Source organism: Ictalurus furcatus, chromosome 1 (assembly GCF_023375685.1).
Source record: "Ictalurus furcatus strain D&B chromosome 1, Billie_1.0, whole genome shotgun sequence".
Classification (NCBI taxonomy): Eukaryota; Metazoa; Chordata; class Actinopteri; order Siluriformes; family Ictaluridae; genus Ictalurus; species Ictalurus furcatus.
The window spans coordinates 13,075,939-13,364,296 of record NC_071255.1 but is presented as its reverse complement, the minus strand read 5'-3'; the positions used below and the strand labels follow the sequence as shown (position 1 = coordinate 13,364,296).

At 39.3% G+C, this 288,358-nt stretch overlaps 5 protein-coding genes across 10 annotated transcripts; 3 read left to right on the top strand and 2 right to left on the bottom strand.

Moving 5' to 3' along the window:
* Positions 1-32,699: 32,699 nt before the first annotated feature.
* has2 (hyaluronan synthase 2) lies at positions 32,700-44,440 on the top strand. The gene is made up of 4 exons (XM_053626994.1): positions 32,700-32,789; positions 37,152-37,778; positions 40,432-40,533; positions 41,435-44,440. The coding sequence occupies exons 1-4, from the start codon at positions 32,763-32,765 to the stop codon at positions 42,362-42,364; spliced, it is 1,686 nt and encodes a 561-aa protein (XP_053482969.1). The 5' UTR covers positions 32,700-32,762; the 3' UTR covers positions 42,365-44,440.
* Positions 44,441-81,885: 37,445 nt separating this feature from the next.
* Positions 81,886-114,826, top strand: sntb1 (syntrophin, basic 1). The gene is made up of 7 exons (XM_053626982.1): positions 81,886-82,962; positions 93,239-93,458; positions 101,952-102,156; positions 104,384-104,520; positions 106,792-106,988; positions 114,214-114,401; positions 114,551-114,826. The coding sequence occupies exons 1-7, from the start codon at positions 82,458-82,460 to the stop codon at positions 114,641-114,643; spliced, it is 1,545 nt and encodes a 514-aa protein (XP_053482957.1). The 5' UTR covers positions 81,886-82,457; the 3' UTR covers positions 114,644-114,826.
* A 736-nt stretch (positions 114,827-115,562) lies between these two features.
* Positions 115,563-146,276, bottom strand: mtbp (MDM2 binding protein). Of its 5 annotated transcripts, none has more exons than XM_053626947.1 (22): positions 146,126-146,276; positions 145,865-145,948; positions 143,283-143,356; positions 141,087-141,229; positions 140,939-140,997; positions 140,665-140,803; positions 139,938-140,052; positions 135,636-135,758; positions 132,177-132,271; positions 131,734-131,800; positions 131,421-131,538; positions 130,742-130,912; positions 126,417-126,530; positions 125,788-125,949; positions 125,585-125,672; positions 123,712-123,870; positions 121,024-121,119; positions 120,663-120,923; positions 119,485-119,707; positions 119,062-119,175; positions 118,451-118,516; positions 115,563-118,267 (listed from the first exon to the last, which is right to left on the bottom strand). In XM_053626947.1, exons 1-22 carry the CDS (start codon positions 146,187-146,189, stop codon positions 118,232-118,234), a joined length of 2,571 nt encoding a protein of 856 aa, XP_053482922.1. In that variant the 5' UTR covers positions 146,190-146,276; the 3' UTR covers positions 115,563-118,231. The 5 variants fall into 5 exon arrangements, with proteins under 5 accessions (XP_053482922.1, XP_053482932.1, XP_053482904.1 ...); XM_053626957.1 differs by having other exon boundaries at positions 125,585-125,669; XM_053626929.1 differs by having other exon boundaries at positions 115,563-118,516.
* A 394-nt stretch (positions 146,277-146,670) lies between these two features.
* mrpl13 (mitochondrial ribosomal protein L13) lies at positions 146,671-172,209 on the top strand. The gene is made up of 7 exons (XM_053626917.1): positions 146,671-146,785; positions 147,139-147,262; positions 154,065-154,158; positions 154,381-154,441; positions 158,726-158,812; positions 158,986-159,107; positions 172,088-172,209. The coding sequence occupies exons 1-7, from the start codon at positions 146,759-146,761 to the stop codon at positions 172,110-172,112; spliced, it is 540 nt and encodes a 179-aa protein (XP_053482892.1). The 5' UTR covers positions 146,671-146,758; the 3' UTR covers positions 172,113-172,209.
* A 579-nt stretch (positions 172,210-172,788) lies between these two features.
* On the bottom strand, positions 172,789-285,468 carry col14a1a (collagen, type XIV, alpha 1a). Of its 2 annotated transcripts, XM_053626898.1 has the most exons (48): positions 285,277-285,468; positions 284,147-284,271; positions 280,053-280,169; positions 275,481-275,624; positions 275,127-275,213; positions 251,864-252,019; positions 251,625-251,744; positions 251,373-251,537; positions 249,706-249,867; positions 248,768-248,925; positions 247,686-247,815; positions 247,281-247,423; positions 246,325-246,454; positions 245,967-246,106; positions 245,243-245,369; positions 244,599-244,738; positions 241,937-242,069; positions 241,577-241,621; positions 240,989-241,131; positions 236,624-236,759; positions 230,865-230,987; positions 228,547-228,696; positions 222,332-222,448; positions 220,405-220,551; positions 219,951-220,025; positions 219,032-219,171; positions 218,278-218,401; positions 212,981-213,124; positions 212,397-212,561; positions 212,218-212,256; positions 211,009-211,147; positions 209,264-209,406; positions 208,938-209,047; positions 204,936-205,094; positions 203,375-203,452; positions 201,979-202,065; positions 199,237-199,290; positions 198,463-198,558; positions 194,697-194,750; positions 189,917-189,970; positions 183,539-183,592; positions 183,371-183,442; positions 181,659-181,694; positions 181,168-181,234; positions 180,260-180,448; positions 179,297-179,374; positions 177,744-177,899; positions 172,789-173,937 (listed from the first exon to the last, which is right to left on the bottom strand). In XM_053626898.1, the coding sequence occupies exons 2-48, from the start codon at positions 284,211-284,213 to the stop codon at positions 173,660-173,662; spliced, it is 5,571 nt and encodes a 1,856-aa protein (XP_053482873.1). In that variant the 5' UTR covers positions 284,214-284,271; positions 285,277-285,468; the 3' UTR covers positions 172,789-173,659. The 2 variants fall into 2 exon arrangements, with proteins under 2 accessions (XP_053482873.1, XP_053482882.1); XM_053626907.1 differs by lacking the exons at positions 275,127-275,213; positions 275,481-275,624; positions 280,053-280,169.
* Positions 285,469-288,358: the final 2,890 nt, after the last annotated feature.

Sequence of the window (288,358 nt, the reverse complement as noted above, 5' to 3'; positions counted from 1 at the left end):
TGGAAGGAGGAATCAGCTGAGAATTATAGCTGAATCAGCTGAAAATCTATCAGGACTTTCTGACTCCATTCATGGGACTATTTTAATGTATTATCAAGTTCACAGTTTCAAACCAAGGACACCTTATGTGTGCTGTCGTGGCTTCACAGGAGATATGGCCATTAGAAACATAGGATCTTTGTCAATGTCTAAAAAGAGAACATTCTCCTCTATGCAGATGCCATTTCTGGACATCACTTCTACATTACGTAAGACCCAATTAGTTTTCCATGAATGAACAAATAATAAATGACTATTTATCCAGATCATAAAATAAGTATAATGATAATATATAACGACAATATGAGATGTGCATTATAAAGCCATTCTCTGTAATTACACAATCATAATAAATCATAAATGGTCCAGTTGTTTAGTTGTACCAAAAGACATTGATGTGAATATACTTTAATATGGTAGTTATGGGGATTTTCCATTCAATCTAAGATTGTCGAAGGAATATCACACTTTCCTTTGAGGTCAAGGGGTTTTTACAAGTTTCCCAGAGAGACTATAAAAGTCTATATTGTGTTCATGGCGGCTCAGAAGTAAAATGTGCTACTTGCATTATTACTCCTAGGAGAGCTGTCCAAGCCAGGGTCAGTCTAAAATAAAGGGTTTTTGCTCAGATATGTTAGTGTGGACAAAGGATTCATATCTGCCCCCTCCATGTGAAAGGCATCCAGGAGACTGGAAATGCCTCTGTAACAGAAGTAAGTTATTCTCCTCAGGCCCTGAACCTAATTTTCAACATATTCCAAGAAGCCAAACAAAACAAATCTGTTATCACGTTGCTTTATTTTTTGGTGTACTCTTACAATCTTTATTTTCAGTATTGACTTACATTTGGTGTAGGCCAAGTCAACAGTCTCAAAACTGATTTAAAAGCTGATTTAAAATATAGTGGAATATTTAAAATATTCAAGAGGAAATGACGATTAAAAACAACAATGTAGTCATCATCTGATAAGGACTGTTTCCTGTAGTCACCACTTGTCGGTTTTCAATAAACACAAAAAGAATACATTAGCTCATAAAGTTTCCCTTTAGTAATCATTTTGAAAGACCCTACAAAAACCACTGGTTGAATTGTTTAGATTGTATTTTGGTCTCATGGTTGTGGCCCTTCTACAGGGTTTGCCTCTGTGTCATCTTATTACAGTCATGCCACAACACAGGATTGGGTCATCATACATTTCTCCATGGGTTGAAATTTTTCCCAGAGGAAGTGGGTTTCCATGGTTAATGTTTCCAGATTTTAACGGAATATAACAGAATGTCGTCTTAACACTGTAAAATAGCTGTATCTGTAGTATTTATTTTACAGCAAAAACGACACAAACCCTCTGTTTCTCTTCATATATGACTGTGTTGCTTCCCAGGAAAACACCAGCCTCATCAAATTCGCAGATGATACTACAGTCATTAGTCTGACCACTGGGAGTGACGAGACAGCGTATAGAAGGGAGGTGGTTGATCTGGTGGCATGGTGCCAGACCTTCATATTCCTTGGTGTGAAGTTTTCACCTGGTCCCACAACACAACACATCTCATAAGGAAGTCTCAGCAGCATCTGTACTTCCTGAGAAAGATAAAGAAATTTGGTATGCCAGCCAAAAAGCAACTTCTACAGGGGTACCATCGAGAGCATTCTCACCAGCAGGATCACAGTCTGGTTCGGAAGTTGCTCTGTTCAGGGCCACAAGGCTCTTCAGTGAGTAGAACTGATCAAACCATCTCAGGAGCAGCCTTCCCATCACTGGAAGACATTTACGATGCCAAGGTCACCAGGAGAGCCATGACTTGTAAAGTCAAGAACCACATGGCTAAGGAACAGTTTTTATTCTCAGGCCATCAGGCTCGTCATTAATTCTGAACCACTGCTGCTCCCACCATCTTACAACTGACCCTGTCAGTGAGGTGCTGTGCTCAAATCACCCCCCGCCGCTGCCACTGGAGCCTTTTAGTTGAAGTTACTTTGATGATATAAGTGGTTGAAGGAGTGCAAGGTAGTTAAGGCTTTGAACTAACCATCAGAAGGTTGTGAGTTCAACCTGTAATCTTCAACTATTTAGTTGTGTCTTGCTTTAACTGTAAGTTGTTTTGGATAAGACTATCATGATGTAATGGGTTATGCTTTCATTTGTACTGTCTTTTTACATTATATACTGTATAGTGTAAAATAAGATAATTTTTTATAGAAAGATTTAAGAAACTTCTTTAAGACTATCACTATTTTTCATGTACACTTAACTGATTACATTATTGGCTTATACATAATGTATTAATCATGTACTGTATATGCTTGTACAAAGTTAATACATACAGAATAGCAAAATGCATTATTTTTACTGTTATGCTTGGCTAGAGAACCATTGGCTCTCCACTGCAATTTGTCTAAGCGCAATATCTCCATTAAGGCCAGTTTGAACTTCTGAACACACAATGTAGCAAAAAGACATTACTTGCAAGATGTTTTCCTAACATATGGACTCTATATGCTGCATAAAATCTTACAGTACCAATATCAACAGTGTTACACTATCTTAATCATACTTGGTACCTATGGCTTCCTTTATCCCACCACAACATACAGACAAAAGTAATGTGTAAACGTGATAACATGGATAATTTAACAGCCTGCAGGATCTCTGAAGATATACTCACGGTCCACTTTAGTATGAACACCTGTGCACCTACACATTTACGCAGTATTCTAATCAGCCAATCATGTGGCAGCAGCACAGTCCATAAAATCATGCAGATACATGTCAAGAGTTTCAGTTAATGTGCACATCAAACATCAGAATGGGGAAAAGTGTGATCTCTGTGACTTTAACCATGCCATGGTTGTTGGTGCCAGATGGGCTGGTTTGAATATTTCAGAAACTGCTGATCTCCTGGGATTTTCATACACAAAAAACAAACAAACAAAAAAACATCCTGTGAGCAGAGAGTCTGCTGGCTGAAACACCTTGTTGATAAGAGAGGTCAGAGGAGAATGACCAGAAAGGTTTGAGCTGACAGGAAGTCTATAGTAACTCAAATAATCACTCTTTACAACCATGGTGAATAGAAAGGCATCTCAGAATGCACAACACATCAAACCTTGAGGTTGATGAGCTACATCAGGTTCCACTCCTGTCAGCCAAGAACAGGAATCTGAGGCTATTATGGACACAGACTCACCCATACTGGACAGGTGAAGACCGGAAATAACCAGGTGATTTTTTTTCTTCTTCTAATTTTCAACTGTCCAGTTTAATAAAGTGGATGGTGAATGTATGTGTGTGTAAGTAAAAAGTAAATAAAGTCAGAACTGTTGAGTTGAAATTGTTCCTATCTGAGAAAAAATGCCAAACTGTGAGAAACTTCTAAAGTATGTATAATCCCTGCAGAGGCTAGCTGTCCAGTTTGAGTGAGTCTGTGACCATGATATCCTTAGATTCCTGTTATTGGCTGACAGGAGTGGAATCTGATGTGGTCTTCTGTTGTTGTAGCCCATCCACCTCATGTTTTGAGCATGCTGAGATGCTTTTCTGATCACCATGTTTGTAAAGAGTAATTATCTGAGATACTATATCCTTCCTGGCAGCTCAAACCAATCTGGCCATTTCCCTCCCTCTGACCTCTCTTATCAACAAGGTGTTACCACCCACAGAACTGTCACACACTAAATGTTTTTGTTTGTTTGTTTGTTTGTTTTCAAATTATTCTGTGTAAACATTAGAGACAGTTGTATGTGAAAATCCCAGGAGATCAGAAGATTCTAAAATACTCAAACCAGTCCTTCTGGTATAATCACAGATATCATACTTTTTCTTCATTCTGATGTTTGATGTGAACATTAACTGAAGCTCTTGACTTGTTTCTGCATGATACAGGTCAAGACATGTATCTTATGCATTGTGCTGCTGCCACATGATTAGCTGATTATACAACAGAATAAATGAGCAGGTGTACAGGTGTTCCTATTAAAGTGAAAGGTGAGTGTATAGAAGCTTGGAACTTTGTAAGGGGATTGCTTGCTCTTAATTCAAGACTTTGCCAGCTTCCTCTTTATCAAGGCAAGGCAAAAGCTTGATGTATGAATGCAGAGCCTGTATATCAAAGGGTTAAACATGCTCAGACTTAAGGAGACTACTAAACTAGTTTAAGAGGAAATTACTTTATTATATTTTGTAAGGTGTGCAAGATGGGACATTTGGATCAGGTGAACAGAACAGGTGTTGGTGATTAATAGACAGGGGTTGGTTGAAATACTAGCAAAGGATTCCCTGTCAAGGTGAGTTTACATTTTATTTAAATGTGCAGTATGTAACTTTTAAGGATTCGGTGACCAATGTAGTAAAAATATGTATAGAAACATGCAAGAACATTTTGAGTTGTGATGCACACCCCTGCCATGGGTAGATTAATTTGATGGATTATTTACTGCAAGTATTCACATTGTTGTGAATTCTATGTTTTTTTTTATGACAATAAAAAAGTTTGTCATGTGGTTTAGTGTTGAGTTCTTCATGTGTTTTTGTTTTGATTCTAGTCTGGTCACCATCCCTGTCCTGTCATTGGAGTATATCCCCATTGTTCTCCTTTGTTCTCTTTTCAGCCCTTGATTAGTTTGTCTAGTTATACCCTGTTTTGTCTTTGTCAAGTTGTAGATACTTATCGTGTATTTTGTTTTGATATGTTCTAAGCCTTGTTCCTCATTTTCTGTGTTTAGACAACCACCTCTGTTTCTATGTATGATCATGCTTGATTATGATGATCATGTTTCTGATCATGTTTGTTTATGGTCATGCGTGTCTTTTTATCATCATGTTTATCTGTTTATTATGCTGTTCTCTGTCTGCTATAGACTTTGATGTACTATTTGCCCCATCCTGATTTCTTCTGGTTTTGTGTATATCTCATACTAAATTGTTTCAGAAATTAAAACAAAATCAAAGATAAAACAAAGGCAACCTGAGTAAACACAAAATACAGTTTTATGAGTAAATTATAGTTATTTATTGAAGCAAAAAAAAAAAAAGTTATCCAATACTAATTGGGCCTATGTGAAAATGTATTTCCCCCCGTAGTTACTGATTTCCCAAATATATGAAACTTTTTCAACAGCATGAAGTTGGTTAAAAGGTCTTACCAAGTAACACAATATGACAAAAACCTATGCCAAAATGGAAAGAAGTTCCAGAAATGATGAAGAAGGACTCCAAAGAACCACAGTGAGTACCATTATCTCAAAATGCAAAAACTCAGCACAATAGTGAACCTTCCCAGAAGTGGCCAACCTTCCAAAATTCCTCCAAAAGCACAGCAACTACTCATCCAGGAAGTCACAAAAGAGCCAAGTACAACATCAAAAGGACCTATAGGCCTCTCTTACATCAATAAGTCACTGTTCATGACTCCACTATCAGAAAAACACTGGGCAAAAATGGCATCCATTGAAGTGTGGCGAGGCAGAAACCACTGCTAATCCAGAAGAACATTAAGGGTCATCTGAATTTTGCCACCTTGATGATCCTCAAACTTTTTGGGAGAATGTTCTGTGGATTGATGAGTCAAAAGTGGAACTGTTTGGAAGACAGGGGTCCCGTTACATCTGGCATAAAGCAAACACAGAATTCCACAAAAAGATCATCATACCTACGGTCAAGCATGGTGGTGGAAGTGTGATGGTGTGGGGATGCTTTGTTGCTTCAGGGTCTGGGCAACTTGCAGTAATCGAGGGAAACATGAATTCTGCTCTCTACCAGAAAATCCGAAAGGAGAATGTCCGGTCTTCAGTCCAAAAGTTGAAACTCAAGCACAACTGGATTATGCAGCAAGACAATGATCCAAAGCATTGTGGCGACGAGCTACAGCCAACGAGAGTGATGAAAAAGTCATTGCAAATTCCCATTTCCACCATCAGGGCAATAATTAAGATGTTCCAGTCAACTGGAAATGTTATTAATCAACCTGGAATTGAATGCATGTCTATATTGTCTTAATGCACTGTGAAGAGGATGGTTCGAGTGGCCAAAAACTCTCAAAGGATCAAAACTGGAGAATTGCATAAGTTAGTTGCGTCTTGGGGTCAGAAAGTTTCCAAAACTGCAATCCAAAATCACCTAAATCACCACAACTTGTTTGGAAGGGTTTCAAGGAAAAATCCTCTAGTCTCATCCAAAAACAAACTCAAGCGTCTTCAGTTTGCCAGACACTACTGCAACTTCAAATGGGATCGGGTTCTATGGTCAGATGAAACCAAAATAGAGCTTTTTGGCAATAAACACCAGAAGTGGTTTTGACACACACCGAGAGGTAGCCATATGGAAAAGTACCTCATGCCCACTGTTAAATATGGTGCTGGCTCTTTAATGTTTTTCTAATACTGTTTTTCTGCTAGAGGACCTGGACATTTTGTTAGGACACATTGCATCATGGACTCTATCAAATATCAACAGATATTAAATGAAAACCCGAATGCCTCTGCCAGAAAGCTTAAAATGGGCCATGGGTGGATCTTCCAGCAGAAAAACGATCCATAACATACATCAGAATCAACACAAAAATGGTTTACTGACCACAAAATCAAGGTCCTGTCATGGCCATCCCAGTCCCCTGACTTGAAACCCATAGAAAACCTGTGGGGTGAACTGAAGAGGAGACTCCACCAGCATGGACCTTGAAATTTGAAGGATCCGGAGAGATTCTGTATGGAGGAATGATCTCAGATCACTTGCCATGTATTCTTCAACTTCATCAGGCATTATAGGAGAAAACTCAAAGCTGTTATCTTGGCAAAGGGGGGTAGCACAAAGTATTGACTAAAAGGGTACCCATAATTGTTGCACACCTATATTTAACAAAGATAAATATTTTTGATAAACCTGGGTTTTGTTTGATATCTATGAGAGCAGATAATTTTTTGATTTTTTTTTTCTTAACAAAAGATCAAAAGGTTAAACAGTAAAGACAATTTTTCACAGCCTTCTTTGCTCATATTTACCAAGGGTGCCAATATTTGTGGAGGGCATTGTAACTACCATTTCTTAATGACATTTTGGACAGTGGAAAATGTGAGCTGGAAGCTCTTTGATATCTTTTTATAGCCTTTCCCTGCTTGGTAAGAATATTGATTGTTGATTCTTAATGACTTTAATGAATTCTTGATCTGAGCAAAGAGTCCTATTAAGGCCTAACAAGTTAAATAAGTACTGAGACTTTACAACTGGTTGTCCAAACTGTTGCGCATGTCATAATTACAAATAAACAAAATACATGATTTGGCCAAAATTGTGCACACAACTGTAGTACTTTATTGCTTTTCCAGATTCCACACAGAAAGCTTGGAAAGGAAGTTGTATTTGTTTGGAATGAAAACCCTACTCCAGACAGAAATGCACATTGGGTCACTTCCCTGGTGATGGTCATGCTGATCAGGAGCAGGCAGTACTGCTTCAACCTTACTACAGAATGTGGAGTTTACACCACTGCACAGGCTTTGAGTATATCTTCCTAATATATCATTGGTACTTCTTAAGATTTCCATTTTTTGCATATTGTAAAATGGCTTAAGCTTTCTTTTGCACAAAAAAAAGTATTTATAATTTGTCTTTGTATGTCATTACACCTTTCTTTACTCTGGGGTATTTTTTCTTGTTTGGTATTGGAACCATGTCTTGTCCTATTCTATATGATTATGCTGGATTTTGAAAAAAAAAAAATCCATAACAATGATTTTTTGTCTGTACATTTTTGGAAAGCTACAATTTCTGCAAAATGTAAACATACACACACAATGGACACACACTTAAACACACACAGTATCACCCAGTCTGTTGATTTTGGCTCTCAGCTCTCTGTTGTCAGCTCACAGTGGAGAAATTTCTGCTTGGTGTTCATGGAAAAGCGGCCTCGAGGTAACAATGCTGAACGGCAGATGGCAAGATTCTCAGAATTCTCAGAACTCTTCCTGGAGATCCCAGTGATGCATGTAACTGTTTGATTGCAAGCATCAACACAAATGCAATGAAAATTTCTATTATGACTTGTTTGACTTGTCCTTACAGCAAATGAATAGAGAGGAATGATTTCTTGATGTCCACAAATGTGTTAAAAAGTATAACTCTAATTTGCTGCACATTTTATCATCTCTCTCTCTCTCTCTCTCTCTCTCTCTCTCTCTCTTTCCCTCTCTCTCTCTCTCTCTCGCTCTCTCTCTCTCTCTCTCTCTCTCTCTCTCTCTCTCTCACACACACACACACACACAGACCACATTAACCATTTCAAATCTCATATCAACTATTGTAATATCAAGTAACAGCTCCATGATCCATGAGCCAGACTTTCACTGGTGCTGACTGACACTATCTCAAGGGTCTGGAGTCAGAAGTAACTTTCCATTTGCCAAGTCTCAGCAGTAATATTACAGGATTTCTGTGCTTAGACTGCACAGACCTTTCCCCAGGAGTCCTGAAACGCATTACAGTGTCAGCCACCACAGACTGCTAGAAAAACTCAGCCAATGAGCAGAGAGGGGTGTGAGCGTGCACCACTGTGGGTGGCTGATACCTCCAACCCAAACCAGAGCAAGAGAGAGGGGGAATGGGTTTCTGTTTGCCTTACCCCCTACTGTATAGGGCTTCAAAGCAACAGGGAATCTACAGCACATTCAGAAATGCACACATACACAAAAGAAAAAAGAAAATCCTCACTCACACACACTGCGAATGCACAACTTTGATTTGCCAATCATTATTTATATATCAAAGCACTGGAGAGTCCTCAGAGAAAACATAACAACAATTAAACGAGTATTATAATATAAACATTACAGGCAGAACTATTGTCAGAGCTGAAAATGAACCTGTGATCACTGTGGTATAAATAAGATTGATATGAACATTCCTCACTAATGTTAAAATAATGTTAACAGTTATTCAACAAACAAAAAAAGGTTGTTGAACTAATTGTAATCTTCAGTAATTCCATCCATCCATTTTCTGTACTGCTTATCCTACACAGGGTCGCTGGGAGTTGATCCCAGGGGACTTGGGGCACAAGGAGGGGGACACCCTGGACGGGGTGCCAACCCATCGCAGGGCAAAATCACAAGGCATATGTGCTAATCACTAAGCCGGCTGAATAAAAATCTACTTATCAGACATTCTCAAATCAGTATAAAATAATGAATTAGTTTATTGCTACAGGTCTGTTATAAGATGTTATAAACTGCTGGGTTTCTGTGTGTAGAGTATCATGACTGTGTTTAACTGCTGGTGAGCAGGGTGATGGGAAAGGGGAGGGGTGTGAGCCCCCTGCTGGGAAAACAATTCACACCTCTCCATAATAACATCAGTACACAGATAAAACGGATAGCATAACTAAAGCTTTTTTGATAGTAAAACACTGTATACAACTGCCACAATAAAATTATAATATGTAAACCTAGTAGGCTAGGTAAAAAAAAAAAAAAAGAGAGAGAAATACTTAGGAACAACTGCAAATTCTTAAAACCCAGAGTGTCTGTTTTCATGTAAGCCATTAACCACTACAGTGCAGTGTGACATCACAAACAAATTCAATGCTGAACATGTGTACCCCCAAACAGGCAGAAATGACATTTTTTGATAAAAAGAGTTAAAATAGTATATATGTAAATATACGCACTCATTTATCTGAGATCACACCTTGTTGAAGGAATGATTTCCACAAATGTGTTAAAAACCATCAATGCACACATTACCATGTTAAACATCTGCATCTCTCTCTCTATCAGACACACACACACACACACACACACACACACACACACACAGAGAGAGAGAGAGAGTACACCAAACATGATCTCTTCCTTTGCAGCTGTTCTTTATTTGACCAGCTCTTTATTTATGTCCTGGATATCAAAACCATAACAACTATCCCCATGGCTTCAGAGTACTTTGAAAGATGCAGAACATGAAGCTAAAGGAATTACCACACCAGTCTGCAGTTAACAAAAGGCTGAGAGAGGAACACACATAAGTAGCTCTTTCTAATTAGTTAGACAGCAAGCTCATATGAGTTGGTTCACATCACCATTAGTGCATATAACAGGCAATTAAAGTATGAGCCATGCGCTTCCTCCTACCTGAATAGTGATTACATCATAAGGCTGCTGATGGCATTAATTGTGTAGATTTCGTTCGTGTACACAACCGCAAACAAAATTCATAAACATGCTGTTTTCACATCATTATAGATGTTCATATGTGTTTAAAATGTCTGCAATGACACTGGACAGTGTTACACTCTTCAGTTACATTTGGTAGTGTCAATGGTAACCAGGTGCCAGTTAATTGGCTCAAGGGCTGTTAGTCATTTTGTTGTGAAAAGTGGCCTTGTTTAATGTCATATGCTGCTCCTGTGGCCTTATATGCTGCTACCCTGCCTTAACGTGAGAAGAAGAGAAACTCTGAGGAACTGTGGAAATGTTTAGATAATTCCTTAATTAATCACCTATCTGCTAGATGAATCCTATAGATCTTATAGGCTTCATTCACACCTGGTATTAACATTGGTCATCTAATTAAAGTGGGCGTATAGCTGATCACACCTTAAATTTTCATCTGTCTCAAATACATTTCCAGAGATAACTTTCCATGATGCTATTGAGTAGACATCCAAGTGTTGCAAGGGACAAATTGGGACCACGTTATGTAGCCTATTGCATCTCTAACCACCTCTGAAAGGCATGTTTGATCATTTCCCCAAGAAAAATGTTAGTACCAAGTGTAAACAGGATGAAAAATGTTGTTAGCCTTTTGGTTAAAATTAGTAAGTGATTGTTAATATACCAATTACTGGAGTCCAAACATGTCCAGGATGCATCCTGCTGGTTTTGTTTTGATTCATAAATTGGACATCACAGACATGCAAAGACATTCCTCACAGTGGGCAACAAGAGAGAAAAGTTCTAATGAAAAGCATGATTTCAGCAGTTCCCTTATAGCATTTCAGCTATAGATAGCTATAATTTCATGGACCATGATCTAGTATGTACAGACATTGAAACAAAAGACACTAATATTTTTTTACCCACACATATTGATTTTTTCCTCTTCCAACACTTGTACTATCTTTCATCAAAGTACATACAGTGCCCTCCACTAATATTGGCACCCTTGGTAAATATGAGCAAAGAAGGCTGTGAAAAAATTGTCTTTATTGATTAACCTTTTGAGCTTTTGTTAAAAAAATTCACTAAAATACTCTGCACTCATGCATAATCAAACGATTATAAACACAACACAGGTTTATCTAAAAATTTTCTCTTTGTTAAATATCTGTGCCACAATTATTGGCACCCTTTTAGTCAATATTTTGTGCTACCTCCCTTTGCCAAGATAACAGCTCTGAGTTTTCTCCTATAATGCATGAGGAAGTTGGAGAATACATGGCAAGGGATCTGAGACCATTCCTCCATACAGAATCTCTCCAGATCCTTCACATTTCAAGGTTCACACTGGTGGACTCTCCTCTTCAGTTCACCCCACAGGTTTGCTATGGGTTTCGATTCAGGGGACTGGGATGGCCATGGCAGGACCTTGATTTTGTGGTCAGTAAACCGTTTTTGTGTTGATTTTGATGTTTGTTTTGGATCATTGTCCTGCTGGAAGATCCAACCATGGCCCATTTTAAACTTTCTGGCAGAGGCAGTCAGGTATTCATTTAATAACTGTTGATATTCGATAGAGTCCATGATGCCATGTATCCTAATAAAATGTCCAGGTCCTCTGGTGGAACAACAGCCCCAAAATATTAAAGATAAAGATGCTCACCATATTTAACCATGGGCATGAGGTACTTTTCCATATGGCTATCTCTCTGTGTGCACCAAAACCACGTCTGGTGTTTATGGCCAAAAAGCTCTATTTTCGTTTCATCTCACCATAGAACCTGATCCCATTTGAAGTTCCAGTAGTGTCAGGCAAACTGAAGATGCTTGAGTTTGTTTTTGGATGAGAGTAGAGGCTTTTTTATTGAAACCCTTCCAAACAACTTGTGGTGATGTAGGTGACTTAGAATTATAGTTTTGGAGACTTTGTGACCCCACAGTGTGTTGAGACAATATAGACACACATCCAATTCCAGGTTGATTCATAACATTTCCAGATGACTGGAACTTCTTAATTATTGACCTGATGGTGGAAATGGGCATTTTCAATGCTTTTGCTATTTCTTTATAGCCACTGTCCATTTTGTGAAGCTCAACAACTTTTTGCCACACATCACAGCTATATTCATTGGTCTTACCCATTGTGATGAATGACTAAGGGAATTTGGCCTGTGTATTACCTCATATTTATACCCCTGTGAAACAAGAAGTCATGATTAAACAATTTCCTGTTCCTAATCACCAAGGTGTACTTAAAAAAAATGTAAAATATCAATGGGAATATACTACAAATATATTCTCATATGAATTCATAGGGGTGTCAATAAGGGTGGCACACATAAATTTAACAGACATGTTTTTTTGGATAACCCTGTGTTGTGTTTGGAATTGTTGGAGATCCATGAGAGCAGAGTATTTTTGTGAATTATTTTGAACAAAAGGTTAAACAACAAATACAATTGTTCACAACCTTCTTTGCTCATATTTACCAAGGGTGCCAATATTAGTGGAGGACACTGTATCCCAGAGAAACAGGCGTCATACCTCTGGTGTGCTGTATGCATGGGTTTCCACACCCTTGGCTGATTACTCTGAGGAGGGCCCCTCAGAATAGAGACTGATGAAGTGACACTGGAAGAGGGTGGAAAAGATTAAATGACAGAGAAAATGGAGAATATGAGCAACAAGGTGGAGAACCACTTGAGTAACAGTGTGGTTTCTCGACATGCTAACCACAAGGACATGTTCATTCATTACTTGCTTTAACAAGCTATGAAATTTAGTCACCCTCTCAAGTATACTTGCCCCTCAAGAGCCATCATTAACACTTAGCACTACATGCTTAATGCTTCATTCAACCTTCACAGTTTACCTACACCAAGGTCTGAATGGGCAGGGGGACTGTAATCCTGCATTCCTTATGTGTTTTTTATGATCTCTCTGCTCAAAGACACCTGATTCATCTTAGTAGTTTATTTCCAGGCTTAGAAGGTATGTTGTAGCAGAGACTCCAGTTTGGACCATGACAGTTTCAAATCTTTAGTAATATACAACCTTTAGTTTGGGATGTAGACAGAGAAAAATCAAATCCTGTTCAGCGGCAGGACCTTTGCTTCATTCCCTTTCCATTGCCATGGATTAAAACAAATTAAAACTATCATGGTCTACACCAGGATGCAGACCATAAGTCTCATTTATCAACCTTGCATACGCGTAGTTTTGTGCATAAACCATGCATATGCATGTTTTATAGAATGTGATTCATCAAGTTGTGTATGAGGATGCAGATACCTTTTGTGGCAGAAAAGTTTAATAATGAGTAAACTGAATCTGTTGCTCACGACAAGGTGGAGACAGGTGACACAAATAAATAAAAATTAAAATATAAAATCGTATAAAAGGCACATGGTTTTAAGGACTGCAGGAACATCTTTACTGAGAGTGATGAGTGGTTCATCAGTTGATTTCATTTGCCCAGATCAACTGTCTGTAGATGATCTCTGCCAACAACTCAACCTATTATTGGAGAGGCCAACAAAACACATGCATTTATATCACCAGCACCAAAACATCTGGAAGTGGAAAAGACAATAATAATGATTTTCTTGCAATCACAGGTTTTCCAAAGGTAACTGGGGCAATAGACTGCACACACATACCCAGGTTTGAAGAATTCATGTATGTGAACATATAAGGCAACTCAGTTAATATACAAGTAATTTGTGATGCACAGTTGAAATTCTTGAATTTTGTCACCAAGTGGCAAGGTGGAACACATTATTCTTTCATTTTGCAGAACAACACAGTGGGACTTCAACTTCAGCAAGGTGGCATTGGAAATTACTTGCTTTTTATATTTCATATTTATGTCTTAGACTAACCATTCTCTGCCAAAATCTCTACTTCATTGTTGGTGAAGTACATCTACTTAAATCTTTTGACAAGTTGTTCACAACACCCAGTACCACAAGTAGGCTACTGGATTTTTTAATGGGAAGTTGCTTACCATATTTGGGGCATCTCTTTATGTAAATGAGCATGCACATGCAAGTTGTGGGATTTATCTATGCCCATTGCATACAGCTGTGCATATGCACATGTGTTAAATGCCAATGTTATTGTGTGTGCTAGTTGTTCATACAGATAAGCGCTTGTGTTACTCACACATAAATAAATGAGATCCCCAGGTTCAACCAAGTTCATAGTGTTCAGGTGCTATGGGAAACAAAGGCAATGAGAGAAATCCCACTGAAAAGCCCTTCAAAGCCAAGCAAAGGATGAGATCACTTTCCCCAGGGTAACTTGTTTGGGAGTGACCTGTGATCAGAAGTGTTGGTGCAGAGGCCAATTGTAGCTGAAGGGCAAGCCTGTGTGGGGCTCAGTCAGCTTCGTCCTCACTTGTATTCAAGTGTAAATCATTTGCAGAGCTGCCATGCCGAAAGTTGCAGCTGACGCTGGAACCCCTGCTGCTCTGACGCACTGTGTAGTGCAATATCATCACAAGAAAAAGAGTTTACTCTAATAAAGACAAAGCACCAAGTTTACGTATTGTGGAGTCATAAGATTTTCATACATTCATCCAGTTTGGTGTTTGGTAGAACCTCTCAAACAAGATCTGAAAGGAAATATCACAGCAGGAGCTATATGGGGCAAAATGAAATTGGAGACAACTTTTTCCTTATGTTCTGGATTTGTTACTGCTCTAATGATTTTTTTCTGCCACAGAAGTTCCTGTAAATATACTATTGTCTATAAAAACCCATTAAAATGGCAAAATTATATGATGGAAAAATTTTACTAGATAAATCATTTCAGAACATTTTCCACCTTCAATATGAAATTACAATGTATAAAAAATTAAGTGAAAAACAATCAAACATTTTAGGGAAAAATGGGAAAAATAAAAAATTTGGTTTGCACAGTTATGCAACTAGATTACTGTAAATGTTTTCTTTTTCTTTTTTCCCTATAAGGATTTTGATTGATTTTCAATTAATTTCCATACATTGTAATTTCATATTGAGGGTGGGAAAACTCTGACATGATTTATCTTAGTTTACATTTTTTACTTCACAAAAACCTACCATTTTAACAGGAGTGTGTAGACCTTTTATATCCATAGTACAATTAAATACAAAACGAAGCAAGTCAACTGATAATTGCAAATAGCTGTTGTTAGAACAGAACTCTGTAAACTCTTTTTCCTGAAAACTGTTCCTTGAAACCATGTCAAACTAATTACAATTTATTTCACTGCCTCTTTTCTGGCAAAGATACGTAATACATTTAAACCTTTCAACTATCAAAATGAGCATACGTGTCTCATTGTGTATTTTTAAAATAGAAGAGACTATTTCATCTTGGCTACACAAAGTGAGTTAGTGAGCTAGATTTGGAATTACTTTTGATAACATGATAGCAGGGGGAAAAACCATACACACACAACAGTTGGAAACTAGGCTACTTAAAAGTTAAGACATAATTTATTTGTGCAGCTGAAATATTATGAAACTAGGCAAGATTGAAGTCTTGCATGATTGTGAAAATCAGCAGTATGAAAGGTGTAGCTGTAATATCACAGCTTTAAACATGCATCATCAAGCATAGTCAGGTACTCGTATTATCATGAAACATTAGAGGGGATAGACTTGGAGGCATTAGTGTAGCTAGGAGCTGTCTAGGGATTGTCTGGTTTATCGCTTAGAATATGAATACGGTATTGCAAATAAGTTTTTTTTTGTTGTTTTTTTTTTTGTTTTTTTTGTTTTTTTTGTTTTTTTTTTAGAAATCACCTATATTTCCATCAAATTACAGTGTAGGAGCTGTGCTCTGCTTCATATAACCCAAACATATTTTGACATTTAAAGATTTCCATGTAATGACAGCACTGTAAAATACTGTAAAGTAGAAACTTCAGTGTGTTTCAAGGTAGAGAATTTCCACAGGCTGATTTCATACAGTATGAGATCATTTACCTGGCCCTGTATCCCAGCTCTTTTGCTATTTAATAGTCACCATATGTGGCACCTCAAGTATCTGCTTGAGTATAAAATATAAGGTTGTGTGGCAACTTCTGCCATAGCCTCCCCTATTTCATTCCTTTTTCTGCTATACTGTTGGACTCTTAATATTATTAGTGCCATATGTCTGGCTCTTACTTTCACTCCCTTTTCTGTGTCTTTAATATTCCAAAGAAACATAATATCAGAATTTCCTTGACGGAATGCTCAGGTTGTGAGCTTGGGGACCACATAGACTGTAGGCAGTGACACTTACCATTATATTATTATTTTTTATTTAAATTAATCATTTGCTGAACTGTGATTTTCTTTTGGGATTGGCTCCTGGTTACACCTGCTGTTAATGTGTAAGGCAGCATTAAAAGCTGTTACTGGAAGTATGAATACAATCTATAAAATGAGCAAGGCCCAAACTGGAGCAGCATGTGTGATGTTTATTTTCCCCGCGCAGCTGCAGTCTGAAGGAAAGTGATTGACAGCCGGGCCAGCCACAGCGTGTGACGTAAAGCACATACAACACTAGTGTGTAAAAAGCCAGTGAGTGAATGACTGAGACAGTCATGTGACCTGCATGACCAAATGGGCTGTGTGTTAGTACAGGCGCTGCTGCGACAGCAGGAAGGTGGCTGGTGGTATTTACTCCCAGCAGGCAGGAGAAGCCAAAAGGCATGTAGGTGGTCTGATTGTTTGCTGAGATAGGGCAGAGTTTGGAGACTGAAACAAATTGATCACCCACCAGGATTCCCAGGGTGCATGGAAATGAATTGTCTCAGCGTCTGAATAATCTTCTCACCCACACTATATTTAACAACAGCTGTCTTTCATTAGAGAGAATCATGAGGGAGAAGAAGTCTGAGAAGATCTTATCTGAACGTAGAAAGATTCTGTTGAACTGTTTAACAACAAAAGAGAGCGTAATGCAACATTTCATGTATTCAGCAGCAAACTAAACAGGAAAATTAAATAATGCATTGACTCTAATATAAATTACAAATACTACCCCTTGCTTCTTTTTCATTTGTTTTGCTGTGTCTGGATTATTTCAGATTATTTGTTCTGTTTTTTTTTTTGTTTTTTTTTATCATGTAGGCAAAACACTGCACTATTTTTAACATTTTACTTGAATGGGAATTTGTCTCTAGTGTAGATGACTACTTTAAAATATGCTTCCATAGTGCTGTTATGAAGAATAACAGATCATATTCTGCTCTCCAGATCATATTCTGCTCTCAAATAATATCATTTAGATCTCAACTGCACTCTATTTTTAGTCATATAATGACAGCTTAAGTCATAGTTCAGACCCTCAAACAACTGAAAGTTACTTATGGGAGGTTTCTGAACACTACATAGCTTCTTTGCAAAGGATTCATTTTCATCTGATTTGATCTAAAATGCAAATATTTAAAGTCATATAAAATTTTCTGGCCAACTATTAAGAGTCCTAATGGCAAACTCTCGCTCAAATTACAAACTATAAAACTTTACTGCAGAATTAAACTTTCTTTCCATTTTATTTCATACAGTAGATTTGACATTTAATGGAGTGTTAAAGATGAGCAGGAAATTAATTTCATGGTGGATGTAGATTCCTGTGGTTGGTATGGCACCAAAAGATGAATAATGATTTGTGCAATCAGGTAAAAAAAAAAAAAGCGAAAATAGACACAGACGTGTTAAAATGAGTACATTCACAGTGTATTGGTTCACACCAGGAGACCTCCCAGAAAGTATTGAATGCAGATGATATGAATGTGTTGAGAGCATTTTTTCTTTTTTTTTCTTTTTTGGAAAACATGCTTTTGGAAACATAATGTTGTACCTTCTGGCCATGTCACAGTAGGAATATGTCAAGTATGAAATTGACTGTCACACCCCCATGCTAAATCCAAAAGGTAATTTGATGAGAAGCAGATAATGTTAGCTTTTGGAATAAGCTTAGCTTTCATTTTAGATCAGCTTTCTAGCATGCAGGGTTCCGGGTTCATCTACAGTACATTCAAGAATGTACATAAGACCCTACCATATTCTCACCACTGAAACAAACTTACTTTTTGTTTCTATAATAAGTCATACACTGGTTAGGGGTAGAGCTGATTAACTGAGCACTAGGGATGCCCAAAAAGAATGTGTACTAATCCACTCACCAAGCTCTCTGTTTACCTTCAATCCATGAACCAGCTGCATAAGTCCCTGGATCACTGCTAATGAACTAGTCCAAGTACCTTGGGAAACTCTAATCAGATTTATCTAAAGGGAGAGAGTACAATATGAAAGCTATGCATATAGAATTTATTCACTCAGCAGAACACTCCTATGGGTCTGTGCTGAAACCTTAGTCCTTTTTTCTTGAGATGGGGATAGGCTGGTGGGGGGTTAATAGTTTTGGCCAACATTAAACATTTCAACATTAAATCCTGTGGTGTCTTATATTACATTTGTTTCATGAATCAAAATGAAGTGTGACCATGGCAACAAATCAATGCCTAAATCAGACATCCACCTGGGGCTTCTGAGTGGTGCAACTAAATGTCCTCATATGTCATTAAGGAAGCACATGCTTACCTTCATCCTTAATGATTGGTGAATATTGTACAACAGAGGAGATCCAAAGAACAAGAGGGAAATGGGGGAGACAACTGGGCCAAAGTACAAAAAAAAGTATCCTCTAACAGTGTGTTGGACGCACTCTGATTGGAGGCTCCCCATGCACGTATGCACAGATGATCTGAGTTGCAAAGCAACATTCTCTCAACACCGAAATTCCATTTAGCAAAAAGAATATGAACCAGAGGCATGGTTCACCAGAGACCATCCAGAGCTAACGCTAGCATGACACACAAATATTTCAGTTCCTCGCACACGCTGTAGACCAGCCATAAAATCCTAATTAGGATTACAAGTAATTTTAACAAAGCCACTGAAAAACTGCTTCGTCGAAGGGAATGTAATTGAAGACTGAGTTCTTTGTGGTCTGGCAGATGATTTTGTGGAATCATGCCTGAGCGTTGGCAAGACATAAAGCTTCAGCCTCTACACTGAGAAATGTGATATGACCAAAGTGGAACATTCAGGAAAAATCTATATCATGTCTTGTTAATTTAGCAACAGCAAGTGTTTTAATCAATAGTTAATCACCCTTGAAATGTAGTGAGTATGTGCCCTTCAACATCCTGCTGAGATGGGAAAGAAGTATAGTATAGGTCCCTTTAAAGAGGGCAGTAACCTAGATTCATTACCAGATATAAACTGTGGGATTTTTGCTTGTTTTCACTGTCCATTGTTGAGACTCGTTACACATCCAACAGACACAACCGTATGTTTTATTTCACTGAGGTTTTTCAAATGATTAGTAGAGCTGGTATATAATTTTAGGGCTATGCACATTAGTATGAGTGTGGGTGGATAAAGTTCTACATCATCTCTAATACATCACTCAGTTCAGAGTAATTGAATGTTCTCTGAGTAATGGTAATGTTATTATACTTCTAAGACTAGGTAATAGTGACATGAGGGGCTAAATCAAATGCATTAAATGTAATAATAAATATTTACTGCACGCTGTTATTTTACACTGTGACATTCAGAATGTCTTTGTAAGTCTCTGCTATGTGTTGTAGTTCAGAGTGATATTGCTCAAGTCACTGGAAAACTGCAGCGTCAAAAGGTTTGTAATTGAAGACTGAGTTCTTTGTGGCCTCTGGCAGATGATTCTGTGGAATCATGGCTGATCTTTGCCAAGAAATAAAGCTTCAGCCTCTACATCAGCAAAATAATCTGATCGTAGTACAACGTTCAAGAAAAACATCTACACAGAGGGTTTTCCAGCACAAATAAGAAGAAGCAAGAAACAATATGTCTTGTTAGTTCAGTAACAGCAAGAGGTTTAATCAACAGATAATCACATTTGAAATGCGGCATGACATTGCGGCATGAGTTGTGGGAGTCACTACAGGAAACACATGACTTATTCTCTCATAAGATATCCATCAAGCTAAAAATACCACATCATCTGATAAGTGTCTGTTTTATCAAAAACTCGATTATGTCTGCAGCTGGAAATCACATACTGTTTATTAAAATCTATTTTCAGAATCAAAATAGATACCAGTGACTGATATTTTACTGTAGCTAAGCAAATAATTGGTTTCATTTGAATGAATAAACTAATTAAAATAGTAGAATTTTATCCCAGGTGTAGCCTTTCGACATCATATTTAGTATATATACAAAATATATTTACTCTGTACATACAGTGAAACAGCAATCCCAATAGCACAGCCTTTTGTATACAGGATTATTCTGGAAGGCCTCAGTGAGAGGAAATTAACCACTCTCTATGATAACAAACCCTGCTAGGAAAGGTCTGCAGGTTAAGCCACAGGAGACGCCACAGTGTGACAGCTAGAGTTGGGGTTGCAGACAATCACATGACCCACCACAGGGAAATAAGGTTAAATATACATTCTGCTCCTCCACTGTGAGGCTTTGCAGCCACTAAATCTGAGAGACTGTGGCAGGTCATTTCTTTAGGAGTTTTGGGAAACGCATTATCTTCTCCAAATTAACGTTATAACACACACACGTAAGCTACATTTCAAACTATTTAAAAGTTCATTTTAGCAGTAATTAAGACAAAGTAATCATTCATTTGAGTAGTGCATAGTGGTTTAATCGAGTTTGAACATTAGCTAATTAACAAAATAACAATATGACTTGAATAAATAAGTGATTTAAATAAGTGGCTGATTTTGTTTACTCAAATAATTTAGACTGATGAGTTTTTGTGTGTTTGGTGTTGTAACTTTAAAATAATTCAAGCAATTGTGAGCTATTTACATAATTACTGTCTACACACCCTAAGTAGCTTTTGTTTCAAATGTGCCAAAATAAACATTGATTTAGTGTCACACAGTGAAAGTTTAAACTTTGGGGGACAGTAAGGAGGCTTCCTTTTTGGTGTTGGGTGAAATGGGATCAGTAAGGGTGGCAAAGAGAGATAAAAATTTGCCTTTTTGCACCCATGCCAATAATTCTATACTCACAGCAATGGTGGCATTTTGCAAATTTCCAACTATGCAGTTTCTGTGAGCCTGTGCCCATTGTAACCTCGGATTCATGTTCTGGACCGACAGTCGTAAAACTTGATGTGATCTTCTGCTGTTGTAGCCCACCCCCTCAAGGTTCGACATGTTGTGTGTCTGTGATGCTTTTCTGCTGAACACAATTGTAATGAGTGGTTACTTGAATTACTGTTGCCTTCCTGTCAGATGGAACCAGGCTGGCCATTGTCCTCTGACCTCTCTCATCAACAGGCCTGTAGAAATGCCACTAACTGGATGTTTTTTGTTTTTTGCACAACTCTATGAAAATCCCAGGAGAGCAGCAGTTTCTGAAATACACAAACCAGCCCATCTGGCACCAACAACCATGCTAGGGTCACCGATATCACATGTTTTCCCCATTCTGATGTTTGATGTAAACATTAACTGAAGTTCTTGACCTGTATTTGCTTGACTTTATGCATTGCACTCCTGCTGCACGATTGACTGATTGGAAAAATACATAAATTAGCAGGTGTACAGGTATTGTTAATAAAGTGACCGGTGTGTGTATCTGCGTATAATATGAACAAAAATGTTCAAGCTGTAAAAGAAGCAAATGGTAAATTGAAGCCTGTGAGAATGCCTTGACATCAGGATCTAGAATATATAATGGGATAAACTCAATAGACTTAACTCTCCACAAATAAATCACACAGGTCAGTGTTTTTAAGGGCTTTTCTTATTTCATCACACAAGTTTTTTTTAAGGCCTGGAAGTCAGTGTTCTTGGCTAAAATCACACACTGCTTCAAATCCCTGCCAGGTGGGTCTTCAATAACATGTTCATAATATCAAAGTAAGAGCTAACTGCAGGAGAAAAGTGAAACACTATTGTGCAGGACTACATGCCCTCCAGCCTCCTTCCAAACTCATTTTCTCCTAATGACATACAAGTCCTATTGCAGAGAATTTAAGGGTGAAGAGTGGAGGCAGATGTCCTTGTGGGGGTAACCACCCCACCCCCTTCAGAGTTCACAGAATTTAGTTTTCTTTGCACAGTCATAGTGCTCAGTAAAAACTCACACATCTGGGATAAAAGTCAAAGTTCTAAATAAATCTGTTACCACTAAGCTTCTCATGAGCGTGATTTTGTGGCTTGTTGGAGGTTTTAACCTGTGAAACGTGACCAAATCTTCATGCTACTGTAATTAGCTTCACTGAAGGCTCCGTAGAGGATTCTGAAGAATCTTTTGACAGTCCAAGGAAGGTTAGTGCACTAAATTGCACAATGGTACAATTCATTCACATATTACACCAGCAACTAACCACCTTCAAGCCTGGCTCAGTTGCTTACTGGAAACTCGTCATAGTCAGACGTATCCCAGCCCGGAAGTGGGTGCAGTTGGTAAACTCTTCGCACATACTGTAGACCACCGGTTGTGCATGTTATGTGTTCTATGCCAACCTCATGAAAGTCCCACTGAGAAAGGCGGCCACTCCGTGATCTCATCTGGGCTGTTAACAATAATTATCATTGGATAATGGAATATAATGGCAGCATACTGCATGTTTCAATACTGGACTGTAGAACTCCATACCAAGCACAGCCTAAACATCATTCTACTTCACAGACAAACCCTTTTGTTTTCTCTGGCTCTTTCTGAACAGACTGAGTTTAAGCGATATCCATGTGTTAACCTCCTACATCAGCCTGATTAATGAAAACCTGGGTTAGGTTGCACAGTGGTCTAAGGAGTCATTCACTGTTACAGAACTATCTGTCATGCTACAGATAATCAAGGACAATTATGTCTTGTATTTCTCATATTTAAAAAAAAAAAATCATTTCTTTCAACATTAGTAAACTAGTACAGACTGTGCTGTGAATAATCATTCCCATGCCCTATAAAATAACTACATCTAATTATATATATGCAACTTTAGACTAACTATGCGTGATTACTGTCTGAGGTTATTATAGAATAACCAAGTGAGGCATGGGAAACAATTCCACAGCTTCTAACAGGGTGTTCCATGCACTCACTCACTGATGTCATGTTTAGGGGAAATGCGTCAGCACACAGCTCAGAGGCAAGTGTGTAGGCACCCCTGAAGAACTGTGATTACCATGCGTTTATAATGTCCTCACCTCCATGTGTCAGCAATGTTGTAATAGTCAAAAACAGAAACTCTCTTTGTCTGAAATCTGACTTTAGAAGGTGACAAAGATTCTGACACTGTGAGGGAGATTATTCAACAACCTCACAGTTCCAGGGTCTCTGGTATGATCATGGTTCAATAGCACCCTATTTTCTAACCAATTTATTCACCTGCCAAGTCCTGCCCACCAGCTTCCAACTTCCTGCTTCCTCAAAAACCTGTGACATCAACCAACCGCATCTTTCCGAAATGCTGCATCACAGGGCAGTGTAACACACTCAGTTAAGCGCTACCTGCCTACATGGGCTTACAGATGCTTAATATTGGCTAGAGTCACTGTGATTGGCAGCAGAGAGAGTAATGCCAGTTTTGCCTTTGGATTCATGGCCATGGTTGTGGCATCAACAGGATTCATGATCTCCCAATAAAAGGACGAATGTTTTACTGTTGTGCCACTCAGGTGCCCCAGCTGTTTGTGTGAAGTTCCTTAAGTATATGTTCTCCCAGTGTCCATGTTGGTTCTATCTCAAGTCCTAGAAACATGCTGGTAGGTAAATTGGCTACTCTAAGCTGTGAATGTTTGTGCATGGTGCCTTGCGATGGACAGGCATCCCATCCAGGAGGTATTCCTGCCGCACGCCCAGTGTTCCCGGGATAGGCTCTGCATTCACTGTGAACCCATATCAGCTGTTTCAGTTACCACTTAACCACGGTTGACCACGGTCCAAAAAAATTTAATCGAAAATTCCAGAAATACAGACATAATTTCAACAACATTCATCATTTAAAATGTTGAAAGTTACCCGTTCTGAGTGACCTGTTGAAATCTTCTGTGGTCCCACACAGGACATTAATCATCCCTTTGTCCAGCTTAGAACAAGAATGAAGAAGAAGAAGGGTGAGTATAGTACAATAAATATTTGAGAGAGAGAGAGAGCATGAGAGAGAGTGAGAGAGAGTGAGAGAGCACTTTTATTATTATAACTTTTATTACTAGAATTGTTCTATTTTCTTATTAGGCATTGTTGTTAATTGTTGTTAATGTTTTATTGTACCTATTTTAGAAATTAAACTTTATCATAGGTATGCAGTATATAGTGTTCACTACTATCCTTGGTTTCAGACATATATATATATATATATATATATATATATATATATATATATATATATATATATACATATATACACACACACACACACACACACACACACACACACACACTCTGTGTGTTTAGGTTTCATGATCTGCCTGAAATCAGCACATTTGATGTGCTACTTTTTCTTCATAATGAAATGGTTATCCTTTCTACAATTTCAACTTCAGTATGGCTTTTCCATGTCAGTGGATCCCCTCCAGAAGTGTAGTTATGAGGTGATTAGGAGCAGACTGCATGAGACATGTTGTGCTTTCAATAGCAACATAAGAGCCTTTTCATAAAGAAACCATGCAAATTACTACCACAACACTATCTACAGACCAGTCCCTCTGCTGCAGGATATGCTTGGCAGTATAGGGTTGTGTAATTGGCTAAAACAATGGCTCCATTCTTTGTGTTATGGCATAATAACAAATGCACCCAGATGTTCCCAGAGTGTATGAGAATCACTTTGGTTTTCTAATGTGTTCCCTATTTCCACAGGTTTGGGAAATGACACAGTGCAGACGCCACTGGGTATAAGAGCTAATCCTACTTGCCCCCACTGAAGACCGTCAAGTCGATTGGGTCCTTTGATGAGCAATAGCCCATCTGTTGGCAAATCCTGACGTTTCCACTACATGCTATGACTAACAGAAGGGTATATATGTTGAGTGATAAGCAATTTATATTTCTTGTTCCCATTGTCTACATTACACACTATTGTTTCAGTGTTTCCCCATAATTCTTGCTTTTCCTATTGCTTCGTTGCCGCCAAAACCATTAGATCAATCACACAGAAAAAAAACTATGAATTTACAGGGGTTCAGCTTGCAGTCAGGATTGATTGTCAATGACAGAGAAACAGAAGGAGCTTTCTTTTCACAGTTTGAATCTGCACTCAAGACATGCCTGTATATCAGAGAGTAAATGGTTCCAGCTGGCCTGGGGTGGCATGCCCTTGGATATGATGGCTATATCACACACACACACACACACACACACACACACACACACACACACACACACACACACACACACACACATAACTCATGACAAAAATGGGCCTCAAAGGAACATTTTCCTTCTAACCTGAGCTGTAATTTCAGTAGGGATGTGCCAGTTTTAAAAATGGATTTAACAATTACAGTAGCTCACAAGCTGAATCTAAAGCATCACTGTGGGCAGCTAAATTTCACAGAGAATTGTAGTCAAAGAAATCATATTTATAAGAGTCAAGAAAGTATATTCAAGCTCTACTCCCTCAAATATTTTTATATGGCCTAATGAAACCAGTGTCACTACCACATCAATCTGTCTAATCTGAGGAAACAGATATCTAGAGACTTAATGCCTCTGTACTACTGGTCAGATGGATTAACTTGAATTCAGAGCATATCTGTAATGATTAAATGACTTGCCCTGTGCAGATCTCCCATGATTCATCTGTCTTAATCCCATTCTTGACCTTGACCCCTCTTGTCTCCCCTTCGAATCACATTATCCTCAGGACCTATAGCATACTAACACAGAAAAGAGCATTTTAACATTTTGAAACTAGTTGATAATATATTTTTGACCACAGATACTAACACGTTGGAACATTTTTATGAACTGTTTTTTCTTCAGAAATGGTCTGCCGGAATACACCAAAGTTCTTTGGAAGACAACTTCATGGAAATTTGTCCAATAAATTAATTCAGGCAAATGACGTCATTGATTAAAATGACAATAATCAATACTATTATCATTCTACCCAATAGGAACCTTTCACAAACCCGATGCACATTGCAGCATCAGGAGCTTTCAGCTTGCTTGGCAGTGCAGATAAATATGTAATGTTGCACTTTCCTGTGCAGACTGTGTAATTGCCGTTTTTCCAGCATAAATAAATTCTAATTAGTCGCATGTTTATTTTTGCTCTGCTAAACTGGTTTATCTTGCCCTGCTGTCTGAAAGAGCAGTCCTTCTCAAGAACGAACATTTTGATGGAAGAGGAAGGAACTCATGAATGTTCATACTTAGGTGGTTGGGTCCAAACTGCTAGGTCCAGAAGCAGTGAACTATCCTTTCAGTTGTCTTCAAGAGGTGATTCGTGGCTGCTACATCCAACTTTGTGTTCACTTAGGTAACTAACATGGCTTCCTATACTGTGGACCAAATGAGCAAGTGATTCTAAAAAAAAAAAAGCCTCTGGAACAGCAAACTTTTTCCATTAAAATAGCAAGAAGGTCTTTCTACCTCAGTAGAAATGCATTTGTTTAATACAATACATGTGACTTTCATGAAAAAGATAATGATCCTTTTAGCTAGAGAGCATGGAAGTGAGAGTTTTTCCTGGAGTGACCCGTTGCTCTTGGACTTAAGCACTACATATTGGTGTGGGAGATTGGCAGACCTGAATCCCTCAGAAAGGTTTTTCCTTCAAACTGGTTAACTTTTTATGTCATTTTACACCCAGAGGTTTACATGCTCTCAGGTTACAGAATACAAACGCCAGCTCTGAAGGCAGAGGGGACCTTAGGAGGGCCAAAGATTACAGAGGTGACAGGAAATGCAGTGGGTGTTCTTCTAGTTAACGTCGTCAGAGATTCCCATGTGCTTTTCGAGGTGGAGTTGATTTTGTCACAAGGATTTGTCATAGATGGGAGAAGAAGCAAATAGAGCACTCAGAGTTCTGTGTCAACAAAGTCAGTTCTACAAAATAAAGTATAAATATAAAAGTATAAATATAAGTATTAATAAAGTCAAAATTATTTTATTGTCTGTATAAATCTAGACATTTACTTTCCTTTGCACCAGTAGTTTAGCATCACAAACAGACCCCACATTAATTTCATTAGACAATACTTCTTTAAAATCCTAATCCTTAGTTGCGTGTTCTTTTTTGATTGTAGGCCAAGTCAGCATGTATCTGGCAGCATGATCTAAGTAAATGTCAAAGTCTGACTCCAGCTCACTAGGGGTGGAAGGGAGTCTTGGAGGAACTCCCTGCTGCTCCAAACATGACCTCTCACCCAGCACTGATGCAACAGGCCCCACGGCTCACTTTTGGGACAGGGTCAAGTGATGTACTGTTCCGTGATGCTGAATTCATTATCGACTGCATGACACTGAGATTTAGCATCAGCTCTAAAAGTCAGTATTGCACAGTAAGAACAGCAAGAACCAGCGGTGATATTTAATTGCTTTAATAGAGGTTAATTAAGCACTACAGCAATCAATTTTAAGGTTTGTCCAGTGGTGCTTGTTTTGCATGCCTTAACAATTGCAAGCTCTAAGAACATGTGTCTGAAAGCACATGCAGCTCAACAAGTCATGTTTAATCAGAGGTCTAGAAGAAAGTAATGTCGTAAGAGGTGCAGGAAGAAAACAGAGCCTTTCCTTGAATGTGAAATAGAGAGTACACTTGAGAATTACAGGCTGGCTACTACTTCCACTGCATCATAGAACACTAACCACACAGAGTGTCTGTTTAACTTAAACATAGATAAATGACCCATACAAAAGTCCTGATGTGCATGAAAAAGAGCAAATGCTATGCTACGTGACAGGAAACAAAGCACTTTTAAAGTCCTGCCTTTTCCAATCAACAATGGAATCAATAATTGAAACAGGCTGATTGTAATTTAACCCTGTAGCTAAATACAGACTGATGCATCAGAATCCCAAAGTGTTCTCAATGAATTTCCATCACACTTTAGTAATGACTGCTATCCCAGGAACGACTGTGGTGCCTGAGTCAGTTTATACTCAGTACATAGTCGTTTCCCTTGCTCTTAGTGGAGAATCTAATTGCACGCTCTGGCAGAGACCCAAGCCATGAGAATTTTAGCCCACAGACAGGATACAGAACCCTGTTGAAACCGTAAAGCTGCTTTGAAGCCGACCGAGCAGCCCAAGCTGAACTGCTTAACATTCTGACCTCCTTAGCTCTATTACCTCTATAATGAGCAAATAGCACCAGCACCTTATGGCTTCTTTTTCGGTCGATGCAATGGAAGTCAATGACTTCAGCATCATAAGTTGATCAACTGTTTTATATTACATCATAAATTAAATCCCCAGTGAAAAACTAAGCAGCACCTCAGAAGGTACTTCTGGGTTTACTAACAGAACACATGCCATTTTGGACCTTAATTTAATAACTTTTAATAACTATCAAACTAAAGACTATAAAGCATAACCAATATGACCTAAATAGTTGTATAACTAAAAATAAGATTATAGTAAGGAAGGTGATGAGCCATCCATCCATCGATTTTCTGTACCACTTATCCTACACAGGGCCATGGGGGAGCCTGGAGCCTATGCCAGGGAACTAGGGGCATGAGGTGGTGGACACCCTGTAAGGGGTAGTTAGAAAGATGTATGTAAAAAATCTACAATGGCAGTTCAACATGCTCTGATGACTCCGAACACATTTTGCACACTTTTATTTTATAGGCACAGGGAGTGACCTGCTACATCGTCCCTAGAACACCAAAAGGAGGACACAAAAAAGGAAAGAAGAGTTACAGCCAAAGCTGAGTTGTTTTAATTCTGTACACTCCTGTGTTCAAAGCACTCTCTATGGCAATAGTAAAAACAAAAGGGTGGAGCATGAGCATGACTCTCTCTCTCTCTCTCTCTTTCCCTCTCGCTCTCACACACACACACAAGCTGAAGAAACACATGTCAGAGTTCCTATGGAAACAGGCACACTCCACACTCAGTGCTCTCACACTTCAAGCGCCACACTCTCATTCACCGCCTGTTTGTCTGCAGATAATCACTGCTCACTAAAAGGACCAGTTATTGTTGAGGGCTACTGACCACTAATGATAGTGCAACCACCGGATGCAATCGCGGAAAATCTGAGCCATGAATATCGTTCAGTAAGGTGCTTTCCTTGGGAGTATAACAGAATGATCCTTCTATTACTCATATCCCAAACATATTGTCATCATTCATCTTCAGTAAGTATTTTATCCTGACCATGGTCATGGTGGATCTGGAGCCTAGTCTGGGCGTAGTGGGTGGGAATACACCAGGCACAGACTCTGGATCCACTGCAACACTGACTAGGATAAAGTGCTTATCAAAGATCAATAAAAGAATGAATTAATTCTTGCCTATATTCTTGAAGGGGGCCAATAATTCTGGAGTTGACTGAATTATTATTGTGATTATTATAAGTGACAAATTAAATGAAATAAATAAAGCAGTTAAGATGAATGAATGAATAAATGAAGGGAGGAACAAATGAATGAACAAAGGTATATGAAATAGACTGCATTTCGATCAGGTCTGCTTAGGCAAATAAAAAAGACCTTGGCTGTATGGGGAAAATGCTTTCTCATTACAGTTGGATGAACAGCATATATGAACAAATTAATAAATATTTCTCTTTCACTTCACGTTGTACACAAATGGCTATATTTCTGGGCCATAGATGCAGTTAATCAGTCCCTCCAGGATTTCATGATTTTGCTATCACAGAAATGAACACAAAATCAAGTAAACTCCATAATATTCAGAGGAGCTTGGAATTTTTCAAAATTACCACAGATTTTCCGCAGATTTGTGCCAAGGCACGTCATGCGAGGTCATCCCAACACGCATTCGTACAAAGCCCGCTACGATTCGTGTTCATCAAACATGAGTACAGCTAAAAGGTTTCATTTACCACCAAAACAAACAAAACAATTTTGTGCAACTGCAATTTCGCCAATTCAAGAAGTGTTCTGGAAAAAAAAAACCTAAAGAAAACAACAAAAACCTATGTAAATTGCATCACAAATTTGGAAAATATCCACAGCAAAAGCAAGCATTTTTGGCTGCAACAATCACAAAATAAATTCAGTGAAATCCTGTACGGACTGCTCAATATGCTCTGACAAATATCCTGATGAAGCAGATGATAGGAATTTTTCTCAAATCATCTTGAGAAATTTCTTCAGTTGTTTCAACTGCACTTCATTTAATTGAATTTCAGCAGAAAATCTTTCATTATATATGTAGTGTGTCATCAATCAAAGCTCTTCTACATTAGCTGTTGTTTAGACACGGCATAAATAGTGTTTACTTTAAACATTAGGAGATATTACTTGGAAACCTTAAGCACACTTGAGTAGTTTAATCTCAACAAACCCCTGCCCAAAGTGGAATCTCACTTCTTAATGCCTTTTACTATACTTTCTGGAAACTCCATGGGAGTTCCTGAGTGTGAAAGAATGACTATGTTATTGTCTTTGATTAAAAACAAAAAATAAAAGAGGCAACACATAGACTCTCAATGATACCATTGTTCATAACGGTTCATAACAAGTCAAAAAAGAGCCTTACGGGTCCGCAGAACTAAAGTACTAAAGTACTCTCTGTCTTGTGCTTTGGCCAGAATACACAGCATGGACCCCTAGGTAGTATTTAGGGTGGTTTGGAAGTGAGGGATGGGATCCATACGCTCAGAGCACAATGATGTTCTGTGCAAGCCATCTTTGGGTGATGTGATCCAAAAGCTTTAAGTGAGTCAGCAAAACATATGGTTGCTGTTCATCATAGTCAGCAAGGGGTAGAAACCAGCCTCTAGGCATTAAACTCATCAGCTTCTAGCCCTCGGCGCCACTCCGGACTACTAGCAGAAGACAGAGCGTTCACGTTCAGCACGCTTCCCTGGGAGTTTCTCCTACGTAGCTGCATAATATGGGGCTGCCCTTCCCCTCAGGTGACCCTGCAACCCTCAAGCCCTGGCTATTTTCTCTGGCTGTCATTATGTATCCTTTCTCAAATAAACAGCAAGCTAAATTAACACATGAGGAACTGGGTCTTCCTGTGAATGGACCACTGCCAGAAGGGGCTGCAGCGCTATCCCCCAGGGGGCAGAAAATCTCTTTGGTGATTAGCTGGGATTTGTTTAAAATAAAGTGGACATGATCAGCAAACCACTTACTTTTATGGGATTTGGGATTTTTATACCCTTTTAGAGATCATGTTCTCATACTTACAATTACTGTATATTAGGATACAAAAGTTATACTCAGAGTTAGGGATGCATTTAACATTCATATCTTTTTTTTTTTTCTACTTCCACCAAAGGCTCTGGAGATCAGGGAGGTTGTGGACACTGTGTGTAAAGTATTACTGTTTCAGCAACAACTGCTCATCAAATGTAGACATTATATTTCTGTTCATAACAGATACCGTTTATTTGAAAAACAAATTATTAATACACGTGCATTCATGTAATGACAAGGCAGAAATTTCCAGTGCTGATCCCATAAAGTTCCTTTCACGCGCGCCATTTCAAACAGATTTGGAAATACGTCTATGGCGCCCCCTTCTGGTGCGTACGACCATAGCATCCATTTCCCTTCTTATTGAATGGACTAATTGATGAAGAATTGCTATTGGCTGAAATAGAACGCACACAAAAAAAAAAGATCACAATAAAGACGTTTTATTATACGACAGTTTTACTGACATGTTGCTCATTTATTCACACGCATGCTATTAAATTCACCCTAGGCTGAGTATCTGGAAAATATATCTTTATCTTAGGGGATGTTTTACTTTCTATCCATTAACAGACATACCTGTGAAATAGTGTTAAAATACTGCTGCAGTTAAACAGTTTAAAGCCTCTATAAGCTTGAGTTTTAAACACACTCGGGTTAAAGGGGATAGTGCTACCAGTTCGGGAGTTTCAATGAGTAGCACTTTTTGCCTCCTCCAACAAATTTGCTCCTCCTCGCCCCCTGAACCTTCCCCCTATTAAAACAACTCCCAAAAACCCTGCCGGTTTTAAAAGCCTCTTCCAAATGGACACGCTACAGGAAGCAGCACAGGGTGGCCCCATGCTACAAATAACAATTATAACGCATTATCTCACAGTTGTACACCAGTGATGCCTGAAGAAACTTGAACCAGCAGTACAGTTTGTAACTTTTTCCCCCCACTACCTTTGGATACTTTTTTAAACACTCCCTTGTTACTATTTGACAAAAAATGACAGTCAGGACGATGCCACAAGTTCTGTCGATCATACTGAATGAGTGTATTTACTGAGGAGGAAGACTACAGCTTTGCAAATCATCAGCTGTGAACGTGGGGAGACTTCATGCACGTTTTCTCTCAAGTTCCCCCAAGAAACTCGTGCTCAGAAAGTTTACTGCAGCTGCTGCCCTGCCAACAGAGTCTGCTCGGATCTGCACCCATCCTGAAGGACCACAGAGATGTCATCTCAAAGTAGCTGCTTCAAGGTAATGAATCCTCATTTTGATCCACGTCCTGATCCGCATCCTACCACAGGCGACATTATCTTCAGTGTAAACCAGCACTGTTCCTTAATGTAGTAAACGCAGTAGTACCTTCAGCTGTAGAATGAATGGAGTCGACATCAGGCAGTGATCACACTGAATCATGCAGTAACTAAATTCTCTCGAACATCTGTTGTTTTTTTTGTTTGTTTTTGTTTGGTTTGGTTTTTTTAAAACCTACACCTCACATTTCATTACACAGTGTGCCATGGTGTCCTTGTGTAGAAATAACACTTCGTAACTGCACTATTTCCACGCCTTACACAGTACAGATTCACAACCCGCGCGAGCTGAACAGCCACAGCTGATGTTGCGCGCGCACTCGTTTAACCGGAGCCACGGGTTGCCAGATTTCAAACCTATAACACGTTTAAAGTTAGTTAGTTAGTTCGTTCGTTAAAAAGTCGTGCTATGTAATTACAAATAAAAACGTCTAAAATATACATGAATTAACACAGTGCTGACTGAGCAAGGCTTAATGTTTAGTTCAATTAATTGTGTACGAATTTGACGCGATGTGGTTGTATCCGAATTCAGCACCTTAAAGAGCTCTTCGAGCACGTCCAGTATTGTTGTATTTTGATGTGTAGAGTCCATGTAAACGATCCCAAAATATAGCCGTGATTATATAACTACTAGTCAATGGTCCCCTCAGTCCAACATGCTTAAAATATAGAAATTAAGAAATCCCAATCTGGCAACACGCTTTCTCGGTGATGTTTCGTTCAGACGAGAAATATTGATTTGGTCTGGATTCATACAAGCACTGTTTTAGCTGTGCTTAGCTTTTTAATTCCAAGGTGGAGTTCTATGGTTTTACTATATTTAAAATAACTATTAACACTATAACTCCCCCAACCCCCACCCGACCCCGCCCCCACCACACCACACCACACCACACCACACCACACCACACACCCACACACAAAGAGCGAGAAACCTGATGCGTTACGTGCTGCGCGTGCGTAATTTAATAAAAAAAAAAAACTGAATGTGACGTCATGGGCTTGCTTCCTTTTTGCCCCTGAAGTAGTAAGTTTACATAGCAAGAATATGAAATGACCCACAGGAATGTCTTCAGACAGGAAAGCTTTTATGCTTCATTCATCTCAGATATTTTGGTATTTGGTCCTTAGTCCTCAAGGATCTACTAAACTGCAACTGGAACTTTTCCTCATTTCATATAACTTTTTTGATTGATGCTGTTACACACCAAGAGGGTTTTTGTGATTTGGTTGGCTCAGGCACTAATAATCCATGTTTAGATTGTCAAATTAAAGCTAATTAATTAACGCTAGTGGATTCATTTTAATAATTAAGGAAGTTAAGGGGAAAATTAATCAGTTTTAGAGAGAAAGGTCAAAACCCCTAAACATAATGATTTCTAAAATCTCTCAATTACATGTTCATTATAATCATTAGTACAGTGATCTCAAATCCTTAACCCCATAGATACTAAATCATGCATGTGTGATCATAGTGTGTGACAGGAATCCTGAAGAGCAGCTATGGTTATTAGGCTGTGACCTTATGACCCCACTGTCACAAGTAATTTGGGCAGCGACCTTCAAAAGTCCTTCAACAATCACAATTAACAAGTAGATAAGATTGTATGGCAATAACTATGGCTCTTTACTTGTGATTAGGTCATAACATCAATCATCATTAACCATGATCGCTTAATCCTTAGTTGAAAGGGAGCAGTAGCCCTATTACAGATCACTGTCTCTACATACACCAGATGTTCTTAAAGTTTTTTGAGTGAGTTGGAAGTGCTTCTGAAAGTGCACCATGCTTGTTCCCTCTTAGTACAGTGGAAATAGTTTGTGGGAGCATAGGTGAGATAATCAAAGCCAGACAGGAGAAGTCAATGAATGGACAAAGTTCCAGAGCTAGGCAAATGATACATGTGAGAATAGTCTGAGTATTCATTTAAAACGAGTCTGTGGCAATACGATCACCATTTAGGTGGTCATTTAATAAATTCCAGCACATTTGATTCAACTTGGAGATAATTCGAAAATGGCTACTCTGAACACATTGTCTGAAATGTAATTGTAGTTCTGTATCAACAAAAATACTGTCAGTTACCAATAACATCTGGACTTTGGGGATGTGCTATTAAAACTATCATAAATCTGAAGAAACTGCTGAGGACAGGACGGTCCAAAAAACTGTGCACTTGGACAAAATGAAAAAGAAAAAAAAAATAAGTCCTTGCTGTGAACTGACAGTCATTTGGTTCGGTGATGGATGCTTGCAGTTTCACTCTCATTAGTTTTTCAACCAACGAATCCGGTCAAAAGCAACGAAAAAGTTGAATGATGAAAAAGATAAATGACTGCATGCTAAAGCTGTACATTAAGCATGATAACAGAGACTCAAACACAATGCAAACATGATTAAAACCTACTTGGAATGGAAGTTAGATGGGGCATTTACAATATTAAATTGGCCATATCAGACCGCAGCATTAAGCTGTGTGGGTTAACGCAGTCTTAGAGAATAGTTCATGAGGTTTAGAAGATATTACCTTAGAACTAACTTTGTTGTATTTTCTAAAGGAGGACACAAATATACATTAAAGAACAAAATAAGTTAAGATGGTATAGATGTCCATTTCTGTTTATTTTATTGATACTTTATATGGTGATATTTCATGCAAATAAAGCATTGCTCAGGTAAAACTATTGCAGTGCTGCACTTCATAGCATTGAGATTTACATGTGCGGTTTTAGGGAAGGCAATAGTAGTAGTGATCTGCTCCTGAATAATTATCTTCTGCCATTAGGATTCCGCTGTACTTTCCCACACATTTCCTGGCACTGGTTACAACTGTGTGTTAATGCTTCTTAAATATAACATAATCTGAAAGCGGCTGTTGTAACTCTGAAGGAAAGTCCATGTCTGTAAACTTGCACCAGATTTTTTTCAAGGCACAAAAGCACAATTAAGCAGTATACTTAGTGATGAGCACTTTCTGATCGTGCACTGATTGATAAGAACAGTGCACTTTTTTTCTATAGCTGGAGGCAAAAAAAGAGTTAGTTTTGCAGTGCAGCTTTACTTTAGCTACGGTGCAGTATTTCATCTACGTTTGTAGCCGGTGTTTAAGTTTTCCCCACTGAAAATGATTCAACTTTCCAACTCTCTTGCTTTGCAACTCCTCCCTTAAGGGTCCTTAGCTCTTCTGGAACACCGCCAGCTCTGGGAAGGCAATGCTATGTACATGCACTTACAGGCGATGAGAATAAATGTAACAGCTTTACATCTTGCAACATGGGAAATAGTGGATTTGATATGGTGTAATGTGTTTTGTTTTGATGCATTTGGGTGTGGATAGAACTCAAACTCTTCTCAAATGCTCTTCTCAAATTATTGCCTTCTGGTCACTTAATAGAATAAGATCTCAATGACAAGGGTATTGCACCATCCAGGTCAGAGTTAATCAACAGCAGCAATGATTTCATACACAAAGGACAGTGTTACTTTCAATATCACTTACTCCTTTGATTAATACTTGTAAGCATCTAGACATGGGACATGGTTTATCATGCAGGCAGTTGTAGCACTTTTAAATGAGCACTGGGGTTCACCCAGGGTTTACGATGGAAAGAAAGGGTTGTGAAGCAGCTCTGGCTTTTTAGACATTAACGCAGCACGTGTCGCAGTCTAAGGTGGAGCCTGGAAGGTCTAGAGCGTCAACACCCTGGGTCTTGTAAACATGATGACGTAAAAGGCCATAGCATGTGCCAGTTATGCTAACTCCATGCATACTCCACACAGTCCTCCATAACAGCTCCACCTCTGCAAAGCTAGCTCTGTTACTTAAACTACAGTGGAAAAATATCCAGATCTGGGTGTTGAGAGTAAATTATTCAAACAGCATTTGTTAACAAAAGAGGTCTTCCCCTGAAATAATAATACAGAGAGCCTTTAGCATTCAAATAATCTGATATTCACTTCTCGTGTCTTCCAACAGAGATATAAACATATGATGTCAGGAGGGTGGTGCCCTGCAACAGCGTCTGCCAAGCAGATGGGAAACTGCATCAGTTTGGAAACTTGGAACAAATGGCTATGAAACGCACTCAAATTTTGAAATAGAGAAAGGAGGGGGGAATGGGAGAAATGTCAGACTGTCTGAAATATTCTGCTGCTTTTGCTGTAGATGGAGGCTTGTGTGAATTTAAAGATGCATGGTGGGCAAGGCACAAAATGATGCCAGCTTGTTCCTTAATAATCTTCCATGAATTCACAATAAAATGAGCTAACCACAAATCTTTTATTGTTTTTTATCATCAGATGAAATGTGATAACCTGGTCACCTACTTGAGGATTATTGGGACAACACTGTTTGGTGTCTCGCTGCTAGTGGGAATCTCTACTGCCTACATCATGGGCTATCAGTTCTTCACGACTACAGGCAATTACCTGTCCTTTGGTCTTTACGGAGCCATTTTGGTCATTCACCTCATCATCCAGAGTTTGTTTGCGCTGTTAGAACACAGAAACATGCGGCGGTCCATGGAGACACCAATCAAACTCAACAAATCACTGGCACTTTGCATCGCTGCCTACCAGGAAGACCCCAATTACTTGAGAAAGTGTTTGATATCAGTTAAGAGGCTCACCTATCCAAACATCAAGGTCATTATGGTGATTGATGGGAATAATGAAGATGACGGCTACATGATGGACATCTTTCGGGACATAATGGGCCGGGAAAAGGCAGCCACCTATGTCTGGAAAAATAACTACCACCACCTAGGGCCAGATGAGAACGAGGAGTCATACACCGAGAGCCTGCAGCATGTCGCTCAGCTGGTGCTCAACAATAAGTGTGTGTGCATTATGCAGAAGTGGGGAGGAAAGAGGGAAGTCATGTACACAGCCTTCAAAGCCCTGGGGAAGAGTGTCGACTATGTGCAGGTGAGTCTCTGAACTAACTTGGTCTTGCCAAGCTAAATAAGGCAGTTGTGGAAAACAATGGAACTTTTGTGCATGTTTAAAAACGTGCCAGTGCAATGTTTGTAGTATGGGGGGCTAAGGGAAGTGACTGTGTATTTAACAGTGATGCTCTTCATTAGGGATCTGCATGAGCTGCCATTTACACACCTCCTGGTCTTTTCAGAATGATTTACAATTGAAATACAAATGGTACAAAATTCATAGTACAGTTTAATGACCTTACAGCACATCATTCATTTTTTTTAATTAAACATTCAGCGTTTTTAAGAACATATTTTTAGCATGCCAAGAAATTCTACAGGATTACAAAAATACACCATAAGTTTATTCATGTGAAAAGATAAAACAAAGACCTCTGTATTGAAGGAAACCCACTGTAGTGAAGCAAACTTGTTCTGGCCATTAGGGCTTCCTAAAACCATTTCAATAAGCAGGGAAATCAGACTAATGAACGAATATATTTCCTTGTTTTTGCAAGCCAAGCCTGTTGCTTTCCTACACAGGTAATCATGGCAGGGACGCTTGGGGAAACTTTTACAAATGGTATGATTTTGTCTACTCACCACCTGGTTCTAATGAAATGCCTGACCTCCATGTGGACAGGGATAATTGCATTTAGCATATCACCAATCTGTCATAGCTGACTACCAAAGTGGGCTTTTCCCTAACTGTGGGGTCTGGATAGATGATCTGACTTTGAGCTCCAGCAGGATAGGCAGTTCTTGGTCTCCCAGTGTTTTCATTGCACCACTGGCTTATATCACTCTTAATCTTTGACTAGACATCCATTGTTTCAGAGAAATCTAGATGTCTCAGTAATGAAAAACAGAGTAATGAAAAAACCACCATCATTATCAGAGAGGGAGAGTAAATGCAAATTGAGTCATTTTTCTCATTTCCAACTGACAGAAATAAGACTAGTCACCAGTGATGACTACATGATCTCCACTGATTTCAGGACAGATTCCAGCTTAATTCCTAGTTAAGGGATTTTTAAGTGATCTTAATATATTGAAGGAGCAGTGGTAGAACAGTAGTTAAAGGCTCTGCGTTGCTGATCAGAAGGTCAGGAGATCAAGCCCCACTACAAAGCTATCACTGTTGGGCCCTTGGGCAAGGCCCTTAACCCTCAACTGCTCAAGTGTCTAAATGAGATCAGTGTAAGTCGCTCTGGATAAGGGTGTCTGCCAAATGCCGTAAATGTAAATGACTGATTGATGTTAGAGTATTTTCCGTTGACAGTATGTTATAAGATGGTGGAATTCATGTAATTACTGTATCTTTGGACAGGCTCAAAATGACTGCGGGTAAATGCTTTCTAATTGATTAGCGTACATGCTTTATAATCCTGAATGCTGGAGAGTTCATTTAAGACATCAAAGTTAGAGAAAATAGTCTGCTTTTAAAAACATTGATTTAATGAAGTAACTAATGGCCTGGTAACTAATGCCTTTGTATGGGCTGCATTTCTACATTTTGAATTTTTATAAGGAAAATAAGTAAAACCTGGTTAATTTCATTAAAACCACAATACACCCACCCCCACCCTGTTTCTGTGATTAGCATATTTGAAATGTGAAATCTTGATGTGGAGAAAAGGGCTAAGTGTTAAGTGCTAAGTGTTTTGAAATGCTCAGGACTGAATCAACAAAACACCAATACCCCTGCATGCCTAATCATGTTGAGTCTGTTTTTTGTGGGCTAAAAATGTAATCATGCCCAATAAAGGTATGAAAGAAAGTCTTTTAGCAGCATACAAAGGACATCTGTCTATATGTGAAAAGCTGCAGGCTGAAGATGGCAAAAAACAACCTTCATATTTGAAAAGTGCAGCCATCAGTGTAAAAAAAAAAAGGAGCAGTTTTTAACTTTGTATGAAACTTTTCCTTTATATAACCTTTCATACTGTCACACTACAGTTAAAATGTTCTTTAAAAAGTATGTGGGAATGAGGTGGTAGATGCAGGTACCTTCTCAAAGTGTGTTTGCCAGGAATAATCGTAGTCGGTACAGGGGATAAAACACAATGAACCAAGGTCATCTGATACATATCCTTAATGAAGGACCAGATAAGCAGGCTAATGGCAAAACCAGAGAAATTTAGAATGTAAAAAGGAACAACACCTGAGCTTCATCATGTGCACTAAAACACACTTTAAGTACACAAACATGGCAGGGCTAATAAAGTATAGGTGAAACCAATTAACATCCATGGTAACAGGGTAACAAGAACAGGTTTATAAGGTGTATATAAGGGAAATAACAAACAAACAAAAAAAATGCAGTATGGTGGATCAACACAAGAGTCCCACATTTCCCCTTGGGGCTCAGTAAAGTACATATTCATCTATTCATCTGTCTATTCATCTATCAGTCAGAATCAAATCCAACACAGTGTAGTACAACTACACCGTGGATATTTGCAGCTCAATATGATGCAAAATCTTAGAGTGCAGGTTGCCATAGAATCCTACATGTAATGGCTGCTATGATAGAAGGTACTATTTTGATGAGGAAAATGGATTTTAAAAAAAGATGATTATGATCTGATATACGAATGTTCAGGGTTTGTGTTGTTTCTAAAAGGTGTGCATGGCTTGTTCTGTGTTTCCAGGTGTGTGACTCGGACACCATGCTGGATCCTGCTTGTTCAGTGGAGATGGCAAAGGTCCTAGAGGAAGACCCCATGGTGGGAGGAGTTGGGGGAGATGTACAGGTACCTAGGCTTTCAAACTTCTACTGTTTTATTTAGTTCTACAGTATGAACATTCCCCACCTCTTAAGGTGAACATGCTTTGACCACCTAGCCTTGGACACACAAGTATATGGAGGTTTCTCAACCAACTTGTTGCTCTACTCTCTTAGAACAATACCTAATTAAGGTATTTTAGCTTCCAAAAAAAGATTCCACTTGGAATGTCTCCTGATTGGGAAACACTGTGTTGTAAGGATTCATCCAGAGCATGGGTTCCCAACCCTGGTCCTGCACATTTGAGTGTTTTCCCTACTCTAACACACTCATTTCAACTCAGGAAGGGTTGTGAATTAGTTAAATCAGGTGTGTTAGAGCAGGGAAAACACTAAAATATGCATGACCTAGTCCCCCTAGGACTAGGGGTGGGAACCTGTGCTCCAGAGGGTCAACTGAAGAAGGGGTTCTAAGTTTTCTGAGAGTTTACCATTTATTATATATATAACCAGAAATTGTTCAAATAAAATAAAATTGCATATAACAATTAAATTCAGTATCTTTCTGCTACAGTCTAATGCTGATGAGGATTTTTTTTTTTGTTCATGGTTGTTGTAGTTGTAAAAGGATGGGTGGATTATGTTTAATGGCTTTTCTTGGTCTTAAAAAAACATCTGTATCCACACACCAAGGATATTGTAACTTTTTCTAAGTACACTGATGTGTATATTAATGAGCATCCCATATAGAGTCTCATGATGATTCTCAGTCCCGCAGGTTTCCTGCTGTCCCTGTTTGATTTCCATGTACTGTATTTCCATATGTGAAGTATAATCAGGATACTCGTATAGCAATTATATTAAATCAGAACTAGGTACCTGCATCTTTCCTTACATGTGTGACTTTGTTTGTCCCTGTATCCCTGTAGATTCTGAACAAATATGAATCATGGGTGTCCTTCCTGAGCAGCGTGCGCTACTGGATGGCCTTTAACATTGAGCGAGCCTGCCAGTCCTACTTCGGCTGTGTGCAGTGTATCAGCGGCCCATTGGGAATGTACAGGAACTCTCTTCTCCATGAGTTTCTGGAGGACTGGTACAATCAGACGTTCATGGGCAGCCATTGCAGCTTTGGTGATGATCGACATCTCACGAATCGTGTGCTAAGCCTTGGCTATGCTACTAAATACACAGCACGCTCCAAGTGCCTGACTGAGACTCCTATCACATACCTGCGCTGGCTCAATCAGCAAACACGCTGGAGCAAGTCATACTTCCGAGAGTGGCTCTACAACTCTATGTGGTTCCACAAGCACCATCTGTGGATGACCTACGAGGCAGTTATAACTGGCTTCTTCCCTTTCTTTCTTATTGCCACGGCCATCCAGTTGTTCTACCATGGTCGCATCTGGAACATTCTTCTCTTCCTACTGATTGTACAGGCTGTGGCACTCATCAAGTCTTCGTTTGCCGGCTTTTTGCGAGGCAACATCGTCATGGTCTTCATGTCTTTCTACTCAGTGTTATACATGTCCAGTCTTCTACCAGCAAAGATGTTCGCAATAGCCACGATAAACAAGTCCGGTTGGGGTACTTCGGGGAGGAAGACAGTAGTCACAAACTTCATTGGCCTCATCCCCATCTCAGTCTGGTTCACAATTCTATTTATCGGCATCCTGTATACCATTGTCCAAGAGACACGAAAACCTTTTCCAAATTCTGAGAAGATAGTCTTAATAATAGGTGCAATAGTGTATGCCAGCTACTGGGCTGTATTTTTGACTTTGTACATGGTTCTTATAGCAAAGTGTGGCAAAAGGAAGAAAGATCAGCAGTATGACATGGTGCTTGATGTCTGATGTCTCTCACTGTGTTGTCCCTCCCAACTCAAAGTTTACATTGTGAACAGAATGTTCTGCTATTGGTTCTCCATAGGTGACAAAAATGACTCCATCAAAGAGAGCTACTATTGCTGCTGTGACTTGATACCACGGACATTTCTTTGAAATTAATAAGGAAACACCAAAAACCCTAAACAAGTTTCAAATAGTTGATTTCAGACTGTTACTTTTATACTTTTTATATCAAAAACCACCAACTAAACTTTCTTTTCCTTCTCGTCCATGAAACTGTTTATTTTCTATGCACTTTTATATATTTCTCTCTTTCATCAGACATGATGCTTGACAAAGATCTCAATGAACAAATACCTCACTGGTTATGTTTGCATTGTGTGATTGGGATGCAGTCATGGCTCATTCTTTTAAAATAATTTATTGTGTTTTTTAAACCTTGTTTTATATATATATAAATATAAATGTAAACTTTTTTTAATGAAGGCCAAACAGAATGTGTTGGGCATGCTGTATTTTGTACTTGCATATTGTATTTCTTTTCCTTTTATATAGACAAGTTTATTTTTGCTTAGCCATGAAAGATTCTTTATTTTCATGTTAAAAATATATGAGAAAATGCATTGTGCATTTAACTGTTATTACAACGAATTGTGCATCCGACCAAAAAAAATGTGAAGCTGGGTTTCGTGTTTGCATTGATCACAATAAAATGCAATTCTAGAAACAAGTGATTTACAAGGAAGAAGACTAACCTGTGTTATTGAAAAGTATTACCTGACAAGAAAACCAGCATATTTATAAAAATAAGAATAATTTTTTTTAAACACTCTGTGGTTCATTGTTTTATGCCTGATTTATTGTATTTATGTACATATATCTGGCCTGTCAACTGTTACGAAGACTGATCAGCAATCCATCACATTTCAGACAAAGTATTTGCACACAGATAAACACACGTGGATTTCTAAACATGTCCAAAATCTAATGCCATGACTCTACTTTGGGGTAGCAGTATGACATTTTCTTCAATGTGATGTGTTTTTATTATTTATGATTTAAATGAGCCTATTGACAAGTATCTAATAATGCTGATGCTGATGAGAGACATTTGAATACTAGATGTGATGTCAAATGAACTGAACTGTAAACTCAATTACAGACATGTTTTTAAACAATTTCTAAGCTCAAGAGCAAGTACATCAACTGAGGGCTGGAATTTAAAATTGACTATGAAAGTATTTTCTTGTAATCTAATTATGCAAAATGTTATGTAGGCAGTATTATTATAAAGCACTTTTTGTGTTTGTGCCAAATTCTTTTACTATGCATACATAATGTTTTTTTTTTCCTGTTGTTTCCTTTTTACACATTATGTTTTGATTTGAATTTGTTTTTCTAATAAAATAATTTGACTTCATGGTCAATCTGTATTTTTTATTTTATTTTTAGCATTAAAGAATTTGACTTTATGGATGAAGAAAGTAGGATCTCTTGAAGAAAGTATTATGATCTATTTGGCCAGCATGAGGGGGATTTCCTCTGTTAGTCTGTTAGTCTGTGTATTACAAACAGGGATGAGGAGAAGAACAGAGAGCTTTATCTCACACTGCATTATAAGAATTACCATGGTGAAGTTTGTTTACAATACACAAATAGGGTGGGGTGGGAGAAACCAAAAATTTGGTCAAGACATCAACAATGTCTCATGAATTAAATGTGATGCCATTTTCTTATAATACAGTGCTGTTAAATGCCTGATTCTGATTGGTCAGGAAGTGTTTTCAATAACAGCATGGCTCTGACAATAGCTCTGGTTGCATGGTTTATATTAATGTGCACATTCTAATATGTTATTGTTACTATAGAAACAGCTTACACAGGGACTTGTACAGCAACAACTCCACATAAAAACAGATTTAAACTCTCTGTGTAATTGTTGAAACGTTTTCGTGAGGTGTTTATATAGCATTTTTGGAAAGACTGTAACATGTCAGGACTTTGTAACAGCCAGAGGTAAAACTGTTCCTTTAAGTCTTCCAACATGGGAAACTCTTCCAGACAGAGGGATTTTGCACTTGGCAGTTTCTTGGTATCTCACATTTATTTATTTATTTATTTATTTATTTGGTTTAACTTCACGAGAGAAAAAAGTAGGAAGAAGGTAACAGGAACTAATTTGCAAATGTTCCACAACATTAAACATATAAATATAAAACTATTCATGAATAAAAAGTATAACAACTCATTCTTTAATAAATAAATAAATAAATAAATAAATAAATAAATAAATAAATGTTTTTAAACAATTGTTGGCAAATTGCTGTGGTATAAAAAGAACAAAACACTTCATGATGTGTTATTGTAGGGGGAAAAAATGCTGGTTTGATTGAGGGTTTGCTTCATTTCAGGTCATATCACACCAGTCTACTGGTTGATTATTTCCTAATAGCGTCCTGTCGTGTTTTATTGCTTACATATCCGGAACCATGCGTGAATTATTTACATTAGCCTCTGAAATTGGGTGATTCTGTCCAAGTATCCATGCATAAGCCCACATTTTTATTAATTATCTTTATGAACGAAACATAAAAGTTAAAACAAAACTACCAAAATGTGTCCACAAGTAGGACATGTAGCTGGATGCTGCTACATTTAGGAAGCTCTATAATTCAGTATCCAGCAGAATCCCTTTCCCAGAACATTTATAATCTTGGCAAGCACACGGTCTATACGCCGAGACTTTTACAAGCAGCTCCAGGTAGAACAGGACTCAGAGTGGAAGTGGTCAGGGAAAGCAAAGCAAGAATTTCAATTTGCTTGTCCGATACCAGTCAGAACCAAAATGTGAACCCTGCTCTGTCTGATTTTCTCTCATCTGAATTCAGGAAGAAGTTCACACCGACACACGGAGTTCAGTGCAAAAGCTTCTTAGTCTAATGCTCACAATGCATAGTATATATATATATATATATATATATATATATATATATATATATATATATATATATATATATATATATATATATATACACACACACACACACACAGGAAATGTCAATTGGAACACTTATCACTACTGTATTACAATAGGGATTTCTCTCTTTACATACCCCATTACCTATTCTTATACACATAAAATTAACTACAGTCTATTGGCTTAAAACACCTGGAGCAGATGAGTCAAGGTTCTAGCATATTTTGGGTAAGTTTACAACTTACCTTCTGACAACTGTTGCACCGTTATTGAACTTTAAATGAAAAGCATATGAGGCAAACCTAACAACATATTTCCTGTGAATGATTTGTGTTTTCTATTATGAGAAAGCATGGCTGCTGGCTGTCAAACAACACTAATCTGTCAGCAGCCTGAGCACTGTTAACTGCTAAACGTAATTCCACTGCTAGGCTGCAGTCAGTTGAAATAAGTTTGGCTCATGTCTTGCTCCTCAGTGTTCCCAGTGTAGTTGGCAATCTTGTGGACAGACACAGTGATACAGATAATACATTGCTGTAAGGAGTTCTGGATGACACAACAGTCTGTTAAAGACATATGTAAGGCTAAGTACTTGGTTTGGTACTGGGCAAGCATACAAATCTATGCTTTTTTCTTCTCCTCTTTCCTAGCTATGCAAATCTATAAAAAAAAAATGTTTTATATCATGTAGGCAGTGTAGAATTTGTTAAAAGGCAAGTGATCTAAAGAAAGCCTGATGCCATAAAGATAACCTCAGTAATTTAAATGCATAATGGTTTTAATGGGACACAAGTATGTAATCAAATGTTGGAAAGAGGGATGGCAAAACTTTTTCCCCCTATGACGCTAGTACTGACGCTAGAAGCCTTTTGGAGCAATGTCCCTTTTGAGAAATGCCTGAAGGCTTACTTCAATTCTAGATTTGGCCTCTATTATTAACTTTGTTCTTTTTTGTTATTTCAGCTCTACTTTACGGTGATGTTGCCTGAATGTGAAGAGAAGCTAGACGTTTCTTTTGTGTAAAACAGAGTGAGGTAATGCATAGGCAGGTCTGACAGTTACTTATGTAGATTAAGGTTTGATCTGAACACTAAACTATTTCATAATCTGCTTAGGTGCCAAACCACCCAGTTTTAAGGGAGAAATTCACCAAATTTGGGTATAAATTTGGGTTTTGAGTCCTTTGATTTCTTTGAGTCACGTGTTAAACCAAGTGTATGACCCAGCGTCCACTTCCACTATTGAATATTAGAGTTACCGACAGTATTTTCACCATCTTTACTAACTGATTTATCCTTTTTCAGGGTCACTGAGGATTCAGAGCCTATCCAACACTGGGTGCAAGGCAGGAGACAACACCCTGGATGGAATGGTATTCACACATTTAATGTAGCCAATCTGTCTATCTATATTTCTAAACAGTGAGAGGAAACTAGACAACTTGGAGGAAACCCATGTGAGACTCCTCACAGACCCTTTGTTGATCCTGGAGAGGCATTGACTCTACCACTCACACTATTGCACTGTAGCATCTACCTAAAAAAATCTTAATGGTATAAAATACTTTGACACCTTGAAATTCTGACGTTCTATCTAAATATTCTGTAATTTTAGGACATTCGTTCATAAACATTTTATCGCCAGTAAGATCAAAGCAGATACAACATTTTCACCAAGTTTAAAAAAAATAATACTTAAGTAATATTTATTGTCAAATTTTTCACATATTCAGTATCGTATATGCAAGGAATAAAACATGACAGAATAGGAAAATAATCAGCAACAAGGTAGTCCTATATGAAGTGTAGTGAACTTTACCCAAAGTTTTCCTATCATATCCTGAAGTGATTCATTCATCTCATAAGACAGCTATTTGCCAATGGTAAGAAAAGTACACCTCATACTTTTTAACTATATGAAGTTATGATTAAAGTTGTGGAACATCCATGAAACAAGTTAGTTCTGGTTATCCATGGTGGAAAACATATTGACTGTTACAAATCACTGACACCCAAGACTGCTTTACGTAAATGTTAAAGCTCTTACTTCTAGAAGCAGCTGCAAAACATTTGTTTCAAAAGGTCCTGGTTAATGCTTTAAGGTTAATAGTTTTCTATACTGATGGAGCATGTTTGTGGCCATGTAACATTAATTAACATAGTGTTAATTAACTGAGTTAAGAATATACTTTAATCAACAGGAGACATTGTCAGCATCAAACCACACCCTCAGACTCAGACACTGGTTTTATATGATTCACGGTTGGCATGGTGATGCGAGTGAGTACTCTTTTAATCACTAAACATGTGTATGTGTTTAATTTTAATTGTTTCATTGTTCAGCCCAGCAGGAATAGACTCACATGGAGACGCCCATCTTACTTTCCAGCTCACAGCAATTACTTGCTTTCATCATTGGCCCTTCCTTGTGAATCAGGGTTTTTTTTCACGTGGTTGATAAAATAGCAGCTGTAATCTGGGGTTTCCTACAGAGTTAACACACACACACACACACACACACACACACACACACACACACATTTGAGTATGTAAGAACTCCTCATCAACTCCAGCCGTCCTCTAATGACAGTCATAAGTCTGCAACAGCTGGGAGTTGCATTTGAAAGAGTCGGGAGTCACAGCTTTCCACAGGGTCACTCACACCACACACCTCTGCCCCATAGTGTCCTATTGAGCTTTATGACTCTGGTTTAACACATTATTCAGCTCCAAAGTACATCAAAGCAGGCTACAGTGAAGTACATTGTGTGAAATTAAGCGCCACTCTTCTCACACCCAAAGGTGTTTGCTTGGACACAATAGAAAGTCGGGGTGGTCTCTTATGTGGCCGAACAAATGTTCCTGATGATGGAGGGAGCTCTTTCAATCTTCATCAATCAGACATGTATCCCTGATGCTGCCAGACAAGGGGACGTTTTCACAATTAGGTTAAATTTAGTAATTAGGGGTTAAATATAGTGTGTCTGAAGCTGTAACTTGAGGAGGGGTTTAAATAAGTCAGGGTAAACCACCCAAGGTCAGACATGCAAATCAGCAATCTCAGGACTGCAAGACTTCAAGAGTGTATCTGTACTTCCAATGCTGACAGCCTTGACACACAGTTATAAATCACTCCTTACAACAAGCCTCTTATAATGTCGCCTCAGAGTGTTCTCTCTACTACCCAGATGTGTTTATTCTGTGAATGTGTTTTATTTCCACTAATTTTTTTTAAGTTTTGAGCAGAATCATGCTTATAATGTATAGGCTATAAAGGAAAAGCTGAGCATGCAGGTCCTAAACATATGTTTAAAGACCACGCATGATTAATAAATAACTATACTGAATGGTTGAGAAATTACAGTTTTGTTTTTTTTTTTTAAAAAAAGGGGGAGGTTGTCTAAGTCTTAGGGGGTGTCCCAGATCCCCTTGGAATAGATTGTACAAGTCTCTCTGGAGGTTAACACGATGAAAGTTATTTCCTTAGTTGATGTTAGCATGGTGATAAAGAGTGCTGTCTAACACATCAGTCCATAATCTCTCATAGGTGTTCAATTGGGCTGAGATCTGGTGTCGACCATAGCATATAATTTATATCATTTTCATCATCATCAATCTGCTCATTGAGACATTTTGCCTTGTGAATGGAGGCTTTGTAATCCTTAAAGAGACCTCTAGGGTAGAAATAGGTTTATAGTTTCATCATAGGCTAAAGATGATCAGTCAGAAAAGCTGTATTGGTTTGCATTGACACCCCTCTAATGGGACAAGTGAAGCAAAACCATACCAGCAAAATGCCTTCCATAGAATAATAGAACCACTGGTTTGTCATTTAATTAATATAACTGGTTGGTCCTTTAATACACACACACACACACACACACACACACACACACACTGCAAACTGCAAAACAAGTCCTGTTTTGGCAGAATGAGATGTGTTTTATTCCCCCATCCACAAATTTGTCCCAAAAATGTTGGACTTGTCAAAGCTGAAGATTAGAAGCATTTTTTTTCTTTTCTGGGTCTTTGCAGCCTGCCACACTACAAAGCCACATCTCCACAGAGGTCCTAAAAAGTTTCTCAAAAGATACGGTTACACAACAATACTTTGAACACTTGTGTAACAAGGATATTGTAAACAATGTGCCATTCTGACTCTATCACTCATTCACTGCCCACACACACACACTCATGCTCAACTGAACACCATTCCACTACCGCTGCAATTTTTGCACATTTCTTTCTTAAACTGCTGCTAAAACACCATAAACAAAATACTGTATTGACCACCTGCATTTTTGCTGCTAATTAGTATGTTATGCTTACATTTAAAACATTTATAAGTATGTTTTACTATTTCTTTGCACCTTATTCCACACAAGAACTGTGTACTGGTCGGCGCTGCACTTTCCTTTACTCTGCCTTTTGTCCGGTTTAGTAATGATTGTTCTGTATTGCGCTGTTTGCACACATTTGCACATGTGCACTTCATGTAGTCCTGTGTATGTCTTTGTCGTCTTATTTAGTTCTGTGAAATCTCATGCACTATTTTTACTGACAGTGTACACTATATAGGGAGCAACCAGTGAATATGAAGCCATTTGGGATTCGGGCCAACTTGAAAATGGCGGATTTTGGATAAAGAATACAAAATAAAGTTAAATATCAGTGACAAGATAACAGTAATACTACGTTATTGTGGGTGAGTAAATTGAAACAAATCTGTAACATTAAACTGTATCATAATCCACCAGAATGGGGATGTTTGAAATGTGCTCACAGCTCAACCCACAACTCTTTTGGGGGAAATATTCCAGTCTTTTATTTACTTTTATTTAAACTAAGACACAATCAAAATAAACACATCACAGGTTAAGAACACGTTTTCTCATTGAAACTTTAATGAAATTTGTTGAAGTTGCTCTATGACACATGCATGAACTTTCATACATTGGTCCTGCAAAGAACTAAATAGTTTCAGCACTGTCTTGACTAGGAAAAGCACAGCTCCTGATTGTGACTTTGCTTTGCTTTCCCACTACACTGAACTGCACATGGATCAATGTTTGAATCCAACACTCTATTAATCTCATCCTCAAGGTACTAAGCCTCATTGTTTTTTATTACGTTTGCTATGTTCTGGCTTGAACCCCCCACTGCTGTTTAGACTATTCAGTGGCTTATGAAACAGCAGTATGTACCAAATGCAGCATATGGGAAGTTTCTGGATAAAAACTTCTGTTTCTTAAAAAGAAAAATTCAAGTTTCTAAAAAATTTTTTTTTTAAATAGTGCATGTTGTGTGAAGGGTCTTTACTATACAAGATGATGTAAAAGGAGGCTTAGGCAGGGAGAGTGCAGGCCCCCTTAAGTATTCCGCCTCTTACGTTTTAGTCCATTTCTAGACGAGTTTCATAGTAAACTCCTGCTGTGCTCCTGCAAGTGAGCCTGGAAAGCTGCAATACGACCTCAGCCTTCATGTAAAACTCACAATGCCTCTCAGAGAGAAGGCATATCCTGCTCTGTCAGAGCTCAGGACTAAACACAGAAGATCTATAGGGCAAATCCCCCCCAGAGAGTCATTCACATTAGCCTGAGACCCCCCCCCCCCCCCCCCTTTCCGTTATCCTTGAAGTGTGAATGTGGTTACACATACTTGGGAAAAATTTGAAATCGTCATACGATTAAGGTTAGAAGTCTGCATGGTCCCACAAAAAGACTTCACCTTCAGCTGTATTAATACTGAACTCAGCTTCTAAGCGTTAACTACCAGCCTCCGTCTAATAACTAAACATTAGCATTAAGCACCATTGCCTGCAATTATTTGCAAGAACTTGCACTTTAGTGTAATTTTCTGTCATACTACAATTATTTGTATCAGTTATTTGCACATTATTGCAATTTGCACATCTGCATTTGTAGTAATCCACTGTATGTATCTACTGTATCATAATGCATGCATCATGCTGTTTAACTCTACCTGTATACCATTTATCTCAACTTACACCATAATTCCCATATAACCCCATTTCATTTAACTGTATTGCCATTTGCATTACTGGTATGCATCACACTTTTTACCTTTACACTGTTATTTTAACTTACTACACCTTAATCTTATTTATTTCATTGAACTTATTTGCTATTTGCACTACTAGCTGGATGCTAACTGCATTTCATTGCTTCTCAGAGTACTCGTACTGTGACAATGACAATAAAGCTGAACCTAACACAACCTAGATAATTCACACTAATATTCCATCATTTTTCCAAACCAAAAACCAAATCTAATTCTTGCACTGTAGCTCCAGTGTCATAATGTCACACTTTTTAAAATATGTGAATTTGTAAGATGATACAATGATTTATGAAAAAATATTTTCTGAGAATTTTAAGCACAGGTTCTCCATACATAATACTATTATATATTATTATTCACAAAACAAGCAAAATAATTCAATTATTTTACTTTATAAAACTCTCTTTCTCTCTCTCTCTCTCTCTTTCCGTAAGTGCTTCTGCACAGGCATGTGCTTGAGCAAAAAGTATGAAATGTGCATTTAATGTAGTCTGTTTGTTTGAACAGTTCTGCTTGTTTGATAAATAATAAGCAGTCATGAGTCATTGTTATGAGCAGTATTAACTGTGCTGAAACATAAAAATGAATGTATATATTTTCATAGTAGGGTCATTCTACAGAAACGTGCACTTTTGGAATGGCAGAATGTCTTAAAATGTATTTCTTTTTTAATTTAAACTTTAACCACATTATTACTTAAATCATTGGCTGTATGAATACACTTAAATGACAGCTTAATGAATTTTTTTTTTTTTACTTTTTTTTGTGCATTTATTTAAAGATGGCATCCGCTGTCTATTTATCACTGGTGTTGCCTTACTCATTTGGCAATAATAAAGGCTTTTATGAAATATTATTTTTCAATCTCTTCAGCACATGTTGTCAGAGGTAGAGAATAACATTGATAATGCAACAAATCAGAAGATTATTAATTTATTTTGATTTGTTATGGTTTGTTAAAAGTGTGGTTGAATGATGTTTTTTCAGTTGCACAACCATGAATTTCCTATAAAAAATGAAAATATTAAAAAATAACTGTTATAAACAAGTAATGATGCAATCCTTGGAATCTGAACTCTTGAGTGTAGCAAAATGTAATGAATATAAAATTATCATTATGTCAAACATGACACATTTTATTTAATGATACATAAAAAACACACAGTAACACCAGTGACACAATGAAACACCAGTGACATACAAGACCAAGGATACTTATTACTCAGTTCTAATTAAGAAAATGGTTTCATTTGGCATGCAGTCAAACTCATTGACAATAGGTCAAAACACTTGAACGTTCATAAACAACAGTTTAAGCACATTTGAACTCAATTAAGAGTAACAACTAAAAAGGCCCAACAAAGACCATTATCTAAACTGCGGTTGTCTGCTACTATTTTATGGCATGCTGTGTTACTAGGTTATAACTAAGAGGGGTAAACTGTCCCCATTTTACAATTTATGTTGCCTTATTTCACTTGTCTAGCTGTCTCAGAATGATCTCCCAGAACCTCTGATCAATTTCAGCTGAACGCCTATTCAGGGGCTCTGGAATCAGGCACATGATCTGGTCATCATGATATCAGTTAATATCATCTCTGGGGCTTGGCCAGAAGAACTTATTCACTCCATTTCAGTGCATGCCCTTGACTTCCACATTATTTTCCTCCACCTTCAATATTATGCCAGGGTAGGGTTCATCATCATAGCGAACAACACACCATTGCCCACTGTGATGGTGTTCGATGACATTGGGTCTAATCTCTTCAACCATTTCATCAATTGCATCCATAGCTACAAGAGTAACCTCCTCTAGACCATAGCATAAACAGTCAAACATTCCCTCAGCAGCCTGGCAGAAACAGCTGACGTCCTTGTATTTTAGAATGCCATGTGAATCACTGAGGACCTCATGCATCCTCATTGTGCCCTTGATGGTGAACAGGGACACTTCTTTCAAACCTTCACCCTTCTTCTCAACTTCCTCCTCACTTACATAGAAGAGTTAAACCTTGCCTGTATCTTTTAGCAGTTGGATAAAGGTCTGTGCATTTGGGATATCTCTACCTTGCCTAACTAATGCCGCTCTTTTCAGTGCAGCCCCCACTCCATCTAGTGCACCCTTTCCGTGACTTGACTCCAAGAAGTTCCACATCACTGTTGAGAAACCTCTTTGGTGTGGTTCAGTGGCTATCATATAAACGTTTGCAAGGTTCTTGTATTAGGTGGCAGGTCCATCACTAAAAAAGTGAAAGTTTTGGACATTAGTGTGGTCTTTTGCCAGGAACTGAAGAATAGAGTCCAAATGAGTCAATATAGCTGGTGGATCATGCCTTCTGCTGGGGTAGATCATGCAGAAATGCATGGGGTCCTTGTTTGCCAGATAAAGTACCCCGGTGTGGAGGGTCACCTGCTGATGTGACCCCCCGAAGTGGACCGACTGGATTTCATTAGAGTATTTATAAGTATAGTTCTCACTGAAATTGATGTGGATCAGATAATCTTTGACAGTGAATAATAATGTGCATTTTTATAACTTAATTTCTGGATCTGTAACATTTCAGTTCAGTTAGAACCTTGAAACGTTGGGTGATGGGTTACTATCTGGTGATGATGGAGGGGTCACCGCTCCTGCTCTAACTCCTGCCCTGTGCCGTTGCTGACAGACCCTCCATGCCTTTCGTTGTGCTCTCTTCTCTCTTTCACTTAATTTACTCACTCTTTTCCACTTTTTTATTTCAACATCTCTGGTATAGCCCTGCTTCCTGCTTTGCAAATATCCCTTTCTGCGTTCGGCATCAGCATCCCTACGCTGTCTGTACTGCTGCTGCTTCTCAGCTGCACTCAATTTAGCCATAACTGTGCAAAGGAGCATTAACAATGAGAAAGAAGTTATAATCCTGAAAACTGAGTGATATTCTATGCAAAAGAACTCAAGGAACAGCTTTGAATAAAGTTTATTTATACATGGGAGTCACTGGTGTTACTCATCGTCACTAGTGTTACCTATAAGTAAGGTAACGCCAGTGACGGTAACACCAGTGACAATTTTCATGAAAAATGTATTTTACAAAATGGCTGCTACAGGGCCTCAATCCACACTAAAATATGTAATTTAATCCATTTGTTGTTGTTTTTTTCACATTTCCCTAAGAATAAAGTAGGTCATACCAGTGACCTCAACTAAAAGCTTCATATGAAATAAATGATATAAATGACAACATTTCTAATAACTATAAAGAGACAGTGGACTTACCATGTGCCTTTCTTCATAGATCCTCAGGGAAGGGGCCACAGGAAGTCAAATTATAACATCAGTATGATTTCTTATTTCAAAATAAGAGACATTTATTGTATGATAACACCAGTGACAACTACTTTTATTATATATTTTATCATATTTATTTGATATTTCGTTTTTTAAGTCATTTATATCACATATTTGATAGTTATGCATACATTATTGTTGTTTAAATGGTAAAAATAATAATAATAATAAAAAAATAAACATTTCTGACTTCAAAATACAGCACGCAACCTCTATACATGACAGTGGGGACAAGCACTTTTATGGTGCTTGGAATTCTATATAATTGATTAAAAAACAAATATAGCCACATTGATGTCTCAAGAAGGTGTAATTGTTCAAATAACATGTTGTTTCACTTTAAAATATAAATACATTGTAACAATAAAGTGTTTTTTCAAGTGTAATCATTCTGTGAAGTCCAGGGACAGAAAAATGCACATTTCTGTAGAATGACCCAGTATTGTCATTTCTGATGCATTGTGTAGCCACAAATGCAACTTCATTCTAAACCTAAATGGATTTTTCAATAATTGTTTTATTTCCCTAACAACCCAGAGCCACATGTTATAAACATTGTCCAAGGATCTATGTGAGGAATAGAGCCAGATACAGTTCTGGAGGAAGTGCAGGAGGAAAACACACATCTCAGCTAGCTTGTGAGTAGAAATTCCTGCCAAATTGAGTTCTCATGACCAAAAGAAAACAAATGTCTGCATAGTGCAGAGCGCTGGCTGATGTTTGCAAATTTGTCATATAACAGTTACCGTCATCAACGACTTTTAAGCCTTTCGTGTTTAAAGAATGATTTGGTTACAATCCTTAAGATCAATGTGACTAATTTCGATCACTGTTTTCTCCAAGCTCTTTACAATGCCTTGTTTAGACCCGTAACACGCTAGGCCTACTGTGCCAAGCAAAGACAAAGTAACATCTTCTTCCATTCAGTGTGTAAGGCTGAGAATGCTACAAGTTTCTAATTTACAGCTGGGCTGAGATTACCCAGTGGGACTTCTCTCTGGTCCGGATACTGCACAAGCACGGGGACTTCCTGCATAGGGCTCAGGACATAACTGAGCCTTCATGCAGTGTGAAGAACAGCCGTCTGTTCCACCAGCTCCTCTGCCAGATTCATGCTAGCTCCTCACTCTTATAATCCCACTGCTTGCCACACAGCATGTGACCTCGTACCTACATCCGACATGCATGCTACACTCCTCTTGCACAGATTTTGTGTGGGGATTAGTGTATCTGATTCAAAACAGATGATTTAATGCGCAATCCCAGGCGTTTGAGTGTGACATTGGAGTTTTGCGCCATTTCGGCTAAACGAGAATTGGACACAAAATAGAAAACACATACAGAACAGGTTCAGCGCTAAACTAGCATGCACATAATGTGACAAAACAGATCTCTCCTGAAGTTATTAGAACAGTACTAACATCCCACCCATATAATACTGCACTCAGACCATAGAGCAGATTATTTCGTTTAAAGGCTGATTACAAAAGCATGTTGATCTACGAGTGTTGGAGTTATCACAGAGTGCTTTTTCAGATGCTGTGCAGTAAAGGCTACTGGAAGACAGCCGCTCTTATGAGAGGCTCGTCTGCCGTCATTCTGGTCATTGCCTCATCAGTTTAAGGGCGTATGGGGATATGCAGCTGTACAACACTCTCCGGCCTCGCCTTGGTTCTCTACTTACGCAAATCATTCCAATTGCTTTCGCACTGCAGTACTGTTGGGGAAGAACAAAAAAGTCTTTAAGGGTTGTAAACCCCTCCTTGAACATGTGCGTAAGAGAGAGGGCCTCTTTCCTAGAAAACTGCTCAGGCATTATAGACCATTTTAAGGGAGTTTGAAAAGTGCTTTTTGGTTTGGTAGCCATGGACGATATTAAAGATTGAACTACTATTGAACTACAGGGTGTCCCAAAAGTCTCTATACATAGGGGACTATGTTTGCCAGCACCACATCGGTTGTGTGTTAATCAGTGGATGTTCGTGGACGTCCACTTCTCGGTTGGTCTGCAACACTTCCAGTCTTTTTGAATTTGGTTTTTTTTTTTTTTTTTGTAATTAACTCTTTTATTGATTCACAAGTTAACACAAAGAGACAAACAATATATATAATGAATCAAACTATTTTAACATAAATCCACACTATAACCCCTCCCCCTAACAACCTCCCACCCCACCCTGGTCCCCCCACGAACACCCCTGTGGTCAATAGAATATAAACTCACATATCCAAAAAATAATAATAATAATAATAATTAAAAAATACACACAATTTAAAAAAAGGAAAAAAAAAAGGAAAATACAATACTCAAGTATTATCATAGACTAAACTCTAAATTATACTCTCCACTTTTTTGAATTTGTTAATAAGTTTTGGCAACAGTGTTGTGTGTGGGATGTGCTCGCCATGTTTCCAATTAAAGTCCATCGCAACCTTTCGACAGCTTCCCTATCCAACCGTGAGAATGATTTCTTGTTTTGTCAAAGGCACTCTTAAAGGCTATTTGAAATATATATATATATATATATATATATATATATATATATATATATATATATATATATAATATAAACTAAGTAAGAGAAATTTTTGAAGACATTTTGCTAAAAAGTGTCAATTTCCCGTATGTATGGAGGCTTTTGGACACACTGTATAATGATTACATCTCAAGCATTATTCAAAAACTATGTATGTTCTGCATAGGTATAGGTTTAAAATATTCTATAGCAAATGCATGATAATGTAAATTGACAACTCTCTTTAGTGTATGAGAATAACTATTTCACTCATACTGAAAATCACTCACACTGAAAATCACTCGTACTGATAAACATTGCAGGCCAAAAACATTTATATTACAGACAATGTTTGGGAAGGATTGAAGGTTTCACAATATTGCCTGATTCTTTTCTATGAATCCAGATGGTCTTAATTGTTGTTGATTTTCATCGCCAGATTTTAATGAGTCACTGTGTGTTTTTGACTGTTGTCTTTGCATGATTTAAAATGCACTTCTTCTAGAATTCAACTGCTGACAGCTGTTCAGCTTATACTGTACACAAAAGCTGTACTTTGTAGCTGTATGTACTCTAAATGAAACTGGCATGATGATTATAGGACTTGGATGATAAGTGCTAGGTTCACATCAGGGCTTGTGTGAATTGCATCACTTAGAATGACAAATTTGGTATACATTTGCACATGTTCCTTTCTATTTTACAAACTTTCATTTCACTTTCATTTCATTGCAAAGAGTTTTGCTTTGAGCATGTCTGCATATTGACAGAAAATGATGTAGTGGCTCAAAGCTTGCACTTCCAACCTTTTCTTTGCATTCTGTGCATTCTGTCACTTTTCAGAGTAACTTTGTAAGGATGGTTCATTTTCTATTTTTGTGAAGGGAAAAACTCAAGTCAGACTAAGAAGCCTAAAATGCCTCAAACAAAGAGGATGTATGTAAGAGTCTGTTTTGGGGAAAGTAGTGTATTTTCTCTTTTTGGAGTAATCAAGAAAACCTTCCAGATTTCTCTAAAGAGAAAAATTACACTCCATTCAAAAAAATCCTTATAATGTCAGTATGTTCCAGGGTGACATTTAACATGTAATATAAAGACTGCTGAGTAAACCTGTCTGATCATTTGTCACTTCCCAGTTAAATGGTTCCAAGATGTCTGAATATGATGGTGGAAAATGCCACAGTTTAACAGCTGTTCCAAATTTCCATTTCCTCCAGTAGTCTACTCTAGAGTCTGTAGGCCTAATTTGAATGCTTGAGAACTATACTTTTGAAGTGTTCTTTCTACCCCTACCCTGCTTAAGCTTCACACGTCCTTCCACAAAACCACTCCGAGCCATTATGTGTAAGCTTTACACAACCTTTAAGCCAGGAAGTGGAGGTGAGCATCACCTGAGAGAACAGGTTTTATTTGACTGAGGGATTCCTTTTACACACCAAACATTTGCTAGTGATTATTCTGCTTCACACAATGCCACAACACTCAAGCAGAGCTGGAACTTAAGCAGTTATGACCCATCTGGCCCTTTTCCACCCACAGACGGAAATCAATGCATGACTTTACTACCAAAGATGACCTCAAGCGGCTAAGGTCTGGACACAAACCGTCCTTTCATACTCAACAGTCTTGCGGCATGCGCCACTACGAAATGCAAAGCAAGTATGCAGTAAGGTGTGGTACAGCAATGATGTCACTAGAGTGTGTGTGTGTGGGGGGGGGGGGCTTATTTTGAGAGACATGAGGACACAAGAGCTGCTCCATCTGTTGGTGGGAAATCAGGATGAGCGGGTGTTGGATGTTGTTCAGCGTGGAGCCTGCAGACAGGCAGGTTGTTGTAGCATGCACACTGCGTCTCTGTTGCAGAGGAAATTTTTGTGGGACAGCAGGAATGATGGAGCCAGTTGCCAGTGAGCCACTACACAGTCTGGTACATTGAGCTCCCACCCTCTGGTACACATACATTTTGTAATAGAGGACACATTGTTGATACTTGCCAAAGGGAGGGCATGTGATGGGTGCTGCCCTCTGATGGATGTTAAACTTCTAAGGTGCAAAAACCAGCAAACCAAGCCAGACAAAGTGGCAAACAGTTATAGCCAACCTTCTGGTGCATACATTACAGTCAGCATACCTATGTCACACATCAACAAGGCATATTAACTTTCTCTTACATAGGTAAGGGTTAGGTTTAAACATCTGTCACATTGGTTTCAGCTGGCATTTAATACTGAATCTGCTTATTTTACTACCCAAAAATCACTTTGCTGTGTTCGTTCATAGAACACGTCATGAAACTGGATATTTTCATGGCTTATTCTAGAGACATCCATCAAACATGTGATGTAAAGTCTCCACAGAGACTTAGGACCTTTATATGACCACCAAGAAACAAATGTGCAATGAGGTTGCCAATGAGAGTGTTCACACCCAGGTGTAAAGCATGTGGCGTTAAAGCATCAAAATGTTTTTAACGTCGAGTGGTTTGTTGGTTTTTCTGATGCGCCGCGTCAAAAACTGGCCCACCAATGAGATTTGCGCTTTTGTTCATGTTCAAATCATTACTTATTTAAAAAGAGTATACTGTTTAAAATGAGAACTTTAAGGATTTAGTTTTAAAGACGTATTTGTTGCAGTGACCAAATCACCAAATACCTTACATTTCACAAAAGTGCATATGAGCTTTAAAGAGCTTGCAAAAGGTGTGTGAATGGCTTAAAGAAGTAAGTACTGTCTCTCTTCTTCTTCTCAGTCATAAGCGGGTGTCAGAAACGAAAAGTTGTGCAGCACCACCTTGTGTATCGGGGTATTTCTTCTTTTCAATAAGTGCCATGTACTGTCAGGGAGTGAATTTACACTTTTATTCAGCGCATCCCCCACATTTAACACCTGGGTGTGAACACAAAATGTCCCGGTGTGAACAGACGCTGAGCTTACTTATACAAATATCCAAATTCTTTCATACTATATGTTTTTTTCTTAATATTGCATTATATATGAACTTTGATTCTGTTTAAATATTACTTAAATTAAAAAGTAAATGGATTGTCCATGAGCAAAAAAAAAGAAAGAAAAGGATAAAACCGTATGACTGAAATAATAAAAATAAAAATGTAATCTTTGAACGTCCAACATTTATTATGTTTGGGTCTAAAATATGCAATATTGAAGAGATAAAAATATTAGAAAATATTCGTTCTGAACATTTTCAGAAATTACACAATTTACGATTGTTGCATGACACCAGGAAGTTAAAAACATCTTTCCCAAAACAGCACTAGTTTAAAAGTTTACTAGTTTTGTTTTTAATGTAAGGTGATCAGAGTCTGGCACAAAGGGGTTACTTTTTTGTGTGTAGAAAGTTAATAAAGATTATAGTCTAAAAGCTACAGAAGTTTATATTAATTTACACTAATGTTCATGTGATGTGGAGTTGATTTACATCTTATTGTATTTTCCTTAAATATAACAAAGAGCCATAAATTGACTGTCCATGCAGCACTATGCATGAAGTATGCATTCAATAAAAGGAAAACATGAATAGCTGTTCTGTTCTGACCACACCACTAAGGACAGAGAAAGAGAAGTCTGGACACTCCTGACTGATATGAGACGGTCCTTGCTTTTCAGACAGACAGAGTAGCTCATATAAACAAGATCTGGAAGTAAGAAAGTGGGAGAGATTTAATAACATCAATATTATTACTAAGTGCTTCTGAGTCATTATCATGATAGCTTCGACAGGCTTGCTGGAAGAGCCGTACAGCTGCATAGGCCTGTGGCGCTAACCTTGAAATTATATGATTCCAGGTGAAATATATAGTATATGGTGTATGCAGCTGGATATATGCATGTGTGTGAGTCCACAATTCCATATGGTTTCATTAAAATACAGAGTAAAAATAATAGCACCCAAGTGTACTCTAATAAATAATTTCTTTTCACAGGTCAAGGTGTGTGGTTCATCTATAAATCACACATAAAGGCTTCAGTTTCAGAAAGGACTCACCTCTCCATTCAGCCCAAGCACAGTATAAAACATATTTACAGCGAAACCTTTATGTCTTTATGTTCAGTGTATTGAATTTGAAGCTGGGTTTTTACTGGTTTGCACCCACTGTTTCTCATATTCTGGGATAGCCTCTGGATCCCCCCTGCAACCCTGTCCAGGATAAAGCAGTTCCTGAAGAAGAATGAATGAATCACTGTTTTGCAGTGTTATACTGTGGATGTTGTAAAACTTCAAGATTTTTCTTATAACATACTCTTATTATGGGCGCACGGTGGCTTAGTGGTTAGCACGTCTGCCTCACACCTCTGGGGTTCGAGTCCCGCCAGGGCCGTGTGTGCGGAGTTTGCATGTTCTCCCTGTGCTGCGTGGGTTTTTGTCTGGATACTGCGGTTTCCTCCCCCAGTCCAAAGACATGCATGGTAGGCTGATTGGCGTGTCTAGTGTCCGTAGTGTATGAATGGGTGTGTGAGTGTGTATGTGATTGTTGCCCTGTGATGGATTGGCACCCTGTCCAGGGTGTACCCCGCCTTGTGCCCGATGCTCCCTGGGATAGACTCCAGGTTCCCCGTGACCCTGAAAAGGAGTCAGCAGTAGAAGATGGATGGATGGATACTCTTATTATCAGGGATGAAAAGTACTTGAGTAATTGTATTAAGCATTATTTTGCCATTTTTATATTATTGAAATGGAATACTTGTACTTTTTTTACTCCTTATATTTTTATTTGGCCTTCAAATTGCTTGTTTCAAATCTCAAAATCAAATTTCAAAATCTCTTCTTTTATCATCTAGCCAATGATTGTACGCTTTTGATCAATAGAATGGGAATCCTGCATATTTTATTTACATTTCAGTTTAAAGCATCCGATCAAGAATCCTGCCAAAGCTAATTGGAAAAAAAGGATGTTGAGGTAAGTTTGATTCCACTGATTCCAGTAAATAACAAAAATGGTATGGTAAACATTCATTATGTTCCGATTGATGCAGATTGATTCATCAGGAAACTATGTAGTGTTAGTCATGCATATGACCAGAAAACCTACAGAGATTGAAAGATTTTTTTCAAGCAAAACCATATAGTTGCTTATAACTAGTTTTTATAAATAAATAGTTTTAGATAAGTAATAAGGATAGTTCCATTCATCCATCCATTTTTCATACCACTTATCCCACACAGGGACATGGGATGCCTGGAGCCTATCCCAGGGGACTTGGGGCACAAAGCAAGGGACACCCTAGACAGGCACAATCACACATACTACGGACAATTTGGAAATGTCAACAACACTCGTCTTTAACTGGGGGTGGAAACTGGAGTACCTAGAGGAAACCCCTGAAGCACAGGGAGAACATGCAAACTCCATGCACAAAGGGCAGAGGCAGGATTTGAACCCCCAACCCCAGAGGTGCGAGGCAACCGTGTTAACTACTGCTGAGACGTTGTCTATATTTTCACTTAAATATAATTTCTCATTACTTTTTCCAACCCTTGCTTATTATTTCTCTTACTTATTGTTTGTTGTAACTATAATGCACTGCTGTCACTCCCTAGATTCTTATTTAGGCTTATTTGCAACATTTTTACAATTACAATTCTTTTAATGTACTATAAACGTTTTCCACTAGGAAAATGAACAGCTTTTGGATAAGTTATTTACATTTCACAATATGTAATTCTTCCCAGGTCTTTTTCATAGATTGAGAGTTTATTCTACAGCTTACTAACCAAGAAGCTAAAACCTTGGCTGATGCGGAGTCCATATGCACCTCTGAAAATAAAAGATGTTTGGGGATATCAGAAGAAAATTTAATTGGTGTTCTCTGGAAAGTGTATCCACCCATTTAGTGGAAAGACATCAAAGAACTTTGACTAGAGAGCAAGACTGTGTACAGAAACCTTGCCCTTCACAGCAGTGGTACTCTTCCAGTGAGACTAAAGATGATGAGAGGAAAGAGTAGGTGTTACGAAAATAAATGCTGATTCCTGACATACTTTCTGTGTTGCAGTACTCCTTTTAGTGACAGAGCCACTAATTCACAAAACCCATCACTCTGCATGTGTGTTCTCTAAAGGACCCTGCTCATTGTGGGCTCAGGGATCATTAGCGAACACCCACAGTGATGGGGTCAAAAGAGCATCAAAATAAAGTGTGATCTGTGCAGCCATAATATAGACATGGGAAGAGAGAAGCACTTTCATCCTATGTGCAAGCTCAAACAATCTAAAGCATTTATCTGTGATTAGTAAAACTGGAAAGAGGAAGAAATGGACAGAGGCAAGGGAGAAACAAATGGGGGAGAGGGTGGGAGAGATTTGAGGAGGAAAGGATGGGCGTTGTAAACGAGAGTGCCAAAAAGAAGCAGACAGACAGAGAGGAGGGGATGGTTATTGTAGAGAAACAGCTGTTCTAGCTGAGCCCTGGCTCATGCTGCCTTATGAATTAGCAGAGAGAAGGGGGAGTATGAGAAAGCAGCCATCCAAACCGCCCTGCTGGAACATCTCAGCCAGCACTCACCATCCTTACACATACTTGATTCTCTGATCTTGCTCTGACACACTTTTCTTTGTGGTCCATTAGCACAGACTGAGTCCTTTCTCATAGCCTTGGGAGGAGCTGAAGCCACTCTAATGACACACATACACACACACTGGGTGGTCAAACAACAAACCCCTTTCTGACACCCTGCAATAGACAACCTCTTTGTATACACAATAACATCTGTTGTTACTAGGTGATAATCTTTAAGTGCATGGCTAAAGTTTTTTTTTTTGTTTTGTTTTTTTTTTTTGTTTTTTTTTTTTACAGATTCACAATCTCAGTTTTGCATACCATTTTGTCCATTTTCATCTTTCCTTCTGTATAAGCAGTACTGCTGCAAGTTCTTGTTTGATAGGTTACATTTGTTGACACCAAATATTTCAGGCTGGTGTGGTTATTACTCTGATGTTTTCCTTTCCTAACTTCACAAGCCTTGCAGAGGTTAAACAGAATGTGAATAGTTACAATGGGCATCTTTGTGGAGAGCAGTGAGGGCACACGTCTCATGAATCCCCCCTCCCTCTCCGTTTAGTCTGCTCTAGCCAAAGCAGGAGCTGGTGAGCTAATGGAAAAGTAAGAGTACGTATGTGAGTGTGTGTTGGTGTGTGCTTTATTCTGTGTGCACCCTGATGCCTCTACACACTGATGTCCTACAGATGTTCAGTCTGAGTCCCTGTGTCCCAAAGGTCAGTACGTGAGCTCATGCACACACAAAGTAATGTGTACCATTAGCCAGGGTATAATTCATACAGTGACCTAAGGGTGCGTTTGAATTAGCTATCAAGGATGTTGAAGTGTAGGTATTTCCAACCGTTCAAGCTGGATCTTGGGAAATACATTATATATATATATATATATATATATATATATATATATATATATATATATACAGACTCACTGGCCACTTTAATAGGAAAACCTGTAACCTTGCCTGTAACAAGAGTTTCAGTTAATGTTTACACCAGTATAACCATCACTCTCACCAAAACTGGACGTTCGAAGATTAAAAAAGGCCAGATGTTTTTTTACAATCTGCAACTATCCAGTTTCAGTAAGCCTATGTCCACTGTAACCTCAGATCACTGTTCTGGGCTGACAGGAGTGGAACTATTGTAGACCATCCATCCAACCATTCCCAGAGTGGTTATTTGAGTTACCATAGACTTCTTTTCAGCTCAAACCAGCCTGACCATTCTCCTCTGACCCATCAATAAGCCATTTTTGCATGCAGGATAGCTACTCACTGGGTCATCATTGTTTATCAAATCATTCAATGTAAACTCTAGCTTCTGATTTGCATAAAACTCTCAGGAGAGTAGCAGTTTCTGAAACACTCAAACCAGAGTGTCTGGCACCACTGAATATTTTTTACTTGTATCTGAATAATTTCATGTGTTGTACTGCTAGCACCTGATGGGCTGTTATAACACTGCATTAATGAGCAGGTGTTCAGGTTCCCATTAAATGGCCAGTGAGTGTACATTGAATTTTCTCACTAATAGTGAAAGTAATATATGTTGAAAAAAAACTTCAGAAGCATGGAACAAAAATAACATAGGTTACATTTACGTTCCTATTGACAAAAAGTACACTTTTCTGCCTTAAGGTGACACAGATCTGATTTTGTCCAAGACTGTATGGACACAAAAGTCAGATATTTTCAAATCAGACCTGAGCCACTTCTGTATGTTATTATACATTGGATATATATCTAAAATGTGACCATGTAACATAAATGAGAATGGACAGATTGGAATTCATGTAGCATTTCCCCAAAGTGTATGCACATATTTCTGTCACTGTTATCATCAAGCTTTCGGAAGTATAAACCAAATAGTGTAGTGAAACAATTGCCAGGTGCGTTAAAAAAAAAAACTTGGGGTTATGAATGTGAGCTGTCCAAATAGACAGCTTCAATCTGAGCAATACAAAATCTTAATCGTGAAAAGAAGCTTGCAGGGTACATAGTCACAGCTACAGATAGGATGGCGATTAACCATGCTAGATATACAGTATTGTGCAAAAGTCTTAAGGGCCTTTCTCACTGAGCGCGAATAAGTGACGCGAATGTACGACATGACAATGCTCTTAAATCGAAACAATAGATCCTTATTGAGCTATTCACACCAGGACCGATCAATCGCCGCGCGACAAAGTGAGATTTTTTTTCAACCAGTGTGTCGATTTTTCCCCTGTCGCTCCACGATGAAATGGGCCGTCCAATTAGATTTGAGTTTCAGATCACGTGGCCGGAGCCACTGCTGTTGCATACAAGGGCAAGATTGGTGACACTATAGCACAGAAAGATGTTTTGAAAACCAGTGTAAACACCAAAGGAAAGTATTCTGGAAGAGAGAAGAGAATGATGTCGAGTTCTTGTTATCATTGGTGTCTGAGAACAGAGAACTTTTTGATAAAAGTCACAGTGACTACAAAAACATCGACAAAAAAGTTATTTTTAAGATATATTGTTTAATTGTAACCCCCTTTATTCTTATAATTCTTATTGTTCTTTCATCAATACATATATTTTTTATATATATTTTATACTTTTTATTTTATTTTATTTGTATTTTTTTTTTCATTTGTCTTGCACAAATAAATAGGTGTTGTCCCACTACTATGTCATTGCATTATATTTCACATTATCTCATTCATACTGAAACAGCTTGATGGTGTTGTTCAAAAAACAACGAACTTTCTGCCTCCCTTTCTGGGTAGAATACACATAAAATAAGAAAACATTTCTTCTGTGCGTCTTAACAGTTTGTGTTGTGGTGCGATGCGCCAACATTAAAGTGATTCTTCTTCTCAGTGGTAAAAGACGATACCTAGTTTGCAGGTGTAAAATCTCTTCTCGGTCAGCGCCACTCATCCCGCAGGCGTGAATTAGCTGAAGGCGAACAATTGTTTTGCGTTCAGTGTGAAAGCACCATTCCTCAATGTGAAAGGGCCTTAGGCACCATATTTATTTTAGTACAAACTTTGTTATAATTTTTTATTTCAGACTTCTACATTATCGAGCCAGTACAAAAACATTTTAGATTCCCAAACATTAGTTTTCCAGCACAAAATTAAATGTTACAGAAAAATGTTTGTATGTCAGTAAAGAAAGCAGAATATTAAGTGGTAAAAGACATTTTTCAGACAAAAACACAATGAAGGCTGCTGGATTTTTCTGCAAAAATAAGAAGGAAGTACGACAGTCAAAGTCTCCAGAAGAACTGTGTCTGGTTCTGCAAGATGCTCAATAAAACGTACAGCTCATTGCCTTATAAAACTGCACTAATTCTACCTGAGACTACTTTTAAGCAAAGGTTCGTCACACCAAACATTGCCTTTGTTTCATTCATTACTGTTTACTGCTCTTTATAGTGTTTTTTTAATGGAGAAACATTTACATTCATTATTTTTGAAGGCATCTTTACTCTACAGCATTTCTTTGCATGTGCCTATAACTTTTGCACAGCATTGTAGCTAGTTAACAATCTAGTGGCTAGTACTAGTCGAAAGTTAAATTGCATAAAAGCTTCTAACAAGACAAAACTAAGATCATCTAAATTTCATTAGTTAACTGTGTAGTAAAGTGATGTGTATCTTTAACACAGTATAATTTTAAATTCACTATTTAAATAACTATTTAGTTCATTCACAAAAAGTTTTGCTTAAATAATTATGTTTAATAATTATTTATATACAATACAAATCATATACAATAATTATGTCTCCTCACAGTAAACATACGAAGGCAAGCTCGTGGGCAACAGTGAAAAGTTGTTTAATTTAATTTACCTGTCTATTTGACTTATACTGTTGAATTTATTGGTCTAGGTCTAATTTTTAAGACCATCACTTCAGCCATTTGTCTTTATGATTTTTTAAAATTATATTACAGAGGGTCAAACACCCTCTGGAATTCATACCCTGACTTGAGCTATGCTTTCCTTACAAGTTAGAAAACATTAGTCCCTCAATCAAACCTCAAATGAAGCTTCTCTGTCAACTGGGTTGGGGTAAAATGTGAGACACACATCTGTGCTCATGGCAAAAACACAGCAGCAACTTGACTGAAGAGACGATGTACGTCACGACTTCATAAATACTGGACTGCTGTGAAGACAAGTTACTCTTCACACTCTAATCACATGGCACTATTTACTAAAAGCAACTTTTCGTTCATTAATACGGAAGCAGTGTTAATGTGTTTGAGGCAACATTGACCTCAATGACTTACAGCTGGCCAAATATGCAGGGAAAATTTAGCTGAGGGGAAAACCGCCTTTAAAATGCAGTGCACAATGCAGTTCACTGTGTAGAAGTGTGTGCATGTGCAGTGATGGATGTAATGCCAGTGCTGTTTGGCAGGACCAAATCCTCAGCTCTATTCTGTTGTGTGGGTCTGGTGTAAAACAAAATGTTTCTCCCTCCATTTCTCTTTTCGTAATCCTGATTCTGTCTCTTTCTCAGTGTATATGTGTGTCCCCTCCTCTCTTCCCCTCTTTCTTATAAACACATGCGTTTTCAGTTTCATGATTATCACAAATTAGTTATGAAGAAGCATAACAATGTGGCCTGTTGCTTGCCATACAACGAAACACAGACTTGCGCTTGCATGCAAGGACTGAGGACTGACAGAATGTGTGTTACTACATCTAGTGGTGAAATTCATATTAGCGGGAAATCACTGAAAAATCTGTGGAGTTGTTCCACACTGCATACAGCAGAATTATGTATGCAGGGTGTCTCAACAGTCTCCATATATATGGGTTTGCCAGCACCACGTCCGTCATGCTTTTGTCAGCAGAAGTCCACTTCTCGGTTGGTCTGCAACACCTCCAGTCTTTTTGAAATTTGAATTTGTGAAGTAGTATTGGCACCCTTGGTAAATATTTATAAATATATTATATTAAAAAAATATAAAAGTATTGGCACTAGAATTGGCACCCTTGGTAAATATGAGCAAAGAAGGCTGTGAAAAATTGTCTTTATTGTTTAACCTTTTGATCTTTTATTTTTTTAAAAATCACTAAAATATTCTGCTCTCATGTCATGGATAGCAAACAACTGCAAACACAACACAGTTTTATCCAAAAAGAAATACCTTTGGTAAATATATGTGTGCAACAATTATTGGCACTCCTATGAATTCATATGAGGAAATATATATTTGAAGTATATTCCCATTGATATTTAAAATGTTTAAATAAAAAAAAATAAAATAATTAAATGTCACCTGGGTGACTAGAAACAGTCAACCATGACGTCCTGTTTCGCAGGGTATAAATATCAGGTAACACATAGGCCAAATTCCCTTTGTCATTCATAACAATAAGTAAGACCAAGGAATATAGCTGTTATGTGTGGCAAAAGGTTGTTGAGCTCCACAGAATGGGAAGTGGCTATAAGAAAATAGCACAAACATTGAAAATGCCCATTTCCACCATCAGGGTAATAATTTATAAGTTCCAGTCAACTGGAAATGTTATGAATCAACCTGGAATTGGAGGTCTGTCTATATTCTCTCAATTCACTGTGAAGAGGATGGGTCGAGTGGCCAAAATATCTCCAAGGATCACATCTGGAGAATTGCAGAAGTTAGTTGCATCTTGGGGTCAGAAAGTCTCCAAAAATACAATCCGAAGTCACCTACATGACCACAAGTTGTTTGGAAGGGTTTCAAGAAAAAAGCCTCTAGTCTCATCCAAAAACAAACTCAAGCGTCTTCAGTTTGCCAGACACTAGTGGAACTTCAAATGGGATCGGGTTCGATGGTCAGATGAAACCAAAATAGAGCTTTTTGTCAATAAACACCAGAGGTGGTTTTGGCACACACAGAGAGGTAGCCATATGGAAAAGTACCTCATGCCCATGGTTAAATATGGTACTGGCTCTTTAATGTTCTGGGGCTGTTTTTCTGCCAGAGGACCTGGACATTTTGTTAGGATACATGGCATCATGGATTCTATCAAATATCAACAGATATTAAATAAAAACCTGACTGCCTCTGCCAGAAAGCTTAAAATGGTCCATGGTTGGATCTTCCAGCAGAACAATGATCCAAAACATACATCAAAATCAACACAAAAATGGTTTACTGACCAGAAGATCAAGGTCCTGCCATGGCCATCCCAGTCCCCTGACTTGAAACCCATAGAAAACCTGTGGGGTGAACTGAAGAGGAGAGTCCACCAGTGTGGACCTCAAAAATTTTAATCTCTGGAGAGATTCTGTATGGAGGAATTGTCTCAGACACCTTGCCATGTATTCTCCAACTTCATCAGGCATTATAGGAGACGACTCAAGAGCTGTTATCTTGGCAAAGGGACTCCCCTTTGCACAAAATATTGACTAAAACGGTGCCAATAATTGTTGCACACCTATATTTAACAAAGATTCTTTTTTTTAGATCAACGTGTGTTATGTTTGCAATTGTTTGATATCCATGAAAGCAGAGAGTTTTTGTGAATTTCTTTAACAAAAGATCAAAAGGTTAAACAATAAAGGCAATTTTTCACAGCCTTCTTTGCTCATATTTACCAAGGGTGCCAATACTAGTGGAGGGCACTGTATGTATGTAAATTCCTCTATGTATGGAGACTTTTGCGGCACACTGTATTAAAATAAATTGATTTGTTTGGAAAATGGCTATATTTATTAAGAATTAACCAATATCCTTAAAGTCATAAATGCTCATCAGAGACGTTTAGTATAAATGGAATAGCAGCGCCAAGCTCCCCTGACTTTCAAAGATAAAAATACATCAATGTAAGATTTCATTTTTGGCATCTACATCTGATTATTTCCTGTTAAAAATTTGTGCAGATTATTTTGGATGGATTTTTGTGGAATCAAATGCAACAGCACCACCAATGGTCATATGATTAAAAAGCAAACAAACACCAAAGCTGGGGCTGCTTTTTTTCTAGCCCAGACTGTAGACTCATGCAGCCCATCAGTCTCAGTCATGTCAAGTGATCACACAGAGTGAAACCACCTTAGATTTCATGTGCACTAGGGCTAATATTTTTCAGCCAATAACACGCACATATCCATAACACACTATTAGCAGTGAGTGACAAAACGAATATGAAATACAGTCATGATAATTTACTGTATCATCCCCCCCCCCCCGCCCCAGTGCATTTTGAGCATGCATTGTCCAATGAAATAATAAATAACAGTTTAGTGTTTTAGAGTTTAGTGTTTTTGATTTGCAGAAAAGTGTTACAGCCTTTCTGTTTACCATGGAAGCATGACATGACATAATAATTTGCCCCACATAATTTTTATCATACCACTGAAGAAGACCCCATAATATAACGCATTCCTCAGCCCTGATAGTCAATTAATTTATATATTACATTTTAACCCTGCCATCTAATATCACCACCAACCGTGACTGGCACTGATTGTCAAAGAGGATGATTTGGACAATAATCTGGAGCTGATCCTCTGCCAACATTATTTGGTAGAGTGTTTTGGTGCTATTTCTTTGGTGACAGCACGGGCGTTTGGAAGTTTGGAAGCCGCCTTTAATTTATGTGCGATGCGGCAGAATCCTCCCGAATTTCCTGACTGATTTGTTTCAGGGTGTGAATGATAATTGTCAGAAAGTTAGCATTAGTCATACATCAATACCATGTACACTATAACTCATCAGACCCAAGAGCATTTTCCCATGAGAACAAGTATTAACAAATAACGAATTTCCTCAACCAACAGAAAAGTTCTACCCACACCATTTTTGAATGGAAATAGGCCTAAAGCTTCTTCATTACAATAAGTGAGGTAGTGCTGGGCGATTTTCACGATTAATTCAGTTAATTCAAATCAATGTTTTAATGCGACTTTCCAAAATGTTCTAATCGAGATTGTACATGTTTATATACTATATGCATATTTACATTTTTAGTTCAAACATCCATAAATATGATTTAAACCAATACAAAGGAAAAACACAGCCTTCTTAACCTGATAAATGCTTCCTGCAGTGTGCACTACTCCCAAACTCTGTACGCTTAGATTTACCAAATAAAATAAATAAAAAAAAACATGCCAAGATAAACAGGTAGCACTTCACTGAAGACCGAAGTCATAGCAAAGACAGGCTCACTTCAGAGATATGGAATTGGTACAGGTTTGAAAAGTCAGATGAACAAGTTTACGTAAAACATAATGCTACATTACATCCTAAGCCGTGATTAATTCACCATCATTTTTTGACCTTGGCGCGTTCGACAGTTGGCGCCCCATGTTCATATTTTGTTAACATCAAGCTAGGCAGCTAACTCAGATGAGTGATGCAGATTTTGTTTCTCAAACAGCGAACTGCATAGTCAGTGTTTTAGATTTAACAAACGAATATGTCTGTATGTTGATTAATCTAAAGCTAATGCTTGTGTATATACAGTATACTACAACTAATTTAAAGTTAAGTTTTACTTTGTTTATTTCTGATGCTGGGGGCAGCCATGCTGATTTTATGGCACACCGTAAATGGGGAAGGAACTCCGATTAGATAAGAATATCCCAAGTTGACTTCTCAGTTGCGGTGGCATTTCATGTCATGAAAAACATGATCCCCATTTACTCTGTCGAGAAAGAAGGGTTCACTAAGTAGCACTTGGGAAACATACTAAAAACATAGTACATACATAGTACACACATCAAACATACTAAAATAGTAACAGCACCTTCTATAGCAACTTGAGCAAACAATGTTTTTCTGTTTTGGTTTGTTTTTTAAAAATATCTTTCCTTTCAATATCCTTTATTTAAAAGAACTTGTTATTTAAAAGAGACTGTTTACACTGTTTGCTATAGATGGTGCTGTGACTATTTTTGCACATCTACATTTTCCAAAGTCCATTCTAATAAATTAATAATTTTTTTATAAACAAATTGCATAATTTTTCATTTATTTGTTGTTGTGGTTTTTTTTGCAATAACGCCCAGACTTGGAATGAAGCGTACTTCTAAAATGTTGTTCTTATACCAACCTCCACAGCTGTATTACAAGTACTTTAACTAACCAAAAAGTAAACTAACAATAGAGAGTAGTGTGTGGTTAGGTAAAATTATGCTTCATCATGAAGATGCTATTAGAAGATCCTTATTAATTATATGAAAGCTTATATCTGTTTTTTCTGGAACACAGTTGTGGGCAGGAACAGTCTTTCAAACCTGCTGTATCCTTATTTTGGCTGCCTGTGAACAGCCGTGTTGCCAAAAGTAACTTTATATTTCTGTATTTTCAGCACACATTTTTGGCCATTAAACTCAGTCTAATAATGAGACACCAGGCACATGACTGTAACATTCTCCGCTCGGTTTATGTTGCTAGCTCACATTAAACATCAACTTCATTTTGAATTAGGGACTCTTTCAACCATAGTAGGATCATTAAAAAGATCTGAGTTCAGTGTCAAGCTTCATTTGCTATGATGTCATTCATAACCAGAACCTACCTTAGAAGAGAACACAGATAAGATTTAAATAAGTTATTTAAATTTACCAGACACTGTTGATACTCTCTATAATACTGTAAAAATTTATCAGTGCAATGTGGCAAATATTAATGATGTTAATGGCGAGAGAGTGAGCTCACAAGCCGTCCTAACTGGCTGGAAGGAGCAGCTTTGCTCCAGATGAGCACAAACCCAAGAAGCCTTTTATTTCACAATCACAGCTTTAATGGTTTCCTGCTGGTCGGTGACGGAAGCTTGCGCCTGGGCACCATGCGGGACACTGAGGGCCTGCTTTCACTTAAAGAGCTGGGGCCTCTCCGGAGGTGCATGAGGACAAGAGAAGTTCTGTTCAAACAAAGAAGAGGAGAGGATGAGAGCGTAGGGTAACCCTGGGGAGTTCTGTAAATATGCTTGTGATTCTTGAACTGCAGGGAATTGATTGGGAAAGACAGATTAATCTGTTTTATGCTGAGAACTGGCACTGAGTGAGGAACAGATAAGAGTTAGGGAGGAAGTGGATCTCTTTCTTACCTGGAAAGAATTATTCTTTATAGAAATAATAGCAACACTGATGCTCAACAAAGCATCACTGAGCATAAGTGGGTTCACGTTCACATAAGTGGGTAAACCCACAGCAACAGGTTTCTTTTTCATTTAATGATGGTCTATTTCAAACTTCAAGAGGGAGAACATGGCAGAAGTAGAAGAATACTACAGGAGAATAGAGAGGTGGAGAAATGGCAGTGCAGTCTTGGTCCTTTTTCAACTCAAGTACAATCAGAAAAGTTGCTGGCATCATTCTGTGTCTTTACCACAGCTGCATTCTGTCATGCTGCATGTGTTGTGTTTTTTGGTTTCCACACACTCTACTGCCATGCACTGGATACTCGTGGAGCATGTCTACTGAGATGCAAGCTATTAGTATACAAGGCAAAGTGTTAGGATGTTGAAGATATAAAGCTTTATTTGCTGCCAAAAAGCACACGGGGAGAAAAAACAACACTGACAATTTGTTCTTAATCACATCCAATCCTAATGTTAAATGAGCACTAATAATAATCTAGTCCTTATATGGACTTGATCTTTTGAAACATGCTTTCAGAGTTGTACATGTACAAAGGGTCACAGTGCCATCCTCAGGCTAGACCAAGAATCACTTCTGCCACTGAACATTACCCAGTGAGCCTTGGGGTGTAAAGAGTGCACAGCATCACCTATCTGTAAATCAGTTCTAACTTCACAATAACCATATTTCATGTCCACATACATTCATGTACATCTGCACCCCTATGACGACATGGAGCAAAGAAATATGTTCAGTGTTTAAACTTGGTTAAATCATGGAAAGGGGGAAAATGCACACACACACACACACACACACACACACACACACACACACACACACACACACACACACACTGATTTACACTCCGTTCAGAAGTGGAGACACTTACATTATTTATGGAAAGATTGGTTAAGTTAATAATATGTGACATCATCATTATCAAGTCCACATAAGAAAAAATTACTTGATTGAACCGACTCTACTTTAAGGTTAAGTAACAGTAAATCTTGTAGGCGCATAGCAGTTAATTCTATGCATAAGCCTAACGAAACTTAAAAAATAAATTTATATATATATATTAATATAGATATATAGATATTATATATATAGATATAGATAGATAGATAGATAGATAGATATAGATATACACACAGTATCTCACAAAAGTGAGTACACCCCTCACATTTTTATAAATATTTGATGATATCTTTTCATATGACAACACTGAAGAAATGACACTTTGCTGCAATGTAAAGTAGTGAGTGTACAGCTTGTATATTCGTGTAAATTTGCTGTCCCCTCAAAATAACTCAACACAGCCATTAATGTCTAAACTGCTGGCAACAAAAGTGAGTACACCCCTAAGTGAAAATGTCCAAATTGGGCCCAAAGTGTCAATATTTTGTGTGGCCACCATTATTTTCCAGCACTGCCTTAACCCCATGAAAAGATATAATCAAATATTTACAAAAATGTGAGGGGTGTACTCACTTTTGTGAGATACTGTATATATATATATATATATATATATATATATATATATATATATATATATATATATATATATATATCCTCTTTTTTTTCAAATGCATGGATTTGTTAGGATTTCCTAAACTTACTAAACCACAAGATGAACATTCATACCTTTCTAGTCTTTTTTTCCTTTTTTCTTTCTTCCATCATCTTCCATGTAATGAATCATAAATCAAAACCATACAGTGCGGAAATGGTATTGGCTGAGCCCCAGCACCTAATTGACCTCCCCCTTACATATACACTACAGAGAATGAAATAATGACATCTATACCCTCTACATTACAATAAAATACTGTTTCTCCAATAGGGAGCTGTCTGGGTTTCATCCATTTGCATTTTGTTGAAACAGATCACCCACCTCGTTGTTGCTAAATCTTCTCTTACCACTCATGCCATGCTTGTTTACAACTTGCAATCAATACAGTTCTCCTAAAATCCACTGAAAATTCTGTGAACCCCACCATTTTTGTGGCTTTCACAAATACAAACCACAAGTTTGCTTTACTTTGGACAGATGTTATCTTTGGACTGAATCAGAGGCCTCCACTATGTGATGTGGAAATGCTTTGGCACAGTGAATCTTATGCTGCCCAAAGCACAAAATGTTAATTTTATGCGAAAGACTGGTCATACTGGATAGGATTTTTCTGGAGAAATGCCATCAAATGTGGAGCTTTTAACATGTTTGAACATGTCTCTGGAAGGGGGAGTAGAGCAGCTCTCCCAGTTCTCACCATGACTCAGCTCACTGGGAATTATTAGGGATGGGAAAGTTTTGGAGCGGCACTTTTAGTCTGTTCAAAGATGCATGCAAATCAAAGCACTGGCAGAACTGTCTGTTCTTGTTCCGTGTTCTTGTTAAAAATTTCCTCACGTCTGACACCAACAGAAATTCTTGTTAAAAGCTGTTATATAGACTGAATGACAGTATGTATGCAATTTACAACAGTGATTGAAAATGCAGAATAAACAAGAGGATATTCAAAACACACTGATTCACTTGAACTAGTAGTTTGTCTGTTACAAAATAAAGTACCAAAGCTTTTAAACAATTATGTGAATGCCAAAGTTTGGCTGTCCCAAAGCCCATTCTCAGTCCCTCACTGCCATGTAAAACATTTACTGATAAATTGAATTTTATAAAAAAATAAAAAACAAAAAAAAAAACAAGAAGCTTAATCATAAGTGGCAGTTATATATACTCTTCTGTCTTGTCTTATTTATTCATGCATTCATCTTCATTTACTGCTTTATCTGCTATATTCCCACCTCACACCCAGTAGAGGGATAGGCTCTGGATCCACAGCAACTCTGATCAGGATAAAGTTGAGACGCCAGTCCAGGGAACCATGTACACACATTCACATTACTCTTTAACACATAGGGGCAAATGAAAGTATACATTCCACCTACTGGCATGTTTTTGTGAGGAAAACCACACTGACATGGAGGGAATATGTTCTGCACCACTGTGCTGTCCATTTATTATTAATTTATAAATGAATTCTAAATTTCTCCACATTTTCACCAACATGTTGCATCATATGCAAGCTTCCTATTTACAACTATACAAATCTGTAAAAGATATAAGGGGAAAAAATCATTACAAATCAAAACACTCCATAAAGAGTCTATGTTAATAAAAGGTTATTGGTAGCAACCAAACTGAAATTATTTACAGTTTTCTATTTGCCCTAGTTTGTGGTCTATGTGGCATTTTTTTTATTGGAGGCATTGTTTAAAGAAATATACTGTAATGCACTAATGTTGTGCTGATTATTAAGTGTTTGAACAATGACCATTTTCCTGAGACATTCCTATTTCAGAATTTTTTTTTTTGGAGGGGGGCGGGGGGTGTCTACTTTTACAAAAACATGTCTTAAAAAGACATTTTTTCCATTTAAGACTACAAATCAACATGAGAAATGTTAGCTGAAAAGAGAACTTTCTGCCAGCAGTCCTGCCTCATTCTCACATCACAACCGAATGCAACAGTCATTAATCAAATCTATAAACTTCAGCACTGCTGTTAGGAATTAACATATGGGCAGAGGTTTGTATGATTGATTAACTTCAGATGAAATGCACTGGCATCAACACTGCATTAGTTCCTCGGTTCTCCCTCTTAGACGCTTTCCAGAACAATGGAGCAGCATGCGGTTAGATCTAAGTGCAGAATTTTATATAGAATAGCAGGTTAAAATCAAAACATGCCCTGCAGGACAGATTAAATAATTAAAAAAAAAAAAACCTGTCCAAAATATAAATATCTAGAATACATCTATCTAGCCAGAAATGTGATATATATATATATATATATGTGTGTGTGTGTGTGTGTGTGTGTGTGTGTGTGTGTGTGTATATGCATGCCCAATTATGCATATTGCATGGCTGTGACAATTTTCATGATGTATTGCAGAGGCCTAGCACAGAGCAAGCAGACTCTGTATTATGGCCCACGTAGCAATACCATCAAATGTTAACCCTGGACAACATGCTGTGTGCAGAAACCAGTGTTTCAGCAGCAAATTAACTCTCACTGGGAGATGGGAAATGAAACAAAACTTCTCAATTTCCAATCTCAAACCACATCCAACAGATCAATCAATGTGTGTGTATGTGTGTGTAATTTTTATATTTTTATATATACCCTTTGCAGAATCTGCTAAATCTTAACACTGTTATCAAAATAAGGTACACGATACATTAAGAGCCAGGGGGGTGTAAACTTTTGAACAGGATGATAGGTGTAAATTGTTATTTTGTCTTCTGGGAGACATGTAACTATTTTATTTAGCATCTGAAGCGTGGTACTAAATGAAAAAAATAAGATCTTTAAAAAAAATAATAACAATTTACAATTTGGTCATCCTGTTCAAAAGTTTACATCCCTCTGGCTCTTAATGTATCGTTTTACCTTCTTGAGCATCAGTAAATGTTTGTACCTTATGTAATAGTTGTGTACGAGTCCCTCAGTTGTACTCAGTGTGAAAAGATGGATCTCAAGATCATATAGTCATTGTTGGAAAGGGGTCAAATACGCAGGATATGCTGGAAAAGCAAAGAATGTGCAGGACCTGAAGAACATTGGGCAGTTTAACTGCTTAGGACAAACAAGGGACTCATGAACAACTCTCACAAAACATAAACACAGTCGTTGATCATCCAGATAACAACATAGAGTATTAAGAATCAAGGGTACGTAAACTTTTGAACAAGTTAAGTTTTATAAATTCAGCTATAATCTTGTCTTGTGGACGATATGTAAACATCTGTTGTGTGAAATAGCTTATTCAGGACAGAGCTAAATAAAAAAACATGGGATTTTGTGTGAAACACCCCTCTTATTTTGTTAACAGTATTATGATTTAGGAGATTCTGCAAGGAGTATGCAAACTTTTGGGCACAACTGTATATTTTATATAACAAAATGCAATAGGTACAATGAATTAAATCAACAGTTCACGGATTGTGAGCTTTGAAGAGCTTAGAAAAGATCATTAGTGTTCATGAGACATCATTTGCATATTAAAGGAATGTAATATGGAAGGATTAGTGTTTGTTCTTGTGCAACAACTGACATTCATTTTTACCATTAGATGTCAAAATAACAATGCTAACATTATTTATAAACCTATTGTTGCAGGATAATATGTACAGTGCTGCTAGAAATTTTGTGAACCCTTTACAATTTTCTGTATTTCTGCATAAATTTCACCTAAAATGTGATCAGATCTTCAGTCCTGAAACTAGATAAAGTGAACCCAATTAAACAAATGGTGCAAAAACATGATAGTTTTTACAGTTGTTGAGCAAATGATGCAAAATCAAATATCTTTGTGAAAAAAAAAGTATGGGAACCTGTGTGTTCAATAACTGGCATGACCCCCATTGAGCAGCAATAACTTCAATGAAACGTTTCCTGTAACTGGTGCTCAACACTGCACACTAAGTTGGGGGAATTTTGGCCCATCCATCCTTACAAAACTGCTTCAGCTCAGTGATGTTGGTGAGCTTCCTTGCATGAAATGCTCTTTTTAGGTCCTTCCACAACATTTCTATTGGATTCATTGCTGGACAAAATGGTTATATTTAACCATTTCTTTGTAGACTTACTTGTGTGCTTAGAGTTGTTGTCTTGTTGCATGAACCCACATATGGTTAGGCTTCAGTTCACAGACAGATACTCTGACATTCTCCTGTAGAATTTGATGGTACAATCCAGAATTCATAGGTCCATTAGTAATGGCAAGCTGTCCTGGACCTGAAGTAGAAAAAGCAGCCACAAACTGTGATACTGCCACCCCCATGCTTCATGGCTGGGATGAGGTTCTTACACTGGAACGCAGCATTTGGTATTTGTCAAACATAACACTTTTCATTTAAACCAAAGAGTTCTATTTTTGATTAATCTGTCCACAGAACATTTTTCCAATAGACTTCTGGCTTATCCATGTGGACTTGAGCAAACTTCAGATGGGCAGCAATGTTCTTTATAGAGAGTAGTGGCTTCCTTTGTGCTACCCTGCCATGTACACCGTTCTTGTTCACTGTTTGCCTGATGGTGGACTCATGAACATTGTCATTACTCAATGCAAGAGTGGCCTGTAAGTCCATAGAGGTTATCGTGGGGTTCGTTTGGTTTCCTGTAATACTATTTGCTGTAGCCTTGGAGTGTATTTTGCTGGATGGCCACTCCTTGGAAGAGTAACAGTGGTGCTGAATTTCCTCCATTCGTACATCATCTGCCTCACAGTAGACTGGTAAAGGCCAAACTCTTTAGAAAAGGTTTGTAACCTTTTCCAGCCTGGTGAGCATTGCGAACTCTTTTTCTGAGGTCCTCAGGAATCTCTTTTTATCGAGGCATGGCACACTATCCTAAACCTGTGTGGTGGAAGTGAAAACCCAGGTTTATGCTCTTACCTGATTACTCATCCACTTATCTTCAATTACCCCTTTAAATTAAGCCATACTAATAGAGGTTCACATACTTTTCCCAACAAAATATATTTAATGTTGGATAATTTTGCTCAATTAATAAATGTAAAAACTAGAATGTATTTCGGGTCATTTATTTAACTGTGGGCTATTTATCAAGTTTTAGAACTGAGGATCTGATCACATTTCAGGTAAAAAAATAAAAATAAAATTATGCAGAAATACAAAACAATTGTAAAGAGCATTGTAAACTTTCTAGCGGCACTGTATCTAAAACAGATAGAGAAAAGCAACAAATTGCTGTGCAAATGTTCAAATCAATATTCAAACTAAAGAGGCTATATTCAAATGCTTATTCTATAAGTATAAACCGAAGGAATGTGAAATGTACTGTATGTGACTATAATTAAATAATAAATTCACTGCATTGTTTGACATTTGGCAGGTCAGAGCTATCAGGAGCTCACACTACACACTAGATGGCACTAAAACTCTATTGTGTTTATTCACTTTGTCAAACGTTACATCACGTGGAAGTAATTTGTGACTATATTTTAGTCAGCATGTTAGGTTAACTATTTTTTTTTTTTTAAATAGCAATGTGAAATGCTTACACAGTTATATAGTTGATACATTAGTACATTTTGTAATTACTATAAACTTACCTTATATGTTCCAGCAGTGTATGGTTTACATTTTCCAGCCGTGATGGTTGCAGGAAAGTGTCACACCCATAGGGAAATATATAAAGCCACTGACAAAGTGTGTTATATCCCTGTAGTTAAAACAGCAAAGGATGTGTAAAGCTTGTTTTGTTTATTTAAAACTAGGAGTATGCATCCTCAAGTTTCTCAATGGAAACCATGCACTAAAATTAAAGTGTTAAGCAAATAATTGTTCAGGCTCATTGTGCTTTATAGTGGTGGAAAAAGTAAGCCTACACAAATATTAGTAATAACATTGTTCTTAGATAAGCCAACAAAACAAAATATTATATTTACAATTTGTTCATCAAATTCACCTACAGCAGCAACCATGTGAAGCAGAAGACTACAAGTCAATTTACTGCCTAAAAGTATCCTATCACTTAAGTTTAAATCAAAAGTGCCTCCTCTTGCAGTTAACACAAACTATGAAAACACAATGTTCATGAATGATTCAAAACTGTGCAGTAAAGGTCTAAACTAAAGTCTTCAAAACAGTTATCAAGTAAAGTCCAAATAGTCCTGTGAATAGTTTGTAGGCCTGCACTGTTCTCCACCCCTATTACTTTACCATACACGAGCCTGCCTTTAAACAGCGTTTTAGCAAAGCAGTTGCTGGAGCTTTTGCAGTTATAATGAAATCCCTAACGAGATCTATGTGAAGTTTTCAGTGGAGAAACGCAGGTGCGCTTAGTTTATACACTATACGGTATATGGGCTTTACTCACTTTACAGATCCATGCTTTAAATGGTCGTTTAAGTGATTGGAACTTTTTTTTTTACTTGATTTTACTTTTATTTCACAGCTCCGAGAGCCACAAAGTGTAGACTACAGTGTCAACCCTGACTTTCAGTTTCATGTCCTGTCTTAAGTCAACTTGCATTCCTGCGGCTGTAGAAAAACAATTGATAAAGGTATCTCACATTCCCAGCTCACACTCTTCCTCCAACGCTATTAATGATTTATATACATAGACCACACGCCACAAAGTGTAACAACAAAGAAAAACAAAAAAAGCACAAGTGCCTTAACTCGGTTCGTTCATGTTTCCGAATCGACTCACTCGACTCTCATGAGAGTCGTATACAAAGAACCGACTCCGTTGTGAATCGTCCGTCACTGCTGAAAAAAAAAAGTGTTTTCATTTAAGGTACCGCATTCATGTATTTACATTTCCGGAGAGGGACCCGTACATGCCTCGCGCGCTCCCACAGCTCGCTCAGGCCCATAAGACACATCCCATAAAAAAAAAACAAAAAGCTGCTCCACCCAACACGGATATGGTGAGTGTGTCGGAGTGGAGAAACGCTCCAGCAAGTATGCACCAGAGGCGCGCTGGAACTTTCCGAAAGCGCTCGTGAGTTTGGTGCGAGGACAAAGTCCCGCGTGCGTGAAAACTCCAACAGCGCCGTGGTTTTATCATCAGATATGCTCCAAAGATGGCGGTAGCGTCGGCGGCTTCCGGCATGCGCGTGCAGAAAAGTGGATTTTTGGAAGTGCTGGTGCGGGAGCGATGGCACCGAGTGCTGGCTGAGCTGAGTGACGACGCGCTCGTGCTTAGCTGCGAGGACGCGGCCGGAAGCGGCGACATGAACGGCGTAACTGACGGCTCGCGTGCGAGTCCTGACAGTCCCGAGACCGGTGCGAGGACTGCTGGGACAGATTCACCCGAGCGCGTGCCTGAGGCTATCGCCAACAGGAAGCGGTGCGTAAAGGTCATGAAGCAGGACGTGGGCGGCCTGGGCATCAGCATCAAAGGAGGGAAGGAGAACAAGATGCCGATTCTCATCAGCAAGATCTTCAAGGGGCTAGCCGCCGACCAGACGCACGCGCTTTACGTGGGAGACGCGATCCTGTCGGTGAACGGCGTGAACCTGCGCGACGCCACGCACGATGAGGCTGTGCAGAGCTTAAAGAGAGCCGGCCGTGTGGTCACACTGGAAGGTAGGAGGGACACTCAAGGGAGTCGAACTTTTATTTCTAATGAATTCAGTCATTTGGGCTGCACTTTTTTCCTCTACATTTATTAGGCTGCATAACGGTATTCAGAACAATGCTGAAAAGCTGATGGGAATACTTAAGGATTGTTTTATATTGTTCGCACCTTAAACTTTTTTTTTTAGGGGCTGAACGCTGTATCAGATCACCCACATCAGCACTCCTCTGGAATACTATTTATCTAGACCAATACATCATTTTAGAACTGCTTTATTCATTTACCAACCTGCTGCAATATCACAATAAATGAATAATGAATGAGATCTTGTGCAGCCTTATCCCAAGTGGCCATGTTAGTTTTTGTTTGCATGAATTTGATAGTTGATCGTCTCATAAGTGCTCTAGCACAGAGGTGTGTCCACGTTTGTGTCCACAGGAATCCTCATTTGTTCCAGTTACTAACAGCTGAGCCAGGTACAACTACGTCCCGTCCTGCATCCCTTTATTTCACGGCTCATGTGTGTTTAAAGTAAGACAGGATGCAGCCTGAGTGGGAGCTCCGTGGGAATTGTATTGGAGCTTTAATGTAATGCAGCCCATCCAGCATTTTGGAACAACCCTTGTTGTGATATTGCAGGTGAACTGACTCCTCAGTTGCGTGTGTGTTGAATTATGGTTGGCGTGTCAGGAGCATTGGGTCAGTGAACTCTGGGGCACTTGGTTTGAGCTCATTTAAATGAGATTTTGCAATTGAGAGCATTAAAGGACACTGATTTGTGTTTTGCTTAGATTTAGCCACAACATTCAACAACACGCGCAGGATAAAACTATCTAGCATGAAAAGATGCAATTAGATTGTATTAGATTAGACGCAATTTAGATGTTATTGTTTGCACTCTATTCACAGTGAAATGAGATGATGTGTATCTCTTGCTACTCTGTGTGTTTTAGAGAGGAGTGGATTTGGATTGTAAAACAGTGTAATAAGATATCCTTATCTGACTTTTTTAAAGCCGTGTTAAAGCTTTCTAACTTTCAGAAATATTGTCCTACTTTTATTTATTTATTTATTTTTTACTGGCACGTTTCAGCGTTCAGTGTGAAAGCCGTGCAGAAACCATGTGTTAATCATTTCCACACTGTCAGTCATTCTGCCATATTGTTACGTGTTGACCGCTGTTGGCCTTGAGCTCTGTAACGGTGTGTAGAAAACAGCATTGTTCTGCACCTGGTCTTTCCCTTGTGGTTCAGTGAAAACAGATGTGTCCTGCTCATTGTTTAGTCACAATATGATGACCAGATGCGTTGACTGTGTGTTTCTGTCTGGTCCTGAGTGATTCATCAGGGAGCGTGCGGTTAAGAAAGCATACTTCAGGGAACATACACAAATGACCTGAGGATTAATCTTCCCTTTTTTCTTTTCTTTTTTTTTGAATTTGCTTAGTTGTCATGGTGATCAGATCAGAACAGATTTACTTTCATATTTGACTTATTCGGATGTACGTGTTCAAACGCACACTGCATGTAAGGATAGGCATGTGTATGACCATGTATAGAACAGATAAGAATTCTAAATGCAGCTTGTTTGTTGATGCTTAAGCTTGAAGGAAAATTTCTGATTTCTCTGCTTGTCTAAATGAAACTGAATACTTAAATTTGAGCCTTATTACACAATCCGTGTCCCACCTCAAAACAAAAGATGGACATGTAGAAGAGAGATTTTAAATTTAAATAGAAATAAGAAGGCATGTATCTTTAACACAACCAAATCCGTTCAAACCCACAATGGAGGCACTGCTCTAATTTTAACACACAATTTGATTTTCACTTTCATAAAGCTTTGTGGACTCTCTCTTATCTAATCCAAACTTTTTTCTTTTTTTTTTTTTTTAATCTGTGAAGTAAGTAAAATCTTTGGTTATGAAGGCAACCTGTACAAGAACTGCTAGCTCGTGTGACCCATGGTCAAAGCACACCATGGTAAGCATTTTTTACTGTACTTGAATTCCATTAAGTCAGTTTGTATGGAGACAATTTCCACTTCGTTAAGATGGTAAATATAAAATAGAATGCTTCCTGATTGAATAAATGCATAAATGACAACTGCCTACGTAAATGAAGTGCATGTTGGCATAATGTTGGTTACTTGATTGAGCTAGGTATTTCTATGTATTTTTAGGTAGATGTCAGTCATTTTTATGGATGGAGTAATGTTTTGGCAAGATGGTATAGATGCTGGAATGAGTTTTAATCTAGACATGTTAGAGTTTTAGTCTTTTTGTTTTTAGTTGTAGTTTGTTTTGTTAAAAGTGGCCTAAAGCTCTCAATTAAAAATGTTCAGTGTTCTTAAAAATATATATTCTATTATTAATCAATTGACTATCAAGAATATATATTTTCACAATTTAAGAGTAACAAAATATACACTAACTGAATTTCATGGCGTGTTATATCATGTATTTAAAATGTTCGTGTAAGAAATAGGCCTGTAATGGCAGCCTTAATCTACTTCTAACTTCACAGTTTCCTTAGGGTGGTTGCTCGCAGTGGATGTGTGACACCGTGAATTTATATACATAAAAATCTTTACTTTCCGAATGTTACAAAGCAAACTAAATCAAATAATAATAATAATAATAATAATAATAATAATAATAATAATAATAATAATAATTATAATAATAAATAAGAACTATATACAATGAGTTTCGAAATAAAGCATAATTCCACTATGACTACGGTGAATACAGTCAAAAACCTGTTATTCAAATTAGATATGTAATGTTACACAAATAATACCCTGGCATTTATTCTATTTCTAGAAAATAACATTTTCTTATCAAATCAAACACAGAAAATCATCTAATTAATAAATAAGATGAACTTGCATAAAATTATAAATATTAAAATATTAAAACTACACCAAACCCTTCTATGGCTCTAACAAGGCCTTTGAAAATGCCCTTTTTAATAGAAAAATGTTACTCATTATGGTCCATTGTAATATGTAAGGCAAAATGTTATATGATTACAAGCAAAGTGAGAAATCGATCTTGTGGATGCAGAAGAACTACAAAAACATCAGTTGCGGACATTTTTTCCATAGTGTGCTCCATAGGAGGATAATTGCACCCAAAGGATCTGGTTGTTTAAACGAGAGAGTTGTTTTCTGTTAGCAATGTTTGCACATTGATTTTGGTGTTTTTACCCCAGCCCGAAAGTTTCTCTCTCTCTCTCTCTATTATTTTTGTACCATATACACAAGCCCACTCTTGCTGATTTGTCTCTGCAGTGGAGAAAGAACCATAGTCTTCAATTAGGGCTCACACAAGAAGTCTATTGTTACTCAGAGATACTCTGCATCCAAAGAGACTATATGTCAAATTAGCGTTTTCCACTCGGAGCTTTGATGAGCGCCTTTTCTTCCTGCGCAGACAAAGCCTGCCATTCTCCACAAATCAAATCAACTGTAATGACTAGGACCAGTAACGAACAGAACACAAAGTGCTGGTTATAAACCATGTACACCTGATGGCCAATGAATTCAGTGCGTGTTCAGCCACAGTGCTCTTTTATTGTCTAATAAATAATTATACTGAAGTTAATAGAACCACAGTCCAGGAATTTTTTCAGGAAAATAGAAGAATTTGGGCATGCCGATAGTTTTTGGGCACGAATACACTGGTGTTTAAGTAAACATTCATTTCTGGCGTGGAGTAAAAACATTCCACGGACACTGGAACAATGAAATAGGGATGCATGCTGAAACTCCTGGCACATGTTCTGTAATAATAGTAGTGATAAAGTATGACGCACTGGCAACAACTACAGCCTGATAAAGCTGGAGGATACATCGGCTTGGATTTCATTCGGTCTGTATGTGATTGCCAGCAAAATATTTTGCGTGTGTGCATGTCAGATATGTTTTGCTGTTAGATGATCGGTGTCAATCATCTGCAAATGGACAGTGAAGGATCAAGTAAGTTGCATAAGGCAAAGTCAGGACTACGGAGAGGAGGCTTGGAGTCGGAAGAGAACGAGGATTGGCTTTGGATGGTGGCGTGACTTTCAAAGCATACATAAATTCCGGATAAGCAACCTAACATAACTGAATGGTTACAACAATGAACGTTTAATGCTTAACCATTAGTGAGTTTACAAGGCTATGTTGATGTGGTTATGTTTTGCTTCATAGTGGCACTTTAGGTTACCGCTTTAGACTAGCACCATTAACTCTGAACAGATGAGGCATCTGTTTTGAACTTGAGGCACAATCACACGCTTCTCTGTTCAGTCATCTTTAAACATCCTGTTTTTCGCACGTTACTTCACTAATCGGGGTGATTAAAATAAATGTCTGAAAATTCACTTTCTTGGTGAGCTGATCTCGGGTAAATGATTTACATACTGTACTCCTTGTGATTGGCTGCTACAGAAGCCACGATGGTTTGTGTTTTTTTTTTTAAATTGACTTGCTGAACTATAGCCACTTATTTTTATATGTTGATCGGCTCTGTCGCTGTAATTTTCAAGTGCTCGGTTTGATCTGCTGCCATGCTTTGCTGTGTCTGTATCTCAGCCGAGCTCTGCCAGTTGATGACCCCTGCTCTTTCTTCTACTTTCCAACAGACAGTGCAGGATACAACAGATAAATAATTAACAGGTGAAGAGTTCTGAAAGTGAAGGCTTGGTTCTGGTCCTGAAGGGAAAATAAATGTGCACTAATGTGCACACAATGATTAAAAAAATGATGTATACAAAGCTGTGATGTGACTGCTGTTAAAATCATTTACAAAGACAGCATGAAACAATAACTGGTTTCTTTTCAATGTTAAAGACTAGATTCACTTACTGAAAGCACACTGACGTTGAAAAATGGAATCCTGTCCTAAAGGATTAATTTTATTGGTTTATATCTGAATGTTGTGCAGCAACGGCAAGCACGGTTTAACATTTATTTTATTGTCACAGTCTGACAAGTGATACAGTGGTGACAAAACTGTGAATGAGGCTTCGCAGTTCACATTCACATTTACTCTACCCACCTAAAAACCCAGAAATCATACTTCTATACTGCTCACACTGACGTTGATGGATGCAGGCAGAGAAATGTTTTATTCTGTAAACCCTCAGCCTCTGCTGCTGAAGCTATTAAGCTTTCTTGCAGTTGTTGGTTCATAGCAATTTTATTTGAAGTACCAAGATTCTGTATGTTGTTTAAGAAAAAAAGGCCAGATTCTTCCTCTTGATTTTCCACTATGCTGATGCTGTAATGCAATGACTTTATCTGTATTTGGATTTAAACCCAAAGTGGCCATGGCCTAAACCAGAAGACTTCTGGCTCAGGATAGTTCCTCATCCTCTTATCACTCATGACATATGCACAGGAGTGTTTTTAATCACGCTCGCATATTTGGTAATCTTTTTGTTTGTAATTCCCCATGATCTTTTCGAAAGAATTCGGTTGGTCCTGTTTTCCAAAATATAAATGAAGTAGTAGCCACAGTGACCCTGAACAGGCAGTTACTAAGGACTGCCACATTTTCCTGTGTACAACCCCACAACAAAACAATTAATCAATAAAACCTAATAGTGCGCCTCCTAGTTGTATTTAGAAGATATTAACTGTTCATTCCAGATATTGTATTTGTATTCGTTTACATCCCTAGCTAATATTAATGTACATTTCTTTGCACACCATTCATGAATTCATCTTTAATAATCACTTTATCACGGTCAGGGATCCGGATGCCAGTGCGTCGCATCAGGACATGTACTGAAAATATGTTATTGGCTCATTTCCATAGGCAAACGTATGATTATGCTTTACTTTACAAAGCATACTCGGGGCATGAGGCGGGGGACACCCTGGACAGGGGGGCCAGCCCATCGCACAATCTCACACACTTTCACACACCACAGACAATTTGGAAATGCCAATCAGCCTACAGCATATGTCTTTGGAGGAAACCCCCGAAGCACAGGGAGAACATGCAAATTCCGAACACACAGGGCGGTGGTAGCAATCAAACCCCCAACCCTTGAGGTGTGAGGCAAACATGTTAACCACTAAGTCACCGTGCCACCCTAGCCAACAGTCATAGCTATTAATCCTGCAGATCATAATGAGACGATGTCTTTAACACAAAGTCTGCAAGGGACTGTGCTTTATTTCCCTGATGACGTATTGTGGAAGTGTTGAAGTTTCAACTGTGTATATATATATATATCTCTCTACTTAGGGAAGTAAAAAAAATGTTAGAACTGTTTAAAGCTACTATCAGAGAAAACCAGTTCTGTTTGTGTGCTTATGCTGTTGCATGTCCCTCCTACCCAGTGCTTCTAGTTAAAATAAAATAATTTTTTTAAAAAATACAGAGCAACAAAATCATTTAGTTGACCATTTTAAAAAAAGTCTGAACAGATGTTAGACCTGCATCTACTTTGCTAATGGTACAGTCCAGAGTTCTGCGTGGAATATATTAGTGAGTGTGTTGACGATGTTCTCACTTCCAGCAGCGCTGCTGTGGCCTGGGGTTTCTGACAGTTCTGGTTTAAGTGCAAGCTAAAAGCACACAATTTTAGCCTTCACTTCCTATTTGAAACACAGTTCCATGTCTCTGTATGTTTCATTCTGAGCACTGAGTGTGCAGCTTGAGCATTTCTTGTTAACTAGAGGAAAATTAATAGGGAATGGGATAAATAATTGATTATTTGATCATGAACAATTCTGCATTAATGACTTTTAGCAAGGCTTATGTGCAAATGTTTTTTTTTTTTTAATGGAAACAGCCAAGTGTCTATAGTATTTACTTTTCTAATTAAAAAGGTCGAATTCAATTAGAAATTGCATTTACATTTGAAATTAATCAAAAGGTTTAGAAGTCAAAAGCAATAAATATTAATTAGCTTCTAATTCTACACCACCACAGACAAAGCAAATATTAGCACTAGGTTTTATATTAAACTTTAATGTTTCAGACTTGTGTTACCCACAGTAATTTCTCAATTGGCGAAACTGTAATAATTCACACAGGTAGTTCCGTTTATTGGGGATTGTTATAATGGCCGTGCACTTAATGCCTAGTAGAGCACCATTTGAGATAAAATAAAAGTGACCGTGATGATCTGTGTTAAATAATTCTATTTGGTCTATTATCACTTTTAGGGCATGTATTATATTTGTTGTCACTGTTAACTTTTTTTTTAATGCATCGGAGCACGGAACATCATATTTCAAACATTTGTGGTTTGTTTTGTTTTTTTCTGGATATGTAAATTCAAACAGGAAAATGTGTTCCAAGAGCCTCAATGGAAAAAGTTTTCCATGATGAGTGACACTTCTATGAAGTTTTAAATGCAGCAAGTGCTTTTCCTGGAACGAAAAATATAATATAGGTTATAAAACTAAATCGAGATGGACTAAGATACATATACGATTTATAGATATGTTGAAATTGAATTGAGTCATTAGATTTCCGCACATCCAGCTAATATTCATAACTAGCATTACCCATGTCTAAGATGCTATATACAATATAATTCTGAGATGTTTCTTCAGTGTTTTTTTTTTTTTTTATACAGATAAAATCTGAATGAGGAATACATTGGGCATTTGCATATGCAGTCACGCTGTTTGGCCATGTGAGAAATACTCATAATGTGTCGCATAAAAGTTCCATTGCCTCATGTGTGCTGAGAACCCTGTTTAATCACTCATTGGGGCACATTAGCAGCTGTCAGTTCTTGTTAATTTCCCATGAATGAGTTTGGTATATGTAAACTCATGTCACTAAGTCCCTTTTGTAGCAGTGAGGAACGGTGTTTGCTTAATATAATTGTGTCAACAATTCATATTGACTCTAAAGTCAAATGACTGTGTATATAAAGCGCTCGTGCTCATATGAGTGCTGTGGAATCCAGAAAACATTAATTAATCTAAATTAGAACTGAGTAAATTATTTTCTAAAGTTTGCATGAAATCAATAAAAAATTGCTTGCTTTTATCATTTAATTTCTCTCTTTCCGTTTTTTCAATTGTACCCAGCATGAGAAGGCATGTCCAAACTTATCCAGGTGTTCGAATGGTCCCTTTGGATTTCAGTCTGATGTCGATGGTTAATACAGACTAGAGCAGCGGTTCTGAACCTTTTTGCAAGTGCGACCCACTTTTAAGAATGACATTGTTTTGCGTGTCATTATCATTGACCAGTGAGCTGTTGCTGATTAAGATGGAATTTTCTAGCTTGTACCAATTACACCATGCTCATTATCCTCGTTAACCCTTAAATGCATAAATGTTTCGCCAATCATTATTACATATTCGGGTCATTAGTGACCCGGAGTATATACAGCTAAGGCGGACGATTCTCTAAACTGCCCCAATAGTATAAAACTGTCCTAATATTTTATTAACAATTACAAAATAATAAAATACAGCATATTTCATTACATTTTGATATTTTATTTGTCATCAAACAGAGGCAAAAATATTTGCACTATATTTATTTATTTATTTATTTATTTATCTATATATATATATAATATATATATATATATTTTTTTTTCATTTTATCATTTTGGTCACCATAACAAAATGAAAATCATTACACACTTTAATATTTTTGTAATTAAAGTAATTTTTATCATGTTTAATTTTCATGGCTAAAAACATCATCAAGTAATATTATGAGATTGTGGCACCTTCTGCGCTTCCCTTGGTAAATTCAGCATCTGGCTCATATTCAGGATCTGGATCATTCGATACGTTCCTCTCAATAGGCTACTAACGTGTTCATAATCTTCAAAATCAATATTTTGTTCGCTGACAGCTTCATCATCAGATCCACCGTCAAGCTACGCTAATATTTGATTAGAAACTGGTTCTGCAGTAAATCGTTGTCTGTGGCGATTATGATTGACGCATTAAATCATCATTGTTTACCAAACATTCCCACCTTGAGGAATAAAAGAGAATTGCACTTATTGAGGCGTGAGGGATTCAGTATTGTTGCGCAGAGAAATATACTTGCGCTATTACATACCTCGGGTCAGTAGCGACCCTATAAATTTTTTACAGTAAATTAATTAGAAAACAGATTATATTTGACAATTTTGTATTTTTTTTTCTTGTTATATTGTTGACGATAAATAGATTGAGGAATACTAAGAAAGTGGCAGTCTAATATGAAAATAATAACGAGGAGGAGGGTAGTGGATGATGTCCCGGGTCGCTAACGACCCAAGATATGTGTTTAAGGGTTAAAATCCCCATGAAATCAAAAAACAAAAGTTTTGTGACTTTTAGTAGAAATCTGTTAGCCTTAAGGTTATCTGTATGATAGTGTGCTCCAAAACAATGACACAATTCGCATCTAGAAGATGTATGCATTCAAAATGTACAGTCTCTCTCTACCACCAATACAGATCAACAATATTGATGATCTCACTCTGCACTTCAGCTGCTCATCACATTTTCTGTCCAATCAAATGCTTGCTAGAATCTGAAGTGTCCTGCCCCAACATTTGTAAGTTTCCTGGCTGTGAGGTATGCTAAACACTGTTGGCTATTTAAAAGGGGAAAGGAGCCATGATATGTCCCGCCCTGACTTCGTGTTTCAGTGGAAATGACGTCACGTCGAATAATGCTGCTCGTTTCAAGGCACTTGACGAGGACTGTAATAAAGACGCCTCATATATTTGCAGAAATGTCTTCTACCCAATCCAAAATGTCATGATCTGCAAACAGGAGCACTCGCTCTCTCATAGAGCTGAGCATTTTAGGGGTTTTTTTTTTTCCAGTTATATTTTTTTAATCCTTATGTAGCCCATTCATGACTTCTGTCTTTTTGGGGCTTCTACAGAGTGCAGTCTTTCACAGTAAAGTAAATCCATACTGAGTAAACGAAGCACGATGGCAGGAACTGTGATCTTGACATTAGAGGTTAGGATGCCACCCTTAGTGTTAGTGGTACCAGTTTTCAACAATCTGAGCCATTTGACTAATTTCACTAATGCATTTTATTCTCCTCAGGCTCTTGCTAAATACCTTTATTGTTGTTCAACTTCTGAACTGAACGTGACCTAAATAGATATATAAAAAGCACATGGAGAGTTACATAACTGCCTTGAAACAGGATGTAACTCCGTGAGAACGAGGCATGCTTCACATGTTAAGCACAGTAGTGTTAAGCTTTGATTTTCTTAAGTCACTCCAGTGCTTTGTCATGCCAAGTAAGATATGAACTAACCACAGCTGTTTTCTCTTTCTTTTTTTCCACAGTGAAGTACATGAGAGAAGCCACGCCATATGTGAAAAAAGGTTCTCCAGTGGCAGAGATTGGATGGGAGACGCCTCCACCCGAATCTCCTCGGCTCGGCAGCCCCCATTGTGTAATGCCCCCCAGCCCGCCTTCGCTGTCACTGCAGGGAGACTGCAGATACATCCCACTCAAGATGTGCTACGTCACGCGGGCTATGACCACCCCTGATCCCGAAAACAGGTAAATGTGCCATTGAGAAACACCAGGGATTTAGAAAACACATGTCATTCTAATATTTCAAGATAAGCTTGATGCCTAATATTAATGCTTTCATACATTCAAAATGGAATGTTATATAAGGCTTGATTCAAAGCATGATTAGCTGTTTAGTTTTTTTTTTTAATGGGGAAATGGTTTTGAGCTTGATCACTTAGAATTGATTGACATTTCTCCACAGTCTTCAAAGTGGATCAGCACAGATAAGATAATCTTTCCCTCGGTTTCTTCGTGCCGCTGTGTCAATATTAACAGTATGTGGTAATTACTGCCAAGGTGAATATATGGCTACTGCCCGCAGGCCAAGTCGCAGCTCTTATCTTTGCTCTTATCTCTTTTCCACTCGCAAATGTAAATTGAACAAAGTAGTCAGGTGCTCATATTTCAATGTCAACCATCATCACAGTGGAAGTGATGAGGAGCACAGCATCAAAGTTCAAGGGCTTTTTAAAGTCTGCTCGTGGCTCAGAGCTGCTACTTGCTGCCCAATTATTCAACCACGGGTACCAAAACATGTTTTGATTACAGTGAAGTGTTGGAGTTAGGAAAAATGTGTCTTGCGGTTTATCAGAATAACCAGAATGTGCACAGGAAGTCTGGGAGGAAGAGATGTTCCACAGCTGAGCTGCTTGAAAAGATCTTCTTTCTGCTACAGCAATATTTCTCACCTATTGTGAGCTTTTCTTTGGAATCTATCTCACCACAAGATTCCATTGTCATAGTCAGCTACTTCTTTAATCATTCATCTTTCTAGCTAACTCATTATTACGAATGACACGACGTTCAGTGCTGTGCAATAGAGAAAATATATTTTTTAAATAACACTTGGTAAACCGTATAGTCATGTTGGTCTGGAAACCATCCAGTTTATATAAAACGTTATTCAGGTTCCAGAGGATCCAGAGGCCTGGGTTCAATCCTGAATTGGGGTTACTTTTTGTTGCGGCATGTTCTCGCTATGTTCACATGGGCTTCTTCCTCCAGGTTTTAAAGTTTCCTGTCAAAACATAAATTGCCTCTAGGTGTGTGAATGTGTGTGCATGATGCCCTCTGATAGACTGATGGCTCATTCAGCGTGTTTTCCCGTGACCCTGCCCAAGACAACGTGGTTACTGAACATGAATAAATGAACCATACTGTCCTGAATATGTGGTACGAGTGTATTCCCTTTTGGTAACACAGAGAGAGAGGCTTTTTTTCAGCACCACACTACGCCATCCGTCTTCCTCCCTTTACAGCTGACAGCAGGGTCAACCACTCTCATCCTGTCTTATTTCAATTTACACATGTACGTAGCCTCATCTCGGGACTGACAGTACATCCATCAACATTCCTACCTAGAAGCATCATCGCAAGACCCGTCTCCTGCTACAGGATACATGAGGATTGCTATAAAACGTTTTTGGCACCAGACCCATCTGGAATAAATACAGCTTGAACATGACCTACTTGCCGTCACCATATATTTCATCCGAGTTTCCCTCTTTGACGTGTACCTTGTTAGCTGATGTGGAAATTTACACAGCTGTTTTGTGTAGGAGAGATGACGTTGGACAGTAGATGAGACAGGAGGAGCTCTTGCTGACAGATTTATCACAGGCTTCCTCCTCCTGCTTGTGTCTGTGGTCCTTGTTTGGTTTGGACACGTGTCATGTTTGGAACTTGACTAAAAATAGTGTCTCTTATATGTAAACCCATTAAATATAACCTTAGAGTGTGAGATAATGATGGAAAATTTAACTCCATCTACCAAAGTTTTTCCAATGCTTCTTTATCCATAATGGCGCTGTCTTATCCTTAATGATTGGTTATTAGCCTTATTACAGAAGGACAGGATTGAAGTGGCTTACATGGTCAGATCTTGCTTCTACTCCTTTTTTTTTTCCAAAATATTTTTATTGAGAAAGAAAACATACTTCCTGTCACATAGCAACAATAGTACTCTCATTTTTCGTTATACTTACACACACACACATACATACAGACAGACAAAGTGTAGAAAAGAAAACAAAATCAAAGAGTACAATCAATCAAACAACCCCCCACCCCACCCGGGCCATCATGGCTAACCAATATCTATATCTATCTATCTATCATATATATATATATATATATATATATATATATATATATATATATATATATATATATATATATATATATATATAAAATCCAGCAACAGGCACAATAATTCAAGTGGGAAGTGTCTGTAACGCCATAAAAAATGAAATAAAGGGTTGCCATTTATAAAAAAAACCTTGTCAATATAATTCATCGTATACTTTATTTTCTCAAGTTTTAAAAAAACATCACATCCTTTAGCCATTGAGAGATGGATGGATATTTAGCAGACTTCCAATGCAATAATGGGGAACGTCTTGCTATTAGGGATGTGAAAATGATAATATCTTTTTGTGCAGAGCTTAATGGAACTGAGGCATCAGGAATCCCAAATATAGCAATCAATGGGCAAGGTTTTAAATCTACTCTGAGAATAGTGGACATGATAGTAAAGAAACCAGTCCAAAAACCATAGAGACCAGGGCAAAAGAAAAACATATGGCAAAGATGACAGGGAGAGCCATGTCATTTATCACACTTGTCCTCTACTTCTGGATATATTACAGAAAGTCTCAACTTAGACAAATGGGCCCTATGTAAAACGTTGAACTGGATGAGTCCAAGACGAGCACAAGAAGTGGTAGACTGTATCCTACCTATAGCACGTTCCCAACACTCTTCACACATTTGTACTCCTAACTCCATTTCCCACGCATTCTTAATTTTGGTACTCAACTCACTACCTAAGGCCAGAATAAAATAAAAAAATCTTAGAAATCATTCCTCTCTGATGTGGATTGTTTGAAAACAAGCTTTCCCAAGCCTGTTCAGGAGGCGCAGAGGGGAAATTAGGAAAACATCTGGAAACAAAACTTCGAATTTGAAAATGATGAAACAGATGCGTCAGATTGGCAAAGCTATAAAAGACACCATCGGCATACAGATTTTTTAATTGTTTAATGCCCTTGTCATACCACACTGAAAATGTAGAGTCCAAACACTATGGAGGAAATAAGTGGTTGTTGCTTAAAGGACCCAAAGAAGGACACACCTACAAATTTAAAGCACTGTCTAAATTGATACCAAATCTTAAGTGTGTTAAGGACAACTTGATTATCAGTATATAGAGAGAGTTTCGTAGGTAGAGAGGAATAAAGTAAAGCAGGTAAAGAGGACTCCCTACAAGATGATAGTTCCAATTTACACCAAGAAGATCCAGGAGATTTAACCCAGTAGCAAAGTCTATGGATGTGCGCAGCCCAGTAATAGAATTGAAAATTGGGTAATGCAAGTCCTCCACTAAGTCTACATATCTGCAATAAAGTTTTAAGAACCCTTGGAGGCTTCCTACCCCAAATAAAAGAATAAATTATTTTATCCAATGAATTGAAGAATTGTTTTGGCAGAAAAAGAGGAACTAGCTGAAATAAGAAACTTTGGTAATATATTCATTTTAACAGCATTGATCCTGTCAATTAGAGAAAGGGGGAGGTTACCCCAACTTTGAATGTTGGATTTAACCTTTGAGATAAGGGGAGTGAAATTAGCTGATATAAGATTAGATAAAGAACGTGTCACGTTGATACCTAGGTATTTAAACCCTGACTGACTAAATCGAAAAGGTAGATCTGACTGTTGGAGAGAAAATGCTGCAGTATTGACGGGAAAACAGACGCTTTTCTCCAAATTTAACTTATAACCCGAGACAAAACTGAAGGTTTCCAGAACACCTAAGACAGTAGGCATAGAGGCAATAGGATCGGTTACATACAATAACAAATCATCAGCATATAGCAACAATTTTTATTCGACACCGTATCGAACTATTCTTTTAAACAAGTGGGAAGATCTTAATACGATAGACAGAGGCTCGATAGCGACAGCAAAAAGCAGAGGGGATAAAGGACAGAATTGGGGACACCCTCGTCCGAGAGCAAAATAATCAGAATAAATATAGTTCGTATGAACCCTGGCTTTAGGGGATGAGTAAAGGAGGCGAATCCAAGAAATAAATTTATCCCCAAATCCGAGTTTCCTCAAAACTGCAAATAAATACTTCCACTCAACCCTGTCAAATGCTTTTTCAGCATCTAAAGAAATGACAATCTCAGGAAGCTCAGCCGAATGCTTTGAATAAATTATATTAAAGAGTGTACGGGTATTGAAAAACAACTGACGTCCCTTTATAAAACCGTTTTGCTCTTCAGATATAATATAAGGGAGCACGCTCTCTAAACGAGATGCAATTACTTTTGCCAACACCTTTACATCTGCATTAAGCAGAGACAGCGGTCTGTAAGAACCACAGGAGGTTGGATCCTTACCCTCCTTAAGAAGGAGAGCTATAGTGGCTTGTGTCAGAGTCGGAGGCAAAGACCCACATTCCAAGCATTCGTTGAACACAGATAATAGCAATGGAGCTAATTTTCCAATAATCGTTTTTAAAAATTCAATTGGAGACCCGTCCAGGCCAGGAGCTTTGTTAGATTGCATAGTTTTAACTGAATTTTAAATTTCTTCAAGCGAGAGTGGGGAGTCCAGTTGCTTGGCAGTATTAGAATCAATAACAGGGTTACAAAGGTTTTGAAGAAATGCATTCAATTTAGTATTGTCTGCAGGAAAATTGGATTTATAAAGTGAAGAGGAAAAAATGATTTAAAAGTAGCATTAATTTCTACGGGCTCCGTAGTGACAATATTATTAATGTTTTTAATACTAGGTATGAGATGGGAAATGGCCTGTCGCCGTAGCTGATGTGCCAGTAAACGACTCGGCTTGTTGCCATGTTCATAGTATGAACCACGAGTACGTAACAACAAGCATTCTGCCTCTTCAGTCGATATAAGATTAAATTCCGCCTGTAAGTCGAGATGCTTTTTAAGAAGTTCTGGAGAAGGGTTCAATGCATATCTTTGATCTAGGCTACTGATTGCAGATGTGAGTTCATTAAGCCTAGCAGTGCACCTTTTATTAGAGAGAGCAGAGTAACAAATAATGTGCCCTCTGATATAGGATTTAAGTGTCTCCCATAACAATGAATAAGAGCTGGAGTCATTCTGATTGAAGAAAAGAAAGTCATCGATAGAAGTTGAAATGAACTCACAGAATTCACTGTCTGCCAAAAGAAGAGAGTTAAATCTCTAAGGTGGTGGGCAACATTTATAAATAGAAAGTTGAATATCTAATTGTAGAGGTGCATGGTCAGAAATTACAATACCCAAATGGTCTGAAGAAACTACACAACAATTAAGAGTACTGTCTATAAAACAAAAAAAAAAAAATCAATCCTCAAATAGGAATGATGCACCTGGGAGAAGAAAGAAAACTTCTTAAGAGAGGGGTTACGGGATCTCCATGGATCAACGAGACCGTTCTGACACATAAAATCGGAAAATGTTTTAGACATTTCAGAGTACGGGGATTAGACCGATCCAAGTTTGGGTCAAAAACACAGTTTAAATCCCCTCCAAAAATCAACAGGTGGCCATTTAAAAAGGGGAGGTTGCTCAACAATCTATTAGCATCATAAAAGTTTGGAGCACATACATTTACCAACAAAACCTGTCTTTGCATTAGGGTACCAGCAACTATAATATATCTACCATTCACATCAGCAATAACGTTAGTGGACGAAAACTGTGACCTTTTGCCAATTAATATAGCGACACCCACCGCCCCACGACCCCCCACCTCCCCCCCCCCATTCGAATGAAAGTTCGAGAGGAAGACTTGACTCACCCAAGGGCAGTGTAACCTATGGTGATCTTTAATATGTAGGTGAGTCTCCAGTAAAAATACTATATCAGAGTTTAAACATTTCAAATGTATAAAAACCTTACATCTCTTGACAGGAATACCCATACCTCTGATGTTCCAACTAATAAATCTTAGAGGTGTGCCTGTCCCAGCTGTGCTGGGATCAACATTACTATTAACCATTTAAATAAAGTAAACCATAGGGATACAAATAGCCAATTAGTTGCTTCTACTCCTTAAACCATTTTTACCATGCTGAAAAGCAAACCTCTTGTGTAACGATGAAGGGCATCAATTGCTGCACTTCCTAAATTTGGCTCAGACATTCCCAACAGTGTTGAACTTTCCCACATCATTGCTGGATGGGAGAGAACTCCTTGGGCCTGGCCCAAGAGCTGCTCTCCCGCAGATGGACGCAAACACACCATTCAAGCTCCTTTTGGCTTCTGTTCCCACCCAGCCTCCCCACTCTCCATCTTAATAAAGCAGAACTATTTTTACCAGCATGGAACAGCTGGAAATGATAATGTAACTTGCTGGGTAGGTTCAAGCTCCAACGAGATCTGATGTATGAGTAAGGCATGGATCACTGTACGCACCGTATAGCTCGGCTGATTTACTGCATATCAGGAGCGGAGTTAATACCTTGGTGGTCTTTCAAGCAAAATCCATGTCCTTTTGGACAAAATTGATGTGAACTTTTATATACAGCTTCCAGTTTGCTAAGTCTTTGAGAAATATGTTCACTTTGCATTTTTATATGAAAAAGACAAGTTAACCTTGAGTTCCATGCCTGTGAAACTGTGGTCACAACCCAGTTCACTCAAACACTGTCAAATCGTTAATTCATCTCCACTAAACACTTTGTCCTGGTCAGGGTCATTGTGGATCTGGAGCCTATCCTGAGAATAGTTGGATTACGGTGGCAATACATCCGGAATGGGACGCCAGTCCAATCCAGGGCACCACATACACGTACGTTAAAATCTAAGGCAATGTTTAGAATGCCATGGTTTTTGAACAGTGGGAGGAAACCAGCAAACCCAGAGAAAACTCAGGTGGACATGTGGAGAACTTGCAATGTTCATCCTTTTTCTGTTTTTAATTTTCATTTGGTACCAACACTAGCAATGAAGTGTGGCATATGTGCAACCAAAGAGCTTTTTGTTTTTTTATCCACGCAGGCCAACACAAGATATGTATTTTTCGCAATGCTTACCATACAAGCACTCACACCACAAAGCTGAACATGTTACAAAGTTGAACGTGGACAGACTGACCATCACAACCATATGTGGGTCTTCACCAAACCGTTGCCACAAAGTTAGAAGCACAGAATTGTTCAGAATTCTTTTGTATGCTGTAGCATTACAATTTCCCTTCAGTGGATTGAAGAGGCCCAAACTTGTTCCAGCATGATGGTGCTCCTGTACACAAAGCAAACTCCATGAAGACACAGTTTGCCAAGGTTGGAGTGGAAGAACTCGCGTGACCTTCACAGAGCCCTGACCTCAACCCCATTGAACACCACCTTCGGGATGAATTGGAACACTGACTGCATCCCAGGCCTTCTCACCAGACATCAAAGCCTGACCTCACCAATGCTCTTGTAGCTGAATGGGCAAATCCCCACAGTCATGCTCCAAAATCTAGTGGAAAGCCTTCCTAGAAGAGTGGAGGTTATTATATGTGCAAATGGGGAATAAATCTGGAATGGTATGTTCTCAGGATAACCAGTCACACCTACTGTATGTGTCCATATACGTTTGGCCATATAGTGTACAAACAGGAAGCTGACTCGATCGTATTACTTGGCATGCGGTGCAGAATGCTTATAGCTTCAACACACGGTGTAGAACACTCCATAGTTTGGTTGAAGTGAATCCCAGACTGCCATTTTCAAGCAGAACAGTAACCGGATCTCTGGACTACTCCCGGGCTCAAATGGCCCCAAATCCAGATTGTTGTGACTCTACAGCACAACCATCCATTTCTTTTCTGCCTTCACAATCCTTTTGGGACCTAAGAGGGAAATGATAAGTTCTATATCATTTGGGCATTCTCCCTCTCTCTCTCTCTCTCTCTCTCTCTCTCTCTCTGCACATCTCTCTCTCTCTCTCTCTCTCTCTCTCTCTCTCTCTCTCTCTCTCTCTCTCTCAGCCTGTACATCTTCTTATCTGAGTACACAGAAGTCCCTGTTCTGACACAATAAGCTCTCTGTTCCTAGTTAAGTCAAGCAATGATCTAACTCTTCCTCCTTTTCGCTAAATATACTCTGCCTGTATCAGCATTAAACTAAGAACTCTTACTGTGATTTCTTCCCGAGCTCGGTACTGAGAGGGTAACACCAGCGTGGGTCCGAGAATTTAATTCCGAGGCCGATATCAACGGAATCTTAACAGTGTTTTTTTTTGTAGAGGAGAGAGCTGATGCAATATAACATTGTTTCTTCGTTCTTAATTAGAAAGCTTGAAGTGTTCATTAAAAAATTTTTAAGACACCCAATGTTTTTCTACGCGTGTTTATGGAATGAAAGGTTCAAAAGTAAAACCTGATGGTCATACTGCACATGTAATAAACATGTAGAAAGCTGACCGGTTCAGCGCAGGGCTGTTTCTCATGTCTCTATTTGTTCTGCAGGCACTTGGAGCTACACTCTCCTGACGCAAAGCACACGGTGGTGTTGCGGTGTTTGGACTCCGGCTCAGCTCTGGCTTGGTTCGAGTCCATGCAGTCTGCTACCAATAACCTCGTGAACAAGGTGATGTCTGAGCTCAGTGAAGCAGCCAGGAACGGCATCGGGGCGAGTCATGAGATACGCCACCTCGGATGGCTGGCAGAGAAGGTTCGTGCTTGCAACGAGTGTGTGCACAGAGATGTTTGCTATGTGAAGGAGAATAGTATTCTATTCATAGCAGACAGGTTTATATTGTATTCCATTATTTTGATATTATGTTCGGGGTATGCAAAGCATCTAGCAACCGGGGAGAGCCAACAGTTTAATATATTGTTGTGATTTTAGAGCTGTTTTGATATGTTACAATGTGACACAAAATGGGATTCGTTACTGTGCAAGCAGTTTGAGTTTCATTGCTGAAAAAAGGTGCTGGCTTTAATGACTGAGAGGATACGTGTCCTTCACTGTGACTGATGATGAAGCATGGAGAGGAGAGAAATGGATAGAGTGTAACAAACAGGAAGGAACTGAATTTTGTTAATAATAGTACAGTAGTAAAAGAAATGGAGATGCAAGTGTATTTTAGCTCTGTGAGTGAAGTAAAAAAAAAAAAAAATAGTAAAAAATGTGCACCAGTACTGCATTCTGATGTGCTTGTTAGAAGTCGAGTCTCCTAGGTGTTCTTTACCTCATATCCCACTGGCTTTAAAGGATTATGTGCTGAGTTTGACTCATCAATATGAATTAGGAATGAAGTGTTCTATAACACTTTATGGGCAAAGTTCAAAATGATGATTGAAACTTACTGGCTGTATTAAAAATGCAAAATTCACATGATAAGTAGCCTCTGCATGATGGTGGTTCAACGGTTAAGGCTCTGGATTACTGATCAGAAAGTTGGGGGTTCAAGCCCCAGCACCACCAAGCTACCACTGTTGGGCCCTTGAGCAAGGCCCTAAGCGTATGATGACTGACCCTGTACTCTGACCTTAACTTCCTAACAAGCTGGGATATGCGAAGAAAGAATTTCACTGTGCTGTAATGTATATGTGACTAATAAAGGCTTCTTCTAAATGGATGAGGAAATCAGAAAATGGCCCATGTTTTATTGATCTCTGAACAAATGTGAGTTTGTGCTTCAATTGTTTTAGGTTTTTAAATACTTGTTGTAAAGTACACTGTGTGATGCTATTCCATAATCCAGAAAGGGATGTCTGGTTTAGCTCTCTGTTAGGCATTGCGGATGCGGAGCGTTCTGTCATTCTCGCCCGTCTCTTCGAACCGCAGTCTTAGCAGCTGATGGCAGCTCGGCTGCATGTTTGCCTCCATTTTTGAAGACCCTCTCTTAGCTGTGGCCTGGCAGAAGTAGCTAAGGCCTTCGCGATGCTATAAGCCGGCTGGCTAACCACCTCTTCACTCACTGCTTTTTAATGAGCTCTCTCTTACTGTCTCTTATTACCAAGCTGTCAGGCTCTTGATGAATAATTATAAGGGAAGAAAAGCCTCCAGTGCATCAAGGGCCCAAAGACTGTAACCTAGTTCCCTTTGCAGTGTGTGTATGTGTGTGTGTGTGTGGCTGGCCTAGCCCTGCCAGTGTCTCTTTTTAGCTTGCCCCGTGAAGAGCGTACTGGTTATTTGTGTGATTTGAGTAGACCAGGCTATGTCAGGCGATTTTTCAAAGCGTTACATTTTGCTTGTGTTTTTTTTATTTTTTATTTTTAAATTTGCACGAGGCCAAGTTTTATTCCGTGCTCCAAAAATTTACAGCGATGCTGGTTAAATTTCTTTCCCAGGGCAATGGGTGATGTGGTTAACCATGGTTTTTGATGGGATGAGTCATTCACTGTTCTTGCAGTTCTCTGTTTACTGTAAGTACCGTATGCTATATTTTTAAATGTCTTATTAGACAAGCACTTTAGAGAAATAATTTACTCGTCATAGCTGCCAGGAGGAAGGAAGATCGCAGTCTGAGGCTTTACTTTGTTGGAAAATGGATACTGTAGCCAGATGCGCCTCGCCTTGAGCTGTTCTCACAGAGAATCGCTGCTTTGATGGGAGTCATCAAGAAATCTCTCACATGAATGAAACAATCACATCACGTACATATTTCACATTAAATACCCATCCAGTGTGCACTGGTGCCTGGTGTCCAGGGCTTTCGGTATCCACCGCATCCCTGAATTGGATAAGCTGTTATAGATCATTAAGAATGCATGAATATTGGATATGAGCATCAGACTAATAAAAAATGCATAAATCCAGCCGATCCAGAGTCTTCTGCCAGCGATTTTTGGTGGCCATCTGTTGAATGTACCATTTTCTTTGTCCAAACATCTTGGTCAAATAAAGTAAATAATAAATAATTTCCATCTACGTGGCTGTGTTTGTGTTTCAGACGGAGAGCGAGAGGCCACGCTGGAAGCCGGTGGTGGTTGTGGTGACTGACAAAGACCTAATGCTGTATGACAGCATGACGCGTATGAAGGAGAACTGGCTGAACCCAGCACACACCTATCCTCTACTTTCTACACGGTATTACACACACGCGCACACACACAGTTTGCTAGATATAATATTTGGAAGCACACATCATCATAATTCATGTTTCCCCAGAAACATACATTCACCGACCAACAATAGACTCCACTAGATAACTCGACAAGCACACGTTCTGCTTGCTTCATGGCATCTCTCACAGTCTAAAGCCATGTTCACGCTGTACGAATTTGGCCACCATTTGGTCGTTTGAGACAAATTTTGAGAACCCTAAAGGATTCCTATAATCATAGGCCAAAATCTGTAGTATTTGATCGCTAGTTTGACACGTTCCCCGACAGCCGATTAACAGCCGTTGCGATCAAAATTTTCCTCCGATTAAATTTGAGGCACAGTTCTGTAGTGTGGCTTCTCCTGCTCCGTATGAGTCTTCTTGCGTGCGTCGGTTTTTCGCGTCTTGACTGTCGTATAGTCTGACATTAATGACAACTGAGATCCTACAGAGTGACATGGCTTACAGCGGGGATCAAGTTCGTACAGCCTGACAAGCATCAGTCGCACAGGACTAATAAAAATTGCACCGTGTGCACCCGGCTGTACACACAGTTTATCCAGCAATACAGACTCACCCATAAACTACAGCCCTTGTGCCAGCTGAGTTGAATGCCAGTCTACAGACACGCACTGCTTCCACCTCCAACTGCCAAAATGCTCCTTTTTCACCGTGAGCCAGTTTTCTGGAAAGAGAAAATGTCACTCTAAGCTGCAGTTCTCAATGGAAATTTTCCATATGGTCCAAGTTTAAGCTGTATCCAACTAAGCGGCCTTTACAGTACAAAGTGAAAGCTTTTTCCAGAACACGGATGTCTTTATATTGGGTAATATTTTTTTGTAATACATTTCCAGAGCAACACTAGCTGTCTCACATTTCATGACATCAGTATTATAAGATTCTGGTATTTTGGTTGAAAATGAGCTAAACTTCATTACTTGGGGATATTTTCTGTCCTGAGGTTCCACAGACACATGTATGCTCTAATGTATTATGATGTTTTACAATGTAACTTTAAGATAAAATATCTTATTTAGGAATAACTTCCGATTTTACAAAATGAAATCTTGTCATTTAGATCTTGGAGAATACATTCAGGAAAGTAGAACATAAATATATCTATGCTTTTTCGATAATGTGGACTTCAAACTCTCGACATTTCTTTCTCTGCTGAGTTCGTTGAGATTTTGCAGTTGTTTCCTAAGACTAAGAGTTTGCTCAAATAGAAACAGTCAAACAGAACCTTAGAAAACAAACGGTTTTTGTCTTGTGTCAGAATGAACTTTCACATTGTCTCGGAATTTCAATCATGTAAGTTTAAAGTTAACTTAAAGTGGCCTTGTTGAGCTGTAAATTTCACTGCTGTAGAGTTTTGCGAGCTGGTATGTCCCATATCTCAAAATAGTTCTTCACCCAGATAGAACCGTATAATACTAAGGTCACAATTTTTTTTTTTGAGTCCATTTGGCCTTAAATAACCTGAATCTAATGCATCAGTGCTTGCTACTGTGATAGAGGAAGTTCCCCATCACTTGTACTTATAATAACATTACAAAAATAGTTTGACCTATTTAACATTGAGAACTCATAGCAAGCATCTGGACATGGGGCTGTAGTCACCAAATGATCTTTCTGTACTTAAAAGATGCATAACGAGGAACACGGACCTTTTCACCGAGTTCAGACTGAACATTCCTCATTCTTAACTGAATGCCTTTCCTGTTAGCTTCACTTGAGTGACTGTAAAGTTCTTAGTAGTTACTGAATAATAAGCTTCAAGGAAGAGTTTAGGGGGTTTAAGATAATATGAATGGTATGAACTGTACAAGTTAACATTGCAGTTTGCAGTTTATCACGGTATCGGCTTACAACGTTGCGTTTCTTAAAGACGGTGACAAAGTGGCATGTAGTACTGTATAAGGAGGTGCACGTAGTACATAATCTATCCAGTCACTAACCAGTAGCATATTTTTCTATTTTATTTATGACGCTGGCTTTTTAGCTTTCAGGGGTTTTTCAAAATCAGTGTAGGCTGTATGTTTGATAACGAGTAGGCTATCCTTCTCAGCACAGTTAAAGGGGCACTTTGGAGTGCTGCTGTAGAATAAGAATTACAATTATTATATAATACTGTTACTCAATTGACTTGATTACTTTTCTAGATGTGCTATTCCCCATTACACTTCCAGTACTGAGTGTGTGGGCAGTTTTAGGTTGAGCTGCTAAACCTTTTTTCTGCCTTTGTGTGTCTTCAGGTTGGTACACTCTGGTCCAGATAGAGGGTCACCCAAACCAGGCGGGGAACTATCGTTCGCTACACGCACCGGCACAAGGCTGGGCATCGAGACTCACGTTTTCCGAGCTGAGACGTGTAAAGACCTGTCATTGTGGACCAGACACATTGTCACTGGCTGCCACACTGCTGCTGAGATGATCAAAGAAGTGACTACCAGTAAGTACAGCCCTGATAGGAGGATGCTTCTTTTAGTTCTTGTATAATATACAACCCCCCCTCCCCATCTAGCATTTTGCTGCACTATTCAGATTTTGCTCCTGACAATTTCCTCAGTTTATTAAGGCCAATTTAAATCCACATAATGTGCAAGATTCACTGGAGGATTTACCCCATTCTTCTTGTAAACAAAGTAGAAATTTGGGTTGGGTAATATTTGCAAAGCTTAGCAGCTCACATCATTAAGATTACTTGCCACACATTTTTGCCAAGTCCAGTTCATCAGCTTTGTTGCACAATGTTTACATCTTTCTAAAAAACACTGCTTATTGAAAAAATGTTTTAGAGAAATGATTGCAACAGCATAAAACTTTGAATCCTATTTAGTCACCACACTTTTCTTTATATTTGCATAAACTACTTGAGTTGCTGTAGAGTTGCTAGAAAATCAGATTTGACTGGGTAAACGGTGGTGTCTTTTTATTTATTTTTTTTGCGAGACCACAGATCAGCTGGAATTCCCAAAAGCACGACGGGTCATTTAGTAGCTGGATAATGTGCGTCATTCATGTTGAAAACATAAAAGAGAATGCAAGTATTTTTAGAGTGGTTGAGTTCCTGTGTGGTCTCTGTGCAGTTGGCAAAGGGTACAGGCCAAAGCATTCTGGGAAATAAAGTGCTGGAGCAGTCCCTCAGCTCAGTGATTTTAGAAGCATGTGAGACCCTGGAGATCATAATATTAGGGTGTTTTCTTCTTCTTCTTCTTTTTCCATGTTTCTTTGAAGCAGAATGTGTTTTTTTAATACAGCTGCACTTGGAGTAGTAATTCTGAAACTGCATTCAGCAACATTCTTCCTATTTTTCTTACAAAAGTACATTTCCAGGCTGTGCCTTTAATCATGATTTATCAGCGAGTGACTAGGTCAGCAGATAAACATGTGCAGGCGTAACTTTAGTACACCATGTGCTGGTGCAGTGACTACTGTCCTGTAAAAGATATACAAAGAAATAATAAATAAAAGTAGGATATTTAACAAGTAAATTCATTACAGTTTAATACAATCTCCATCATACACTCACCAGCCACTAATGAACGACATGCTAATACTGGGTAGGACCGCTTTGCTCTAAGAAAAGCTTCAACTCTTCGTGTCATGGGCTCCACAAGGTGTTGGAAACATTCCTATGAGATTCTGGTCTGCACTGACACATCACTACTGCAGATTTGTTGGCTGCACATTCATGCTGTGAATCTCCTGTCAACCACATCCAAGTGCTGTATTGGGTTCGTATCTGCTGACTGGGAAAGGTCACTGAAGTTCACTGAACTCATCGTCATGCTCATGGAACCAGTTTGCGATGAGTAAACTATGGTCATAAAGGGATGCACATGGTCAGCAACAATACTGTTAACAGGCCCAAAGTGTGCCAAGACAATATTCCCCACACCATTACACCACCTTGACCAGCCTGAACTGTTGACACAAGGCAAGTTGGATCCACGTATTCATTCCAGATTCTGAAATCGAGACTTATTAGACCAGGCAATGTTTTTCCCAGTCTTCAACTATCCAGTTTCAGTGAGCATATGTCCACTATAGCCTCAGATTCCTGTTCTTGGCTGAGAGGAATGGAACCCAAGGTGGTCTTCTGCTGTTGTAGCGCATCCGCCTCAAGGTTTGAGACATTGTGTGCTCCGAGATACTTTTCTGCTCACCATGTTTCTAAAGAATGGTTAATTGAGTTAATGTAGACTTCTGGTCAGCCCAAACCTCTCTGGCTATAAGTTAAGCTTGTCATATTATGGGAAGATTATATTTGGCCATGATGCCCATATCCTGTTTATTCCAGTTGATTTATCCATTTTCCAAGCTGATATTCCCAGCTCAGTAACCTGTTTTGAATGATGGTGTTAGCTGTTATGCAAGACTTAATTCTATTTGCCACTTTTCTGTTCATCTGATTATGGTATTTATTCTGTGACTAATATAAGCCCTGACCTAGTCAAAGTAATGACCTAGTATGAAGTTTGGAAGTTATTTTACCGATATTATTTCATTTGTAAAAATATGTCTTTGTCTTGTTTGTTTCCTTGAGGAGGAAACATACTGAACAAATTGCAAAATGATAGTCATGTGAGTACACCCAATACACCCTATGGAAATTGTTGGCTTTTTGGACATATTTGGACAAGCAAACATTTGATCATCTTTGAAACAGTGCCTATTAATGAAGTCGATATACTTGAACAAAACCACAAGGAAAATTAGCTTTTTCAACCATTTATTCAACAGAAATATCAATAGATGTGATATTCTTCTGTGGAAAAAGTAAGTACACCCTTGGCGTAGTATTGCCCCGTTTAGCAGAAATAACTTCTTGTAGGCGTTTTGCGTAATTGTCCACCGGGGTTGCTGGAATTTTTGACCACTCTTCCATACAATGTTCTTTCAGTTGGAAGATGTTTGAGGGTTTTCTTGCATGTGCTACCTGTTTCAAATCCCCCCACATTTCAATGGGATTCAAATCCGGGCTTTGACTAGGCCATTCCATAACCTTCAATTTCGTCTTTTTGAGTCATTCCTTGGTGGATTTGCTAGTGTTCTTAGGATCATTATCCTGTTGAATGTGAGATGGCCTCACATTATCTTCAAGCACTCTTTGATATGATGCAGAATTCATAGTTGAATCAATGAATGCAAGCTGTCCAGTACCTAAGGCAGCAAAGCAACCCCAAACCATAACATTTCCACCACCCTGCTTCACAATTGGTAGCAGGTGCTTTTCCTGAAAAGATGTTTTTGGTCTGCACCAAACATGTCTGCTGTTACTGTGGCCAAAGAACTCTATCTTTGATTCGTCTGTCCAGAGCACATTATTCCAAAAGGCCTGGTGTTTGCCTATATGCTCATTGGCAAACTGTAGTCTTGCAAAGGCTTTTTCCTGGCACGCCTCCCATGCGGGTCACATTTGTGCAATCTCTTTCTGATTATGGACGCATGCACTTTGACACCAACAGTTGCAAGATGTACAAGCAGATCCTGTGATGAATTTTGGGTTCTTGGAGACTTATTTTACTGTGCCGGCCAGTCCTGGACCAACTGGCAGTTGTTTGAAATCTACATTATTTGGACATGATTTTCCTTACAGTGGAATGATGTATTTCAAATAATTTGGATATCTTTTTAAATCCCTTGCCAGACTCCTACGCAGCCAAAACCTATTTTCTGAAGGCCTTACAGAACTCTTTAGATCTTGGCATGATGACACCACATACCTCAATAGCAAAGGGAATACCAGATACTACATATGAGAGAAGTATAAATAAGACCGGTTCCACCTGCACTCCCTAAGCAGGTTCTAATCACTGGCATACAATCTTGCACACCTGATTCTAATTTTATGGATTTCAATGTGTGATAAATGTACGTGTTTTCTTACTTTTTCCATGTGACTGATCTGTTTTTTGTTACTTGTAAAAATGATACTGTGTCACCTTTATTAAGAGGCACTGTTTCAAAGAGGATCAAATGTTTGCTTATCCAAATATGTATTTAAAAAATGCCAGCAATTTCCATGGGGTGTACTTGTTTTTTCACATGACTGTATTGTAATAGATTTATTGTGTAACTTTGATGCACCATAGCCTAAATGATGTGGGAGTGTGTTTGTTCTACAGAGGGAATTGAGAAAAATATTAATGTGACACTAATCCTCCATAAGTACTCCTACCCCATTATTTAAGTGTCATTAAAAAAAATAATAATAAATTCACACCGTCAACATGAACTTGACACAGAAACGTCGTTCAGACTTGAGAACACAAATGTCTAGGGCCATAAATTCCTGGCATTACTGCAAAGCCGGTTGTTGTAGACCCGCTCCGGCTGGACGAAGGAGATTCCTTTGCTCTGGCTGTGGCTCAATGGAGTCTCTTTGTGTGTGAATAAAAGCAATAGTGTGTGAATCCACTGTGTGGGAAAGCCTCAGTCAGCCTTTTAGGTCAGGAGTAAGGTTACAGCATTGTTAAGTAGAAAGAGATGAATGAGAGTGAGAAGGGAGAACATGAACCTCCCTTGTCTTTTCAAAAGTTTCTTTTTTCCATCATCAGCACAAGCTACCAGAGAGGCATTTTTGATTTATTACAAATAGATTTCTATGCCAAGCGTATGTAGTAAATAACGCAGCTGGGGGTAACCAGTAGCATATTTAGAAATGTTACTGAATGCAAAGAGCCATCATACTTTAATAGTTTATAAAACCAATCCAGATTACATTTTTCCTTCATTTTTGTCTTGGATATTTTAGAAAGAGATTACCCTGTTGTAAAAATATCATAGCACATTTTAAAGTAGCATTTTCCCTGCCTTTATGTCTATTATAATGTCCAAACACAAGCTGAATGATTTGGAAACACTATACAAGCACTGCTATTAGTCGATCACTGAGCGAGAGCTTTATTGTGATATGTAATACGCTTCCCTCCCATTGGCATTAGGTCTAATCTCAGGAGTCCACCCTCCTAGAGAAGGAATGTTAAGCTTTATAAGGCAAAGGAATGTACACCTGGAGTTGGATGAAGTTACCCTAAAAAGTGTGAATTTGTATTTTATTTTCTTAGGTCTTTTTCTTTACGTATTTAACTGTACAATCTTAAGTAGAGTCTAATATACACATGCATATAATATATGCACAGTCTAATATACAGGGTGTCCCAGAAGTCTCCATATATGGCGGACTATGTTGGCCAGCACCACGTTGTTGTGTCTTCGTCAGTGGATGTTCGTGGACTTCTCGGTTGTTCCGCATCACTTCCAGTCTTGTTGAATTTGTTAAGTTTGGCAGCAGTGTCGTGTGTGTGATGTGCTCGCCATGTTTCCTGTTAAAGTCCATCACAACCTTGTGACAGCTTCCCGATCTTTCTTGAAGGCTATAGCTTGTCAAAGCATGGTAAAGGTTTGTTAATTTCCCCCATGTATGGAGACTTTTGGGACACCCTGTATTTTCAATAGTAAGATGTAGTTAATGATTCGATTGTGTAATATTAGATACTTTCGATGCTGCAGTTAAATAGGCCCACGCTTATGACGTTGCATTTTGCCTAGAGCCGATTTAAATTGCATTCTGGCTAGCTGAAGCTGGGCAGCGAATTATAGATAACAAAATCAGTAGGTTAAAGGTGTTCTAAGTCCCTCAGCTGCAAGACAACCCACACGAGGAAGTTGGCTGGAAATCTGACCAACAAGCATCATGACCTCAAATTGGCAGGCTAAACATTTCATTGAGAGTTGAATTCAGGCTTCTAATTAACTGCGTTTGCTGTGTAGTGACTCATGAAGTTTGAGACACTGACTTCATTTCTTTACTTCTTGCCATTGCAAATGAATTGTCTAAATTTCTACAAAGCCTGAGTCTGGAAGAGCATGATTAAATACACACAAAACTCTGTAAGCCTGAGTCTATGCTGTTCAATGCCTTTACTCAACACTCTTTGGACACTGCTGTTGGTCCTGAGGATTAGTCACAGCTCAGCAGAAGATATTTCTCTTGCATCGCCCCTAAACTCTGGAATAATGTTACAGAGCCTATCAGGAACTGTAGCGCAGTAATATTTTTAAAATCCAGATTGAAAGCATAACTAGGCCTATTACCTTAGTCTTGGGACATTTTGTTAAATATACTGTTCATGATTTGTATTCTCTTTGATGTATAGTACATTAATTTGTGACTTACGTGATTCATATACTGTAAATCAATTATTAAATATTGTTGATGTTCTTAATCACACTGTACTGGAACAGGTTTTTTTACACTACATATTTATCTAGGTAATATAAAATATTCCAATCTGTTCCTTAGAACCCAGGAGTTTGTAATTTCAGCATCAAGCTTTGCAAAAGAATAGTAATAAAATAAACATCCAATCTAATAGTAATCCACTTACTTTTTTCTGTCCATTACTGGTCCATTTACCACACTTACAGCATTTATCTCTTCCCAATTTTGGTCTTATCAATGCAAGGATATCTGATTCAGTTTACACCTTAATGTTTCTTGCGTAGTCAATATCGGCCTTCGTTTTTACAGTGCCTATATTTAGTCGCCGCTTTCTTTGATTTTGCTTCATTTAGCCTACGTGTGGTTTGACCCTTCAGTCCGGTGTACTCATTTTGTTTGGGGACTCCAAGTACGTACGACGCTGTCAGATGAGTTGAGGTTGAAATAGTGAAAGCGGGGGTTAAGCTGCTCATCTGTGTGTGTGTGCTTTATGCTCTCCAATTGATCCTGTTGTGATCATGGCCTTCCTCCTCACAAACGCTCACACGCACTTATAGCTAGTGTATGGAATTCTGATTTCCTTGATGCGTAGCAAAAGGAAGTAGTTAAGCAGGTAGCTTACTAGTGTATAAAGCTGATCATTCTAGGACTTCAAAATGTGTTTGATGAACATTATAGAAAGGGGCAACTGTAGCAGGGGGACAGTTACGAGACATATTATGGGATGGATTGGGTAGTAACCAGAGCTAGTAAGTTACTCAATGTTGTTGCACAGTCCACACAGAATTTATCTAGTTTTTGCGGTATAACATCAGACTTTTTTTTTGTTTTGCTTTCAGTAGCTTCAGTAAATCTGTTTAACATACATAAAGGAGATTCCCAAGTGCATTGTGGTGTTAGTCATTAACTACAGTTGCATGCAAAGTTTGCATCTCTCTCTCTGTTTTGTATAAAAAAAGAAAACCTGTATATCTACTACAAAAAAATTGAGGTTGATCTGAATAAAAGGTTGGAGGCGGTTTATTATTCTCTATAGAATTTGAATGTATATAATCACTTTCAAAAGGGGACATCCCCTTTAATATCTTAACAATATTTCACTATGTTTGTATTTGCGATGGTGTGTAATTGTTAAATTTTTTTGTTGCTATCAATGCACCTTGTTTTCATTTTGTCACAAGGTTAACTTTTGTATATTTCTGAAAGAAAAAAAAAAAACTGTCCTCATCCCTCCCTTTATTGTAAGATATAACCTTATAGAGTCTAAAAATCCTAACGAGTATATGTAGGACTTATTTCTAATGTTTGCGATAAGAAAACCTGAACAGAAATGTCTTTTTCAGAGACACTTTGGTGAGCTTTACATAATAAAGCACCTGGGAAACATACCTCTGTGTGTATTTCTGTTCAGGACTCATCTTTATTGAAGCCTCTCTCCTTGTTTCAGGTTGCATGTATAAGGGTCAGGACTGCAGGCTGGTCATTCACTATGAGCTGGGCTTCTCTGTGCTTCCCCAAGGAGAACCTCCTAATGGTCAACCTCTATTCAGCTACCCCTTTGAGAAACTCCGAATGTCCTCAGATGATGGGGTGCGGATGCTCTATTTGGATTTCGGCGGAAAAGAGGGTGAAATTGTGAGTTTTAAAAAGCCCTTGCTTATATATTTTAACCACCTCTTTTTGGGGGGAAAATTTTTGCCATCATGTTTGTCATTTATCGTGTGGTTGTTTCATCAGTAACTTCTATCTTAAGATCAAGTGCTTGTCATTTGTTCTGTTCACAGCAACTGGACCTGCACTCGTGTCCCAAGCCCATTGTCTTCATCCTTCACTCCTTCCTTTCAGCGAAGATCGCCAGACTGGGCTTACTGGCCTGAAATGAACTTCTGAACTGTTTAATGAAACTCACAAACAAGTACACAATTGGTCCCAAAGGAGGGGACAGAGTATGACCAGGACAAAAGAGAACTGAAATGTCTGAAAGACTAGTAAGAAAAAGAGCAGTGGTGAATATCCATCAGTTACTTTTTTTTTTTTTTTTTAAAGCAATGATCTGATTTGTCTATTTTAGAGTGAAACACAATCAACTCCACACACAGTGATTATGCTAAGACAAAATGATCAAACTCAGAATGAACACTAACTTGTGATCAGCCGTACACACAGTACTACGTATTGCTTTAGAATTCACCCGACTGATCAGTATTAAGCACTTAACATGACACGATAATGAGACTGTACGGGAACTGTCCAAGTAGATCTGTCATGATTCTGGCAGCTAATTATGATTTAGAGAATGACTTCTTTTAAATCCTGTAAATTCATATACATACATATATATAAAGTTTCACAGTATACAAATGTGTCCTGTTACTACGCATGGTGCTTTTATTTGGAAGGTTTGTTCCTCTGGAGCTTTAAGTGAAAGGACATTCTGAGAATTAATCATCAGCAACATTTCAACACAGTCCATCGGGGTCATGAGAGTGGTCAGAAGCAACTGGGACTATCTGCTGTACCATGAAAAATGAGTTCACTTATTAACCATTCTGCATGTATAGACGGATCAATGTGACTTAAGACATTGAAAAGCTAAATTGTGTCGATCCTGTTAATTACATGAAATTTTCCTGTCAGTGTCAGGCTGGCTAATCACTGCTGAATATTTCTGTTGCCTGAAGCCAGTTTATAGTCAAACTATGCTCATACAAAGGCCAGTGCTGGATAAGCATGCAAATTACAAAACCTAAGCAGGTTCCGAGTTATAAAAACAATTATTGAGGCCCCAGTAGGATGACTGTTATACTATCACTACCAAAAGACAAAACAGGCTCTTGCTTGTGATGGTAGAAGAGGCTTAAGGGAAGTGGTACAAGTAGTTATTTTGCATTGCTTAGGGAAGTATCAACTTACTTAATTTCCCATTGCACTAGTGTAAAAATAATCAGTGCCTGCCTACATTTGCAAACAAAATGTATCAGGTTCTGAGAACTGCACAGGTCCAAAGAAAACAGGGTTTCAAAGGAGTAATACTTCAGAATCAATAAAAGTTAGTTATTTCTGCAAAATCTCATTCTGGCACATCATTCTGTAATCTGAGTTAAACACCATAAACAAGTTGCAGATAGAACACCACCCTGGCTATTGCTGCATAAATTACAAAATGCCTGTTTTTCAAAATAATTCTAAAAGAAAGCAACACTTGAACTAGAGCAACAGTTTCTGCTCCCACAGCCAGTCAGCTCATCTTGCAATCGGTTTTTGAGAGCTGTTGAGGTTGCCAACATGTTGTACAACTCCTCGTTTACCACCAGCCGTCTGGGCACCCGGGGAGAGAACAATAGGCCTCTGTGAGGCTGGAATGCAGGCCGTAGTACTGCCAAAAGTGAGAGCCCTTTCAGCCCACAGTGGACAAGAGGTGCCAGGGGGTAGCTGATGAAAGGGCACTGCTTCAAGAGAGATGCACATTACCTTTGGAAAGATCTAAAAGGCCAAAAGGCTCAGAGTTCGAGGAGTCAGGCCTGCAGTATATCAGAACAAAAGGGTAAACTCGTCCGGATTATATACACAATATATATTTTTTAAAGGTATACCTTGTGAACACAATCTGTTGGATATATGCTGTTTAGAGTAAACTAGTAAACGCCCCAAAGTCCTCCAGGCACCCAGGATGTAACTAAAATTTCTTAAAATTATATTAGACATAAACATCCTTTCAAAGGGAAGTGGAACCATCATGCTTCTGTGGTTCATTCAAGCATAGATACAGAATATATATATATATTTGAACTGAGGGATGAACACCAAACCAGAGATGAGGTCATCCAAGCTAAGCCAACAGGGAGATCAAGTGGAAGTGCAACTGAAGTGTTTTTACTTTTCATTACACTGCTCGTGTGTTGCCAATTTCAAGGTTGGCTGGTGCTTTGAATGAATGCTTAGCTACTAGAAATGAGGTTGGGGGTAAGGAGGCCAAATTTCTTTTTCCATTAGATTTTTCTACAATTCAAAGGAAACCATTCCTATAAAAATGTCTGCTTATAATATTTGGACATTGATCAAAGAACTACCCAGCCCTGGGTGACTGATTTATAGTGTTTTCGTTTCTTTAGTCATTTTGTGGTTGCTGAAAAACTTAGACATTTCCAAAATATAAATATTGGACTGCCATTAATACTTTTCTCAACTGCTCATCCAGTCCAACCTAATCCTTTCTTGGTCAGCTGCTCATAATAAAATAATGTAGGATGGCAACTTTAATTAATTTATTTTAAAAATAGAGATCAGTGGAAATTGATAAGTAACTATAATTTTCTCAGGGTTTGAGTGTATTATACTGCAATTGGAAACATGCACATTCTCTGACCATAATCAAAACACGAGAGGTACTATATTGCAGCTGCCTTTTCAAACATTTAAACATGCTGAAATGTAAGAGTGTAATTGATTCTGTGGGTAAAATGTTCACAAATAAGTTCATTAATAAGTTAAGGTAAATAGAGCTCTAATGGCTCCAGTTAATAAATATGATGATGCACACCGATCCGATGAGCCATAAGATTAAATCCACTGACAGGTGAAGTGAATAACATTGATTCTCTCATTACAGTGGCACCTGTCAAAGGGTGGGATACTGTATATTAGGCAGCAAGGGAACAGTCAGTTTTTGAAGTTGATGTGTTGAAACCAGGAAAAATGGCAAGGGTAAGGATCTGAGCACCACTGACATGTACCACCTACCTAAACATTGTTGCAGACTAAGTAAACCCCTTCATGCCAACGGTATACCTTAACAGCAGTGGCCTCTTTCAGCAGGATAATGCGCCCTGCCACACTGCAAAAATTGTACAGAAATTATTTGAGGAACACGAGACAGAATTCAAGATGTTGACTTGGCCTCCAAATTCCCCGGATCTCAATCTGATCAAGCATCTGTGGGATGTACTGGATAAACAAGTCCGATCCTTCGAGGCTCCACCTCGCAACTTACAAGATTTAAAGGATCTGCTGCTAATGTCTTGGTACCAGATACCACAGCACCCCTTCAGAGGTCCTGTGGAGTCCATGTCTCCACGGGTCAGAGTTGTTTTGGTGACACAAGGGGGACCTACACAATATTAGACAGGTGGTTTTAATGTTATGGCTGATCAGTGTATGTGCAGATGATATTATGTTCGTGAAATAAATGTAGTGCAATCATGAGGGGCTGAAATAATTTGAACATATCCATCTAATTTGTCCAGTATCTAATAGGAGTATGCAAAAAAAAAAAAAAAAAAGTTTGACAGCCCTATTAAACATTTTTATCGTACCAAAATAAACGAGTACATTCCTGATTATATGACAAGGAAGCATGGCTGTAAAATAAAACACACTTTAATACACACCGTCACATCATACAGACACTACATAATGCAAAACAGGTAAACACGTGGTGTGTACTGTACACACCTTTGATGTACACATCATTTTTTGGCTTTCTCCACAACCCAGTCGATCACCTGCAGAGGTCAGAGAGAACTGAATGAAATGATGATCACAATGTTAACTACATTTCAACTGCATTTAGCCCAGGCAGGGGGGAAAAATGTTTTGTCATTTCCAGAAAGTCTGGTGAGCTTTGAAAAACCCCTTGCGTAGCTAAATAGAAATGTAAGCAAGTGTGAGGCGGATGGATGCTTTACCTGCTTAGCATTTTGACCAGCTGCTTTCCTCATTTCCTCATGGAGACCCCTTGACGTTTTCAGGTCCTGTCCCAAAAAAGACCACGGTTAATAAGAAGTCAAGCTTCTGAATAAAAGGTTGTGTTGGTGGTGCTAATGTCATGACATATAGAAAGCACATTTTCCTCATCATGATGTAGGATATAGAAACTGAACTGTGCAGCAGTGTGGAAAGACTTTGCTTTGAATTACGAGGTTATAACTGGTTCATCAAACAGAAATATCACAAACAGTGTCACTTATTTTGATCACAAACATGATCCACTGTTTATAATGTTTTCTTTTGAGTGTACTTTTGAATGTGCTTTCATTAGTGTAGGTAGTGTAAATTATGCAAAAAAAACAAACAAACAAAAAAAACCCTCAATCGTAAGTTCCCCTAACCTACCCATTATTCTGAATGAGAATGGAAACTGTGCATCACGGAACCCTTTAAACAAGTAGGGAATAAACTCTGACTCATAGTGCTGATTAATATTTTACCAATAATCACACTCTGCACGTGTCTGACTAATCCAGCCTACAGCCCTATATTGCTGCTACTCAGCTTCCCCCCACCCCCAATCATATACCTTCAAATAGAGCTTTGATACATCAAAAAGTCTTTGACTGCAGGCCTTGAAATGCTTGTGCTCGCTGGTGATGCCACAGTGCTTTAGTGTCTGTGCAACCACCTCCTTCAGCATCTGGGGGAAAAACAAACACAAAGAATTTCAAACATCCGAAAGACACGTAAACGCAGAGCACACACACTGTGCAACAAAGCCTGCATTCCTGCTCTACAGGAAGAGCCTCACACACTCACTGATAAGAGCAGTGTGTATACAGTAGTGTAGAAGGCTGGTCATCCCTTTCCATCAGCACTGATAACGTAATGGCAATTCAGCTGTCTAAATGCTAACTTCTTTTTTTTCCCCCCTTTTAAATCAGAATATTCAGTGTGACTAAATCCAAAAATTAAACTTGAAGTGCGGTATGTGCGTGTGTGCTCTCACCCGATTGTGTTTCTGCGAGCGTGACTCAGTTTGGCCCTGGCTACATTTCTGGCTGGCTGGAGGCTCGTTGGAACTTTCAGCTCCAGCAGTGGAGCGTCTGGTCGAGCTGGAGCAGGAAAGAGAACGGCCTGACCGCTGCTGCAGAGCTCTTACGGCTGGGTGTGTACCACTACCTCCACTGCACTGAGAGCCCAGAGACTCACTGCTCTCTGACTTGGCCAACCTGTGTTAAAAATTCATATAAACACAAACCTGATAGAGAAACAAGTACAAATAAATAAATAATTAAAAAATCTTGGTCGTTCTTAGTTGGTTTCATACCCAATAGATTTTTGAGCAAGACCCTTCACATACACAGATACAGTCACAAGTAACTATAGATTAAAAAAAAAAAATCAGCTGAATGAGCAAACAGTTATTAAACCAATTGCAATTGGCCTTGAAATACATCAACACTTTGTCAGCACTGACATGTTACTGGCCTTGCCTTAATGTTTTCTTAATCACTATGGCATTTCAAGAGATCAATGCAAAATATAAACTGGACACAAGAGGCGTGTAGAAGGCTATTATAAGAGCATCAATGAAATGAGCACACCAACACAGACTGAACGCAAATTGACTGAGCAGCTGTGTGTACGGCATTCACAAATAAAGCACATTTCCAAAGACGCAACATTTGATATTCAACACAGCTACACTTTTTAAGTAATAAAGTTTAATCTCCTGGTCATGTCACTAAATGCACCCAATGCATATATGGACTCGATTTTTAACCATGAATGCTATAAATAGGTGAAGAGTGGTGTGAAATGGGGTGGAAAAAGGTTTCTGCACCCTGTCAAGGAGGTCGATGGAGAGGCTAGTGCTTACAAAACATCTCGAGGGTTATAGAGACAACACTCTAATGTGCTCAAAGAAGACCGTGAACGCTTTCAGCGGGAAACAAATGAGGAGAATTTATCATCCATTATGGAGCAAGCCCTAACAGATTTACTCCGCTGCTTTGATCATTTTTCAACACCACAAATTCTAAAAATAAAACCAGTAAATCCTTAAGAGCACTGTGGAAACGAATTGCCCCAACAAAATACTTAACGGCTGACTGGGTGATTAATGATGTCATCACTGTGATTAATTCATGATTTAAGAGAGTGATCCATGCTGAAAACTCTGACCTCTTGTGCTGGTGTGCGCGTGGATCTGGTTCATGGGCGTGGCGTTTGAGACGAGGTGGTTCGTTCTGTGCAGCTTCTCCATCTGGTACGCTGCCTGGTTCAGAGGGCGAGGGAGTAGGCGCGGGCATAGGGCTCAGAGCCAGCGGCACCGGACACGGCTCCTTACAGCACGTAGTCTGGGTCTCGAAGCGGATTAGCCGCGACTGCAGGCGTGCAAATCCGCAGTCTCTCTCCAGAGCCTTCCGCTCGTCCAAGCAAAACCTGCGCAAATGCACGCGGCTTAGGATTAGGGGGGAAAAAAAGACTGCTGAATGAAGTGAGTGAATGGCTGATGATGCTACAACCATGGGTTTACACTCACTCTATGCCATGGTAGTGGGCGCTGGCTGCTTGCCTGAACTGGAGCCTGGTCACTTTTCTGGGAGTGAGATCAGGCGACAGCTGGAACGCATTGTCCCTACACACATTGTAAGAAAACATCAACAAAGTATAAGGTCTCTCATTCAGACTTTGTCAACTCCAGCTAATGTAGCCTAACGCAAAGACATGAAACACTTATATAAGAGTCACTTACAGCAAAGGCTTTGTAAATCCCGAGTAACTGATTGTAATTGTACATCGACAGTCCGTTAAGGAAACGACGACAAAAGGCAGAGCGGCGGGTGAAGGGGCCATAAAATGTGATGAGAGAAGCGAGTATGCAGGCAGCCAGATGGAGGCATTAAGTGGATGTTTTAAAGGTGCCTGCTGAATCCTTCTGACTTATAGAGCAAGAACAGATTAGTCTAGTTGTGGTACATTTTGTGCTGCCATGCCATCTGCCTGAGATACACCAATCTAGAAAGCTAGTTAGACAGGAATTTATATAATGGGTTCAGCAAAAGGTCTTAACCTTTAGAAACCTAGCCTATTCGTGAGCATTTTTCTCTGCATTAATTACGACCATTCTAACATTGAAATCATTGCATACATGCCATATCCCCCCCCCAAATCCAGGAGGACAACAGCTACACATACACTCACCGAGCACTTTATTAGGAACACCAGTACACCTACTCATTCACACAATTATCTAATCAGCCAATCATGTGACAGCAGTGCAATGCATAAAATCATGCAGATACGGGCCAGCAGCTTCGGGTAATGTTTGCATCAACCATCAGAATGAGGGGAAAAAATGTGATCTCAGTGATTCTGACCGTGGCACGACAGACTGGTTTGAGTACTGAGTAAAGGCTACCGTAACTCAGATAACCACTGTGTACAATCGTGGTGAGTAGAAAAGCATCTCAGAATGCACAACGCATCGACCATTGAGGCAGATGGACTACAACAGCAGACGACCACGTCAGGTTCCACTTCTGTCAGCCAAGAACAGAAAGCTGGAGCTGCAGTGGGTACAGACTCACCAAACTGGACAGGTGACGACTGGAAAAACGTAGCCTAGTCTGATGAATCTCCATTTCAGCTGAGGCACACAGATAACGGGGTCAGAATTTGGCACCAAGAGCATGAATCCATGGACCCAACCTACCTTGTGTCAACAGTCCAGGCTGGTGGAGGTGGTGTAATGGTGTGGGGAATGTTTTCTTGGCAGACTTTGGGCCCTTTAATAACAACTAATCATCGCTTGAATGCCACAATGTATTTGAGTATTGTTTCTGACCAGGTGCTTCCCTTCATGGCCACAATTTACCATCTTCTAATGGCTATTTCCAGCATGATAATGCACCATGTCACAAAGTAAAAGTCGTCTCAAACTGGTTTCATGAACATGAACATGAGCAAAGGGAGGCCACACCCAGTATTAGTATAGTGTTCCTAATAAAGTGCTTCATGAATGTATATGCAATTATTTGATTAGTATCTACTATAAACAGTATTTTATGCAAAACGCACTTGAAACCTTGTGATCTCAGTTCACACATCCTTTTAGAAGTGGTCAGAGTCTAATCTTGGAATACACTCACTTTGATGATAGTAATGATTAATGTGAGATGGAATTATTTTGCACTGATAGTCACACTTTGGTTTCACACTGATTGCCCAAGTTCTCTGATAACAAACAAGGCACGAGCAGTACTTTTTTCTGACTTTTTATTACCTGTTGCTAAACTGATTGTTATTTACTTAATTTGTTAGGTGTGAAATGGACTCCATATGGTGCCATAATTCAAATGCATAACAAATGCCTCAAAGAAATATCAGATATCAGAGCTAATTTTTATCTTTTTGAGCACTCTGTAAGTCTCTCCTGCATCTTGACACACTATTAATCTAGCAGAGCGTGTGCATCACTGTTTTCACATGGCAAATTCACACTGTACCAACTTGTTAAACAAAAAATCTAATATAATATATATACATATATATATATATATATATATATGTATATAACAAATACATACGGATTATAAATATAAAGTGGTGTATTTTTAGCTGTAAAAAAAACAAAAACAACAAACATTCTTTTGCCAGACATTTTGACAAATCTGACACTGATGATGTCTGTTCACTCATTCAGACAGAAACAAAAATGTGGGAATAAGATCAGTGAAAAACAAAAACTTATTAAACTTTCTTCAACAGATAAACAGATCCTGAGTTATGAAACTAATGACTGAGTGCAAAAATGCCCCCAAACTGTGTGCATCGGGTTCTAATAGTCAATCACATGTAATGATCATGTATCCCATGGAGCAGTCTTACTTTTTACATTCCTAATTAGGAACTTTCTTCAACCTTTAGCCTTACTGGATTCTTGGAATAGTGACAAATTGGTCATGACACCGTGTCAAACCACAGGCATACAGCAGTTACAGAGGCGTCATTAATTTTTCTTCAATGACATACAGAACCTTAGCTTATTTATAAAGTGTCCACTGAAAGCTACATCATACATTAACATGTTCAGGAGCATTGCAGTTTTGTTTCCAAACTGAGAGTTGGGCTCTAGAGTAGTAGTGCTCCATCTCCACTACCCAATTATCACCACTCCTAAGCAGTGTGATATTCATCATGTCTCAGTCTTTGTTTATTTGGGACTTACCCTCTGAGGACAGGGAGCGGTTGTAGTTCTCCACTTGGTAGCCCGTCAGCAGTGAAGTGCTTAAGCAGTTCTCGTGCATCAAGTGGTGCAGAAACACTCTTCTGGCCATCTTTAGGGCCCATGAGACAGTCTGAAGAGCCACTGCTGAAGAGGCTAGACCTGCAGAGGTTGTAAGAAGATCCGCTCTGTACAGGCCACAACCGACACAAAAACACTACCAACTACACAGAGCACATTAAAAGCATCAATATAGAGAATTTCTTGCAGATTTTTGGGATGTCTTAAATAACTATAAAGCTCAATTCATACACGTGTCCAATAGCCAGATAGCAAGGATAAACGTTCCCTCACTTGTATCTTTGTTCAGAATTTGCATTCATGCTTATTTATTCCGTCCACATAGTTAATCAACTTACAAAACCTGCACACAGGCACAGTAGCAGAAAATAAACACAGCTCTACCCATAAACTAAAGCAAGTTTGCTTTTACTTGATCACGTAAGTAGAACTCAAGTGCCAGTCAGATGAAGAGCGACAAATTAGTAAGCACAGTAAGAATACTTGCAGGCAAAGTATAAAAGTAGAAAATAGTCTCCTTGCTATTTTTACACCTCCTTCTGCTTTTTCCATGACCTCTTACTGCTTAGAAGTAAAAGCAGTCTCTATGGGCTTCTACAACACTTGTAACTCCATCCTGTCGATCATAACTCGCATGTAGTAATGCTGTGCTGTACATAATTATTGGCACCAAACAAATAAGCGAAAAATGAATATAAATAAAGTTTTATTTAAACAGGTTTTGTTTTTTCCCCCTCCCCAAATGCATTTTTCTTGCAAAAGCCTGGGTCCAACATTTTCTGCACCCTTACAATTCAATTCGATTTATATAGTGCTTTTAACAATGGATATTGTCACAACGCAGCTTTACAGGAACCAGTGGCAAGGAAAAACTCCCTGAAACAACAAGAGGAAGACACATTGAGAGGAACCAGACTCAAAAGGGAACCAATCCTCTCCTCAGTGACACCAGATAGTGTGAATATAAATCATTTCTCTTCTATAACTGTATACTATAGAGTCAAGCCATGTTAGGTGTGTTGAAAGGAACTTGAGGGCAAGTATCAGAGTAATTTCTGATTTCATTACAATTAAGAGAATAACAGGACTGAGTCTAGTTGGAGAGACTTTGAGAGATCTTTAGTTCACTCCTCCATGCAGGGAAAAAAATGCAATTCCTTTATATTCTTAAGTTTGTGCATTTGGACTTCCATTTTCAAATCAAACGGATCAAATCCAAAAGTTAATTGGTTTATCCCACTGTAATGAATGAAAAAGTAGTTGTACATCTGTGCAATCTCATATTTAAACCCCAAGGAAACAGCAGGTCCCTGTGGACTGAGCACAAATAAAAAATGATATTAAAGAGAAATGTTATTACTCAAAAAAGCAGTTCTAATGAGAGTAAACTAATCATCTCTTGTATGAGTCAAGTGAAAATTTTGAATTATTGTGTGTAATGTTCATTTGATGAACATGGATTGGCCTCTACTGAACTGAACAAAACACTCCAGGATAAATGGAAAAACTACCCACTGATATATTGGATGTAAACATGCCCTTTTTGGTCTCTTACAGCAGTGCCACAGTAGCTTCCAGGACAAGGTTTCCTTCAGTATCTGATGTTTATATAGGACTAAAACAGCTTCTGGGGATGACAGTACTGAACATGCCAATTAAAATTTGCGTTTGTGGACTGCAAAATGCTGAGGCGGAGAAATACAGACACGACATGACATTACAAACAGCGTAGCGAATACAAACGTCATGCCAGAATGTTCCTGGACATGATGACGAGAGAAGGATGAAGATTTACCTGTTGTGCCGGATCTTCTGCGTGTTTTCATAGTTGCGCAGAACACTTCTCTCTGGCCATTCTGAGCGGGGCGTGTGCTTAACGTCTGCTACAGAACAACACAATAGATGTCAAAATCAGACAGCTTGAAAACTGAAAACACAAACATAAGGGCAGATTATTCTTCAGTGTTGGTTTAACACATGCAGTATGAAGATGATTACCTCCTGTAACAGAAGTGTGGTTCTCCTCCTCCACTGGTACACATGATACTCTGGGCTGCTTGGCATTTTGCATCTTTAGGTACTGCTCTCTGGCCAGACGCAGCAGTACTCTCAGGTCATTTAGCGGCACAGCTGCAGGCTTCTGTGCCTCCTCTCTTCTTCCTGTTTATACAGAGAGGTGCATTACATTCTACCATCCATCCATCATACAACTCCCTACCTCCTCAACCATGCCCTAACATGACCCAGGCCCAGGCTTATTGCTTCATCCTTGCTGAAATTTCTTTAAATGATTTATGACAGCAGGTATATCCTTTAACGCCACATGAACTTAAAAGGACGCCTAAGAAGCTTACAACTCTCTAACAGTAATCAATACAACAAATTCAATAACTCCTGTGCTGTGTAACAAATCAATCTTTATGTCAAAGTCTATACAATTACACCAGCAATGGCTGAGAAAAACAAAACACTGTTTAACATATCCATAGGGCACTCATTTTAAGCAAGTACTCAGGTGTGTGCGAGTGTGTGCGTTAGTGTTTATTCGCAATCGTTCCACTGAAAATTCCACGTGAACAAGTAAGAGTTCATGCAAGCGGTCTCCGGTTGCCCAGGTAACCACTTACGGGCGCATTCCTGGACGACCTGGTGCTGGACCCTGGCCAGCCTCCTCTCTCTCCGCAAGAGGTCGTCTCCACAGAGAGGGGGCAGAGAGTGCAGCCAATCAGCAACCTTGGTGCCTGTTGAGAGGGTGAGAGGTTAATGGAGTTCAGAACCATCACTATCGCCTTCTCACAGCCAAATTCACAGCAGAAGCTAGTTAGTGCTGCACACTTTCAATGAACCTGTCTAGCTCCTGACTCCTGGCTGAGAGTTCACAACTGTCATTTCAGATATGACCAAGGCAGAGAGGAAAGATGCCTGCAAGGAAAAACTGGAGATTAATATAGTCCAGGAATGTTTTTGGTAACAAATACTCATTGGTTATGAGTAATAGCAAAGTAACAGTAAAGTAACATTGTGTTAGTTAAAAACCATAGTTAAAAACTCAATCAACAATTAATTTAATACACTTGAGGTCATAAGTTTACAGACACATTGCAGAATCTGCAAAATGTTGATAATTAAAATATATGAGGGATCATAAAAATTGCATTTTTTAAAATTATTATTTCTGCCCTGAATAAGCTATTTCACATAACAAATGTTTACATATAGTCCACAAGACAAAATAATAACTGAATTTACACAAATGAACCAGTTCCCTTGTTTGTCCTGAGCAGTCAAACTGCCCACTGTTCCTCAGAAAAATCCTCCAGGTCCTGCACATTCTTCGCTTTACCAGCATATTCTGCATATTTGACCCCTTTCCATCAGTGACTATATGATGTTCAGATCCATCTTTTCACACTGAGGACAACTGAGGGACGCATACACAACTATTATAAAAAGTGCAAACATTCACCGTATGCTCAAGAAGGCAACACACTACATTAAGGGTGGGGGCACTTTTGAACAGGATGATCGGAGTGAATTGTTATTTTGTTTAAAGAAGGTAGTTAAGATATTTACATGTTTCCTGAAAGACAAAATAATAATAATAATACTACAAGGGCAATGTTAATGAACATTTTGCAGGTTCTGCAAGGACTCAACTATATCTGTGGAAGTTAGAGAGCAATTCTGTGCTTTGAATTCATTATACGTTGACAAAAAAAAACATATGTGAATGAACTGTGGGTGCTTAAAGATAATATACAACCATCTGAAAAGCTACATCTCTCTTGATATGACCCAATCAATAACAGTGTTTCTCTTGCAAAAGGAAGACGTCACTGTGTCAGTGTGGATGTGCCAGTGTGTGTGTGTGTGTGTGTGTGTGTGTGTGTGTGTGTGTGTGCACACATCTCTCTTAGCAGGAAAAAGGTGGTACTGCTGCCTTATTTCTCAAAGTCAATATTAGAGTCAGAATTACAGTATTGCTTAAAATGTATTGGGGATGTTCATTTGTCCTTTATCATAACAAGGTCTGAGATGTAAAGGAGTACATTTTATTTAGAATGAACAATAGACTGGTTTTCCCCAGAAAGCTCAGACTTCTTTACCACGAAGTATAAAAAAGGGCTTTTCTAATTTATCAACACCCTTATATGGGATGAATCATCACCAGCTATCACAAACAGAGCAAGAGTGTGTGTGTGTGTGTGAGAGAGAGAGAGAGATAGAGTGTGAGTGTGGAGACATAGAGAGAGAGAGCAAGCGTGAGATAGAGAGTGCGAAAGAACAGAAAACCTGATAAGGATATCCTGTTTTGTTCCGTACATCTGAGATGCAAAAAATCTGGTATCTCAATTCATATGAAAATTCTAAATCTAGAAACACTGTGATTTCCTTTAAATGATTACAGTAGCATTTGTGGCTTGGCACAATCTCCTGATTACAGTAGGAAAGTATGAGCAAACCCACGCCTCCACTGAGGAACAGAACGGTAATTTACCTCGACAAACGTCTCCATCAGCGATCTAACACAAATCAAGAGCACAAAGAGCTATTAAGTGCTGTAGTGAACACCAAACCACTGCACTGCCATCGCACTGTGCATAAAACATTACTCGATGAAGAAATACTGCACACATGTACTAAAGACATTTTTAAGTCAGACAATTCAATATGGTGCTCTTTTCAACCTTCTACTACAGGCACTACTTTAGACGTTCAGATATAGTCCCACTGAAGAAATGCTCAACAAAGACTAGATAAGGTTTGGGATTGTTTTTCCCCTCTCCCATTTATTCATGTATTATTCGTTTAAAGCATGGATTAGCAGAGAACTTAACAACAAGAGCTGATGAAATCGGCAGTGCAACACTGGCTCTCTTTCGCAACAGGACGCTACAGCCGTCTCACTGTATTCGAGTGTTGGAGAAAGACAAGTGCAAGTCATGTAGTCAATACATCATCTCCTAAACTTTACAAGTAGAAATCAATGCTGAGCGCACGGCATGAAAATAGGTTTTTGCGCTGTGTGGAAACAGCAGTGTGGGGAGGTGGGTTATTTTCCTTCTTCCCATGTTTGCGCTAAGGTCCAGCTGGCCTCAGGTGCAATGGGATTTGATAGGACTGTGGAGGGCTTTTAATCCAGCTTTAATGAGAAGGCATGCTGAAATGATGCGAGTGCTGCAGCATAAAGAATGAAAACCAACTAACCACTTCACAACAACGCTATGCGGATGTATTGACCCTGCATGAACTTTGCCACATTTTGTACTCTTACAACCTGAAACGGCCTTAATCCATTATGCGTCATAAATAGCCCATAATACTGAAGAAGAAATCTATACATAACTTTGCTAAATTATTTACAAATAAGACGTAAATGAATTGATTGCATAAGTGGCGTCTTGGTTGATTCTCTGATGTACTGAATCCGCTCCTCACCCAGTCACTGACTTTGGTTGAATGGATTCCTCCAGACAATTGTTTGCACAAGGACTAATTTATGGGTTTATGCAGCAACAGGATTTCAATACTCCGATCAGCCTATGATGTGGCAGCATCTCAGTGAATACAAGTATGCAAGTACATGTTAAGAGCTTCAATCAATGTTCACGATAAACATCAAAATGGGGGAAAAACCTGATCTCAGTGTCTGACAGTTTCTGGTGTAAAACGTCTGAATATTTCGGAAACTGCTGATCTCCTGGGATTTTCACACACACACACAATAGTCTTTAAATGCAAAAAACAAAAAGTATTCCGTGGGTAACAGTCCTGCGAGAAGAAACACCTTGCAGATGAGGACAGTCAGAAGAGAATGGCTAGACCGGCTCGAGCTGACAGGAACTTTACACCCGTGGTGAGCAGAAAACCTTCTAACAGGTCAAACGTTGAGGCAAATGGGCTACAACTAAAGATGACAATAACACTTTCTTTTCTGATACTGAGCCCCATCCATTATCATTTCCTTTAATAACCACTAACCTTGACATTTTTTTTTTTTAAATGAAGCACAGTTCAAATCTGTCAAACACAAATCACTTGCATTGTAAACATAAATAAAATAAATGTATAATGTAGAAATATGATTTAAAAAAAAATCAATCCTAACAAAACAAAAAACAAACAATCAGGTCTCTTTAGATGTAAATTTTTCCAGTGCCAAAAGTACATTTCTTTTCCAAATCCAATTCCAATAAGGATCCGATATCCAATATGCTTTCTCTGATAACTGAGACACCATTTTTATTTTATTTTTTTTAAACTGGTATTGGCCCAATACTGCAACAGCAGCAGATCACATTGGATTCCTCTCCTGTCAGCAAGAACAGGAATCTGACGCTATAGTTTGCACACTCCTCCACCAACTCGTCTCCTTCCCGTAGTGCATCCTGGTGGCATCTCTTCCCCAGGTAAGTGACGCTCACGCACCTGGCCGTCCACATGATGTAAAAGAAAACATAATTCATCAGACCAGGCCACCTTCTTCCATTGCTCCATGGTCCAGTTCTGATGCTCACGTGTCCATTGTAGGCACTTTTGGCAGTGGACAGGGGTCAGCATGGACACTCCTGCTGATCATCAATGAGCCTTTCATGCCCATGACCCAGTCACTGTTCACTGGTTGTCCCTCCTTGGTCAATTTTTGGTAGGTACTAGCCACTGGGAACACCCCACAAGACCTGCGGTTTCGTTGATGCTCTGACTCAGTCGTCTAGCCGTCACAATTTTCCCTTTATCAAAGTCGCTCAGATCCTTATGATTGCCCATTTCTCCTGTTTCCAACGCATCAACTTCAAGAACTTACTGTTCACTTGCTGCTTATATATATCTCACCTGTTGACAGGTGTCATTGTAACGAGATAATCAACGTTATTCACTTCCACCCATCAGTGGTTTTAATGTTATGGCTGATCGGTGTATGTTGCACCATGCATAAAACTGACGATCTTACCTGAGGATAATGAAACGTTTTCCTGAACAAGGCTGTTGATCGTTGCCAGAGCAACGGCACCATTAATCTGATTGGCAGAGTGTATCAGTCGTGCTTTGCAACCGCCAGTCTCTGCCCCCTGAACCAAGAGAAGATAGTGGCCTTTCTCTCCTTTCACCTTGACATCTGGAGCTGAGAGAGGAGTGTTTATCAGAATCAGACCGTCCAGAAGTATTTATTCAGATCCACCATGTTGCATAATCAATAATTGCTGGAATATATGTATATTTTGTTTCAGTAATATGTAAATCACAGCATTTTACAATAATATATAGGTTCAATTATAACTCCACTCTGCATTCAATTACACTGCTCACCCAGCAGGAGAGCTACAACAGCACCATTGTGATTAGGCAGTTGTGGGTGTGAGTTAATGGAATATAATTTATGATTGCATGTACTGTATGACTGATCTGGTACGGGTTATTTCTGTTTTAAAAACAGACCACTTTAGACCGCAGAAACACGCTGAATGATTTCAATCTGGACTCAATCAGGATGTAAATTAAGTATTAAGTACATGTTTAGCTATTCCGAATGTACAAGGTGCAGGTGCAAGATAAGAATATGTGTAAGATGTGCATTAACTATTGTTTAGTAACATGCTGTTTCTTTTCAAGTGAAGCCCGGATGGTCGTACCAGAGAAGGCTTTCGGGCACTTGGCCACAAAATCCCTCCATTTGGAGGCACTGAGCTGGGAGGCTGGAGGAAAAGCTTCGACGCTCACCACACAGGAAAGTGAGAACAGAGCCCCAACCTGCCACAGAAACGAAGAACACACAACACATGAGCACACACACACACACACAGATTCTCCAGGATGTTATGATGGTCTTTTGTGACCAAAAAGCAAGCCTTTGCCACACATTGCTACATTTTATAATGCAGAATAACAAGCTGGATGGGGGGGGGGGGGGGGGGAGGGCTGTGTGTATATATCTGTGCGTGTTACCTGTCCACGTAGAGCTCTGAGCTGCTCTAAAAGAAGCTTGGCTTTGGCGGATTTGCTGGACAACGCACTGGACGTACAAGTCAAGACAAACGCTGACAGAATATCGCAATGCTAGGACACGATAAAAATGAAAAGTATCTGGACAACGACTGACTCTAGCAGAGAAAGTGTCTTATTGAACGTGGCTAGATAAATGAACAGGATTACTCACAATGTTTGTGTTTTGTTCTGAAAATGAGTTACGGTCAGCTCAGAGAGTAAACATTTTTTGAAGAGAAATGAACTGGTGTGACATTGTGCATTCTTAACCATTTCCAATAGACACTTTGACTTAAAAACAGATGTCTGATTAAAAACACCGCAATGCTACTATATACAGTACAACATAAACATAAAAAGCAGTTTAAAAATAAATAAATAAATAAATAAATAAATAAGGATACAGCTCAAACTCGGTGGTGGAAAGAAGAATCACTGGGAGATCTGCGATTCGAACCAACTGAATCAGCTCCAGCACTGGCTGGTAATAGTGAAACACCTGTGTGGGAGACAAATGTAGCATCATTAATTTTGTCATGGATTAGTTATTAATGTAGGGGGGTGTACTTTTACAGGTAAAGCTTTACTGCAAACACAGGGAGAAATTCCAGCAGGAAAAGAATAGGCTGAAGAATGTGCAAGATAAAGACTGAGGAAACCAGTTTTGTCAAACATGAAACCGGCTGACAAAAGAAAGTGATACTGAATGTGGCAGGTTATGAAACTAGAAACACAGTGATTGATGTGCTTCCGTGTCTGCTTCAGTGTCGGCTGGCTCTCAGAGGTGGTCCTCCATCTCCTCCTGTGTGCTGTCTGTACTGCTGAATTCCCCAAAAGTGTCAGTCTACACGTTCATGCAGTTCGATGGGTTTAATAAGCTAGTATTGGCTTCATTTCTCAATAAACCCTGATTTAAATCCAAAAACTGATGCTGCAGGCTGTAGGTAGGGGAAAAGTGAAGATAAGCAGATTTCAAATGTGAGAAACAAACATTGCTCAGCATTTCTGGAAGGAAACACAGACATGGATAACTGGGTAAATGCATAATAATGCTGAAACGAAAAGACATGATGCAACACCATTCATGCAGTTATCCAATCAATCAATCAATCATGCGACACCACGCAATGCATAAAAAGGTAACTCGATACAATTACAGGTCAAGAGCTTCAGTTCACATCAGAAACAGAGTCCACTCCTATCACCCAAGAACAGGAATCTGACGCTATACAGCAAAACTGGTCAGGCGAGATCAGGGGAGGAACCTGATGTGGAAGCACTTCTGTAAGTCACTGTCGAAAAAGGGCATCTAACAAATGCCACGGTTCGACGTGTTGCATATGCTGCGATGCTTTTCGACTTGGTTATTCGAGTTAATGTCGACTTTGGTTAGCTCAAACCATCCAGCCATTCTCCTCTGACCTTTCTCATCCACAAAGTGCGTCCACCTATAGAACACCTATATTTGCTTTACGTGCCATTCAATGTAATAGAGACTGTTGTGAACGAAAATCACAGGAGATCTACAGTTTCTGAAATACTCAAACCGGCCCGTCTCATACCAACAGCCATTCGACGGTCAAAATCACTGAGATCACATACACCCACCCCGCCCCGTTCTGTTGTTTGTGAACATTAACTGAAGCTCTTTCACATGTACCTGTATGATTGTATGCATTACACTGCTGCCACATGATTGGCTGTTGGGATAATTTCAAGAATGAGCAGGGGTACAGTTGTTCCTATTAAAGTGCCTATTGAATGTTAGGAGAACCGAATTTTTTTTTTTTTCGGAAATGCAAAACTATAACAGATAATAGTAGTAAATATTGAAAATGCTTCATCCAAATGCATCAATGTGACTGCAGACTGCAAACTGTAGCAAGTACGGGGCAAAAAAATCTGTTAAATTAAACCATGGAAATACAGAGACCATAACAATATAACTGAATTATAGCAAATAGCTTGTAATGTTCCACCTATAGCTACATCTCATACCATTATACTATTGAAATTAAGGTTTATTTCAGAAAGAAAACCAGATTATAGAAGAACACGCTCTCTTTTCAGATTTCATCAAACTGAAGTGCCATTGTATATAATTTGTGGAACTGCTTGAGCCAAATTCAAAAGCATGCCTGCTCTCTCCTCTCTCTGTATGAAACCATCTCGTACACTGTGATCTCAGCGGCATATGGAAGGTAATGCCTCAAACTCGTAAACACAGAGATACATGGAAGAATTACATTTTAATGCCTGTTGCACTAATAATGCTCATAAAGATGGCGGGAGCAGCAGGGGAAGTTAATGGCACTAATCAGCGAGGGGGCAGTAAATCTTGCATGCACAAGGAGAACCCTAGGTAAACAGCCCATGGGGCGCAATCTGCTCCTTCAGAGGCTGCGGCCCTGCTGATTCATCCACAGAGGAAAAACTCATTACTGCTACATTGCACACTCGCTTTTGTGAAGGGGGGGGGGGGGTGTTTGGCAGGGTTTGATGAGAGACCAGTGAAGAGAATGAAAACACAAGAGCATGACAGAGACAGCAAGCAGACCAAAGATAGAGGGAGGAGAGGAAAAGCTTCCACATGAATGAGAGGTCAAAAAGAATCAGATAAAAACAAATGAAGTTAAGTTGCATATGTACGAGGGTGAAAAAGAGCAGCAAAAAGATAACTCACTTTTATGAGGTTGCAAATTGTGCAGGATTATTTCCACACACATTTTAACGTTCTGTTTGAGAAAACAAATGTGAACTGTTATCTTACAACCCCAATTCCAAAAAAGTTGGGACACTGTGGACAATGTAAATAAAAACATTTGTTATTCACAATAGAACATAGAAATGTCAAATGTTTAAACCGAGGAAATTTGAATGCCGAGAGATATATACAGGTTTTAGAGCTACGTGCACGTCCACCCAGATTCCATCCCATCTTTACTTCTGACAGACTCTGCCTTTCTAAGATACTCTTTTTATACCCAATCATGCTACTGACCTGTTGCTAATTAACCTAATTAGCAACACTTACTTTTCCAGCCTTTTGTTGCCCTGTCCCAACTTTTTTGAGACGTGTTGTGACCATCAAATTCAAAATGACCTTATTTTTTTCCTTAAAATGGTACATTTCCTCAGTATAGACATTTGACATGTTTTCCATGTTCTATTGTGAATAATATTATGGGTATATGAGATTTGCAAAATCATTGCATTCTGTTTTCATTTACATTTTACACAGCATCCCAACTCTTTTTTTTTTTGGAATTGGGGTTGTATTTAATACATAGCTTTCAATTTCAGGCGTCTATTCTCAGAGGCTTTTTTGAAAGTATAGGTTATGGAGGTTCATTAACTGGTGGACTTGAAAAAAATAAACAAGTACTGTAGCAGAGACAATAAACTTATGAAGGAAATGGAGGGAAAAAAAGAAGAAAAAGAAAAAAGAGACAAAAACAGAATGGTCAGAGAAAGACGTGTTTATTCTCCCTGCTTCAAATTCAAAAGGAACTGTTAAAAATGCTAACATGAAGCACCACATTTCTAATCACTTCCAAACATCTTATTTATATCCATAAACTAATCACTTATGGTTGAGCATTAAAATGCGGCTCACGTCACCATTTAGTAATGTTAGTAGCTAGTTACTATGTTAGTATCGGTGACCTTCGTAAGAAAATAATTTTCAGCAACTAGACCTTTACAGTCTGTCGATGAAAAAAACTGGGATAAGTATTTGGCCTGAAAAATGTTTACAATTTGTTAATACACACCCATCGGCTTCAAAATTCTATTCGACCTTGTTGGCAGTTCGAAAATGTGTTAGGCTTCAGTACTGAACAAGAGAAAGGGAGACCACTTACCTCAGGCTGAATCATGTGCTCTGTAAAGCAGCAGGGGTCTGAGTGTGGGAAGAAAGTGTGGCTCCAGCCACCTCGGATCTGCCATTTCAAACTGAAACCCTCAAACAGCAGCTCAGAGACAAACTGCCGCACACAGGTGAACACACACACACACACACACACACATCAAAAAGATTTTCTATACAATACATAATGCTTTTATGTTTAATCAGACATGGTCTGATTTTTCATGCCTTGAATTTCTTTTAGAGAGTAAGCTTGGCCATGTTATGATTTTTTTCCCCCTTCAGTATTTCTCATGCACTTTAGTATAAATCTAGGACTCACAGCCTGAACTCAGCATCACACAAATTAAAGACTTTCTCTCCGTCCTCAAAAGATCCATTAGTGAAATGGCACTCGCATTACTCACAATTTCGCATTTTTAATGCAAAACTGGAACCGAGTTTGTCTTAACACAATGTATTTATGTAAAACATACACGCATGAAGGCAAAACAGCAAGTGCCAACAATCTAAAGCAAATCTCTCACTAGAAACCGAGCGCTGTTCATTCCATTAAACCACTTAAAGTCTTTCAGGCTTCTGGAAATGGGTCTTTTTTTTTTTTTGCCTTTATTTAAATGTCAACGTATCTACACACTAGTGGTGCTGGACGAAAAAAAGATTGCATACCATGGTCTACAAACGCCTGAAAGACCGACCTTCAGACCTTTCCTTCATTTCACATATTTTCAAAAGGTTTCCATCATGTTAAACTGTTCTTCTGTATACTTGTGACTGGCAACTGTGATCCGGTACCCTCTGACTGATTTAGAATGCTTTCAAAACTGATCTGGATTTAACAGTCCTTTCAAAATATGTATTGTTAAATTAGTTGAAAAATGGCACAAAGTCTTCCTTTAAGTTTAGCGCTTTTAGAAAAATGCAACAACCTTCAGCATTTTACAGTGGCTTATGGTTTCCCTTTTTGAGATGTTTATAATATTAGGAGATACTATAATGTGTTTGCTTAAACAAACAGAAACACTGTTGGAATACTGCATGTGTGCATGCCTTATACAGCCCATATATTCTTCCTTGTGGCATGAGACTTCATAATATTAAAACACAATGGTATTAATATAAACCCATGACAGTACTTGTGCAATTAAACACATTAAACACAATAGATACTGAATTTTTATTTGGTAAAAATTCAGCATCTGTTGTTACAGACACCAATTTCGGTTATGTTATGACCGCCCTCTGGTGGATGAACACTCAACGTAGAGCACAAGGATTTTTCAAATTAACCTTAAAGCGTCATGAAACACTAAACTACATTTTCTGAGATTTTATCAGAGGTGTTATCACACATCATAAAAGACAATCTTTGCATCCGTTAATTTTAATTGTAGCAGAAAACTGGTTAATTTTGAGCTTTTTCCCGCTACTTCCGGGTTTAAAATCGCGTCCTGTCACACATCACAGGCAGTGACATGGCAATGTACTATAGTACTTTGATGACGTGTCAGTGTCTCGTAATTATTCATGAGCCTGCGTGTTCTTATCCCATGAGAAGATGCTGTCTCTTAATTATTCATGACAGCACGTGGTGCTTTCCTACAGATGTAGTAGATGAGAGAGGCGTTCAAATGGGTCGCAGATGTTTGTTTCAGTGGTGTAAGAGTTCGAGTGTGTTTATTCTGGAGAGCTGTGAGAACTGGAGAAAGGTGGACTTCAGACTTGCTCATGAAAGCAGTTTGCGTCTACACGATGATGCGGTACTCAGTCCCGAGGACTTTTCCATCCCTTCAAATGAGGTATGTGCCTAATTTTTAACCGACAGCTTTACTTGCCTTTTGAGCTAATTAACCCGCTTAAAGCTCCGCGGGTCGTTGCGTGCAAAACTATACAACGAGAGTCCGTGTTGAAGGAAAGAGCCTTCCCCCTTTTATTCACGAAAAGCTCGAGCCTATTAGCTAGCTACCATTCCAGCACTGCCTCCGAGCCGGCGCTGCCTCCGGTTTTATTGTTTTCCTCCATAGTCACGCCAGGTGCTAATGGTTTAAACAGATAGGGCAGTGCTATCTATTGTGTCTCCATTTAGCCCTGGGGATTCAGGAGGAGAGAAGTCCTCTGCCTCATCTGCAAACTTTTTGTCACTATCCATCTTTACTGTGAGTGTTCAGCAGGCTTGCCCCCCTCTACCTCTCCTGCCTTTCCCTGCCACGCCCACTCCCCCTCCCTTCTTCGCACAGCCAACCACGCCCATTTAAGCTGCATTTTTCAAAAACATTGAGACGTAGACTTGAGCTGAAAGAGAGAGGTTTCATGGCTCTTTAATGAGCTTTGCCAGAGACTGCAAAGCTGCACTGGGCCAAGATTTTTAGAAGTAACAAAGAGCTCTGACACAACAGATGTCAGCGAATGACCTTTACTCAACATACAATGGATATTTAAAAAAAAAAAAAGTCTATACATCCCTGTTAAAATGGCAGGTTTTGTGACTTACAAAATTAAGTCAAGATAGATCATGTCAGAACTTTTCCTACCCTCGCTGTGAATTTACAATATATAAAAATTAAGTGAAAGACAATCACTTACTTTTAGGGGGGAAAAAAGTAACAATAACCATACAGTTAAATCATCATATAGCCGTCATCAAGTACATTATTCTGATTAACCCCAAATAAAGATCAGCTGTTTCCGTAGGATTTTCTTCACATGTTCTTGGTTTTATCTGACCGCTGATGCCATGGTCCTCGGTGAGCTTACAAAGCCCATACAGGGTCTCACTTCAAAAGGTATCAATCATCATAATGACCAAAATATTAGATTTTTATTAGATTGAACACCGTGACGGCCATCTTCAACAAATGAAGAAAATGGAGCACCACAGTGACATTACCAAGAACAGGATGTCCCTCCAAAATTCACAAAAGGACAAGACAAAAACTTACAAGGGTGGCTGCCAAGACACCTACGGCAACATTAAAGGAGCTGCAGGAATATCTGCCAAGTACTGATTGCTCTCTGCATGTGCATGATGGCTAGACAGAAGCCCTTTCTCCCAAAAACATCCAAGCTCTAACTAAATCACCCCAAACCATGTGGCAAAATGTGTTACGGTTTGATGAAACCAATTCTAAAAGGTTTGTTTTGTGGGCGGGCGGGCGGGCGGGGGGGGGTTGGGGGTTAGTGCAAAACCTTCAGGTGTCTGCCAGTAAGTTAACGATGAAAAGGAATTTCACCTTTCAGCATGACAATAACCCAAAACGTTCATCCAAATCAACAAAGGAACGGCTTAACCAAAAGAAGATCAATGTTTTTGAATGATCTAGCCAGAGCCCAGACATGAATCCAACAAAAAAAGACTGAGGTGACCTGAAGCGGGGCTGTGCACAGGAGATGCCCTTACAATTTGATGGATCTAGAATGTTTTTACAAGAAAGAGTGGGACAATATTGCCAAGTCAAGATGCGACTCTCACACACGACTCTTACCCAAAAAAGACTAAGTGGTGTAATAAAATCAAAAGGTGCTTCAACAAGGCATTAGTTTAGGGGTGTGCACACTTATGCAACCACGTTATTGAAACTTTTATTTTTCCTATTTCTCCCTAAAATGTTTGATTGTTTTTGACCTAATTTTTATATGTTGTAATTTACCATTGAGGGTGGAAAAAGTTCCAACATGATTTAGCTTGGTTGAATTTTTTTTTTACATCACAAAACCCTGCCATTTAAACAGGGGTGTGTAGACTCTTGATATCCACGGTATGCCCAGCACTGCTTGTGATGAATCTTTTAAATAGCCAATAGCGTTTACCTTACCTCACAGCCCAGGCTAAGCCGTACGCAAGTTATTTCCTTTTTTTTTTTTTCCTTCTAATGTTGGGGGAGGGACACTTCAGATTCTAGAGAGCATTGGATTGGACAGAAAATGTTATGAGAGGCTGAAGTGCAGAATGAGGTCATCAAAATTATAGACCATATTGGTGGTAGAGAGAGACTTTAAACTTTAAATTTTAAACCTCAATTTAGAATGCATAGATCTTCTAAATGTAAACTGTCTCATTGTTTTGGAGCACACTAGCTTACAGACAACCTTAAGGCGAACATGAGTTCATGGGGACTTGAAGGCCCAGAACATTGGGTCACCTGCTTGTCTCCTGAAGTGGACAATGTGAAATCAAAGTAGCAAAGGATAAAAGTGAAGATATGGGAAAGCAACAGCCAAACATGCACCTATTTATTCTGCAGTCTACCAAGATATCCCAAGAAGCATTTGGACACCGAAACGCAGACGAGCATGTTACCTTCTTCTCTCGGATCAGCAGTCCCCCTCTCCAAAGCTCATAGGCAGCGATACACGTCTCTACATCAGATGGAGAACACACTCGGCCCGACAGGTACGAGGCTGCTGTTCGCCATCTGAACGATAAAGACTCATTTTACTGACGCTCCTGCTCCCATATACTGTTTCTATTTGTATGTAAAAGAAAAGTATCAATAAATGATACAAATGTAGTTATCAGTGTTATAAATGACATATTAATTTATTTTTGTGGCAAGGTATTAAACTTAATATAACAGACCTTCATACGAAAAAAAAAGTGTAGCAGTCTGGGAAAAACCCATTGCTGTGCCTGAATTCTGGTAAGAAACACTCCCTATTCAAATTTTAGGGGTAACCAGACTTTAAAAAGCTATAACTTTACTTCTAATTGACATTCAGGCTCGAGAAAACCTGATGAGAAGTGGTTTTCCCCAGGCTGCAGAACAAATAAACACAAGGCATATTAAGGTTTAGTGATAATTCTGCACAAATATGCAGAAAGGTATTATTTCTGTTTTCTGTGTAAAGTGTAGAAAGACCTGTTTCTGCAAGAGCAGCACCATGTGATCATAGTATTATTTGTGCATTGACTATCCCCCCTCCCACCCATTGCAGAAACGTTTACTCGGTATACACAATCACACGTTTTCAAGGTCATAGCGATGATCCTTAAAGTAAATGTAATCATGGGATTGTGGATCTGTTACCCTGCACTATGCTCTGTGATGATGGTCATCTGTGCAGACTGCCAAGCCTGCATGTGCTTCAGGGAGCCGATCACTGGCAGCAAGTCCTTCGTTCCTACCTCGCCCTCACACAGCAAGATTACATCCAACAGGAACCTTCCTGTGAATCGCAAAACACACAGGTTCTGTCATAATAACCTGTTTGACCACCTAATACCATCATTTCCTAAGAATTAATCAGTGCATTCAATCGCTGAAATAATAAACATGGCAATAATTCCGAATTAGTTGTTACCTGGAGGAGGAAGTTTGTCTGCTAACTGATGAAGAGATTCCGCCGCGTCCTCAAAGAGCCTATGAAGAAAACAGCCAAAGCTTTAAACACCGTTTTAGACTTCTGCAGTGTGTGAAATGGAACAAGAAATGAAATAGTGAGCACACACTCCAGGTGCGAGGTGATCTCGCACAGCTGGCTCAGCTCCTCTTGCTCTTGCAGGGCGCTGGCACAGCTGTCCACAGGAGAAAGCACAGACTCGTCATCATCACTGTGCTGCACACACACCTCGTCCCACTCTGAGCTACAGAACTGACAGAAACAAACAGGTGCAAGATGGTCAACTTGTGTGAGCGTTGCAGCCGACCAACATTGTGGGTCTGAAAGTACACCAAACTATGGAAACTATGTTGCAACAGCACAATGCAAAAAAATCATGCAGACACAGGTCAATAGCTTCAGGCAGTATTCACAACAAACATTAGAATGAAGAAAAAAAATATGATATCAGTGACTTTGATTATGGCATGGTTGTTGGTGCCAGAAGGATTGGTTTGAGGATTTCACAAACTGCAGATCTCCTGGGAATTTCACACACAACAGTCTCAGAGTTTACACAGAAAGGTGCGTAAAACAAACAAACAAAAAATTCATGTGAACAGAGAGTCTGCAAGCTGTAACACCTTGCTGATCAAAGAGCTCTTAAGAGAATGAACAGACAGGTCTCAGCTGACAGGAAGTCTACAGTAACTATCACTCTTTACAACCGTGGTGAGCAGAAAAGCATCTCAGAATGCATGACACATCAACCCTTGCTGTGGATGGGCTACAACAGCAGAAGACCACATCAGGTTGCACTCCTGTCAGCTAAGACCAGGAATCTGAGGCTATCATGGCCAATAAAGAATTCCTACGTGTGGCACATCAAATAAAATTTATAAGAAAAAAAGAAATGATACATTATTCTTAATACACTTGAAAAGAAACAATCCTCTTAAAGGTGCATTAGTCACAATTAGTCATGATTAAAGCTCTAGTGGTCAAGTAGGTGAAGTACAACAACATTGGAACTATTTTCTTTTTTCTTTACTCCTTGAACTCGCCTCGCGTTCCCACCCATGTACTCAAAGCATGCTCCCAGAATCTACTGTCGCAGCAGCGTTCATTTATAAGGGTGGTGAGAACATTTTATCCTGACACGTGGCCGTAAACTGCTCGACAGCCAACGTACACCGCTATAAACATGAGAAATCGGTCATACTGATTTTCTGCTCTGAGAATGATCAAGAGCGCTTCCATTGCCATGTTTTCTTTGTAATGAGCTTTTCAGTTGAAAACTACTAACTTAGTTAGCTGCTGCGGATATCCAACACCACATACATATATGAAAGTGGTTCACCAAAAGCGTTGCCTTACCTCGCTCACTAAGTCATAAAAGTTTATTTACTTGATTTATGTAAAGCCAGCCATTCAAACAATTCAAAGCTTTATATATTGCAGATTGCGTCACCCGTCCAGGAGGAATATCAATAATACCGCGTCTAACTTCATTCCATTTGTCAGTAATATCTTGGAAAACCAGTCTTTATTCTTTATTTTACTACATTTCTATAAGTTACATATTTTCTGCTCAGAGTAACAGTATCTGGCTGTGCAGTGTTTACTGAATTCCTTCATATTTGAAGTCCTATCAGACTTGAGATGTGGGGATTGAAGAGGTGTTCGGCGCATGTCTAGAACATGACTGAGAGGAGACAGATGTAAAAACAGATTGACATTTTTCAGAGTTTTCTCAGCCACATAATACACTTGTTCTGCCATTGCGTAAACAATTATTTTTATCATGTTCTTCATATTTGCCAAGTTATTTGTATTAGTATTGTATTATTATTTTTTTTTTAAACACACACCTTCCACACATTAAAATACCGTATATTTCAGTAGTTTCCCTAACCAAATGACAACCATTTCAGTTACACTGCAGTTTCCTTCCATGCAAATGCCTATTCGGTAGCCATTAGTGCAAACTGAAATAGGAAGGGCACAGACTTCTGAGGGAATATGCCATAGTCACGATCACTTCAGAATGCACCACAGCCCAATTCAATTTATCCATTTAGTCTTAGAAAACGTAAGCAGACAATGTCAAAGAAAGCCATGATGTTGGATTGTAATCTTATAAGACCACACTTTCTCATACTGCTTTCCATTCTAAAACATCGCTTAGTGTCCGTAGATATTAGCTGCTTCTAAATACAAACTGTGACCTTAGAATTAAGAATGAATGGGAGTGCCTTATAATACTAAACTACGAGAAAAAAAAAAAAAAATCAAAAGTCACGGTTGTATGAGCTGAAAATCTAACCTGTGTTGAGCCACAAGTTGCTTGAATAGCGAAGAACCATTTCGGGAAGGCAGGAGTTCCACTCAGAGAGCAAGCTAAAGAAGGAATCACACAGACAGATAAACGCACTGATAAGGGTGCGAGGGCAGACACAGACAGGCAGGTAACTGCATTACAGTGGCTCTCAAAGTGAGGTATGGCTAGGGGGTCTGTGATTTATTTATTTTTTTAGTTACAGTGGTGAAAATCACAACCCATTAGAAGCTCTTATATTTAATGAGTTCTAATAATTTTTAACATTTTGACTGGACATTAAATTTAATGGATTTAATCCAATGTTCAAAATCGGAAAGAAGGTCTATAAATAATGCCAATTTGGACCAAAAGCCCTGCGCTGATGGAAAGTACAGAAATGGAAAGCTATAAGGGTTGTTACGGTGTCACTGTTTCAGGATCGGACCTCGCCACTGACTATTTCAAAATACTGATTTCCATTCCTTTAGAGGTGGACTGATAGTGGATTTTACTGATACCGATAACTAAGTTGGGCGGTACCTGACGATAACACATTATTCAACCGAAAAAATTGATACTGAATGAAAAAAAATAAATAAATACACTCAAAGTAAAATATTGCTGAACTTTATTACAAAAATAAACAGTACTGACTGTACCATGAAAATGTACTGTACTTTTTTAAATGAAATAAATATGTAAATATTAATATATGTTACCTATTAATAAAGTAAAGTAAATAAGATTTACATCCAAACTGAGCCAAAAAGTAGCAGTCCAAATAACAAAAATAGAGAAATCCAAAATGAAACAAAAAAACACTTCAAATAACAACAAAATTTGTCAGCGATACTTTTTATTCCACCTCTAGAGGCCGCTCTCGTACTGTATAAAGATTGCGGACCCTTCTCAGCCGCTCCGGCAACAGACGCAACCGGGAAAAACTATCGGTGTGGATTAATTCCGATAAACGATAGTTCCAGCAATCGGTTATGATCAACCGGGAAAACTGATCACTCGGTCGACCTCTACATTCCACCACTCTCTTTTTCAGTTTAGAACGACAATATAATTTGGATTGGACTAGTTTTGCATGGGGAGATGGCATAATGTAAGTATTACCAGAATATCTCTAGGATTTTAGCCCCGTCTATACCGGTCACGTCAGTAATTTTTACGAACTTTCTATAAAATGATTAATACAAAATCCCAGGCAATAATCCTGTCCAAATTGACACGTTAGTAAAGGTTATATTATATCCTGTAGGAAAAGATGTTTCGTGCACTTTTCTATTGTCTCCCCAATGAAAACAAACCAAAAGCAAGCAGCTGAATTTGCAACAAAATATAGGGGAAAAAAAAGAACTTGTCAGAGAGGTGACACATCCATGGGTTTTGGGTACAAGATGCGCTTCTAAAAAGGTAAAATATTGAATTAAAATGAGGTGTATGTAGAACAGCACAGCACAGTAATGTAGTGGGAAGCACGGCAACCTCCAGGGTCGTGGGTTCGAGCTTTTTGTATGATCTTCCCGTGTTTGTGTGGGTTTCCTTCTCCGGTTTCCTCCCACTGTGCAAAAATATGCAAGCAGGCCGACTGGTCACACTAAATTGTCCCTAGTTGTGAATGTGTGTGTAAACGGTGCTCTAAGATGGACTTGAATTCTCTCACCTTGTGCTCAGTGTTAGAGGTCGACCGATTGATCGGTTTTGCCGATTACAGATTGCTAGAACAGGGTAAAAATCCACACCGCTGTCATTATACAGTACAAGAGCGGCCTCTAGAGGTGAAATAAAAACTAATCGATGACAAATTGTGTTGTGTTATTTAATGTGTTTATTTTTTATTTGTTTTGGATGTCTTTTTTTATTTGTTATTTGGAATGTGTCAATTTGAATATACATCTTATTTACTTGACTTTATTAACAGGTAAAAAATTTTTTGAATTAAAAAAGTACAGTACATTTTCATGGTACAGTGAGTATTGCTTATTTCTGTAATAAAGTTTTTTACTTTGAGTTTTATGTTTCCATTCAGTATCAATCTTAAAAACAATCGGTTTGTTTTGATTTAAAAAAAAATCATTTTTTCCAACTTAGTTATCAATACCTGTAAAATCCACCAAACTCTACTCAGTGTTGCTGAGTTGTTCTGGAAGAACTGCAAACGTGATCAGGATAAAGCAGTTACAAAAGATGAAGGAACGAGCGCGTGTATACCGGGACGCGTATGAGCGCGTGTACTTGGGTAATCACCCTGTGAAAATTTCAAACCGCAACAACCCTAAAAGCTATTTAAGGCTCTATCAAATACAATATTACTGTACACATTTAAAATATTCTTGAAATAAGCCTTTACTAACAGTCCCTGTGTAATTTACTAGACATTCTGTTTTAGCTTTTTTTCCTCTCCATTAAAAAAAAAATGTACTATGATGCTACAACCACCATGGATGATAGACAAACGACAAATAAATATAGAGGAGAGTAAGTAAGTAAATAAATAAATAAACAAACAAACTTTAAAAAACAACAATGCAACTAACTAACGCCAGGGGGCGCACAACTATAGTATATTAGTTAATTACCTGGAAATGGAGAAAGCCGTGAAGTACAGTTAGCCCTGCAAATATCTTTTAGCTTGTTATACACCTTTCTGGCAGCTTCAATCCCTGAAAATCAATAGATTTATTGCAGAAAAACAAACTAACTAAATCAATAACACAAGGTTGTAGCTCATTCACGCGACAAGCAGTTTGCTCTTCATGTTTATCTTCACTTAGCCAGCTTGCCATCACTTGCCTTCTAGCTAGCTAAATAGTGAACTCTAACTAGTAATAACTTCTTACCGCTGAATGAGCTTTCTTTCTTCGCTTCCTGATTAATTACCACAATAAGAACATATCTATCCATCGCTCGAGCTCATTAACTTCATATAACTTCATATAACTTCATATAACTCCACTTAACTAATATCACGCGATACAACTCAAACCAAATTTCCCCGCGTTTTACCAAACTCCTGTTCTATTAGGCTGAATCCCAAATGGCGCCCTACTACCTATATTAAGTGCGCTCTGGCGGATAGATAAGGCGGATAAAACATTGCGCCTGCACACTTTGTAGTAACCTATACAGCACATCGAGAGTTATTTAGGATACGACCTTAGAGAACGCGGCGATGACGCATCTGCGTGTGTGTCACTTCAAAATATAATCGGGCAGAAGGGAGGAAAAAAATGCTTGTCTGTATGGTTATCATGTTTGGACATTTTATCAGATATTAAAAAGTAAACTATTTACAATCGAGAAGATTATTCTACATATTAATATACCTAGAACAATCAAGCAATCAACAATCGTAAACTCTGCATTTAATAACAGGAACCATTCTTTCTTCGCGGTGATGTTCAGGAAGACAAACAGTGAAGCACCAGTAACACCGCACTGGGGTCAAATGTAAGCTAATGTAACCGGCTAACATGTCTAGTTTTTCCAGATCTGCCCAGGTAAAGCGCTTTGTATTTATGTTCGGATGTGATCACACGGTTGTATATTATACCACACAATGATATCCTGTGATTGATTATTTTTTTCTTCCTGGAAATATAAATTGTTTGAGTTAAACGTGTTATTCTCTACTATTCTAGCTAACTGATCTCTAAGCATATGAGGCTGTAATATTAGATAATAGCTGTATATAATAACGAGCTATACATTTTGTTTACATGTCAACAAATAACTTGATAAGTCCAGCTCAGTCTGATAAGCGTACTCCTGATTTACTGACTGCACAGCGGCTACGCTAGTGCTTTTTATTTCCTCTACTTGGTTAAATGGCATCTGTTTATGTTCTTCACAGCAATGGGCGACGTTTGCGAGGTCCTGGTACCTGATAGATGCCCGAATGCAGCCTCCGGGGAAACTGGCTGTAATGTGCTCAGTGCGGCTTCAGGGGAAACACAAGCCCATCTACCATGCACTTAGTGAGTAATACATCTATATATACACACTCTCTGTGACACTTAGATTAGTTAAAGGGATAGTTCACCCCAAAATGAAAATTCTGGCATCGGTTCCTCACCTTCATGTCTGTCCGAACCCATAAAACTTTTGTTCATCTTCGGAACAGAAACTAAGATGTTTTTAATGAAACCTGGGAGATTTCTGTCCCTACATTTACAGTCCATGTAACCAAAACTTTCAGCAGCAAAACCTTCATAAAGGCATCGTAAAAGTAATCCATATGACTCCAGTGGTTTAATCCCAATTTTATGACGCGATACGATAGGGCTGCTCGAGTATGGCAAAAATCATAATCACAATTATTTTTGGTCGACGTTGAGATCACGATTATTAACAACTTTTTTTTTATTGTATTTTTAACAGTGGATTTCCTTGAATATAATTCAACTGAAAAAAAAATATGCAAAACAAAATATATATATAATATGTGTGTGTGTGTGTGTGTGTGTGTGTGTATATATATATATAATATATATATATATATATATATATATTATATATTATATATATATATATATATATATATATATATATATATATATGAGGAAATGAGCTTTCCAATGATACCAAACGTTATTTCTTTTTGTTCCACATCGGACTCCCTGAAACCAAATTGTTTCCAAACGGCTGAAATGGTTTAAGCTTTCTTGTCGACTAAAGGCTCTTTTTCTGTCATCTTGGCTCAAGATGAATTAAAAATGCTGCAGGCTGGCGGGGAGAAAGTTTGGCCTTTCATGGAGGGGCGAAAGGAAAATAGCGCACGGTTTTTAAAAAGACAAAACGAGACCATTTTGAAACAGAATGAGGCACAATAATCCTTTTATCTCGATTATTTTGTTTTCATAATCGTCGGAGGCCAAAATAGAAATTGAATTGGAAAATTTGATTAATCGCACATCAGTACGATACGAACGCTTTTTGTGCACAAAAAACTAAAATGAAGTGTCTCTATTCACAAAATATCTTCACTTTTGCATAGATCTCCGACACGCGTTTGAGAGTGAACCACGACGTGTGTGCGCGTGTGTTGTTTACATGATAGCGGACAAAAAAATGCAAGTCCTCATCTGTGTCGAAATGGGCAGACATCTTTGTTACAAAGAATGTTCTATGTGACTCAGTTTGTAAGCAGCATCTGCACTTCTGTAGCCCTCTCTGATTGGAATTATGAGGAGGACGATTTGAGAAGAAACATTTGGGTCTTTTGGATCATGAATCGATTCTCAAGCACCAACGGATCAAATTCCTTCATCTTCTGTAAGGGATCAGGGAACACTGAGCACAAGGCAGGAATACAGCCTGAATCACAGGGCACCATGCACACACATTCATACACTCATTCCCATCTACCAGCATGTTTTTAGGAGGTGGGAGGAAACCTACTTGGACAAACAACATGCAAAACTCCACATAGACAGTAACCTGAACTGTGAGGTTTCAGTCATAGGGGGTAGTTATTTTATATTTTTGCATTCTGTACATATATTAGCAATCGCGCCAAAATCTAGTGAAAAGCCTTCCCGGAAGAGTGAAGGTTATTATAACAGCAAAGGAGAGAACTAACTCCATAATGGGATTTAATGCTCAGAAAGCACAGAGAGAGTGTTCTGGTCAGGTGTCCACATACTTTTTGGCCGTACACTGATCAGCCATAACATTAAAACCACCTGCCTAATATTGTGTAGGTCCCACTTGTGCTGCCAAAACAGCTCTGACCTGTTGGGACATGGACTACACAAGACCTCTGAAGGTGTGCTGTGGTATCTGGCACCAAGACGTTAGCAGCAGAAGCAGTAGGTGAGGCCTCCATGTATCGGAAGAAAGTGGCCTGGTCTGAATTACAGTTTCTTTTACATCATGTGGATGGCTGGGTGCGTGTGCATCACTTACCTGGGGAAGAGATGGCACCAGGATGCACTATGGGAAGAAGGAAAGCTGGTGGAGGAAGTGTGATGCTCTGCGCAGTGTTCTGCTGGGAAACTTTGACACATACCTTCTACCTAAACATTGACTATGTTTACATGCACAGCAGTAATCTAATTATTTACCTTATTCTGAGTAAGATAATATTGTGATCAAGGTGTTTACATGAGTTGCTTTTAGAATACTCCTCTCATCTACCCGTTTTACATGTTATAGAACATAATTAGATTAACGGCACACGTCATTATGTCACCGCACTACACCGTCCGACGTCCCTCCAGAATTTCACGTATTAACATACAGTTCATCTTCGTTATGGTACCGTACAGTTTTGTTTTTTTTTATTTAATCTTTTTACGAACACTTCAAGTGCGGTTAATTATTTGTCATGCGGTACGTGCAAGTAGACGACTGCTTGAAGCCATGGGCTGCATAACAAACCGCATACTTACCGTCCATATAGTAGCTGAGATACATGTATTTCTCCTACTACAGGCCTATAGTAGGTAAGTACGCGGTTTCGGCCGCAGTCATGCTCTCTTTTTTGCTGTAAAACGGTTGAGCACTGCCATGTGTGATCGTGTCCTGTCGCAAAATGCAGTGAAAACTCTCACATGACGTTCATAATGTGATTAAGGTGTGTACATGTCTGTAATACATATCCATAATGCGACTAAAACAGGAATACTCCACATGTCTTAATTCGATTTGTGTTTACTTCGAGTATGACCTTAGTCGGGTTAAGGTAATTAAAAATTGTTGTTTACATGGTAGTTTCTTAATCAGAGTATTGTCTTAATCGGGTTAATATTGGATTATTGTTGTCCATGTAAACACACTGACTGTTGCAGACTAAGTACACCCCTTCATAGCAACGGTATTCCCTAATGGCAGTGGCCTCTTTCAGCAGGATAATGCACCCTGCCACACTGCAAAAATTGTTCAGGAATGGTTTGAGGAACATGACAAAGAGTTGATGGTGTTGACTTGGCCTCCAGATTCCCCAGATCTCAATCTGATCGAGTATCTGTGAAATGTGCTGGACAAACAAGTCTGATCCATAGAGGCCCCACCTCGTAACTTACAGAACTTAAAGGATCTGCTGCTAACGTCTTGGCACCAGCTCCAACAGCACACCTTCTGAGTTCCTGTGGAGTCCATGCCTTGATGGGTCAGAGCTGTTTTGGCCGCACAAGGAGAACCTACACAATATAAGGCAGGTGGATTTAATCTTGTGGCTGCTTGGTGTAATTAACTGAATCAGTAAAGTAAGGAGAAAAGCCTGCCCCTGGCTGAAATGAAGTCATCTTAGTAGTGTTAGAGCAGAGTACAGCAGCGGCCACATGGTGGAGATAGAGTACAGGCCCTGAATCCAACATTTCAGTTCTAACATTATACCGTCTCTAAAATCCCGTACTAATGATCTGCATTAAATTATAACTGTTCATGTGTTATGGAGTGTTGTGTTGATGTTACTCACACAGTTACAGTAGTGGTGATTGAGGTGATGGCTCTATGAAGGTAACGTAGGTTGGGGGTTTCTCTGCTCTAGCACACCTGCTAAAGCTAGGAATGGACTGATGAGAATAATCAGGTGTGTGTAAGTCAGGAGATCAGTAACACAAGCTGAACTCTGAACTCCAGGAGCAGTGTAGCGCTAAACACAATGATTGAGAGTGATCAGTCATCGTCATGGCAACTGGTTCCGTTGGGCAAAGTCACAACCCCTGTAAGATACATAATACTTCATTTTGCATGGTGTGTGTGTGAGAGAGAGCGAGATTCTCAAGACTTTACTGAGACCTGCTGATGGATTCTAATGATGCACAGACAAAGAAATTAACATTTCAGTCAGTAGCAAGGTGGAGGGGTGTGTGTGTGTGTGTGTGTGTGTGTGTGTGTAAAAAGAAATGCACAAGTGCAAATCTTTACCTCTTATTTAGATCGAACCTTAACAGAAATGATGGACCACAGCGCTGTAGAATTCTCAATTCTGATTGGTCGGAAGCAGGATGACCAGGTCCTATGTGGTCTTATGAGGACGCAGGCTCATAACCTTACAATCCAGCGCCATGCTGTTCTGTTTGTCAGGTTATCTACTTACAACTTTACGGTACGGCTTGTTAATGATCAGTTCTGTACCAACACTTCATTCCCAGTGTATGGAGGAAGATACAGAATTTCGAAGCGGCTTGTGCTTCTATTCCTTTCCGTATTTCTAAAACTTGCAGTTGTTGCTGTTTGTATATCATTAAATCAGTGAAGTCGAAAAGAATTAATTAACCCGCTAGTAAAGCGCTACAGTTTACCGCTGTTCAGCTTCAGCTCTCGCAGCTTAAGCGGCTCAATCCCTGACTTTACTGACTACGACTGGATTATTTGAAAAACTACAACTATTCTTTCTAGATTTTTCTTCTTTTGAAAAAACATTGTTAGTGTTTTCAACTTACTATGGCTCTTAGCTAGCTTTAGGTGTGACTTTAGAGGCGTATTCAAATATATTATATATACAGTATCTCACAAAAGTGTTTGCACCCCTCACATTTTTGTAAATATTTGATAATATCTTTTCATGTGACAACACTGAGGAAAAGACACTTTGCTACAATGTAAAGTAGTGAGTGTACAGCTTGTGCAACAGTGTAAATTTGCTGTCCCCTCAAAATAACTCAACACACAGCCATTAATGTCTAAACCGCTGGCAACAAAAGTAAGTACACCCCTAAGTGAAAATGTCCAAATTGGGCCCAATTAGCCATTTTCCCTCCCTGGTGTCATGTGACTTGTTAGTGTTACAAGGTCTCAGGTGTGAATGGGGAGCAGGTGTGTTAAATTTAGTGTCATCGCTCTCACACTCCCTCATACTGGTCACTGGAAGTTCAACATGGCACCTCATGGCAAAGAACTCTCTGAGGATCTGAAAAAAGAATTGTTGCTCTACATAAAGATGGCCTAGGCTATAAGAAGATTGGCAAGACCCTGACACTCAGCTGCAGCACGGTGGCCAACACCATACAGCGGTTTAACAGGACAGGTTCCACTCAGAACAGGCCTCGCCATGGTCGACCAAAGAAGTTGAGTGCACGCGCTTAGTGTCATATCCAGAGGTTGTCTTTGGGAAATAGACGTATGAGTGCTGCCAGGATTGCTGCAGAGGTTGAAGGGGTGGGGGGTCAGCCTGTCAGTGCTCAGACCATACGCCGCACACTGCATTAAAAAGGTCTGCATGGCTGTCGTCCCAGAAGGAAGCCTCTTCTAAAGATGATGCACAAGAAAGCATGCGAATACTTTACTGAAGACAAGCAAAGGACATGGATTACTGGAACCATGTCCTGTGGTCTGATGAGACCAAGATAAACTTATTTGGTTCAGATGGTGTCAAGCATGTGTGGCAGCAACCAGGTGAGGAGTACAAAGACAAGTGTGTCTTGCCTACAGTCAAGCATGGTGGTGGGAGTGTCATGGTCTGGGGCTGCATGAGTGCTGCCGGCACTGGGGAGCTACAGTTCACTGAGGGAACCATGAATGCCAACATGTACTGTGACATACTGAAGCAGAGCATGATCAGTATGCAGTATTCCAGCATGATAATGACCCCAAACACACCTCCAAGAAGACCACTGCCTTGCTAAAGAAGCTGAGGGTGAAGGTGATGGACTGGCCAAGCATGTCTCCAGACCTAAACCCTATTGAGCATCTGTGGAGCATCCTCAAACGGAAGATGGAGGAGCACAAGGTCTCTAACATCCACCAGCTCCGTGATGTCGTCATGGAGGAGTGGAAGAGGACTCCAGTGGCAACCTGTGAAGCTCTGGTGAACTCCATGCCCAAGAAGGTTAAAGCAGTGCTGGAAAATAATGGTGGCCACACAAAATATTGACACTTTGGGCCCAATTTGGACATTTTCACTTAGGGGTGTACTCACTTTTGTTGCCAGCAGTTTAGACATTAATGGCTGTGTGTTGAGTTATTTTGAGTGGACAGAAAATTTACACTGTTACACAAGCTGTACACTCACTACTTTACATTGTAGCAAAGTGTCATTTCTTCAGTGTTGTCACATTAAAAGATTCAATCAAATATTTACAAAAATGTGAGGGGTGTACTCACTTTTGTGAGATACTGTGTATATATATTGCGAGAAGATGATAGTCCTCCACAGAATTATCTAAATACGGCATTCTCAGCACAAAATCCTTGAGAAAATGCCTTTTGCTTTTCCACCATCATGCTACATTATCTCAGATATGTTCATTTCTGAATAATAAAAATGAACAACGTTTTTCTGGACCAACAGTCAAATAACCATTCGTGTTTTATTGTTCAGTATCTTTAACCGGCGTGATAATAGAATCAAAAAGTACAGAACATCCTTGAAATTCTTCACCTGACTCGAATAGTAGGTGTAACAAATCAGTGAACGATACAAACATCATAATCATCATCTTCACATCTGATCCATGGGGTAGACGGGGCATCCTCTTTGCAACGCAAATGTTTTATTACAGTGAAACGTGTATGTATAGTAACCCGTAATGTTTTATCTAGTGGATGTTGTGTCCCAGAGAGCACTCTGAGACTTGAATGAACACGAAATGAATATTTGATTCACACACACACACACACACACACACACACCCCCGTGGAGCTTCCACTTGCCTTTTTTTGACGAGAGGCCTGATGTTTAATTAATGATGTACAAATATGCAAAAACGGCCAACGCTGAAGAAGTGCTGGTTTGGAGTAACAGGTCTTTCTGGACAGAGTTCAGCTGAAATAAAGAGCAGCCCTCGAGAGAATAGCGACTGAATAATCATTTCTGCTGCATCTTCTTTTCAGGTGATGTCGGCGACCACGTGGTGGTCATGAACACCAGACACATAGCGTTCTCGGGGAATAAATGGGAACAGAAGGTCTACTCATCACACACGGGGTAAAAACTGTACTCCGCTAATACACCTCTTGACACCACACAAAGCACACACATCTAAGACAAATGTGCTCTTTGTAGGCCTCCTTTTTAATCAAGTACTCCTCTGGGTAGCACTTATATGTAGAAGCTTGTAATTAAAGCACCGAGTTATTTCCCTAGCTTGAGTCTTGTAGGTCTGTTGGCCCTCATTAAAGCCTGGAGTCTCTTGTTACCTTGTTCTAGATACCCAGGTGGCTTCAAGCAGCTCACAGCAGCCCAGATGCACCAAAAAGACCCCACGGCTGTGAGTATCCCACTCATAAATTATGACCTTTTGGACGTTTGAGTGTGTTGCTTGTTAACCCCCCCACCCCCCCCCCCCCACCCCACAGACACATGAGGAGGGCATTGTGGTCTTGATTTCCACACTTTTTCACCCCCCCTGGAGATCTAGGATTGACACCGACCTGCTCCTCTTGATTATATTTTCCCTGATTTTAATTGGCTAGTGCCTTCGAGACAGCCTTTAATCACCTTCACTTGAGCTTAGTTTATCTGCTTGAAATGAGCCCAGGTATTTTTACATGCTATGAATATGTAGTAGGATACCCCCCCCCCCCCAATCCCATCCTTTGCTTTCAACCAGTGTTCTCGACATTGTACTATTGTATTACTGGCACAAACACCGTGATCTGCACAGAGTTTGCAGTAATGAAAGACAGTTCGGTTTTTTTAGAAAGCACAGCTTGTTACGGAAAGTGTCTCTGCACTTTCAGTACTCCTCATTTTCCCAGCCCAGCCTTCCTGTCGTTATTTTTTTCTTTCAAATTTTCTCCAAACAGAAGTGTGTTAGCAAAAAAGCAGCAGCCTGCTGTCCCTTATTTCACCTCTGTACAAGTGTGCAAGTAGTCTAAACAAGTAGTGTGCATGTGTGTGTGTGTGTGTGTGTGTGTATGTGTGTGCGCACGTGCATGTGTTTACATGTTCACCTGGCAGCGTTTACCTTCAAACAATTGAACGTGTCTTTTATGCTTCCTTCATTAGAATGGTTGTGGTGTCCCAGTTGGTTCTTTCTAAATGTGAATGTTAATGTAGAACAGCAGAAGCAGTAACAGTCATTTTTTATTGTCAGCAGCATTTCCCACACAAACATCCATCATTCAGCCCAGGCTCTAAAATATCCAAATCATCCATCGGACTATAATCCAATTGTATCTCGACCAACGCCTCGTCAGAATTCAGCGCATCGCTCTAAAATATTGTCTCTTATCCTGGGTCTTACTGTGCAGCGTCTCAGATCTCAAACATCTCCTCTGTCCAACCTTGACCGCTGTTCATGTCTGTCTGCACGGCCGATGCGCAAGCTGTGCCTCTTTATTCAGACTCCAGACACGCAGGAGTAGAGCACAGGACCAACACAAATCTGTAGCATCCGAGCCAAGACCTCCAAGTCTGGGAAAATCAGCTCTCTCTGTGTCGCATTTATTCTATGCAAGATTTTCAATTTAAACATTGAAGAAAGAAAGAAAAAGCTGCAAGCAATATTTTCAGGAAGGGGCGGGGGGCAGGGGGGAGCACCCAGACTCGGTGAGCCGCACATTCTCAGATGCGTTACACTTGTTGCATAAGCAATCACAGGAAAGCAAAGCTGTAACTATAGGCAAAGGGATTCAAGAGTGATTTGTAGTTTCACTCATGTATGTTTTGTCCATGGACAGTGGTGGAGTTCTCTTACTGTAGGAGGAACGGTCTAGATGAACAAATGGGCAGCAGAGTGGCATTGCTGTTGTAGCTGCTGATACTGCTGTGACCTGCAGCGTGGTGTTGTATGTTGCTGTTGCTACATGGTCATGATTGCTACTGCTCTGACCTGAATTTTTATTCTTCTTGCAATTTAAAAACATCTAAGGTATTTATGCTTTTTTTTCCCCTCATCAGTCAGGGCCTTTTTTCCCCACTTGATGCAAGTTTAGACAGGTCTCAAGATGATGTGAGCCAAATTTGGTGACGATTGGACAAAATTTGGAGGAGGAAGTAGCAAAAATGGCACTTAGATGGAAACAGCATGTTATTGTAACTTTTGACCAGTAAGTGGTGCTGTCATGAAATTTGTTGCATAGCCTCAGGTCATGGTCCTGAGAATGCCTATAAAGATTTGGTTCAGTGTGAAAGGTAGTTGCTGGGTTACAGCCTCACTTCCTGTTTAGCGGCTTTGCTGTCAGATTCATTGGCTCGTTGGGGGCAAACTGTTTGGAGTATCAAAATGCTTTTGGTAACTTTTTTGTGAGGTTTACTCTGAAGCTGATGTGTGCCAAATTTGGTGACGATTGGACAAAATTTGGAAGAGGAGTAGCAAAAATGGCACTTAGATGGAAACATTTTCGGCATGTTATTGTAACCTTTGACCAGTAAGAGGTGTGGTCATGAAATTTGTTGCATAGCCTCAGGTCATGGTCCTGAGAATGCCTAACAAGATTTCCTTCTGAGTCTGGTTCCGCTCAAGGTTTCTTCCTCATGTCATCTTAGGGAATTTTTCCTTGCTACCATCGCCACCAGCTTGCTCAATAGAGATAAATTCACACATTTAAAACTGTATCCTGTGTTTATATGTTTCTGTAAAGCTGCTTTGAGACAATGTCCATTGTTAAAAGTGCTATACAAATAAATTGAATTGAATTGAATTATGTCAGCGTGCAAGGTAGTTGCTGGGTTACAGCCTTACTTCATGTTTAGTGGCTTTGCTGTCAGATTCATTGGCCCGTTGCAGGCAAACTGTTTGGAGTATCAAAATGCTTTTGATAACTTTTGTGAGGCTTACTCTGAAGATGATGTGTGCTAATTTTGGACACATAGTTCAAAAGTTTTGACCATAAACGCTCTTTCAAATTAGACTCAAATTTGACCCGATGGTGGCGCTAAAGCTTTGGCAGCACTTTGCCCAAATTTGGTCAGAATTTTCCTTAGATCCTATCTAAAAAGTGTGCCAAATTTCATAACTTTTTACCTGACAGTTCTATGGGTTGCCATATCCACCCACTGCCATAGAACAAGAAGAAGAAGAAAAGGTAGAATAACAATAGGGTGAATGTCCACCTTTGGTGCTTGGCTCCCTAATAATAAGGATACAGATTGGTTGAAGTCTGCCTGTCAAGTTTGATAAATTAAATGAAAGAAAACCTAGCATTCACTGTTCATTCATCTTTAGTAGCCACTTTGTCCTGGTCAGAGTCGTGGTGGATCCATAGCCTGTACCAGAATTCACTTGATTTCTAATGAAAAGTAATAAGCAAGTGGTTACTTTAATGGAATTAAATCCTGAACTTGCGTAAGACGTGAAAGGAATTCCTCTTTTCACCTCATTTCACTTTCATCAGCATGTTGCAGTCATGCTACACTGAAATGCAGTCACTGTCCAATGCAGTATTCAGGGGTCTGATTATAATAGGAGAAGAGTCATTTTCCAAAGAGGTGTCACAGTCCATATAAAATCTCATTGTTTCTTCATTTCTGGTGTGTTGATTATTTTATTCATCATTAATGGAGATGTTCAGAATGATTACTAAAACATGATTAAAGTGTTAATGAGTAAAATAGTTCAAATACAGCTCACAGGAGGTTATCATTTTTATGCTATAAAAAATTTGAAACTTACTTTCAAAGTGTTTCCTATAACAATGGTGCTTTGGCAACATTGTGCAAAATTGTAACATACAATACAAGATCTGTAAGGTTCAAAGGGGTTTTCTCTCTCTCTCTCTCTCTCTCTCTTTTTTTCTTCTCTACAATTCCACCTCATTCCTGGCCATTTATAAGACAGATGTTCGACCGGGGCTGAGTTATTCATGCCAAAGGTAATCTATCACTGCATAATTGTAGATAATAATCAGACTGAGGCGACATCTTCCTCAGAGCTCTGAGGAGCGATCCCATTTCCCAAGACGGAACCAATCTGTCATCTATCCAGCAGAGCGAGTGCGATTGAGGGAAGGGGAGAAACACAGATTAATGTGACGGAGGGCGGTGATGAAAGAAAGATGGTGTTGCTTCTGCAGGTTTGAACGTTGACAAGTTTTTTGGTTTTGTTTGTTTTTGTTTGCATGAGGGAAGCGTTTTGTAATGGGTGTCTCCTTTAGTGCTCAACCAGCAAGATGGAATATTCAAAGCACGTCTTGCTGCTATAATGAGTCGAAAAGGAAGTGAATGCTGAAGTGCTCTCTTTTAAACTCGGGCAGATTCATTCTGTGTCTGCATGCGGGGGCAGGACTTGCTTATGACCCAGCCATTATTACAGACATAAACAAGCCAGCTTTTCAGCTTTCAACACGCCCCCCGCCTTCCCCTTCCCGTCTGATGCCAGTAGCCAAGAACTTTTCATGCAGGCCCTTTAGGATGCAGATCTATTGCTGGGTGTTTATTTATTTATTTTTCCTCCGCAACTGTGAGTTACAGCAGAGAGAGTGGAAATGGCTTGTGGGTCATCCTTGGAGAGAAAGACTAGTGTGTTGGCCAATCGTCCATCCTCCTGCGCTGTTTTGTAAAGGTTGACGTTTTCCTCTCTCTCTCTCTCTCTCTCTCTGTCTCTCTATAGATCATAAAACTAGCTGTGTATGGAATGCTCCCCAAAAACCTCAAGCGGAGGACCATGATGCAACGGCTGCATCTGTTCGCCGACGACGTGAGCACTATTTTTGTTTGTGTGATGTTGTTGGCCATCCAGAGCTTATCAAATCATAAAATGTGATTAGTCCCAGCTCGCTTTCAGTAATATTCCTTGTTTTGGTGCAGTCAGTGAAGAACACTAATGATGATTGTAAAACACACATTTCTTGGTGTATGTCCCATTTTCAGGTACTTCCAGATGACATCTTGAGTAACCTGACTGAAGAGCTGCCACAGCCCCGGGCCATTCCACGCAAACTCAACGAGTACACACAAGCAGAGCGTGACGCCTTTCCCCTACTCTGGACCCCGTGAGTCGTTTCTCTTTCTTTATATATTGCATTCTTTTCTTCTGTCTCCTTTTTTTTTTTTTGTCCTCTCATGTCCTTCACTCAGTGTGTGGTGAGATTTAGGACAGGGTTAAGGTGCTCAACTGCTGAAGCCTTCAGGAAAAGTGGGGGGAAAAAAAGATGCAGAGGATCATAAAACTTCAGAGCTGAATAATCTGTCTCTAAAGCCGCGCTGATCGTTCCTCAGCTCTCTGCTGATTTATGAACGATGAGTCACATGCTAGCTCTGAGGTCACCAGCGGAGGACATGAGCGGTCACACTAGGTCACAGCTGCTTAACAAAATAATCTAGATGTGCCAGTATTTCATGATCGGTTGATACTTATATTTAAGGTTATAAATCACTTCTGGTCCTAAAGCCTCTGTCCAGAAAAATATTTGAGTAAAATTACAGCAAGATGCGTTTCGTCGGCCAGCCGAATCCACAAGGTGTCATGAACATACTCAACAGGCGAAGCCAAAATCTGCTTCCATTTTTATTTCCATTATAAGCATGAACGCAGAGTGAAGATTAACTTCCAAATTGGGTGAAATAATACAAAAGGACGTATAGGATGGAAGGATTTCAACACCGGTGAATGGACCGTTTGCAGTTTGTAATATCCACAGCAGTGTTGTAGTGAAGATCATGTCGGTCCTGACTAAGACTAGTCCACGAAAATGTATGAGGCAAAGACTGCAAAACAAGCAGATTGTTTTTGTTTTTGTTTTTGTCGCTGTTCCATTAGCAAATTATTTACATTTTACAAATTGAAACTATTCTAGCTGAAAGCAAAAGGGATTTCCCTTTCAAGAACTATAATTAAATATGCCACTTCATTATTTTGTCCTGAACATATCTAAGGCTTATGGTCCAAGGCAAGTCCAAGACAAAACCGCCTTAAGAGCTATAACCCTAACTCCCAGGTCCCTGTTTTCAAACAGCACAAATTCCAGAGATTGTTGGTTAAACTACACTCATTGACTACTTTAATAGGAACACTTGTACACTTGGTCATTCATGCAGTTTTCTAATCAGCCAATCATGTGGCAGCAGCGCAGTGCATAAAATCATGCAGATACAGGTCAAGAGTTTCAGTTAATGTTCACATCAAACATCAGAATGGGGAAAAAGTGTGATCTCTAACTTTATCCAGCCCATCTGGCACCAATCCATTTTGTTGGTGCCAGATGGGCTGGTTTGAGATATTTCAGAAAATGCTGATCTTTGTTCCAGGCTGGAAAAAGACCAGGTGAGATTGATATATATATATATATATACACACACACACACACAGTATCTCACAAAAGTGAGTACATCCCTCACATTTTTGTAAATATTTGATTATATCTTTTAATGTGACAACACTGAAGAAATGACACTTGGGGGGGGTCAGCCTGTCAGTGCTCAGACCATACGCCGCACACTGCATCAAATTGGTCTGCATGGCTGTCGTCCCAGAAGGAAGCCTCTTCTAAAGATGATGCACAAGAAAGCATGCAAACAGTTTACTGAAGACAAGCAGACTAAGGACATGGATTACTGGAACCATGTCCTGTGGTCTGATGAGACCAAGATAAACTTATTTGGTTCAGATGGTGTCAAGCGTGTGTAGCGGCAACCAGGTGAGGAGTACAAAGACAAGTGTGTCTTGCCTACAGTCAAGTATGGTGGTGGGAGTGTCATGGTCTGGGGCTGCATGAGTGCTGCCGGCACTGGGGAGCTACAGTTCACTGAGGGAACCATGAATGCCAACATGTACTGTGACATACTGAAGCAGAGCATGATCCCCTCCCTTCAGAGACTGGGCCGCAGGGCAGTATTCCAGCATGATAACGACCCCAAACACACCTCCAAGATGACCACTGTCTTGCTAAAGAAGCTGAGGGTGAAGGTGATGGACTGGCCGAGCATGTCTCCAGACCTAAACCCTATTGAGCATCTGTGGGGCATCCTCAAACGGAAGATGGAGGAGCACAAGGTCTCTAACATCCACCAGCTCCGTGATGTCGTCATGGAGGAGTGGAAGAGGACTCCAGTGGCAACCTGTGAAGCTCTGGTGAACTCCATGCCGAAGAGGGTTAAGGCAGTGCTGGAAAATAATGGTGGCCACACAAAATATTGACACTTTGGGCCCAATTTGGACATTTTCACTTAGGGGTGTACTCACTTTTGTTGCCAGCGGTTTAGACATTAATGGCTGTGCGTTGAGTTATTTTGAGGGGACAGCAAATTTACACTGTTACACAAGCTGTACACTCACTACTTTACATTGTAGCAAAGTGTCATTTCTGCAGTGTTGTCACATGAAAAGATATAATCAAATATTTACAGAAATGTGAGGGGTGTACTCACTTTTGTGAGATACTGTGTGTGTGTATATGCGTGTGTGTGTATATGTATGTATGTATGTATGTGTGTGTATATGCGTGTGTGTGTATATGTATGTATGTATGTATGTGTGTGTGTATATATATATATATATATATATATATATATATATATATATATATATATATATATATCGGTATCCTCGGATTCCTGTTCTTGTCTGATAGGAGTGGAACCTGATGTGGTCTTCTGCTGTTGTAGCCCATCCACCTCAAGGTTTGATGTTTTGTGCATGCTAAGATGCCTTTCTGCTCACTGTGGTTGTGAGGAGTACTTATTTGAGTTTCTATGGACTTCCTGGCAGCGCAAACCAGTCTGGACATTTTCCTCTCTTTTCAGTAAGGCGTTTCCACCCACAGAACTGTCACTCACTCAGTGCTTTTTGTTTGTCACACCCTTCTGTGTAAACTCTAGAGATTGTGGTGTGTAAAAATCCCAGAAAATCAATATTTTATGAAATACTCAAACCAGCCCATCTGTCACCAGCATCCATGCCACGATCAAAGTCACCGAGATCACACTTTTTCTTCATTCTGATATTTAATGTGAACATTAACTGAAGCTCTGCATCTGCATAATCTTATGAACTGCTGCTACATGATTGGCTGATTAGAAAACTACATGGATGTACGGGTTTTCCTAAAAAAAAAAGTGGACAGCGAGTGTATATTCAGTAAGAAGTCTTCACATCTATCAACTAAACCACACTAAACTGGACACATATCTATACAAAGTATTAGCAATGAGACATGGTTGAGCCTGGACTTTCTTGCCTTTGGTTTCTAATGGAAAAGAGTGGTGTGTTAGTTAGCAAGTATTCTCCCACAGCTCCAGGAAGGCTGTTTAATGGCTCACAAACTCTCTTTGTCTCTGCATCTTGTCCTTTGTGTGTACTTCACGAAGTGCTCATGATTCACTGCATCTCTAGCTGCCTGTTATAACTACTGGACCTTAAAGAGCCATCTTATTTTCAGGCATTTTTGTATTATTCCTAAGTGTCTATATAACGGTGCCTTGCATTGCAAGTATTCTCCCCGTGAACTTTTCTACATTTTTTTATTGTCACGACCTAGAACTGAAAACGAGATTACCTGTCATGAATCTACACAATACAACCCATAATGCTGATGTGGGGGGAGGTGCAACCAGTTGCCATTAAAAGACACATCATGGAAAAAATGATGTTGTGGAAGTGTATCAATCAGGGTTTGGTTATTATTTATGAAAAATATATATTCTGAACATACCATGGAGCACCATTAAATCTGTTATTAAACAAAGGAAAGAATATGTTACAAGCACAATACTACCTCAAGGAGACCATCCATCAAAAATGACTGGATAAGGAGGGCATTAGTCTGAGAAGCAACCTAGAGGACAAGGGTAACCCTGAGGGAGCTGGAGAGATGCACAGCTCAGATGGGAGAAGTTGATCACAGGGCAACTATAGCCCAGACATTGCACAAAACTAGGCTCTCTGGTATGATTAGACTAAAATTGAATTTTTTTTTTGCCTGGTCACAAAGTGCCACTTTTGTCAGAAACTCAACAATAATCCTCACTCTGAAAACAGCACCCCTACAGTGAAGCATGGTGGTGGTGGAATTGGGTTGCTTTTTTTTTTCCATCGGGGACTGGAAGACTGGTCAGGGTTGAGTATAAGATGGATGGAGACAAACACGGGGCAAACCTAGACGGAAACCTTTCAATAGGATGACTCTAAATGTATTGCCAAAGCTACGCTGGAGTGGTTTAAAACTGAGAACCTGACCGTGTCCAGTCAAAACCCACACCTCCAATCCAATTTGAGAATCTGTGGCGTGACTTGGAAGTTCACTTGGTGTCCACCCACGGCCTCCTTCCAGACTCCTCCAGAACTTGTTCTGTTTTACCTAGAAAAATGGGTAAAAATGTTAGGATGCAGGTGTGCAAAGCTGATCGAGACATCCCAGCTGTAACTGCAGCCAAAGGTGGTTTTAGACAAGATTTTACACATTTCCTGTGTTGCTGTGAGTCCTTACAGTATGAAAGCCACCAAAAAAGTGCCTAATGTTTTTACATAGGCCCTTTAAACAGTAAACTTCCCTTTCATGTAGAAATATGATCATCATTCATCTTGTTATTATTATTATTATCATTATTAGTAGTAGTAGTAGTATTATTATCAGTATTATTATTATCGCCCAGAGCTTGACTGACTTCCATAATACATCAAACTGGTGATAAAGACATCACTCTGCTGGCATCGAAGCGAGAGATAATTGCAGTGAGTCTGCTTTATTATTTGATTATCTCGAGCGGTCCACTGGAACGTGAGATGCCATGCTGCGGCCGTATTAAACGAACACCGTGCAGGACGGAAGGAAATTAAGGCCTGCTGTGATGTAGACTAGGAAAAGTGTAAGCCTCATTAAGGAAATAAAAGTGAAAACTAAAGACCGACTCCGAACAGAGAGCCCTGACAGAGCCAGTTTGCCCGAGAACCTGAAGCATGGAGCCTTTTCTCATTCTGCTGTTCGGTACATATAATATCAGTCCTGCTACTCTGCTATTGGACTGTCAGATTGAAGGGCAAATGAGACTCTGGTGTAGGGTTTGCAAATAGACTTTGATGTTCAATAGCCCCGATGATGAAACACTGCTGTGCACTTTTTTTTTTTTTTTTTTTTTTTTTTTTTTTTTTTTTTTTTTTTATAAATAGTTTGAGCTCATAATGCACAATTGGGGAACAGTGTATTACAAAGCCCTGTGACCCAGCCATGACAATCCAATTATATTTCCCTTGTCCTCATTCTTCTCAGCAAGGCACCCAAAGGAGAAACATGTCCCTGCTGTTATTTTCAGCTATTCTCTATGGCTCTCTATATTCTCTATAAGATTTCAGTGCATTTTAGGTGTGATGAATAATTATTTACAGAAACATACTGGCTTCACTTCTAGTATGTGTAGTGTGAAGAGACAATTCGTTCTGCTTGATCATCCCAGAGTGAAGCCTCTTTATTATGCCTAAGTGATGCTTAGATTTTATGCTACATGAGCCGATTCCACTCAAATGTGTTTTCATTTTAAGCACATTTCTGAAAAATAGTATAGTTAGTGTGTGTGTGTGTGTGTGTGTGTGTGTGTGTGTGTGTGTGTGTGTGTGTGTGTATAGTTTTTTCATTTTCAATTAAATAAAATCACAGTGCTAAAATCAAATATTAAAACATTTTGTTTTAAATGTAGAAGCATTCAGATGGAGCAGAAATGTATGGCATAATTTATAAACCATCTTAGTCAGGTGTACAACCTTTCATTTTAACTTGTATGTAGCTTTCTGAATTTTCCATCCATTTATTTTCGATGCATGGAAAACCCCATATTCTAAAGTGGTTAAAACACTTGCAATACATTTGAAGAATTGCTCGAATCTTTTATAAATCATTAACAGGACCTTTATGAAAGGCTTATGTCAAAACTTGTGTGACATTTAGATGTTTCATGTGGCTTTCTTTCTTTTTTTTTTTTTTCTTTTTTTTTTAAAAATAATTATAGGTAGACTAAATTGAGATTTGCTGTATTTTTTTATCCTTGCAAGTTAAGTTGCATTAGAATGGTGCTTCACAACAGTTTTCAATGCAGTTGATTCAGTAAATAAGTAAGATAACAGGTGGATTCTGCACATCTATACTTCATGAATGTACTGTTAGTAAAGACAAACTAATAACTTCCAATATAAGGTTAAAAAAAAAAAAGTAATCTACAGGTCTCAAAATCACCCCCCAAATGGCAAAGGGTTCAAATAAATGTACTTCATTAAACACCTTAGCAGCCTAACATAAATCCTCCAGTATTGCTTTCTAAAATATGTATGCAGTGCTTATGAATGTGTTACGAAGGCCCAGTGTAATTCCCCTTCAGTATATACTTTTACCAAATGATCGAACATGTTTTGCTGCTTAATGTACGGCTGGGCGATATATCGATATAATAGCGATATCGTGATAAATGATTATGCGATATACACTTTTCTGAGATATCGCTGGTATGGTGATTTTATTCATAATTACAAATTAAATGATACTGAAAGGATGCTGTTGATTTGACATAATTAAAAAAAAATAGAAGGTAATCTTCTCTTTGTAGGCATTAAAGAAAAGTACCGTCAAAGTCAGTTGAACTTTTTTTTTTTGGTTGTTTATTTTACTACTGTTTTGCGGAGTTTGTTAGCTAAATTATATATCGTAATATCCCCCACCCCCACATTCCCTCAGGACATTATAGGATTTACAGTCACAGCACAGTAGCACAGTGTGCATTTTTCTGAATAATAGGCAATCGGAGCCTTACAATAAGGCCGTATCTGTCTGAAATGGTTCTGTGTAGTGATTAGTTACATTCTTAATGCGTTAGGGTTTTGTTTTCCTTTCATCAGACCCTGTATAAATGGGAAGATCAGTGCATTAAGGCTAATCAGAATAGTCAGCAGTTGTACTTGTGTGGTATTGGGAGGTTTTGTGCATCTGAAAGCAATCACAATACCTTGCTAAGAATATATCTGCAAATTGCAAATCCTATAGAATTTCCATAAGCATCCATGGAAATGTATGTGACTTGCATAACTATTTACCTCATTGGCTTAAACCAAGGTGTGTTGGTGTTTTTTGTACGACCCCCCCCCCCCCCCCCCCCCCCATGGGGTTTAATGCAGCAAATCATGGAAAAGCTCTAAGGGGGCAAATACTTTTGCAAGTGCACTGTATGACCATTGTCAGATGTTATAATTCAATAACCTGTTGATTAGAATTAGAAACTTAATGTCATTTATTTGGAAGCATCCCAAAGAGCATGATTTGCATACATATTTACCCCCCTTGGATCAAACCCAAGGTGGTTTTGTTTTGTTTTGGGTTTTTTTTTTTATCTGTATTTACATTTGCTGGATTTTTGTCCAGCATGACTACAGTCCCCAGCCAACCAGTAGCTTTATGGCATGCCTGGCATTTGAATTGACCTTGTCACTAACTCAAAACAGGGCTCCCCATAGCAGTATCTACAAGGCCAAGATCATTGTGGTGCCCGTGAATTCAACTTCTCCCATGACGCTTCACTTTCCCAAAGAGCCAACAGAAGCCAACACACTGCTGTTAAACCAAACAAGTGCCCCTTAACACTATTGTGAAGCCTTAAGCCTTAAACCTGAGCAACTTTGTCATCTCTCTCATGCTATTTTGCTGCAGTCAGCCTCTCCCTAAGAGGCACATGAAGCGTGTAATTAAAACACGTCAGTGAGAAGTGAGAGCTTAATAGGATAATGAGACTTGAAGATCGTATGCAGTAATTAAATTGGAGAAAGAAAGATGACTGAGGAGCTCCACAGGTTGGCTGTTGTTCCTGTAAAGTTTGCCGTGCTGTAAGGAAACCCACCTGACTCCCCATGAATACAGTAATGCAGTAATGAAGCTCAAATCAAATACCGGTGGAAAACAAAGTTCCTCTGTAAATCCGCTCCTGTCGCCGAAAGCAGAGAGCGAGAGGCACCGGCGTAGAAACATCCAAGAAAAAGCCAAGATATAAATACACGTATCCAAGAATTCTTCGCAGCACCTGGAGAAACCAAAGAATACACACTTTTACAGTCATCAATTTGCTTTCATGTCACTCAAAATGTCACATGCAGTGTGTGAGTTTGTTAATGAGGCCTGCGATGTAGTTCTGCGGATTGACACACACATGAACTCTGGGAAAGCAGTGCTGTTATTTGAATGGTCTTGGACAATTTAATGTAATTACGGTTGGCGAGTATAGATGCAGTGCGTATGTGGCAGTTTAAGTTTTTAAGGGTCAGCTTTTACTATTTAATGTGTGTTTTCTTAGGAATCCCACTGATTTAGTGGTATTGCTCCTATATGGTATGTGCCTCATACTGCAATGACCTTAGAGCACACACACATACTCCGATATCCAGTCATGACCAACTAGACCAACCTCATGACCAACTACAGCATTGGTTCTCAAAGATGATGATTTATTTATTTTGTTGCAGTGTTTGATATCACAACCTACCTTCATCCATCCAGCCATATATTTTCCCATACCGCTTATCCTACACAGGGTCGCTAGGAGCCTGGAGCCTATCCCAGGGAACTCTGGGCACATGGCAGGGAACACCCTGGACCGGGTGCCAACTCATCGAAGGGCACAGTCGCGCATACACACTCCATTCACACTACGGACAAATTGGAAATGCCAATCGGTCTACAACGCATGTCTTTGGACTGGAAGAGGAAACCGGAGTACCCGGAGGAAACCCCCGAAGCACGGGGAGAACATGCGAGCTCCGCACACACAGGGCGGAAGCGGGATTCGAGCCCTCAACCCCTGAGGTGCGAGGCAAACATGTTAACCACGAAGCCACCGTGCCCACCCCCTACCTTTTATGAAAGGTAAACCTTTCATAAAACCCACCCTTTTATGAAAGGTAGGGGGAACATTTTATAGGGTTTTTTTAGGGCTCAACGGTTAAGGCTCTGGGTAACTGATCAGAAGGTCGGGGGTTCAAGCCACAGCACCGCCAAGCTGCCACTGTTGGGCCACTGAGCAAGGCCCTTAACCCACTCTGCTCCAGGGGCGTGTATCATGGCTGACCCTGCACTCTGACCCCAGCTTCCTAACAATCTGGGATATGCGAAAAAAGAATTTCACTGTGCTGTAATGTATATATGTGACTAATAAAGGCTTCTTCTTCTTCTTAATCCAAACCTCAACAACTCCAAAAGTTCAACTTTCAAAGTCCATTCTTCTGTGAAGTGAAAGATATAAAGTGCTCCATTAAATAGAATATTATTGTGCGCATTTGAATAATGAGCCTAATATTGAAATAGCTGGATTATGTTAATGAACAACTGTTCTGGGGGGTCAGTGGAAGTTAGTTTACAGTTTCTCTGGCTGCAGGGACGTTTAAGAAGCACTGACCTCCAGCACAAAGCATAGAGCATTTGTTTAAAAAAAAAAAAAAAGAAAGAAAAGAAAAAACCCACACATACACACACTATTTTCCTTAATGGAAGGCCAGTTTGGTGTAGGTTTAAAGTTCATCATTGGGCTGCTGTTCTTCTCTGGCTGCTGCTCAGCAGTTTCGAGTTTCTCATCACTCAGAGTGTGGATTTTCATAAATCCCTACAGAAGTGATTCACAGGCCTAAGCTATTACTGTACGGCTCATTGAGCTCTGAGCCTTTCTGCGTTGAGTTTTTCAGATTTGCTTCACTTTTCTAATAGCGGCCCAGGCTAATGACATATGGGGTTCACAGCATGCTCTAGATGTTCTGTTCTTTTTGCTGGGAAGTCCGCAGTTATAAGCGTTTTCTTAAAGGAACGAATGTATTGTTCTGGCATTCGCTTAATAATCGAACATAACATTGAAATATTTCGCTGCATACACTATATACAGTGCCTTGCATAAGTATTCACCCCCTTAAACTCTTCTGCATTTTGTAGCGTTACAACGTAGAGCTGAATTTGACTTAACTGGGATTTATACGTCATGTGACTATAGTGAATAACCTATAATATTGAATCAGGACGGAAGCATTCGATATAGTTTGTCAAATGATATGCAATCACAAACGTGTTGTTTTTTATTTGTAAAAGAATTGACCCCCATTGCTGTGAAAACCCTAAATTAGTCATATAATTAGCCGAATGGAGTTCAGTTGTGCAGATAAAGTGTTCTGTGAACTCAGTGTAAATACGGCTGTTTCTGGAACGCCTCAGAGTTTATTACAGGAAGCCGCTAAATAAACAGCATTACGAAGATCAATGAGCTATCATACAGATCCAGGACAGTTTCCTGGAAAAGTATCATCAGGATTTGATTGTTAAAAACAATCTTTCGGAGTACCCTTAAATACATTATTAAAAATTGGGAAGAATAGTGGCATAACCATGACTGTGCCTAAAGGAAGACATCAGCCAAAAGTCCGTGAGCGGGTAAGGAGGATATTATACAGAGAGGAAATCAAGAGGTCAAGGGTAATTCTCAACATTGATGCTATCACCACCATGCTTTGTTCAGATGATGTTCTCAGGGCAGTGAGCAGTGTCGGGTTTTCACCAAGCAGAACACATTGTGCACATGCCACTGGTTAGATTTTGCTCTCATCAGACCACCAGACCTTTTTTTTCCCCCCACATATTTGCCTAGTCTCTTACATACCTTTTGGCAAACTCTAAACAGGACTATAAATAGATCACCACTCTTCCATAAAGCTAATTGTGTGCATTACCCAGGCTATAGTTGTCCTTTGAACATCTCCTGTATGAGCTGTGCTTTTCTCCAGCTCTTGGTTGCTTCTCTGACTAATGACCTCCTTACCTGCTCACTGGCGTTTGGTGGATGTCCTCCACTAGACAGATTCATGGTTGCACAATATTCTTTCTAATTTTTAAGGGATATAATGCTGCTCTGTGGAATGTTCAAAGTTTGGGATATTATTCAATAACCATATACTAACTGATACTTTTCCAGAATATTGTCCTGTAGTTTTGATAGTTCCTTGGTCTTCATGCTGCTGTTTATTTTGGTATGTTCTTCAATAAATTTTAATTGTACACAGTTAGACTCCGTTCAGCTAATTATGTGGTGTCTGATAGCAGAACTAATTTCACGGGGGTGAATACTAGTTCAGTAAAAGTTTTACATACATTGCACCCCTGCACCAATATACTTTTACATTGGCTCACTGCACATGGACTTACACATGGACTGCCACTTTATCTATGACTTTACTTATGACTGCTGTACATTTTTATACAGACGTTAACAAAACTGCTCATCGCACATGTCTAATGTACAGTTTTAACTTTGAGAGCTATTTATATGTATATTTTTATTCCCTCTTATTTGTGGTGTATATTGGGAGTTTATTGTGCATTTTTAAAGTCTTAGTCCTCCCTATTTACTCTTGTGTTGTGGCTGTTGCAACACCAAATTTCCCCTTGGGGCTCAATAAAGTATTCTCTCTCTCTCTCTCTCTCTCTCTCTCTCTCTCTCTCTCTCTCTCTCTATCTATCTATCTATCTATCTATATTATGGACTAATTTGTCCAGATTCATGACAGTATAACCCCAATTAAGTCCATTTCAGTTCCAGGTTGCAATATTACAAAATGTGGAATGTTCAAAGGGGGTGAATACTTGCAAGCCACTATATCTGTGAACGCTTCTGTGTTTGCTAGCCAGAACGCGTCCAAATGTTAGATTGTAAGAGTTGGTGAAAGTCTGATGAAATTGTTGGGTTTAAAAGTGGCACCCTTATGCCGAGTACATTTAAAATGCCAGAGAACATGCATATCTGCTGTAATTTGTAGTAATGATGCTTGACAGGATGTATTTAGTGGTTGAAGCTGTCTGTAGTTTTGTTCTATGGGGTTCCTCATTCTATCCACATGGCTTAACGCAAAAAAAAAAAAAGAAAGGGGGGTATTTACAATAGACCTACTTGACACAGTTATTAAGTGAGACCAGCTACTGTATGGTGATTTTGTTCTTCACAGAAATGTGCCTTCCAGGCCATTCACACTGGGGTTTCTACATTTACAAAAGAGCTGATGCGTGCAGTCATCTTTTGACAAGAATGTCGAACGTTTCATCTTCTTGTACAGCAAAGACACGCTCTACAAAAAGAAGAATAGAAGAAAACACGTGACTTTATGACATTTTCCTCTTTTTCTAAACTCGTATTTTGAGGCTTATTTAACCAGATATGTCCTGACTACAGCCCACCAAGGTTTCTATATCAAATGTAACCAAACTGTGCTACTGTGTAACGGTTGCTACCCTGAGAATGACCCTTATACTGTGTTTTCCAATGCTCAAATGTAGACACGTAGGCAGTATTTGGTACTGCCTTTTCACAGCTGAAGAAGATTACAGAAGCCATTATGTATTTAAATGACTTAATACCCACAATATTTGTTTGTGGAATCATCATTATGCTGATAAAGTAAACAGTGTCGGCTCACTGACAGCCGATTTGTATGTATGAGCGACTGAATCAGGACGTTAAGTAGCAGACCAGAAGCTCTTGTGGTGGTTATTACTTGTTTCTTGTCGTTTTTAAAGTGCTCTGTCGTCTTTAATAAAGAGCAGGGTTTTGTTTTTTTCCTGATGGCTCAGTGGCACGCTGAGGTTTTTGCCATATGCTGATCAGTTCTTTTAGTCCCAGACTGAATGAGCGTAAAAAGTCTTGCTGTAAAAGCATACTCCACTGGTCGTTCAAGACCGATGCTTTGCCTGTCGTACTGAATTAACTGTGACAAATGGCGTATTGTTAATTGTAAATTGATTTAGATGTAAATCTTCCAGTGACCAGAAACGTCATGATTCATAACTGGCATGACACACTCCCCCCCCCCCCCCCTAAATTCTTCTTCTTCTTCAGGAGAGTTATTGCTAGTGGATTGAATGTAGGTCGTTTATTTTCCGATCATTATTTATTGAGGCTTCTGCTGGAGTCCATTGTGAGGGTGAATAAGTCATTCCACATTTTCTCTGCTTAAATGAACCGATCTTTTCCTCTGTCTCCACAGGCCAGAGGACTACAGGATGAAGTGACCTCATCACATCACAGACTGGACAGATTCAGTATCCATCTAAATGGGTGCATTTTTTCATACTCTTGTCTATTTGAAATAAAGTATCTTGAAAAAAATGTCTTGATTTGATTATATATTGTTTACCAATGACAGACACATTTCTTAAATGTAACGTGTTTGTCGAGCCAGGCCGTAAAGAAAGGCTTTTGGTAACCCTATTAACTCAGAAAAGCTTGTATTAGAACAGCGCGTTATTATTATTTTTTTTTTGGCCTGTGCCTTTTGGCCACAAATGGCTTTCACAGGCCTTTGTGCAGCCTGCTGCCTGTCTGATTCGAGGCAGTGGTTCAGTCCTAATTGACATCATATGTTTGTGTGGCTCTTGTAATGGCACATTACCCTTTGAAGTGCACTAAATGCTCAGAACAACACGATGGTGATGGAAATGAAACACCCTTGTTTGCTGTCAGTCTGTCACGAGGGTCAGTGACATCCCACTGTAGGGTTGAACTGCAATTGTGGACATAATGTTTCCACTGTTTGACGTGTGTGTTGTAAAAGGATGACGTGTGTGTCTACAGGAGTGATCAAACACGTCTCTGATGTGAGCACTAATCAAGAGTCCCACGTCTGAGCTGACTGCCTTACGGGCTTTTAAAAAGAAAACGGTAACAAAGAATAGACCAGACATCACCGCTGTCATATTCCAGTTTTATTGGTTACAAAAACAAAGTAAAAATAAGTTACTTTTTTCCGCTTCAAAAGTTTGGTAGCGAGCCATTCCTCTGGCACCTGCTCAACACGCACAGTTTGATTCATTCTGAGAGGACAGTAGACCACAGGCCTAACTATTCAACACTTTTCCACAGTGAATAGGCCCATAGGACAAGCACATACACAGAGAGAGACAGAAAAGGACTTCCAATCTGAGCTCTTGTATTAAAATCAAACAAAAACAAAAAAAAGTTCAATTTCCCAATGACTGCACAACATTTATCCTTACACGACCAAATCCACAGGAAATTCACACTGACATGTGATTGTACAATCCCGCTCCAGACATTATGTGTGGAATTTATAAGTATCAGTGGCAATGTTAGATTTGGTTCAATATGTTTGTTTTTTAAACTGTCCGGTACTGCCAAGGATCCATCTTTCCATAAAGTAACGTCAGTAACGTGACGGGAACAATGAAAGCGTGGACGATCAAACATGGAAGCACTGAAATTCAACCTTTCAATCTTTTATTAGAAAAACAATTGCACAAACTGTACAAATTCAATGCCCCCCCCCCCCCCCAAAAGGACAACTAATATAAATCCACTGCATTGTTTGAGAGCTTTTTGTGGTTTTAAATGACTGCATGCACTTTTACAGACAAACAAACAAACAACAACAACAAAAGAAACCGTCACTGAAGATCTGCGGGCACAGTATGGGTTTACTGCACTCCCTCCATACCACCCACCCCCATCAGGCACTTTCCAAATACCATTCGGTTACTGTTATCCTACTGGACACTCACTTAATACTAAGGGTGTGTTTGTGTGTTTGTGTATGGGGCTGTCAGTGTGCAGATTTATCTTCTTCCTCTTGTGTTGTGGTCTGAGCTATACTCCTCTCAGTCAGGCTGCGGGAGAAGCGGTGCGTGCCTCGCTCCCTCATCATGGCACCGGGATAAGCAGTGCCAGGCTGGGCAACACGAGGGTTTGGATAGCTGGGCTCGTAGTACTGGGGTGGGTAGCGGCGGTATCCACCGAACGGGTCCTCTTCCTCCTGCTCTTCTTCATCATTAGTGTCAGTGGGCCCGTAGTTTTGGTAGGAACTGGGAGGTAACTGTTGTACTATGGGAAGATTGGGGAATTGGGTTGGTCATCCATGTTTCCTCTGTCTATGTCATTCACCACCATCAAGAAAGTAGCCATTGGGTTAGGGTCAGAGGAAAGCAGCAGAGAGATAAAGGCACAGTGTTAGAGCAAACAGGAAGCAGAAGACGAGTACGAGAAATTATAGCTTTCTGGGGAAGGGCCATCAGGTATGGATGTCAAAAACATTCCAGCCCAGAGAAAGAGAGATAGAGAGAAAAACGGAGCTACAAAGAAAGCTGGATGGATTTGTGTGAATAGGCATGCAGGACCTTTACTGTGTAGTGGTGGTGATCTTCAGGAGTGGGAGAATATGGCATTATATAATATGATAGCTTGGGGGTTGTAGACAAGTCTTTCCCTAGCCACAGTCTTTTTTTTTTTTTTGCTAAAAGATGGAGGATGGAGGGATAAAGGGAAAGAAGAGAAATGGCAGCAGAGTTTCAGAGAATGCCTCTCAGTAGTCATTCTCATACTGCACTTCGGCTTCCTCTAGAGTCAGGAGACAGATGAGGAGGTCCCGGAAAGGAGAGAGAAACACACCGTGTAAGTATGACACCCACATGATCGTTAAAATGACCAACTCGGCTTCGGCTTTTCCTTTCTGCAGCAATCTCGATCTTGTCATTTACAGCTGAATTACTTTCCTGAGGTTTACTGAAGGGTTTCTTGTACAAATGTTCTGTCAGTAAATCAGATATTAAATGTACACCGTTTATGTAAGCCTGGAAACTTAAAGACTGTGGCAGTTATTTCATATCAGAATGAGAACTTAATATCAAGCTTCTTAAGTGCATCTAACTATAATGTACCAGTTTCTTAAATGTTTCATTGTGGATTTAAAAATTTACAATTAGCAAGGTGATTCCAAAGCTGGAGTGACATTTAGCCTTTTTATTCTTTTTTAAAAGTCATTTTCAAAATTAAATAAAGAAAGAAAGAAAGAAAGAAACTTAGTTTACCATTCAAACTACAGGTGCATCTCAAAAAATTTGAATATTGTGGAAAAGTTTCTGTAATTTAATTCAAAAAGTGGAACCTTTATTTATTCTAGATTCATTACACATAAAGTGAAATATTTCAAGCCTTTTTTTGTTTTAATCTTGATGATTACGGCTTACAGCTCATGGAAATCGAAAATCCAGTATCTCAAAATATTAGAATAAAGAATTCACAAGTCGGTCAATATCTCAATATTATTGAAAAAAGTTGAGAAAGAATAAGTAATGAACAAACTTTTCTTCTTCTAATGATCTTCAGGAAATTGATACAAATTCCTATTGGACATGTGACAAATATTTCATAGGGGTGAACGTGTTCAGCTAACAGAATCGAGTGAATCTATAATGGATGATTCATGGAAAGGCATGTTTCAACCATGAGATGAAATGGATTCACACAATAATGCCAAGTTTATTTGAATGATTGTTTGAGTGTAGCTATAGTAGGCTGAGACAGGAAAAAATGCTGTTTTTTAATTGCTGTAGATTTTATTAGCGTTAAGTTATTTATAAGTTAATGTTTAAAAAGTATGTTCCCTTTACTTTACACATTTTTGCAAACGTAAATGTGGGAAATAAATGTCACCCCGACTGTAGAATGAACCGCCAGCTACTATTACCAGTTTTTCCAAAATTAGTGGTACATCTAATGACCTCCTACGCTGCAGGATGTTTCACATCCCAGAACAAACTCGCCCTCATAAAAATCACCCACATCAGGATAGGAGTGAACTTTTCACAAGTTTAACTGTAAAACTTGATTGCTTATACACTCTATTAAATTTATGGGGACAGTTCTAGTCTATAATGACTGTTCTCTGTCTCTGCTAGTAATAGCCTATTTTACTGGATGATAATCCTGCGTAGTGGTAAAAAATGTTGACTTTTATATGCGAACAAAAAGATTTTAAAAAAAGAATATGACCATATACAGTCGTGAAAAAATAAGCACACCCCATGTTGGCTTTTTTGACATATTTGGACAAGCAAATATTTTTGTTTCCTCTTTGAAACATTGACTATTAATGAAGTCGATATACTTGAACAAAACCACAAAGAAAATTAGCTTTTTCAACCATTTATTCAACAGAAATATAGATGTGATATTCTTCTGTGGAAAAAGTAAGTACCCTCTTGGCCTCAGAAGCTATTATTGTCCCCTTTAGCAGAAATAACTTCCTGTAAGCGGTTTGCATAATTGTCCACCAGTCTCTGACATCGGCTTGCTGGAATTTTTGACCACTCTTCCATGCAATAGTCTTTCAGTTGCAAGATTTAAGGGTTTTCTTACATGTACTGCCCGTTTCAAATCCCACCACAACATTTCAATGGGATTCAGATCCGGGCTTTGACTAGGCCATTCCATCACCCTCCATTTCTTCTTTTTGAGCCATTCCTTGGTGGATTTGCTAGTGTACTCATTATTGATGATCATTGTTCTATCTAGTGCTAGTGATCATTATCCTGTTGAAAGGTCCACTTTCTGTTCAACTTCAACTTTGACAGATGGCCTCACATTATCTTCAAGCACTCTTTGATGTAGAATGCAAAGTTAAATCAATGAATGCAAGCTGTCCAGTCCCTGAGGAAGCGAAGCAACTCCAAACCATAACATTTCCACCACCGTGCTTCACAGTTGATATGAGTTTCTCCTGAAAAGCTGTCTTTGGTCTGCACCAAACATGTCTGCTGTTACTGTGGACAAACAACTCAATCTTTGATTCGTCTGTCCAGAGCGCATTATTCCAAAAGGCCCGGTGTTTGCCTATATGCTCATTGTCAAACTGTAGTCTTGTCTTGTTCTTTTTAGACAGCAAAGGCTTTTTCCTGGCACGTCTCCCATGCAGGTCAAATTTGTGCAATCTCTTTCTGATTGTAGAAGCATGCACTTTGACACCAACAGTTGGAAGACGTACTAGCAGATCCTGTGATGAATTTTGCTGTGCTTTGAGACTTCTTCTTGCATCAAATGCTCTGCTTATGGGCTGAATTTGCAGTGACGGAAAGTCCTGGACTAATTGGTAGTCATTTGAAATCTGTACCACTTGTAGATTATTTTCCTTTCAGCGGAGTGATGTCTTTCAAATAATTTGGAGATCTTTTTAAATCCCTTGCCAGACTCATAGGCATCCAAAACGTTTTTTTTTTCTGAAGGCCTTACAGACACTTAGATATGAGAGGGGTATAAATAAGACAGGTTCCACTTGCACTCCCTAAGTAGGTTCTAATCAGAGGCACCCAATCGTGAACACCTGATTCTAATTTTATGGATTTGAAGGTGTGATAAATGTAGAGGTGTACTTACTTTTTCATCTCATTTGGTAGAGTGTATCACCTTTATTAATAGGCACTGTTTCAAAGATGATCAAATGTTTTCTTGTCCAAATGTGTGTAAAAAAAAAAAAAATATATATATATATATATATATATATATATATATATATATATATATATATATATATATATATATATATTCATGGAGTGTATTTATTTTTTCACATGACTGTATATGAAATATATCACACAAATGCTGCTCTTTTGTAAGTATTGAGAAAAAAAAACTGCACAATCGATGTATTTGCTGCTGTTAAACTACTTTGGGAAATAGCATTCTCAGCAGTATCAGAAATGACCCTTTCCTAAAGTTTTCTGCAATACTTCGAGACAATGGCAGAAGCTAGCACTTAAATATTGGCTCTTCGGTAATTAGATCAAAAGGAAACAGAGGTACTGAATTTTTTATTTTTTTAAAAACAAAGGAGAGAAAATAAGAACTTTCTTTACCTCCTATGTTATACCCTAAGCAGGCGTTCTGGTCACAGTAACCTGGTGGTCCAGCAGCACCAGGCTTTCCAGGACTTCCAGGGTGACCCGGAGTGCCCTGAGTTCCAGGCCTGCCTGGAGGACCCTGGCTTCCTGTCCGGCCCTCACCTGGAGGACCTGCAGCGAGGCATTAACACACATCAACACGGTGTCACATGCAATCCAGCAGAGCTCCATGTTTGGAACTTTTCTTATTTCAACATATTTCTGTACGTAGTTCTGTACTTTCAGCACAAGCTAAGCCTTCCCCAAATGCCACTGGCCCTTTTAACCATGTGGTTAATTTAAACTTCATTCATGAATAGTATTGATTTAAAAAAAAAAAAAAACATCCAGATGCAGGTCCTACGCCTTTTTATAAACACATACGTATGTGAATTCCTATAGTCTACATCATATGAGACTGTAGATTTCTATCTAGGTTCTGAAGTAAAACAGGAGTGTTTTGAATAGCAGTATATTGGACTTTTAAGGAGATTATGAACAAATCTGAAGTACAGAGGTTAGTCAAATGAAACCTTTAAAAGTGTGACATAAATTAGAGAAACAGTACATTAAATTTGTAGTTGCAAAACTGGTCCATTGTTCTCAATAGCCCCTTATAGTGTTACCTTAAGCTTGATACACTTTTGTGACACCTATTTGCAACAAACAAATCTTAAGGTTTTCATTTGACTCAACCTCATATTTAAAGTAACATGCTCCAGTAAGATGTAGGCAGTGTAGTGATCACCAACCTCTGAAACAAACCTCTTAACATATACACACTCACTGGCCATTTTATTAGAAACACCATACTAATACTGAGTAGGCCCTCCTTTGCTTTCAGAACTGCCTCAATTCTTCATAAGGTGTTGGAAACGTTCCTTTGAGTTTCTGACATAAATTACATAACTGCTGCAGATATGTCAGCTACACATCCATGCTGCGAATCTACTGTTCTAACACATCCCAAAAGCTGAAGTACATTGAACTCACTGTCATGTTCATGGAATGCGTGGTATGGTGCATTATCATGCTGGACGTAGCCATTATAAGATTGTGGTCATACTCAATTGGTATTAAGGGGTCCAGTGTATGCCAAGAAAACATTCCCAACACCACTGCACCACAATCATCCTGAACTGTTGACAGAATTCCAGTCATGTTCATGGATTCAAGCTGTTGATGCCAAAATTTCACACTACCATCTGGTTGTCACAGTAGAACCAGCTTATCTGGCACCAACAATTGTGCCACAGTCAAAGTCAAAGAGATCACATTTTTATCCCCATTCTGATGTTTAATGTGAACATTAAACAACTGCAGCTCTTGACTTCTATCTGCTGCCAGATGATTGCCTGATTGGGTAATTGCATGAATGAGCAGGTGTACAGGTGTTCCTTTTAAAGTAGCCATTGAGTATATACCCAAATATAGTCACATCTAAATATAAGCTCTAACTATGATGTCTTCAACAACCAGAGATGAATAAAAGTGTCATATCTGGCGAATAAGAGTAGTCATTTGTTTACCTGGAGGTCCTGGGAGGCCACGTGGTCCCTGTGTCCCCACACCTGGACTGCCTTTCTCTCCTTTCTCTCCTGGGAGGCCTGAACAGACAATAAAACAGACACTAAAGTGAGACCAAGCGACACCACCTGCCTCTCTGAATTTACACACTGCTGTCCTCGTTCGCTACTTGCCAGGCAGAGGGATTGAGATAGCAGACCTAGTGTAGCGCACACACACTGACACAACAAGTCTGCACATGAAATGGCTAGAATGTCTGTCTAGCTCTTTTATTTACCTTCCACCACTGACCACTGGTGGTGGAGAGAGTGCGAGAGCCACATGCTTTTCATGGGTCGCTAATCATTTGGCAAAAAACAACATAAACATGGAGTCCAGAAGGAAAGCTAGAGGTTCCACAGAGATTTCTGCTTCAACATATCCCGCTGCATGGAAAATAGCAAAAGACTGACTGCATACAAAAATAGTCTTGAGCAGTTATTATTAGTTCTTTGCTATTCCAAAACCAAACACTGTGACAAGCAAAACGTCTCAGAATTATGAGTCTTTATAGAAAGGCACACTCCAGTTTTTCCCAGGCTTCTTCACAGCAATCTGGTCTTCATCACCCCTGACCAAGGCTGACAATTACCCCAACCCCGAGCACATAATTAGCACTCTTGTAATGATAGGCTACACCACTAAACCCCTCAAACCATCTCTCATTAGCAAACGTTGTTAGTGTTGTGCGGCCAGTCTGAACTAATTATATTAAAATTCTGCTTTGTGTCATTCTGTCTGTGTATATAACACTGCATGTGTGAACTGATGCTGGTCTTGTGATTCTTACTTGCTCGTTATCTCTCTGTGACTTTCTTGCGATGGTTATTTGTTCTGTTGATTTAACTGTCAATAAAATTAACACTGAAACATAACCTCATGTGAATTGTGATGTCTGGTTTTTCCCATTGTGTGCATGAACTAACCTCTCTCTCCTGGACGGCCACTCAGTCCATTACCTCCGGGGAAGCCTGGTCTGCCTGAAGGCCCCTGCTCTCCCTGTGGCCCCGGAGGGCCAGGACGGCCTGGTTCCCCTGGAGGACCTGGCACTGTCCGGACTGACACAGACTGACTGGGGATCTGATTCAGGATTGAGTTGTAGCGAGACAAGTGGCCTAATGAGAAGAGTGGCAAAGCAGACAAGCGAAGAGGGATACATTAATAGAACTGAAAGGATAACCAAATATGACTTTAAAATTATCTGGAGTAAAGTAAAGAAAGCTAAAAAGAAAAGCAGAACATGGACTCCAGAGTGGTGCAACAGAAACATATTCACTCTGGAGATCATAATGTAGACTTAAAGGTCAAATGCCAACGATGCCACAGCCGGTTATTGGCGTGCATCCAAGACAGCATAATTGGGTTTGCTAAAGTAAGTATGTGGGGGCAGACAGCGCTTTGCTCTAACTGTGTTCGGCTGCAATGTGTTGCAGCATGAGCAGCAGTTCTAAAAGATACAGTGGCTCACTTTGTGTGTCTTGGAGGAAGCACATGCTAGCCCTCACTCTCCCCAGTCAATAGCTGTCATGTTATACACGACAGCTATTACTAGAGCTATATAATAGAGAGGTAGCTAGTGGGTGACAACTGGAAAATGACCAAATTTGGAGAAAATGAGGTAAAATATATACATTAAGAATAATAAAACACATATTATACATAACTTGCCCATTCAGTTATTACTCAGAAATCCAAGATGGAGACCCAAGCACTTGACAATATTGTGTCCTTCATTATGGAGGCTTTGTGTACTTGTTGCGTTTGTATGCTCTGAGGAGGAGCCTATTCCAGTACTAACTGGCTGCATGTTGAAGCCCAACAAAAACATACTCACTCTGAATTAGTTGTTCACACACTTGTCTGGCTATAGAGCGGACAACTGCCTGAGACTGCATGTCACCCTTTGGAGTCAAAAAAGCAGATGGTTAATGGTTAAAGTCTATTGCTTTGGTACGACTATGGTTTCTCACCAACAAGCAAACATTACAGTGTTTTTAACAAAGCAGATAACAGCCCATAAAGCATAAATGTTTAATAGGTGTAATTTAACATTCACCATAGTCTTATTTTCAGATGCCCAACCCTTCACAGACAGGCAACAGAGTCCGAGACTGAGCATAAAACAGCTTTACAGTAAGACATGGATTCACAGAGGAAAGGTGTGTCAAAAATATATGCTATGCTTGTGCTTGTGATTTGTATCAGGTTGTCTGTCTGAGGGTCCCTTAATCCCATTGCTAATACCATGCCATTACATGCGTGACTTGTCACCAAGGCCAAGCTTATATAAACCTCTCCAAATTTTACACAATAGATCAGACTTACCCTCTCCCCTCGCTCGCCTTTGGTACCATGAGGACCCTGCCAAAAAGAAAAGGGAAAAGGTAGGTAAACAGCTGTCTTGCAAAGATAATGGAGAATTTCAAAGACCACTGGTTGTGTGGGTCCCAGATCTGATTGGGGCCGATCAAAAATGAAAGTGGTGCTTTGGAGCGCATATGTGCCTGCTTTGTTGTAACACAGGTCATTTTGAAGGGATTATGACTAAATCATCATGAATGCAGCCCACGGTCCAAGAACATGAAGGAGACATGTTGTTCAGCTAATGCAGAGACAGAGGATGGGCCAGAATACTAAGGCTACTAAATAATTCTGACATCATAAAACGGTAATTTGGAGGTCTGGAAAAAACAGGCTCACACATATGAAGGGCTAATGATTGTGCCAAAATGTTTGTCTCATTCTTAAATTTCACGTGTAAGAGTATGCGTAGCCAGAAATATGAGGCATTGCCTGAAATATCACAGAGCAAGAATGTACTTTTTGCCAAGTGTCATAGTGTGCGTGCGCTTCAGTAAAGAGTCTCACTATTCATGAACCAACCGCACACTGATACTAAACATGTCATTTCCTTGACAGCCAGTCTGCCAGGTTCAATAGAGAGATCAACACAGAAAGGTCCACATCACTACACACAAGCATATGGTTCTTCTTTACCACCAGCTCTAAACAAACACTCGATTAAAGAGCTCTCGCTTCCTAAATCGAAAAGGTGTCACTCTGCAGGAATATAATTGAGATTGACGTTGCTTAACAACATTTGATCCCTTGCTCGCCCCTGGCGTAAAAATGAGAAACAAACATTCCACCCCGAGGGTCCACACAAGCAGTAGCTGAGGTTTCTTCTCCTGAGTAGTCAAGAGTTCAACATGGTGGGTGTTTAGCCTTTTGTCTGATTCTTACAGTCCTGGATACAAAACAATACGTGTCTATCTTGTGTACTATAAGCTAGATTCAGTGAGAATAAAACATCATGTTACAATGCTAGTTTGAATCCTGGATGGTATCTATACATAAATGCAAACAGATGTGAACCATTTCTAAATCTTGGAAATTCAAATCATATGGAGAAATCCATGTGAAATTGCATTAACACATTGAAAGCTTCACAATGATGGAGAACATAGCAGACAGCAGAAATGAGCTGAGGGCTGACTCAAGGAGAAGAGAAGACTGAACAGACCAGTGTCAATTAACCCAGTGATCTGACTGAGGTCATGACCCATTTGTTTACAGCGTTAGCTTTGTTCTTTTCTGTTCGGGAAGGTCTGAGTGTGACGCTTGACGCGGTCGGGAGAATGACTAAGCAGTGGGACACAGTCCCAGAACTAGCAGTGCAGTTGTTTTAAATGAGGCACACGCTTTCAGCACACCCCATTCGTCTGACCTGGAGAAACCATATTTACAAAATTAACTGAACATGTGAGTGGTGAAAAGTCTCAGACCTTTGAGGAAAGATTTTTGCTTACTTATTCAGATGATGACTACTGAGGCTTAGGCGTTAACCAAACGTATTTACCAAAAAGAAATGAGTGTGTGAACAGTGACATTTTACTGTTCTGTAAGATTGTGATACTTCCTACTGATCAGTGTTACAGACACTGATTGTATTCATATGTAAATCCTTTAATTCATCATCAACTAATTTCAGGTCCTACGTAAATATGGGTTTCTCTGAGTGCTGGTCTTATACTTACAGGTGGTCCGTGATCACCATGTGGTCCTGGGGGTCCAGTGGTTCCTGGAGCTCCGGGAGCACCTGGACTGCCCTGTCGTAACACAGACCGAATGGCCAAGGTGTAAACAAGAGCCTAATGCATTTGGGTGGACCTGAGGATTTTGGGGAAGAAGAAGATAATGCTTACAATAGGTCCTGGTGGGCCATGTTGTCCCTGTGGTCCATCTTTCCCAGGCAAACCCTACAGAAATAGAGTTCCATTATGAAATGACTTAATGAGTGAATACAATGTTTATATAGTATGAATACAAATGAATACAATGTTTATATAGTAACTTGTCTCATCATTGTCTTCTCAAGACAATGTTAAACTAAATGAACGTATAAATCCAAACTCTTTCAACTTCTTTCCCTTTTGTCCCCTTTATGGATGCACCGAAATTTTGGCTTAGGAAACCGTAAACATTCTGAGCATTTTAATTTTTAAGACTAAATATAACCAACAATATATCTTTGGCTGAATACGTGTCTTGATGACGTCACATGGCGCGTTGCGATGATGTCACATGACGCGTCTTGGCCCAAATCTGCGGAAAATCTGTGGTAATTCTGAAACATTACAAGCGCCTACAAATATTGCAGAGTTTCCTTGATTTTGTATTCATTCTGCGATCGCAAAATCGTTAAATCCTGGAGGGACTGTTTAGCCGTACTCGTGTTCGGCCCACGTAAATCAAAGGAGGCTTTGGCTGAATGCGTGTTGTTATGATGTCACATGATGCGTCTTGGCCCAAATCTGCGGAAAATCTGTGGTAATTCTGAAACTTTGCAAGCTCATGTGTATATTGCTGAGTTTCCTTGATTTTGAGCTCATTTCTGCAAACGCAAAATCGCTAAATCCTGGAGGGACTGCATTATTATGCTAAATATAATAGCGGTATTGACATTGCACCTGGCAAAACTCCATGTGATGTAATCCACTTTCAGTGGTTTAAACTGAAGTGTTGATTTTTATCTATTTAACCTAACAATTGACAACCATAATGGCTTCTCCTTTATTTCACTCAAATTCAGTGTGAATGGGTGATGCCTATTGCTGATTCCTATTGGCTGATGCATACAGAAATACAGATATATGATGAATGGCAATACATCAACACAATAAAATCAGTGGCAACATGTGCACATTTCATGGACACCACACATTATACTGAATATTTGCGTAAATGTATTTCCAAAACCAACAAATCTTCACCTTCATAGCTAGCTGTTTTCATTTAGGAATCAAAAACAATTGGTTCCCAGCAAAACCAACCTTGTAAGGTTTGCATTTTCAAAATTAGAAAACAGTCCTTATATACACCGACATATACTCTGAGCCCATTAGTGTTCAGTTAAGTTCAGTTTTGGAATGAGAGCTTAATGTAGAGAACCTATTCAAGAGTTTACTGAGAAACAACAACGCTAGAACATTAAGAACTGGACAAACTTTGCACAGACAGATATATCCTAGTTCCTTTTTACACAAGGAGTGTTGTCATAATAGATCCACTTGTAAGCAGCTAGTAACAATGTGATAACGAGGAGAATGCTTTCCTTGCACACATTATGTTCCCCGATGCCCGTCGAAGAACGTCTGAACGGCAGCTTATCTGAGCATTGCAGAACACTGATGACCAAACTCACGTCTACAGTTTATTTACACTAGAATTGATGCTTCCAGCATGATAACGCACCATGTCACAAGGTATGTATCATCTTCGAATGGTTCCAGGAACATGACAGCGATTTTTATTGCTTCAGTGGCCTGTGCGGTCCCTGGATTTCAACCCCATTGAGTATTTTGGGATGAGGTGGAAAGGGCTGTTAGCAGCAAGACTGTGCAACCATCCAATTTTCAGCAACTGTGCAACAAAATCATTTCCACATGGTACAACATTCCTGCACAATACATTCAGCTTCTGAGGAATTCATGCCCAGGCAAATCCCTGACGTTCCTAAGGCCATTCACAGCTATTCTACCCTGGCACTCTAATACTGATAGTGACCTGGGTGCATTTGCTCAAAAATTGGATGCATATTTGTTGGTCTACACATGGAGAAAATAAATCTATTGATGAGTTGTTGTCTGGGAGAGTTTAATGGCTTTTTTTTTTATTTTAACAAACAGGAATCTTTAATTTTGACCAAGGAAAGGTGTGTGCATCATTCTGTCGGGCTCAGAAAAGTTTTAATTTGAAAATAGCTCCAATGGGTTACTCGGCAGTTGATAAATTATCCTCTGAACGAGATGAATAAGCAGTTCATAAGGAATGATGGGATTTTTTTTTTTTCATTTTGATAACAGATCAAGCTGCTCAGCATTTCAGGAACATAGTCTAATGGAATGCAGCTATGTTGTGCAGTAGACTTTCTATATAAAAACCATTATGATAAGCCTACCTATAGGCCTGTGCCTATATGCTCATATTCTGTTGTTTTGAAATATTTTTTAAAAAATGGAGAAAAAAAGAACGAAGACTTAAACAAACATGTCATCAGATAGTTTAACCTGGCATCACTGGGGCAGCGTTTGTAAAGAACTAACATATATTTTTTGTCTTGCAAGCATTATGACGTTCTAGTTTTAATAAAGCATGTGTTTTATGTTTGCCTGTTAATAACAGCTTTTTGCAGAGAACAAAAGCAGTCATAATTTTGTTTAATAAATCATCACTTTTCTCATTTTGGCTTAATTCGTTTGTTTTTGAACCACTTCTAAACCAGGTCTATGCCACATTTGGAGCAGATATTACAAAAAATGGGTCTCATTTATGAATCTTTTAGTAAAGTTGTGTGTAAATGTTTGCATAAGACAAACGGAGCTAAAACATTCTGCCGGATTTACAGCATTTTTCAAAAATGCTCATTTTCGTCTTACTAGCCTGGAAACACAAGATAACAACTAAACAGTGAAAGAAAAGGCAGAAAAACAACTTATTTTGACTCACTTCTATGCAAATTTTTTTTTTAAATATATATATATATATATATATAGATTTGATATGTATACTATTTATCAAAATGTAGAGACAAATTACAAGTGAGGATGAAAAGAAAGTGATCATGGACATCAAATGCATCACACAGAGAAACTGCAATTTATATATATATATATATATATATATATATATATATAAAATGGTTTTAAGTGTCTCGGCTGATGTGCTGGATCTAACATTTTGCATAGCCGTGGCCCGAGCATGGAAAGTGTCGGCAAACAGAACTGATTTTTAAGCCAGCTTTCATCCTCCAAAAAAAATCATACCACTATTTAAACATCCTTTCCCTCATAATCTTCCATCAGTTGAGGCATTCTGTTTACGGCGTATGGCTATGCGCAGATTCCTGTCATAACTGAATGACTAGTCGTATTTGTCTTTCATTATGAGCCAGATGTAACAATATTTTCTCTCAGTCTGGTTCAGTTGTAATATATTTTGGTGTGGATCAGTATGATAAGTTCTGGTATTGGGCTGTTGCGCAAAAAGACACCAGGCCAACTCTGCTGTGCTTTCCAGCTGCAGCACTGCATTTACCCCAGTACAATTCAGTAGTGTACATTTGCTATCTGGGTATAAACCAATCCTAATGCAAGCTCCCTGACCCATATGCATAAAGGTAGAGATACAACTGTACTGTGACTGATCTTTTTTCATGTTTTACCACAGTTCTGTAAAGGATACAAATCCTTCATTTGGCTTTTATACAGTAGGTTCCATTTAATGTTCTCCACTGTGAAGAACACATCATTTTGTGGGTGAATACTTCTCCTGAATAATAAGTCTATAATTGTTGGAGAGCTTAGCAATATTGGCAAAAACAAACTGAATCCAAAGCTAAAGAAGAAACTCCAAATCCATCCTGAAATGGAGAAATACAGAAATACCAATACATTGGCACTTACACTGCTAGGTGGAGATGTAAGTGTAAAAAAAAGACCCATGGTAAATAATGTAGCCTATAATGACACATTTAAGTTGATTAACATTGAACATTAGAGGTGCTGTGCAAAGTGAACTTCATAGCCATGACAGTGATGGGCTGAAGGGTATGTGACTGGGAGTGTTTATTCAGGTGGGGCAGGGTGTTTGTGTATGTTCTACATTACAAGGAACCAAATCAAAATCACTTTTTTTGTAAAAGGAAAAAAAAATACCCAAACAATAAAAATTGCAAATGTCTATAGGCCAATCACAATAACTACTATTGTGGGACGATATATTGTCCCAGAAATAATTGTGATGATATTACTGTCATTTTATGACCATTTTATGCCACTGAAATAATGATAACTTAATAGCATAATAATGCAAGTATACGCTTTCAAAGAGCAATTCCGACACTGGAATTGTTCACAAAATAGCTTTTGTCTTCTGATGAAAATAACCTCGAAATTTGATATTTTGTCATGTCATATTTATTCATTTTAGTCAATTTTACTCAGACTAAAATGACACTGAATATTAGTGAACGGCATTTTAGTTGATGAGAGCATGCAAATATTCATTTAGTCGATTAGTTTTGTGCAGAAGCAAGCTGTAATATTATGTATATGTTGTATACATGTCTGATTAATCTCATATGTGTATAGGATGTGTTTGGGTGAGTTCATTAACCCGACATTATTAACTACAAATGGATTATTTGAATCACTAGAACTATTCTTTCTTTCTATTCTTTTTTTTTTTTTTAACTTTGTTCATGTCTTGCGTCATTTTTTCAACAGTATGTTTTAGTTAAAAATCAGTGCTAGCGCTCGCTATGCATCTTAAATTCGAGTGTACAGTTTTTGTATTTTTATCCTAAATTTGCCGAATATGCGAAGTAGGAATTTGAATTTGACAACCCTAGAGCAGATGAGAGGACAGAAGCAGTGCGAATGGCTAAAATGTTGGTGACGTTCATTCTTCTGTAAACAAACACGCATTTAAACACAATGGGCGATGTCGAGGTCAGCAAAAATGATCGAGGTCATATCCATATACCGTACGATAAGTTGATAACATAATTATTGTGACAGGCCTATGGGTCTGCTTAAGAAGAGTGCCAATTTAGAGGCAGTCGACTTTTAGAAAGGTTTAACAGTCTGTTAGAGGACAACAGATACTACACAGAGGTACTACTGGAGTTGTCAAAATAGCTTATAGCATATGGTATATATTTTAAGAAATTCAGGAAAAGATTAAAGGTGAGAAATCAGTTAAAGCACGCAAACATTCCAACCCTTACCACCATCTACTTATTAAATTATTTGTATGATCCTCGTTTATTTCTATCCAGCTTGCTAAAAATGAACCTTTATTAAATGTGATTCATTGCGCACAATATCGTATAAGAGGTTTTCATGTAATACGAGCCATTTGGAATGAAAACGCTGTACTGTTTGAACGCTTCTCATATGCAAAGTGCTTTGTGGCAGCCACAGCAAGAGAGCAAGTCTACAGTATTCGTCTTGTGCATGAGCAAAAACCACTGCAAACCAACATGGCTGAGCTTTTCCCTTCCCCAGAGATCAAAGTAAGTCCTTCTCTCTGTCTCTCTCTCTCTCTCTCTGTCGTTCTACTGTATTTCTCTGTCTTTTTCTCGGTTTGTCTCCAGGAATGGGATCGTAGAGTAGCTGAGTGAGCCAGAGTGCTGTGTAGCTCTATGATCCAACTCGGTCATAAGCTTTCTAAATGGTGCTAATTAACTTTCCATGCCAGAATACAACCGAGAAAATTCCGGACTGTATGTTCTGAGTGAGCTCAAATCTCAAGCATTCGGGAATGTCTCCTGCACTTCAAAGTCTACGATTTAGAAAATTAAAACAAAAAAAGCCATCTCATTAATAAAGCATCATGGAGAAGTTTATAACCCTACAGTATTTAAAAAGTTCCCCGAGAGGGACAAACTGAAGAAACTTTAAGGCTACCCGATGGAACCTTTTTCCCTAAGTGTGTACGCATCCCTCTGGCGATCTCTTCTGTTAGCTTTAAGATAAAAACTGACTGCTCTGAATGAAAATGAAAATGTTTCAGTTTGCTCACAAGAGAAACTACAATGAATGCTGGACACAGAACATATATGTGACGTTAAAACAGTGTAGTAGACTGAACCTGATGGTTCGACTGGGCCTCTTCATCTGTAGTCAGACCTATTTCTGGACAGAAAACACTTGCCAGGACTATCTCATGAGCAATCCATGTGGCGTGCCAGAATGAGTATTGCAACGATTGTGCCAATCCCACAGGATTTTCCGTCGGCATTTTTTATGTATTCGACCTTAAAGAACGAAGGAGGGATTTGAAACTCTCAAATACGAAGCTTCTCAATACGAAGCTTTGAAATTTTAGATCTGTAAATAAATGTTAATATGATTGGCAGCTGGATCTATGCTAGTTAAATAAAGAAAAAGGTCACAAAATGAGATTTGAACAACTATAACCAAGATAAACCACAGACACATAACATATCATTTACCCTTTCAACATGTAGGGTTCTAATACATACAAATCTTTTAGCTGCATATAATGATCATCCTTACCCTCTGTCCCGGTCGGCCGTCTCTGCCAGGTCCTCCACTGGCTCCTGGTACACCCTGACAAAAAAATAAAATAAAATAAAAAAGTAAAAACTATATTCTTAGTAATAACAGTTTTTGACGGTTAATGGTAACCTTTTCTGATGGGCTGAATGGACTGGCTACCTTAGATGGATGGTACACTTGCACACACACACACACACTTCTAGCCAAGATCAGCATAACATGCATAATCTGCATCTCAATAACCCTTGTTAGGTAATTGGAAAGACGATGGCAGAATGTCGTTTTGGATTACTGCCTATGGATGTTCTTAATATTCTGCATTTCCTAGCTTTCTTAGACAAGTTCGAGTACTCGTTAAGGTGCTGACTGTGTTACCGAATAAACAACACCCCAAAAAAGTAGGTCATGTCATTAATCACAGTAGAAAAGTTGTGTGAGCTGAATCAGCTCGTTACACGGTGAGAGTCTGGAGATTAAATCAATCACCACCAAGAGGACATACTGTCTCACAACACTGACGTTTAAAAAAGATCAAATTAGCAGTTAGGTCATTGTGATGTTGTTGAGAGGCTAAATTGCGCACATCGTGCAAACGTATGTGTGCTATATGGGCAGTTGAGCTCCAGCTTTCACACAGCAGCCTGGAGTGACTGTCTTCACTCTCAGTGTCCTCCTCTAGCTCGCTTCAGAACTTAAATGATATATGCGCTCATTTTCCCAGCTGAAAGCCTAATAATAAAAGTGAGGATGTCACACATGCAATCTGCATAGTTCGATTCGTTCCAAGTGAGGAACTGTGGTGCTCTGCTCTCGAGATGCCCTGTCAGCTTGCTTCTATTACTGCCTGCAAGACAAAAAACAGACTGAAAGCCAGAGACACAATGGAAGAAAGATATCCCAAAATGTGAGCATTTGCATCGAAAATATACCTATAATTAACTGCAATAAATAATAAACTACAGATTAATCAGTAATATGAGCAAGGTTGATCTCTTATCTAAATGCACATGTCTGGTACAGGGGCGGAAGATACTTGAGTAACCCTACTTCGTTACTGTACTTAAGTATTATTTTGGGGTATTTCAAAATTGCAATAAGAACTAACGAACATAACTGCCTAGGGAGCAAGTCATATTCTAGCTAATAGTAAATATTCAGAATGCATTGTTTTCAACCAGCCTATCAACCAGGACCCATGTCACACCCCTCTTCGTCTCCCTCCAATGGCTTCCTGTAGCCACCCGCATCAAATTCAAAGCCTTGATGCTCATGTACAAGACCTTGTCTGGAACAGTACCCCCCTACCTCAACACTCTCCTTGAGATTTATGTTCCCTCCTGCAATCTGCGATCAGTTAACGACCGATGAATGGTAGTGCCTACTCAGCGACGCACGAGGTCCCTTTCCAGAACCTTCAAACTGACTGTTCCTCAGTGGTGGAATGAACTTCCAACCTCAATCCGGACTGCGGAATCTGTCGCTATCTTCAACAAACAGCTAAAGACCCATCTATTCCGTGAACACCTAACTAACCCCTATCTTGTCCCCACTCAAAAAAAAACCAAAAAAAACACTTACACTGGCTCTTACACCTCTACTCCATACACTTTGCTTCTCGAGAACGCGATTAAAAATCTTGTATGGTAGCACTTCTTGTACTGTTCTCTACTTTGTTTGTATTTCCTCATTTGTAAGTCACTTTGGATAAAAGCCTCTGCTAAATGAATACATGTAAAATGTAAAAGTATTGGTTATTAACAGGCTATAATTCATTCGTTCGCAAAACTTTGTCGTGTAAGTCGTGCCTAAGACAAACAAACTTACCGAGATCAAATGATGTTTTTTCAGACATCATTCGAAAAATATTAAGCAACAGCGTAGTTGTAATACAGAATGATATGACATTTACAACACTGCTTAATTTCAACAGTTGGAAACATTTCCATTTTATGTTTTAATACTTGACTCAGTTTCAAGCAGCTGTTTCACTTCATTTGAGAACATGTTTTTTCCTGGCTCCTTCCACCTTTAATTGAGCTTTAAACAATTTTGACACATTAAGCATAATTTCCCGGCACTTTTTCCAGGAGAGACTATATCAGTGACCACTCCTAACACTTTTATTCAGACAGACAGCAAGACAGACAGAAGAGTAGATGTGGGGGTTGGGGGGAGGGGGGGGGAGCTCCAGAAGCCTAAGAACTTCCCTAACAGCCTATGAATATAATTCACAAGGGTTCAGCTTGCAGTTTTCAGAATCTGACAGGCTACATTCTTCCTGTCCATCAATGAGATGTCTCACTTCTACAGCATTTCACACAGATTTAATGTCAAATTTCAGTAGCAAACTCTATGCCAACATGCCTTACACACAGAGTCAACATACTTTAAGGGGGAAAAAAGGTTTGTTTTTTTAAATGCCAATGACTGTCATTAAGCACTGAGACCCAAATCAAGAAAACAAGCCTAAGCTGGAGATATTTTTCACAGCCAAGGAAGCTGTGTGTGTATTGGCAGCTGGTCAAAGAGCAGTAATGTTTTCTTCCCTCTCTGGTGAAACCCTGGAGATTTTGCAGCAGTTGTCATTGGATTCCCATCAAACTTCTTTCTTTTTTTTTTTAATGGCTCTGAAGCCATTAGGGTGTGATTCTCAAAATTTAAATAAAAAAAATAAAAAATAAAAAAAGCTTGATCTTTAATCTTGGAAATGGAAGAATCTCATGCAGCTAAGATTATTTTGTTGCGAACTTGTACGCACAGGAAAAACAAACTCCTGACACCACAAAGTGGATGGCGCAGTATACAGTTGCAATCAAAATTATTCAACCTCCATTACTAATCAGGTTCATTGTGAAAATTTACAGACGTTCAACTGTTTGCAATGAACAAATGAAACAAAAGCAACTGAAATAATTCAACACAACGAATGCTTCAAGTGGTTTCCACAAATTCAACTGAAAATGCAACTTATAATGATTTCTCCAGTTTCAAAATTATTCAACCCCCTGAATAGAATCCCTCACAACAGCATAAATATGCAAAACAGATGTTGTCTTAAGCACACTTGATGCAACTAATCAAGTGCTTCATTAGCTGCACCAGGTGTGCTTGAGCTGGAACACATGAAATACCTGAACTGGCTAGGGGCAGAAAATTAATGAAATACCTGGACGGGGCAGAAAAGGGAAGCTATCAACGTCTGCAAGCAGATTTCTGAGAAGGCAGGTTGTGAAAAACCCTCGAGTGACTGCAAAAGACCTGCAGCAAGACTTGGTGCCAACAGACACTGAGGTTTCAGTGAGCACAGTAAGACGCGTACTAAACGCAGAAGGTTTTCATGCCAGAACTCCAAGACGTACACCATTACTGACCCACAAGCACAAGAAAATTCAGCTCAAAATCATATAAATAAGCCACAGAAGTTTTGGGATTCTGTTCTGTGGAGCGATGAAACAAAACTGGAACTTTTCTGCACGATGGATCAGCGGTATGTCTGGAGGAAGAAGAATGAAGAAAGAACACTCTGTCCACAGTCAAGCATGGTGGTGGCTCGGTGTTGCTCTGGGGCTGCTTTGCATCCTCTGGCACTGGAAACCTGCAGCGTGTGGAAGGCAAGATGGCTTCACTGAAGTATCAAGAAATCCTAGGAGAAAACGTCACGCCGTCTGTGAGGAACCTGAAGCTTGGGCGTCATTGGACCTTCCAACAGGACAATGATCCCAAGCATACCTCAAATTCCACCAAGGCTTGGTTGCAGAAGAAGTCCTGGAAGATTCTACAGAGCCATCACAGTCACCTGACTTGAACCCCATAGAAAATCTCTGGTGGAATTTGAAGAAGACGTAAACCCAAGAATATTACTGAACTGGAGGCAATTGCTCATGATGAATGGGCTAAGATTCCTCAGGAACACTGCCAGAAGCTGGTGTCTGGCTATGCATCTCGCTGCAGCAGGTCGTAACAACAAAAGCGTGCTCTACTAAGTACTAAAGATGCTTGCCATGAAGGAGCTGAATAATTTTTAAACTGGAGAAGTCATTATAAGTAGCATTTTCAGTTGAATTTGTGGAAACCATTGAAGCATTCATTGTGTTGAACTATTTCAATTGATTTTGTTTGATTTGTTCATTACAAACAGCTGAAAGTCTGTACATTTTGACAATAAACCTGATTTGCAATGATGGTTGAATAATTTTGATTGCAACTGTATTACTCTGATAAATGATAGTGATGGTAATAATTCCATCGGGGACAAATATAACTGCAGCACATGTGCAGGACCATTCATCAAAAACGAAATATCACATACAACAACAGTTATCATAACACTCATCAGCAACCTTACCAGCCAGAAGGCTAAAGAGCACAGGTGAATATTTCACAGTGGACTATTTCCTTTCAACCTGCTCAGCAGCTCTTATCAGCCTCTCTATGCTGTCTGAGTACGACTCCCAGCAGGCAGCAGGAGGCTTCAGTAATTAATAACAGCACTAGCAGGTAATGATTTTCTCATGTGAGTGATTCCATTAGGATTTCTGCTACAGAAGGGTGGGCGTGTGTATGCATTTATGTGTGCTATGAATAACTGAGCCAAACTTATCAGCATACCTCAAAGCGCAGGCACACATACACAATATCTCTAATTTGCTCAATAACGCGGTTCTATCTGAGAGGAGGGAGATGCCTGGCTAATGGGAGACAGGGCGCTAGCAATAAGACTGCCTGTCATTGTGCATGCTCATTAGACAGACAAAACTCTGGCTGCTTTTGCTCTTACCTGAGGACCTGGCAGACCCGAGTCACCTTTCTCTCCTTTTTCTCCTGCAGATCCCTAAAATAAGAGACATAAAGGAATCAGGAATCCATCTCTTGTGCAGGTTCCAGAGCACAAATCAGTACCTTAAAGTTAAAGGAATATGTGATGTATGTAATAATGTTGTGAAAGTGTTTGGCATTACAATAATGAACACACTGGAGATCTAAAATCCGAATAAAAATGCATTAAATGAGGTAAATATTTAGTATTCAAATGCATTCGAATAATAATTAGATTAGAATTTTATACTGCCACAGACAGAACAAGCATTAGCAGCAGCTCTGAGTTAAAATCGCATAATCCACGCAAGGTGAAAATTGTGTTATTTCCCTACGCAAATAAAATTATGCTGAGGCAATATCATAATTGCATTCGAAACAGAATATCCACAGCAATATTTTATCAGTGATAAATTCGACATTCCCCAACTTCTGTTCATTTTCATACAGAAATTATTCATAAATGGCTTCCTTTACGCTCACAATATAGGGTATGGCATAATGGCTTTGTAGAACCTACAGGCAGGTGACAAATCGAAGGGGAAAAAAACACATTAAGCATCTTAGTAAGTTGTTGAGCAACCTCGAAATGTCTTGGCATAAATTCTACATGACTCTGAACACCATTCTTCTCTCAGTTGGTGTTTTAATGATGGTGGTGGACAGCACTGTCCAACATGTCTGTCCAAATTCTCTATTTTAATTGGGCTGAGATCTGGTGACTGGGGCGGGGCGATATTATCCATATAATATCCATATACTGATAAATGATCATGCGATACACTTTTCTATAATATCGTTGGTATGGTGATTTTTTATTTTTTTATTTACATTTTTAATCATTACAAATGAAATGGTACTGAAAGGATGCCGTTGATTTGAGGTCATTTAAAAAAAACGCAAAAAAAAACCCTTAATCTTCTTTGTCTTTGCAGGCATTAAAGAAATGTATCGTCAAGCTCAGTTGAAAGCTTTTTTGTTTATTTTACTACTGTTTTGCAGACAGTTTGTTAGCTAAATTATATATCGTGAGGGGCATCGTGTATGGTAGAAATGTCCTCAAGTATCGTGATATGATATTTTTGTCATATCACCCAGACCTACTGGTGACTGCAAAGGCCACAACATATCATTTATCTTATTTTCATACTCAGCAAATCATTCAGTGAATTGGGGCATTGTCAATCCTGGAAGAGACCACTATCATCAGGATAGAAATGTTTTATCATAGGATAAAAGTGATCATACAGTATAACTTTGTATTGATTTGCCATGATGGTTCTCTTTAAGGAGGCATGTAGACCTAAACCATACCAGCAAAACGTCTCTCATGGCATAACAGAGACAATGGTTTACTTTAATTTGTGTGCTTAATATGCTTTAATTTGTCACCTTTCTGTAGGTAGTGCACTATAAGACCAATACAACACCATTTGAGATTTGAGTTGTGATTGCCTGTTGGAAATTCTTGCGCTTTCAGTTATCACGATCAGGATACATTATTTATATTTGATGATATTAAAAACAAACTATGCCAGAAGTGACGTGCATTCATTTAAACGATTACTTGTCCCAAAAAAAGAAAATGTTTCCATCGAGTTAAGCTAGGCAACTAAAGCCTGATTTGGATTGGATTCATTTTACATAGGGAGGTGTGGTAAGGCTGGTCTCGCTGGGATTTTAGTCCCACCCGAATCCATCATGTCAGTAATCCAGCATGCACGTTCTTTCACATGGAAAAATTACGCTGTATTTTATCTACTATAAATGGACCTTTAAAAACAACCCCAGGTAATATATTGTATATCCAATCCGAATTGACATTTAGGAAAAGTTTCTGCTATATCCTATGGTAAAAGAGGTTTTGTGCAGTTTCTATAGTGTGGAGACAATTTCTATCATCTTTTTTTCTATCATCCCCCACCAAAACCAAACCAAAACCAAGTACTGGCCAAGTTTAAAATGCAGAGTATATATATATATATATATATATATATATATATATATATATATATATATATATATATATATATATATATATATGTGACCTACTAATGCTCAAGCACAAACTTGTGATGAACAAGCCCAACAACATGCTTTATTGTTATTATTATTATTATTATTATTATTATTTCAGGTCAAAACAATCCATTTGTATTACCTTTTGGTGTGATGATCATGCAAATATCATAAAGACACTCCCATCTCTGTGATTTATACTGACATTGCTTATCCCATACACTCCCATCATAATTGCTACAGGCATGCTCTAGCAACATTACGTAACAGACATATGTCTGGAAATTGTGTTCCGTCCAGACAGTACTTAGAACATGTAGTTTCTTAATGTAACACTAAGATCCATCCATCCATCCATTTTCTGTACCGCTTATCCTACACAGAGTCGTGGGGATCTTGGAGCCTATCCCAGGGGACTCGGGACATGTGGCGGGGTGACACCCTGGACGGGGTGCCAACCCATCGCAAGGCACAATCACACACACACACATACATTCACACACTACTGACAATTTAGAAAAGGCAATCAGCCTACGACGCATGTCTTTGGACTGGGGGAGGAAACCAGAGTACCCGGAGGAAACCCCCGAAGCACGGTGAGATCATGCAAACTCCGTGCACACAGGGTGCCAGCGGGAATCGAACCCCAACCATAAAGGTGTGTGGCAAACGTGCTAACCAGTAACACTAAGATGTATATCTTAATTTTAATGTGGATTTTTTTTTTGCTTTCACATATTAAATATTCATGTATAATTACATATTATAGTATTTGAACAGCAAATTCATTCTGACAAAATTCAATCTGCATGTCTCTGCAGGATCAGCAGTATATAGCATATACTTGGTGTATATAATATGTAGAATACAGTTCAAATATAGGTGTGATTCTGAGCCAGAGCACGTTTGACATGTTTTAGATTTTACGTTTCTTGCAAGTGAACAGAATATTTTAACCAGAAGAGTCCCTTATGGCACTTTTTCACCGCACGGTACAGCTCGATTTGAAATCGACTCTGCTCGCTTTTGGGGTGTTTTCCACTGTGGATAGTACCTGGTACCTGGTACTTTTTTTAGTACCACCTAGGTTGAGGTTTCGAGCGAGCCGAGCCGATACTAAATGTGAGCCACGCACGGAGGGAGTAAGGAAATCTCCTTAACGAGTGGTTCTGTATTGTGCCTGAATAAATGTGTGTCATTTAATACATACTTTGTGTATGGTAATATTCTTTTAATTAAAAATTATGTATCATTTATCTCATTACAGATAAAATTACAACAAAGGTTTCTGTCTTAGATTTTTACATCTCGCTTGTTACTGATTTCCAAACAGGCATTTATTAAAGTCACTCCCGAAGTGGCTGAATCTAACTTAGTCATATCGAGCACTACGTAGGGTCTAGAACACCGTTATTGTACATCCTTAATAGGGTCCATGTTCAGTGAACAGGAAAGGCGTTTGGAATACGGCCTGACCGCGTATTTGTACAGGGCTTCGATAATACAACATTATTCCTGCGTGAAGGCGAGTGGAAGATGGCACCCACGTTGAGGTGGCACTAAACCGCAGTGGAAAAGCAAGCGCAGAAAAGTAAAGCGAGCCAAGTCGAGTCGAGCCGTACCGTGCAGTGGAAAAGTGACTTTTGTGTGATGGAAATACTTGCCCATATGTAGGCACATGCACTAAGGAGATGCAGTAAAAGTCTTACTGGTGGTCCCTGGATAGAGAGCCCACTTGGCCCCTGTGGTCCAGGAGGCCCCTGAGGTCCTGGAGGTCCAATTTCACCAGTTGGCCCTTGAGGTCCCTTTAATAATTAGACAGAGAAAGGTTATGCTTTAATGATTTCCTTAATGTAATCTAATTGGGAAAACAAAGATTTTCTGCCAGAATTGAATAAATGTAATCGATGTTTCTGGTCAGCACTGCATCAGCCTGCCTGATGAAACTATCCTGATCCCACATCATTAAATACAATATTCATGAGCTACAGAGAAGCCGACCACTGTTTACCCTGTGACATACTGCTCAGATAGGGCCATTACGACTGACTCTACCCTGCTTTCGGAAATTGCTTTACCCATTATCCATACAAGAGAAATTACATTACATCTACACAAGACCTACTTTATCTGGCTCAGAGGACCTTCTGCATGACTTTGTACCAGTGTATGAAACAGACTGGGAAGGAGAGTTGCAGTAATAAAGCAGGAGCCTGTAACTTAAACAAGACTTTAAATAATAATGGCAGATCAGGATCCAAACTGAGCTCTCAGTCAAAACCCAATTTACCCAGTGTGTAAAAACACACGAAAGCTCCAAAACCAACAGTGACATACGCTGTCAAGCACAAGTTTATGAATTCCAAGATGTCGATCAGTCTTATTGTTTTGGATACTGAAGCAGGTTAGTCAGGGTCAAGCTCAAGGGAGGCCCCTCATATTGGATATTATGAAATGCTGTTTGACTTAAAAGTGTATTTTACCACTGAGCCTGGTTCCCCTCGGTCACCTCTTGAGCCTCTTATACCAGGACCACCCTGTAAGTTACAAACACACACAAACACATACAATTATAAATAAACGACTGCTGGCACAGTAAATCCACTATCTACAAACGTTTTCTCAAAAGCTGGTGTTACGCCAGATTGTTACGGTCCCCTCCAGAACTACTGGAACGGCAAGGCCAATTCATTTGTTTGTGCCATACAACGAAGACATTTGGGCTTGAGATCAAAAAATGGATATGAGACGAGAGTTTATGATTTCAGCTTTTTACTTCCTGGTATTTACATCTAGATGTGTTACATAAACAACATAAAACATGGAACCTTTTGTGTCAGACCGCCCAATTTTTAGGTGAGCAAAAGTATAGGAACAGATACGTCTTGAAGAAAATTCATGTAATGACACTTAATATTTGGTTGCAGATCCCTTGCTTGTAATAACTGCATCATTTGTCCACATACACAGTGCTGTGAAAAACTATTTGCCCCCATCCTGATTTCTTCTGTTTTTGTGTTTATACACATCTCTTGTGTATATCTTGTGTATATAATGTTATTTATTGAAGCAAAAAAGTTATCCAATACCAATACTGGGCCTGTGTGAAAATGTATTTGCCCCCGTAGTTACTAATTCCCCAAATCTATGAAACTGTATTGATGATGGGGTTCAGCTGGACTAGACACAACCAGGCCTGATTACTGCAAACCCTGTTCAATCAAATCAACACTTAAATAGAACTTTTTCAACAGCATGAAGTTGGTTAAAAGGTCTTACGCAGTAACACACTATGCCTAAATTGAAAGAAATTCCAGAAATTATGAGGAAGAAGGTGATTGAAATAAATCAGTCTGGGATTACAAAGCTATTTCAAAGGCTCTGGGACTCCAAAGAACCACAGTGAGAGCCATTATCTCCAAATGGAAAAACTCAGCACAGTAGTGAACCTTCCCAGAAGTGTCCGACCTTCCAATATTCCTCCAAGAGCAAAGCAACTACTCATCCAGGAAGTCACAAAAGAGCCAAGGACAACCTCAAAGGACCTACAGACTTCTCTTGCATCAATAAGTCACTGTTCATGACTCCACTATCAGAAAGACACTGCACAGAAATTGCATCCATGGAAGAATAGTGAGGTGAAAAGCACTGCTAATCCAGAACAACATTAAGACTCATCTGAATTTTGCCAAAACACACCTTGATGATACTCAAACCTTTTGGGAGAATGTTCTGTGGATTGATGAGTCGAAAGTGGAACTTTTTTTGAGACAGGGGTCCCGTTACATCTGGTGTAAACCAACACATTTCGCTTCAATAAAAAAAACAAAAAAAAAACTGTTTTTTTATTGTGTGTTTCGTTTGAAGATCTAAAACTATTTAGTATGAGATATACACAAAATCAGAAGAAATCAGGAAATACTATTTCACAGCATTGTATCTGATGTGGCACAGGTTTAATACTGGATGTCCTTCCTGATGCAACCCTCCCATTTATTCCAGGCTTGGGGCCTGCACTGAGAGGCTTGTGCAACCCCCAGTGGCTGGGTTGGTTCCCTGCCCGGGAATCAAACTCAAGCCATGGTGGTATAAGCACAGGATCCTTAGCCACTAGACTACCAGAGAACAACCAGATTTTCTTAGTAACTTGTATATAATATCTAGCTACATTATCAAAAGGGAAAGTCAGCTATACTGTAGCTATTTTAATTTAGGAGTAGTTTGCTACTTGACAAGTTATAATTGCACTGTGGCCTTGCTCGAAAGAGGAGTTGTAAAAGCAGCAACTGTGTCTGGTGCAGTGTAAACTCACCCAGCCATCAAAAGGTCAACTCCCACCCTGCTCAGCACCCTGGCTATAGATTACACCACTTACAAGTTCATGCCCTCACTGCTGTAGGCATCTGCCAGTAATTTCACCCCGTTTGCTTCCTCTTCAAGTGTTTGCTTTAATCATAGCCCCAAGGCACTACGGCAGTGTCTTTGGCTCGAGGCTACAAATCAAATGCTTGCGTGAATTTGATTCCTGTACTAGAGGCCCTAGCTTTCAATGCCATGGAAGCTGACAGGGAACTTATGCATGTCTCCACTGAGAAAAAAATGTCTTAAAGACATGTCTGCATGCCAGCAATCTTAATATCAAGACGGCATATTAAAATTTTAATATTAAGAGGTTGGGATGAAATACACAAGCCTCCCAAATGTAATCTGCACCAATGCTACAGTATAGCTGCTTTGACATAGTCTAATAGAAATGATTGATATTGATCTCTCAGTATGAACAGGACAGATGCAACCTAATCAGATTTGATCAATTGATCTCCACCTAATGACTTTTCTCAACACGAGGGATTGTTTACAGCGTGGTCTTTCCATGGCCTTCAAAAGGCATGTGTGCACAGCACTGCGTTCCAAATGAGCTCATTTGTTTAACCTGCCGTACTGAGTTCTTCCTGTACCGTGGGCTAAATTAAGCAATCAGACTATCTACTGCTTGTTACCCAAATCTCACTTACTCTTCTTCACCTAATGACTTTGCTTTTCTGCAGCTCAGTCTATATCTGTTTCCCAACTTCTCAATCACACTTATATGTAGTTCTTCTCTTTTTTGTAACATGCTGCATTTGAAAAAGGAGTATTGGGAATGTGATTGTTGATAATGTTATGTAACAGGCGATGTCTCATAGCCATACATAAGACACAGGAGAAAGGATAGAAAGTCTTACTGGAGGTCCAGTGGGTCCTGGTGGTCCTTTACTGTCCTGTGAGCAGGTGCATGCATGAGGCAGAGCAGGACAGTCTTTCTCTACTCTCTACAACAACAAAAAAAACACAAGAAATCTCTCAAAATAGCTTTCTTCTTTCCTCTTTAAGGTTTCAATATATCTTTAATTGTTAAAGTCGAATCACCAGTATGCATGCAATTCCCTCAAGTCATTAAGTCACAAAACAAGCAGTACAGGGATATTGTTCTTTCTGTCCATCGATCAATAGCCAACCAGCTCTATTTGTCTGATACAAGCCTACGTAATTGGATTATCCGTGAAGCCATGTGTAAAATGAACAGGGCCTGAACTCAGTTCATAGAACCTGTATCAGATTATCAAAAAAAGTAACATTGGGATCTATATCAATTATTGCAAAATGTGATGAAATTTAATCAGCGGTTGACATGAACCACACAATAAATCTATAAGAGTCAAGATATAATAATAAGTACCTTCGTGGGTGACCTAGTGCATGCTTTCATACTGTATGTGTTCTCAGTCTCAAGAGCTTCTCAGTAAACCTGGGCCGCCGGAGCAACAGGGCATTTCATCTGGCACTTTTCAAACTACCAGCACCCAGCACTTCAGGCAATAACAGACAGGTCTGACTCGGTTGAAAAACAAATCAAAACTTCCAGTTCATCTCGGTGGGAGGGACATTTCTCCTAAAGGGGAACGCTTTGGCGCTCACTTGCGCGTAATAATTGTGCGTTGAATCGCTATCGCTAATGTTTCAGTGTTTTAAGTGACACATGCACAAATTTTGTTTTCTAAATTGATTACACCATGGGAATGTTCCTCAAATGACATCCTTTAAATAAAGTAAGGAAGGCTTGCTGGGAAAATGTTTAGCGAAACAGATATTAACTACAGAGACAAACAGCCTATCGCGGAACGTGAACACGTCTTCGGTTTTTAAAACGTATTTAGAATGAGTGCTATCTACCTTTGTGAACTCATTTTTTCAACTACTCGACGTTCATTAAAAGGTGTGTTGTGCCCTGTCATTGTATTATAATCAGAACCCTGGCTTCATACAGCACTAACAGCAAAACACATAGTTGGTCTGTATGTTTTTATAGATAAATGACCTCTTCTCTCGGACAAAAATCTTGCCCCACCATTTTTGGAGTAGTGTTGCCACCCCTGCAGTAAACCAGACTGTAAATAATCATTTAGCTACTGCCAATTAGTTGGCTTACAGATTGTTTATGTTGCTAACTTGACAGCTGGATTGGTTTGTCTTCAAGCTTTCAGTGAAATGGAAAGACAGCATTTTCTTGTTAGGTGGATGGTCGGAAGCTCTGATTGAGTGCTCTACTCTAGCAGAAGGACAGAGCAATTCGATTCTTACCAGGCCTGGGAGCTCACAGCATTTATCTCGACTGGCCCATGACGTACTGCAGACAATATCAAACATTTGAAGCTGAAACTGTGGGCATACAAAGACACATATTATATTCATAACTCATGAAAACAAATACAGTTTTCTGTAAAAAATAACCATGAGCATAACCTAAAGCCACATCAATGTTACATGCTTCTGTCTGTTGAAAATGAAGGTCATGACGATCAAGGTTTATGTTACTACCGGCGGTAATTTTAGGGCAAATTATAGAGCTCCCCTCCCCCCCTCACAGATACTGTCATTACAGCAACAATTATTCTCATCAGCCCCAACCTGCCTTTATTGAAAACATCAATTATACCTACAGTTGAGGTCATAAGTTTACTTTAAAAAAAATAAAAGGGATCATAACATTGTATTTAGATTTTTTTTTGTTTAGTTTTGCCCTGATTAAGCTATTTCTCATAACAGATGTTTACATATAGTCCACAAACACAATGTTTACATATGGCTATATGATGTTGAGATCCATCTTTTCACACTGTGGGACTCGTACACAACTATTACAAAAGATACAAACATTCACTGTTGTTCAAGAAGGCAACACACTAATAGTTATTATTCTGTTTAAACATCTTATTATTTTCATTTAGTACTTCCCTTCAGAAGCTACATAAGATATTTACATATTTCCCAGAAGACAAAATAATAACAATTTACACCGATCATCCTGTTCAAAAGTTTACACCCCCGGTAGTGTATTGCCTCATTATTGAGCATCAGTGAATGTTTGTACCTTATGTAATAGTTGTGTATGAGTCCCTCAGCCATCCTCGGTGTGAAAAGATGGATCTCAACATCATATAGTCACTGATGGAAAGGGGTCAAATATGCAGAAGATGCTGGAAAAGCAAAGAATGTGTAGGACCTGGAGGATTTTTCTGAAGAACAGTGGGCAGTTTAACTGCTCATGAATAACTCTCACAAAACATAAGCACAGTTGTTGATCATCCAGGAAACAACATAGAGTATTAAGAATCAAGCGTACGTAAACTTTTGAACTGGTTCATTTGTATAAATTCAGTTATTATTGTGTCTTTTAGATTATATGTAAACATCTGTTATGCGAAATATCTTATTCAGGGCAGAACTAAATAAAAACAAAATGCAATTTTTATGATCCCTCTTTTTTTTAATTATTAACATTTTGCAGATTCTGCAATGTGTCTGTAAACTTATGACCTCAAGTGTAAATGTCCAAACACACACACACACACACACACACGCACAACACAGTTTGTTATGGAAAAATGCAACCCACAATGTTTTCCACTTGTATTATTAACTCATATTTCATGCTTTAAATTGCCACCTCTAACTCCCTCTCATATGAAAAATAAGAGAATTTCCTTAGAAAGCTCTATCACTTTCAGGAATAAACACAATCCATCTCAATGTATTTTTAACACAAAGGCTGCTCCTCATAATAACCAGTCCATGTGCAATCCTCAAACATCAGCCAGCACATTGTCCCAGATGACTGATATGGCTCTTGTCCATGTCTTACCGATGCCGAGTTGTCCCTGCTGCCACGTGAGCGCACCATTCGGCCCAGAACCTCCATTCCATCTGTGGTGATGTTCCCAGCAGCGCTGATGGGCTTCTCACCCACTATCTTACAGTCGATCACTACCTTCGCAGACGTCTTGCTGATTGCCACATGGAGCTGTGTGACAGAGCAACGAATGTCATTCTTCATACAACACACTGACATTACAGCCTAATCTCTATAGACCAGTATCTGATTACCACAGACAATAACTGTAACTGTTTATGCAAAACACAATTTTGTATAATACTTGCCTGAATTCTTCAGTTAAATGTATTTGTAAATTAAGCTCTAAAGGTATTGTGAGGTTGTTATGCACACGCGCTGAGGATTTAAACTGCGAATGTCGTTATCCAGACCTCAAATATAACTACAGTCAATTCTATTCAGAAGTGACATGGAGTTGCACATGCATGGGTTGGAGTTTGAATAAAAACAGAGGCATGTATCAGTTACATGCAATTTTGTACATGAATTTAAACACATTTTTCTTATGCTTCACACAAGGAACAGTATTAAGCACCTTCTGACAATCTGATGTAATCACAATATGTCATGGTGAAATATAGGAGGTACATTGGACATCGGGGACAGCTCTGTAATTGGGGACATTGCTTATCTCTTGTTTATGGGTCTGCTTTTTCAGAGTGAAGAAGTTGTGGTTATGGATTACCAACAAGTCAAGCACAAACCTAAAGGAAATGAAAAGTAAATCGGAAAAGTAATCTTTTTCTGCACCGCTCCACTTTCTGCCATGTCTCATCTCAGACCTACACTCGCCTGCTACTTTAATACCAGTATACCTGCTCGTTTATGCAATTATCCAATTAGCTGAAGATGGGGGAAAAAAAACATTGCCAGGTCTTTTTCCAATCTTCAATTATTCAGTTGGTTTGTTCAGTCCACTGTAGCCTCAGATTCCAGTTTGTGGCTGACAGGAGTGGAACCCGATGTTGTCTTTTGATGTTGAAGCCCATCCACCACAAGTTTTGATGGTTCGTCCATTCTGAGATGCTTTTCTGCTCGGTTATAAAGCGTGGTTATTTGAGTCAACATAGCCTTCCTTTCTGCTCGAACGAGTCTAGCCATTCTTCTTAGACCTCCCTCATCACCAAGGCATTTTCACTTGCAGAACTGCTGCTCTTTGGAAGATTTTGTTTTTGTTTTTCGTAACAATCTCTAAACAAACTCTAAAGACTGTTGTGTGTGAAAATCTCAGGAGATCAGTGGTTTCTGAAATACTCAAACCAGCCTGTCTGGCACCAAAGAACCACAAGTCACTGAGATCACACCTTTTCCCATTCTGATATTTGATGTGAACATTAACTTTCGAAACTCTTTAGCTGTATCGGCATGATTTTATGCACTGCTCTCCTGGGCTGATTGGATAATTGCATGAATGAGCGGGTGTACAGGCTATTAAATGACAAGAGAGTATATAACGTAGACTGTTATGCTAGTGGTTTTGAATTTATATTATATAGTCATGCATTTAAAATGTGTATTAAGGTCATTTAAGATGATTCAATATGATTATGTCAGTCTACAGAAAACTGCAGTAGTATAGAGCTGAATCAGCTAAACCTTGACCATTACCTAGTAAGTGCTATAATAACTGTATTCTAAAATAACAGACTACCAGTAAAGAAATAGTATAATCTGTTGTTGACTAAAGTTCATGCATGCATGAGGCCACTGAGCCAGAGAATGTCAAATACTAATGGATTTTAGGTCTAAGTCACAATTTTCTCCAATTTTCTCCAATTTTTTGGATGAGTGCATGGATGTACATGTGGCAGAGTGGGTGCAAGGGAGGCAGTGACAAAAAGAGAGAGAGAGAGAGAGAGAGAGAGAGGGAGTAGGACAGAGAAAGAGAGAAAAGATATAGTTGTCAGACTGCTGTGAATAAAGGTGGGTGAATGCAGGCTCATATTCGGCTCATTATGGCGCTGTCACACAGTAACGTCAATTGCTGTGAATAATGGTGTGATACGGCGCGTGAGAAAAAATTCAAACACTTCTTGTGAAGACAGAAAAGAAAGTTAAAACTCGACAAAGGAAAGCCCAAGGACTGCTTCTTCTTCGCGAAAATTTACTCCGACGGCCAGTCAGATACAAGAATAATTAGACACAGCACACCACATGTCTCACCTGGGCTTCATGTGCGAGTGCGAGACATGCGATTTTAATGCACACACTGGTGAGGGTGAGAAGTCAGAGTAGCTCCTTTTTCAGCTCAAGCCCCTGTGGCTCTCACGTCTCCTCTGATCAATCCTGGGGTAATTCTGTTGCCAGTGTGATGCATTGGTCTATTTCACACCACTCGCTTCATCCTTAATGCGCCTGCTTGTGCTCAAATCCCTGCCTCTGCCTCATAAGGATGCAGTGCTTCATTTGTTTGTTTGTGTTCTCGTCCATTTCGAGGCGTTCCCACAGAGGCAGATTCTTGAGCGTGATTCAGAGCTGGCTATGTCTGAAATACTTCAGAGTGCTAGCATCTCAGAAAAGCCATCAGTAGCCTTCTGTTCTTAACAAAACGACATGTTTTACACCGGCCTCCAGAAAAGGTTACTAATACCACATTATTTCCCATCTGAATAAAAAAATTAATAAATAAATTAAAAAAACAATTGAAACGAAAACGATGAAAAGATTCATAACGCAATGAACCGAATGTGTTTTTTGTTCACTGACATGGGAAGAGAAATGATCCAAGCGCTTGTGTCAGCACTTGTTTTCCCGTGTGGAAACCAAATGTGTGAGAGCAGAATGCGTGGAGTGAGAAACAACAAACTCCAACTCAGCAACCGTTCAGCCGAGCCAAACTACACACACACACCAAAACCTTCAATCGGGAGCAGCAAAGCCTCCTCATTCGCCGACCTCTGCTCATGACCGGGATCTCCTCCAAGCCGAGGATTTGTTTAAAAGCTGTCAAAACAAATCGGAGACAAACAAAAGTCTTACCCTTACTCGGCGCTATCGAACGACACAAGTGCTGTGTGAGAAGAACAATTTTGCTTTGTGGAAATCAGTCTCAGCTGCTGCGAGATAAATTCGAAGCTTCGGGCTGCTGCGTTACACTTGACCAGAGTGTGTTTCTTATTAACACTTCTGAACAAAGAAGCCACATGAAGCGCAATAATCTATAGATACATGAAAGTAAAGCAGCAGAATCAAAAATGGGACATGGGGTAATTTATTGCAGAAGCCTGTATTTCTAATGAGTGTCTGTCTTTTGGGGCACAGTATAAGCAAAACTTATACTGTGAAGATGAGGATAAACAAATATACTACACAGTGAGTTATAGCGATGCTGTCATGCAAGTCGAGACGGAATACACTCGGGAGGTAAAAGGAATTACAAACAGAACAGGTTACACACTGAGCCACGGAAAACATTATCCAATCCAGTCGCTCCAAATACAGTAGATATGCAGAATAGGTCATAGTGACAGGCTGCGCTTCATGAACACGAGACAAGACGTCAGCGCTCGAGCTTTTTTCCCGACCTGATAGCGTTTGGTATGTTTGAAAGAACAGAAACTCACAAACAGTAGCTCGAGCTCGGGATCAACCCAGGACACATCATCTCTTGAGTTTCCACTAGTGGCCTATAAAACTACTCGCTAGGTCTTTGTAAAAACAAACCCGTGATACTGAGCCCCTCTGCCAGAATTGATCTTGGCTACAGATTTGAGTACTCGGTGTGAGTACTAGTATGAACATACAATAAGTGAGACTGATGAAAGTGAAGAAGATAACTCGTCCGGAAAAAAAAAAGAAGAATGCTCGGTAGCACTGCAATCAATAAGGGCTTCAAGGAAGCTTCAGATATTACAGAACTCCTTTGGCCATGATGAAAATCTCACCAGTGATGAGCAGTGGAAGGTTGCACTGATTTCCTGTTAAAGTTGTAGCCAATACCCTATAGTATAAAAAAGAAAGAAAGAAACTGACCTTGTGAAAACTGCCGTAAAAGATTTTTCTGATGTCAGGTCCTTCAAAGGTCACTGTCTGGAAATCGCCCTTGTAGTCATAGTTAAAGAATATCAATGTTTTCGCACCATCTGAAAACAAAAATGTCAATGTAAATGTACAAAGAGATTTAAAGTGTAAATCAGTTTCACATGATCCAATTACTGTATTCTTTCTCTTTTGAGGGTGAATATTATTACATTGCCACAACAGGCCGTTGCCTATTGAAAGGGCTATTGGTGTGGTGTTTAAGGACGCTTTTTTAGCGACCGATATGCAAACAGCAGGCCATCAAATACAATACTCACTGTCCAGGATGAGACCCACCAGGGGTTCATTGGCTTTATTGAGAATTTCCCACAATGCAAAGGCCTCCTGAGGAGTTTCTGGCAGGATGCGGAACAGCACTGACACGGTGTAGTCAGAAGGGAGTCCCTCAGGGTGCAGATACCTAACACCAAAACACAAATGACAATTAAAAAAGCATTTTATCTGAACACTGAATTCAGTGTGCACTTTCTGTTGAAACATAAACTCTGTTTTCCACTGGCTCTGTAACTGTACCAACTGTGGTCTGCTACGAAGCACTCGTTAACTGAGCTTCTAATCACAGACTGGCCTAGCTGTGATTGCTGTGAATGATGCTTATGATGTGGCTCTGTGGTGAGTGAGCATTATCGAAGAAGAATACGCTCGATTGTTCAAAGGCACTAAAGCTTTCCACTATAATAACAGCTCAGAAAAGCATAGCCTAATCTAAATGTTACCACTTAGCATGCAAGGAGGGATCTGTTTGAGCTCTCAGGACCAAACTCATCACTGAAGCCCTGAGCTTTCAGGAGCAAGTGATTTTATTTTAAGGCTCGTTTGGTTGTTCTCAGGCCACAGCACTGCTCAGCCACTATAGATGCTAGCCTGGTACAACACTACTGATTTGAACGAGGAAGGGAAATATTACCAACACTACATCTTTCCCGTCAGGTTTGATCCGATTTTTAAGTTTTAATACGGATTTTGACAATATCTGCTAATATACTGATTGTATATTATTGAGATGATGGGTAACCCATTTTGATATGAGATTTGTTTTTTTCCCCACCAAGGTAATGGATGACAAAGGGATTTTACATGTATGCAACCTTATATTTGTACTCTGAGGAAACAGGAAATATTTCACTCCACCTAACCGCCAGCGGTGGTGAGAATCACCCGGATACTTCTTGTGCATATGAGCACACATGGTGAGACCATCAACAAAGTTGCAAAGTGACTGTATGAGGTAAAATTTGACAAATAACATAACCACCTGCTCCTCAAGTACTTTAGTCATTTGAGAGCCAGCATCTGTTCTTGGGTGTTCTGAAGGTGTAGAGGGCTGATGCTGGTCACTGGCATGCTCAGTGGGCTGCAACATATTGAGCTGCCCATGGAAAATATTACATAAAGAATGCATTCAACACTGGCCAGATGTCCATTGTGCTGAAATGAATTTGAACTAGGTGAGATCTGGCTTGCTCTATATGAGCCACCATATGATGATAAGGAGTTGCTGAAGCCCAATTTCCCAGAACCTGGCCTGTCGCCTGCAGTGTGACTCGGTTGCTGAAGGCTGCATGAGTTACTGCTCCTGTTCTCTCTGCCTCTGAGTCTCCATTAGGGTTTTCTCCACCTGGCAGCTGTGCCAAGGGAGATAGGGTCAGGGTGGTGGCAGCTGCTGCTTGGCTTCAGGAATGTTCCCAAAGGCCATGGATTCCCTTTCTTCTTCTTGCCTCGTACAGATCTGGACTTTAAGTGCTTTTACAGCCATTTGGGGCTTCATGGGTAATAGCATGAGTTGGGTTTCCTCATTAACTTGCTAGCATTGCTTTCTATCACTCCAGGGAATTGATAACCATGTGGCCACATTATTATTATTATTTTTTAAAAAGGAGGTCTTTGAAGAAATGTTTTTGTTAGACCAAAGATAATAGTTTTTCCTATTGTTTGAGAGGAAAATGTGTAATGTTTATTGTATATAATCATTTAACCACATGCCAGTAATTCTTGTACATACTTGGTTGGCTGTGAGATCAGAGCATCCTTGTGCAGCCTGTAGCAAGGGAAACTGTTGAAAGTTCCAGGCTCCATGGAAACACCCTGCACATTACTGTAGTCCTTCTCCACCAGCCCAAACATCTCCATCATACGGAAACCTGCAGCACATCAGAGCAACGCTGCTGAACTGAACAGCTCACCTCAACTCAGAGCACCGGAAAGAAAACAAATGAAACAAAAGAAAAGAGGAATCTACTCAGTTTGATTTTTTATTCATGTTTAATCTTATTATGTGGGGGATAATACAATATATAAAGTACATAACGTTGTCATCAAATCTTTCAAGGCTCAGCTCACACTGTGCTAGACAATGATTATTATTATTTTACTCCCAAACGCTGAGAGCACAATAAATGAATCCATGACCACAACACCTTCTTCTCTTTGTCAAATTGCATTTCTTTAGTATAATGCGTTCAAAGTCGTAGAATGAAATCTAAAGTATTAAATCCTTCCTGAGACTTTATAAGAAGTTAATATACCGTAAATGAAATCCATGTTAGAACAAAGCCCATAAAACACTGAACGACTGAAGACTTTTGTTTCAGAAAAGCCAGATGCAAAGAGAAGCAATTCTGATTAATCTGATAGCATGTGCTGACACTGTATTTTGGCTAGAGAGCAAAAAAAATTTGCCTCACAGGAAAAGGAAACATACTCGCAGATTAAGTTATTATACGCTCTAGTTTTGGCACCGTAGGATGTCGGATAAAATAAAACGAACAGTCTCAGTTATGATTGGAATGATTATATAATTGAATATTGAGTAACTGATTCAAATATGTGAATGATTATTACACAAAAAAACAACCATCCATCTTCTGTACCGCTTATCCTACACAGGGTCAGGGGGAGCCTGGGGCCTATCCCAGGGAAACAGGTAGGGGACACCCTGTTTGGGCCCTGCTAACCCTTTGCAGGGCACAATCACACACACACTACAAACAATGTGGAAATGCCAATCAGTCTACAGCACATGTCTTTGAACTGGGGGAGGAAACCAGAGTATCCAGAGAAAACCCTTGAAGAATGGGGAGAACACACAAGCTGAGCGCACATAGGGTGGAGGCAGGATTCGAACCCCAAACCCTGCAGGTGTGAGGTAAATGTGCTAACCACTAAGCCGCCCACCCTACCTACACAAAACATGGGAATTTCATTCACTCACCTGCCAAGGTATTCCCACTCATCAGCAAAGACGGACAAGCTAGAGACAAAAGATTTGAGTTACCATACATAAACACATACTGTTTCAATAAGCAAGAATGACTATGTTTGAAGACTATGTAAACAATTAGCTTGCAATATGGGGTTCTTAATCAAGTATTCCTCCTCAACAAGACTTACTGGCTGTTGCTGCCTCACACACAAATGTTATGAGCTGCTCCTCGATTTTATTGACTGCATCCAGATCGTCTACAAAGAAGACATGTTTCTCGCTGGGCTTGCTTGCAATGTTCACCAGCTCCCCGTAATCCGCGTCAGCAAAGCCAATGGCAAAGATGATGTAACCTAAAGAAAACCACACGTAGGCTCAGCATATGGGACAATATACATGGCAACATACATTTTACACTTTAATGACTCCATAGTACAACTTATTGAGGTCGATTTCATCAGAATTTAATAATAAGTTATGCTTACTACTGTACACTGTACTGTTTTTCAGGCCCCATATTTATTAGTTTTATAGCAATACACAACTGTAAAATGTATTATAAACCATTTTTATGGACCTAAACACAAATATCTCTGTACTATAAATATGACAATAAAAAGTTTCACGATGTCATTAGAGAAACTGCGCTGTTATAATGTTTCAGTTGTTTATTTTGTTGTTGTTTTTTTCAATTCCAATGCGACCAGAGCAAAATATAAAAATATAAACCCCCTGTGTTAGTGATGAATGCGTTCGCTGTAGCGTCCCTCACCCTCCGTCTGTAGGTCTTTGGAGATCTTATTAACGTCGTCCTGTGAGCGGCCATCTGTGAGCACCACCAGGACTTTGGGAATTCCCCTCCTCACACCAGCCTCTTCTGTAAAGATGCTCTCCTTCACATGCTTAATGGCTCGACCTGACCACACATCACAAATCACAGGTATAAGGGCCTGAAGCCAGGAAGCACAATTTACAACAGGTCTGGCTGCAAAGTGACAGACTATACTTAGGCTAGAGTTACATCAGCTTTATGTGTGACTGCTCAAAGGGGAGCGATGTGTCAAAATGTCATGCACCCAGCTCCAGAAAGAGAAGCCAGAGATTTTAAAGGGAATGGGGTGAGGAAAAAAAGCCCCCAAACTAAAATGTGGTCTCTTTGGAAACACTTAACGATAAGCTTATAATCATTTTAGAGCAATGGTTTGGCTAAAAATGAAGGGTAGATCGGTTTGGTTGAGTATTGTGGAAATGTCATGCTTAAATTATCACACAACTATTCTTGACAGGTTGAAATGATGAAATGTAATATACTGATAAGTTTTAAGTGACATGTTTTGGCATGAGTGCTATGTGCGATTCCTGTCTGAAATCTCTCGCTCGCTCTCTTTCATTATTTACTATACAGAGACTCTTCTGTGTAGAGCATCGGAAATGTAATGTCGTACAGAATAAAAACAGGAATTTGGTCATGCGTCGTTGGCATCCTTACTAAGTGTAATGCTTGCACTGAGTGATACCAAACTAAGTTGTGGAAAAGAAAGTCGTTCCAGGTTCCAGATCCTGCTATTTCTGCTGTTAGCTATGGCAGATAAGCTTCCTTTACATTTTAGCTACATTAACCCTTTTGCAAAGCTAACAATGTAGCAAACTTCCCAAACTATTGCTGTATCTCAGCTGGCCTACTTATACTATGCACTAAAATATGTACTCTTTTTGGGAAGAAAAAGTACATACGTTTGAGCATGTAGAGAAAGAGTATGCAAGTACTGGGACATACTGGCATGCCATGTAAAAGTAGAGAAGGTTGTTGCCTAGTTACACACACTTTCACTGTAAACAAACTCCTTGTTTCATTTCAGCTTTTCTTACATAATTTAATTTACCCTTGTTTCGTTTTTTCCCACATTTGAATTCAGCGAATAAAACCGTCCTCCTCCCTCGCACAAAAAAAAGTGTCCACGGGTCCAAACGTTGAACATTGACTGTATATAGTAGAGCATCCATATACCTTTGGGATACTCATTTCAACATACTACAATTTCGGACATACTAATCCTAATCTCGGATACTATTTAAGGCAGAATAGTAGGCGTATTGGGATGTCTATGTTAGTCAACTATATTTGGGGTAGTTGGAAAGTTTATGTATTATATAAATAATATTTATCATTATTTATGGATCGTGCCCTAGTGTGCTTGTTTAATGTAAACTGACTGTCATTAGCTTGCATTTTGCTGTTGTCTTCTACAAGTTTTATTGATGGTTACTATTTCTGAGGCAGGCAATGCATTTAACTCGGACAAAAATGAACTGCTCTTTTAAGGTCATTTTTTTTTATCATGATAGAAAGCCAGTCATTACTAATGACAGACCCAAGCAGTGCTCGGTAACTAGCTCTCTTGCGCACCAGGTTCCCTATTATCAAATATACAGCCCAGAGACAGGAAATAACACTATTCTCTGCCATTCTGCCTCAATTCTTTCGATACTCTCTAAAGTTAGCCCGAATCTGGAGGCACTAGTACAGCCTTCCTCATGGTTGCCAAGCTGTGAAAAGTCACATTACACTGATAAACTGGGACAAAATGTAGGAGCCCCTGTGGCTATGCCAGGCTGATTCTGTCGCACTCTCCTAATTAATTATAGATGCTGTCAGAATGAGAGAAATAACAGGAGGAGGAGACAAACTGCAGCACTTTGGGACATTGGAATAATATCAGTTTAAAAAGTAACGCCAGAAGAAAAGCTAGAAAAGCGAGCTGTCACTTTGATTCGGTGTAAGTCGAATGCAGCTCTTTGAGCCATGTGTGAGAGTCTGAGCGGCTGATCTGGTCATTAATCATGTGAAACGGCGAGTGTTGTCTTTTAGGTAGTGTTTGAAAAGGTTTAGTTAACTGGCTTACGAGTCAAATACAAACATTTTTAGTGCAGATAATTATCATTCTTTGTTGATTTGTGGAGCCTCTCACTTGTTTCTCTGTATCAGGAGGCACTAATCTAATCTCTCTAATGTGGAACACTGGGATTTCTACCTTAATATCCTTTACTTCTGTATTTCAATCTATAAACAGCCTGAGGATTACCTCTAATGCTTCCACACCCACAAAATCAATCTTATACTGGCCTGCAAATGAGCAGGCTGACTAAGCTGAAAGAAATGAAGGAAAAAAAAGTGCATAATCGTACTGTCACTGGATCATCTATCTCTGCAACTAACCTGAGAAATATCCAACAGGGCCCAGCAGGCACTCATAGCATCTGACCTACTGTGTGTCAGCCTATCACCAAGTAAAACATCTCTCAGTGGGGGAGGGGTTTATATGCATGTTTGTACATGGGTGATGGAGGGCAAGCAGGTGCATGAAGAGATTTTTTTTTTTTATTTAAAGCCCCTGACAACACAAATTCAAATGTTAAAAGAAACACTTACATACTAAAGAGCTGTCATTCAAGTAATATTGATCGGTTAATACAATTTAATTAAACAAAAAAGCGTATAGGCGTGCCATACTGTCATACGATCTCATAGTGATTGACAGTGCATCTCCCCAGCAATGTAAAGAAGTGCTAGTAGTAGAAAAGTGTGCAGGAATGATAGAGAGGAGTGCTTGTTTTTTTTTTGTTTTTTTACGCAAGCGTGTGTGTCGGTGTATTTCTAGCACTGCAGCGCTCAAGGAAAGCTTCCTTATATCTTCTTCTTCCTTCTAGCTTGTTAAAAAAAAAGCTGCACTGATCAGCAAAGCATGGCACTGCAACGTGCAGAAGCAGCGCACTGATCGCGTCTGGTTTAATAAAATAGATTAAACTGAGCTTCACCGTCCTGTGATTTAACTGCCTACTATCACGCAGCAGTGAGTGGCTTATTAACTGTGAGTTTTGCTGGTGAAGCTCAGCAAGATCCGATTAACTCATATTTTATTCTTAAAAAACATGAAAAACAGTGTTAGTCTTGGCTTTTCAGTTTGCCAAAGTGTAATTAATGATTTTGTGTTTTTAAATGTGTTAATTGGATTTTTTTTTTTTTTTTAAAACAGCTTGCCTGCCTTTTTTTTTTTTTTTTTTTTTTTTTTACAGTTCTGGGTGTAACTCTATCAGCCATGCTTCTAATTCCCATACCTTTCACTAAATGCCCAGTAGAGTTACTCACCATTGCCACACAAAAACAATTACAATAATACATACACTCACTGAACACTTTATTAGGAACACCTGTACCCCTGCTCATTCATTCAGTTATCCAATCACCCAATCATATGGCAGCAGTGCAGTGCAAAAAATCATGCAGATACGGACCAGCAGCTTCAGGTAAAATTCACATCAACCATCAGAATGGGGGAAAAAAGTGATCTCTGTGATTTTGACTGTGGTATGATTATTGGTGCTAGACGGGCTGGTTTGAGTATTTCTATAGCTGCTGATCTCCTGGGATTTTCACACACAATAGTCTCTAGAGTTTACTCAGAAAGGTGCAATAAAGAAAAAACATCCAGTGAGCAGCAGTTCTTCAGACAGAAACCCCCTGTTGATGAGAGAGGTCAATGGAGAATGGCCAGACTGGTTCCAGCTGACAGAAAGGTTACAGTAACTCAGATAAACGCTCTGTACAATTGTGGTGAGCACAAAAGCGTCTCAGAATGCACAACACGTCGAACTTTGAGGCGGATGGGCTACAACAGCAGAAGACTATGTTGGGTTAAACTTCTCTCAGCCAAGATCAGAAAGCTGAGGCTGCAGTGGGTACAGACTCACCAAAACTGGACAGTTGAAGACTGGAAAAACGTAGCCTGGTCTGGTGAATCTCCATTTCTACTGAGGCACACAGAGGTTAGGCTCAGAATTTGGCACCAAGAGCATCAATCCATGAACCCAACCTGCCTTGTGTCAACAGTCCAGGCTGGTGGAGGTGGTGTAATGGTGTGGGGAATGTTTCCTTGGCAGACTTTTGGCCCGTTAATACCAATCATTGCTTGAATGCCACAATGTTTTTGAATATTGATGCTGACTATGTGCATCCCTTCATGGCCACAATTTACCATCTTCTAATGGCTATTTCCAGCATGATAATGCAGCATGTCACAAAGTAAAAGTCGTCTCAAACTGGTATCATGAACATGCCGATGAGTTTAGTGTCCTTCAGTGTTCTTCCCAGTCACCGGATCTGAATCCAGTAGAACAGCTTTGGGATGAGGTAGAACAGGAGATTCACAGTATGAAAATGCAGCTGAAAAATCTGCAGGAAGTGCATGATGCAATCATGTCAACATGGACATCCATCTTGTATAATCCATGCCACAAAGAATTGAGGCTGTTTTGAGAGCAACAGAAGGCTCTGTCCGGTATTAGTATAGTGTTCCAAATAAAGTACTCAGTGAGATATATACATCTGTTTATAATACGGTAAAAAAAAAATACATGTAGTTTTGCTCACTCTCAGGCATAAGGAGGCTGAGTAAGCAGGAAAGCTTCTGTGCTTGGGGTATGCTGACGTAACCAGACGGTTAATTCTGGGAACTTTGGTGGCAATAATGTCCCGTGTACCAAATAATACTCCCTCCCAAATCAAAACCAGAAGAAAAGGACAGAAAAAAGAAATTTAGAAATATTTCTTTTCTAGTCTGGGTAAATTTACCACATAAGCTATAAATAACAGTAAAAAGTAAATTATGAAAATGAGTTAACGGGGGCTCTTGAAGAACATGACTAAAGCAAAGCGATGCCATATAATGGCTTCAAATCTTTAAAACATGTATCACTAATGTATATGTTTCCATTCTGATTGTCATATAGGATAACTGTCACAAGAAGTCATTCCAGGCCATCCAAATATTACACATAGTATTACCATGTAAGGAGATCCTACTAGAACTTTCCACGCTCATCTGCATGTGCTTATAATTATGAAAGCAACCCAAAATTCCCCAAATCCTTATTCCCATTCAAAGCGTCATGTCCCCTTTCAGAATTCTTGAATGCAGACAAACTCTCATTCTTGTGCTCCTCGAGTGCACCTGTTTCCTCCCCTTAAATCACTGTGAGGAAGAAGCCAGCTCTCCGGGGGCATATACGCGCCTGTTTTGGTGTTTCCTCCCTTATAGGTGATGCGCTGCACAGCGTCCAGCAAAGACTCCTTGTCCCTGTAGGAGCTGAGCTTGAACTCAGTCCTGGCATCATCACTGAACTGAACGATGGCCACCTGTCAAAGAGAAAATTAGGAGCGTTTATCATGCCTGTGGTCTTGGATTTGTGCTATGCTGAATTTGGTGTGAGCCAAGCTAAACCCAAAAATCTTTTCTGACCTTGAAATGGAAAGCTCCAGTGTACTATTTCCCACAATGCTCTGCTGTTTTTATGTATAAGATTGACTAGTGTGTTTGAGTATGAGTGGCTCTGGCAGCATTCTGATCTTTTCATCGATTCTATTTTGTTTTATAGGCTTTTTTTGATTGATTGATGTGGTGTTTTCCTTGTAGCACATCCACGACTTGCTGCAGTGTACCCTGATGAGGTCGGTGAGCCATGATGGATATCTTTTGGCTCTGGCCTACTGTGTCTAGACTGGTGGTATTTTTATTTAATGCTTTCCCTCTGGACTGGGCTAAACATTCGCCAGTGTAGTCTTTACAGTCTGCCCAAAAATAGCCTTTCCTACGATGCTTTGGGTAAATGAACCCGAGCTACTACACTATATAGAAACAGAGTTATGTTTGCTTTAATACTGTAAGCTGAACAGAGCTCAGTATTGAAATATCGATTGTGGATTTTGGTTGTATATGTGTCATTACAGTTGGTGTAATGAGAATGATCTGCATGTTCCCCAGCACACCTGTGTTCCTTCAGGACCAATGATATCCAAAGCGCCAGTGGTGCTGTATAGGAAGCGGATGATCTTCTGGAAGTTGTCATCTCCTATGCTCCAGGAGCCGTCTACCAAGAACACCAGCTCTGCTTTGGCTGCTTTACAAACTGAGAGAGGAAAAGGAGTGGAGAGAGTAGGCGTGGGGGTGTGAGTGAAATTTCACAGAGATGGAAATGTCATTATTTTATAGATGTTGCAATACAAAAGATGACAACCCCCCCCCCCCCACCCCAGAGACTTGGGTCTCTGACAAGACCTCTATTACCACGGGCCAGATAACACTAAGCTGCTAATTAATTCCTAGCTACCTTGTTCCTCTCTTTTTTTGCCTGAGTGTTGTTGCCTTCACAGCATTTAATGTTAAACATATTTCCTAGGATCAGCGGGGTGATGGAGAACACCCTGGGGAATGCACTTAGCCATGAGATATATGGGCACATCAATTTCCTATGGGCAGAGTGCTGTGTTTAGCTTTTTTGAGTCATTATTTTTCTTTGGGATAAAAGTCCAATTTAGGACATTAAAACACTGATAGCGAGAGAGACGAAAAGTTTCCTTGCACAGAAAAATCCTCAATCAAATGAGACAATGTAAGTGTTCGTTGTTAATTCAACCCTAGGAATCTCACTGAGGTTAATGAAGAGTAAAGTTGTATATATCTGTCTGTGCCACTTGTGTGATTTGTTTTCAGCATACTTCTCGAATTATGTGGTTCAAAGACATAGAAAAGGTTAGCTGTCAGATCAGAAATGCATTAGTGAAAGGTCATACAGCTCATAGGGACAAAGCAGACTAACATAAAACAAAACTGGTCAGTGAAAATTCTACAAATTCCCCCATTCACCACCCATTCGTTATGTTTTTCTCTCTTTTCCTCCCTTGTTACCTTCTTTAGCTGGTGGGATGGTGGGAATCAGGGCGGTGGTGGGAGGTGGAGTCGGTGGCTGGGTTGGAGCTGGAACTATACATGAAAAAAGAACAAAACAAATCACACAATATCTCAACACAAAACCGGTTGTGTGACTTCACATCTAAGAACGGATGCATTGCTCTATTCGGGGCTGGTTCAATCTGATTCCCAGACAGTGACAGAGAGTGTGCAGACAGAGTGCAGCTCTGTTTACCTCGTTGGCTAGGAAGTAGTCTGAATCATTGACCTGTTACTGCTGCCACTCACTGACACACAGATATGTGTGTTGGGAGAAAGTAGAGAACTGCTGAAACACTGCAGCTGTCCAAAGAGCTGAGAGGAATTCTACTACGTCTATAGAGTCAACTTTTAACTCGCTAGCTTTACCCGATTTGAAAGTGAATCATCTCAGTGACAGTGAGTCATTTACGTGTGGTGTCCACGATGGTGACGGCAGGGCCCTCCATGCTCTGTAGCTGTGTGTAGACGCTGATCTTGTACTGCGTGTTAGGCGACAGGTTGAAGAAACACTGCCTGGAGGCTCCACCACTTACACTGTGCTCCTCTCGGTGGCCATCTGCAAGTGAAACGTAACATGAGGTGAGGGGAGAAGACTTACATTGAGGAGTGTTGCTCACTTGACACAACACTCTGAGTTCAGCTATATCCTAATTGGAACAAAACCGAATCCACTTTCCAAAATTAGCTGGAGCAGGTGGCTAAATCCTGCAGGGTGGCACATCCTCAGCAAGACAATAAAACACAATTCACCGCAGGCCTGTGCTTTAACCTTTCTCTACTACAAAAGCAAAACAAGTCCAGCGCAGTTACGGTCACTCCTGTGTCATCTCCTGACTTCTATCCTACGGTATGAAAAACATTGTGAATAAATCAGATATGAGAAAATTGTGTATGGTCAGAGTCAAGACATGGAAGGATAGAAGACAGGAGGTCTAATAGCTGCTATTCATCACCTTCGTCGCCTAACTAGAGTCAGAGAAAATGAAAAATGCACCAGGTTCATATTATTCAGATGGGTCAGTGAGGTCAAGGAAAAGTGAATTGGATGCAAGATTCTATCCCTTCTTAGTACACATGCCTAAATCACGCGTTCCCTTCCTCTCCTTCTGTGTAGCCGTCCCTCTGTCCTCTCTCCTTTCCTACTAAAATCAATGTCAAAGCGTTTACTTCACACATCTTCATTTTCCTGTCATGCCGTTGACTAATCAAACTAGAAACAATACTGTGCACTACAATATAATCTTGGATACAGAAAAACACAGAACTCTTCCAATTTTTTTTTTTTTCTTCGTTCTTTTCCCAAAAGCTTATCTGCAGCTTCTGTCTCTGGACTCCAGCCTACATTAAAATTTATAGAGCTCTACGAGGGCACTTGTTCATTTTCTGCCTTTCTTCACATGACACCGATAACAATGCAACCCTGAATAATCATAATCCGCTAACAAGTCTGATCAAATATGCTTTCAATCAGATTTGTTAGCTGTGTTCTGAGCTTCTCAAACAATGGGATGTGATGTTTCTTTATTCAAAGCTTGGAGTAAAACAATTCAAGGGTTTGGCAAGACTTGGTGCAGTTGTTTCAACAAATTGCACTTCGTACTCCAGTCACATTTCTGAACAGAAGCTTCCTCTCCGTTCTCACATAAGTACAAAGTCCTCAGCTCAACATTTTATTTATAAGGCGTGTGGATGAAACAAGCTAGGTGTAGCCCCATAAAGTAAACTGCTAACCTTCAGTCCTTGGTTGTTTATTGACTTTCAGTACACGGAAGCACCGAAATGCATATACATCAATATTACTCGTTACATCGTGGGTTTTTTTTTCCCCTGAAGCTCGGTTTAGAACGTTTATCTGATTGTAAATTATACATTAGACTCCTACAGGGCACCTGCACAAGAGACCATCTAAGAGATTCAGTTCTGAAGAATCCCGGATTTCGAACAATTCATTCATAATGTCATTACACACAGTGCAGAAGCTGGATCTGGTTTCAATAGGGCCACTGTGCTGAAATCTCCTGTGCTGTGAGTCCTGAATGTCAAACGAAATGGCGGATTTACAAGACTTCAGAGGAGCAGAAAGGCTAGGGCTTCAGGGATAGGGGGAAAAAAAATTAAATGTATTAAATGAGAGCAGTGCTGTTTCAAATCAGAACTTAAGTCCTGTCAGAGCACTGCCATCAAAGAACATAGAAGGAGCACAATGACTACGCTAGAAAGAGTCAAAGCGTATCCGATTCTTTCAAATCTACACACTATGGTTAGAATTGAACATGGCAGTGTTTGCCTTTGATGAAATCTGTTTGAATGTGTGCGTGTGTGTGTGTATGACTCACTGCGCAGGGACTCTATGATGACCCTGTAGAGGGAGGCCTGGCTGACAGGCTGCCACTGTGCACACATGCTGTTCATCTGCACCTGGTATGTTCTGAGCCCACTGACTCCCAGAAACACTGCAACACACACACACACACACACACACACACACACACACACACACATACCAAAAATCATCAGGACACAAAGTGTACTTTTCAAACATAGTACCACTTCCTACATATTTGAATCAAAATTCTATAGACCAGGTCTGTAAATAATAACCCTGGACAGTGAGTGTACTGTACAGCTCATGTTGGAATCATTTCTATACCTGATTCAACTCATCAACTCCAGTGAGGTCCAAAAGTCTGAGACCACTATAAAAATCTCGGGGGGGGGGATTCATTTACAATCAGAAATAAACAAAAGGTTGTAGAATTCTGAACTATTTAAAACAAAGAAAACAACTGTTCATTATCTTAAATATTTAATATCCAAGATTATGCACGATTTCTACGACTCTATTTACCATGTTTAACCATGTTATCTGCTTTGTACAAAATGCCAGATTTTCTTCATGCCTAATGTGTTCTATTGAAGCCTGTGACACTCCAATGGATTTGATCTGAAATGGATGATAAGGTTTTGCACAAACTTGTGGAGTCCATGCCAGCTCGAGTGCACACGTTAAAGCATAAACGGGGACTGTGGGAATACACATTTAAAATCATGGTAACTGAAGCGATCATCTTTTGTCTGTGTGTCTGTTGTCTCTTGGTGCCCCGTTCCATTCTTTGAATTGGTCGCCATTGTTCATGATCATCAATACCTGACTTAAGTGTAAATGCAATGCTCTAGATGCGGACTTTTCTTTATCTCTACGATACTGAAGTTGTCTGAGTTGTATAGTTATGCTGATTGGATTAGGACTGGTGAAACTCCAGAGCCTGGGGCGAGTTCCTATGTGTTTATTTCCTTTGCATACATTGTTTAAGGTTTAACCTGAGTGCTTTGTCTCCAGCTCTAAGAACTGCTCCTTAAAATGTATATAAAACTTTATAATGTATAGCTCATTGCTTTAGACTTGATGACTGCAGCGCAAAACAGCACGTTCTGATCTGTAGACTGATGCTCCTGATGTTCTAGAATAAAGAATCCTGCTGGAGCTTTACCCGAGTCTCCTGGTCTTCGCTTCTGAGTTTCCAACGGGACGTACCAAGCAACCTGAAATTCATGTAAATATTTCAAAGATTCTACGTTTCATCCAACTTGTTGTCGATATTATATCAAGCTATTTATGAGCTGTGACTGTGTCGATATATTTGAATGGTGTACGTCAATCTTGACCCTTTACTGCATGGTGTTGCCATATGGCAACAATAAAGTTATTTCCATTTTTTAATAGGCAATTATACAAAACTACTATTTTCATATGTAACTGGAAAAAGCGGGCTTTAACGTTGACATAACCCAAAAAAAATGCCATCTCATACTTTATGATATTTTCCATCATTGCACACTGTTGCCAAATGGCAACAATTTACCAACTACCTCCTGAGAAAACTTTCACATTTTTTAAAATATATTTTTATTACTTGAACTAATTCAAGTAATAAAAATCGATAAAAACACATTTCCGATGTAAATGTAATAATTCAGGCAGTAGAGCGTTAACATTCAACTCTTTTGTTTGTCTTTAATGTAATAAATCAAAATATATATAAAAATATTATAATCTGCACATCAGAAACACTCTGTAGCTGTTTATGACTGTTCCAAATGCTTATCTGTGGGTGGTTAACACAACACAGCTGATTTTCTACAGTACATATCATCATTCAGATTCAATATTTAACCAGTCAAAACGTCAAATTAATACACTGCTCAATTTGTTTGATCACATTTTATTGGCTACAAGCTGCTGGAGTGAGAAAAAGGATTAACCAATCAGAATCATGCATTTTTCCTGTTTCTTTTTTTCAGCCAGCTACACTCAGGGATATCAGTGACAGCCAATAAAATACTACATGTTTACTGCAGGACGAGGAAAAAGAAGCGTGAATAAGAGAAAATATCACTTTCCCAGATTACTAGTATATTTTTCAGTGGAACGGTCTTTAAAAGTACAGTATTTATGGCAATGTTATTAATATGGAAAGACTGCTTGATGGTAGATTGTGCCTTAAATGATTGAATATTAAATTGGTGCCATCATCGTTTTTATTCATGTCTGCCAGTTGTGAAAGAGTTGCACTTATCGATATAACTGTACGGATAATGCTGTGATTTTATTTAGTATACTGGCTCATCCCCCCCTGAAATTAACGCCTCGCTATGTCACTGCTCTATGTTACACTCATATAATAAAATATTGAAGTAAAATCTAAATGCTAAATGTGTCGATCAAACATTTACATATTTAAAAAAAATAATAATTGCTGAATGGTTAAAGCTTTGGAGTGTATCCTGGTAGATGTGTCCAGTACATGCAAAGCTGAAAGAAAAGAAAACAAGGTTCAAACAGCATTCCTATCAAATGCTGCTTCTGTAGGGATGCTTCCAAAGGACCGGTCCTAACCAGATATTGTTTTTTTGGAAACCACACAAAATGTGCTGTGTCAAAGAAAAAGAAAAAAGTGGGGGGGGGGGGGGGGACTTTTTTTTTTTTTTTTGGAATTAATACATTTTAGTACAAACCAAAGCCACAAGCCACATGGTCAAGATTACTCAGTACAATATTCCTCTTTTGCTTTACTGTAAAGCAGACTGAGTTCTAATATCTGATTACAGTTTCAGCTCTGATGTTTACTCCCTGAGGATGAATTCTGCTTCTTGCACCATGAATCGTGACAAACATCGACACACATCAATAACATCTGGTGACATGAGTAATCGCTGCAAAAATGTTTAAATTCATTAATTGTAGGATGTAGGAGGCTGAATATGAAATGACAAAGCCTTTTTTGGTTTTTCAGCTGTCCAAAAAACTGGAACACAGCATAAAGATTCAAAACTCTGCACCAAACATATGGCACAATACAGAAGATTAGCCTTCAGGGTTTTGAATAATGCATGCCACAAACCTTGCCTTTCTGATATAAGCTACATTGTTTTAATGAGCTATGTTCATGCTGAGAGGAGCTTCTGGCTTTGGATGATACATTAGAGTTAATCTAGTATTGTGGGTTTAATTATTTAAAGGTCAAATTGATACTATATCATCGATGGAGAACGTATTATGTCAATATTTTATATGCAGTCCCCTCCGAAACGATTGGAATGGCAGGGCCAATACATTCGTTTGTGCTGTAGACTGAAGAAATTTGGGTTTGAGATTCAAAAGGTGAATATGAGAAGAGAGTTTAGACTTTCAGATTTAATTTCCTGGTGTTTATATGCAAATGTGTTAAACAACATACAACATAGCACATTTTGTATCAGACCACACAATTCGTAGTAACGAAACAAAACAAAAATATTGGAACATGTCACTGACATGTGTTTCTTGTTACCCAGGTGTGTCCTGTTAGATTGATTGTTTAAACAATAAATAGCTTAGAACATCTAATCCTGGTTTTAACTTTCAGTTTCATCTGTGAAGACTGCATTTGTTGTTAAAAAGGATAAGCCAACATGAAGATCAGAGAGCTGTCTATGGGAGAAAAACAAGCCATTCTGAAGCTGAGAAAAGAGGGAAAATCAATCCGAGGCATTACCAATACAGCATTTTGGAATGTCCTGAAAAAGACAAAAGACATGAGCAAAAGACACAGACTGGGTCGGCCAAGGAAAACAACAACAGCTGATGACAGAAACATTGTGAGAGCTGTGAAGACAAACCCAAAAACAACAGTCAGTGACATCATGAAGAACCTGCACAGGGCAGGGGTGAAAGTATCACAATCCACCGTTCAAAGAAGACTTCAAGAGCAGAAATATAGTGGGCATACCACAAGATGCAAACCACTCATCAGCAGGAAGAACTGTAAAGCCAAATCGGAATTCACAAAGAAATACAGAGACGAGCCACAAAACTTCTGGAACCAAGATGAACCTCTTCCAAACTGATGGAAAGGCCAAAGTGTGGAGAAAGAAAGGATCTGCTCATGATCCAAAACATACAAGCTCATCTGTGAAACATGGTGGAGGAGGATCTGTCCTTTACTATACTTTTTCTTGCCTAAAAATTTGGTGATAAAAGCTGAAATTCTAAACTCGCGTCTCATATCCATCTTTTAATCTCAATCCCACATGTCTTTGGTGTATAGCACAAACAAATGAGCCTTGCTGCTCCAATAGTTTCAGAGGGGGCGGTATAGTTATTAATACATATAAAAAGCATAGCTAACAGGAGAAATGTGTCCGCCTATATTACTGTATCCTACAGCAGCCTTCCCATTTCTCTCAGATGATGCAAACAGGAGGTAAATAGCTTTTTCAAATAGTTAGACAGTATTATTGTGTCATCATAAGACAATAAAATTTTAGCACTGTCTTCAGTGCAGTGACACATACGAAAACATCCTAGGAAAGATCTGATGAGGGGTGGCAGATATGACAAAAGGTATCTTTCTTCCAAAAGCATCCCAAAACTTTAGCATCCCAGCACTACTCTTGCTTATCTAGGTACGGTAAATTGAGAGAGTGACACAATGGCACACCAGAATTCTTTTGTGTACCCGCAGGCCTGATTGAAAAAAAAAAAACCCAATCTGCTTCCTATTTGATGAGAAAAGCTCAGAAATGTATTAGTTTGTGATACAGGCTGCACTATCACATTTATATGCAAAGGACTTTTATTACAGTAGCTGTGTATCTGAGCATTAATATTCCTTTGGCTGTCTGTCATGAAACCATCTCTATTTCAGAAAGACTTCTTAACAGTTTGATTATCACAGCATCTCAATTCTTCAGTTTAAAAAAAAAAAAGATTAATGGTTAAGAGAAGCACCACAAAGGAACAATTTTCGGTCACAAGACTCATACTGACCATCTTTTCAACACGTTCAGTACTGTTCGCCTTTAGAGTATACAACTTTAGGAGAGTAATGATTTATAATCCTACTGAGAGGATGGATTCCTCTCAAGGTTTCTTCCTCAGTCATCTGAGGAAGTTTTTTTTTATTTATTGGTTTGCCTATTATGGACCTAAATCTACATCTGGATTTCTGTAAAGCTGCACCAAAAAAAGCCTATCATTGTGAGATCAAATTTCGACATTGTCACATCCATCCATAGCTGAGAGCCAAAATTAGCCGTACTCTCTTGGTAGGAGGGATAGCACGTTCTCTGTCCCCTGTCAATCAGAGCAACTCTGGCCAATCACGCTTGCCTGTGAGTTCATGTATGTGGAAGAGGGCAGTCAGCTCATTCCTCCGAGTGTTATGCTGCCCTGTGACCCAAAATGAGCAACAGTTAAAAAAGATTTGGTTGGCTGAATCCATGTGCCATAGACTTTGCTCTCCCCAGTTTGTAGCTGTTGTGTGATATGGGAGAACTGGGAAGTGGGAGGTGAGCAAATTTTAGGGGAAAATGGGAAAAATTTGCTTCACAAATAAAACTGGAGTTTGTGTAACACAAGCTGAGCAATGCTTTACTGTCACTAAAAGAGACAGGAAACTAGTAGCACTTAAAAGGCAGGAGTGTCACCTAGGACATCAGATCTGACCCACCAAACACTGTGTGTATGTGCATGTTAAGGGGAAACACAGTGCCACTGTCTGTATCTGTTCAGAGATCCAAATAATCATACCTGTATTCAGATTTAAACCTGAAGTGGGTGTGGCCTAAAACTGAATGGGTTTTTTTTTTCATTGTTACTTTCTTTTTTTATTCTTTCATTTAAAAAAAAAAATTAAGCACTGTCAGTATGATCTGTAAATTCTGTCTTTGACAGTTTATAATCTCAACTAGGTTCAATTTCCCAAAATATAAACAAACTAGCAGCCTAATTTAACCCACCACAACCCTGACCAGGCAGTTACTAAGGATGCTGAAAATGTGTCAGTACCACATGTTCATGTTAGTTCATGTCACACCTCTGTTCTCAATCAGATGTGCTCTGAAGCTTTCTGGCAAGCTTTCTAAAAACAAATAGTCCTCCTCCTACTCATATCTGTATTTGTATCTGTTTAAAAAAATTTTTTTTTGATCACTTTGAATAATGTATTAGTATTTGTGGGGTTTTGTGAGTGTGTGTGTGTGTGTGTGTGCTTGTGACAGACAGACTCACGTGTCCTGGCTATGCCGGTGAGAGCCTCACTAGAGCCTGTTGTGTATGAAGAAATGACCTTAACGCTGTATTCAGTGCCAGGCAGCAGGTTGAGGATCAGCAGTGTGTTCACATCTTCTCCTACAAACGTCTCCAGCGCAGGACCCGACTCTGAACACAACACAGAACAAACAAGCGATAACACACATCCTCACAAATGCCAGCATACATGCATCGATCAGCCATAAGGATTACAACCACCTGCCTAATATTGTATACGCCTCTCTTGTGTGATGTGTGTTCTGACCCCTTTCTATCATAGCCAGCATTAACTTTTTCAGCAATTTGTGCTACAGTAGCTCTTCTGTGGGATCGGACCAGACGGGTTAGCTTTCGCTCCCCACATGCATCAGTGAGCCTTGCGTGCCCATGACCCTGTCACGGTTCACCGATTGTCCTTCCTTGGACCATTTTTAGTATGTACTAACCCCTGCATACCAGGAACACACCACAAGACCTGCCGTTTTAGAGATGCTCTGACCCAGTCGTCTAGCCATCACCCCTGTCAGAGTCACTCAGATCCTTACACTTGCCCATTTTTCCTGCTTCCAACACATTAACTTTGAGAACTGATTGTTCACTTGCTGCCTAATATACAGTATCCCACCCCTTGACAGGTGCCACTGTAACGAGATAAATGGTGTTATTCACTGTGGTTTTAATGTTACTGCAGATAGATGTATACTGTACATCCACCTCAAACATGCGCACATTTAAATTTCAATATTAAAAAAAAAAATTAATCTGCATTAATTCACTACTTAGCAACGCCATCACACAAACAAATTTCACCTGAAGGGTGTTAATCAGGCAGGGATTTATCTTGCTCTGTTGCACAGAATAGTACAAAAGAAAAAAAAAGACAATCAGAGTTCAGCGTAGCAGAAGACCTAATAATGAAAAAGGAAAACAACACAGTACAAAGCTCACCCACTCCAATAACTTCACAGAAAGATCACAGTCTAAGCAAAAGTCTAGATAATAAAGGAACAGCTGATCCACAAAAATATTAAAGTATAGATTCTCTTGACCCTTAACGCGATACTCGTACAAACGCATACACAAAGCAAGCAGATTTCTGATACCCTATAGCCAAATGAGCAGTGGATTTATGATTCATCTGCAGTGTGTGCAGCTCTGCTTGTTTAAGAAGTTATTAAACGTAGGTGGAGTAGCTACTTCTCTCCACCACAGGCTCCACTTTTAATATAAGTTTATAGAAGCTCAATTTGAGTCCCCGCTCAAAGGGCTTCAATGGAAAACACTGATATTTTTCCTTCTGGTGTTCAACAACCAAAATCAGAGTGTCTGTTTACGGCTGAAAGGAATCCTGCAGATGGAAGAGTGGTCATATTCAGACCAGCAGATGTTGAAACAGATGTCTGCACACACTTAGCTGTCATCAGCAGCATTTATTGAAGTTGGCCTTGTCTTACACATTAAAAGCTTCTTTTTTTAAAAAATAAAAAAAAAAACCTGAAGGCATTGCCATGTGTAAATTACAGCAACTCCAGAATTATTGGCACCCTTCACAAACAAAGGCAAAAAACAAATAAAATGGAAAGAATAACACTTACAATTAGACACATTTAAATTGTAACATTTAAATTGTAAATTTACATTTAAATTGTAACAGAGCAAATCATACAGTAAATATAGAGACTTTATTAGTTTAACATAATATTTTTCAAACATTAGTAGATTTCCCCCCATTTTTACCACAGTTTTGGTCACTTTGCCAATATCCGCTAACAAGCCAGCTCGCTCCTATCACATGGCAGGTATGCTGTTATGGCATGGGGAGGGTTGGGAGCACAGTTGGTAGGAGGGTATACTAACTAGGGAGGATTGGTCGCACGGCAAGTACAGCCAAGACATGAAGCCAGCTACCACATCTGCTGCTCATGCTGCCTCACAGGGCTGTGTAATACATTCTGAGGAGCCCTCTTCCACATACATGATCTAGCCATGATTAGCCAGTGCTATTCTGATTGACAGTGGAGAGAGTGTGCAATCCCTCCCACCCAGAGAGCATGGCAAATTGTATTCCTTAGACTCCCACCCACTGATGGCTATGGCGTAGTTGGGATTCAATCCCCCAATGCTTTTCTGTTGTACCACTCGGGAGCCTTTTATGTAGCGTACTATTTAGGCAAAATGCTGGTTTCAAAATTATAGTGACCCACACAATTAAAATTTGGTGAAGCCTCCCATGGAGAGAACTTTGTGCAGAACACAGGTTCAGGTGTGTATGTGGTTGTAAGCATGAAGATACACACCAGAAGTAGGCTGGTAGATGATCCTGTAGCCCATGGTGGGTGAGGCAGGTGTGTCCCAGGTGAGGCGGAAGCGGTTGTACCATTCCTCAGACACCCTCAAGTTGTTAGGTGCAGTCAGTGGTACTGGCCAGCAAAGAAAAAACATAATCATAACAAGGAACAGCTGTGTTTACTCAAAGCCTACAGCAACTTTTAGCAGACGCTGGTTTTCAATGCAATACCTAACAGGTGCTTCCAGTCTGAGCAGCTAGAACATTCATCATTGTCACATTTGCCAAGCCTCCTAATTCTCTCAGTGTCCCAATTATCACTGTCTTCACCCGGTGTTATCCCCAGCCAAGTTCACAAATCTCCCATATGGTTCTCATTTTAACACACATTTTTATTCCTTTTCATCCTTATAACTTGCATGCCAGCTAATTTAGCCAGCTAATGAATATTTGATCAGCATACATTGTGAAAAGTCTCTCAACTACACTGTTGTTCAGTTTAATCAAGGCATGGTATTATGTTACTTACTGACAGCTTTTATAGCTAAGGTCTCACAGCGAACAATATTCCCTTAACCCATTCATTCAGTTCAGGTCAAAATGACCCATTATGAAAGTTTTACTAAAACTTTAGATCAATATTCGATGACTAAAAGACTACTAAACGACTTTTTCACTGTAACCATTTATATGCTTAAAGTTATTTGGCTACTGTATATATAAGAAAGACTAGATATTATGTTCAGGATATTTTGCCATGAGGGTAACAATGTAAATAAAAGTGAAAATGGGTGGGATGATGCCACCAAGATATATCCCACAAACATGTAATGCCCTGTTTCCATCTATACTGTTTAGGGTGTCCAATAAGTCCAGCATCATAGGGTTAATGTATGTTAATAGATATATACAGACCATGATGTATCTGAGAAAGGAAGAATAAAAGCAATTATTTCTACTCATAAGAATTTGTGTATTGAAAAAATGGTAGATATATTGAGCAATTTCTGTAAATAAAAGGCTTCTTTTTATTTCTATTATTCTCCTGTGATGCTGGACTTACAGGAGAATAGATGGTATGGAACAATGGGACCATTGATAGGTACTTTTTTTTTAATGGTCAAAGCTAGAAGTCTTAAGGGTTCTTTGGCTGTCCATCGATTGGTGTAGAACTCTACAAAGGAATGTGGAAGGACTGCAAACTCTTTGAAGAAGTTATGAACCCTATTCAAACTATTCATAGCAACATAATGGCTAAAATGCTTTTACGGTCATTGCCTAAAAATCTCACATCTCACTATTTGTCACAGAGTGAGTCCTCTTGTGTACCTTCCTGCAGGTTTCATCTCAAATCTCCAAAATCTAACACACCTGTTTTATTTGATCAAGAACTTCTTAAGGCAGTAATTAGATGGTCAGTTGGGCACGATTATGATTGGAGCATAAGTGACATTTGTTATAACCAACAATGCAGTCAGAAACAAGAATAGATCAGATTAAGAAATTGATATTAATCAAGACATTACTGCAAAGAACCAATACAAGCTCCAGTTCATTTTCAATTAGAGTTCACTGCAAGGTGTCATTAACATTTCTAATCAGCGAGTCACCGAACAGTAAATTGTCATTGGAAAGTGATCATTGAGAGTGTGGTAAACATAATCAATTCCATCAGAGGAAATAAGGCTAGTTTGATCACTTCATTACTACTGGGAGAGTGGTGCTGTAATGGATGGCTTTCATTAAGCTTATTAAAGAGTAAAATCAATATTAGGCTGCCTGATTGAAAATGCACTCCACAGAGCCCAGGAATGAACCTCTGGCCTTGGCTAACTGCATCTGCATAAAACGGTTGCTGAAAAGCTACAAGAATGCCGTATTGTCTATGTTTGTGTGTCTGATGTTTGCAGTTTGGTGACTTTTTTTTCCTGATTCACAACTATTGATGTCACGAGAACCCATACTTTGGTACCAAGTCAGTACCAACATTCTTAAAACGTGACGGTACTTGTTTTTCTGCAGTAGCGTAGGTACCATTGGTACTGAAGGTACTGAGGTTGCAATTCTTCCGGAACTGATGGGGGCAGCAAATGCGCGCAAGTGTTTTAGTCGGTCCACAAGTGGTGAAGAAGAAGAAGAATGCCTACAAATTACAGAAGATGGCGACAAGTTTAGCTCTGCCCCAACTCGTTGAGAAGAAAGGTGGTCCATTCATCCATCTTCTACCGCTTACTCCTTTTCAGGGTCATGGGGAGCCTGGAGCCTATCCCAGGGAGCATCGGGCACAAGGCAGGGTACACCCTGGACAGGGTGCCAATCCATCACAGGGCACAATCACATACTCTGGACACTTTAGAGACGCCAATCAGCATGTCTTTGGACTGGGGGAGGAAACCGGAGTACCCGGAGGAAACCCCCGCAGCACGGGGAGAACATGCAAACTCCGCAAACACATGGCCCCGGCGGGACTCGAACCCCGGAGCCTGGAGGTGTGAGGCGAACGTGCTAACCACTAAGCCCACGTGCGCCCACAGAAGAAAGGTGGTAAGCGTCGAATATGGAAATACTTCACATTCGAGGCGGATGACAACAAACATATAATTGGTGCTCTGAAGCCGGTGTGCCACCGCTGCTATCGTTCATTTCAAACAAAGCGAGGAAACATCCATTTGTTTGAAAAGGGATGTTTGTTTGGCAAAGCACTTGAAAGACAGGCACCCTGATCTCTTCAAAGAATTCCAGGTGAGTGAGTTTCAAGTCATATTAATATCATATACAAACTGTAAAACTCCTAATCCTTATCCTGAAACACAGGCCCTGTATTATATTTGTTTGAGGCAGCTGGCATTGTTGCGATGAAACAAGCTAATGTGAAGCTACATGTAATGTTAGCGATAGCCAGTTATTTGTTAACGACGCTAACATATTGCAGTGTTATAAACTACCTCCTAATGGGCCACCATGCATCGCCATTCAGCCCGTGTCCTGTCAGCTAAATGTAGCCTAATGTCACTAATAATTATTCAAATGTTAATGCTTTTAATAAATCTTTTTGGCCTTAAACCATGTCAGTGAATTCAAGCTAATGCTTGCATTCAGAGTATAAGGAGTGTGTGTGTGCGCGTGCGCGTGTGTTTAGGAGTGCACCTTAGCACCTGTAGCCTCCACTGTTTTATTAGTCATTGTCAGACAGTATCTTTGATAACTAAAATCTCTCCCACTGTTCGCCAGTATCAGCTAGAGGAGGATGTCCTCCAGGAGTTTTTTTACACACCGTGGTATTGACTTTGGTATCGAGTATCGGTATCGGTACCGAATACTAGATTTTTGGTATCATGACATCCCTATTCACAACAGAAGCAGGGTTTGTCTTTCTTGTCATAGCATTGTTTTCATTGTTGCTCGTAGTTGGCCAGAGAAACTGTGGCAATAAAATGCATTTGTAAAAAGTCTGTTTAGTGGTGTCATATCTGTAGAGAAGCTGGAGATGATGTGAGGCCTGTAAGTGGATTTTTTATTATACAAACTGCAAGTACAACAAGTTTAATTATCTGAACACTCGGAAGTATATCATTTTTAAGTAACTCTTTACATTAAGGTTCCCTTAACTAACATTTAACTCAATTAGTTAGCATAAATAAAATGAAATGTAATAAAATGTTATTTATATTTTCAATGAAACCCAGTTATTTTTACCACAAGTACTATGATTTACTTTAAAATCTCAGTAGATCATAACAAACCTCCTGCATGACCTAAAAACTGTGTAAAAATGGAGCGAGCAGCGTGCTCAACTGCCCAAAGTGCAACAGCACGCGCTTCCGGGTTTTTCAGTGATACTGACTTTGCCCCTGTTATATTATTGGATGTCTCCCTCACGTGTCATTATTCTTCACAGCTGTTTATGTTGTACCTTTGATTCCGTTAAGTATTTAAACCCCTCGTGTGTCTTTGTTCAGAGTGAAGTATTGTTATTGTTTCTACCGTACCAATCCTTTGATCTTTGGTTCTTTGTTTCATGGTTTTTGATCTTGTTTATAGCCTCGCAGTTCACGATTCTTGTCCTAGCCCAGTTTATGCCAGTTTGCTGATCGCTTTACGATTTGAATTTGTCAGTCCGTCTCTTCAATAAAGCTCTTAACTGCACTTGCGTCCATATCATATTTTCATTACATGACAGAATACGCCTACAATATGGTTGCAGCAGAAAAGCAGAGGAGACGTCACGCCAGGGAAACCAAGAAACCATGCCAGCATTTGACTCGATCCAGTTCATTTGACTCGAGCCTGGCAAACCTCAAGCCCAACAAGAAGTAGTGGCTAGGATTCATTTTGTCACGGTTCTTTGGCCCAGCCCGCAAGTGGGCGAAGCATCTGGCCAGTACAGGATGCAGTGGGCTTAACAGTATAACTTTTGTGGGACTATTTGTAACCGAGGGGAGTCTAGAGTACACCCCCAACCTGGAGGATCTTTTGGTGGGACCAGCATAACGAGCGAACCTGTTCTGCTGTTCACCACCTATTATGAGCAGGCTGACAGGGCAGCCTCCACAGCCCAGCTCTAACCAGAGGCTGACAGGGTGGCCTCCACAGCCCAGCTCCAGCCCCAGACCGACAGAGCAACCTCCACAACTCCAGAGCTCCAGCCAGAGACCCACGAGGCGGTCTCCCCTGCAGAGCTCCAGCTGGAGGTCAACGTGGCGACCTCATCTCCTGAGCCCTAGTGTGAGAACTATGAAGTGGTCTTTCTAGCTAGGTTCTTGCTAGAGATCAACGAGACAGCCTCCTAAACCATGTTCCTGTCTGAGACAGACGAGACGGCCTCCCACGCCATGTTCCTGTCTGAGACCGATTAGACGACTTCCCAAGCCATGTTCCAGTCGGAGGGTGACAAGCGGTTCCCTGTTTTTTGTTTACTTTCTACATGTGTGTTTTGTTATGATTTATTGTCTTGTCTCCGCCCCTGTTACGTTATTGGATGTCTCCCTCATGTATAAAGACTATACTTCACAACTGTTTATGTTGTACCTTTGATTTCGTTAAGTATTTAAACCCCTCGTGTGCCTTTGTTCAGAGTGAAGTATTGTTAGTGTTTCTACCATACCAAGCCTTTGATCCTTGTTTCTTTGTTTCATGGTTTTTGATCTTGTTTATCGTCTCGCAGTTCACGATTCTTGTCCTAGCCCAGTTTATACCAGTTTGCCGATTACCTGACTCCTCGCTTTGTTTTTGACCACAGTTTTGCTTTATGATTTGGATTTGTCTGCTCGTCTCTTCAATAAAGTTCTTAATTGCACTTGCATCCATGTCATATTCTCATTACATGACAATTAGGCAAATGTTTTGCCTTTAATCAGGCATTCACATCCACATACAAATTCACTTCTCTCATAACTTAAAATGTAACAAAATATATTAACTTAGCATCTTCGTTGGCTTTTTAACTGAATCTGGATTGAAATTGTAGTGCACCCAAAAATAGAAACCCAGCAAATGGAAGTAGAAAGACATCATGGCAGCGGTGATAAGTTTTCATATAGTATTAAATTGATCATAAATCATAAATATTATGTTTGATACAGTTATTAGGCTTCCGTTATGTTTTGTACTCTCTCGTATAAATTGTACTAAAAATCAACTTCTAGCAGTTTTGGCAATAAAGTCAATGTCATCACTTTTATAATACACATATAGGTCACTGACAAGCTATCAAGTTAGAGCAATGTGTCATTCGTAATGTGGCAGTAGAGGACAAGAGAAGAGACTCACATGTACGGCCAATGGAGGACAGAGAGAATGCACTATCTTCCCCCTCAGGATAAATAGGGTTAACTGTGATCTTGTATTCTGTGTCTGAGAGGAGAGGCTGCAGCATCACACTCTTTCTATTGCCTGGGACCAGCACCTGGAGTGTAGCAGACAGAAAGGTATACATTTTCATATAAAAGTTTGTAAAGTGCAGATGTATCTTGGTTTACTTTCAGGAAGGTTCACTTAAGGTGGGTTGCTTACTGAAATGTGGCAGTTACAATGGAAACAAAGGGGGCTATCGATATTGCTGTAGTCACTCACAGACATATCATCAATCACACACACACACGTATACACACATATACACACACACACACAATCTTGGAATTGTTACTATGTGAATACTTGTCTATGTGTGATGATAATGTGGTGGTCAGGCACAATTTGTGTCAAGCCAGGAAGTATGGAAATAATGTTTCTTAGATAACACTGCATCAATTATCAATTAATCAAATAATACTTAAAATTTTATGTTGTATAAACCTTGACCTTTTACAAGTATCACTCATAAAAAAAAAATGAATGAATAATAAATAAATGGACTGTCCATGTGTAAGAATACTGTGCATCAAAGATATTAGTAAAAAGGAGATAAAATATGGGTAAAATAAATTTTGATGACCCAAATAATAGAAAATACCATTTCCCAACGAAACATAGCACTAAACATAGCTAAAAATAGCACTTTTGATGTAATAAATGTAAAAATGTACAAAACACAGTTCAGGACTGTTACATGAAGCATCTAATTTCAGAGGTAAAAAAAAATCGGTCCTCAATGAAAAACTAGTTTGGCATAAAAATCATTGTTACTTGATTCTGTAGAGTTTTGTGTAGAACATTTGGACAGATACCAGAGACATGCTGCACAGAGAATGGCAAATAGTCTAGTGAGCAAGAGAAATCAGGAAACTGGTTTATGTAAAATTACAGTAATGGTCTCAAGTATTTTGTAGGTGTTTTACATTTGATATTTTTCTAAAATCAGACAGGAAAGGGATTAAAAACTATTACCTGAATTTACTGAATGGAAAACAGCTGTCTTGAATTATTCGAGTTGACCTAACCTGGCCTATTATGTGATCAATTCCTTACCAAGTTACATAACTTACATTACCAAGCTGCTTACCAAGTTTCATAAACAAAGGGATGGACAAGTCCTCATTTTCATTCATTCAACCTCGGTAAGGGTCGTGGTGGATCTGGAACCCATCCCGAAAACATTGGGCACAAAGAGTCACCGTGGATGGGATACCAGTCAAATGCAGGGCACCACACACACACACACATTCACACACACACACACACACACACACACACACATTCACACACATGGGCAATCTAGTGTAACCAATCCACCTACTTGTATGTTTATAGACTGTGGGAGGAAACCAGAGAACCTGGAGTAAACCTACATGGGGGAACATATGAAACTCCAAATAGTACCCAGGACCCTGGAGCTCTGCAAACATGTCACTGGGATGGACATGTGTTGTACTGAATTCTTGTTTTGCTAGAATCATCAAACTACTGACTATTATCAACACTAGCCAGTATTTGATTATTTAAAGAAATGTTTAGGTTTAAAAGTTGTTTATGCAAGTTTTTAAAACAAAACTATCACTGGTAAAAATGATGAAACCACGGTATGCAGCATTAAATCAGCTGAAAAATAAATGACAGTATTTAAAAAAAAAAAAAACTATTTAAAATGAGAGGAGCAGAGACTAATAAACTTTTTATTCACGTTTGTGGGGAATGACTTTGCCAATCACAACTGTCATTAAAGATATGATCAACACAAAATTCCTTTGAATATTAAAAAGATCTGACTAGCATCTGACTTAGAACGAACTTTTTTGATCATGGCTCATTTCATCTCCGTTGTGTACAACCTGCCATGTTCAATGAGCCTTATCAAACATACACTCAGTCAGCCACTCTGCTGGAGGTACACGATCCCACAGAGCTCCTATTAGTGGAGCTGTCCACCAGACCTGTGGTGCTGAAACCAGATGACTAGTGCTGCTTTCCTTATCTCGCACTCTCCAACTCTCTTTGAAAGTCTCTCTCAAAATGACTATGTCCTCATATGACTCCTCTCCAAGAGCAATGGAGAATGTATTGTTCTCTGGTCTTCTACTTCTTCCTGCTCTCCCTCATTTTTTTTCTTTTTTTTTTCATCTATCCCTCTTACCACGTCTCTGTGGCAGTGACCTAAATGTCAGTTGAAGAGATAATGGAATTTCCTTTGTCCTGCTCCTGCCTCCTTTATCTTTCTCTCGGCTTGACCTGCAGTGGCTCACTCTGAGAATTAAAACCAAGATGTGGCTGATGGTTAGACATACATGCCAGCACAGAGTTGGAAAAATAATTTCAAGCTGTTTCCTTAAGGATAGCTAAATATTTTATCTTCGAGAAACGGGGGGTCGGATGACTTCTCTCTGTTGGCCAGATCTGATTTTCAGGTTTAGCTGAACAGCACCATGGCAGATTATAATCGTGGCAAGCCAAGGTCGAATCATTGTCAATAAAATGTACTTTAAAAATGACTGTGGCATTCCAAATGCAGCACCTGCTCAAGCTCTCAGAAGGATTCTGTAGCTAAGAAATAACTGATTCAAGAGGCAGATGTGTTTATACTACAGGGAACAGTGTTGAAAATACCCAAAGGGCATTGGGCCAGAGGCATTCCTTACAGCAACTTAAAATCGAGAGAGCATAAACATCTCAAGGGCTACCTATATTAGTGAAAAAGAAAAGCACAGCTACATGCATATGAATACTAACTGAGAGATAGATTGATAGAATTTTTCAGTATCTACAGTCAAGCTAAATAGGAACGATGTAGTTACAAGTGTGAGAGGAAGGTAAGTCTGTGAGTTTAAGGGAATATGATTACTTCCGAGGCTTTCTTACTACACAGTGGTAATAAATTTCTCATGTTATATTTTGAGTCAAAAGAAAGTCCTGACATTACAGGACCTCACTGGAATACTATATGTGGGACTGTCTCTCTTTCTGTGTTAATGATTTTTTTTTTCTTCTGAGACGTCCATGAGATCGTTTCATCATCCAGCCAAAAACGTTTTAAAGTTTTGACAAGTGATTGTTTTCTGGTTTCTGTAAGTGTGGGCCTGTTTTTAAATCTTAGTGGGGACCAAATGTCCTCACAAGGACAGAAATATCTGACAGTTTGATTTTTTCATTCTTCAACCTTCATCCTGGTAACGGCCTCATCCTAGTCATGATCGAAGTGGATCTGGAGCCAAGTAACACTGTGAGGTGGGAGAATTCACCCCGGATAGGATAGTCCAGCACAGGGCACAATGCGCACACACACACACACACACACACACACACACACACATTCTCACCCTCATTCACACCTAGGAGTAATTTAGTATAGCCAACCTGCCTACCTCCAAGTTTACTGCACTGTAAACCATAATGTTGTGTTTCCTTAAACAATCAAGTAATCACGACTAAACATTACTTAAAATGTTGCATTTTAGACTCATAAATCAAAAAGTTTTATTTTTAACTTAATTACCTACAAAATACATAAACTTAAGATTTCAACTCAACTCAAAATCATGATTTATTAAAATAGCTCACTCTGGTCTTTCTTTGATGTGATTGGCCATGAAAGGAGTTCCACCTGGCAACAAGAGAACTAATGCACTGATTGGTAGATAATTATAAAAAGAGGTCCTCTTCATCTCGTCTATTGCTGGTACCGGTGTAGTGAAGTTCAAGAGTTCATCATGAGTAGGAGAGATGACTCTGTGTGTGTGTGTGTGTGTGTGTGTGTGTGTGTTTACAAAGAAATGGCAGTCATGTAAAGGATGTACACTTTATGAACGTCAAGTTAAGTAAACTTAACCATTTAAGTACAGTCTACATGAGCACCAAGTTAAGTGAACTTAAATCTACAAGTTTTACGAGACCCCATTACTCAACTACGTTGAGGGAACGAGTTTACTCAGTCAGTTGAGTGCAGTCAACTTGTTAGGGTTTTCAGTGTGGAAGAACCCAGAGGACCCAGAGAAAACCCATGTGAACACAGGGAGAACATGCACAGAAAGTCCACACAGACAGTAACCCCAGCTCAGGAGGGAGTCAGGGACCAGCTGTGAGGTGGCTACCCAACTACAGCCTTTTTTGTTTTTGTTTTTTTAACTAAAAGAGCCTAAATGTTTTCTTTTGGTTACTGAGGTTAAGGTTAGGGTTATGTTTATGTGTGGACATTAATAATTATGTCACTAGAAGGTCCTCACAAGGATAGTATGACCAATATACTGTGTGTGTGTGTGATCTCACCGACTCCTCTTCACGGTCTCCTCTCTCACTGACGTAGGTCACTCTGTACTCCTCCACATCTGCATCATCAATGTCCCAGCTGACCTGCAGACTGCTCGTGGTCTCATCGTCCACCAGCAGGTTAGTCACTCCCAGCCGCGTCACTGGAAAACACAGCTCAATGTGTTACCTCTACTCGTTCCCTAACACTCTACCGTTCCTAATTCAACCCCACCCGAAATAGGCATCACAAAAAGGCAACAGCAGGTAGTGAGACACTGCTAATGGAAACCTGCCCACTTGCCACTAAACTAATGTAATAAACTATTAAAGCACAAACAATTCTGAAGCGCAAATGATTAAGCCACTTAGCAGGCTGTGCCGCGGTGCTATCTCCTGAAGCAGTAAACAATGTTTCTGCTGGAGCGGTAAACAAGTGCCATCTGGCTCGTCTAGGATACGAGTCAGAGAGAAAGAAGCTGGGAACTGGGAACAAAGAGGCTCTCTGCCTCTCAATCTTTCTCCCTGCGGACCTGAGCACAAGTTTCCTCCGCTGTCCGATTCACACAGCACAGCAGCATGACCATACACACATCAGTCAGCACTCACCTGGTGGGGTTGTAGATGGGAAGGCTGTGGTAGCGGGCATGGGCACTGGAGAGAAAAAAAATAAACAAGGTTTATGTTAAGGTAATATAGACAATAGGGTTCAAAAGTCCACTACCAGGAAATGGTATCAAGGACTTGTCCACAACCAGGAAATGGTATCAGAGGACTTAACTAATTTAAACAAAATACCATAGTAGTCTTTAAGACTAATGAAAATACATAATTTATTTAATGAAGCAAAGAGTAGGACAAAATGTATTTCAGATATATAACAATTAAAAAAATATATCTTCGCCCTGTATATTCTTAAACAACCGAATAGCCAAATGTCACCAGATTTTTTTTCATGCGATGTCTTACGTGTGGTCTCTAATGCAGGTACAGCACTGCTCTCAGCCTCATCTCTGTAGATAGCAGACAGCAGCACTTCATACTCAGTAAGAGGAGAAAGATCATTCACCACATAGGTGTTTATGTCGCCTGATACGGCCACCTTTATAACACAAACAGAAAAAAAAAGATGTATAAATAAGACATGAACAGAAAACACGACTGCCACGGCCTGCATTTAGACTAAAAATAGTATTAAGAGTAGAAAAATGAGTGTATACATAATTTCATATATATTTGGAAGAGGTGTAACCATATGGTGTATCGTATATCATTAGATAGGAGGCTCTCGATTCAATACTTCCACATATCAAACAATACATCGTGTGTGATAAATCTGAACTAAGCACAGTGTTTTTTTCTGCTGATTCAATCTGGGTTCAAGAAATCACAGCGACGAATGGGACACGGGATTCAAAAACACATCTCGAGCTGCAGAGAGCTGCGTGACTGACAGCACGACTAGCTAGAATGAGAAAGTCCCTGTGGTTCAGACACGCCACTTTGTCAGTCCGTACAGGATTTCGCAGAGTTTTTTTGTGATTGTCGCAGACCAAAATGCTTGATTTTGCTGCGTCTTTTTTCAAAATTTGCGATGCAACCTGCGGAATATTTTGTGATATTTTTTTTTGCAGAAAACTTCTTGAATTGGTGAAACTGCAATTGCACAATACCGTTTTGCACGATCTTTCACAATGATGTTTGTTGGTAAACGAGACCTTTTAGCTGTACTCATGTTCGACGCATGTGAATCAGCCGGCTTTGACTGGATGTGCATTGTGATGATGTCACGCGATGCGTCTTGGCCCAAAGCTGCTGAATATCTGTGGTAATTTTGAAAAATCGCATGCTTCTCCAAATATCGCGGTGTTTCCTTGATTTTGCGTTCATTTCTGCGATCGCAAAATCCTGGAGGTACTGACTTGTGAGTCGCCACCAGCGAAAGCTTAGCCATGTTACATTTCATTCCGTTCTAATGCGCAGCTTTGGTTTCATTATATATTAAACACGTATAACACATTATACGATCATTGTTAGGATCACTATTTCATTTCAGTTATTGCACTTTGTGTACTGTTGAATGTTTTAATCAGTTGAAAATGGAAACTCAAGGTTGCTTATTTTTACTGCGTCGAAAATGCATTGTATTGAACCCTATCATCGTATTGTATCGAATTAGAATTTTTTGTATTGTTACACCTCTAACATTTGTGTATAAAAGTTATATAAAAGTGGCATATTTTTACTATAAATAATGGCAAAAAAAAAAAAACAGCAGTAGCACCAGTATACCACCAATGCAAATAGAGAAACCACCACGGAAACAAAATATTGTTTGATATTTATCAGCAGTTGCATGCAGATGATTCTGGTTTTACATTTCATCAAAGCGAGTCTGAAGATTGGAGAAAATATATCTGTGGCTGTGGGTCATGGAGCTCCATTCCAGCCCCATCTCATGTCGTGTCATTATTTTCTGCTCCGACGGCTCTCAGTAAACATATTGACCTGCAGCGCTATCTGTAAAGTACAGCTGCACCAACTCCCGGCCAGTCATAAAAACCCCTGATGCATTTTACCACACCCACAAACACACACACACACACACTAATAATGTTCTATACCATGTATTGTAGCAAAGAGCTGAAGTAAATTCATTTGGATAAACATGTCTGATCATTGTGTGTACTGGTAAAGATATATATAATATATAATGACATCATATTTGTTGATGGGGGGGCAAAATCAGTTCGTATATAGTTTTCCAGGCCATAATGAAAAACTAATAAATAAGACTCAAGTACCTAATAAATATAATGATATCAAACACCCGTATAAACGTATATATTCTTTAAAAACAAAAAAAAACAAAATGTTCTCTTCAAAATGTCCTTTCTCCTATTCGGCCTTAATCAATTTTTTATTTCCATCTGTCAGGAATTCATGGCAGAATTGTGTGGAGAGGAATAGCATGCTCCTGGACCTGATGAGAAATGTAGTGAAACACTCACAGTGTTTCACTATTTGGCTCAACATTTTTTTTCTGGTAGAAACTGGGAAAATGAAATTCTTGCTGAATACCATGCTCAGGTGAGGGTCAGAGATATTGGAACCTTCAGGTCTGTGGCATTTTATCTTTGCACCAAACAGCACTGCATGGTGATGAATGTGAGTCACCGCACCGCTGACAACTCATCCGAATGCTTCTACTGTGCTGTTGATCATTTATGATTATTACAATGCTTCAGCAAGTATTTAGAGCCTCTGTGTCTGCCATATATCATATACGTTCAATTGTTTTCGAATATACAGCTGTCAGGGCAGCGCCAAATTGAACTACATTTCCAGTCAGCCCCAGCACATCACCTTTCCCAACCGCTATCACCTGTGTCTCGTTTTACCCTGATTAGCACCTCTATACAGCAGAAGCTCTAGTTTGTAAGCACTTCGTTGTCAACATGTTCGTGTGTTGCTGTTTGTACCACTGTCTCGCTCGTGGTCTGCATGTTTTGCCTTGAATCTCTTGTTCAGGTTTTTGATTCGTTGTTTGTTTGCACCTTGTACAATAAAAATCTACGATTTCATCCGCCACCTCTACAACATCCTGACAACAGCGTGGAATATTTCTGACCTGTTTAGTGTCTCCTCCTCCAAAGGGTCTCCAGGCAAGTTTATAAAGCTTGACACCGTCCCCTGGTTGTGTCCAGCTCACCCGGAAACTATTTGGTGTCACCTCATCAATCCTAATGGTCCGTGGAGCTGGAACGAGTTCTGTGTGACATCAAGATGGAGAACCAATCCAGTAGTCTTATTAGCCAGAAAACATATGCTGCATATTCTAAAAATGGCTCTAGCCACTAAGTAAGCCTACAGTACACTGACATCTGCATTTTTCATTTTTTGCTTAAACATAATCTGCATATTAGCATATGTTTGACTGATTTTAGGCCTGAGTAAATTTGCTGAAACAGCTGCTGCACTTACTTTTTAAAGATAGAGGAACGCTACACAAAACTGTTTTGTGCTATTAGATTACTGAGATGACACTGGCGGACTGCCGGTGAAAATGATGGTAGAGATCTATCATTGACTGTAGATAATGAATGCTTGCTGAGTGTAATAGACTACTGCATCAGCGATAGTACTTCATGTGGAAACGAGAAGGTTTCTGGGCCAAATCTGAGCTCAGGCCAGAAGAAAATGCAACAGCAAATTATGCAGTAAAATGACTTTTATTATCGTATTCTGGATGGATCTTGAATGAACTATTCTTACTTGTGGTGAAGACTCCCTTCAGGGGTTCTGACTGATCCCCATCATACACAGCAAACACAGATACTGTGTACTCTGTTTGAGAGGCCAGGTTCCTTAGGTACACGTTCGAAACTGGACCTGTTTCAACCTGAGTTACAAAATATAACCACATTAAGTATTTGAACACAGTTTATAGGAACACAGTCTCCATACATAGGGGAAATTAACACTTTTTAGTCTTCCATATATATATATATATATATATATATATATATATATATATGTATTTATATATTTCAGATAGCCTTTAAGAATGCCGTTGACAGAAGAAGAACATATTGGAATCATTCTCATGGCTGGATCGTGACGCTGTCGACTTTAATAGGAAACATGGCAAGCACATCACATACACAACACTGCTGCCAAACTTATTACTGGGTAGTGTGTGGGAATTGGTAAGAACAAAATTAGGGGAGAATACAAAAATTTTGTTAGAGGAGCACACTGTACATATACAGATTTGTTTCCTTTAGTCTAGTACGATATTATATTATATTAGCTACCACTTTATAGTGTAGTCAGTTAATTTTCCAGACAAGCAAAACACCAGCAACACGCTGGAGCTTTCACTTGTCCAGTGGGCTAACTAATAAATTGAGGATTTGTCCACACCTGTAAGTCATCATGCAAATGTATATAGTATATAAACATCTTTATCAGTTGTGTATTATAGATAATAACCTACCTCATTAGTTTGTGCACCGTTACTTTGGCCGTACTTCAGCCGATAGCCATTGACTGCGCTTGACGGTGTGTCCCAGTTGAGCCGCACCGAATTGTGGTCCACCTCAGTGACACGAAGATTACGAGGTGCCCTCAGAGCCACTGAACATACACACGAAATCAGACTATGCCAAGAGCGCGAAAGAAATGCCCAATGATCATTTCAATTGAGTTTTAGTTCACTTTACTTGCATCCTATTGAGTTACCGAGTAAATGTTAAAAAATACAATCCAGAATTACTTTCAGCATTACGTAAGATTTTGAGTCATGAGCGAGACAGCAATATTTTGTGTGAGTGTTTCGGGGGAAAATCACTAACAGGTGGTCTCCTGCATAGTAGCAGGATCACTGGCCTCGTCTCCGAACATGGCATAAACTGTCACGGTGTACTCTGTATCCGGACTTAAACCCACCAGCCCAAACTCTGTCACGGTGTCTGCTACTTTGACCTGCAACACAAAACGAGACCGCCACCGGCATCTTTAAGAAAATTCATTAGGGCTTCAATCCACCTGCCTCCTCAGTGGTTTATTAATGAAAACTCCATTTACTCAATAAGGACTCGGCACACTTTGTGCATCGCAATAAGCGTGAAAGCATTGATCGCTTAATTCAAGTGTTCTGAAAGTGGAACAGTCAATAAATGTGGCTCGACTGCATATAGCTAAAAAAAAACAAAAAAAACCCAGCAGCGTTAGAGAAAACAAACATCTCTAACAGGAATGCACTGATTCCAATTTTTTCAGACCAGATATGAGCTTGCGTACATGTTTATGGTACTCGCTGATAGCGATAGCGATACGGATACTAAAATGAGTAAGCTACTTATTAGTATTCATCAATCAGGGCTGTTACAGACCTTTACCCTTACCTGTGTTTGTTTGTTTAAATAGTGGGTATAAAAAGTGCACATGAAGATGTTGTAGCTCTTCCTGTTGATATTTCCACAGCGCACAGTTTGCTGCCTGCTTTGTTTTGATAGCCATCATTAATTGTGAAATAAATCCAGATTACTGTCATTTTGCGTCATCTGTCTGTTTGCATTGGCAACATACACTAGGTTTACGTCACATAGTATGACATGGAATCAGATTTTGGTACCTGAGAATGTTTTATGAGTATAAAAATGCAAGTAAATAAGCACAGTATCAGACCCATGTCTTGATACTAGTAGCAGTATATATATATATATATATATATATATATATATATATATATATATATATATATGTATGTATGTATAACCCAAATATACATATCCTGCTCATTTCTTACCTCAGTCTCATCAATAGCTTCACTGCTTAGAGGTGCATACACAAGCATGTACCCAGAAACCCCTTCTGTAGGGTTCCATCGAGCACGCATGGCGTTGTGAGTCACATCATACAGCTCCAGACCACTGACCACAGGCATAGCCACTGAAAACACACATGCACGATTACTATATACTCAGATATTACAAAAGAGTCATGGCAAAACATGTGGTTAAAAATCTAATGGTGAATCCAGGTGTGCATGAATAAACTTTACTAGTGTGCGTAATAAAATTAGATGGCATATGCTATGAGGTTTCTATAGGAAATACTGAATATGTAGTGTGGATGTGAGTATGAAGTATTTTAGAGATTTCAGTACGCATACCTTTGTGTTCACGTGTGCGTGTGTGTGTGTGTAACTCACGTGTGGTCTCCCTGCCCCTGAGAGCCTCACTGGCCGAGTCTGTGTACACAGCAAACACAGCGATCTCATACTCAGTCAGGGAGCTGAGGTCTTTCACCACTGCTGAGGTCTCGGTGCCGTCCACCACAACCTAGTGTTAAATTAGACTTGATTTTGCTTTCATCTCTTGGAACTCATATCGAGAGGTTGTAGGACTAATACGCATTAGCTCCAAACCTCTAGACGTGTCTAGAGCAGACTGCTGTAGGCGATCGGCTGATAAATATTTTGCGAGAAGCAGAAGGTGGTTACAGAGAAGGCTCATATATAAGCCATATTTCCTGCCTTGTCTACGGTGGCCAAGAGATGCATATCACTACACAATTACCACAATGCAATACAAAATCCCACAACACAAAACCAAATCTGAATTCAAATCTCAACCTAAATGTTTTCTTGCAATGGAAACATTTCCTCTTAATAATTCAAAAAGTTTCTTTTTTTTAATACTTACTAACCTAAACGTGCTAAGCTGTGGTACATCAAGCTGCAGGAATGAGAAAGGAATAAGAGTGTTTCTTCTTTATTATTAACACCGCACACGAATCGTCCTGGCATCGTCCCAATATTATCACTCCCGGGGACAATGGAAATGTTAACAGGATTTGGGGTTTTAGTGGTCTGTTACTTGAATGATTGAGCAGCTGACTTACTGATAGTGTTTCTTATTTTTAAAAGTTGCCTAGACTTATAGTATACTTAATCTACTTAATTTTAAGTATATACTTAAAATTATACTTATATACTTAATTAAAAATATACTTAATTTTACAAGATCCATCAATCACTAATTTTCCATGCAATGGATCTCTGAAAAAAATAAATAAATAAAACAGTATGTGTGATTGGAGGAAGACTTGCCGATATTTTTTTCACCCCAATTGCAATTCACCTGGTAGGCAGCAGAGAGGTCTAAGTATTTACAAACTACACCTAAAAATTTTAGTATCACTTTGGCCGTTAACATATAATTTATAGTCTAAAAGGAAATCGGAGGTCAAGTGCTATACTCTAACTAAATCATAGACCTATTAGACGCTTACTTCTTCTGGCTGACCTCCTTTGCTGGGATAGTAAATCACACGGTACTTCAGAACACTGCCTGGCGCATGGCTCCAGGACACACGGAAACTTCGCACAGTCACTTCAGACGTCACCAAGTCCTGAGGAGCGTTTGGTGTGTCTTCAGGGACTGAATCTCCTGAAAACACAAGTAGAAATGGCATTAGAGGGATTACAATGACAAACTCTATCGGTCAGTCGGGTAACATTTACTTTAATAACAGTACAATCATCTCAAATGTTTTTGGCAAAATGAATATAGAAAAGGAACGCCTAACGCAATTGACGCCATATTTGGAGCGTAAACATACAGGGGCTTTACCTAGTTTCGTTCTTGATGTAAACTGTGTGGGGTTTTTTTCTGCCAGACACTAGTTTGAAAAAATTCTGCCCATCCCTAAAGTTAATATTTGGTGATGCTTCCCCCTGGAGAGAAAAACAGCACTGAGCCTCTTCCTGTAATGTCTAGCAAGATTGAACATTTGTTGAGGGATCTTGAACCACTCTTCTATGAAAAACATTTCAAAATCCTGTATATTCTTGTTTCTGCAAGAAGTAACGCATTTCTTAAGATGACACGGTTGTTTTCATTTATTTGAAATATTCTTTAGGGACGTCAGTAATTTTACCCATATGTTTTTGAGTGAAATCGCTATTATTACAACAAATTAAGTTCTTACATGAATCATGTTTTTTAGCAGAAAAGTAAGCAGTTACACACACAAAAAAAAACAGATTCAATTTTACTACTAATAATAAAACGTATATAATTATAGTTATAATCATATATTTATATACATTTTTAGCCTGTTCTCTTAAAGGGTGCTGATACATCTGGAGTTGACTATACAATGCCTAGGGTAAAAGTTCAATAGCCAGTGATAATAAACATATTCAGATTGTATAAGCAAGTACTTACTTTTGATCTCTCTGTCTTGTTGTTCCACACCGTCGCACACAGTCTTGGTCAGACCCTCCACTATAGTGTCCATGATGCTGAAGTCGGCCACGTTGTACGTGTGCGTATCGTGTGGCTCAGAAGCAATGACCTTCAACTCATTTTCATCTGCGTTCTTTACCCCTACACACATGCAGACGCGCAAACGCACGCAGTTATACGCTAATCACACACGTTTATAAAGACACAGTAGTACGTTCTGTAAACATTGCTCAAACATGTTTCATCAGCAAGGCTTCGAACCATATATGTTCACATCTCACACGTACATATTATGTAAGGAATAAAACATGATGGGACCAATAACTATGCTGTATTCTTCTTTGCCATTGCAATTTATCAACCACTGCATTTTTTTTTGTTTGGTCATTAAATAAAAACATTTTATCATACATTCTATCTGTTTATAGTAATATTTAATGCCATGGAACATCCACGATATAAGAGCAGTCATTCCTTTACTTCCTCTTGATAATGGTCATGTCACCGCAAACTAGAGAGATCCATTTCCCAGAAAGCACCGCAAACTACAAACATGGCCGATGACTACAACTCCCAGTGGAACACACGGACACATCACCTTCTCCTGAGAACTAATCACACACACACTTGTTCTCAATCACACCACAATATATAAGAGACTGCTCATGCACAATGTCTTTGTGAAGTATACGCTCAGTTGATATTTTCTCTGTTATTTACCAAGCCTTGATCTCACATTGTTATTCCGGTTTTGACTTTGGTTCTTGTTTCTTGTTTCATGTTTTGCCTTGCCTGTTTTGTGGCTGTTTGCCTGTTCACGATTAGGATTTGTTTGCCTGCATCTCTTTAATAAAGCTCCTATCTGCACTTGCATCTGTCCTAACCTCCATTACGTGACAATAATAAGAGAAAAAAATGCAGCTTGTTTCTGAGAAATAACAAAAGTCCATAGACTTTACAGTAGGAATGGGCGATATGAAAAAAAAATTATGTATCACGATACAAGGACATTTCTATGATACACGATATCTATAACGATATATAATTTAGCTAACAAACTAAAAACCAAAATCCCACAACACGAAACCAAATCTGAATTCAAATCTCAACCTAAATGTTTTCTTGCAATGGAAACATTTCCTCTTAAAAATTCGGAAAGTTTCTTTTTTTTTTTTTATGCTTACAAACCTAAACGTGCTAAGCTGCAGTACATCAAGCTGCAGGAATGAGAAAGGAATGAGAGTGTTTCTTCTTTATTATTAACACTTTATTATTAGCATACGAATCGTCCTGGCATCGTCCCAATTTTATCATTCCCGGGGACAATGGAAATGTTAACAGGATTTGGGGTTTTAGTGGTCTGTGACTGGAATGGATAAGCAGCTGACTTATTGATAGAGTTTCGTATTTTTAAGTGTGCCTAGACTCATAGAATTTTAGACGCAGCTTCACCTCTGATTCTTACAAAGCACTTAATTAATCATCACCTTTGAAATTTCAACAGTGCTGTGGTATAATTCATTTTAAGCATGACCTACAAGTGCTGCTCTGTTTAACGTATACACTTTACTTTCATGTACTTTACACTTTACGGACTTTATAAAATTAGTATGACAGAAAGGCTTTTCATAAGAATCTTCACGTACCAATGGCGAAGATCTCAACCCCGGCGTACTTCAAGTTCTGGGCAGGAATGTCAACGGCATCCTGAGATTTCCCATCGGTGATGAGGATCCCGATTTTAGGAACGTTGCTTCGAGAACCAGATTCTGGTTTGAAGCTGTTCTTCAGAATGTATGTAAGGGCCAAACCTGTGGACACACCACCTTTAAAAATAACAAGACAACAAGAATCTGCATCTTATCTGTCTTCTATAGTCCGTACAGCTAGGATGCTACCTGTGAGTGTGTTTCCTCCTTTGTATGGCAGGTTCTTAACAGCATCAATGACAGACTCTTTAGTGGTAAAAGCATTAAGATGCCACTCAATCCTGGGATCTCCACTGTACTGGGCCAATCCTGAGCATTAAAAAACATGATAATCCATGTTAAATCACTATTAAAAATAAACCACAACATACTGCTAATCACAGTCATGGTGATTCAGAGAAAGGACAGTAAAAAAAAAAAAAGCATACCTATACGGGTTTTATCAATTCCCACATCGAAAGCATTAACCAGGTTTTCCAGGAATGTGCGCACCAGACGGAAATTGAGCCTGCCGATACTCCATGAACCGTCTACCAGGATGACAATATCAGCCACCGCAGATGTGGTGCACACAAACTGATCCACTACCGAGAAACAGAGAGACAGGATTCACATTGATATCTAGAACTCATTTAACACACATGGTTATGTAAATATGCAGGGATATGCAGGTGCAGTTTCATTCCTCAAATGTAATACAAAAGGAATTGATCAATATACACACAAGTCACAAATGTAGAGGTACGTTTTTATTAAATCACAAAGCTTCCAGGCTCGTGAGATGAGGAGAACGATATACAGTAACAATATGATTTGTGTGTATAATAAGACGCAAGTCAAACATTTTGTCATCTGACGTGTTCTTACAGTGCAGAGGATTTGCTTTGGGCTCTGCTCCAGCCACAATGCATGAATCTTTTAAAAGTGATAGATTGCGCCTTTCATTCTTTAGCTGTATGTGCATGAGCAGTGCCTCTCCCTAGTAAACCGCAGCAGAGTTCAGCACCAGAGGGTTATAAACACACACATTTTTAACATGAGCGGTAATGGAGGAGCGCCCACTGAAGGCAGTAAATCTAAAAATTGCAAACATACACAAGACACTGTTTAGGGCATGGGAGTGTGCTGCATTCCTCCTTGTTAAACATCCTCTTGTGTCCCCACACCATAATATACAGCCATTTCTCTATATCTCATACATTACATTTACATTTATGGCATCCTGCAGACGCCCTTATCCAGAGCGACTTACATTTATCTCATTTATACAACTGAGGGTTAAGGGCCTTGCCCAAGAGCACAAACTCCTGACCTTCTAATCAGTAATCCAGAGCCTTTAACCTTTGAACCACCACTGTCCCATGCATTATTTGTAGGATACATACAGAGACTAAAAAAGACTAATTTCAAAAAAGCTAAGGGGTTCATCATCATCTGGCATGAAAATATTTTTTGCTTTTGTGTAGAAAGTTAGTTGAGATAGACCGCAGTCATGCTGCGTTGAGAATAGCTAATAGTTTAGAGAGCTGATTTGGAGGTGATTTTCTCAGACTGGCTTTCTATAAGTGTTGATGCTATGAAAAAAGGTTAATATGTCAGGTACTCAGAAAATGCCAAAGTACAATACATTACACTGCAAATGCAAAGTAAGTTAATTCGGCATCTCTTAGATTCAAAGCAAGGGTAAGCAAGTCACGTGTGTGTGTGTGTGTGTGTGTAAACGTGCTCAATAAAAGCTCATTCTCTGGCCTGTATTTTCTTTCAATTATACTCTGTATCCCCCATTTAAATGAGCAAACAGGTGCTGTATGACCTGTGGCATTACACGATGCAACGGCACACCATTACACCTTCAGCTGCAATCTATAACAACGCTGCGAAAGGAAATCAGGGGAACTTGCAAGAATGAGTGTCCTGAGCGACAGGGTCATTAAATACACTGTGAGAGATCCACTTATTTGGATGGTGATGAACCACAAGGCTGCTCCGCCTTATCAGGGAGCTTGAGCAGGAGCCTGATTATGCTGATGCTGATGCAGGATCATCACTGATCCAGCAGAATTGATTCGCTCTAATCCCTGAGAGCTTCAGAGACTCGGCAACAGAGAACGTTTCTGTCTTAGAAGCCCAAGGTCATGTGATATCAGAGAACTGGTAAGAGCGCATTGTTGCTCTCGGGTAAATGGCCTAGGGTTTCCTCGAGGAGTCTGCAACAAACATGCATGCTGGAGGGAGAGAAAAAAACAAAACAGACAAGCACGTGAGATTAATATGAAATTAAAGAGACACAAGCAAGAAAAGCAATAAGAAATTCTATACATACATAGCATCATTGATTATGGTTTTTCTCTAATGACAGAGCGTCTGCACTCACACAACAACATACAATCATTTCCAATGATTCATTGTGGCATTAAGACAACAAATGAACATATCCTGATTGTGTCAAGAGGCTTATGTTAGTTTGCCTGAGTCCACTGAGGCCCGTGTGTCTGCACTATTAGTCTGCTGTGCTGGCGTCCGATAGTAAAGACTGTAACTCTCAGTTATGTCTCTGCTGGCAATATCTGCTAAAGTGGTGTCCAGGAAAAAAGGAAACAGAGCAAAAGATAAAAACAACCTAGAAGCTAAAGTAAACTTAGGGCACTTTTACACCTATAAGTCCTTTTGCTGAGTCTGAATCTGAGTTAAACTAAAACTGCTATTTGGTTTCACAATGTACATAATTAAAGAAACTGAAAATGGAAAAAAAGGATAAGGGGCATGTAGGGCTATAATAGAGGTGCTAAGTAAATGATTCAATATATATACAGGCAGGGTGTCCCAAAAGTCTCCACACATAGGGGACTATATTTGCCTGCACCACGTTCGTGGACGTCCACTTCTCAGTTGGATGGCAAGACTTCCAGTATGTTTAAATTTGTTAAGTTTGGCAACAATGTTGTGTGTGATGTGCTTGCCAGGCTCGATAGCTTCCCGATCCAGCCATGAGAATGATTTCATTACGCTCTTCTTTCGTCAAAGGCATTCTTAAAGGCTATCTGAAAAAAATGATATAAAATAAACAAAGTATAAAAAATGTTGGAAGGCATTTTGTAAAAATGTGTTAATTTCCCTTATGTGTGGAGACTTTTGGAACACCCATTTGTGTGTCACATCCAGCATCTTTTTTCTCTTTTTGTTTGTCGGTCCAAATATCCACGAGACATTGCATGTCTGTCTCAGTTTGTGCCAGGTTTAGCAGCTCATGGCTACAAAAAAAAGCACTGCCTGCATCCCATAATAGACTGAAAATTATATTAGGGAGAGATTTACTCAAGAAAGGTGTGGTAACAATTTCTAAACATAAAGTCTTAATATAAATTTAACTAAGTATCTTTTAAGAAAGGTTTACCCAGCACCAAGGATAATTCTCATAATAAATTGAATTAAGCTTCACTATCAGTTTTTGACTATTTAATGGTCTCCAACAATGTAAATGGTTCCAACCAGAAGTAATACTCCACTGCGTAAATGCACTTACATCAGCATTAATAAAGACTAAACTAGCAGAACCCGGGATGACTATTTAATTTAAGTGTGCACACACGCACGCACGCACGTATACATTTACAGTGCCCTCCACTAATATTGGCACCCTTGGTAAATATGAGCAAAGAAGGCTGTGAGAATTTGTCTTTATTGTTGAACTTTTTGAAAAAATTCACAAAAAATACTCTTCTCTCATGAATATCAAACAATAGCAAACACAGCACAAGTTTATCAAAAAAAAATCTTTGTTAAATATAGGTGTGCAACAATTATTGGCACCCTTTTATTCAATTCTTTGTGCTTCCTCCCTTTGCCAAGATAACAGCTCTGAGTTTTCTCCTATAATGCCTGATGAGGTTGGAGAATACATGGCAAGGGATCTGAGACCATTCCTCCATACAGAATCTCTCCAGAGCCTTCAAATTTCAAGGTCCATGCTGGTGGATTCTCCTCTTCAGTTCACCCCACAGGTTTTCTATGAATTTCAAGTCAGGGGGCTGGGATGGCCATGGCAGGACCTTGATTTTGTGGTCAGTAAACCGTTTTTGTGTTGATTTTGATGTATGTTTTGGATCATTGTCCTGCTGGAAGATCCAACCACGGCCCATTTTAAGCTTTCTGGCAGAGGCAGTCAGGTTTTCATTTAATATCTGTTGACATTTGATAGAGTCCATGATCCTATGTAGCCTAACAAAATGTCCAGGTCATCTGGCAGAAAAACAGCCCCATAACATTAAAGAGCCAGTACCATATTTAACCATGGGCATGAGGTACTTTTCTATATGGCTACCTCTCTGTGTGTGCCAAAACTACCTCTGGTGTTTATTGACAAAAAGCTCTATTTTGGTTTCATCTGACCATCGAACCCGATCCCATTTGAAGTTGCAGTAGAGTCTGGCAAACTGAAGACGCTTGAGTTTGTTTTTGGATGAGACTAGAGGATTTTTTCTTGAAACCCTTCTAAACAACTAGTGGTGATGTAGGTGACTTTGGATTGTAGTTTTGGAGACTTTCTGACCCCAAGACACAACTAACTCTTGCAAGTCTCCAGCCATGATCCCTGGAGATATTTTGGCCACTCGAATCATCCTCTTCACAGTATATTAAGACAATATAGGCACACGTCCAACTCCAGATTGAGTCATAATATTTCCAGTTGACTGGAATTTCTTACAGTCGGGGAAATAAGTATTGGACGTGTCAACATTTTTTATTTCAGTAAATATATTTCCAATGAGGCTATTCACATGAAATTTTCACCAGACATCAGTATTAACTCAAGAAATCCGGAAATATAAAGAATTCACAACATTAAAGTACATAAATTAAGTTATTTGTAATAAAGTGGAATGAAACAGGAAAAAAGTATTAAGAAAAAGCAGTTCTCCAAGGCAAGCTAAGGCAAGGAACCACCTGAAATCCGTAAGTAATTATGCCTCCTATCTGTGCAGTTTAATATCAGCTGGGATAGTAAATTGAAGGCTTTTCATTACCAAGGTGTAACACAAGAAACATCTCATGATGGGTAAAAGCAAAGAATTCTCCCAAGTCCTTCGCAACCTTATTGCTGCAAAACATATTGATGGAATCGGATACAGACATATTTCAAAACTTCAGAATCTTCCAGTAAGCACCACTGGGGCCATTATCCACAAGTGGAAGCAACATCACTCCGTCATCAATCGGCCACGCACAGGAGCTCCTCGCAAGATTTCTGACCAAGGAGTCAGAAGAATAGTCACAAGAGTAGCCCAAGAGCCAAGGACCACTCAGAAAGAGCTCCAGAAACACTTGGAGGAAGCAGGTGCCATCGTCACAGAGAAAACAATAGGCAATGCACTCCACTGCTCACGCTCACCCCACAAGACTACATTACTAAAGAAAAGGCATGTCAAAGCTCGTTTAAAGTTTGCTACAACTCATTTAGACAAGCCTATGAAATGCTAGGAGAGTGTAGTCTGGTCACACGAGAGCAAAATTTTAGTTTTTGTCTGTCATACTACACACCATGTTTGGAGAAGAAATGTCACTGCACATCACCCTAAAAACACAATACCAACAGTGAAGTGTGGAGGTGGAAGCATCATGGTGTGGGGCTGTTTTTCATCACATGGCACTGGTAGACTTCATATAACTGAAGGAACGATGAATGGAGCCCTTTACTGGGAGATACTTGAGAAGAATCTGCTGCCATCCACCAGGATGATGAAGATGAGACGTGGATGGACCTTCCAGCAGGACAACGATTCAAATCATACAGCAAAGGAAACTCTCAATTGGTTTAGAATGGCCCAGTCAATCACCTGACTTGAATCCAATTAAACACGATTTAAATATGTTTAGAAGAATGGGCCAAAATCACACCTGAATACTGCGGCCCATTAATTTCTTCATACAAGAAGCGTCTTGAAGCTGTCATTACAAACAAAGACTTCTCCACTAAGTATGAAATATATTTCAGTTAGCCTGTTCAATACTTTTCTCCTGTGTCATTCCACTTTATTACATATAACTTCATTTATGAACTTTAATGTTGTGAATTCTTTATATTTGCAGATTTCTTGAGTTAATACTGATGTCTGGTGAAAATTTCATGTGAATAGCCTCATTGGAAATATATTAATTGAAAAAAAGGTTGACGTGTCCAATACTTATTTCCCCCGCTGTAATTATTACCCTGATGGTGGAAATGGGCATTTTTAATGCTTATGCTATTTTCTTATAGCCACTTCTCATTTTGTGAAGCTCAACAACCTTTTGCCGCACTTCACAGCTATATTCCTTGGTCTTACTCATTGTTATGAATTTGGCCTATGTGTTACCTCATATTTATACCCCTGTGAAACAGGAAGTCATGGTTGAACAATTTCCTGTCCTAGTCATTCAGGTGTACTAAAAAATTTTTTAAATATCAATGGGAAAATACTTCAAATATATTTTACTCGTATGAATTCATAGCGGTGCCAATAACTGTTGTATACCTATATTGGACAAATTCTTTTTTTTGGATAAACCCGTGTTCTGTTTGCAATTGTTTGATATCCATGAGAGCAGAGTATTTTTGTGATTTTTTTTAACAAAAGATCAAAAGTTTAAACAATAAAGACAATTTTTCACAGCTTTCTTTGCTCATATTTACCAAGGGCGCCAATATTAGTGGAGGGCACCATACACATACAAACCATACACCTGACTGAGAAACACAGAGCGTAAACCAAGAAAATTTGACTGAAACACTTGATCTTTTCAAACATTTGGCAACACAAAATGAGAAATATTGAAAACAAACCATCCATAACAGTCCAAATCAAATCAGTTTAAAGTTCTAAAGCATGTATGCAAATCAACTTAAAAAACCATGCCCTAAAATTAGTGTGCAATCGGTTCAAGTAAACCTTTCTTCTTTTTCTTTTTTTTTTCTAGTTTTGTGAGCACTTACAAAATAATAAGAAATTCAGCCCAGTAAAGTAAGTAAAATATAGACTTTGGATTTTAGACACATATTTACATGAATTAATTTACTACTATCAACTTAAAACAACTGAGTAATTCTAATCATGTCCTTTTCTGTGTAAAAATCACAGATTTGTTTTAATCATATTTACTGAACCACTAAATCTTTTCTCTTTTTTTTCCAGTGTACATGGCATGTTGGGTTAATTTCCAGCAGTTGGGTTGATTGAGAGTTGAATTGCTTTCTCATCGCAATCAAGTTGCACTAGAGTTCAAACTAAATGCTGCATGTGTGAAAGCCCTGAAAAAATAATGTGCACCTTAAGCAAAGACAAAAATGGAACTGCCTAATTTCAGGGAACTTCAGGCAAGATGCCCTGCCCCCACCCCCTCATCCCGCCCCTCCTTGGCCTTTTTGCCTTGTGGTCAATTGAAAGGCATTGTGCTGTCTATGTTCGAGATGAAATAGAGACTTATAGCTCCTAATAGTTGCCTGATCCCATACATCAGTGATGTGAGGGTGGAAAGAAACCATCACAAAACACGACAGCTCCATTTGGACTGAGAAATCCTGATCAGGTGAAAGATTTGTACACGCACACACACACACACACACACACACACACACACACAATGTTTTATTTATGCTTATTCCACAGTGCACAGTGTATTGAGGTCCGTAATCGACGTCGAGACAGCTCGATAGGAGGAGACATTATACATGGCAGAAGCCCCGGTAATTTATTAGCATGTTCATCTGTTTAGTAGAGCACTGCATTGTTTAAATTGGATATTGTCATTCAGCTGTAGTGGACATGTTACTGAATGAAATTAATTCATTACGGCCTACAGAGTCTGAATTTGCTATAATGATTAAATATATGATTAACCTTGACAGTGATGGACCAGCATGCCATTTAGCCTTAATAAAGTCCAAAACTTGTTATTGTCCAGCCCTACCATACGACACAAAGTGTTAATGGACAAAATATAGATTCGTAACCACTTTTTTTTTTTTACAGTATTACCAAATGTACAGGGAAATCTAGATGATGGGGAAAAAAAATTAATTCACTTGAGAATGAGATTGCCTGTATAAATATTGATCTATCGCCTTCAGACTCATTCTGTTCAGCCGTTATATATCAGCAAATGTATTAAAAGTAGAAAGATTTGGGCTGCACTCTATAAATATTTACAAACAGGAACATTATATCTATAATAAAATCTAGAATAAAATCAGATCTTTGGATTTTAAATATGTGGGGGGTACATAACTTGCTTATCCTACATATGCAAGAAACAAGAGTGCCTCTCATCAAGATGCTGGTTTTCTGGGTTAAAACAACCAAAATGACTGGAGCTGGAGAGAGAGAGAGAGAGAGAGAGAGAGAGCATCTAGCTGCCAGCAGGACCAGAAAAAGAGACATTCCAAACGGCATATTTAAATACCATTCAGCCACTCAAGCCACTCAGCGCCCACACTGCTCAACTGCTTGAAGCAAAGACCTCAAATCAAAGTCTTTTTTCCCTGGTTTCCCGACTTCTCTATTATCCGAAAGAATGTAGACCACAGCCACTCCTTGTCTACCTCCGTTACTATGGGCTGTGCTACTCCACCGCCAACAGCCAGGCAGAGAAAGACTGGCTTTGTTCAGAAGAGTTGACATTACTTAATCAGTCCATTCAGCCCAAACTGCTTACATTAGCAGACAAGTGGATAACAAGCCATGCGTCCTAGGGTGACTACTGATTTTGAATAAAAATATCGCTGCGTTTGACTTTTGCTCATGAGCAGTGGTGAAAAGAAACCAAAACGTATTCTATAAATGTGAGGAATGCATTTTTGATCTATTATCTATTAACTAACTAGCCAAGTGGGCTATGCCAAAGTGAACACCACCTCCATTATCAGCGCTATATGCAGTGCTGAGAAAAAGTATTTGCTGATTTCTTCTGTTTTTGTGTATATCTCATACTAAATAGTTTTAAATCTTCAAACGAAATACAACATAAAACAAAGGCAACCTGAATAAACACACAACACAGTTCATGTTAATTTTTTTACTGAAGAAATAAAAGTTATCCAACACCTATCACCAATGTGAAAAATTAACTGCCCCCTTAAACTTAAAATCTGGTTGTGCCACCTTCAACAGGAATAACTGCAACCAAACGCTACAGATAACTGGAGATCAGTCTTTCACAGTACTGTGGTGGAATTCTGGCCCACTCTTGCAGAACTGCTTTAGTTTAGCCACATTGGAGAATTTTCGACTTTAGACTTACTCCTATGCTTTGGATCATTATCTTGCTGCATAATCCAGCTGCGCTTGAGTTTCAACTTACCGGACATTCTCCTTTTGGATTTTCTGGTATAGAGCAGAATTCATGTTTCCTTCAATTATTGCAAGTTGCCCAGACCCTGAAGCAGCAAAGCACCCCCACACCATCACACTACCACCACCATGCTTGACCATAGGTATGATATGACAGTTCCACTTTCGACTTATCAATCCACAGAACATTCTCCCAAAAGGTTTGAGTATCGTCAAGGTGTGTTTTGGCAAAATCAGAAGAGCCTTAATGTTGTTCTGGATTAGCAGTGCTTTTCACCTCACTACTTCCATGGATGCAATTTTTGCGCAGTGTCTTTCTGATAGTGGAGTCATGAACAGTGACTTATTGATGCAAGATTTGCCTGTACGTCCTTTTGATGTTGTCCTTGGCTCTTTTGTGACTTCCTGGATGAGTAGTTGCTTTGCTCTTGGAGGAATTTTGGAAGGTCGGCCACTTCTGGGAAGGTTCACTATTGTGCCAAGTTTTTCCATTTGTAGATAATGGCTCTCACTGAGGTCTTTTGGAGTCCCAGAGCCTTTGAAATAGCTTTGCAACCCTTCCCAGACTGATATATTTCAAATACCCTCTTCCTCATTTCTGGAATTTCTTTCAACTTAGGCATATTGTGTTACTGTGTAAGATCTTTTAACCAACTTCATGCTGTTGAAAAAGTTCTATTTAAGTGTTGATTTGATTGAACGGGGTTTGCAGTAATCAGGCCTGGTTGTGTCTAGTCCAGCTGAGCCCCATCATCAATGCAGTTTCATAGATTTGGGGAATTAGTAACTACATTTTCACACAGGCCCAGTTGGTATTGGATAACTTTTTTGCTTCAATAAATAACATTATTGCTTAAAAATGGTATTTTGTGTTTATTCAGGTTGTTTCTAGCTACATAGTTAGCTATATAGCAAAGTTGCCCCTTACCAGTCCGTACAGGATTGTGCAGTGTTTTTTTTTGTGATTGTTGTGGCCAAAAATGCTTGATTTTGCTGCTGGCTTTTTCAAAATGTGCGTAGTTTTTTGTGCTTTTTAGTGGAAAACTTCTTGAACTGTCAAAATTGCAATTGCACTAAATTGTTTTGCCTGGTCTTTCACAGTTATTTTTGTTGGTAAATGAGACCTTTTAGCTGTATTCACGTGAATCAAAGACGGCTTTGGCTCAATGCGCGTTGTGAAGGAGTCACATGACGTGTCTTGGCCCAGATCTGCAGAAACTCTGCGGTTATTTTGAGAAATTGCAAGCTCCTCCGAATATTATGGAGCTTGCATGATTTTGGGTTAATTTCTGCGATCGCTAATTGCTAGAGGGACTGCCTCACACATTATCCTGAGTGTTACCTATAGGCTATAGCAGCACTTAGATATATGTAGGCGATCTCTACTGAACATCGAAGTGATATTTGAAGTTTAATACAGAGATTTTACACTGTAAAACATCAAACAGCACCCTGTCCAGGGTGTACCCCGCCTTGTGCCCCGTGCTCCCTGGGATAGGCTCCAGGTTCCCCCGTGACCCTGAAGAAGGATAAGCGGTATAGAAGATGGATGGATGGATGGAACATCAAACAATCTGACTTGTCTTGCTCACACAGCGAGCTAAGAGCTTACCTGTACATGATGGATATTGAGCTGTGAAATTCTGAGATCTCCACAGGTTTTAGCTCGCATAATTTGCAGTATCACACTCCCTTTAAAACGTGTAAAATTGATGATAGATGATAAATTGGGCCGGGGATGCTTTTCTGTCTCCACGGTCTCAGACATTGCTGCTGCTGACTAAGCATTTCTATTGAAGCGTAGGCTTTTGACAGGAAACGGATCTTTATTTTGATTGGGTCTCAAAATTGAGGTATTTAACAAAATTAATTAGTATTCAGTATTGTTGTTTTACTCTGTTACAGTGATCAACAGTAAATGTTTTTTTTTAAACTTTGCACTGAAATATGTTCTCAAGTACTGTAACAAGAATATATGTAGTTTGTTACTTTGCACCCCTGGTCATCACCATGATAAACATAATAGAGGCAGCACAAAAAACAGCTGAGTGTTTCCTTTTAGTGTCCTCAAGTGCAAGCAAAACACACATTCAGGTATTTGATATTGCCTGAAACTTACAAAGGCAAATTCTTTGAGAGTTGGAACAAGGCACAAAAAGTCTTCCATCCATCCATTTTTCCATACCACTTATCCTACACAGGTTCGCAGGGAGCCTGGCGCCTATACCGGGGACTCAGGGCAGAAGACAGGGAACACCCTGGACAGGGTTTCAACCCATCACAGGGTACAATCACACACCACGGACAATTTAGAAATCAGCCTTTAGAAATCGTTTAGAAATCAGCCTACAACGCATGCCTTTGGACTGGGGAGGAAACCGGAGTACCTGGGGAAACCCTCAAAGCACGTGGAGAACATGCAAACTCCGTGCACACAGTGCAGAGGCGGGATACGAACCCCCAACCTTGGAGGTGCGAGGCAAACGTGCTAATAACTAAGCCACCGTGCCCTGAAAACTCTTCTCGCTTCCAAATAAACAAATCAGAAAAGGGAGAAGAAAGACCCTGCATGTTTCCATAAATCTGGCTCATATAAAATTTTCATGCAGTGAAGCTCTGGAACTGCTCTGACTGAGTTTTGTGCAATTGCAGAAAGCACAGCGAGTCGACTGCATGTCTTAAATCAACATCCAGACCTAGTGCTACATCTACCCCATCGCTGACTATGTGATCTTTCTGTTCGCACTGAAAAGCCATCAGACGAGATGCCTCTAGACAGACCAGCCCAGTTATGCTGCCAAACCCCAGGACATATCTACAGCTACATCATAATTGCATCAGAGACTTGTTAATCATGTCCAGGGCTTTTCAAAGCTGCTTTCCTACTTCATTTGCCTTCTGCTTGTATTTCTTTCCTAAACGACCATTTGTTCCAGGCTGCTCTTTTATAAAAACCTCTAAATGGATCTGCAAAAGAAATAGAGCATTTTGTACGTCTGTCCTATATTTATTTGATTTTTTTTTTTTGTATTTTTTCATGCGGTGTCTGATGATTTTTATAGAAGCAAAGAAGTTGGCTGTGTCTGGCCTGGTAGGATTGTCTTACATGAGTCTGGGGTTTGTATGGAAGCACACACAGACCAGAGGACACAGTGCACGTGTCACCCTCAATTCCCAAACTCCTCAGCTCCTCAGCTGCACAATATACAGTCTCGGTATTAAAGATCTCTTTGCACCCACAATGAGAAACAGGTTCGTGATTACTGGGCATAAGAACACATTTAACCCTCAGCAGCTGGCTTTTTAGCAGTCAAATTAAATTCTCACTCTGAGAATACTTTTCATGCATTATTCCTTTCAAACAGTCAAACTATTCAGTAAATAACTTAAGCTGTCGATTAAACCATAAATAAACAGTACTAATCTGTACCTTTCCTTGTCGCTGGGGTGGAACCCTCAAGGGTATACCTTTGTTTGTACCTTTAATGTCTATCTTTCACATGAAAACATGGACAAAGAGTCCTTTAAAAGTATTTTACAATACATGAACCTTTCTAGGGGGGCAGGGTGGCTTAGTGGTTCACACGTTTGCCTCACACTTCTGGGGTTGGGGGCTCGAATCCCACATCTGCCCTGTGTGCACAGAGCTTGCGTGTTCTCCCTGTGCTTCGTTTCCTCTGGGTACTCCGGTTTCCTCCCCCAGTCCAAATACATGCCTTTTCTGTAGCGTAAATTGTCTGTAGCATGTGTATGAATGTGTGTGATTGTGCCCTGTGATGGGTTGGCACCCTGTCCAGGGTGTCCCCCGCCTCGTGCAGTGAGTTCCCTGGCAGAGGCTCCAGGCTCCCCGTGACCCCGCGACCGGAAAATGGATGGATGGATGTACTCAAGTATTAAAAAGAAAAAAGTACATTTTAACTGATATAACTAAGTAATGTCATTAAAAAATTTTTTTAAAAATAACAAAAAACCTATTACTTATCTCACTCTATTATAAGAAACTTCGCTGTTTTCCCTGAAAACATCAATCAATCTCTGAACATGTGTATATATGCAAATCTAATGCTACATACTTGGCTAACGAATTAATCAGGAATAAAATATTATGTAAATAACTAATATTTCCCATTAGCTAGAGCTAGAATTTACTGCCTAATTAGGTTAGCTACTGGAATCAATCCTAGTCTAACCTGGCATTAGGAGAAAAAAAAAAAAACAGGCTAACTTAGTGAAATATAATCCATTAATGTTAGCAAATCAGTAAAATTCAATTGATGTATAGAGTACAGTCGTTGAGAGAAGAGGAGACCTTCGAGATTTGAAATGAGTACTAATGAGAAGGTGTATATAAATTTAAAGACAGTGCCCTCGAAATGTAATTAAGTAAGAGAACAAATATTCAGTTTCAATTACACTCAAGTAAAGCACAAATACCCAAAAATAATACTTATACAGTAATTATTAGTAAGTATAGTAACAAAATACAATTTCTCAAGTATTTTAGAAATTTATTAATAAGTAACTAGTAATCCATTACTAATTTAGTCATTAGTATTAAGTAGTACGTATTTTCCGTCCCTGCACACTAAAGATGTACACTTGAGGTTCGTACCATCTTTTCTGAGATTGTAGAAGCATCAGCTGCACTTACAATTACAACCCTGAACTGTGCCAAACCACTCCAGAGGTTAATTACCACTAGCATTTATTATGTGCAGAATAAGATCCGTCACAGATCTGAACAATGTTCATTACACTATATATTAGTGCTCTTGGTTTCAAGCTCAGACACTTGGGCTATAAAACAGAACACATGAGAGTGGATGGTTTGTGCAACACAGAAAAAGGAAGAGGCGTCCTGATTAACCACTGTGATCTGTGGCGATGAGTGAACTACTCATCTTATGCCAAGTACTCGCAAATTAGAGTGCTACTGCAATTAGATACGGTAAAGCTGACTCCCTGGAGTTGGGTATAATGTGTTGCAAAGTTAATGACTTTTTCTGATAACGCAGCAATGTAACGCATTACATTTTAAATGTATATCATTTGATTACAGTTACTGATGTCAATAAAATAACATTACTTGCATGACATATTTATTGTTAAGAAAACAATATTAAGTAAAAGGCATTTTTAAAATAAATCATGTTTTGCGCGGCTGCCAGAGGCGTAACCTGGCCTGGGCATTGGGGGCTGTAGCCCCGAAGATTTTTTCTTTAGCCCTGAATAATTCTCCACTTGGAGCGGTTTGTCAGTACGTAACTGAACGTCAGTAAAACAAGACGGCGATGTTGTAATTTTATATCTTCAGTGAACGGAGGCGAGACCAATCAGACAGGGTTTACAGGAAAATAAGTGGAAATACTCGTGTCTTATTGGCTGACAGTCTCTCAATTCTGACAAACGCTAGCTCACACAATCAGTGTGAGGAAAAATGGATATACACTGATTTTACTTTTAAGCAGTAAATGTGTTGAAACTGAAACAGTAACATCCTCTGATGCGCAGCAGGAAAACAAGGTGTGTAAATGTCTATATGAGTTCCAGGTTACGTGAACATGATATGAGCAGAGCATCAGGAAAGATAATGTACTTTGCATGGCGCTGTAGCAGCTAAACCCATACAATAGCTTAGTTGTGCTTCCCCTTGGCTAGCAACACCAAACTAGCCTAGTTAAAAAAGTTTTACACTTTATCAGTCTGGTGACAACACCTGAGGCAAGTTTTATGATAAATCCAACTTTTTTGTAGCATATTTTTGTAGGTTTGATAGGTTTTGAAAGTAATTTGAAAGTACTGTGAAGTAATTAGTAATCGCACTACTTTTTACATGCAGTAATCAGTAATCAAATTGCAATTTTAAAGCAGTAGTTAGTAATCTGTAGTAGATTACTTTTGTTGAGTAACTGCTCCCTGGTCCATCTTGTGAAGCTCAAGGGCAGCAAAGTGTCCCAAAGTACCTGCATTGTTTCAGCCAAGATTCACTTCTGTTTGTCGCCAGAATATCGTATGCAGTAAGCGCATTTCTCTCTCTCTGTGTGTGTCTATTTGTGAGTGTGTGTGGGAGAGAGAGAGAGAGAGAGAGAGAGAGAGAGAGAGAGAAAGGGACAGTGAAGCATAATTTATAGTATGGTTACCCCAGCAGAATAATGAGCATCAATGAGCATTCTGCTGCATTTCCTGTCACTGTATAATGTTTTGTAATAAAACTGCCTTATACACCAATAAATTGTGCAGAACTGTAGTTTTACCTAAAGAACCATGGCGTAACAATTGCCTGAAATATCCATAAGAACTTCTGTTCGAAATATCGGTATCCTGTATTCTGATTTAAACACGAAGTGGGTGTGGCCTAAACCAGAAGGGCAAAAAAATAAATAAATAGAATAAATCAGACAAATGCCAACAGTGTTAGCTCTGTGAATTGTGACTCTGATAGTTCTTCAACCTCAGCTGCATCACTCGAGTTCACGATTGGTCTAGACATGAGCGACGGACTGTTTTTATATATATATATATATATATATATATATATATATATATATATATATATATACTTGTATATATATATATTTTATTTTTATTTATTTAATAGTACAAATACAAGTACAGATATGAATATTCCACGTCCTACTCGTATCTGTTATTTGTTCAGAACACATTATCTGTTCAATCTGAATAATGTATTTGTGTTCAGTTACAGCCCTACTAAAGAAGAACAGAAGAACACCGCATATCACAACGACATTTATTTTTAATCAGCATATCAGGATTTAGTGGCATTCAGTTCGCCCCAATATGCCTGCACAAGAAATATGTGTGCCAGAAGAATTCCCTGTCTTCCCAGATGGTCCTTTAGCTGCCTTGTTACACATTCATCATCGCATCGTAGCAAATCAGACGACGTCCTTGCGCTGCGTTTTGTCTGAGGGAGAGGATATGTGCACGTTTGTATGCATGTGTGCATGCACAAGTGTGGTTTTCACTTGGTTGACAGCTCTCATACAGAACCCCCCCCCCCCCCCCCCCCAAGATATCGAGAATCCCTGCAGGGAGAGGCCAGGCATAAATAAATAATAATGCGAGAAATTAATGTGGTAACGCACATAAGCAGGATTTCCTTCAAGCTCTTATGGATGGCGTGAAAAATATCAGATCCCCCTCCTGACCAGCACTCTCTCGGCCTTACCGGCTGACTTTATGTGTAAGGAGTGTCACCTAAGAGCCTCGTATTAAGTCATCCATTAGCCGGTGCTGGCCTTCAGAGCTGGATAGGAGCCATTTGTTTGAAAGGCTGTACTTTTTCAGATCTACAGCTGTGAAAATAAAAGGGAGTGTTTGCACTCTTTGAAAGGATTTGAATGTCAGCTAAAATCAGACTGCAGCAGATGTAACACTCAGGCCTTTATTATGTCATTGCTACTGAGAAGATTATTCCCACAAGCAGTGTGTAAAAATGAAGGCATTTGCAGTTTACACCAATTACTACTTGGAGAACTTATTGAAGAAGAAATGTCTTTCAGTATGCACACAAAATCTCAACCCGTTACTCAGTTGTCGTACAGCACCTCTTGATTATTCTTTATGAAGCTTTTTCTTTTTGGACATTTGGTCCCTTGATTCATTACAATTTATACAACGGTACTGTCGAATTCTCAGATCTGATTAGTCAGATGTTAGGTGATTCATTTTCTAGGACGGCACGGCTCGGACGCTAGTGTTGGAGAAGCGCTTTCCGCAGATTTGGGCCAAGACGCATCAAGTGACGTTACAACGCACCTTGTGACGTCATCACAACACGCATTCAGCCAAAGCCCTCTTCAATTCGCATTTACCAAACATCACTGTGAAAAACAATTCCATGGAATTGCAATGTCAGCAATTCACCAAAGCACAAAACGTTCCGCAAATTGCATCACAAATATTGAAAAAAAAAATTTTTTAAACGACACAGCAAAATCAAGCATTTTTTGGTGGCTGCAACAATCACAAAAAAAATCCTGTATGGACTGATAATCTATAAAAACATTTTTGGGTTTACTGGAAAATCAACAATTGGCACGCTTTGCATTTTATGGGCCGTATTACACCACACCGTCGTTGATTATTTTCCTACAACGGCAAGCCACGTTATTCACATGACACCATTCCTATTTTACACATCGCAATTATTTAAGCTTGTAGACTCCAGTAACTAAGTTGATATAAAGAGCCTTTCATTTACAGTTACATGTGGATCCACACAGTGTGTATACTGCAATACACACCATTAAAACCCGAAAAGGTGAAAATATCCTGATATAAAATGTTGGCTAAATACCTGGTAGTGTAATAAAACTTTTTACTACTGTTATCGAAAAGGTGCGTCCATCTCACACGTGCACTTGATGAAGAAATTCCGAAAGAACACCTGTATCAGTGCAGGACAGTATAGCTTCACACTCATAAAGACATGAAGGAAAGCCTTGGGGGGGTTGGAGGATGTGAGAGAGAAAAAAAACAGAGGCTTCTCTGGACACATCTGCTTCGCTTATGGAGGACAGTGCTAACAGCAACTTTTTTCTGCATGTTTAAACAGAGACAACTGTCTGGACATTTTGGAGAAAGAGGATGAGACAAAATATCTGCCTGCACATTTAACCCTGAGGAAAAGCACAGGGGAAAAAGGAGCAAGGGCTAAAATCAGTATGCGGAGGAGTTGTGATCCTCCTATCATTAAGAAATGACACACATTTACACTTCCACATTATGTATCCAAGAGCAGTCATTTCCTGTCTTCAGGGCTCTGTGCGGCACTATTGGAGGTGTGAGAGATGAATGGCAATGCGCCATGCCATAAAAATGCACAAAATGCTAAAAATGAGATATTTTTGTACCCAGCTACAAAATTTACATATTACTATATGATTTTTGGCCCAATTTTTCTGAGGAAGAGAAAAATCAGACGTCATAGAAGAATTCTTTGGTTGTGAGTTGAGATCGGCTGGGTTTGATTGCAGTGGCATTAAATCGGTCACCGGAGAACGCATCACGTTATGTATTCGAAGACCACCGGTCACAACTTACTACCATAGAATTCCTTCACAATGTGTGATTTTTATCTGCATCAGCAAAGCTGTGTGAATATCATGCAGTGTAAAGCCAGCTTATAGTATACGGCAGTGACACTTAAAGCTGCAGTATCGAACGTTTTTTAAATGAACAAAAATCTATTATTGAGCAAGTACAGAAAAACAATCAATGTTCGAATAAACACGGTAAAAATGAACATTATTCCAAAATTCCTCTACCTTTTTCAGTCCATTCCTTAGTTTTTACCCAAATCTGTCTTCAAGAATATAGACCAATTAATCTCCTCTTTTATATGGGCAGGAAAAACTCCCAGGGTTTCCAAATTTTCACTTCAAAAGAGTCGACTAAGTGGTGGCCTCTCCTTATATATGCGGCTAATATTCAGAAACTGGTTCTCTGGGTGCAGGCCCCCTCTCTTCCATGGTGCCACTTAGAAGCAAAGTCTTGTATTTCAACCTCCCTCCCTGCTATGGTGTTCTCCTCCCTTCCTATACCCCTTTCACAATACACGGATAATCCAATAGTATGTACCTCTCTAAAAATTTTCTATCAGTTTCACCGTCATTTTAAATCTATCTCGGCCTCAACCATGGCACCTATATGTAATAACCACCTCTTTCCCCCCTCCTTTATAGATTCCACATTCTCTTTTTGGGAAAAGAAGGGTCTGAAATGCTTTGAGGATCTTTTCATTAATAATGTGTTTGTAAACTTTTCTGAATTATCCTCGTCATTCAGCCTGCCTCTGTCTCACCTATAGAATTTGCCACAGCCTGACAAGGAATAATCTTAAAACGCCGCTGTAATCCATCCATCCGTCCTACTATTTTCCATACCGCTTATCCTACATAGGGTCGAGGGAGCGTGGAACCTATCCAAGGGGACTTGGGGCATGAGGCAAGGGACACCCTGGACAGGGTGCCAACGCATCGCAGAGCACAACTGCACACACACTCACACACTACAGACAATCTGGATGGAAATGACAATCAGCCTACAATGCATGTCTTTCGACTGGGGGAGGAAACCGTAGTATCCAGAGGAAACTCCCCGAAGCACAGGGAGAACATGCAAACCTCGCACACACAGAAGTGGACCCCCAACCCATTGTAATCATATGGTATAAAACCAGCATGCAGGCCCGATCCTGTTCAGCTTCCGAGATCAGATAAGATCAGGTTTAGTCTCCAGAAAATATGCCAGATGCCTGTGATTGCATCAGTAGCCCCTGAGCTACCCTCTACCTTAATTATAGTCAGAGATATTAAATTGGAAATGAAACAGTGCCTCTCCTCAAACGCACACACAAACACACACACACACACACACACACACACAAACACACACACACACACTCAATCTCACAGATAACAAACAATAACTTGTTCAGCATCCAGCAAAAGCAATGGATGAACAGGTCAGAGAGAGCAATAAACAAACCAGGACATAGAAGATGGAGCTTGATTGCTTGATTGCATCTTCACTTGACTGTACATGACCATGTCAATGAGTGTTTAGACACAGATAACAATCTTCTCAACGTTTCCTACCCTTCCATTAGGCCGCATGAGAAACAGAGACCTTTGATCAAACGCAGCAGTAACTGATACGGAAAATAAAGTCAATTAACGTGCACGTCACTTCTTGGTCAGAGAATTTAATGATGGCCAGCAAATTGAAACATAACCTGTTAAACGCATGACCACTCCAGTTGTGTTGTTATGACACTGCGGCGCTCTAATTCCGTTCAGTGACGTGATTTGGGCTTTGGAAAAGCTGAGGTTTTGTTGTTGGCCATATGGCTATGCGGATTACACCTGAGTACAAGCCAGCCCAAATGAATCAACAAAACAGATTCGACACAAACTCGCTCGATCAGTATGAGATTAGGAGGAAACTGCTGTACTAAGGCAAGCTGATGAAAGCAGCAGATTCAGTGTCTGGCAGTGAAACTGAGCACTCGATAACACATAAAACCTTATACAGTATACAGCAGCCCTTTCAATTAGCATGCACACCGGTGCGTGATTAGAATTCATAGATGTAAAGCATTATTTAATGTCTGATGAGACCAGAAAGTAAGCACGTAAGTACATAATTAATATCATTTGCATACCAAAAATATTTACCGTTCAATTCTTTCACCGTAGCTTCGAAGCCAAGAATCTTCGCTAATGTTCTCATCTGAATTCCAGACAAACATGCAGATAAAGAGGACATGCATTACTGCGAGCCTGACACAGATTCCCAGTGTGTGTGAGGCCTCGGGTTCTGTTTATCAGCCTTTTCATACAGTAAGCTCTGATGTCTCTTTTTAGAGAAATTCTCCTTTAGAGAAACTTCTACGAATCTTTGTGGTTAAAATCTGGTATGCTGTCCAAGCTTGGTGCCCTGGCACTGACGTTAGCAATAAAAATGAGCATTCTCAGCTCCAGAGTAGAGATCGACTGATAATCGGTTTTTACTGATATTTTTCTAGAGATTTAAGCATTTTTCCATAATCGGATATCGGTTTTGTAATATCGGATCCACCGATAAATGAGAATGTAGGCGCAGGACCGCCATGAATCTGAGGAAAGACGAGTCAACAAATGAGACGTGTTGCATAAATAATCCCTAATTTCTCCATCTGGGGATTAAAAAAGTATTATCTTATCTTATCTTATAAATGCTTGATATGCAGTTCAAGCAGCTTGGCGCTAAGAAATAGAGACAAACTCACGGAGTCACATAATCTGTTTACCTCATCGAAGCTTTTATTAAAAAAAAAAAACTTTAGTAACAGTGTACTTTATTTTTTATACTCTTCCAGACCCCTTTATTTATTGGTGTATAAATAAAAATTTTGTTTTGTTTTGTATGCGAGGAGGAAGTGAAATTGACAAAATTGTTATAAATAAAACAGTTTGTTCAGTTCAGTGGTGTTATCATTGTGTCAAAAACAAAAGTAAAACAACAAATTTAATATCGGTTCTGCATATGGTTATCAGGAACATAAACATGCAAATAATCCGTATCGGTTATAAAAAAAATCAGTATTGGTTGATCTCTACGGCACAGCACATAGCACTGTCATAGCACAGTGCACTGGAGAGTGCTAGAGGACAGTCATCTCTGGCCAGGGCTCAATACCAGGGATCCCTCATTAAAAAATATCAAATTAAATCACTAAAGTGAAACCACACTGCTCATTTCCATTAAACAGCCTAGGGAGAGTCCAATGTTATGCACAGCTCTGTCAGCTTGTTTGTCCCTCTCATGGGAAAGGGGATATATCACCCTGTCTCCGTCTCTGACTGTGTCTGTCTCAGAGGAAGAGTACAGTAGCTGCAGGTCCTGCTGCATTACCTCCATGCTGCTCACCGGTGTCCTGTCCTCTGGCCAAAGAAGCCAGCAAAGCCCATTATCACACGTCTGTCTTCTACACCATTACCCACAGGGTTATATGTGTGATAGATGAGTCTTCTGACAATCACCACCTTTTATCACAAGCCCAGAAACACACACACATAAAAAAAACACTCCAGGTGGCTTTAACCAGCACTGGAGTCTCAAACTAATTGCTTTATGAAGGGAACGCCCTGCAAACCCCCCCCCCCCCCCCATCTCCTAAACAATTACTACCCTTCCTCTCTCTCCATGCTGTCATTTCTAGACCTATCCTACTCAAAGCCAGCAGAGAGCTGTTTGATATCGGTGTGAGGGGAGATGCTGCTGTTGATTGCCTGCCACATCCAGATGTTAAACATGAATCGGTAGTGCAGGTGATATCTCTAGGCTTTTAATGTTGCGAGAATTGAAGCTGACAACACTTTGAAGAGCTGGCGCAACATTCATCAGCGGTGGGAAACGGATTTTTTTTTTTATTTCTTTTTTAAACATACCGCTCAAATATGAGATTCACATCCCACATGAGGACTTGTTTACTTTTATTCTGTCTATTTGGGCAGGATCCCAGGAGAGCCACTTCAAAAGGAAGTGTGATCTTGTGATAGCACACAGCAACAGCCAGCACATACACAAACACACACACACACACATACACACACACAACAAGCTAAACCATCTCTAAGGTGGGTGGCCATGAGGGAAAATCCCTTTCTGTGCTTTTCTACGGATAGCTAAAATTGAAATAAGTAGACTTCGGTGTTAGAACTGTTATCGAATTCATTTCATCAAAATACCACACTAAATTAAATGCCACTGTCTGATATAAAAGTAAAAGTAGAAAAACAGTATACACCAGGTTTCAGAGTAAAAATAAAAAAAAAGCATTACCCAGAGCTACCTCGTGACCTCTCTCTTGTTTTTATGAAGTCCCTCTGGCCTTTTTTAATTTTGCTCCAATACCACACGCAGACCTGCGTCCCAAACTGTCCATGCAGTATTAGCCTCTTAATTATAGCAGTTGAAAGAGAGAAAACAGCTTTCTTCGCTTCCTAAGAGGAAGCTCAGTCTAAATCTGTGCTACTCGGCAGCATTCCACAGAGGTGTCCAAAATTACACTCTATGAGCAACGCGTGCAGAAAGCAACTTCGTGTGGTTTTCTCCCACATGGTTTCGCCACGCTGTGCTCCTGACGAGGGGCCCGAGCACGCCACAGAGCCCCACAGCATATTTCAAACCCTTCACAGCCCAGATTGGATTTTGCACTCTCTAAAACAAATGGCCACAGCTCGACCCATTAGACCCTCTAACAGTCTTCACTCGCGCCACACAGCAGCAGCAGCCGAGCTCATTGATCAGCCTGGATACCTATTCTGTACCTGCTGCGAAAATGCTCCCTCACCGTCGACCGTGTACTTGTTTCGCACACGTACTGAACGTACACTTTAATCCTCACGCAAAGCACCGGCTATTAAAGTTTCTTCTTTCGTAGCATTTATCAACCCAAACGCCACAGACCGCTGTCGGATAAACGGCCAAGAGCAACTCATCTGCATAGGAAAATAAACACTTTCACACAGAAGCCTGGCCTAGCAAGACATCTATTTCCACACTTGATCATTATCTTTGACCTTGGCTTCATGAGCATGCACATTTTTCTATCAAGAGCTGGAAGTGGAGGTGTTTGGTTAGAGCGATGACCTCCACAAATGTGCTGGACTGAAATCCTTATACTCCACCGATGTCTAAAGCCGTCTCAAAAGTCTTGCCAGAGGGGCGTTTCCCGTTTTTTTTCAAAGTTGAAATAATGATTCAGAGGGAGAAAATAAAGAGCATGCGAAAAGAAAACATGCATGTGAGAGAGAAACAAAAAGACTAGTCATGTATATTGCTCTTTGCTCTTTACCTCCAGATAGTTGAATACCAGCCTCTGTAGGCACTTCCTTTATTCTCTGTGGTGGTGTGTTTTCTCTGTCAAATTCCCGGCCCTGAGCTGCAAAACATAAATATTTCAGCATATTCAAAACTCATATCTGTAGCCAGAGGTCCTACAAACTGAAAACTATTTTTCAAGAGAAGTGTAGGATAAGTGAACACAACGAATTAATGTATCTGATCTACAATTGCATGTATTTTTAATGTAGCAATGATTATGACCAAAGCAGTAGTAAACATAGATGATGGTACAGCCATACATAATTCACTTTGGCAAAGAGTAAAGACAAGAGGACTGCAATGATGCTGCGAGTGCTTTCCGTACCTGCAAAGCTTCCTTCAAGTGCTCTGCTTTGCTGACTTCCGCTCACAGCGATAACCTTGACTGCATACTCCTTCGTGGGATTGAAGTCATTTATTATCGCCTTGGTTTGACCCTTTCCAATTCGAAGCTCGTTCCTCTCGCCGTCTACGATCAGACAGAAAGCATTGACAGAAGGCTCATTAGCATGCATTACTATGCCTTTTCATTAACGCTAACAAAGCTATCAAAGCTCATTCCTTATTCCAACTGCCTGTGTGAGTCTCAATGTCAAGCGATTGGTGTGGAAGCAATCTGTTTACAGGACAATTCTGTAATAAGGATTCAGTTGGGAGGTTTGGTGACAAAAATCGAGATGTAATTATCAGCCTGATGATTTCGAAGAACAAGTCCAACAGGGTTGGGGAAAGCCTTTGAAATTTGTCATATGTCAGGATGGAATTGCAGGCCTCGAAATGGCGACTAAAATGGTCGACAATGCGACTAACTTTTTAATTTTGCGGCCATGTTTTTTCTGCCAGTCGCCAGTGGCCACCGTTACCCACAAACAAAATTTAAAAACAAATTAAATAGAAATGACCATACGTCTTGTTGTGTTAGGCTACTGAACTCTCATCTCCTCTTGCGCCTGCGTCTACCTGCCCTATCGCGTGCGCTCCTGTATGCTTTCCAATAAATAAACTCTGCACTCTTGTCCTGCAGTGGTTGAAGCGTCGGCTGTATAGATGAACAGAAAGAGGTTTAACGTCACGTTTATCGGGTTAAAAAGTTGGAAGTGTTAGATTTATTAAAGGTGTTTAATTTATTTTGATGTGGTTTAGTTCGTTTGAATTTGAATTTATCCGTTATATGTAGGCTAGCTAACTGCGTAGTTAACTAATGTTAGCCAGCTGACAAGAAAAATATCAGACTTTTTCTCATTCCCTGCCCGTCCAAACCCTGCCTCCTCTACATCAGATGCCGACGATGTTGAGACAAACTCGACCAGTGAAAGTTCTCGAGTGACATTTGAGTCATCCCAGCCCGTTTCAATCGGTGTGCAATCTTTTACAGATGATGACAGCCAAGAGCAGCGAGTCGGGTCTTCTTCTCCCGTCCCTGCGGCTCCCATCCCGACGAGACCATTTAAATCAGCTTGGCTACAAGAGTTCGCCTGGTTACGTTATGACGATGGGAAAATGTACTGCACCTTTTGTGCTAAAGCAGGACAAGATATTGCTGGTAAAACAGAGTTCATTACCGGTTCGAGTCATTTTAAAAAAGAAACCGGGAAGAAGCATGGTGACAGTAAAAAACATAAGACCGTCAGGGATTGTGTCATTGCTAGGTCTGCCCCTCGTGCCACCCCAATCGTGAAAGCAATGCAATGTGCTAGTGATAAAGTCGCAGAAAAAGAGATGAGGGAATTGAAAATAAAATTCAATGCAGCCTACATGACTCTGAGCCTGAATAAGCAGGAAACAACTAATTGTACATAGTTGAATAAAAAAGTGAACAAAAGAAACAAATGACTGGACATTTAAGTATTTACGGTAATATGATTCAATATGATATACTGAACATTGCACATATTGTGTATGTAAAGGATACATTGGGTAAACTATGGGAGGCAGAGTAAACAAAGGCAGACAGTACAGAGGGGAAAGAAAAGGCAGTGTGAGGTAGCCGTTTAACAATGATATCATCATATGTCATATGACATCACTATATTTTGGCCACTGAAAATTTGTTTTGGCACCTAAATATTTTGGGTTTAGGAGCCAATGGCTCCTAGATTTTTTTTTTTGCCTGGAGCCTTGAATTGTGGGTTAAATAAAGGGTAGAATGGAGATTTTTGTAGTATTTGTTCATTATTTGTTGCTCCCCATAGTCTTGCTGATATTTAACTCTTTAAAATCCTGGCTTATCCGGTTAATTATCTTAAACCACATTATTCTACATTCACATTATTCATCTACTATAAATTACATAGTAAAAAAAAAAAATACATATTTACAAGAGTGAAAAATAAGTTTGGACCAACAAAAGAATTAATAGTAATCTAATAGTAATCTAACTAATCTTACTTATCTAAACCACTGAACCGCTTTTTTCAGTGTACAGTCAAACGTGTTTAATCAATTTAAGATGCAGTCAATACAAATACATCCGTGGTTAATGCTCACCTATATATAGAAAAAAAATAGAAAGTAATACTGTCCAAACCAAAATGTAACACTCTGTACATTTATTCTTTTTATAAGCCTTTCTCTTTAATCCACAGAGCTTGAAAGTATAGCAAAACTTTGTCGGTTTTTATGGAGAGGAACGGAGTGGCGCTTTAAGCGATTATACTGACTTGATGTCAAACTGCAAGAAATCAGTGTGTGACAGCTTTAGGAATAACATGTAGATTCCAATTCAATGGTGCATGTCTTCAATTTTAATTGCTCGTAAGGAAATCTCGAGCTTCTTTCCCCTGCAGCTAGCATACAGTATGAATGGATTGTATTACACCACACAGGTGTACTGTACCTATGTATTGGAAACATGCCAGTTCAATCAAATTCATCATGCTCCCTATGAACACATATGATTAAGAATGAGAATGATTTGGCATTTCTTACGCACGCTGCGTATCAGCACTGAACAAGTCTTTCTGTCATGATGTTAGGGTTCTGCTTCACAACTTGTCCACTTTGCTTAACCTCACACACATCTCCATTGGCTTCACGTGAAGAACTCTCCTACTGCATGACTCCACTCGATTCAGGTCCTCTATAGGAAATCCTTGGCATTGCCTTTAGTGGCAAATCAGACCACTGACCAATGATACTGATTTAAATCCTCATGGTCCACCAAGAGATCAATTCGAATGAGGAGTGGGTTCAATTGTGCTTGCTCAGCGGCCACTCGGAGCATGATTGGGGTTAGAGAAGACCGAAGAGGTTCAAGAGCCGAAGACTTTCATTTGCTGACGTGTCAGCACTTTTTAACAACTGGAGGAAAAATGCTGCAGGCAGCAAAGCGTTATCGGGATGTATGTAATACCTGGTGAGAGGGCGTCGAAGTATTCAAAAAGTTTCATTTCGCTTCAGTGAGGACTGGATATTTCCTGTAGACAACATAGAATGTTTTATACGTCTATATCTGACTTTCGGTTTAAATTTCAAGGAGGTTTTTTCGAGGGAATAGAGTCATCTTTGACAACTGAAAATAGATATGCAATAACACTGATGCTTCCAGCTGTAATGCTCAGGAGAAAAATTCATCTTCGGCGTTTTCATTTGGAAAGACAACACTGAGTCCAATATTGCGAGCCAACGTCTAAAGTTTAACTTTGTTTAGTTTAGTTTTGCGCTCGGCAGACAACCGAGCCAAAATCTGACAAGCAAAGAGCATCAGGCTATGTGGGGGTCCTTTAGCTCTAGAATCAAGGAAGCCATAACTCTTAGGACTGAGTCTGGCTTTTTACAAAAGCTAAACATCATGTGACCGCTTTCTTTCTTTCTCTCTCTCTTTCTCTCTCTCTCTATGTCTTCTATAGCTCAGGGATGGCAGTATTGTTCTGGGATTTCAAACACGCTCAGCTGACATCTAATACTGTAAACGCAGGATATGATGGTGACCTCACTCTGACCTGTTCTGCTTCCGGCGCTTCACTCCAGGCCAAGCACACACCCCCCCCACCCACCCCCCTTAAAAACACACTGCAGTCAGCGCTTACTGAGTGACTGTGATAGTAAGTCACTATCACATGTCCTCATGCAACCCCTTTCATCTCGTCAACACACCACTTCTTCCAATGGAACTAATTCCAGCAATTAAAACCACTCTGGTCACAGAGAAAAAGCTGCTATAACGGAAATGATGGCCCTTCCCATCTGTTCATTCTGCTGAATTGGATAATGAGGAATGGTCGTTCAGTCCTGCCAGGCTCAATATACGCAGAGGAATGCTAAAGAATGCTTTCAGCATGTTTGGACATGGCCCGGTATTGTCCCTAGGAAAAGGATTTGTGCCCTTTAACAAAAGGGCGAGCTTCGGGACGCAGTGGCTAATAAGCCCCTGATCCTCACAAAGCCTTGCTACAAGCCAAGGTTTGTCCCTTTGTCCATGATCCAAAGCTAAATCGTACTCGAAAAAAAAAGCCCTGCTTCAAGTGTTTGCAAACAGAAAATCTGCAGTCATCTACAGTAGGCCACACAATAACGATAAAATGTTGTACCCTGATTCCACTGTAATATGTGGTACATATTACAAATGCAGTATAATGAGCTGATCTGACACGTAGCATACACCATACATTTCTGTGCTTTGTTAGAGGCTCCTCTTTAAAAAAAAAAACATTTTTGCAGAGGCCTTCACTGCGCTAACCAGCTGTGATAATGTGCAGCTCTATATGAGCCATCAGGTTAAATGGGAAACTGTCCGGATTTTATGTGAATGTGTGCAAATTGCAGGCTTGTAAGTGTTATTGGATGTTTTTTTTTTCTTGTTTGTATCTGGCTTGTACAAACAGGCACAAATAGGCACTTAAAGGTAATGAATGAAGAGCGGTTCATCATTATCCTTAGACACGTTCGTGATTCTTACCTGGCACACTGTTGTAAATAAATCTATAGCCATCGTATTCTCCCTTTGGCTCTTTCCATAACACATGCAACTTGTCAGGACCCAGGACTTTAAATCGCAGTCTTCGTGGGCCTGCAACTGGAAGAGAAACAAAATATGTCAAAAGAAATATTATGTTTTGTGATAAAACAATATTTCTGTGATTGAAAAAAAAAAAAAACAACAACAAAAATCCCCTTTACCTTTTACAAGGACCATGTGTAATATACTACCATGCAATTATCCAGTCCGTACAGGATGTCGCGAGAGTTTTTTGTGCTTCTTTTTTGTGTAAAACTACCTGAATTGGGGAAATTACTATTCACGAAACTGTTTTGCGCTGATGTCTGTTGGTAAATGAGACCTTTTAGCTGTCCTCATGTGCGAAGGCACGTAAATCGAAGAGGGCTTTGGCTGAATGTGCGTCGTGATGACGTCACACGAGGCGTCTTGCCCCAAATGTGAGGAAAAGCTGTGGTAATTCTGAAAAATCGCGAGCTCCTCTGAATATTGCTTGATTTCGCGTTCATTTCTGTGATCGCCAGATCCTGGAGGGACTGAAGTATAGAATCAGGTGCATTTGAACCAAAGATATTGGCTGAAATGCAAAGGCCATGGAACAACTATTTCCATGTTCTCCGTCTAGTTTATTTTTGTATGTATATTTATACCATTATTAGAATAAAGGCCAGGAGAAGGCTTGAGAAGGCGGTGTTAGAGAAGAGAATGCCACTTTTGAAACCCAGGTTAGACACTACTACACAATTTTAACAGCCAGGGATAGGTATTATTCAAAATTGCCAAATCTCTACCACTGTATTACACATACAGGAAATTTGAATGAACTTTTTTTTTTTTAGGAACAGGAGAAAATACAAAAGCGTGCATTTTTGGGTGTGCTTTTTTTTCTCCCATTCAAAAATACATCACAATTCATCAATCTTTTTATTTTGTATTTTTTATAAACAAACTGAGCCTTTCAAATTCCGGGTGAAAAATATAGCTTATAGCCCCTCATTAAGTCAATACCCAGCTCTAGCTACTGATTTCACAGAGGAGGAAATCCAATACAGAAAGCACCATTTCACAACCCTTCTCATTACATAATACCTATTTCTGCCTGTAAAAAGCTGATAAAAGGTCAGGTCTCCACAAATAATTAACCGTGAGGGGAGAACTAATCCTTCTGAGCGTGAAACGGTTCAAAACAGTGCTTAGCCACCCAGTGCACACACATTCCTGCTCAATCAAAGTTTTCCATTTACTATTTCTACACACAGATAAGTAGGAAATACCCATAATTCCTTTACATGCTGCCACACAGAGGAAACACTACAAAATGTAGGCATGTAAAGATGAACAGTTTTGAGTAGAAAATCAAGTCTGTCACAAGCACTATTCGGTAGAAGTGAATACTACAAGGACAAAAGAGAGAGGGAAAAATAAATGAAACAGAAACTGTTCTAAATGCACCAACCTGGATTGGATTTCTGCTGCGATTTGTTCACTGAGTGGGGAGGGGGCAGAGATCTCTCTTCTCAAGAGACCATCAACTCCACACTCATTTCTGAAGAGACCATCAACTCCACACTCATTTCTGCACTCTCAAAAAAAAAAATAAGGACCTGTGCCTTTGAGGGACGCTGAGCTGAAATACTCTTGTATGAGAGCAACATTTTATATAAGACAAAGTGGATGGGGGGGAACAGTCCCTGAAAAAGTAGTTCTGGACTACTGCTTGCTATTTAAGATGAAGGGACACGAGTGATACAAATGCACATCACTGTCATGCGCATTTCCTGAGTCTTAAAAAATGCTGCCGTAGGGAACGTGGCAAAGCTGGTCATCTCCTCAAGGATTACTCGTCAAAGCGTCTCCACTGACTTTTTTTTTTTTTTTATGATAGATGCTCCCTGACAAAAGTAAAGTGTTTGGAGAACTCTCCGCTTCATCTCCATCGCGGATTAATGGGAACAAGTGGCGACTTGTTATTGAAAAGATAACGCAAAGGTACGAGCGGGAACGCGCCGTATCTTTGTATATTAGAGGCACGCAGACGCAAATCCACCAGCCTTTGATGAGCTTATTTTTCATCCGTTTGAAGACTTTGGCAGAGAGCACTTTACTCCAAATCCACACACTCCTTTTATCATCACTCTTCCGCTCACTTAAATGACACGGGCCCCTTTTTGAGCTTTAATCTTTTACCAACATGGAAATCCCTTCTGGGGGAATTAAAATATTAACACCTACAGGAGACAGACGGGGTCATGACTGTTTCACTACACACTCAGAGGTATTAATGAGACGCAGAAGAGTGTAAATGTGTGCCGAGGCGATGGGACGGGTGACAGATTCTCACGTCCCCTAAAAACCGACCCGGCTGTGAGGAGATTAGCCTAGTTCCAGAGAAACGTGTCAAATGAAACCACGTTGGTGAACTGCTATGAAAGTAAACGCTACTTGGTTAAAGCGTTTCGGGGTTTTAGTTAAGATTCCACGCCGTCTCCTTAGAGATGACGTTCATTTTGAATTTTGTCATATTTCATCGCAGCAGGAAGATAGATAGTGTCGGGTATAATAGGCTTCCCACGCAGTCTCATCACACTGCGCTCAAAATGGCTTTCATCAACATCTCGTACTCCCCATTCATATTCAGCAAGTTTCGCACTACATACTTTTACACATTTCCCCATTCTGCAGATTTGCTGCTGTTCAGAATGCCAATGTGACACACATCCTGTCATTCCGCTTGTAAGATATAGGCTATACTTTTCTCGTTTTTCTCCTGCTTGATCCGCTTTCTCTCAGTAATCTCAGGGGGGAACTTTATAGCCTTATATGTAGACGGTTTTCGCAGCGCCACTGCAAAACTCAGTCACATACAGACAGGAATCACACTAAATGTCTCTCATTTTTTTCTCAGTTTTGAAGAAAATCCTGCCAGCAATGCAGCAGTGTTAAGTGATATAGAGAGATGGAGTAGGCTAAACAATGTTCTCCATACTAACAGACAGAAAACTGTACACCTGTTTGTCAAGCAAAGCGCGCAGAAAGTGGGATTGAGAGAGAGAGAGAGGTTGAAGAGAGAAAATGACTGAAAATAACCCATGTGCTTATACAGTATTGTGTAAAAGTCTTAGGCACCCTATTTTCTTTAGTACAAACTTTTGTAATAGGTTTTTATTTTACGACTTCTACATTATCGAATCAGTACACAAACATTTTAGATTCCCAAACATTCCTTTTCCAGCACAAAATGAAATGTTACAGAAAAATGTTTGTATGTCAGTAAAGAAAGCAGAATATTAAGTGGTAAAAGACGTTTTTCAGACAAAAAAATAAAAACCACAATGAAGGCTGCTGGATTTTGCTGCAAAAATAAGAAGCAAGAGCGACAGTTAAAGTCTCCAGAAGAACCGTGACTGGTTCTGCAAGATGCTCAATAAAACTTAAAACTTACAGCTCATTTCCTTATAAAACTGCACTAATTCTACCTGAGACTACTAATTTCCTTTTAAGCAAAGGGTCGTCACACCAAATATTGCCTTTGTTTCATTTATTACTGTTTACTGCTCTTTATAGTGTTTTTTTTAAACGGAGAAACATTTCATTTCATGACGTTTGAAGGCATCAGCAAGACTTTTGCACAGTACTGTATGTTGCGGTAGTCTGGCCTCTGGCAAAAATACAAGGCTCCTTCCAAGGAGACCAACCAATTATATACTTAAGTCCCCCTGAGGGATTTCTCTCTCTCTCTCTCTCTCTCTCTCTCTCTCTCGCTCTCTCACACTCTCTGGACTCTCTAAAGACCGATCAACAGCCAAGGATTTATACCATTGAAATAACCAATTAACACCACTTTGTAGAGGCTCAGAGGTTTCAATTCAATCACAGTTCAATCAAGGTAAATGTCAGAACTGTTCACCTATAGTCCATGACACAGAGTTTAAAAAAGAAATGCTGGATAAAAATAAAAAGGCCATCGACAAGATGAGTGATAGAAGCAAGAAATTCATCGACTGAACCTGCACATGGAAGCAAGCAGGGTGACCATCAAATACTTAAATACTTACTTTGTCCCTTTGAAGGTCCTGGAAACTGCACCAGTGCCAGGAATATGAGCAGCCACCACGCGGTCATTCTCAGCCTGGCTACCTGCAATCCTTCAGACGAGCGAGCCAGCGATCCTCTCCTGCACCTACAGCGACAGAGAAAGAGTGCTAAAGCTGCTGGACACTGCCTCGAGGAGAGACAGGGAGGGGGGCAGGGACACGCCATTCTGTGGGTCATAAACACTGAGGACTTTGTTGTGACGTGAAGAACGTGTAGTAAGAATCTTGAGTGCTATTGTTGTTCACGAGAACAAGCAAATCCGTACAGGCTCGTCATTGAGCCTTGAAGGCTGGATGGAGCTTTGTAAACGCAGATGCCCGGGTTTACTCAAGAGTTTCAACAATGTTAACAAATATTAGGGTTACGTAATGATAATGATAATGATGATGATTACCAATAAATGTATACGTTTGTGGGTTGTATTGACATTACAAACTGTAAATGGAAAATGATGTCAGTGAAAATGAACTTACTATTACATTTTTCTACAGGGGAAAGTCTTGCCTAAAGGCAATGGCAAAAATAAAAATAAATCAGAACAAAAAAACATAATTAGAATTACACATATATATATATATATATATATATATATATATATATATATATATATAACATTTTAATTCTTTGTTTACAGTGAGCATAGCTGTGGGGCTGTAAAGATGATGAAAATTGTGTTTTTAAAAAATGCAATATTATAGTCACCTGCTACACAGAATACTCACCTCAAAATAATAATAATAATAATAATAATAATAATAATAATAATAATAATAGAGGTTTCACAAAAGTATTATTTTTTCACCCCTAGAGTCAGTCTCTTGAGAGGAAACCAGAGCAACAAGGGTTAATGTTTAACTTGAACCCTATAAAAGCTAACAAAAGCCTGTTGCTTGAATTCCAACTTTTAGCCTTTTTTAAATTAATTTTATTTATTTATTTATTTATTTTGTTAAATATCGCTCTCCTGCTAACTTCATTTCTCTCATATTGAAACATGTAAATGCAGCTGCCTTTTGTTGCAGTTTTTCTCTCTGACTACACTCAGGGAGTCGAGTAGAATGAAAGGAGTTGATTCAGTAAGATGTCTTACCTGAAACACCATGCAGTTGAAAGGGAAATAAATCCGGGTTTTGATCCAAATGTGGTCCTGAGATAAATAACCCAGAGGTTTAAACGCTCTGTTTTTATTCCTTCTGTCGGTTCTGTACCCAGAGTTAGCTCCGAAAGCCAGCTTCGTGGTGTAACTGTGACTGCGTGTGTGTGTGTGTGTGTGTGTGTTGGGTCGGTCCTCACATATCCATGCCTCCTCCTCAGCTCCTCAGTAATTCACCTCGCTTCATCCTCGAGCTCGAGCGGAGAGAAAAAACCAGCGCGCGCCCAATTAGAGCGCGTGAGGTAAAAAAGGTGGGAGCCTCAAAACCTGAGAGCTACAGTACCTCAGCACATCCTCAAACACGCTGATTACTGTCCTGTTTTACAGCTCGGGCTTTCTAGTTTAAACGTATTTTGTTGACTGAATATTCATATGTATTCAGCTATAGTCAGTCCCCTATAAAAAGCGTAGCTAAACGTCGCCTGTGGTTCTACACCAATCAGAGATAACATTAAAACCACAGAGGTGACGTAAATAACGTTGATTATCTCATTACATTGGCACATGTTAAGGGGTGGGATACTGTATATTAGACAGCAAGTGAACAGTCAGTTCTCAAAGTTAATGTGTTGGAAGCATGAAAAATGGGTAAGTGTAAGGATCTGAGCAACTCTGACACCGGACAAATTGTGATGGCTAGACGACTGGTTTAGAGCATCAACAAAACAGCAGGTCTTGTGGAGTGTTCCTGGTATGCAGTGGTTAGTACCTACCAAAAATGGTCCAAGGAAGGACAATGGGTGAACCGTGACAGGGTCATGGACACGCAAGGCTCACTGATGCGTGTTGGGAGTGAAGGCTAGGCCGTCTGGTCCGATCCCACAGAAGAGCTACTGTAGCACAATTTGCTGAAAAAGTTAATGCTGGCTATAATAGAAAGGGGTCAGAACACACCGCTTGCTGGCTATAGGGCTGCACAGACCGGTCAGAGTGTCCATGCTGACCTCTGTCCAGTACCAAATGCACCTACAATGGGCACGTGAGCATCAAAACTGGACCATGGAGCAACTGAAGAAGGTGGCCTGGTCTAATAAATCATGTTTTCTTTTACATCATGTGGACGGATGGGTGCGTGTGTGTCACTTACCTGGGGAAGAGATGGCACCAGGATGCACTACGGGAAGAGGGCAAACCAGCAGAGGTGGTATGATGCTCTGGGCCTCGTTCTGCTGGAAAACCTTGGGTCCTGAAATTCATGTGGAAGTTACTTTGACATGTAGCACCTACCTAAACATTGTTGCAGACCAAATACACCTCTTCATGTCAACGGTATTCCTTAATGGCAGCAGCCTCTTTTAGCAGGATAATGCGCCCTGCCACACTGCAAAAATTGCACAGAAATTATTTGAGGAACATGTCAAAGAGTTGAAGGATTTGACTTGGCCTCCAGATTCCCCAGATTTCAGTCTGATCGAGCACCCTTGGGACGTGCTGGACAAACAAGTCAGATCCATGGAGGCCACACCTCGAACCATACAGGACTTGAAGGATCTGCTGCTAACGTCTTGGTACCAGATACCACAGCACCCCGTCAGAGGTCTTGTGTAGTCCATGCCTTGACAGGTCAGAGCTGTTTTGGCAGCACAAGGGGGACCTACACAATATTAGGCAGGTGATTTTAATCTTATGGCTGCTTGGTGTATCGTTGTTCTAGATTTGAAATGATGGTGCTCTTCTAGCTTAAAGGAGCAATAGTCAATATTTTTCATTTCTTACTGGTACAAATAATGTGGAAAATTATGTATAAATAATTATTTTTTAAAATAGCTTAAGCCTATGAAGAAGTGTATTACGTAACTGGACACGTGTATTACATAACTGGAAAAAAAAAACCCAGTATGAAAACCTTTGCCTTCCGGTCTGGAAAGTTTGTTTGTATTTGGATTTGTCAGTCATTTTATAGACACGCCCCTTCACATCCTCATAAATCATTATGAGGAGAAGTTACACGCTTATAGAGTTGTAACTTGCCTTTCAAGCAGTTGACTGTCCAAGTACATTTGTAAGTGATGTCATGACAACCCTTGCTAATGGCAATGCAAGCACTGTTGCCAAATACTTTCATTGGAAAGTAGCTAAAGTCTGCTGGAAACTTGTTAAATGTCGTTAATTAGCGTATTCATGATGTCATCGCATCGTATTTGCATTCTGCCTAGTGTCAGCCCTTGACATCTGTTTATTCCCCCCTACGCTCTGTGTTCACATACTGTATTTAAACACAGCCGAATTCCCAATAAAGCTGTTCTTATTTACATATTTTTCTGTTTCTGTTGTCAGACAACAGAACGAGTATGAAATTGTGACTGAAGCATGGCCCATTAAGACCAAATGTTAATCAGCAGTCGCTTCCGAGCCATTTCCAAGCTACTGCTCTGCACTGCTAAAATCCTGATTTTATAACCCCAATGTTGTCTGATGAAATCATCAAACACATAAGTTAAAGACAACGGCTGTGCTGTGAGTTTGGCTATATTTACATTTACAGTAAAATGATCACTCAGAGAGAACATTAGAAGCAACAGAATGTCTTTCTTTTTCTTTTTCTCTCACACAGTGCACAGTCTGTGTCTGGGTAACAAACCACAAGAAGGATATTTTGTTTTCTCTTCTATGAAAAGTAGCTAAAGTTTGTCCAAAAGTCATTAGAATTGTCGCTAGATGGGCTTTTTTTTTTTTTGGTGAAGAAAAAAAGTCACTAAAGGGGTTTGATGAGCTAAATCTACAGTGACAAAGTTGCTAAGGTGCCAACAATGCTAGCATGCTAACGCTAGCTGAGCCACCATACGTTTTGGGGTGGATATCACAGGAGGACATTGCTAGCACAGTTACCCTGGTGTTTAATAGAAAATCTCAGTGTCAAACATAAGGGATAACGGACAATTTTCTGTGCTCCTAAAACTAAAGCTTAAAAAAAAATTATAGCTCCTAAAATTATAAGACCAAGTGCTTATTCTCTAACGTGCCAGAAATTGCTTTCCAGCACCATTCAACGTCATATTAATGAGAAATACAATGTAGA

Coding starts and splice junctions, on each gene's coding strand:
- col14a1a (XM_053626898.1), bottom strand. CDS start 284,213: ATGACCGCGTGGTGGCTGCTCATATTCCTGGCACTGGTGCAGTTTCCA. Junction 230,988..236,623: donor GTCCTCCATTGGCCGTACAT/GTGAGTCTCTTC, acceptor TTTGCTGGCCAG/TACCACTGACTGCACCTAAC. Junction 183,443..183,538: donor ATGGCCCACCAGGACCTATT/GTAAGCATTATC, acceptor GTGTTACGACAG/GGCAGTCCAGGTGCTCCCGG.
- mrpl13 (XM_053626917.1), top strand. CDS start 146,759: ATGTCTAGTTTTTCCAGATCTGCCCAG. Junction 154,159..154,380: donor GTCTACTCATCACACACGGG/GTAAAAACTGTA, acceptor ACCTTGTTCTAG/ATACCCAGGTGGCTTCAAGC. Junction 159,108..172,087: donor TTTCCCCTACTCTGGACCCC/GTGAGTCGTTTC, acceptor CTGTCTCCACAG/GCCAGAGGACTACAGGATGA.
- mtbp (XM_053626929.1), bottom strand. CDS start 146,189: ATGGATAGATATGTTCTTATTGTGGTAATTAATCAGGAAGCGAAGAAA. Junction 140,804..140,938: donor AGACAAACTTCCTCCTCCAG/GTAACAACTAAT, acceptor TGCGATTCACAG/GAAGGTTCCTGTTGGATGTA. Junction 120,924..121,023: donor GCCCACTACCATGGCATAGA/GTGAGTGTAAAC, acceptor GCATTTGCGCAG/GTTTTGCTTGGACGAGCGGA.
- sntb1 (XM_053626982.1), top strand. CDS start 82,458: ATGGCGGTAGCGTCGGCGGCTTCCGGCATGCGCGTGCAGAAAAGTGGA. Junction 102,157..104,383: donor TCGGATGGCTGGCAGAGAAG/GTTCGTGCTTGC, acceptor TTTGTGTTTCAG/ACGGAGAGCGAGAGGCCACG. Junction 106,989..114,213: donor GATCAAAGAAGTGACTACCA/GTAAGTACAGCC, acceptor TCCTTGTTTCAG/GTTGCATGTATAAGGGTCAG.
- has2 (XM_053626994.1), top strand. CDS start 32,763: ATGTCATCTCAAAGTAGCTGCTTCAAG. Junction 32,790..37,151: donor CTCAAAGTAGCTGCTTCAAG/GTAATGAATCCT, acceptor TTTTATCATCAG/ATGAAATGTGATAACCTGGT. Junction 40,534..41,434: donor GAGTTGGGGGAGATGTACAG/GTACCTAGGCTT, acceptor GTATCCCTGTAG/ATTCTGAACAAATATGAATC.